Below are 288,358 nucleotides of genomic sequence, written 5' to 3' on the forward strand. Positions count from 1 at the left end.
ATTGGAGAAAGCAATGGCTCATCGTCGTCAGATGGTTTGGATTGCTGATTGTACTTGTTCTTCACGTCACGAGGAGTGGTGGATTCTCGCCTCTTATCTTGCAGCTTATTCACTGCACCGTGGGTTTTGTCTTGTTTATTATCTACTACCTCTTCATCTGTTGATTGCATATTCCTATGGACGGCCATCAAAGGTACTTCTCTCTAGTTGTCATTGCAGATGGGGCATACGAGGCTATCATGATTCTTGACATGGGAAACTATGCACGGGAAGTGGAAAGCATGAAAACACTCCGCCGTGCAGATTGTGGTTTTTTGCCCGAGTTCGGCTTCAGTCCATGCACCCTTAGTCAGGGCGTCGTTCGTGCATTTGGAGGATGCACCACGTGTCTCAAAAACGTGTGAATGGCTTAAGCATGCGAAGAATATTCTTCAACTTCGTTAGTATGCATCTCTGTTAGTTAAGTTAAGCAAAATGAGTGTTTTGCTCCTCTCCTCCTCTGCTTTTCTATCACATACGAGACATCTCTCCTCCCTCTCTCTCTCTACATCCGCCCGGCGGCGACTCCACAACTATCACCACCGACGACTTCACAAGCAAAAGATCATCCCCTGTAGATAAGACTTCAGTATATGCTGAATGAATATCACCTACATTAAGCGCATCCATAACATTGCTCCAAGAAGCCCAGATTGGCCCATGTTGCTGAGTGAAGTTTGTTGCATCTTTGAAATTAAGCGCATCCATAAATTATGGTTTCGTTATGGTACCATGCTGAGTGAGGCGGGTCCCATGCCGAGTGAAGTTTGCAGCATTAGTTGCAGGAGCTCTGAACAAAAATTATGGTTTCGTTATGGTCCACGTTGATGTTAGGGTTTAGGAAGAAATGGGGGAAGTTACTGTAGGTTGTGAAGATAGCATGGACAAGGTGTTGCAGGAGGAGGAAGGGGAGGGAGAGTCACGGGAGGATAGGAAAAATAACATCTCTGAAACTGCTATTAAATGGGAGAAAATTCTTCCTCGAATGTTTCTCAGAGTTCTGTTGGTTGAAACCAATGATTCCACCAGGCAGATCATCGCCACACTTATTTGAAAATGCAGCTACAAAGGTTAGTTTTTGTATGACATTTTTTCGTCTTTCCTTCCTGTTTTACTGCTTATTTTGTTATTTATTTTCTTCCTTTTTAAGTTGTGGTGGTTCAAAAATGGTTCAGAATTTTAGGCGAGTATTTATTTAATTCTTTTTGGGTTCTGTAATCTTTAGTCGAATTATCCTTTTTCTTTTCTTCCACTTTATTTCTAAAGCTTTGATCGATAGTCTTCTATTACATTCTTCCATGTTTTTTTTTTCAATTCTCCTAGTTCTGATGGAGGCGATGGTAGTTTTTCTTTGAGATCTATTGTTTGTTGTGGCAAAACTTTTTTCATCCTATGAAGGATTTAGCATTTTATGAATAGTCACATTTGACTAGCATGGATCTACTCGTTTTGTTGGGTTCCTATACGAGCTTCTTGTGTGAGCTACTTACCTTCATTACAATATTCGTATGTAGCAATGAGGTTCATTGTGCAATCCTGCAAACTTATTTTAGTGAATATTGAAAACCAGTTTAAAAAAGCATTTCTCAAACATAACTTACTCAACCAACCTGTAACATATTCATGAGATGAACTTGTTGCCTCTTTAGTTGTGTCAACTGTCTTTGGATAACTAACCAGTTTCCTTTGTTGTCGCCGACGGCAATGGTTGTGAAATCGCCACCGCCCGGATGGGAAGAGAGACGACGCCCTGATTAAGGGTACCTGGACTGAAGCCAAACTCTATTTGCCTCGACTTCATGTTGTACAAGCAGATTCCACAACCATTCTAAAAAGGTCAAAGGAAAAAAAATGAGCGATAAAGTCAAATTATTTCATCATCTCCCCAATCCAATTAACACGAGCAAATTCTAACTGCGCTTACATTGATGAAAAGGAAGGAAAGATACAGGAATGAAAATAGATAAAATAGGAAAAAATAATAACTGTTCTTGCCAAGGTTGGGCCAAGGGCAACAATATACTTTCACTTCCTTAGCCAAGGGTTGATACATCCGAGGGCTTGTAAGTCCAACCTATGGATGAGGAAGCACATCAAAGGCCCCAGGTGTTATCCCAGGGGTGGAAAATCTGACAGTCAAGTTAGTAAGTGCATAACAAGGGGTCAGACGAAGCCTGAGAGAAGTAGCTCAGACGAGATCACCAGGATGTTAGAGAGATTGAGAGTAAAAGAACCAAGATAGCTTACTTAGGGAGTGATGCCACTTATTTATACTTGAACCTGCGTGAAATTTGTTAGCATCCAATGGCCAGGATGCCATTTGGATGATGCCACATGTCACCATCTTGAGCCTACCATATGTGCCTACATCAATAACAAAAAGGTTGAATTCTTACTCAAGAGAATCATAAGTTGGATTTTAAGAGAGCAAATCTGGAAGGCGATGTGTCCGAAGCTTGGAAAAGAGTATGGGGATCTTTGTCGTCGCTGTAGTATTGCATTGGAGTCTGGGGGTGTCGTGTGGAGATGGTGCCAACACAATAGGGGCGGCCATTCAACCATGCAAGCTAACAAGTTGAGACTACAAGCGTGGGGTGGAAGGATTGGATTAAAAGTGTGGCATCGAAAGAATGGACTTGGACTGAAGTTGGGGTGTGGAAGGGTTGCTACTATTAGATAGGAAAAGGCCGAATTTGGTACAGCTTCTGGGGCTGGGGCCTCATTGCTGCTTCTCTATTGCGACTATGTTATATGGGTCTCAAGGGATCGACTGTGTGGAAGGGTTGCTACTATCATATAGGAAAAGGCCGAATTTGGTACAGCTTCTGGGGCTGGGGCCTCATTGTTGCTTCTCTATTGCGACTGTGTTATATGGGTCTCAAGGGATCGATGTATAGAAGGCTTTCCAACTGATGTCATCATCGGGAGATGTTCCTAATACATGGCGGGGATTTGTTGTGGGGCGGAGATGTGATCTCATGGTAACTGTAGGTACTAGATTGTCGCATTTCGGAAGTTTGGATACTAGATTGTCACATTTTAAAATTTGGAGGCCAAATTGTCACTCGAGCCAAAATATAGGGTACTGATATTGAATTTTCCCAAGAAATAATAATAACAACAACAACAACAACATTAGGTAATGTTGAAATGTGAAAGGATTCTATTGAAGCAAAAATTTTGCAGATCGATGAAAGCATGAGAATCTTGTCATACATTGGGAACATCTCCCCATAAATTAGACATAAATGTAGGGAAAAAAATTATGTTGCTTGCAGGAAAAATTACTAGGGTACTAAACACCATCTAAGATGTTGGTGTGGGACAAATAAACCCATCAACAAACTAGAATATATCTTAGTAATTAGCTCCAAACAACACAATTTTGAAAAAAAAATCCCAAGTACATAAATTCTATTTCTCTTGAAACACTGCAATCAACCCAAATTGGAATCAAATTTATTTGTAAGACAATAAAAAAACCAAATTTGTTTGCTTTTTATTTGGGACTAGGATGATGAAAGATTAGCTTAATTTAATAGTTGTTTTGCTAGTCACGGAACCAACTATTTTGCTCCACACCAGCCATATAGTGAATATAAGGGAAGCCACCAATTTCTCACTTGCATTTATGGCTGAGTGGTGGCAACATATTTGGTTCCACAGTCAACAAAACAACTATAAAAAATCATTAACATAGGTTTTGGTTGTTCCAAACTAGTCTATACTATATGTTAAAACAAAATGGGCAATGACAACATGCCTCTCCTTTCTCCTCTTCCTCAACTAGTCTATACTATATATCGGCATAGGTTTAGGGTCAGGTGCTTTAAAGTTTAAACTATAGTAAATACCGATTGATGGCAAGGTTATCGGAGTAGGATAGGTTCTCGGTCGTTAGCAACCTAAGTATAGATATTTTTAGTTCAAGTTGTGTAATGTATCATTGGACAACTTGCACATCTTTTACTCATTTTGGAAGATATGAGTGAAGAAGATAACAAATATGGCTTGATGTCATTACTGCTCATCGACATCCTTAATAGTGTACAATTGGTCATGAGTTACCGACTGTTAAATACATGTACAACCACCACAAAGCTTGTTATAAGTAGACCTGTTCATGGCTGGGCTCAGGCTTGGCTTTTGCCAAATTTTGAATGGGGCTTGGCCCAAAGCCTAAGCCCGACACAGTGTAAGTCAGGCTTGAAGCCTGGCCCATCAACAAGTCTAGTTATGATGGTTATAATGATGTAAAGGGAACCACCATAGGACTTGTGATGAAGGTTATATTCATCGTCAAAGTTAGTACAAATTGCATAGTCAGTAATCAAAATCACAAAACTGCATGACTCCCAAAGCGTACAAGACTTGCAATGATACATGTGATGAACTTGTTGATCTTCCTATCAGTAGGGATGTCATTCAGAATAAAATGACTATAAGGAAAGACATTGCAATGACAACAACAAACACCACAGCGCGACCAACAAATCATGCACTTTCATATTCACCATGTCACTTAACTTGACATTGCACGATGCCACTAGGGCAGCACTTAATACAACAATGATATCAGCCTATCTATAATGTTGCATGTAAACACTTAGAAACGGTCTACCTATTTTATGTCTAACGAATTATAATTGTCTTTCTAAGATAAGAAATTTTCCTTTTCTCATTTTTCTTTGTTGCCTTTTACAACTACACCTCTCCTTGTATAAATAGCAGAGGCCTAAAGCCTTCTAGCCTCTTGCTTCCTTTAGAATTTCCTATTACCCTTTTCTAGCCTCCCTTGTAATCTTACCTGTCCACCCACAATGACAATCACATTAATTGAACCTTTCTTCCATTGGTACAATATTTGTTTGGCATTTTTACCAAGGTAATTTCTTTTGTTACCAATACCCATTTTAAACATATGGGCAAAGAAGATGAAGATTTTGGGTCCATGTTGACCTATTTAACAGCCAACACAAGGATCAATTGACCCAACTATCCTTATCCATACATTATTCCATTATAGGGGTAAACTCTTATGCAGAATAAAGATTGGATGCCAATCAAATGGAAAACTCCAAAAGGGAGTTCTATCAAAATTAATTTTGACGTGTCCAAAAATGATAAAGGTGATTGTGCAATTGGTTGCATTGCAAGAAATCAATGGGGGATTATTCTTGAGACCAAAGCTTATTTTATCGGGAATTCCTCAATTAATGTAGCAGAGACTTGGGTTGCATGGGAGGCCCACAATATTGCTTTTAACTATAGGGGTCTCCCCATCTTCATTGAAGGAAACTCTCTTTTTGTGATTTCGTGTTTAAAGAATAAAGTGGACTGCCCGTGGAGATTGAAGACCATCATCGAGGAGTGTTTGAAGTTGGCTGGAGATTTGGATTGTGGTGTCACCTACAACCATGTCTATAGAGAGGTCAGCCAGGCTGCGGACTAGATGGCAACCCAAGCTCTTTCTTTTCTTCTTAGCACTCTCAGTTTTTGCCCTCCCTCTATCCCTAGAGTCTTAAGTTTTATTTGTTTTTGTGATGTTTGGGGCTGAACTACCCCTCGTCTTGTGTAGTTCCTCCTATTTCTACCATAAAAATAAAAAAATAAAGGCTAGGGTCAATCCATTCACTCGTACACAATTGATCCTTTTGACCATTAACTTAATTAATTGTTTATTGGTTGGGATAACTTTATTTGTGCTTTTTCTATACATATATTTTTAATTAATTACTTGCACTTAATTAAACTAATTTATTAGTTAAAGTATAAAATTAATTGTTAATAACTTTTCTTAGTTACATTAACTAAAGAGTAAAAACGATCGTATACAATAAATAAATCGAATAATAAAAACAACATAACTATATTAAGATGGTTATTTAAGGAAACATCTGGATCGGGTTGGACAAATATCTTATCCATTGACGATCCTAATTGAATTCGGATATTCTCCTCACACAGTGCGCCTCACAACAACCTCACAGGCACATCCCACCATGCATTGGAAACATCTCCCATAAATAATAACACATAAGTAGGTGAAATGTTCCTAATGCACGATGGGATGTGTATGTAAAATCACAGTGAGACGCCATGCGATGAGGAGCAGATCCCACCCCGTCCTAAATAGGAGCATCCAGTTTCGCCATTAGTTATTTTTAGTGGGATAGTGCTAGATTTGAGTGCATTTAAAATTGATGTAATCAGTTCAATTCAATGATTTTATAGCTGAGTCAAGGAGTGTTGCTTTGACTAAGAGTCCCTGACTCCCTTCATGTGATTCTGTAAATGGGTAAATTTCATCAGTTTTCCTATTTCTTTTCCTTCATTTAATTCAAAACAGGGAGACCTACCTACCTTTCACTATTTTTTTTTTTCTTTATTAGAGTTCTTTTGCCATTGTTGTATATTGATGTCGTAACATTAAACATTGTCAAAAATCATGGTTTCATGGCTTAGGTGTAATGTTCATCTACAGGCAAGTCACTCTTATTATCAATTTGAGGCGTGGGCGTATCGTATTGGTATACATAGGCAATGGTACACGATATGTTACAATTGGTATGATATATGTCCAATTGTGTGTATTACAATATATTTTATTGTTAACATGCGATCAAAACAAATACCATATGTTTATGTTCAATAACTCAAACTTAAAACTAAAAAGAATAATACTAAAAATTGCCATTTCATAAACATTAATGAAATAAATAATCTCTCAACTTTACTTTTATATAAAAAATTGATTTTTATTCTTAATAAATTTATACAAATAAAAATACTAATAATTGAATAATTATTCTAGTACTTAAAATTTATAAATTTGTACATGGTGTATCTTATAAACTTTACAAATTATTAATTAGTATTTTAGTTTACACTACATAGCAACTTATTTATTATTTACAATTTTTTTTAGAAAATACTCAAGAACATAATATTAAATTGAATCTATTGAATCCATTAATCTATGCTCATATAAAAAATGCTTTCTTATTTCATAAAATTTATAAAATAAAATGTTAATAGTGAAACAATTATTCTAATAATTAAAATTTATGAATTTGAATAAAATATGTATATTATATTTTTAATATATTTGATATATTTTGAGTTAAGATTATTTATTTTTTTACAAATTATTAAATATTGATTGATATTTTATAGTAACATATTTAATGTTTAAAAAATAAAAATATTATTTACTAAGAATTTGGATATTTAGTTGAATTTTTGTTAACTTTGATAAATAAAATTAGTAAAATAGAAAATAATTGATATATTAATTAAAATATAATATCTATGCATGCTAATGTATTAATTCTAATATGTTTATTCAAATATATCATTAAAATATATATTTCCTATATATTTATACCTTTTTATTTTATATTATTGATATATTTAATAAATTTATATATATATATATTCCTAACATATCCGAATATTTCCATTACTTTCATTTGTATTCATACATTTCCAAAGGATATGTAACGGTATTCATATGAATCATATTAAAGTCATGACATACGATTATCCAATGGTCCGTAATTTTTCATGATATATTTATAATATTATCACGTTATGAATTTTCTGATATCCAAATGTATCAGGCTATGTTTGGTTTGAAGGAAAAAGTAGGGAAAGGTATAGGTTTGTTTACTTTTCTCTTCCTTTCCTTACCTTTTCCTTCAAACCAAACTTGACCTTATTGATTGAAATAACCTGTAATGCATTAATGCTCCAAACAACGTTGTATTTTCCAGACAGCCAAGCTTTTCTCTGATTACAGAATTTGGAGCTTTGGTTTGCTGCATCCTGCAAGAAATTGTGAACCCAGCAGGTCCCAGAAACCATGAAAAGGGGGAATAAAATAAAGCGTCAGAGAATTTACTTCCACTCCGTTCAAATTCAGACGTAAATAGAACTTGTACCATTTTGTCTTCCGGTGGACTTCTGTGCGTTTTTGTTTTTTATGTTGAACCCTAGCCTTTCTCAGCCTATCTTCCTCTTGTTCGAATAGATTTCAATTTATACAACCGCTCCTGTATCTCTGTTACTCTGTTCATCAAGCCTTAGATTCAAGATTTCTCTTGGCTTCCACGGCGTTTAATTTGTCTGAAACATGAGATTCGTGAACCTGTTTTGGTTTGTTATCCGGATTGGTGGAGTTTCTGATGCTTTCCTATCGAAAAGCTGGATTCTTTTGATCTGCAGAGATTAGAAACCCTAGAGGATGGAAAGCAAAGGAGTTCTTGCAGTAATTCTATTAATCTTGATCTTTACGGAAGGATCCCATGCCTTTTTTCTCGGAAAGCTTAGAATAAGGGCGTCGAAGATTGCACCGAAGGAGAAACCCGCTGGAAAAGAGGTAACGTTCGCCCTTTCATTCCGTTTCGCTTATTATGATATTCATTTTGCTCGTTTCCTATATTTGAATTTTCAAAAATTATGTTGTTCTTAGATTCCTCCGTCCCCTAGCCCCACGTCAATGCCGAGTTTGGATTCTAGCCATCTCAGTCCCGACAATTCAACAAAAGCACGGCCGAAAGGCTCAGATGGTCAGGGTGCACAGATTCCGCAGACTAAAACGCCGAGTAACCAAAGCGGGAATAAATCTAACAGTCCCGTTGGTTCACCAGAAGGAAATTGTGCAGACACACCCAACAGATGCACAGATAAGAAGAAGATGATTGCCTGCCTTAAACATTCTGAAAATGGTAATGAAAATCCTTTCCCTTTACGTGTCTTGCCCACTTATATTCCACCACCTGTAATTGTTTATTTTACCTTTCTAAATCGAGTCTAGTTATGTAGTCGGCTACATGGATTTTGCATTTTTAGTTAGTCTCTAGTATGCCGATTTTGTTTAATTTGGCTAATATCCAATTGCATGATTACACCATAGCGATGCCTATAGGTGAAATCCATCCCTGAAATACCTTATAGTTGGTTCTTATATTATTGAAGAATCATGGGTTTGTCCTAGGCCTTCATGCTTGGGCATAAGATTTTCTTATTCAACTTGTTAGTTCTGATCTTAATTTGAACTTCTTCCAGTTTGTATATATTTTTTTTGAGAAAAGGTAAAGTATGATTGTATTAAAGTAAAAGCCCTTTGTACAATGAGAATCTGTACAAAAAGCTAACAAGTTGGACCTCAAAAAAAGGCCATCCTCAACAAAAAACTATCTGACATGTCATCTTCCAGTTTGTATTTTGACTCGGGGTGAATTGTGTTCTTTGACATGTATATTTGGTGTTCCCACTATTCCTTTGACTATCATCAATTTATAAGAGAATCCATAAGGGAAGGAACATCTTTGATTGTTGTTAGATTTTTATTTTTATTTTTATTTGTTTTAATTGATAATTGAGAAGACTGCACTGAAACCATACAATAGGGCATAGTTTTCAAGGTGCCAAGGCAAAGCTAGGCGATAGGGGAGCACCTTATTGCCTAGTCACCTGGGCAATGCCTAGGTTCCCACCTAGGCAATGGGTTTTTAGATTAAAAAAATATAAATCCTAGAGTAGCTCCTTAGGCCTCGTTCGTTTGCATCTTTGTAACTTACCTGGGTAAGTGCACATACCCATGTTCTTTTGATTTCTGAGATTCCCAGGTAAGTAACGGAATGACATTTTTACCCATAAAAAGCTAATATAAAAATGGGCAAAGTTGTCCCATTATGCTTTATAAAATTTCCCCCTAGGTGGGAACCCGCCTGGGAGATGGGTAAGTTTTACCCGGGGAAGTGGAGCTTAGTTTACCATGGGGCCCATTAGTAAATGCAAAAAGAACAATGTAAAGTTGGTCAATGGGAAAAAGATACTCATTGACCAACTTTCCCAAGCTTATTTACCGGTAAACGAATGAGACCTTAGATTTCATAGTAATAAGCAGGAATCTTTAACTAATAATTATCATAATCCTCATGAAATAAGTATAGACCCCAATCCAAAAGATAAAAAATCAACATAGCTACGAGAAGAAAAACAAGGAAGGAAAAAAAAGAAGCATACAAACATAAGAACTAGGCCCCTGTTTTGGTCCTAGGAAGAAGATCATGATGAAGAAAAAGTCCTATTGATTGTTCTCGTATGTCAATAAGATAAAATGTTCAAGTTATTTCTTAATTTTTTTTTGGATGAATTCAAGTTATTTCTTACTTGTGGATTTAGGTTTTAAAGTCTTAAAGGGTTCAAGACTATGTCACTGACTTGTGTGTCAATTGAACCCAAACAAATAAGAAAATAATAAAAAGAAACTAGTATAAGAATAATGATATCATTACTATAAACCCACAATATGAATAATTTAGTCAATTAATATCTATTGTACTACTATTAATAACATAAAATAAAAATATAAAATTATTATGTGATCTCTTGCATATAAATATGTAAGTGTTTGGATAAGGCGATTCTCAAAGAGCCCCTTATTGCCTAGGTGTCACCTTGAAAACTATGCAATAGGGGTCAATTAGCTGGTAAATGAATAAGAATAATAAGCTTTACCAAGAACTACAAAACCATGCAACAAAGCCTTATATCAAATATTTAAGGTTGGCTACAATTTTATGCATACACTCTACTTAGGTTGTATCTCTCTAGGTCATTTCATGGTACTCAACCCATGTCCTCATTTTCCTTCTCCTTGCTCTTCCTGAATTTTCTATTTACACCAAGTCACTTCTCCTCATCGGTGCAGTTACCGATCTTCTTTACATGTGGCCAAGCCACGGTGAACTTTTCCTCATCTTGTCACCTATTGGAGTTGTATATACGTTTTAAATAGATACATTCTTTTTTAATTTATCCTTTCTCCGCTTTCCACTCATCCATCCTAGCATCTTCATCTCAGCTATACTTATTTTTCTGGGCATGTTTGTCCTTAGTAGGAATCACTGATTGCAGATTTAGTTGAATTTCTTGTGAAGGGAAAGAGGAGGAAGATGAAGATTTCAGCAATAGAGAAGAAAAGAGGAGGAGAAAAAAGTAGGAAGTCAACCAAGATTCTTAGATAAACCCTAGCCGCCAACCCCTCATTATAATTTATACTTAACTTAAAGGATGAGATATTACAAGGATGCCCTTAGTAGGGCGGCTACTAATGTAGCTGAACAGTCACAGCTTAAAAACATAAACTAATGGGCCTAAAGCCCAACAACTTCCTAACTAAATAACTTAAAATAAGAATAAAAACAACTAGGCCCAACTCAACATCCTTTAATACCACTGGTCTTAAATCTGCCTTTAAGATTTTTTTCCTTTTGTTCTCATTGGTTTGTGCTGATCACACAGAATGGCAGATGCATTTTATTTAAACCAACTGCTCAAAATCTTCTAGATATGCATCTGTTCTTGAAGGTATTCCCCTTCCTTTCTTCCAAAGGGACCAAATAATAGGAACTACAGAAGATGCCATAAAATTCCCTTGCTGGTCAAGCTAATATGGGTTTGTCTTGGGGAGTAGCTAAATTCATCCAAATTCTCCTTAAAATCTGGTTGGGATCACTGACATCAGTCACTACAGCAAGTAGGGAGATTCTGACCCATAACTTTGCATATAGGGGAAGACATGCATCAGTGAGATCAAATGATCAGTCATTAAAAGTTTGCCCTAATACTTTCACATTTGCATCTATGAGGGCTCCAAATAAACTTGACTAGAATCACTCTTGAATCCTTTGTTCAGAGGAATACTTTCACATTAAAATCTGGTTGTGCAAGGTTTTGATTAAGAAAATAATTATGTCCACTTTCTAACCTCAAACCTCTCCCTTCAATCCTTTGTTCAGAGGAATGCACTGAATTAGGTGGCAATAATTCATACAGAAAACTGGCTTCTTAATCATTCACAGTTTTTTTGGAGTCAAGGTATATACATTATGGAATCAACTAGCCACCAATCACAACTTTTAACGATCACCTCCTTATAAATGGTTGATTGCATGATGAACAAGAAAACCTGATTTAAGTTTAATCCCACACCAAACATCATCCCAAAATCTGACAATTTATTGTCATAACCAATTCATTCATAACACTTTAGTTATGTTATAGTCTTCTAGATGACATTTTGTATTCTAAACTAGATGGTTCACCTTTGTAGTGGTCAAAATCATAAAAAAAAAAAAAACTTGAGATTGGATTCATCCGCCCTGCTCATTGGTTTGAGAATGCAGTGTGGCTGCCATTCCCGTAATCATTGTCTTTACATCACTTTGTTTTGGAGCATGTTCACTTCATTACTGTGTCAGATTTAAGGAGACAAATGAAGACCAACTTCTGAAGGAACAATTTCAGGAAAATTGAAGAGCAATGAAGAGGTTTTTTATTAGAAACAATTAAGACCTAAGAGGGTTTTTATTTGAGTGATGGATGAATTTTATTAGAGACAATTAAGAGCGGAGAGGGGTATTTTTTTATCAGTAGAAAAATATTTTATTAATATGACTTGAAGATTACAAAAGTTTACAAATTTGCCCAAAACAAATGTTATCTTAAAGCCCCTTGCTTTGCTAGAGTGTCTGTCATTCCATTTGCTGTTCTTCTACCCATATGAAAGAAACATTTAACTCCCTTATTAAACTCTGTCTCCCTGACTTTATTTTGGCAATGCGTGTGTGTGTGTGTATTAACTTCAGAAGTTGGTTTCTTACAAGCAAGACCTATGGATGGCTAACCCTTCCAAGGATATGTTGAAAGGAGGTCCTTGGGAAATATCAGTTGTCTCCTTTCCATGTATAGGAAACCACATCTGTTTTTTCCTGCTTTAGGTCATAACGACACAGTGTAAATAGCTGTTTGAACTTGGAGGGCTATTGATCAGATAGTTTGGATGTACCGTGTCAACCAGAACTCATCATCATTGTCCAAGCCTTATCCCAACATGTCAACCAGAATTCAAAAGATAAAATAAGGGAAAAGGAAATGTGATTGAAAATTTGCCGTTTCATTTTTTCAGTTGATTTCTTCACAGAAAGGAATCATGTTTTGACTTCTTTTTGCCCCTCTAACAGGATCCCTGGAGTTATTCCTTCTGGTACAGAATGATGGAGAGGACACTTTGAAAACAAACGTCATAGTCCCGGCATCTATAGACATTCCTGTCAAGCAACTGGAGATACCGAAACACCAAACCAGAAAGGTCTGGCTCAATAGCCTTTGTATTTCTTTTTACCATGTTTTTCACACCAAATATATATAAATACGACAGCATGCACAAATACACCTGACACATACATGCACATCTGCATTTTTTCTGTGTACCTTAGTAGTTTGCCTTTGTTTCTTTTGTTTCAGATCAAAATCTCAGTTAGTACGGAAGAAAGCCTCAAGATAGTATTAAATGCTGGAAATGGGCAATGCGTGCTTCACATGGGATCATCTGTATCTGATGGCTTTTTTCAGCGAATCCCTGCTTATGCCAACCTCGTGACACCCATCCATGGTGTTTACTTCTTGTTTCTAATTTCTTTGATAGTTGGGGGGACGTGGGCCTGCTGCAAATTGGGGGAAAGGCGGCACAGTGATGGAGTCCCATACCAGGAGCTTGAAATGGGGCTACCAGAGTCTGTTCCAGCTGTTGATGTGGAAACAGCAGATGGTTGGGATCAGGGTTGGGATGATGATTGGGATGAAGAGAAGGCAGTGAAGTCAGTGGGTGGAAACGGCTCTTTAAATGGCATTACTTCCAAGTCATCTGATAGAGATGGATGGGAAAACGGTTGGGATGATTAGAATTTTATGGAGAAAAAAAAAGAAGAGTGAAAAGTATTCTTATTGGGGAAAATGAAGAAAGCCATATTAATAGAGGGGTGAGAAAATTAGAAGTTGTAGTTTTCACTTGTGTAGCATTGTATAATGCCAAATGATAAATTTTGATATAGTGAACGAGAAACAGTTTTGGTGATTATTGAAGAGAGCAGGGTGGTTCTTTTGTTCCCTCTGTTGGGTCTCGTAGAGTTGTTTCATAAGCTATTGTTCTTTTGTTTTTTGGGACTGTATGATGCCAATGTCCATCAGAACCGATCTATCTCCTGTGAGTTTGTGACTGATTAAAGTTTACCACCACCCTGGGTTGGTGGAAACATGAATGATGAAGCTACTTGCATGTCCATAGCTTCAAGGCCAGTATTTATGTGCCGCTCCAACAAGCAATTTTTTATTACTTTATGAAGATTCTGAGATCTTTCAATTACTAATCCTTGTTTTTATTTACTTATGTTTTAATTTACGGTTCTGCTGTGTCTTGAGATCTGACATTTAGTCCTTTATCTATGGTGAATATAGGGTTGATCAACTGGAAGCAAAAACCAAGTTTGAACCCATCCTAAACCCTATTTGTGCTTTGGGTGTCTGACCCTGAGGCTATTACCCAAGGTTGGTCCTGGTTATTTGGGGTCTTGGAAGGGGTGGACTGAATACTGATATAACCTCTACCATTTTTTGTACAAAATGGCTGCTACCAGACTTGAACCTACGTTCTTGTTAGATCGGGATTTCATCATTGCACTGAATATAGGCCTTAAATGGCTGCTCCCAAACATGGCTTTGGGAGTCAACTTAATCCTTTTTTGTTTTTCTACTATTAATACTATATAATCAAAGTTAACTTTTATGGTCTGCACTAAAATGAAGGAAAATATCCCTTTTATATACTACTAGTGAAGATTTGTGCAATGCACGGGAAAATCTGAAAGATTGAATAATTGTATTTATTATTAATTAATTGATAAATTAATGATCAAAATTTGTTGTTAATTAACTATAAGTATTCAAAGTTATTGTTAATATTTGAAATTTTAATAATTGTATTTTTCATTTAATATTGATTTATAGAAAATAATTATTATTTTTTAATAAATTTAATTTTATTAATAATTTGTAGTAATTTTAATAACTATTATTATTTTCATTATTTTTAAATGAAAATTTGATTGACTTTAAAATAAATAAAAATAATTACCAAAGCTAATATTTTTATTAATTTCACTAATAATCAAGAATTATATAGGAATTGCAACGGGGTGAGGCACCCCATCCCTATCCCCTCCCCTTAGTCGCACTCTACCCTATCCTAGCCCCGTCCCCAATGTCAAGCGGGTTCAAGGGAAGACATCCATTCCCCGTTAGGGATGGGGAATCCTCGAATTTCCCTACTTCGTCCTTGGTGTCGGACGAGTTCATGGCAAGGCACCCCACTCTTTATAAAGTATGAGGAATCATCGAATTTTTCTCGCCCCATCCCTCTTGTCGGCATAGTAAGTATTAGCTACATGGTAAATTTCTAAAAGTACACTAAATTGTCTTTAAATTTCAAAAATGTAATTTTATGAAAATTTTGGAAAATTTATTACATTTGTGTAATTTTGAAAATGTATTCAAATTTATTTTTAAATTGTTATTAAATAATTTATTTTTTTAAATGGTTTACTTACAAGAATTATACTAACTTATCTTATATTTTCTAATATAAACTAATTAATAGTTTCTTTTTTCCAATATTATACTAATTTATCTTAATAATTTATGGAATTATTGGTTCAAATTACAATTTTTCCTTTCCTATACTCATTTATCTTTAATAATTTTCAATAATTTACAATGAAAATTTGATAAGTTTTCAATAGTTTTCCAAAATCTATCAAATGTAATAATTTTTTTTCTAAAATTTCCAAAATATTCTAATAATTATTTAATACATTTTAAATAAACTTTTAATAATTTTGTATATTTTAATTTCTAAAATGTTATTTTTCAAAAATGTAGTTTTACGAGAATATTTGAAAACTTTATTACATTTGTGTAATTATGAAGATTTATTGAAAAATATTTTAAATTATTATTAAATATTTATTTTTATTAGGTAACTACTAACAAAATTACACTAATTTATCTTTTATTTTTCAATATAAATTAATTAATAATTTCATTTTCCAATAATATAATATTTTATTCTCCCTTCTGCATTCTTTTATTAACTATAATAATAACGATAACTAAAATTTTTACTTTTTGGTAATTGTTAAATATAATTCTCAACTTTATAGAAATTAGTTAAAGAGTTTTCAATTTCTATAAAATGTTGTTATTTAACATCAATATAACAATATTTACCCAAAATACTTTAAAAAGTAATGATGAGTTAATTAATAACAGTATTTATTAATTTTTAGTAATTTACTAACCGTATTTATTAACTTTTGGTAATAGCACTATTTAATACTCATTGAATATGGGTTAGATTAAATCTTAACCATATTTAACTATTTATTAATTAATATGAATATTTTAAATGAGAGATAGTGGATAGATTGGGAGGGGGGGAGAGATTTTAGGAATTGATTGGGGAGTGGGGTAACATGATAAGTTCCTAATGACTTAGAGAAGATATCTTAGGAGAGATATTATAGGAATATTTTTAGGTAGTTGAGTTGGGAATGGTGACATGGCTTAATGGGAGTGGTGGGAAGTAGGGGTGATCATGGGCCGGGCCCGGACTGGACTTTGCACTTATGATAAGGGCTATAGCTTAGGTCTGGCCAGGGGTTCCTGGCCTGAAACATAAGCCCTATCCCAAGTCTATATGGGCTCAAGCCGGGTCAGACCTAATTTCGGGCCAATGTCACTCATATATAAAACATTACATATCTATACATTAAATGACATAATATGCATATAAACTTATTTTATACATTATACAATATAAAATATTACATATAGTATAAATTATACATGTCATGTTATAATATTTATATATAAAATATAAAATATAATGTAAAATAATGTGTATACATTATACACAAAATGTGTAAATTTAAATATATGCAGGTTGAGTTGTGTCCGGGCTGGGCTTGAAGTATTAAGCCCAAGCCTGGCCCTAAAATTTGCGGGCCTGAACACAAAACTTAGGCCCAAGCTCGAAATTTCCGGACCGGGCTTGTGCGGGTCGGGTCGGGCTAGGCTGAAATTATCACCCCTAATGGGAAGGGAAGAGGAGAGAGAGTCAATGAGAATGTAGGGCAGGGGTAATGAAGTAAGGAGAGGCATGTTGATGTAGACCATCTTATTATGTATTTACTAGTGGGGACCCATATAGTGCATGAGCTTTGTTAAGTGAAAGTTAAACAATAGAAATACAAGAGTATATAATTGTTTTATATTTTAACTTTTTAATAACCAATCCAATCGAACTCAACCTGAATTGGTCAGTTTTTTAGTATTTCTGATCAGTTTTGGTTTAACAATCTTCTAACCCGACTAAGGGGAGAGGAGATAGTTTAGGAGAGAATCTCTAGGCTTAATTAGAGATTATTTAAGAGATAAATAGGAGATAGAGATAATTTAGGAGATAAATAGGAATTAGAGAGAATTTAGGAGAAAGTGGGGAAATGTAATACCACTTGACTAAACATTAGAAAAGCAAATCCCTTTTTTCTTATTGGTTGTTAGAAATAGTTAAGCCTATATTATTTCCCTATTGATTTAATGGGTAATTATATGAAATAAAAAAAAACAAGAAATTAAGGGGTTTGGAGCAAGGAGAGGCATGATGACTTGGACTGCTGACGTAGCCCCAACTCAATACAAATTATGCTTGTTGAGGGAAATAGCCGGACTGAATCCGATATCTGATATTTCTTGTAATGAGTTAGATTTTTATGGCTACCTGGGTCTGGGAACAAGAAGAGTCATTTCCCCAGTGATCATCTTTTTGATCGGCTGGCCCCTGGGTTGGGTTGCTTTAACTTTTCCTTAGGTAACATGTGATATAAACAAAGGACCAAGATGGTACATCAATTGATGATTGTTAGCAACCTACCGTTGGATTGGAACCATTTGGTTGATATACTTGTCAACGAGGGACGGTGTTGTGGGATTTATTGGACTGGAATCCATTGACATTGCAGGTCTCAAAGGAAGCAAGCAAAGTGATGATCGACACTCCCCAAGTCCCAACTCATTAAAACTTGACACAGATTGTAAGTGTCGTCGCAGTTTGATCATTTTCATTACGTGGACCTTGTAGTTGTAACAAGGAAAAAGAAAAAAGCTGCATTATGTCTAATTTGCGTTGAGGAAGGAGGGAGGATTTGCATCGTTTCCTAATTCCTTGCTTGCCTTGTACCCCTCCCGTCTCCGTTCTACTGTTACTTTTTTTGTTAAACTAGACTCCATTCAAAATCATTCCAGACTCCAGAGGAATCTGGGTTAAGGAAAACCGAAAATATTACTAATCGATTGCCTTCTGACTGAAAGGTTAACTAAATGCAACGCAAAGTTCAATTCTCATAACATGGGTCCAGTCCAGCCGTCCAGGGTGTATGATGCAGAGAGAGTATGAGCATCCATCGGGACCCCTTTTCTTCCTGCTCATCCCCCTAGTGAACTGAAGGCCAAGGAATTCCGAATTCCGTATCAGTCAATGCAAAGACAACATTCCTTCCTCAGACCTCGGTCCTCACCCATATATTGGTTTGGTCCCCTTCTTTTCAATTCCACCTTTCATTTAAGTATGGACGGATGTTCCAAATTCCTACACTGTTGATTGTGTTGAATGGACCATAAGAAAATAAAGAAAACAGCGAATTTCTTTTTACCTAACACCAAAAGTCACATATGTCTACCAGGGCCCAGGCCCAGGCCCAGACAAATTGAAATTTTGAAATTTGAACCGTAGAAATGGAATGCTCAATGCTGTACCTGAACTACACAAAATTCTGGAATGTTCTAAGTTCTATCATGGGTCAGTCATATGACATTGTCTGTCTCAATGATGCACCAACTGGGCAGTGCCATTTTATGCCATTTGATTTGACTTTTCTCCCAGTCCCAATCCTCTACTATGGAACCGGAGGATACTGATTTACACGGTAATCTTGTATCTATCTCGCTCCATGGCCATTAGCCAAGATGCTCCATCAAAGGCGGTTACATGGCAATAGATTCAATGGGGTCCGCACTCCTCACGCTTTTATAGTTTTTGTTGTTCACGTGTCACGAAAGCAATCAGGGATGCGTTGCGCATCAAGCACCTGGCGTAATGTAGAAAATTTCAATTACCCTTTATTACTCTTATGTCTAATAATGCGTAATTTAGAAGCTCGGGAGTATATTATAATCGTACTTAGCTCACCTCACTGACCAAAGAACCAGCAATTTTCCGTTTCTACTCCGCCGCTACCCGCTTTGTGATTTTCGTCACTCAAACTCTCTTCTGCTCGTTCACGCTTTCTCATTCAGAGGATCGCCATGACGGTTTCATTGGAGAACTACCTCGTTTCGCACATAAACCCTAACCCCACTTCGCTTAGGAAGAGAGGTTCGAACTCCATGGCCTTATCTAAACCTCCCACCTTTTCCTCTTTTCGTTCCGAATCTCCTTCACTTCTCCGTCCTCGCAAGGTCACGGTTGTCGGCCACTGCATATCTCCCAAGTTCTTAGGACCTCGTTTTGTTTTACTCTATCGCCAAAGGTCGAATAATGGATCGGTTATCTCATTTGCTGCTTCACACGGAGACTCGGTAAGCAGTATTGTGGAGCCGTTTCCACTTCTCTGTAGTTGGCTTCTATATATAGATGCATGTTTAATCATTTTATTGTGTTGAGTTGTGAATTTTCAGCTTGGATTTTATCACTGTAGTATTAGGGGTACAACTCGAGCGTTTTCGTTTAGAATCTGACCATGATTGCCAGTGCCTTTGTATAACAACCGGGGTTTTGGGGTACTTAACCTCATGGTTTCATTAGCTCGTTTTTTTCCTTAACGTAGAAAATGAAATTTCCATTGGGATGAGAAGCAATGGATGGGGAGATGCTTTAATCCCGGCTCAGAAACAACTCCGTACATCCTTATGACAATTGGATGGAACAATCACAAAGAATTTGGTTATGCAGCAATGGAATAGGTAGTTTATAAATATCATTTGTTTGATAATGAATTAATAGTTTCCCTGCTTTGGGTAAGCCTGTGAGTATCTAGTAATCAAGTTGGTGGATACGACATTAGAATTCCAGGCATATTGTTTCAGCACCCTCAAGACCATATGGAGTATGCAAGCCACATTTTCAGTTTTTCACCACCAATTGGTGCCACATATAATATTCCTTCTATGGATGGTGTTCTGTAGATGTTATTAGAAAATTATCTCTTGATGGCATTGGAGGAGACAGGTACTTTGTAGGTTTTGTACCTTGTGGAGGGTATGCAAAGATAAAGCCCAAGAACCTCTAGATATCTTCGTTATTTGTAGGTTGCACTTTTGTGTTGCCCCTTCTGATGTTTGTGCCCCACAGGCTTGTATTACTTGTATACTCCTCTATCTTCTCCTAATAAAATTTTACCTTACCGTTTCAGAAAAAAAAAACCCTTAAGGCTGATGGTATGCACACGAATTTCCAAAACATGGAGTGAGATTTAATCTCTTAGTTGGATTAAATTATGGAAGACAAGGTTGTGTTATTGCTATTGTTATATTACCTTCCCATTTCAACCAGGAAAGTTAAATGTGCTTCTCTTACCTTAATGTTAGAGGGTTTCTTACTTCGAGAAATTAGGATGGTTCTTCTCTGGTTCTTACCTTTGAGAAGATACAATGGTTCTTCTTGGTTAAGGCACGATCAATACTCAGGCTTAGGTTGATATTTTCTTGGTTGGCATCTTCAATTTCATATTCTCCTTTCCTAATAAAAGTTCGAAGTTTATTTTTGCACTTTTTAATAATTTTTTTTTTGATTTACCAGAAGAATTCAGAGATTGAAGTTGAGAAAAGTGAGAGTGATGAGCCTGACATAGGAGCTGAGGAGTCACAGGAAGCATGGAAACAGATACTAGAATCTTTCAAAGAACAGGCTATAAAGATGCAGGGCATGTCTCAAGAAGCATATGAATTGTACTCTAAGAAGGCAATGGTGATTTTAAAGGAAGCATCAGAACAGCTAAAAATCCAGGCAGAGAAAGCAAAACATGATCTTAGTATAGTAGCAAGAGAAATCAATCAAGAAGGTAAAGTATATCTTTCTACAGCAGCAGAGAATTCTCCTGAGCCGGTGAAGGACATTGTGGAAACTTTTGCTTCCTCAACTGATGATTTGAAAGCAGTTTCTGAAGTTCGAGACTTTTACCTTGGGATTCCATATGGTATGTACTGTCTATTAGATATGGATACCCGACGGAAAATGTGCTTTTGTTCTTTTCCCTTTATGCATCTTAATGGTCATTTTCTTCTCATTCCTGATAATCTTTTGGTTCACAGAGATAAGCTGTAGTTGTAACTTGTAAATTGTTTTGGTTTGACTTACACATTTTTGTTGGAGTTCCTTGTTCTATGTAGGTCTCCTGCTTTCTGTTGGCGGCTTCCTTTCCTTCATGCTAACTGAAAACATTGCTGCCATTAGGTTTGGGGTTATTCTTGGGGGTTCTCTTTTAGCCTTAAGTATATCAAGTTTAAGGTCATGGAAAAGGGGAGAATCATTTACTCTGGCTTTGAAGGGGCAAGCAGGTTAGTGATTCCTGTTGTTTGAATTGACTTCTATAATTAGTATCATATTCTTAGTTTATTTTATTTTTTATCAATGGATTCCTTGAGTGACAATGTTGATCCTGCATGTTTCTGGTTTCTTGTGAGAATGTATTAGGCAGGTCTCTATTTTTTCTGTTCATTTGGTTATCTAAGATAGCATGCAGCTTTAATACATGGATGAAAGCAGGGACTAGGGAAGATAACATTTAAATGGATGGATGGAATGAGGGTAGAGAAACATTTGAGTGCTGGTTGACCTCTGTGCCCATCTAACTAGCCTATGACAATCCAAGTCTCCCTCAACCTCTACATGCTGTGGACTAGTTGCTGCCACAAACCTGAGGCTTTGGTGTAGTGCTTCATTCTCAGGTTAAGACAAGCCCTCTGACTTATGGAGCAACTGTTAAAATGAGTCTGTGAGAGTCCATCCCCTGACCATCTCATCAATGCAGAAATATATGAAGTCCTATTAGTATGTAGCTATTGGACTACTCTGGTGGTGATGGACTGTAATACCTGGATACTTGTACATGCTTAAGTTACTTGTGTTGGACATGATATGTACCTGATAGGACACCAGATGATTCAGGAAACTTGTTTACTTCATGGTGTTAACATTTTATAAATATTTAATGTGGTATGGTATATTTTGACAAATCATACTATAAAATATGTATATTTTAGAAGTTTAATTTAATTTCCCAAGATGGAGGTAGGGAGGGAGAAGGTTTGATGACCTTTTCTCCCTCCTAGATGAACTATATACAAATCTGTCCCTTCCCTTCCTAAGAGAAAAGAAGTTGTCTGCAAAGGGTGTAGGTTTAACAACTGCAAGGCTGTCATTGAGCATCAAATAGGGTTATGAACTGCTCCAAATCCCTACAACACAAGTCAGATGTAACAAAGAGATAATAGTTTGCTAACTAATGTTCTTTACAAAGAAAATGCATTTCTTTTTTTTTTTGGGGGGGGGGCAGGGGAGTAAATGCTAGGATTTCCTTTTGCACTGGTACATTTAGCAAGTGTTAATATTTTTGTTGGCTTGGTGCATATCTTCTTGGCAAAATATTCTAATTTTTGAAGGAATAGGTACTTATAAAAAAAAATAAAAAATGAAGGAATAGGACCTAGCCAAAGTGGTTTTACACAAATACTAATGGAGATAAGAAATTTTCACTTAAAACCTTTAAGAGAGAGGAGCAAGTAACTGATCTAGTTCAGTCCAAGTTCCAAATCTGACCATTCATCCTAGATGGGCCAAGAGAATCATCTGGTAAATAGTTAACAAGGGATGCAGTATCCAAAGTTGTAGTTGTTAGGACTTCTTCTGATTGCTAAGTTCTAATATAATCTTGCAGGAGAAAATCTGTACCATATGGATCTTCTTAGACCTTGCTATGGAGTTGCTTCTGATCCCATCTGGGTGCAAGTTGGGTGCTTGATTTGAAGAATTTACATTTTAAATTTCAACAAATTTTCAACTCAATCCCACCAAAGTTGTGTCCTTCCCATCGAAACCTTTCTATAATGCTTGCAAGTAAACTTTTCTTTTAGACCATGTCAGTTTGTTCTGTTGCATCATAATATAGTATGCATTCGTATAGGGTTATTCTTTTAGTTGTTCTATAAGGATATTTCTTGTCATCTACTCATCTAGCATTATGCACCGACTTTGATTTTCAAAAGAATAAAATATAGGTTGAAATTTGTCTCAAATGTCATGTTGATAAGGAGTACTCTCTCTCTAATGGTATTGCTTATATTTCTATTTCTGTTATTTATTCTAGTTTATTTGCTTTTTTTAATTGGTATCTTGGAAGAATGATCTCTGACTAGAGTTTCATGGATGCAGCTATTGCAGGCATACTATTTTTAAGGGAGTTACGCTTGCTTTCTCAGGTAAAAGGCTCTTCATTGTGTAGTTGAGAGTTCTCTTATATCATAGTTTGTCATGGAATGGATATGGCTATTTGCTACTACCCCTTCCCAGTAATCTGTTATAAGTTTCTGATATTTCCCTTCTTTTCTTTGCAGAGACCATCACTTACAAGTTCTTTTACGACTTTCATCAGGTTTCTTGATATTTTCTTGGTTTTTGCCATTGGCATCTGCATGTGTGTTTTCTAGTGATTGTATTTTGGTTCTTCATGAGTCTTGGGGGTTTTTTAACCCCAAAGTTTTCTCCATGTAGTGGGATGCTACCTAGAATTTTATTGGTTTAAAAGTTGCACCATGTGCAGAATGAACAGATTTTTGTTGAAATAAAAATATAAATTGAAACATTATGCTTATGTAAGGTTAGTATTTGACATCTTCTGATTTCATGAACACATTTTGCGTAAGCTTTAATGGTAGCTTCGGATTTTACTTTATAGGTACAATTCTGACTGTAGCCTTTTTTTTTTTGCAGCGGTGTCATGGTGGCCTTCTATTTGTATAGGATCATGTTAAATGGTGGTCAGAAGAAAGGGCCAAGCTTGGGATATGGGTCAGAAAATTAGTATGCTTATGCAAGGTTAGTATTTGATATTTGTCACTTCCCAACAGGAAATATTAATTCGGTCATGCCATTTAAGGTGTTAACAATTGTGACCTGCATCATACCTAACAAATCAAAACTTGCACCAAAAAAATGATGAAGGCTAACCAAATTATGTCTTAGGAATGGAAATTTGTCGATCACCATTAACATTTTCCCAGCTTTTTATTGTTTAGCTAGAAGTTTGCTTTTGCCTTTTATATGATGAACCTCAATGCTACAACTGGATGAATTTTGATATAGTGAACGAGAAAGCCATCTCTGCCCTGTTCATTTGTGCATCCAACTGGATGAACCTCAATATCTAAGGGGTTTAAGAAATAGGTAAGATTAGTCTGGAAAGTCAGCTCTGTAACCAATGAATCAACTTCTTGGATTCATTTGGATGTTGTGTCCCAATCTGATTGCAATTATGCCAAGGACAAGGCAGAGGCATGGTGGCTGGATCATGGATTCTTCCAGTCCTGTACCATGGTTGACGATGACTTCAATTTTTTATGGTGCATTTGTACTCTAAGATCCTCTTTTGTCTTCCTGTGTCCCAGGTAGAAGAAAGGAAGAAGGTTTATGTCGTGCCCCACCTGTACTGTATGGTTGTTGGACCAAGTGACAGCCTTGAGGAAAAGATGCATGAACAAAATGGGCCAGCACAATAATATGGAGAATATGCCCACCTTTCTGGGGAGGCCGATGCTACTTCCATCCTATTTACATTGTCTCGGGCTCTCGTTCTCAGGAGTTTGTGTTTCGGAGAGTGCTCTTTTTTTCTTAGTTTATTTTCGATATTGTATATCCACATCCAGACATCTTCAAGGGGTTTACTAATAATCAATTTATCCATTGTTTAGTGGGATCAGTCCATCTATGCCTATATAACCTCAGCTTATTCATCTTTTTGAAGCAAAAATACCCTTAGAGCCATTCAACAGTAAATGAGGATACAATTGCAACACATCTACTGCTAGCCTGCTACAATTTCTTTCAAACCATTATTTGAAGCAAAGCAGAAAATTCTCCAGAGGTTTCTAATACCGTGTTATTTACACGAGACATTACGGTTTCAGGACAACCTGGAGACTCGATAAAAAGGAAAGATCTATGATGCTGAAAAAGCAAGATTTTTGATACCTGAAAGGCTTTCTGATCAATCACCCCCATAAGTTTTTTCTGATATCATGTCTTTCCTCATTATGGTCAAAGTTGTCAAACCTCTAAATAAAATATCAACACACGCCAGTGTTTGAAAGATGAAAGGAAAAACAAAAAACAAAACATCAAGACAACTGGTGATTTGAGTTGGTTCTCAAAATACAAAAACAAAAAGGTTTCAATTCAGGCCATCAGCGATAGCGAGCGGCGTTGTGAAGTTGATCAAGCTTATGTGTCTATTTGAGAGAGCTGAAGCACAGCAGCTTAAGGCTTTCTGAGGTGGATCTTACATTAACAGCCTTTAAACTATGGTAAAAAATCTGGAGAACCCAGATTTATCCTCCTTGAGACAGCTTATTCGAAGTGCCTCAAAGAAGTTAAACCAGCTTAACTGAACGTTCAGCTCAGCCCTTCCAAACCGGCAATAAGATGGAAAAACAGAACATCTTGATAAATCCCACAAATATATCAATAAGACAATAAATCTTGCAAATTTCTATCACCGATGTAATTGGAGAAATATGGATGATCCAAACTATAGCCTACAAAAACTGTAAAAAAAGTTCTTAAGAATATTGAATAATAATTTAATGGTTAAATACTTTCAACAACAAACATGATTGCCACTATAGGTCCATTCATACTTGATAACATGAAAACCATTCCAACTGTGCCATGTGTCATTCATTTGTGAAAGCAATGCACCACACATCAGGCGTTATTTATGATATTTTGAAACTTGAATCAATTATGAATTAATGAAGAAAAGTGGCGTATAAGAAAGTTAAATGTGGGAATGAGAGAAATGAGCGTTATAAAAAAGAGAGACGTATAAAAAAGTGTTAGCCCGATACCATAACGAACGATAGAGTTAGAGACCATTGACCAATGACCATTCCACCGCTGCAACTTAGTGATGTTTTAAACCATGGCCAAACGAGCCTCAATTCTTCCAGTTGGGACTTGGGAAGGAATAGTTGTTGCGCTAGTAAATACAACAGAAGTGGTTCAAAAACATGATTGCTCATGGCTTGCTGAAAAGGAGAAAGTTGGCGTACTCACAGTCATCACACATACAAAGAAAGATGGTAAAATTAAGGATAAGCTACAGAGACCTATCATGTGCAGTTGTGCATTGGGGATAGTAACACTTGGGTTCAAAGGTTCAAAGTATACTCGTGCCAATGGCTTACCTATACACCCCTCCAGGGGTTGTATCGGGTCAGCCACCGGTTCAGAGACTAGTTGAGCCTTAAAACGACCCCTCTTGAACTGGTTTCAAAAAAAAAAAAAAAAAAGAAGTTAAAAAAATGTACCGACACAGTTATACTGTATTGTATTTTCACTTTTCAGATTCCAACGTTCCTATCATTCAGCATTCCTCAAAATTATCTTGCATTATTGATATGTCCGATATGCCAGTAGGGGCATATTGGACCATATCGGTACTTTGTTTTATACTTTTTTTTCAAAACCGGTTCAGGGGAGCCAGTTTAAAGCTCCTCCACTCCCTGAACCGGTCAGAACCCCGATACACCCCCTGTAGGAATGGATCAGGGAACTCCCAAAACGATACGTATCGGCTGATACGTGTTGATACTTTGAACCTTGGCATCTTCAAACCCCAAGTTTTCTCCCTTAAATAAATGAAAGAAAAAAAAATTCAAAACTTGGGTTTTGGAGATACAATAAAAGAGGGCAAAATGATCCCATGAAGTTCAGAACGGGGAGAGCAAAACCTTAAAACCTAAAATTACAAGGTCGCTCAATGTTGCAAATAAAAAGTTCAGGGACCCAAGTATTACTATCCCCAAAGTGCAGGGTAGTTCTTTGTATCTACTTCAGAACGTGGAGATGGACTGAATGATAAAATGCCAAGTACTTCAATTATAATATCTCCTGGACACGTCAGAAAATAAAAAAAAAGAAGGAATTGGAATCCCTTGTAAATTGTAATTCCAGAAGATAATTATCTGCCTACTTACCTACTGTGATCCGTGGGAGTAGGAATAAATAAAGATGGGTCCATTCTTCCCGTATGGACATAAATACCACTCTGCAGTCCGGGGCCCAGCCAGTACTAAATTGAAAGCATATATATACCTTACATACAATCAAAAAGATGAAACGGTGGGTCATAGATTTCTTGTGTTGCTCCAGACCTCCAGTTTCATATGTCTGCATGGGTCACTCGACTAAAGTTGTCTCCCTGACTATCCAATGGCATGTATTGCGCCATGATGGCCCGGATTTCTGAATCCATGTATCTCTGCACAAACGAAAATCAACATATAACAAACAAATATTGGGCGTAGCCAGGAGCCAGCCATTGTAATCACATGGATCGACAAATCAAGCAAATACATAAAAAAAAAATTCACGTTTGATAAATTCTATGTAGAGATGGCATACATTAATCTCTAGGACATGCAAATAAAAGGGCAGCAGCATTACCCGGATTCTATATTTGTACACTGCGTATCCCCCAACGCCAATGGCAGCTAAGGCAAGGACGATGACCCCCACAATATTCCAGCCCATTGTTGATGTTCCCTGCTTGCCTGCATCATTCCACGGGCAACATCAATGGTGCATATAAAGAAAGATGAGATGATAAAGAAGGGTGGCAGATTATGTGCAGTTTTCCAGTGGTAATTTTGTTTGGAATCGCATTTTCAGAAGAGATTTTAAATGACTGGGAGATTGAACCTTTGCACGATTGTTGCAAAAGCTTTACAACACTCACATTGATCCTAGCAGAGATGAGAGAAGACTATGGTTGGAAAGAAAGGATGGGCAGTTCTCTGCAAGTAAGTTTTATAACAAGTTGATTCGGGAGGAAGAACAGGAGTACCCATGAGCTTAATTTGGTGTAAATACATACCCTCTAAAGTAGCCTTTTTTGTCTGGTCTGCCTACTTCAATAAGATCTTGACTGAGGATAATCTCTTTAATAGAGGTGTGGGGATTGATTCTTTACAGTGTGTACTCTGAAACAGGGTGGATGAATCAGTGGATCACCTGTCATTACGCCGTAATTCTCTTATTATAGTATCTGGGAGAAAGTCTGCAGGCTCTTTGCTTTCAAGATATAAATGCCTAGCATCGGAGAAAAGCTTCTTAAAAGGATGGCATCTACAAGAAATGAATTAAAAAGGAAAAGCTATTTGGCAAATGATTCTTGGAGCAGTGTTGTGGACCCTATGGCAAGAGAGGAACTCTAGAATTTTTCAGAACAAAGGCAGTCCAGTTGAGGATGTTTGGCAAAAAATTTTGGGCAAATAGTTTTCTTGGTTTTCAGCTCAGTTGAACCTGAACAGATCAGATTTCAGTTTCCTTTTTGATTATGAAAATCCTTTGGTATTGCAAATGGCTAGAGGTATAGTTTTTGTACAGGGCATTTTTTTGTTTGAAATCATACTTTACCTCTTTTCAGAAAAAAAAAGAAGAAAGAAAACCCAAGTCAAGAAATTAAGGCTATATTTGGTTTGAAAGAAAATAAGAGAGAATATTGAGGGAAAGTTCTCAAGGAATTTCACAGAAATTGTTAAGAACTTTCCCTTATTCGGTTTCTCTCTTAATTTCTTTCAAACCAAACGTAGCCTAAGGATATCCATTATTCCCAAAATTTCCAGCACAAAGCGATAAAAGTGAGTGGCAGAATATGTCCCAAATGCTTGCGCATCACTATTAAACAAGCATTATGCTTCATGGGGAAATATTCGTTGACATTGGCCGGTTGCTTAAGAAGCCAGCAGAGCTAAACTTCAAGTTGATCAGATTGTTTCATATCTAACAACTAGATTCTTTGCTAGTAATGGACCTTAACATTTTCTCATTGAACATTAAAAGCAGATGACTTGACAGAGATACTCACTTATACATGTATCATGTTCTCGCATGTACAACAAATTTCCACTGCAGCTGCATTCATAGCTACCCCAAGTGTTCTTACATATGCACTCAGGACATTGGCAAGCAAGCTTTTCTTTACATTCATTTACATCTGAAATACAGGGAGAATAAGATTAAGATAGGTAATAGAGGAATAAGTAATATATTCAGTTCAATATCTGGTTAGACCCAAAGAGAAAATATCAAATCAAGTTCATTGTATTTTTTTACCAAAAAAAAGTCCATTGCATTTACCCCCATGTTATGTGGATTCACCCTTTATTGGTTTCTTTGACAATAAATAAACAAAAACAACTGATAATAGCATCTACGTAATACTACCGAAGCAAATATCTACTACGCCAGACCGAGGTAAGTGTCTTGACAACCTAATGGTACTTCTCAGAATTCAGTGGTTTTGTGTGTTGCCTATGGCAATATTTAAAGAAACCCAGGGCGATAAATGTAGAAGTACCTTCACATGTATTGACTCCATCACCCTTGAATCCTGGTGGACATTTGCATCCCTTAGATTGACCTTCCTGAAAAACCCAAAGAAAATTCACTTAAATCAGAATCCAGAACAACAGATATTAAGAATACAGAAACACACCAGCTAGAGAGGTTCTACCACACAAAAAGTTGATACACTTACAGTGCAAGCAGAAAAAGTCTTGCCATCTTGTGTTTTCTTCCAACAACCACCATTATTAATTACACAGCGTAAAGATCCTGAGGCTGTTAAATCAAAAACTAATTACTTGACTAGTGACTAGATAAAATTACATATACATGTGATTGAATATGGATGATAACCGGCTAATCAATCAGTATACACAGTGCATGGATTAAAAGGTAAGCTTATAAAGAAAGGGACCACTGATCAGGTTTGAGACCTAGTTTCTAAGGTTGGTTACCAGTACCAAATGTTAAAATTTAAAAGCCTACTACTTTTATGTACACAAAGAACTGCAGCTAGTAAGTAGTAACATGAGAAAGAAAAAGGAAAATTTTCTTTCTTTTTCAAGGACAGACATTACACACATAATAGAAGATTAAAATACAAGATCAAGCCATTACCTTCGCAATGTGTGTATCCATCACCAACAAACTTCACACCCTGCACAATAGGGCATTCGCACAATCTCCCACGAAAAGTATCCTATTGGTTTCATATACATAAGAAAATAAGAAAAAACCATCTCAGAACACACATCAAGATCCAGTTAGAAATCTATCAAATTCAGTGGAAGGATATTTTCTCCCTATAATGATTTGTTGGGTGGAAATGGTTTCTCACAATATACTCGAATATAAAGTTCAATATATATAATGTATGAGAAATTAACACATAAAAAGAAAGTTTACCAAGGTCAACTTAGGTAACTCTTAAGGTTTAATCGTCTTCAGAAATAAATAAACTGGAGGCACAAGATCCACCAAATATGTGCAGAGGTTGAGTTGACAAAGTACCTTGCAAGCAGTAATATTAGTAGCCTTGTCCTGCCAGCATCCCCCATTATTTTGCAAACACTCATTGGTTTCTATCCCTGCAGGAATCAATTCATAATTTTAGATCTGATGCAAATACCTGCCAAGTCATCCTAACCCAGTACCATAAAGCATGGCTGTTTGGCCTCTTAGAAAGGCTTCGATTTTGGATGATTTAACATTTAAGTTTAGTGAATGGCCAGGAAAGGTCTAGACATAGGTAAGAACTGAGAATCCAGTTGGTGTTATTTCAATACTATCCCAACCAGGGGGTGGTAAAATAAGAGAATGAGAAGGAAGTCTTAATGATGTATATTCTGTAAAAGAGGCTCTATAAAAACTCAAAATATGATGGAATTCTACCTAGAGGTAAGTGTCCAATGTCAAGATAAATGAATGCAGAAGATGTTATCTCACCTTCACTTAAACAAACAGCTGGCTCAGTAGTCTCTTGGAAACCTGCACATATTGCTTTCAGAACTGCTCCCTTATCCAACTTACCTGAAAGAGTTAGATGGAAACATTATTAAAATAAAATAGCTACATTTGATAAGCCCAAATTCTAAATAATCGTGAACTGGACTGCACGAAACCTCTATATTGTCTATCATTGATGACAAGAGTTGGCAATATCGTCACATCTCCTCGAGAACCTTTGCCGATCTAAAATCAGGATTGGAGGCAAAGTAAGAAAATTGAGATGAGGAAAGATTACAATGGAATCACAGGTAGAGTTGAAAATTTAACCTGTGCATCTTGTTCAGCTTTAAGCACTGGATTTTCAACATCAGCCTCAGTGTCTCCAATGCATTTGTCTATCTTCTTTACATCGATACCTGAAATATGCAACAAAATTAATTGTACTAATGTTGCACTTCAACACTATTAGGTAAACATGAGCAGAAAGCATGTATATAAGCTAATCAGTAAGTACATTTTTTAATATAAATTTTCTTTCAGAGCTAGACAGGACAATTGGCTTTTCAACTGGGTGAAAGGTTGGGAAAACACCTGAATCAAAACCTCTAATCCATGGTCAAAGATAGAAACCATATTTACACATTAAAATGTACATACAGCCCATATTATGCCAATAGCCCAGGGCCTATCCACATGAGATATAAACCAAGGCAACAAAGGCAGTGGTACCTAGATGAAGATACTCTAGTAATTCTGATTAGCCATCTTAATCATCAAAGCCTAGGGAGGAAAAAGGGTTTGGCAGCAGAAATATTTAAATAAGCAATTTATCCAATATGAATAAGAAATACTTTTCTGCTATCTTATCCAAAAGTTACTCGGATCACGTTGAGTATAGTTCAGTTCAGAACTGCATGAGAAGAAAGCAAGTTCCTGGATATATAGGAACATTAAGATTACCAGATAAACAACTGTCCAAATTGGCTGAGTTAAACATGCATTGAGCATCCTAGTCATTATCTCCCCCCTTCTCCCTGTTCTTGGGAGCATGAGAAGAAAGCAAGTTCCTGGATATATAGGAACATTAAGATTACCAGATAAACAACTGTCCAAATTGGCTGAGTTAAACATGCATTGAGCATCCTAGTCATTATCTCCTCCCTTCTCCCTGTTCTTGGGAGCATGCGCTCAAAGGAGAGGAAAAGCTCTCTCGTTTTGGAATATATTAGTTCTGTTTCCTCACTTTTCTCTCCTCCCACCCCCTCCCCCCTTCTTCACATATATAGGTCATTCACATGTGACATACTTGAAATATGAATAATAGAAGTTCTTAACCTACCAAGGGACTGGATGACTTGATCTGCACACTCCTTGGTGTATCTCTTCTCTTTCATTGGGCACCGAATGGAAAAGTCAGTAACATAGTCCCACCAAAGCCATGGCTTGCCACTTTCATTTGCAATTCTATACAAACAAGCCTGGCGTAGATTTTGAATTACAACATCCTTTCCATCATACCCTCTACTGAAGTCCTGTTCAGGATCCGGGGCACAGTACCTCCCATGGTTTATGCACTGAGACTTACACTGCTTGCTCAAGGTAAAGGCATCTGGACAGTACCAAGTAATGTAGTGAGGGGTAAACTGTGTGTAACCTTTCTTCTCAAGTATCTGGGCAGCTCCTTTGAAGCTCCTGACAAACTCAATCTGGCTATCACACTTAGGGCCACACTCATCATTGCTATTCGTCCACAACTCGTACTCAACTCGCTCATCTGGGTGGGGAAGTGCCTCCCTCCAATCCAGATTGATGTTAATCATGTCACCCATCGATAGAGATTTTTTTATTCTGTCCCCAAATGTCTTGCTGATAAGAGCTGATGGGATGCTGATATTCTGTACATAATCAGCCCGTGCATTCTCTTCTTCCGGGGTATCCATGGTGATCAAAGGTTCAACCTTGTCGTCAGAGACAAGTATAGCTGCTGCTCCAGCCTTTTGAGCATTCCATGCCTTCAAAGTGAAGAAACAATCTGCCCTTACAAAAAAAAAAAAAAAAATCGGTTAGAAACAAATTCTTGAGGTGACTCATTCTAGTGGGTGCATGTGTGGAAGGAGAGGGGGAGCAAGCTAATTTGTCTGTCGACAACGACGAAACAAGGTCCAACATATAACGCAACAGATACCAAGATGAGCTTCTGAAATTTCTAAAACCCAAATGCAGGGAGCCAGAGAATCAGGTGCCACATCCAGAAAAAAAGGTATCAGAGTTCAACTGGGCAACAGGTATAAAACATTAAAGAAGAGCTCGTCTTGGCAAAAAAGGTCTCTAACAGAGCTCTCAAGAAACATAATGCAGGCCATAGAGAATGTTTACACCCAAATCATATCGACAAGGCAATATTCAACCACTAATAATTATCTATAAAACTAACAAACAATACCAAAAAAGAAACATTAATCTCAAAACCGGAATTAGTGGATAAAACAAACTCACGTGTTAAAAGAATTGATCAATCACTACCAAGCACTAATTGATCAAAACATTAGAACTCCAGCGAACTTAATGACACTCAATTAGGAGAAACACATCAAATTAACGGAACTGACCTCCTCTATCGGCAAGAAGGAAGGTTGGAAGACCTCCTGGTTTGGATTTAAAAGACAGATCAACCTCGTCAAAGTCCTTGCATGCCTTCTGATTCGCTTTTGGATAAATTACAGTCCCAATCATGGTGCCGCCATACTGAGGAACACCAAAATTCCCGATTGCGCATTCATAAACACCTTTTAGGTCCTCAGGTGAAGTCACCTTTAAGCTATTCTTTTCCACCACAAATCTACCAAGACAAGAACCCCAGAAAAACAAAGCCCAGATGAAAATTGGCAGCAGTTTTTCCCTCATCTTCTCTCCTCCGGGGAGTATCCAAAACAAAGCCAATCACTACCCTATAATAACTGATCAATCCAGACGAAACACAGAACGAAAAATTCAATATTTCCCCAGAAAGACTTTATAACAGGGATAGCCAAGATCGGAGGGGTCAATAATGAAGAGAACCCGCATCATACAACTCAATGAGAAACAAAACCCACATCAGAAAATGTTCTGTTATCCCAATAACTAAGATAATTCAGATCGGAAATAGCAGTACGGCATTCAAAAGATCTGGTGTAAATTGATTATCTGGTTTTTATAGCTTTTTCAAACTCTATTACTTGTATGAAGACGTGAAGAAAGAGGAAAGCAGAACCTCAAACTTTCTCCCGGGTCTTCACTTCTTCTGAAAGAAGGAAACTTCGCCTTCGCTCCAGGATGAATGTCTCTCACAAACCGCCATGCATTGTTATTGTTTCCTTAACCGGTAATTAAACACTTTTCAATTTCAATTTATCGCGACATTATCAATCAATCTATTGAAATTCATTCGATATACCCCATCAACGGCCAAAATGGTTGTTTCTAGTCTTTCTAACAAAGTCCAGATCTTTTATGTATTTATTTATCACCCTTTACCAGAACAGAACACGTGGCATAATATCCGTCTGTGAGTCTGTCTGCATCCCTCTGCATTCCTTTCCTGTAATATCCCTCTGTGAGTAGTCCTCTTCTAATTTTAAGCCCCTTTCCATCCAAAACACGTGTCAGTTGGTTCTGATTCTAAGGGCTGAGGCTAATGCCATATCCCATATATATAAACTTCACAATATCATGGGAGTAAGCATATTTTCTTTTCTATATTATTAATTATTATTAATAATAGTATAAAAAAATTAGTAGAAGGAGATAATAGATGACATGGGATATGTTATAATATATGATGGTTGGATAGTGACGGAAGTGGATGGATCAAACTATTAATTAGGGCTTCGACCAAAAACAATTTAATTAGGGCAAATTAAGTTTGTTAATAAAATTTTGTGGTTAAGTAATACAATTTCTACCAAAAGTGGATAGTTCCTATTCCTATACATTATAAAGATAGAGTACACGTGTTAGAGAGAGAGAGAGAAAGGAAGTGGTAGAAACTAAAAGCAGGAGAGGTGGCCCATGACGTGTTTAATTGTTTCACGTGGTGCTATTTTCAATATCATATATCTTCATCGACCCTTCTCTTTAGTGGTGAGTGGTGACCTTAAAATCGGTTAATCATATTCACATTGGTGGGTAACAACAAACAAAGGACGTCAGTGAGACGTATTCGAGTCACAGAGCTACAATTTGATGATTTTAAGGGTTTGTTTGTCAAGTTTTTTGGGAAAGATCTTTTGGTAGCTATGACAGTCAAGATGTATTGAGATTTTGTACGAAGATTTAAGCAATCTGAAGTTAGTTTGACAATATTACATCTTTTCGTGTATCTTTTTATATCTTTTCGTGCAAGAATAAAACGCAAAAAACATAAAAAGTTTCATTTGGAGTTTTTCGAAATCAGCCTAAAATGGAATTCTCGTGCCTTTTCAATATTCCTGCTTTTGGTGATTAGATCTTTCACGAACTAAACAGGAATAGACCGGAAATCAACTTATAAACAACCAAAAAACCAACAGAAAGACACTTCAAACAGGCCCTTAATTTACTGACTATAAGACACATTTTTGGCCATATTTATCCAGCTGCACATTGCCACATTGGGATGTTATTTCATATAACCAATGTTTTGTGTGGGTGGATGAATGCGACCAACAATGTATTGTGATCAGAAGATTCAAACTCCAACTTAATATTTTCTTCATACCAATCATAGCTGGGGCAACTCTTAAGGAGTGACGAAGAATACAATTAATTTGGAAAGGCTATGGTTTTAGCCTTTTTGGGATGGGTATATGTCCGTCAGAGTTGAGATGTAATAACAGTAGTGTCACCCTTAATGAACTGAACTATTTCAGAGGTGCATGCCATTAAAGCGTGCCTCACATCAATTTCAAGCATGTCTTGGAAAACATCTTCTGTACTTGTATTTATTATTCATAGGAAATATTCCCCATACAAATGAGTTGTGGTTGTAAAATCCATCTGAAGCGCATTCTATGAAGAACAAATCCCAATTCCTTGTACAAATATATTACTGGTACAAATACTTATTAACCCACATTCATTCAGAAATAGGATTAACTGAACACAATAGTTATTTAGCTGTTAAACAAACTGTAGAACTAATAATAAAACTTTAGACTAGTCATAAAATTCATATGGCCCATAACCACTCAACTTTTTAGTATGGGCACATATATTTTGCCACTGGTATGGGGCATTATTATCATTGCTAGATCCACAGGTTCTTACACAGCTAAAGAGTTTGGCTAATCGGAATTCATTCATCATGATGTATGATGTCTAAGTAGGCTCCCCAATACGATGGCAGGTACTAATGAATGATACAATAGGGGTGAAAATAGTTGCTGCTACACGGGCTGCCAAGAACTTAATCAGAAAAGACTAAGGGGTGAAAATAGCTCACTATCTGAATTTTAAAAAATGTGCTATACAGTATTTGAATTCTGCAAAACTATCACTATCACTTTAGTCCAACACTCTTAAATAAAAGACATTGTAGTGGGTAGTAAAATTGTCAAATTGCCTTTGCTATCATAAACAATCAAATACATTTATAGAACTGATGGATTGGTCTCTTCCATATTTCACCATGAGAGCATGAAATACCCTTGTACTTGGCAGGTTGTCACAACTTGGGTTGTGTTTGGTACTACTGCCACTTTTATATGTAATGTTTTCTGTTGGTCAATACAAATTTTTGAGAAATTATCTTTTCACATCATATCGGATAACCAATTCCATTAAAAAAATTATAGGTATGGGATTGTGTGTTGCCATTTATAGTAGAAACACTAAATTTGGCGTTTCTTGAAAAAGCAACAATGATACTCAATGTTGTATTGATAACTCGAAGCATTTGTGGTAAAAAAAAATATATTCTCATAAAATTTGTATTGAACAACTTAAAATATTGCAAGTATAAGTGACAATGGTACGAAACACAACTTTAGTCTCTTCCATATGCTGCCTATATCAAAGGGACTTATTAGTTTCGATTCATTCATCCAAGATTTTTAAGTGTTGGATCAGGGAATTATTGACTATGACTTCAAGGAATGACTTCAAGAAGACATCGGGGCATCTTTAAGAGGATGTTGATTGGTGGGACTCTACTCACTGTTGTTTTGTTTTAGTTTTGAGGAAGAATACGATAAATAGTGCCTTTCTTCTAGGTGTGGATTCGAGCCGAATAGTACCAGGCTCGAGTTCAGCTTGAGACTATTCTACAAGGCTCGAGCTCGGCTCGAGTCAAGAGTTCATAAGCTCAAGCTCTGCTCAGCTTGGCTCGTTTTATATTTTATAAAAATATTTAGAAAAAAATATTTTATAAAAATAAAAATTATATATAATTTTTTATTTTATATTTAAAAAATTAAGAATTATAATATATATATATATAAATTCGAATCGGCTCGCGAGCCTCACAAGCCGAGCTCTAATAGGCTCGAGCTTAGCTCGTTTAATAATCGAACCATTGAATTGGACTCGAGCTCAAGCTCGACTGAAACTAAGCCGAACTGAACTTTTCACGAACCGAACTCGAATAGCTCATAAAAAACTCAGCTCATTGCCACCCCTACTTTCTTCCAAAGGATAATTTTAAATTTTTAAGAGTTTCAAATCGCATATGATATCATGTGCATTAGATAATTGGCAAAATGTTAACAATGGGTCTAAAGTTGCAGTTATCAAGAATTGATTAGACACTACAAGTTTAGTAAAGTGAGACTACCCCAAAGTATAAGATTTTAATCTGAAATTTACCATTTTTTTATTAAATCCACTTTGGCTCATAGACAATATGAACGTTTTCTCGTAGACCGTGGAGATAGGTTCCAGGTCAAAGGGTGGTCCTCATCAAATTAATAACTTTTTTCAAAACAATGAGAAAATTTGAATTATGAATAAGGTAGAAAGTTGTAAAATACATGTTTCTGTTCCATTGTATTATTATAAATCATTTTATTTAAGCAATAAGTAGTATGTGTTAACATGAAAATAAATAAATGAAGAGGTTTCAGTCTGTAATACTCTCTCTGACAGGTGGCTGTAAAGTTCAAAACCTTGTTCAGCATTCTTACCAGTTACCATCAACTAAGCTTTGTTTTCATTTGTTTTTAAAATCATCACATTAGCAATGAGGTTTTTCCGCTGTGTTTTTTATTTTGAGAAGCAAAATCAAGTTAGTTTTATCTCAATATCAGAACAAATGGTTTTAAATTAAAGGGTAAATTGTGGATAAGTATCCTATATTTAAAGGTGTCAATGGACCGGTTTTGAATTGGATCCATCCAGTCCAAAATCAATTTGGACGGATTGGACGAATTTGGACGGATTGGACGGACTAACAAGATATATTGTATTGGACCAATTCAGTCCAAAATATTTATTAGATTGGATTAGACCTGGTCTGTCCCATTTATTTGGATTGGGTTGGATTAAGCCAATATCTGATCCATTGATATAAGATAAGAATATAGGTGTCAATGGACCAGGTTTGGATTGAAGCCAATCTATATCAAAACAAATTTGAACAGATTGGATGGTCCAAACATTGAATTGGACTGGTCTAGAATGGTCCAAAATATTCATTGGACTGGATTGGACCAGGCCCATTTATAATGGACTCACATTGGACTGGATCGGATTGGACCAAATCCAGCCCAATTGATACTTAGGGATAGTTTTTAAATCAAAGGGTAAATTGTGGATAGGTACCCTATACTTAGGGGTAGTTTTACTTTAGGGCCTGAACTTTCAAATGTGTTATTTTAGTACTTGAACTTTCAAATGTGTTACTTTAGTATCTGAACTTCCAATAATATACATTTAAGTCTAACTCTGTTAAACTAACATTGTGATGAGGGGTAAAGTTAAAAGAATGCTTATATTTTGACTCTCTTTTTCTTTTCATTGTTCATCTTTCTTTAAACTTTGAACTTTGGACCCAAACCAACAGCCACAAAGTAAGCGTCCAAAAGTGAGATTACCCCCCAAAAAAGAGGGAAGGCTTTAGTATTCAGGAGAAATCTCAGCAGAGGTTTAAGTCTTTTACCCTAATTTTTAAATTATATTGGCAAGGAGAACCACAAACCCAATTTTCTAGTTAGTGTTGGGGTTAAAACCCTTGTAAATAGTTTAATGTGAGAAATCCTTCAATGTGAGGATAAAGATCATGGGACCTTGGTAAAAAAATTTCTGCTATTAACAAGAATAATGGGATTACAACTTCTCTAGATTCAATTGGAAGATAAACAAAAACTTCAAGGACCAAGAACTTCTCTTAGATATACTAAAATAGTTACCAAACAAAATATATTTCAATCAATAAAATTTGAGAAAATCCTCACCAAATAAAACAACCAAAGGCCTCTACAAAACAATGAGTAAAAAAAAAAACCCACCAAAAATTTGATGAAATAGATATAAAATAATAGCCAAAAATTGATTGAAGTGTTGCTCTTGTTCACATTGCAAGAAACATGAACTATTCTTTTTCTCTTATAAAAGAAGATTAGGTTTTTTTTTTTTCTTCCACTCACTCTCTTTTTCACATAAAAAAGGATACCAATGAATGAGATGAAAATGTTAAGAGACTCTCCATTGCAATACAAAAGAGACATGTAAAAAAAAGGCTAAAGGTTAGTAGAGAGTTGATCCTTGTCCATGGGCTGGTTTGGGTTCAAGTCAATCTCTTCCTCTTTATTAACAGAAAATGTCCAGGCCCAAGTCCAAGTTCAGACTTGAGCTCAAACCAACCATCAGGCTTAATCTTAAGTTGGAGCCTGATAATGATTTAATAAATTAATATATATTATATATTATTAATATATTTTATTTATATAATTATATGTAATGGCTTATTTGAGAAAACTTGAGCTTAGTTTGAAAAATAGTTGGGCCTGCCCATCGGATGATCTGGCCCCATGAATAAATTTGTATACGCTAACACAAAATAAGACAAATTTATCTCTTTCTCTGGAAAAATAAAGAGAATGCCAATTGTGAAATACAACCTCTCACATAAATAAACCCCACCTCTTGAGTAGGAAAAAGCCAACACATAGACAAGCAAGAGACTGGAGAGGCAATTTCCTCGAAGTTATCAAAAGGCTGGGGATTAGATGAGTTCATCAGATTGGCGCCCTATAGAACATGCCCCACACGCACTTCTCACCGTGCATTGGAAACTTCTCCCATACTTGTGGGAAGATGTTACCAATACACAATTGAGATGTGCTTGTGGGGAAATCCAATACATGGTTGGATGTGCAGTGGATAGCCCATTGAATTGACTAGACATATCTTCAATGAAACAGAGAAGCTTGAACAAGGTGTGGTGGCTGCTTTGTCAAGATCAAATCAGCCCCCAGAAGATTGCCCCCCACAACATCCCACAGTACATCCCCACTGTGTAAGATTGCATCTGATAAAAAAACACTTTGAGTTAGACGTTGGAGCAGCAGTAGAAACAGGTTAGAACTTAGGAGAACCCAACCCAATTGTTAATCACCTAACTAATAGTCTAATAAGATTTCTCCGAACTCGACTTCCCCAAAACAGAAAAAAAAAAGGAAAAGGACTACGAAACCAACATTGTTGTTGGGGGCAGGCCAACACGACAGGGACACCTACCTTCATAAGTAAGTAAGCAAAGGACTACGAAACCAAGTCATCGATCGATGCCAGTAAAATCCGAAGACGCTCTTATCATGTCCCTGTCTTGATTGCATAAATACAACACGCGCTCCTCAGTCCCGAGTACTGACCCATTCAAGGTTTTCAAGCAACCCATCAACACAAACGCCAAAATCCTCCGCACAAATAGAGGGAAACCCTCCAATAAAAAGGAAATTTAACAACAATTACGGTTTAGCTAATTGATTAATACTATTCTTACTACTTTTGATAATTGACTAATTCTACTTGTTAACGCCCATTAGTAAAAAAGCGAAAAAGATTATTTTACCCTTTATTTATTTTTTTTTAATTTTCAAAATAAAACAGATAATTGGGAAAAGAAACATTGAAGTCAGTGATTTCAGCACTTACAATTTTTTTAAAACCTAATATTGCCCTCGTACCCTGAGTCCCCACTCTCTCTCTTCTAATACCTCCGCCTCTTGCCTGGAGTCATCGGAGTGCCCAAGATTCTGCATCTTTTCATATTCGACGGAGCCTAGATCATCGAGAGCACCGCCAAGCCAAGAAATGAAATCGCCCAGGTTGAAAGCCTCGAATAGCTTCGAGAGTTACTGCAATATGGCGACGAACTTGGCAGGTAACCAGTCGTCCCCCAACACAAAGTTGGAGACAGTGAAATTGGCAGCATCTGTAGCGTTTATCACATGGTAACCCGGCCACGAAACCCTGTTCGTTGTCACTGATCCTGCGCCTGTATTGTTGTATTCCGCGTAGTAGAGTATGCTCAGTGCAAAGTCTCCAGACCATGCTATCCAGCCAGCTGGATCTATGAAGTTATCAATGAAAGGTTGCGAATAGACAGCATTAGAGTACTCTTTCCATGGTTGTCCTAGATAAGAGCTTGTAGTTCCATTACTAGAAACCAAGTCTGGAGTTGCCATGATATTACAGTTCTCAATGGAAATTCCGGTGTTCTAGTTTGGGTCTGTTCTGCCTTGGGCGGTCAGGGCATTGAACTGTCCTTGCATCGGCAGCCGGGCATAAATGTTGCAGTTTTGAAAAACAGCGGCGGCATTTCCGAATCTGAAGTCCACAGTTCCATATATATCACATTCCCTGTAAAACTGCCTGAGGGAATGGGCGTATAGGGTATCCTGGTAGCCTTCGAAGCTACAGCTGTAGAAGGTTGACAAGTCTGCTCCATTCTGAACCGCCACCGCCTGATGCTTGATTACTCCGGAGGGGAGGTATTAGAAGAGAGAGAATGGGGGCTCAGGGTACGAGGGTGATATTGGGTTTTAAAAAAATTGTATAGGTCACATAGGTCACATGTGCATAAATTGTGACAGAGCATCAACGGATATTAACGAATAGGGGTAGAGTTGGTCAATTTTCAGAAACTGGTATTACTGGTCAATTTTCAAACAATAAAGTATATTTAATCAATTAGCGAAACCATAAGGGTAGTTTTCTTGTGATGATTTGCATTTGTTTGAACCCGAAAAGAAAATTTGATACTTCAAAGGTTTTGAAGCTAATTCATTATACAGACAAAAGAAAATGGAAAAAAAAACAGAGGTAATGAGTAATAACAGTTTCAGCAATTTGAAGTATGTTCTTCAATAAAAGAACCAGATGACCATTAGAAATGCCTGTGGTGGTGATGGTAGTGTCTATACTCATCCCATCCGAAGCACTGCAAGATGGGGTAACAAGCAACGAACAAGCATCTTCCAAGACCTCTAAATATGGAGGAGACCAGAAGACATGGGCAGCAACAACAGGCCAAGAAAGGATCGTCGTATGGGCTATCGCTTCCATGGTGATGGTGATGATGGTGGTGGTGACCCATCTTATCTTCCTTCTTCAACTATATATAATTACCAAACAGCAGTTAAAACCCGCAAATCGAATACTGAACCAGAAGCCCCTTTCCACTCAAAAAAGTTCAACAAGCCTAAATCTCTGCAAATAAGTTATTTAGCAAATCAAACCCATAATACCCATCTCAAATTTTCTTTTCTTTCCTTAATAAAAAAAAATCTAAGCCAAAAAGGAAAGAGAGAAAACTTCCCAAAGTTCAGAAAGAAAAGGAAAGAAAATCGCATAACAATACCTGGGTTCGTGGATATCTCGAAGCTTGTTGAGTTATCAAAGATGAAGCATCTAAGTCCCCAAAGGCAAGGAGTTACAACATCAAGGGCCTCCAATTGAGATCGATGATTGATCGTGAGAAAATCGCTAAGATTCTCTCTGGAGCCTGAACTGAATTCTTCCAACAACTTCCTTAGTAGCCAGCATATAAAGAGGAGGGGAGAACGGGGAAGGCTTGCGAAAATTAAAAAACTAAAAACTTGAAGCAAGGGTGCTCGCTGGAACGCGTAAACAACGCGTGATAGTGCGTGGGTAGGCTTCATTTTTATATTGGGAGAAAAGAAGACTGTAGTACTTCTCGAGCTAGCGAATTAAATAGCACTCGCCACTCGGTTAGCTTAGCTTGTAACGGCATCGGGATCTAATGGTTTGAATTAAATTTCACTTCGTTTTATATTTCCATGCTGCATAAATGACTAGCAGATCAGAAGTGGCTTGCAAGATTGTAATAATCCAATAGGATTTCAGCAATCAGCATCTGTTTCAACTGAATCCCGATCTTTTCCTTTAAAAGAATAAAAAAACCGTTTCAACACGTTTTCTGTATCCGCAGATTCCGCACATCTCGACTCTCGAGGACCAACTCATAGGTTGCTCGGACTTTTGGACATATGGGAATTTAGGAACCTAAATTGTGTTTGGTCCCCTAGAAAAATAAACGGAAAAGAGAAAGTTGTGGGAAAATTCTTATAAAACTTCATATCTTTAGGCTCAGTTTGGAAGGAGTACAAATATGAATATGTAGAGTATAAATACATATAAAATATGCCCTCTACATATATGTATTTGTACTCTTTTTAAATGGAGACTTAGGCTGAGTTTGGAAGGAGTACAAATGCAAATATGTAGAGTGCAAAACCTTATATTTTGTATTATTTTGTATGTATTTACATCGTACATATTTGCATTTGTACTGCTTCCAAACTGAGCTTTAGGCTGCATTTGTTTGCAATAAAAACACCGAACTGGGGTATTTATGCACCCCGGTTCGCGTTTGCGAGCGTTTGTTTGAAACGTAAAAAGGTAATGATTATCAAAGTAAAATTGCATTTTCTGACACTTTTGTACTCTAAAAAGAAAGCATTATTGTACATATTTTTTGGATACAAATTTGTATTCATTTGATAATTAACTTTTTGACCAAAGTTGAGGCATTGGAGCATAAGATAGTTGGGGTAGTGAATGATGGGCCCACACCTTTGCATCTATTTTAAACAAACGGGATGAATGCAAAAACGGTTTAAAATGTGAACCGTATTTGCATTCATGAACCAAAAAATGGGTAAATATGTAATGTACATATTTGCGTTTGCTTTGCAAACAAATGCAGCCTTAAGAACTTTCTCAAGGAGGGATGGGGGGGGGGGATTAGGAGTGTCGTGAATTAAGGATGGTCACTTAGGTATTGAGACCGAATCTGCTCCTCACACAAGGTGCCTCACACCGACCTCACAGGCATACCTCACCAGTCACCATGCATTGAGAGCATCTTCCGTACTTATACGTTATTAACTTATTATTCACAGGAAATATTTTAAATACATGGTGAGATGTGCATATAAGGTTGGTGTGAGGCACCTTATGTGAGTAGCAGATCCCAATTCTTTGGTATTAGTCTTGAGTAAGCTTGAAAAGCATAAGGTACACACTTGTGTTGTTTGAAACATGTTTCATGTTTTTATTGTGACTTTACAGTTTCATAAATGTTAAAAAAGCTTTTAAAAATAAAAAAAAACATAAATAGCTATTTGGTTGTGAGTCTTGTGGCATATTGCAACATCATACATGGCATAAAAAATTTCACGTGTTAGCCTATATAATTTGTGCATTGTTCATCTTGCCACGTGGCAAATCTACATGTCTTCAAAGAATTTATCCCTTATATGCTGCCACATGGCATCAAATTAATCATGCCATATGGTTCACAAAATAGTTGTTAAAAATGACCATAGCTATTGTTGGGAAATGGGGTCACTGAAACTTGGAGGAGAAGCTTTGAGGTGTGTCTAAAGACACTATTTTTAGAACGTTATTTGCCACCACTCAGTTTCACTGAGTTTACTATTGGGTTACAAGCAAATCCGTTTCCAGGATACAACAGAGCCTTGGGCGAGAATCTGCAACCAGCAAAGTTGAAGAGTCTTCGAAGAAACCTTTTGTGAGACTATAGCAGATCAAACTGAGAGAGAGAGAGAGAGAGAGAGAGAGAGAGAGTGTGAATTTCAAAATTGTTGTGTGTGAGATGTCTTATTCATGCTCCTTAAATAGTTTCAGAAGAGTTATGAAGAAAAGGAATGTGTTGGTTCAGAGAAAGGCACCATGAACAGTCACAATGTTTTAAAAGGTAGTTAATAGTTAATGACTATTAACTTTGAATTGTGCCTCTTGATCACACCCGGTCAATCGTGGCTTTTGATCATATCAATGATTAGCATCGCACCAAAAGGCCAAAGCCGCCCTTCGCGAGTCACGCAGGTGCGAGTAAAGTGCACCTCTAAAGTGCCTCATTGCATCGCACACACACGTGCACGTGCGTTGCGCGGTAACAAGCCTCCATACTCTCCTCTTCTATTTCTAAGGAGTGTAAATCAGTTCCTATTAAAAAACTCAAAACAAAACTTGTAATTCTCCAATGTGGAACAAGTTCAAAACTGGTTTTAATAAGAGAAAAGCTATTTTCTAAAACAAGTGTGCAGGTGCAATTTCTCATGTAATTGACCAATCAAACTCATTGGATTTAATCTCTAATGAGATTAAAATCCGACAGCTATGACCTATGATATATTGCATACATTAATGCAACGTGACATTTTTGTGACATGGCTATTATGAAATTATTACTTTCATGTCTAACTAAAGATGTAGTAGCATAAAAGCCTTAAAAAAGGGAAATCGTCCAAAACCCACCATCACTTTTTATGAATTCTCTTAAACTCATTATAACTTTTTATAACGTTCAAAACTCATCATGTTAGTAAGATAATGGTAACTTGACTAATGGGCATCATTAATTTACTATTTTACCCTTCTTCCGCCGCTGAAATCTTTCTTTTCTATCTTCGTAGTTTAACGACAACATTATTTTCCTTTCTCTCTCACTCTAACTCCGCCCTCTCTCTCTCTCTTTCCATCTATAGTGTTACAACTTACAAGTTTTGAAACCATCGTCCCTCAATCGTTGTAGATTGGCAGATGGATACCGTTCTTCTCTATGTATTCGTGTATGCTCATTCCTATTCTAATAGCACCCAGATGAGCACAAGAAGAAAGTGCACTCACCAACGTGAGATGAGCACAAGAAGAAAGTGCACTCACCAACGTGATACAATTAGGCTTACTATCTGACAATCTCATTTGACTGAACAGATTGTGGGCCTCCCTGTATTCCCCTATATGGGCATAATCATTGGTCATGGAAGTCCAACATGCCACATCTTTACCTGAAAATTCAACACACAACTCTCTTGCAAATGCAAATATGTATTTATACTCTTTTAAAATATCCAAATGCAATCTAACCGATGGCGAGTTTTAGAAAATAAAATCTCATTGACATGGTGAATTTTGCATGTTTTGAAAAGTTATGGTGAGTTTAAGAGAATCCATAAAAAGTGATGGTGGGTTTTGGACAATTTCAAAAAAAAAAAAAAATGAGGCATAAAGTGCCACATAGCCCCTCTAGAAAAGCCACATATATATGGCACACGGGAAGGTTTCACATGTATGTGCTCTCCGCATCTTGTGAAAAAGCAAAAATACCCCAACATTTGTGCCTGTGTTGTCGAAACACATGTATTCTTGATTAATGCTTTTGTCAAAATGTTTTTCTTTAAAAAGGGAAAATCTATGATACCAGAAAGACATCCCAAGCAATATTCTTTTGTCCAATCAAAGCAAATCCATGAATTTAGATGAATACCACATCATTGGTGACCTCTTTTATGATACCGAATTACCGATTGATTGGATGTAAGTTTTTCCAGCATTATGTCTTTCTGGATGAATACCACATCATTGGAGACCTCTTTTATTATATCGAATTACCGATTGATTGGATGAATGTTTCTCCAGAATCATGTCTTTCTGGTATTATAGTCAAACCCAAGGGAAAATCTATGGCACCTGAAAGACATTTGAAGCAATATTTTGCTACCCAAAATATGAAAGTACTCTCAGAAAAATTACTCAAAACATGACAGATAGTCATCCTGAACTTTCAATTGCAACACTTGAGTACCTTGAACTCTTAAAAATAGACACTTGGGTCCATATGTTATCAAGGTTCTAAATATCGACACAGGTTTTTTTTTTTTTAAGTTTTATTTATTTTTTTCGAAACAGGTTTAGAGGGGTCAGTTTAAGGCTCGACTACCCTCTGAACCAGTGCCTGACCCGATGCAACCCTTGGAGGGGCATATCGGTAAGCCATCAGCACAATACGTATCAGCCGTTACGGGCCAGTATGTATCGATACTTTGGACCTTGTCTATTAGTATTCTATCAGTTAAACATTACATAATCTAAAAAATTCCCTTCTCGTGTATTTTTTAGATCATTCTACGAAGTAAAATCATCACAAGAGAATGCCGTTGTTGGAAAATTTGAATATGTTATTTGTTGTTCATGTGAGAATGTCATCATGGGGAGACATTCGGTTACTTGAGAATGATCTCAGAAATACATGAGAAGGATATTTCTAGCATTATGTAATAGTTAACTGACCGAATACTAATGGATGGACCCAAGTGTCTATTTTTGAAAGTTCAAGATATGTTGCAATTGGATAAGATGATAAAACAAAAAACACTCAAGAGAGAATGAATGCGGAGAAGGGATTCAGAGTGGTTGGAAGATGGTGTTCTGAGGTGACAATGGAAGCCAAGTCGTTCAAGTTGGAAGATGGATGGACCAAAGATAGTTGTGCTTTGAAAATCAGAGAGAACAATAAGGCGACAATATTGGTGCCGGAGAAGGTTGTTGTATGGGTGAAAGGATTCGTGGATGGAGCTATCAGCTTGATTAAGGAGGAAGGGTGGAAAATTACTATGACAGTTCCAAGAAAAACCTTTGTAATCGAAGTAAGGAGAAATATTAAGGGGTTGTTCATTTCTGTGACTAAGTTTTTTGGATTAAGGGGAAAACAAATGATTTGCTTATTGGAAGGGAAAAGGCAGAAAGGTTGGTTGGTCTTTGTGGAGGAGTTGCAAGCTTTCCTTGTGGCTATGGAACGGAAGAAGAAGAAAGATGAGAAGGTAGTTGTCTAGAACTCAAAATCTAGTGATCGAAAGGTTCAAATGAGGGAGGTTGTGGCTAGAACTAGTGGGAGTGTAGAGGTGCATGGACCTTCTGCTCCTAGTGTAGAGGTTGCCTTCTCCTTTGTACATTAGAGAATTTTGGTGGGTGATGGCACAAATTCTTGGAGGAAATGGCTGGTGCTTGTGGATGATAGGAGGGTGAAGGATTGGCAGAAGGTTCTGGATACTGTAGCTAAGGAGGTGGATTTGGAAAATGAAGTCAGTTTGTATCCATTTGCAAAGACGAGGGCGATTCTGGATGTAGGCGTCCAGGAACTTTGTTTAAACACAATAGTTGTAGATGGCAGCCTCCTTCAACTTCAGATTTGGAGCCCTCTTTGCAACAAAGTGGAAGTGGAAGAAGGTTGTTTACGGCTGAAGTTGTTAGGTTTTCCATTCAACCTTTGGAGGGACTCTATACTTGAACAGATTGCTTCGTTGCTTGGGTGGGGTGCTGTTGGGAATCAACAAAAGAAGTCTAGGGGAAGTCAAGCTTCAGGTCCCCAGAATCAAGCTTGAAAATGTCCCAAGATCCCTCGATATCAATTCTAATGGAGCTTGGGTCAATGTGTGGGTGGCGTCGGAACTCGAACAGGTGTGGTGGGGAAGAAGTCCAAAGGTTGAAGATGAAGTTATATTGGTTGGGTGGTGGACACATAGAGGAAGGATAGTGGAAAAAGAAGCAAGCTCGCATAGGATTGCCAAAATAGCAATTAAGCAGTTGGTGGGGGAAGTCCAGGTGACAAGTCAGCCACTTAAAGAAATTAATTCACTTTTTTTTTGAAAAATGCAAAAGTGGGGCAGGTTTTTTTAACTTTTGCTGACATGGCAAGGCTTTCAAGTGAACCAAGTTGTGTTCTTCGAAGGGCCCGACCTGAGCCGGGGGGTTATGGTCGGTTCGGTTACTAAACCGAACACTATCTTTAGTGACCCACGTGACCACTTAAATCGTCACGTGGGTCGGGGTAAGGAGGTGGGGGTTGGGCTGACTATGGACCGCCAACTTGGTTTATCATCATCTTTGTTGGGTAGTTCTACTGGGGACAAGAAGCAACGTCGGAAAAAGGGTTCGAAGGGTGAGTTGATGTGGTTGCGCCAGTGAGTTCGTGAAGATCCAAGCTCTATGAGATGTTCTGCCAAGAAACCAAACCCTAGATTTGAAAGAGAAAGGTGTGAAGAAGATGCTAGGGCGGAAGAAGGATGGGTTCGTTGCTGGGATATCAGTGAGGACTCGGATGTCAACTCGGTTAGTGGTTCTAGTCTTAGTAGTGTGAAGGACGAGGTAGGTTTTGATGAAGGTGTTTTGGCATGCACTTGGCGGGTTTATTTCAGGGGACATAGAAGAGGTGAGGAGATGCAGTCCAAGCGGCTCTAAAGGCTCAATCGATGTAGTGGGGGATCTTGGAACATTGGGAGTAAGTGAAACTGTTGAACCTTATTGGAATAGCCCTTCTTCGAGGCTTCAGATTGTGCAAGGCACAACTAGTGTGGCAAATCAGGAGAACTTGAAGCAGAGAATGAATACATCTACATGGGGTAAACTTTGGGGAGAGAGGACAGATTGCCAGATTAGCCAGAGGACAGATTTAACTCCCAACCAACTTAAGGGGACAACCAATTACCAACTTCTTGAACCAGTTTGAGAGGCCATGAATCTATGCCCGGAGGCAACCCCACCACTTCAGTTAATCCCAGGTAACCAAGTCAATTCAATTTTTGTTACTGATCAGTCTTCTGTGTCCTTTGTTCCAAATTTCGCTCCTATTCCAAGCTTTGCTGCCCCGATATGTGAAGCCAGTGTTGAAGGTAGAGGCCTTAGTGTTGCGGAGAGGATGATGAAGGATCAAGAGGGGGAGCCATTAGGATGGTATAGAAATAAGAAGGTGTGAGAAATTATTGTAGGAGTTTTTAATGAGATGGAACAAAATGTCTTGAGGGGGGAAGGTATGACTGAGATCAGAGGGGAGGGGTCAAGAGGGAGTAAATTAGGAAATGAGAGGAGAAATGAAGGTGAAATGGCAGGGGGTGTGTTGGTAGAAGGAAACAGGAAAGGGGATTCAATAGTAGAATTTGCGGGGAAACTGGGTTGTAGATTGGAGAATTTGAACATCTTGAAAGGCGGCTTACAGAAGAGAAAGGAGGAGATCAAAGTGAAGAAAAGGAAACTGAGTGAAGTTGAGAGGTTGAAAAGGGATGCGAAAGGTGATAAAAAGTTTAGGGTGAAAGGAGATAGAAGAAAAGGGGTGAAGTAGTGGGCGGGTGAAGAAAGGATGGAAGAGAGAATTGTTAATGAAGATTCTTAACTGGAATGTGAGGGGTATAGGAAGTATAAGGAAAAGAGCTACGATCAAAGAGGTGTTAAAGTGGTTTGATCTTGACATTGTTTTAATACAGGAGTCCAAAAGAATGGATTTTGATGGCAAATGGGGTAGGAGTTTTTGGAGAGCTAGGGGGATCAGTTGGGTGGCTGCCCCCTCATGGGGAGCCTCAGGGGGGATAGTTACTTTGTGGAAGAAGGATGTGGTTGAAGGTGTAGAGGAGCTTATTGGGAAATATTCAGTTTCATTGAAGTTCAAGCAGCAAGCGGATGGTTACGAATGGGTTTTGACAAATGTTTATGGTCCAAATGATGACAGAGAGAAGAAGGATTTTTGGGAGGAACTAGCTGATGTCAGAGGACTTTGGGATGGGCCTTGGTGTGTGGGTGGGGATTTCAATGTGATTAGGTTCACAGAGGAAACCAATATTAGCAATTAGAGGGTGACAACTAGTATGAGGAAGTTTAATCGGTCTATGGGTGCTTTTGAACTCAAAGAGATACCCTTAGCCCAAAAGTCATTCACTTGGTCCAATCTTCAATCAAGTCCTATTTGCTCTAAGCTGGATAGGTTTCTTTTCTGTTTGGACTAGGAAGACCATTGGGGAAACCTTGCATCTAGGGCTCTTCCTAGACTGACCTCGGATCATTGGCCAATTGTGATATGCAAAGAGGAGAGAAAGAATGGAGGCCCTGCCCCTTTTAGGTTTGAGAATATGTGGTTGCTCCATCCTAGTTTTACTACAAGAATTAAGGATTGGTGGAGTGATTGTAACCAAGGTTCAAAGTATCGATACAATACGAGTTTCGGTCATATCGTATCGGTACTTAGAAACAGCCGGAACTTTATTTTTTTTTAGTTTTTTTTTTTTCACATTTTGGTTTTTTGGGAAGCTTTTAGCATACTTTTTATTATTAAAAAAATTGGGGGTCCGAAACACTTGGAAACCGACATTTTAGATTGTATCTTTTTCAAAAGATACGATACGATATGCCCCGTATTGGGCGTATCGTATCGATACTTTGAACCATGATTGTAACCCAGATGTGGATTGGGAAGGCATGAAATTTTATAAGAAGCTCCAGTTTCTGAAAGCTAAGTTCAAGGTGTGAAATCAATTGGAATTCAGGAGATTAAAAGAAAGGAATAGTACATTGATGGATCAAATTGAGTTCCTTGACTTGAAAGAAGAAATGGGTGAGCTTGGAGAAGTAGATAAGGAACAAAGAAGGGGCTTAAGAAGTCAATTAGAGGAGTGCCTACTTAAGGAGGAAATAAATTGGAGGCAAAAATCTCACTGCAAATGGCTGCAAGAGGGAGATAGAGATACTAGATTCTTTCATTTTGTGGCAAATGGTAGGGAAAGGAAAAGCATGACCTCAAGACTGGAAGTTGATGGTGTTGCTCTAACACAACAAAATGAAATAGCAAAGGCATTTGTCGAACACTTTAAGTCCATTCTAAGAAGGCCATTCAGGGGGGGGGGGGGTAATGGCTTGAAGGTTTGGATTGGCTAAATGTAGGGGAGGATAATAGGCGGAGGTTGGAAAGAAAGTTTGAGCTAGATGAGATTAAGGAGGCTGTGTTTTGTATGGACAGAACAAAACCTCTAGGCCCAGATGGTTTTACAATGGCCTTCTATCAAGATTGTTGGGAGATCGTGAAAGGTGACCTTCTTCTAGTGTTTGAGGATATTTATAGAAGTGTGATCAATCCGGGGTTGAATTCCACTTTTCTAGCATTTGTCCCTAAGAAGAAAGATGCTTTCCATCCTAAGGACTGTAGGCCAATTAATTTGATAAATAGCTTGTATAAGATCATTGCAAAGGTTGTCTCTGAGGTTAAAGGAAGTATTGCTAACAATAATCTCTCTAAATCAAGGAGCTTTTGTGAGTGGTAGGCAGATTACTAATTAGATCCTGATTGCCAATGAGAGCATGGAGAACTTTCGGAAGAACAGGAAGAAGGGAGTAGTTTGTAAGCTGGATTTGGAAAAGGCTTATGACTTGGTGGAATGGTCATTCTTATTGAAAGTTGTCCAATTTTGGGTTCGAGACTAGATGGTGTAAATGGATCTTGGGGTGTGTTTAGAACGTTCATTATTCTATGTTAGTGAATGCGATAATGGTGGGTTTTTTTCTGGTTGTTAGGGGAATAAGACAGGGTGACCCCCTTTCTCCTTTCCTGTTCACTATGGTTGTTGATGTTCTAGGGAGGTTGATTCATAGAACAGATTCTAGGGGACTTGTTAGAGGTTGGAGAATAGGGAGGGAGGATATTCCTCTTACCCACTTACAGTTTGTAGATGATACAATCCTGTTTTGTGAAAGTGGGAATTTAAATTATATCATGAATTTGAAGTTGGCAATACAACTATTTAAACAAATGTCCAACTTAAAGGTGAATTTTGAAAAAAGTTCTATTGTGAGTGTAAACTTGGAAGAGGGTGAGATCAGGGAAAATGCAGAAATTCTGGGTTGTGAAGTCTCAAGTTGGCCATTGAATTATCTAGGGATGCTTTTGGGTGATGACCCAAAGGAGAGTTTTTGGACTCCGTTGTTGGAAGGATTTGAAAAAAGACTTGCCTCTTGGAAGAAGAATTATCTCTCCCTTGGTGGGAGGATTACACTGATTAAGGCTACTTTAGCTAATTTGCCCATTTACTTCCTCTTAGTGTTCAAAATTCCTACAAGGGTTTCTAGCAGGTTGGAGAAGATGATGAAAGATTTCTTTGGGAGCCGGGAGAAGATAAAAGAGACTATAGGGTGAGTTGGGAGGTGGTGACCGGAAGTAAAATCCTTAGTGGATTGGGGCTTGGGAACATTAGGAAAATGAATATGGCTCTTTTGGGGAAATAGTTATAGAGGCTCCCAATAGAAAAGGAGGGCTAGAATTGTGGTGAGCATACATGGGATGGAGAAAAATGGATGGGATGTAGGGATCCGAGCAAGGACCACAAGTACGTCACCATGGAAAGCCATTCACAACTTGCTTCCTTCTTTTTCCCATCTCATCAAGTATGATCTGAACTTTGGTACTTCCATAAAATTCTAGGAACAAACTTAGGTGGGGAATGCCCCTCTTAAGGATTTATTTCCTTCTATGTATGCCCTCTCTGATTTAAAAAATGAGCCAGTTTCTTCCTTTATCACCCCTTCGCCTTCCTCTTTTGGGTTTTGTTTTGGAATTTGGGTTTGAGAAGAGTTGTGAGAGATACTGACTTGGGCTGTATCTTGAGCCTCCTAGGTATCCTTAATAATGTTTTCATGGACCATTTTAAGTTGGATTCTAGAATTTGGACCCCCACTCCCATTGGTTCATTTTCTTGTGCCTCTTTTTTCAAAGTCCTAAGTCAACCTCCTAGTCCTGTTGGCCCTCCCTTCCCGGTTAAAGAGGTTTGGTGCAGACCTATTCCCCCTAGAGTTAGTAGTTTTTGTTGAGAAGCCTATTTGGAAAGAATCAACACTGGTGATCTGTTCCAAAAGAAAAGACCCAAGACTTGTTTATCCCCTTACTGGTGTATTCTTTGTAAGCGGAGGGGGAGACTGGTTTTCACCTATTGGTGACTTGCCAGTTTGCTAAGTCCATTTGGGGGTGGGCTCTTTCCCTTTTTGGGTGTAGCTGGAATCCTCCTTCAAATTTGCAAAGCCTCTTCTCCCCTTCTTTCTTCAGGTGCCGTTGGAAAAGGGAAGGACCATGTGGAGATGTTTGAGGGTTGTAGTTTATTGGGCCCTATGGGAGGAAAGGAATTCCAAAATCTTTTTTGAGGTACAAAAAAGTATTGAAGAACTGAGATTTGATTCACTTAAGGGTTGCTCAGTGGCTGAAATCGTCTGAGCTGTTTACAGATTTCACAGTGGTTGATTTATTGAGGAAGTGGAGTGATATTGCCAACTGCACCCAATCCAAAGCAATCTTGTGTGCGTCCTGGACTCCCCCACCGGCTGGCTTCTTAAAACTGAACTTCGATGGAAGCAATAGGGGGAATCCTAGACAATCGGGGATTGAAGGTGTGTTTAGGGATGAGAATGGGCTTGTCATTGCCATGTTCTTTGGCCCAATTGGGGTGGGTGACTCTCTCAGGACTGAAATACTTGCAGTTTTGGAAGAAATTCAAAGAGCCAAGGAAATGAATATAAGAAAACTCTTCATTGAAGGGAATTCAGAGGTAGTGGTAGGGTGACTGAATAAAGAAAATAGCAGTCTATAGATGTACAATAATGAGAGGAGAAAGTCTAGGTGGCTGATTCAGGAGATGGAAGTTAAGGCCAGTTGGGTGAATAGGTCAACTAACTCCTTTGCAGATGGATTAGCTAAACAAGAAGTCATAAAGGAAACAATGTTTTGGGCACAAGTGTAATTTTTCGTTTTTGTTCTTGGGAGTGTTTTGCTCCCTTTGGAAGATAAGAAAGTTTATCTTCCTCTCTGTAATTCTTTTATGATTAAGTAATGAAATATTGTTATTGAAAAAAAAAATAGAATATGTTGCAATTGGAAGTACAGGGTGCCTATTTGTCACTACCCCAAAGTATTGGGTAGTGGTACCTATCTTTAAGTTACCCCAAAATGTAATATCTAAGGGTAATTTCAGGATTAAAACCTTGAATGTTTACTTCCAAAGGTAGAGCAAGATGGATCAATTGCTAGAAACGAACCTTTTTAACTCGCATTTATTCCATCTTTTAGTCTCCTTTCCATAACAATTCAGTTTCTTTACTTTGCAATTAAAAACAACTCAAGTCATTAGCCATAGCAGCTCCGTAGCTAGGACAATGGGTTGTTTAGTAGAGCCTGAACGGACCTAGCAAAGATTCCATGTAGCAAATTGGTTTGGGGATAAACAGATGTCCCCAAGCTCCTCTCATCCTAACATATTTTGGTTCTAAGCTAATTTCGCTTTCATATGCAAATTTTAAATTAAAAAAAGAGGGCTATAATTAATTGATCGAACAAAGCTCCAATCCCAGGTTGAAATAGGCTGATATAAACTGCCAAATTCAATAAATGGCCAAATCATTTCTCCTTCTAACTTGATTGACCAAAAAGATTTTTACACCTGGACAACAAATCATTTCTCAAGTCATTAGCCATAGCAGCTCCGTAGCTAGGACAATGGGTTGTTTAGTAGAGCCTGAACGGACCTAGCAAAGATTCCATGTAGCAAATTGGTTTGGGGATAAACAGATGTCCCCAAGCTCCTCTCATCCTAACATATTTTGGTTCTAAGCTAATTTCGCTTTCATATGCAAATTTTAAATTAAAAAAAGAGGGCTATAATTAATTGATCGAACAAAGCTCCAATCCCAGGTTGAAATAGGCTGATATAAACTGCCAAATTCAATAAATGGCCAAATCATTTCTCCTTCTAACTTGATTTTTACACCAATTAACGAATGGTCTGGATTGACCAAAAAGATTTTTACACCTGGACAACAAATCATTTCTCCTTCTAACTTGCACGTCTCCCTCAACACTAGTCATCTCCACTCATCTCTACTTCACCCAACCACAATTTCACCCTTTACTTCTATGTTTCATATTCCTATTTTGATGTTTCTCTTGGTCGGTTATTGGTAAAAGAACAGAATACCTTCATGAAAACCATTTACACTGTCAGATAAGATCCAAAACAACTCTCTTCTTCCATAAGGGGGAATCATGATTTTCCCCCTGCTTTTGGGCGGTGGGTGAGATCACAGAAGGGAACGTTTCCCTGCTCTATTTACTCATCCAACTATTGTACTTTTATGATACATTATTGTTTGCTTTTCTCTAGTCCTTTGTACATATCACACAAGTGGTAAAATGTAGAATACCAGAACATACCAGCGTTTCCTTGGAAGAGAATTCCTGGATAACTGGACAAGCAATCAAGAATTGAACATAGGATAACTCATTCTCGCTTGTCCTCCTCTGGATCTTCTCCAAGCCCAAACACATGATGATCTACCGCAGTGGATGCCTTCCTTTCCTTTCTCTCTACTTTGGTTGCCATATCTCCAGCCACCTTTACCCCGCTGCTCACTAGCGATAAGCTCTCTTCATCCAGGTCATCACCAGTCTCCTCAGAGTAGGCATATCTACTAGGAACAAAAAGACAGAGACCATTAGAGTATCATCTAGATCTACAATTGAATTTATGCAGAATGAAATCTGGACTTTCCAATAAATGATCAAATTGACAACTTTTTATTCATCACAAAATAAACAACAGAAATTGGATTACAATGCAAATAAAAAGGGCATTATCCAATGTTGGCAGTATTTTTTTTTATCATTCCAATGTTGTATCTAATAATACAGGGAAATGAAAACATACCTACCATAGCTGGAAAACTAAAATCAACTCAGCCAAATCATTGAGTAATAATTTGGGCTGTCCTGGCCCCTACTAGGTTAGGTTTTAGGAGATGCTAAGACTTGACCAAGTCACTCTGGGTCTTTGTCAAGCTTGATGAATCGGGCCTTTTGGTGGGGAGGGGGGTTGGGGTTTGAAAAGTGAATCAGGCAAATTAGCAAAATAAGCCTTTGTAAAGAAAAAAACTGGTATTATCTCTGGAAATCATCATTCATTATCTTATCCACCCTCAAGCTATACATTATAGTTAAGGATGCATGGGTGATGAAAAGCCAGAAGAGGACATGAAACAGCTATTGTGTCTAATAATGGGTTTTAGGGTTCCATCAAAAAACTGCAACTGCTGTGTTATAGACAGAAATAGTGAAGGTCAGATGATGGATCTTAAGCCAAAACAATTAGATCAATAGATCCACCACGATTTTAATAGCAGAAACCTGGGCTGCTAGAGAACACCATGTCTCAGATCAGGATCTGGGCCACAAATTGATCTGGATCAAAGAGGACTCAAAGTTCATCATTTATTACCTCAACCAAGGGGGCACACCTCTGGAGAATTCAAGTCAAATTTGCTCACACCCTTAGGGAAGTGAATCAGACTACAGGCTGGATGATGGACTGTGGACATAGGGGTTTAAGTTTAGATATTTCAAGAACAGACAATAGGAGGGGGAACCAGCTTATATCGTTGAGATGGATATTTAAGGACAGGCTACCTTCTGCTTGAAGAGGTGTGCCTTGGCCATGATTTCCTCTTGGATGCTAGCTAATAAAACTTTTACAGGTGTCAGCCATGGAGACCTGGACAGAAATCTGTTGGCAATCCTTTGTTCTTTCCCTTTGGCCCCCCATCCTAGTTACCTCTCCCCTAGGCCTGAAAGCAGCTTTATTCTTCAGTTTGATGGCAGCATTAGAGGTTTGGTTGATCCCTCCCTGAAGGCTGGGGTTGGGGGAGTAACAGGAGTTATCCTGAACTATGATGGGAGCCTGCAGTAGGCTTTCAGTGGCCCTATTTCAGCTTCAGATGCCTCTGATTCTGAGGTCCAAGCCCACTTTACAGGCATGCCCATTGCTGTGTCCTTCCATGATACCTCTCTTTTGGTGGAAGGTGACTCAAGGAATGTGATTCAATGGTCCAAAAACAAAGGGACTGGGTCCTTGGAGGCTTGCCCACTTCCTTTGTGAATTTTATGAATTAAACAAAAATTGCAGATTCCTAAGCAAAATTGAGTCAGGCAGGGATTGGTTGCATGGTGCAAATATCCTAACCTATTTCTTGATAAGACTGCTGCTTTTTGTTTTTTGCCCTATCCTCTTGTGCATAAACTCATGTACATCCCTTCCTCTTTCTGAATGGAAGTTACCTACACACACACACAAAAAGAAAAAGGAAAAAAAAATAATAATAAAACTACTGAAGAAGTATGAAACCAGACTGTTGTTTACTTGTTTCATCATCATCATCTAAGCCTTATTATGGGGTCAGCTACAATGCTACATGTGTCCTGTTTCACCATTCCATTCTGTTAAAATGCCATATCCATTGTCAAAGTTAAACTATGAGCAATTAAACAATTTCTTACTACTTTGATCCATGCCCCTTTTGGTCTGCCCCTAGACCTTCTAGCCCCTTCAACTTGTAAGTTGTAACTGATCACATTTTCTTACTGGTGCTGTAGGTGGTCTTCCATGCACATGACCAAACCATCTAAGTCTACTTTTTCTCATTTTATCACCTATTGGAGCTACTCTTAGGTTCCTTCAAATGACTTCATTTCTGACCTTATCCTTCCTAGTTTTCCCACCCATTCATTTCAGCATACACATTTCTGCCACACTCATTTTTTTGATGGATATTCTGCCACACTCATTTTGTGTACATGTTGTTTCTTGACTGCCCAACACTCTACTCTATACCATCTGTTGTTTCCCTAAGGCAATTCAGCCCATCCAAGCATCAAAGAAATCTGTAATCTTCACAATGCACTATCACATCTGCATTCTACAGTCTCCTCTAAGATTTGAAGGAAGCCAAAATCACAAACTCTAAGATGATTGACATTCTTTTCTTTGATGTAATGGAGGAGCTTATCAACATTTTTGAGCATGCAAAACAATGATAGAGCATATCAGCCAAGATGTAAGCATAGAGAATATGCAGCATCAGGGGACCTAGGACCAGAATGCCCCCTCCCTTTTACTTATGGTCATAAAATAAGAAACACTAAAACAAATTGTTTTGCACTGAAAGAAATGAGAGATTTTTCTCAGACAAATATAGAGATACTGATGTCCTGATCAGGTTTGCTGTGGAGAAAGTGGTTTCTTGGGTTTCTGGGACCTGTAGCTTTGTCCTGTGCAGGGGCTGTCTCTTGACTCTCTTCTGGCCCTGAGCCTCAGTTATACTACTATTTCTGGCCCTGAGCCTACATGGTATTGACTACATGAATCTTGTTTTGCAATTCTGTTCTGCTTAGTGTCCAATCAATTGTTAAACTCTGAGCACTTAAATCGTTTCTTACTACCCCATGCCCTTTTTAGTCTGCCCCCTTCCAGTCCCTTCACCTTGCAGTGAAGAAAAAAAATTCCAGGATCCATGACCTTAGGCAAAGTTTTAATGTCAGCTGCCAACCTGACACAACCCTCCTCGTTTATCCAGGCTTGGGGGACCAGCAGTGTAAGACAAGCTCACACTGGTTGAGTTCTTTTTGACTTTAATAATGGTAATAAAAAAACCTTATCCCAACTATATGCTAATTGTATTGGCTCTTATGTAACATACCATCATCATCTAAACCTTATCCCAACTATATGGGTTCAGCCATTCAGCTACCCGAATCCTGTTTCACCATATACTGGAAAATAAATTATCTTGACCTTATGCTAATGGTACTAGCTTTTATGTAACATATCATCATCATCATCATCTAAGACTTATCCCAACTGTATGAGGTCAGCTACATGAATCCTGTTTCGCCATATGCACGAAAATAAATTATCTTGACCTGTTTTTGACTTGCAAAATGATTCATGAACTAATTCGTTTTGAGTTTAGTTGTGCTAAATCTGACAAGGTTTATGTAGCATGCAGTGTGAACATGTACATAAACCAGATTTGGAAAGAAGAATACACACATGAACACGAGCGGTTTTCTAGTTTGATCTAGTAAAGGGCAACCATGAAGGCACGAAGTAATAGTTTCATAAGATCATAGAATTTGGCTCTTCTTTGAGTGTGTAAGACTCATGGATGGATCACAATTAATAGTATGTTTAAGATGTATTCCAAACTAGGTCTGGAATAACATGCATACATATGAATGTAGGTGACTTTTTGGTTGACCTTGTTTGGTCGAGTCTGCTCAAATCATAAAAGGATCTAGCATTTAAGATTAAAAAGTGGCTTAGCTGAATGGGGGATTCGGATCATTACCGGATCTATTAATGACTTTATATATTACTGGGTGTTTTGTTATTTATCATCCATGTTACAGGTTTTTGTGATAGTGGCATACTTTTGAGACAACTGCTGGCTGACCCATGGATGCTAGACATTATGACACCCTTGGCAAAAACATATAAGGCAGCTAGACTTTGATCTTTATTTATCACACCTACGTAAACATGGCCATAAAACCCATTGCTGAAAACATTAGTTCTATGACCATGATAAAAATACCTTTTTTTATTGGAAACAACATCTTTCGTTAATGAAACATTTAAAGGAGTAGACTGTCACCACCCAAACAAGGGTATTGACCCCAAGAGATTTATTTTAAGATTATAAAACAGCTCAAAACAAGTTGTCCCTGAAGGTTCCTTGCTTTGCCAAAGTATCGGCTATTCCATTTGCTGATCTCCTTGATAATCATGGCCCATGGTTATCAATATTCCCATGTATTGAACTGCAATATCATGGCCCATGGTCATAAGCCTTTTGTGTATGTAAGTCAGTATCATCATGCTTTCCAGGTAGGCAACTATAAGAGTTGCTCATTGAACATTATCTATGTTTTAGGCACATTTAAGATTTTAAGTACATTAATATGACACCCTTGTTTGACCAGCCAAATCCCTCACAGCAATAGAAGAGGCACAATTATCAAAAACAGCATATACAGCAAATAGTAGAGAAGTTATAAGAAAGAGAAAACGGAAGAAAATTTCAGAAAGTACCTGGTTGGATTGTGTGAAGGAGCCCAAAGGACACATATCACTGCCAGAAGAAAGTAAGCAAGAAGAGTCCAGAAAGCTGGGATGATCCAAGCTCTTTGCCAAAGCTCACTTAATGGGTCAGTTGCATTGAAGTACAGCTGCTCCAACAACAATTCCAAGAAGCTCCAGTAAAAAGTATCAAATGACAATGGATTTCTACTAGATACTAGATGATGCCTTACAAATAGCATATACAATAAGGTACAACTGTCTTTCCAAAGATTTGAAAATGATAGGTGCACAAAATGGCTAATCACAACCAAGTACAATACAAATCACTTAAGTTCCCAAATTGTCTGAGAAGCTAGATATCGTTAGCCTTATTCTTTGGATGGAGGATATTTCTGAGAACAGATTTTTTTTTTTTTTTTTTTCTTTTGGCATCATATAGATTTCATCTTGGTTAAAAGAATCAATGCATGCACTTGAAAAATATCTGATAAGCAGAGCAATAAAAAGAATCTACCTCATAGCCGATCCAAACAATAGAGAGCAGCACAGAGACTGCAAGGGAATTGGTAAATTTTCGGTAAAGCTCAAGTTTAGCCAAGCTTCTCCGCACCTGTCAATGAATCAGAAGAAGTGTCACTTTAGATGAAGGAATTTGAAATTCCTAAATGAGTGAATCTATGAAAGCAAGCATTATAGATCACCCCATTGGAAAGGGAATAGAACATCTTTCATGGTTTCACCATGAACTTTCTATTAACTACTACTATACTTTCTAGACTTTGCACTTGCACTGCACTCTTAGGGCATGTTCGTTTGCTCTGAAGTCTGACATCTGAAAATGCAATAATTACATTAAGAGGTATATTGGTATTGGTGAACTTTTCTTTTCTCTGAACTCTGAATGCAGAGAATGTTGTTCTGAATTCTGAATTCTGAAAATTATCAAATATCCATTTTGACCCCATATATGAGAGTTTTTGTTTGCCTTTTTGGAGCTATCATTGGAAAACAAAATGTTGTATGATTGCACTTTAAGAGATAAGAGATAAGAGGAAATGAACAACCATTTTTCTCTTAAAGTTAAACGATTCCTCTTAAGAGATAAGAGTTAAGAGGAAACGAACAGGCCCTTACTGTACCGACTTTGATGATACATAATGTACTGTTTGAAAACATGCAAAACATGCAAAAAAACATATTTCAAAAGAAAATGTCATGAAGGGTTTATCAGATAAAACTTAACCAGTATATAGTTACTGAATATTAAAAAAACAAAGAGAGAGAGAACACTTAAATCAAACATATGTATGATATTCTTTTCATGCATCAGTCGGGGTAGACCAAAAAGGACATGGGTAGTAGTAAGAAATGATTTAAGCATTAATAATTTAACAGTGTATATGGCTTTAAATAAAATAGATTGGCAAAACAGGATTCATCATGCAAACCCCATATAGTTGGGATAAGACATGGATGATGATGATGATGAATGTAAGCATGTATTTATATGGGATAGCATGGGCAGGATTGACAGGGCATGACATCTTTCATTTGCATATATCACACAATTTATTACCTGAAGCTTTTCTAGAGTTTTAGACAATGATGAGAAGGTCCAGAGAATAAAGCAGGCATCCAAGAGAGCAACAGGAAGAACCAGAAACAGCTTTGCCTTTCCAGAAAAATCATTGATGTTTCCCAAGTGTTCCACAAGCTCAAGTGCCTCAGAAGCAACAAAATATATCAAGCCAAGGAGGAGTACTTTTGAGGTTATTCCACCTAGGGTTGGACGCACCACACCATAGCCCATTGAGACTACCAAAAGCAGGAGGCGAGATACAGTTTTCTTGACAGCAGTAAAGGTTACTGCCCATAGGGTGATGCCCATAGGTCTGCTCCCAGTAGAATTGAAATTTGCATACTCAAAATACCAGAAAGCCATTTCACACATCCCTAGAGCAATCACTGCTGTGATGTGGTAGTGCAACTGTAATATATCTTTCCAAAACCGGACAAACTGGAGAAACCAGATGAGACCAAGTACTAGATATGCTAAAGACATGAAGCCGAAGAATGTCATTAATGGTGCCATCTTTCCTGGTAGATAACCTTCTGGGTTTCTCCAGACTGTTCTTCCTTTAATTAGTGTTCCCTTCAGTTGTGGATCACAAAACATAAAATACAGATAATACATACCAGTACTGTTTATTTCAACAGTTTCAATATCCATTTTAGCTTCTTCTTCTTTTCCATTAAAGAAGGTCTGAATGCGTCTTGGCCAACCGGGGTTTTCTGGATTTTTGTGGATAATTACTTCCCCCACTGTGCAAGACCCATCCTTAGCAAGCTCTGGGCTGCAACAAATTGAATCAGAATTTAGATAAGATCCTCCGATCCTCTCCCTGTCTTTGATTTCAACTATTATAGCTTCCACCAATCCTGTCTTTTGCTGCATATCATTCTGTTTAGCAGTTGACTCCTTTGTCCTCCGGAAGACGACAGACTCGAACCTGAATTTAAATTTATGAACTGATATTCAATATGAAAGTAGATAACTAACAAAACCTTGTAAAATGCACCAATTCTATTTGGAGGCTAGAGTTTAGTTGGAGAATTATCAGTGGTAACAGCATACAATCAGAGAATAGTAAACCAATTGCTCAGATAAAATTTCATGCAATGACAATAACCATCTGATTTACCTTCTAAAATCCATCTCCGTACAAATTCAGCACTTGCTTTTATGTTCTTTGTATAGATGGTATTTTCTGACCATAATCCTAAAGAAAAAGAACTAATTTTCGGTTGAGTTATGCAATGACCATGTGTTATTTTTCGAAGATATAGTGGTAATAAAATAGACTGCAAGACTGAAATGTCCAACGAATATATGTTTCTTAGAAGAAGACTAATGCAAGATTTGGGAAGAGGATTATTTGAATACAGAGTGTATTTCCATTAACACTATCTCTTAGAAAAAAAATGTCCAGATTATTAGAAGTGCTGAAAGTATGAAAAAGAAAAAAAATACGAAAAGGAAATCCCTTCTGGACAAAATAGTGAAACTAAGTTGTAATGGTGAGTTGAGAATAGACATCACAACCCCAAACACGACCAAATTCCAGGAAAACTAAGGCTGCATTTAGCATTCCTTATTTTAAGGACTTATCTCCTTTTTGCAGTTAAAAAGCCCCTATGAATATTGAGTTTTTAACTGCAAAAGGAGATAAGTTCTTAAAATAAGGAATGCCAAATGCAGCATAAATGGGACTTCAAAATGTAACTTCTTCTCCATTGCCCTCAACAATTCAAAAGCCTGATTACTGTAGAATAATCGGTCCTGATGGCAATGTTGGACTCGTAAAGTCGACTTTTTTATTCCAGATAATGCTATATGGAAGAAGATGACATACATAATTTTATTTTAACTTTTTATGCCATCTAGTAATAATTTGTTGAAGAATAAGGTCTGCAATCATATCTTTCCAGATTTATTGTTCATGCTCAAATCAATATTTTGGGAAGTATTTGCTGATCGACCTCATCAGGTGCCGGGATTCCATAATTAATGAAAATGCTATATGGAAGAAGATGACATACATAATTTTATTTTAACTTTTTATGCCATCTAGTAATAATTTGTTGAAGAATAAGGTCTGCAATCATATCTTTCCAGATTTATTGTTCATGCTCAAATCAATATTTTGGGAAGTATTTGCTGATCGACCTCATCAGGTGCCGGGATTCCATAATTAATGAAAATTTTTTGGTCAGCACATAATTACTGAAAAATCAAAAATCTTAACAAAGGAAGTAGATCAGAGCATCGAGTGCAGGGACAGTGCGAGGCAAACTACAACGTTACGTTTAAAAGGTCAAGTTGCTTAATTCAAGTTACTAGGATGGGCAGAAGAAATCAAAAAAGGGGAAAAAACTTTAATAAGACGGATCAATCCAATTTTGCTTCCTGATTATATCGACCAAAAAATGAAAAAATGCAGACAGAAGTGAAAACATGAAGAGAAAGAAAGGAATAGATTAAAGCAATCCGATCAGGTCAATGCGGGGGGGATGGAAAACTAACCGAATGAAGGACTTGCCGTTGTAGGGTTTATCTTCAGAAGTGGCTTTGTCGTGAACCTTGGAAGCGTAAAGACCCTCACTACCTCCATGGAAGAAGAAGGAATTGGACTGAGAAGCAAAAGCCTCGTTCCTGTACTCATGGATCGAAGCTCCGACATGGAGTAGAGAGTGGAAGAGAAACAAAAGGCCTAGAAAAAACCCTAGCGGAACCATATTTTCATCAGCTAAAGAGATTCTTGGCCTTGGGCAATGCATCCAATCTTCTTCTCCGTGTGTGAAAGTGAAACCTCAAGAGTCAAGGCTCGAACCTTCTTCCTTCCTGAATCCACTGAAATTTATTAACTAGGAGTAGTGCCGTGGGCCGTGGCTTGCCATGTAAGATTATTATTAGGTCCGTCCGTTCGCTGCCATTCTGCCAAGAGGCGGATGGTGCTAGATTCACGGTCCTGGCCGTCACGGGTCTTTTATTACAAAAGGACAAAAGCTTAACTTGTTGATTTTGCACGAAAACCCACATTTATGTTTTGTCCTCTTGTGATGAACTATTTCACGTATCCGTGGGCCGTAATGAAAAACGGAAAAAAGTCGTCGACTTTGCAGTTTGCATTCCACAGTTTCCACTTGCAGGGATTGGTCAAACAGGAGACTTTCTAGTTACCAGAATACCCTACTTTTTACTTTTTTACTTTTTTACTTCCTACTCGCTCGCTTTGTGATTGTGAGACTCATTTGTAAAAAATGATACACGTGTCAACATCAGGGAGTTTTTCTATTCTAGTGGGCTAGTGGGGGCCGTGGGGGTTGGGGAGGGCACAAATCTTATGGCAAAAAAACCCACTGGGCCAGTGGGGATGGAGTGTGAGCCCAAGGATTCAGATTATGATAAAACGTAGATAGAAGGCCAAATGGTTGACTTGAAAGAAATCCATTGACCGTTCAAACCTTGGCGTTGAAGTTGCCCAAGCCTAGCTTATGGACTAAGAAGGTTTTCCCTTTTCAAATACTAAAACTCATCTTGAAGTTTTTGAACACAGATGCCTAGGTCATGTTGGGAGACATTTAACATTTTAGAGCACTTCCTTACTTCATTTAATACAATATATAAAACTTTCACCTTCCCACTAGATCCATCATTTAGTTCTTTAGAGTTTAGTATAAGCCCATTTGGCAAGTTATTTTGAGAAGATCTTTTTGTAGTTTTGACAATTAAAAGACGCATTGAGCTTTTGACATAAGATCTGGGTAGTCTAAAAATCATTTGGCAGATGCATGTCTTTCCGTGTGTCTTTTCGTGCGAAAATAAAACCCTGAAGACGTGAAAAGCTTCATTTGAAACTTTTCGAAATCAGTCCAAAATCGGCTTTTCACGTCTTTTCGACATTCGGGCTTTTGGCGGCTAGATCTTCTATGCATAGACCGATTTTCAGTCTTTGCAGCTTGTAAACAGTCAAAAGACATGCCAAACGGAGCCTATATTAGATGGGGATTTGACCAGTTATATATATATCCAAACTAATGATAAGCACATTAGTTTGGAAAAATTCATCTCCCCATTCTGTATTCGTAGAAATCACCTTGTTGAGTCTGTAAAAGAAGACAATTTTTACAGGAAGTCTTATATTGTTTCTATGGCTAATATTATAGTTGTGATTTGTGAAAACTAAAGATATAACTTACAAGGTATATGGGCTATGGGATTGAACACATAGTCAATCTAGTTTGTCCCCTAGTTGATGGGCAGTTTGGATCAGCCGCGAATTCCCTCATGTGGCAGAAATAGGTGGGTTTACTTGTGGAACTTCTTACATCTCTCTAGATTTTATTATAGGCTGTGTTTGGTTGCAATGCAAATAAATTTGCACTGCTGCAAAACTATTACAGTGCAAATGATTTGAGTGTAAATTCTGACATATTTTTGTTTTAAATTTTAACTTATTTTATTGGATTGCAGTGCAAATGAAGTATATTAATACATGAAATAGAACAAAGTTAAACCTAAAACAAAATTAAATGAGAATTTGCATTTTTTCCATTTACATTCCCATGCATTTGTACTAGTGCAAATAAATTTGCACTGCAACTAAACACAGCCATAACAAAACTTAAATTAAGGTGGTGTTCTATAATAATCATAATCACATCTAGACCTTATCCCAATTATATGGGCTGATTACATAAATCTTGTTTTGTCATTCTGCTATATTCAGTGTTATATCCATCATTAAATTATGGCCACCTAAATAATTTCATATTACTTTCAATCAAGTCCTTTTCGGTTTATCCCTAATTCTTCTAGCCCCTTCAACTTGTAACGAATTATTTTTTTGAATAGATATTAAAGAAGATAGTCTTCTATGAATATGACCAATATACCTGTTAATGTGACCAAAACCATAATTTAATCGGGACTGGAAAGGCCATCAGTTCCTGGTTTTCATGGCCGACCGTCTGGTCTCGGCTGAGTAAACATTGATTTGTAGTGATCAAATTAGATAGCTCTTACTTGGATTAGAGAGCAAAAACTAAAAGCAATCTCAATATGGATTTCCATTGGCTAGTCCCAATTTATCATTGTATATTGTATTCGACATGGTTTTGAAAACCGGATCGGAAATGGAACTACTTTGACCATGGGTTCCTGGATCAAATGGTCTGACTATTTGGTTTGATCCGGTTTTCAAAACCATGGTATTCGGTTTTTCTCTCCCTAAACAAGGCTAATATCATTTAATCCTCCCTTTACCTTTTAAATTTCTTTTTATTATCTAATTCAGTTAGTAGGTGTTTAACATCAATGCCGTTTCTTTGAAAAAATGACGCCACATCAGCACCACATCTGAAATCTATGTTTCTAGAAAAACGCCTAATGTTTGATTATTGGCTTTTTCGAAAAGTGTTTTCTTAGACCATATCTTAAAAATCAGAAAAGGTGTGGTCAAAACACCATTTTGGGTGTTTTCTTTTTTCTTTTTTTTTTTTATTATTGCTAGTAATACTATACTGACAATCATAACATTGAAAAACACCTATGTGACCACAATAGCAATGATACCGAATAGAAAACCTGAAAAACATTTTCTAAGAAAATAGCATGTAGATGCAATGCCGTTTTCTGAGAAAACATCTCTCAGGAAACGACATTGGTTCCAAGCATGTTAAAAGCATGCTTTTGTTAGTAGCAAATCCCGACACCCTGATTTTTTTTCCCATTCTCCTTTTACTATTTATTTGCTAAATTTAAGAGGTCAATCTGTTATTAGCATAAATTTAATGCTCCTGTTACACAATTGAATTGATAGTGAAGTCATGGGGACTAATTTTTCCAAAAAGATGATTAATTGACTTTGAAGAAAAATCAATAGAAAATTTCTACTTGACCTCTTTTGTGATTTACAAAAACAGAGATAAGAAAAAAGAATAAAAGAAAGCGGTGAAGAGTGAGAGGAAGCAAAACTGGTCCACTAATGGAAAAATGATACCTGAAAGGTTTTGACGAATCAAACCCCTGTAAAATTTTGATGAAAATCCACATGATTGGTTGGTCATTAGTTTTTCTCGCATCACCCCCAACTCTTTTATAAAAGAAAAACTTTGTTTTGTATTATTTTCTTTTCTGTAAATTTTTTTTCCTAATCAAATGCAGTGCAGATGGAGGTGTAAATCCGGCTGCATGCAGCCCGTGTAAAGTGCAAGTCATGCCGTGCCAGTCAGTGGACCGTGCTTCTCTCCTTTGGGATATTTTGGGGGATCGGCCCAGCATAGCCCACATACCAAGTGAATGTGGAATCAAGTTCTTTCTTGTAGAGGCATTCAATGGCCACATCTCTGAAGTAGCTATTAGGTTGGAACCTATGGCAAATGGTGTAGGGATATTTGGCCGACCCACGGATCTTGACATGTGGCGCCGGTCGGATGCATCTTGGCCATCCATCATCAATCACTGCCAACCACTGCCAACCACCGCCACCTGCTCCCAACTACCCCTCTTCTAAGACAATTCCGACTATAAAAGGGGCTCCCACATTGAGGTAAACACACATAGACTTAAGCTCTAAGTTTCCTCTCATGCTTGGTCCGACCCCTCACAGCTTTCGGCTAACTTGATCGTCAGAGTCTTCGCCCCTAGGGTAACTCCCAAGGCCTCTAACGTCTTCTTTCTCTTAGCAGGGTTAGACCCGTCAGCCTCAGACACCAGAAATTACGTTGTTGCCCTCGACTCCGTATTTGGCAACAACAATTGGTGTCATCTATTGGAAACATCTTCAAAACTTTCCCCTAAGAAAAACAAATCTAAACTAACCAACTAGTGTCTTCGAAATGGCTGACAAGAATGACACCATTCCCATTGTTCAGAACTTAGTTACAATTAACCAGTTCAAACTAGTCCTAAACAGGCTAGACAACCTGGCCCAACGGTTGGACAATATAGGGCATTCGGTAGGAGGCCACCTACAAGGTGGTTTCTCCGTCGGAAGCCACGAACAACACGACAGCACCGCACCTCTCCCCCACTAGTTTTTGACCTCCACAACCTTTTCAACGATCGTCGTGCTCACGAGAATCAGGATGTGTTGGCACCCAAGCACTCCGGGAATAGGGCCAACCTGTCTTGCGTGAGAGAGAATCAGGACCAGACCGAAGTGACGATACCTTACATCGACCAGCACCTTGGAGATATTTAGGCGCAAATTGGTGCCATTCAAGATCAACTTCGACAAGTAAAGGAAGGTCGAGGTGATGCCTTCGCTAGTTGCCATGCCTCATTCACCCAGATGAAGGCCTTCATGGATTCCATCATCTCCGAGCCCTTCATGCCGAATTTTAAGGCCCCTATGCTGGAGACCTATGATGGGAGTACAAACCCCGAGGACCACCTAGAAACTTCTAGGCCTTCATGCTCCTATACGGATACTTCGACGCCCTCATGTGCCGAGCCTTCTAGACCACATTCAAGGAAGCATCACACCAATGGTTCTCAACTTTGCCTCCACACTCCATTGGCTCTTGGGAACAATTCATAGACCTCTTCCTAGGTCACTTTGTGAGTAGTTGACGGTGTTAGAAAACCGTCATCTCCCTGATGTCCGTCAAGTAGAAGTGTAGGGAGAGCTTTCGGGCGTATATGAAGAGATTCAACGAAAAAGAACTCGAGGTCAAGGACCTTGACCCCTTAGTCTCCATGCACGTGGCCATCAGTGACCTCTGACCTAGACCCCTCACCTGGTCCATTTCCAAGACTAAAGCCAAGTTCTTGGAGAAAGATCAAAAGTACATCACCGTTGAGGAGGCCGAAACCAACAAACACCTCCAAGATTCGGAAGTAATGCCTAGTGACAAGAAGAGGAAGGAAAATGATGGCTATGGTGACAACCCCACCATCAAGGGCAATGAAAAGAAATCGTTGGCCCCTTCCTTTAACAAGTACATGCCACTAAGCTCCTGCCAAATGTACATACTAATGCAAGTAGGGAATGATGAATTCATGAAGTAGCCAGCCAAGTTGAAGAGGAACTCAAGAAGGGGGAACCCCAAGAAGTACTGCAAGTACCACCGCAACATCGACCACCACATCGAGGACTGTTATGAGCTCAAGAACAAGATCGAGTCTCTCATCTGTCGCGGGCACTTGAAAGACTACATTGAAGGTGATGTCCTAGTGTCATCTTCGCAACAGCCACATGCCGGGCTCCATACCCATCACCCCTTGGCCAGAGTCATTGAAGTCATAGTTGAGGGCTCGACCTCGGAGGGAAGTATCCACCTTGTCTCAAAAAGCATATGCCCGACAGTATAACATTCAGGGCCAAGCATCGAAGAAGCCGAGGCTAGAGGACCTCATCTCCTTCTCAAATGACAACCTACAAGGGGTTTCTGTGCCCCACGATGACGCGTTGGTGGTGTCAATGATCATCATCAACTACATGGTGAAAAGGATTCTCATAGACAATGACTCCTCGACCGAGATGCTGTTCTATGAGACATTTGAGAAGATGCAACTGACACCAAATTGACTGCAGCCCATTGACGTTCCACTCGTCAAGTTTTCTGGAGCAAATGTCGAACCTGAAGGGAAGATAACTCTACTGGTCACTGTAGGGACTGAACCTTGGCATGTCTCTCGGATGACTAAGTTCTTGGTCGTGAAGACATGCTCACCTTACAACATCATCATAGAGAGGCCAATCCTTCACACACTCAAGGTGGTCATCTTATTTTACCACATAGCCATGAAGTTCCCCATGGAGCGTGGTGTAGGAATAGTCAGGGAAAACCAATAAGCTATCAGATAGTGCTACGTTGCGGCACTAAAAGGCAAGAACAAGGAAGCCTTACAAGTAGAAGGGCTTGACCTTAGGGATGAACGTCAAGCTGAGGACCTCATCTCAATTCCCCTAGATAAGGCTGAGCTCGAGAAAATGGTACGAATCGAGTCTCGCCTCCCTTAGAACACATTTTTCGAATTGGATGAGCATGGACCCGAGCTATAGGCCGGTTCAGCAAAAGAAGAGGAACTTTGCACTAGAGTGCTGGAAAACCATCGGAGAGAAGGTGCGCAAGCTACTTGGCACCGGCTTCATAAGAGAGATCTCAACAAGGTCTGTCCCAAAGATAGCTTTCCTTTGTCGAGGATTGATCACCTCATCGATGCAACCACGATGTATGAGCTACTAAGCTTCATGGATGCCTTCTCCGGCTACAACTAGATAAAGATGCATTCAGCCAACGAGGGGAATACCTCATTCATTACATAGCACAACACCTACTGCTACAAGGTGATGCCTTTTGGACTGAAGAATGCCGAGACCAATTACCAAAGATTGGTGAGCAAGATTTTCAAAGGGCTGATGGGGAGGAACGTTGAGGCTTGTGTCAATGACATGGTTGTGAAGAGTCTTAGGGCTATCCAACACACTTCAGACCTTGATGAGACATTTGGGGTACTAAGGAAGTACAACATGAAGTTGAACCCCAACAAATGCGCCTTTGAGGTCACCTCGGAAAAATTCATAGGTTTTGTAATCACCCAATGAGGCATGGATTTCAACCTTGAGAAGATACAAGCCATATTGGACATGGATCTCCCTTGATCAATTAAAGAAACCTAGAGACTCACTGGCTAGGTCGCAACCCTCAACTGATTCATGTCCAAGTCGGTTGACCGTTGTATACCCTTCTTCCGGGCCATCAAAAAGTTGAAAGATTTTCAAGAGTTAAAGTCCTACATCATGTCTCCACCATTGCTCACGTGGCTCATCCCGAGAGAAACCTTATTCTTGTATCTCTCGGCTGGGGACAAGGTGGTTAGCTTGGTGCTGGTTAGAGAATTCAGAGGCCGATATATTATGCCAACAAGGTCCTCTATGAGGCTAAGACTAGATACCCAGAAGTAGAGAAAATAACTTTTAGGCTAGTGGTCTTGGCCAGGAAGCTGAGGCCTTACTTTCAAGCCCACAACATCTCAGTGTTATCCAACCAGCCCCTCAAGTTGGTGCTCTCGAAGCTTGAGACCTTGGGTCGGCTAACCAAGTGGGCTATTGTTCTGTCGAAATTTGACTTACACTATCAACCAAGGCTTGCAATAAAGGCACAAGCATTGATAAACTTCTTGATCGAATGCACGTTCAACTACGGCCATAGCTAAGCCCCCAAGAGTGAGGAGGAGCCTTGGCCGACCTGGACCTTGTTCGTAGATGGATCCTCCAATGCCAAACGATGCGGAGCCGGTCTCATACTTCTCATTCTAGATTATAATGAGCTAGAGTATGCACTGCGGTTCAGTTTCCCTACCTCCAACAATGAAGCCGAGTACGAGGCCTTGCTTGTCAGCTTCCAACTTTCAAAAGACCTCAAAGCTAAGCACATTGAAATCTTTAGCGACTTGCAATTAGTTGTGAATTAGGTGAATGGGGAATATGAGGCCAGGGAGCCAAATATGGCCAAATACTTAGCTAAGGTCCGAGAGTTTACTGGTCACTTTCAACACTTTGCTCTGCACTAGGTCTCACGGGCCGAGAACGTACGAGCTAATGCCCCATCAAAACTTGCAAGCTATTTGGGATCGGCCCTTGGCCGCACTATGCACATTGAGAAGTTAACACATTCTAGCATCAAAGAGAGTTAAGTGTATCCCGTCTAAGCTGAACCTTGCTGGATGGATCCCATTCTAGCATACTTGCAACATGGGCAGTTTCCATCTAACAAGAATGAGGAAAGGAGATTCTAATGGTAGTCAGCACGGTACGCCATACTTGAAGGAAAGTTGTACAAAATATCCTTCACCCTACCCTATCTCAGATGCCTCCGCCGAGAGGAGGGCGAGTATGTGCTAAACGAAATTTACAAAGGCATCTATGATAATTATCTGGGGGGCAGGGCCCTAGCACAGAAAGCACTCAGACAAGGACATTTCTGGCCATCCATCCAGAAAGACGCTATTGAGTTGGTATAGAAATGCAATCGATGCATAGGGCACTTCATTATCCTCCATCAACCTACGACAACCCTCTCGGCCCTCAACAAACCCCTGGCCCTTTGCAAAATGGGGAATGGACCTCCTTGGACTTTTCCCCTAACCATGGGGAATATGAGACACCTCGTTGTGGCAATAGACTATTTCACTAAGTGGGTCGAAGCCGAGGCCTTGGCAACCATTACGACTAAGACAATTCAGAGCCTCTTTTGGAAGAATATCATTTGTTGATTTGGCATCCCATACATTCTCATCACCGATAACGACCAATAGTTCAACGACTTCAGGTTCAGAGAATGATGTGGAAGCTTAGGAATAAGGCAACAGTACACCTCAATCGGCTACCCTCGAACTAACAAACTAGTTGAGGTCACCAATAGAACGATCCTAGACAGATTGAAGGCAAGGCTAGACAGAGCCAAACTACTTTGGGTAGACGAGCTATACAACATTGTATGGGCGTACTGAATGATACCTTGGACTGCCACGAGTGAAACTCCCTTCAACTTGACATATGAGACACATGTCGTCATCCCAACAAAGGTTGGCCAACCAACACTTCGGACCGAGGCATACCAAGAAGCTAAGAACAGTGAAGAGTTAAGGAACAACCTTGAACTGTTGGAAGGTATTCGAGAGCATGCCCAAATCTGGGTCATGACCTACCAACAGAGAGTTGCAAGATATTATAACCTTTAAGTTAAAGAGCGTCACTTCAAGGAAGGTGACCTCGTCCTCAGTCATGGTTCCCGAGCTTGATGTTAGAAAGCTTGGTCCAAACTGGGAATGACCCTATAGAATCAAGCAAGTAGTAGGACCTGGCACCTTTTGGTTGGAATACATGGGCGAAAGACCAGTGCCTCATACCTAGAACTTTGAACATCTCCGAATGTACTATCAATAGAAGTGTAAATACCTTAGTGGAAAATTGTAAATGAAAAGTGCAAGTTCCTCTCACTTCGGATCTTTCTTTGTGTAAATGTTCTCGTTCCCTCCAGCTGCTAGGATCCCTCAATTGACCAACTGCAGTATACAACCTTTCTTAAGGTTATATGCTCGGATCTGACATTGGCCCCCTTGGTCAACCGACCACAACATATGACCTTCCTTAAGGTTATACGCTTGGACCAGATGTCAGCACAAGGCATACGACACTTTGCTAGTCATACGCCTAATTGCCTTTTGACCTTCTTTGACTAAGGCAAGAGCTTCCAGGACCTCGACATCTGTTGATAAGTGGCCCACAACCTCGGCCTTGGCCTTAAAGACCCTTAAAGAAGCAAGTCTTTGTGAAGGTCAAAGAGCCAACACTGACCAATTACCTAATAAAAAACATGATGAATGACATAGTAAGTAAACAAGCACTTCTCCACTAAGGCAACCGCTCGTGGCCTCGGCTGTAGAACCCCCGTGGAATGGTGCACTAAGGAAAGGGAATTTTTTCACTAAGGCAAAATGTTTCGAGACCTCAGCAATAGTTATCGAGCGACTTGTAATATTAGCCGCAACCTAAAAGACTCTAATATAGAACATCTTCACGAAAGACTAAGTAAAGAATACTATCACAAAAAAGAGATACTTTATTAAAGAATGGCAAGTTTCTTTACAAAAGTGTCTCTTTGGGGGGAAGCATCGGCCCCTTGCACAAGAGAATAAGAGAAGAAGAGCATATTTTAACAAGAAACTCAAGTTCCATTAACTTAAGTGTTTTTACAAAAAAAGGCCTCTTATGGGGGAGGTGTTAGCCCCTTACAAAAAAAAAGGAGAAAAAAATATAAGGAAGACGTCGAACCTTGGAACAGGTCCAGCTGAATGATGTCGAAGCTTGGAAGAATCTTTGACACTTGGGCCTTACAACCATCGAAGCCCTCTAGGTAAGACTGGGAGGCAAAGGAGGTCAGGTCCGTCTTGTGCTCCTTCGAGGCCTTACACTTTTTGACTGGCTACGTGACCACCTCCTCCAACTGTTGCTCCACTGACACCAACAAAGACTTCCGCTCCTTCATAAGCTCCCTCTTGGCAATCACCTCGACCTCGACCTTCTTGTGATTTTCGTGCTCATCATGGGCCCGCCCCTCGGCCTCTGCTGACTGCTGCTTTAGGTGCTCAATCTCCTCTTGCGCTTGTTGAAGCTGCTGGATCTGCACCTCCACCTTGTCACAGAGACCGACTGAGTAGGAGACCATCTGCACAGAAAAAAAGGACAAACCGTCAATAACATTCCACTAAGAAGACCTCGGCCACATAATGGACTCAGGGAAGAACTCGCATACCTTAGTGGCCTTGTCTAAAAGCGTGTCCCAGACCAAATCCAAAGTATGTTGTGTCTAGGACTGGCGGTCACCAGGAAGGACCATGCCCACCACTAGTTGCTGACCAATGCCAACCACCGACAGGGAGTCCCCCTCTTGCACACTCCACTACAGTCGGTAGATCTGACGATTGTTGAGTAGCTCGTTCTCCCTGGGTTGGACGATCGAGGCCCCCCTTGGTTTGATCTACCTGAGGTCCCCTTGGCTCAATGCTGCTCACGTAGCTGAAGTTTCTTTGCCCGATGGACTTGGGCCGCTTCTGTAGGGTGCTTTTGCACCATCACCTTACGGGTCGCCTCGGCCTCGACCCATTGTTTAGCGGTCACCTCCTCCTACAAACACCAAGGCATGCTCCCAGTAGCTCCCTTTGCGGTGGCTCTCATGGACACTGCAGCCTCTAGAAACTTCACCTTCCTATTGCCATCCATTTCTGTTGACAAGAGAAACAAACAAGTTAGAAAAGCGGTAACGGAATTCAAGTAATGTCGCAACTAGTAGACAACGGGAGTGTCCATACCAAGGGGGGCAGGACTAAAGCCGACCATCACCAAGGCCTCCTTCTTCACTAAGGGTCCACATGAATCGTCCCGCCTAGTCGAAGCCGATTCATCACGACCTTCTCCTCATCGCTATTGTGTGGTACAATCCTCTCGGCCAGTGTATTTAGGTTTCCTTAACCGGATCAAAAGGACCAGCCTTGGGGGCAACTAACAAAGAGAAATTTCTTCTTTCAATTGTGAACAGACGACGGGTTGTCCATCACCTTTCCCTGTCGGCCTTGGAAATACCACAAGTCTTCCTCGTTGTGATACTTCCTCAATGCGAACAAACTCCAAAATATGTTCAGAATCACAAACACATCTTGGAGATGGGTCATCACCTACACAACCACTATCATCTTAACAACATTGAGAGCGAGTTGGCTAAGGGTGAGATTGTAATGGTTCAGAATCTCAGGGATTAGAGGGTGTAGTGGAAAACACAACCCAAAGTGAAGCTAATGCTCGTGGAAGCACTCCAATCAGGAAGTTTGTAAGCTTCAGGACCAGAATTTGAGGCTAGCATGTCGATGGTAGAGGTTCTTTACCTAAGAATTGTTTGCGAAAAGAAGTCTAAGGAATTGGTTGTAGAAAGCTGAGGTGTCCCTAGTAGCTCCATGACTAAGGGTTTCGAGCAAATGGTGAAGTCTTGCTCAACCAGCCTCCCTATTTAAAGGAAAATGTACGACCCAGATTCAATTGATTCAATGGCCATGGATCGATTGACCTAACAGCTCGAACCGATGGGCTCCACGTGGCACCAACCTCGGGAAATGAAACGATGCCAAGAGATGAGGTCGGTTCGCCTTTCAACTCTAGCTCAAGGATGCGCCGAACTAGACCCCCCGTGTTGTCTCGCACACGGATTCAATCAGTTGACCCCGACACCCGTCCTGTGTACAGACCTACGACGAATGACGTCAGTGCCCGTATAGGGCACGGGCAATGCACGTGGGTAGCCTATGCTCGTACAGGCCACAACCACACACCCTCGGCTTGGAATGATCCTTTACTGACATGAAGGGTGGATGAAAGAGCAGTCGCCACACAATTGCCGAGAAGAACTCCATAGCCGCCTCCACGTGAATCTACCATACTCTCTTTGGCTGAAGCCGAGGCCTCAACGTAACCCACCAACCGACCTTGGCCGCTACAACCTTGAGAGTGGGGCGCAAGTGATGTAGGGATATCTGGCCAACCTATGGATCTTGACACATGGCGTCAGCTGGATGCATCCTAGCCAACCATCATTAACCACTGCCAACCGCCATCACTTGCTCCCAATTGCCCCTCTTCTAAGGCAACTCCGACTATAAAAGGGGCTCCCACATTGAGGTAAGAACACATAGGCTTAAGATCTAAGTTTCCTCTCTTGCTTGGTCCAACCTCTCACAGCTCTTGTCTAACTTGAGCGTCGGAGTCCCCTTGGGGTGACTCCCAGGACCTCTGACGTGTTCTTTCTCTTAGCAGGTTGGAGCCATAGACCTTAAACACCAAAAATTGCGTTGTTGCCCTTGACTCCATATTTGGCAGCAACAACAAATATTATTTTATCTAAGTTGACTATGGATTTGTTGTGAAATGCAAGAGGGAGAGGTGAAACCTATAGACTTGGAAGTACGAGGGGTAAAAAATTCATGTGTTTTGAATCTTCCCTCAAAAGCAGTATAAATAAACGAGATTTGTTGTAATGAGACCCTTCTTTGAACTGTTGAATTAAGCCCAACCTCATATCTTCATGTATCCTCTCCTCCACCAAATCAAGGGGATACCCTTCTCTTATCAGGCTTGTTTATTCTGAATGGGCGACCATAAGCATTTCATTTTTCACGTTTCTCTACATTTCATCTATCCTGGTAATTGTCTCTGATAGATTACCTTGGTCATGATCATCGAACCGACCTTCAGCACAATGAAGGCATGGATGAATTCTCATTTATCATCTGTTAAAATGCCAAATCAAGAAACCGGTTGGCCGGCTTCTATAAATCATGAAGGGGGAAAAAGAGGGAATAGATGTATTCTCACCACACATCAACGCCAGGCTGCAATAAGCAAAGCAATAGCACCAGAGGTGAGACAGCCATGATGAACAAACTACAAAGAATGAAAGAAACAAGAAAAACAATTTTTTTTTGGGAGATGAGAGTAGGTGCAAATCTGATTTTGTTAGGTAAAACCACTTACTACAATCATCTATTTTTTAAAACAAATAGCAGAAAGAATTAACACATAGGAATTGCATATGGCATCCAACATGTTTCAGTGATGTCAAGAAAACTAAGATACCATTTTTCCTTCCCTGTAAAGTAATTTGACTGAATCAGAAAACTCTTTTTTGTTATCTTTTAATGTTTTATGGCACCACCCACTCTGGACTTTATCCAATCTGATCAACTGGCGTGACCAACACCCCTAACCTGGAGAACCCAACATGCATTTGAGTTCAGAATTAAACAAGCAATTTAATAGGGGGATGTTCTTGGGTCCTCTAGCTGTCCAGTCCGAGCTTTCAGGCTAATTGACTTTGACATAAGTTCTTGATGTCAACAGAAACCGGTTAAGCACCCTTAAGTGCATTGGGCAAGAACCGATCTGAAACTTCCATGAAACCATAACCTTACATGTAGAGTTGTGGAAATTATGCTCAATGACAATAAGGATGATGCAAATCTCGGAACTAGCTAGTGGATATGCCACTTAAGCTTAATTTATCCTAATTTCCATTAGAAAATTCTACAATAAACCATGCACCATCTATTAAATAATACAGGCTGCTTGTATTTTGTGACTATTGACTTAGAACTCCACTACCATGACTTGTTATTAAAGAGGCAGGAGAGATGGAAGAAACTGCTCATACAAAGTAGTCATTCTTCTAAAACAAAACCATCCCACTTCTAATAAACTCGTTCATTTAAGGATGGGGATGGTCATATACTCAGATGCCATATTAGTGCCCTTGAGTCTCTTCCTTACAATGGGCTACCATGCTTACCTATTGCAGTACTACTTCAGGAACAATCCCACCCTTGCTACCACTGGAGTTGATGCAATAAGGAGAAGGATGTGGGTTCTAAGCATTAAAGAGGTAAACAGTGGAAACATAATTTTCCTTTCTCTTATGTTGAAGAATGAGACTTAGACCTCAAAGGTGCAATAGCGCAAGCAAATTTAGTAGCTGTTTCTAGTAATGTAAATAGAAGGATTAGTTATTACATGATCAAATGAGGCCCTAAACTGCTCTCCCCCCACCAGCCCACCCCTTACATTTTCTGTGGTTTACTAAGATGGTTAATATCTTGCAGGATAATCAGAAAAAAAGCATGCTTGCAGTCCAAAGCTCAAGAAACTCTCTAATGGCTACCATACTTGGTGCTGCCATAGCTGTTGCTCTGAATTCATCATTGGCAGCTCTTACCAACAATACGTATAATGCTGCCCACCTCTTCAACAGTACCCTCTTGGGCTTACACTCTGGTCAAGCCCTAGTTCTGAAGTATGGCTTAGCATCAATCCTCCTATTGAGTAGTTTCTTATGCAGCTCCATGGCACTCGGATGCTTGACAGATGCAAATTTTCTTGTAAGCGTGCCCAATGGGTTATCACCTGAACACTTGCAAGCCATGTTTGACCGAGGATTCATCTTAGCTTTTATAGGCAATCGGGCACTCTATGCCACTTTTCCTTTGTTGTTATGGCTGTTTGGACCCATCGCAGTTGCACTGTCGTCGATGGCATTAATATGGGTGCTATATGAGCTTGATTTTGGTGGGAATGGTGTCAAGGTCAATTTGCCTAGAACAAGTCCTGCATGTAATGTCAAATTGTTAAGTGAAGTGTGCTAAATGAATTATATGTAACGATTCATTCTGTTTTTAATGTGATGAAGCTGAAAAGTTTTAACTCTAAGTTGGAAGATAGATGCCAAAACCAACATACTGATTAAATGGTCCAAAACCAATGACTTTTCTGGTTTAGGTTGTTCAGAAGAAACTCCCCCATATGCTTGATATAGTGCCTTACAGGGTCTTGGGAGGGGGTAGACTGGATATGGACCTAACCTTCGGCTTGTTTTCTTGAATTTCTCTCATACACTATCTTCAATGGTGCATCCGTGCTAATTGTAACCCAAGCTTCCTTTACTTGGAGATACATTGACTTGAGCTTCTCTAAGCCAATTGCCAATCATCTATATGAAATAATTCAAGATTTTCATTTATAAAATGAAAGACATAAATGTGAGAAGTAAGAAAGCCAGATCGGGCTACTGATGTCTCTCCTACTAGTGCCATTCCTTGTACAAATTATTATTTTAGTATGTATTTGGCATTGGTTTTGGGAACATTGCAACGTTTTATCATGAAAACGGTACTTTTTTTTTGTTTGGAACTGGTGCTATCATATAGGCGTTTTCTGAGAAAACATCACTGTTTTTGTTTGATACCAGTGCTGACAGAAACGTTTTCAACATTGATCTATGTTATCCAATGTCCAAGATGATGCCACATCATTGCACCATTGGTAGTAATGCACTGCTTTCTCAGAAAACATTGAATTTGGCGTTGCTCTAGATCATACTTTCCCGATCTCCAAGACATGGTCTAAAGCAACATTTTTTTCTGAAAAAACAGTATCAAACAAGAGGGCATTGTTTGAAGCACTGCTTTCACTGATGTGGCACCCACACAAAACCATTCCTGGGGATAGCATTTCAACTTCGAAAACCAATCAATTTTTAATAGAATTATTTGGTAATCGAGATTTCTCCATAAAAAAACTATAACATAATTTGTTTAGATTCAAGTCTACCCTAATTAAGGGGAAAGGTAAGGAAATAGATTTTTCTTCTATTGAAAGTTTGAAGTCAAATTTAATGGCAGGTTAGAAGGATTTCCAAAACCCATTTGTAAAGAAACATGAGACGATGAAACAAAACAATTTACTAGGAGGAAAGGAAACGAAAGAGAAAAACTCACCCACCCATTTTTATCAACAGTAAGTACATGGAAATTCATCTTTACAGAAATAAGTCATCAACACAATTAAGGAAAATTAGGTGGTGTTTGGTATGAGTCGTATGACTTCCATTTATTTGATAAACAGCATTATGTCATCGCCAAATCAGCATTTGTCCCATCATATCATTTAGTACATATATTTATTGATAAATTTTTATCTTGATTTATGTGTAAACCAACCGTTGGAGGAAGCTTCATTTTAACGCTTCACCCAACACAAAAGTGTTTATTTACTGTTCCACTGATGTGGCACATAACGACACCTAATTATTAACAAATCCTAAAAAAGCGTTTATCAATCACTTTTTCTCAGTTTTGATGACAAATCAAATACAAACATTTATTTAATAAACGAAAGTTATACCAAACACATCGTCAATCGTAGTAAAAACTAGAAAAGAGAAAGTGGTTTATATATTTACAGACATAGAAAGAACCATGAGATGGGGAAGCCCAACTTACAGTCTGCTTTTGGGATTGTAGCATATCCCGCCGGCCACCCCACTGATGTTTCCGGAAATGATTGTGGTCTGGGCCTGACCTACACTAACCACCTTTTTCTGTGAATTCAAAGTATTCTAGTTTCTTTAAGGCTATGTTTGGTTGAAGGAAAAGGTAGGGAAAGGAAATGAAAGAAAAATCAATAGAAGGTTTATAAAGGTTTGCCTATCTTTCCCTATATTATCCTTCAAATCAAACATAACCTAATTGGTTGCATTTTCCCCAGGGCTATGAGAGCTGAATCTTTTCTAACCCCAAATAAAGGCAAGAAGAAGAAACAGATTAAGAAAAAAGAAAATGGGGAAGCAAAAATCAGAGGTTGCTCTAAGAATAAAACCGTAGATAAGGATCTTATCTTTTGGTAAAAAGCGGAAAATAAGGTTGATATGAATAATGTTTTTATTCAAGAATTTTAGTTGGGAATTGAATGGCATGTTATTAGCCTCTAGGTCCTGCGTCCCCAGGGTCCTGGTGCAAGGCACTCCCTCCCGTAGACCTGTAAAATTTCGTCTGAGAAGTGCAACCTTTACTTTTCAATCCGCAGCAAGTAGCAATCCCAAAAATAATATATATATATATATATATAAAGAAAAAATAAAAAATAAAGAAATACACTACATTTCCAAAAAGAATGTTATTTTTCGCCGTAAATAGAACCTGGAAATACACATCCTGTAACTGATTTCAAATTGGGTTCTCTACAATACATTGACTGAAAATATTATAAACTAAATATAAGGAAAGAATATTACAATTTAAGTCTCTATTGCCACAGACCAGCGCTTGGCCACCCAAAAAAAAAAAACTGAAAAAAAAATCAAACCATTTCTCCTTCATACTGCCTCATCCTTGTTACCTACTAATTTGAAATTTAGAGTCCAGTAGAGGATGTCCGGTTTATCCTTTGGGCACCCAGTTTTGGAACAGCGGCTTTGGTTCCTCGACCTCTGCCAGCAGACAAAGGTTTTGCCTTTGTAGTAGGTGGGGGTGCAGCAATGGCAGCCCAAGGATCATCATCATCATGCATTGCTGCCTGCTTCAAATTCAGAGGTTTTGATGATGTTTGTGGAGCAGGTGCAGCAATAGAACCCCATAGATCATCGTCTTCCACCTTGGTTGCCTTAACCACATTTTTGGTCCGCACACCTGTAACTGGAAATTATGTTTTAACCATTATTTATCTTTGATAGGAGTCCGACTATGACATCGAAAAGGTATATCATACCTAAAAAACACTAATAACCAACCAGCTGGTATCATCAAATTGGTAACCAAACAACTGCTATTGATTCAAATTCACATAAGGTTTCTAATCGGATAAGATTTTCAGGTATTATGCCTTTCCAGTATCATAGGAATTGCCTAGAACATTCATAATACAAAACTATAATAGATTAGACTTCCTGTGGCCTCATAGAACAAAAACTAAATGGAGGTAAGTCAGCAGATAACAAATGTGGGTACTGCACTAAGTATGTCAAAATGCATGATTTCAAAATATAACAGAGGCACCATACTAGAGCAGCAGTACCACAGATATCTGGGATATTTAATTATTAATAACTAGGTAATCCATGAAAAACTTCCAAAATATTAAAAAAGCTCCTGTTATGTTCACCATATCTTATGTGTTCATAGAATGGAGTCAGAATTTAGCAGGCTAGCTCTGGATCAGGCAGTGAATAACCAATGGGTCCAGCCTTATGGACTACAAAATGAGTATTAGGATGATAATCTGTTAATTCCAGAATCTCACATAGAGATACAATGAAATCTGGATAACATTAACATAATTCCTGGATATGTATTCAGACCAAGATTTCCATGACAGTAGATTAGAGGATTTTTTTCTCAGTATTTAGAGGATAATTATACCTTGAGGTTTTGGTTGAGAAACTGGCCGTTTCTGAGCAGCTTGAATTGTTGCAAGGGCTGGAGGCGGTTTCTGCTCCTCAAGTGGCTCAACATCATCCCACCCATCTTTGTCACTATCATGATCTTCATTGATTCCATTATCAAGCTCTCCCCAACCATCCGTTGATGTTGGAGATGAGGGTGCAGCCTGATCAGTCAAATCACTACCCAAATTTGCATGGAGTACCACCGTATCTGGAGTATCCACCACTGTCATCATCAGACAACCAAAATCAGAGATATTATATGAACTTGACGATATAGAAATAGACAAAGCAATAATCCAGTAAGAAAAAGATAACCACAATCTCCAATCTATCTAGTGCTCACAAAATGGGAGTGTGGCCATATGATCATCATAAGTAATTGCTATTTTATGGAAAGTGATTGGTCCAATATGTAAGTGGAATGACATAACATGATTAGTTTAAGTGACACCAAATGATGATGATTGCTCCTACTACTCCCACATACATCATTATCGGTCCAGTCTGAGATTAATACTATAAAAGGAAATAAATCCACTTTTTTATTTATATGAATACAGTTTGTTTTTTGGAGGCAATGAAAATCAATATATAAATACAACAAGAACTATATTGCATCTCCTTGAACTAGAATATGATGGATGAAATGGAACAATATACCTAAATGCCAACAAACCTGTACCAAATGTAGAATATTATGGAAAATAGCCAACAACAACCACCATCTAATGGATGAAGCCCATTTTAGAGATGCAGGTTTTGAATAATGTGTCAACTCAAATTCATTAAAAAAATGACACATGAAAGACTGCTGTAAGGGTGATTTTCTTGCAATGGCAACCACAACTTGTAGTATTCAATGAATGTTATACTAGATCTTGGGTATTTTAACTTTAGAGGGTATTTTATTACTCCCTCTGTAAGATTATATCTTACACCAACACTTGTGCTGTTGAAATGATTTTTGAAATGCATAAACCCACATGGGTGGCTTAACAAGGAAAAATTAGTAAGGGGTCAATTGTCAAACATCTTTTACGATGCATAGAAATGAAGCACAGTATGAAGAAGCAAGTGAGCCAGGTATGCACCTAAGCTAGTGCTGGAAGTAGCAGAAGCAAGAGGGGTGCTTGTATTTGCTGAGGCAAGAGGAGCTTGTTCAGAAGCTTTACCCTTGAGTGTCAAAGAGCTCATGGCCCATCTGCATTGTAATTGCCAGAGTAAGAATTACACCATAAGAAACCTTATCATATTTAATATCATGAATCAATTAGTAAAATCAACAAACAGATAACCACTCAAAGGCAAGCAAAACTTTGCCAAATAGACTAAAGAACACTGCATAACATTAGCATAAAATCCACTGATGTTCTACATAAATTCAGGACATCCCGTTGGTGACAAAGCTAATGTGAGAAACAACAATGCTTCTAAAAATATAAACAGCCATATTGCACAACTTAAGCAAACACTTTCAAGGGAAAGAGACAGGTCTGTATATAGAAACAGAGAAGTGGAACTAAATAAAAGGGAACAAAATTTAATCTCAGGCTGCAGATTCAGAAATGTCCTTATTCACCAGAAATGGCAGAAAGTACAATAAGCATATTAAAAAATCACAAAGAAATACAAGAAAGATTAATTATTCTAAACTAGAGGGGTAAATTGGGCCGTGCCGCCCGTGGCCCGGCATGGCCCATATATGTTTATATATATTATATATAATATATAATATGCATGTTGTTTGCTGGAACACAGTTGCCGAAGAAGAAGAAAAGAAGAGGAGAAAGTTTGAGAATGGCGGCTCAAAACCTTTCAGCCGACCCTACTATCTTATATATATGTTTATCACATAGTGTTACATGAATGGACTAGAATGCCCTCGATTAGTGATGGGACACCTAGACAAATAAAACATTAAACAAGTTTAGGCCCAATAACTAATGACTTAAGACCCAGCAATGACTAACATATACATTAGATCAGCCGAACCAACACTCCCCCTCAAGCTAAGCATGGATGTCAAGTAAGTCCAAGAATTTCATTGAAGCTAGCCCTTTTGTTAGCACATCTGCAATCTGCATTTCAGAAGGAGTATAAGGAATGCAGAGTTCCCCTGAGACTATTCTTTCTCTAACGAAGTGTTGGTCAATCTCAATATGTTTCGTCCTATCATGTTGCACTGGGTTATTTGCAATGTTGATGGCAGCCTTGTTGTCACAGTACAACCTGAGAGGACACTCGATCTTTATCCCGAGTTCACTAAGAAGGGTCCTAAGCCACAGAAGTTCAGCAACACCATGAGCCATAGCTCGATATTCAGCCTCTGCACTTGATCTAGCAACCACATTTTGCTTTTTACTCCGCCATGTAACCAGATTCCCTCCAATAAACGTGCAATACCCAAAAATTGACTTCCTGTCCCCAATAGAACCGACCCAATCTGCATTAGTATATGCTTCAATTTCAATTTTATTGTGTTTTCTGAACAAAATTCCTTTTCCTGGGCAAGTCTTCAAGTACCTAAGAATCCTTTCCACTGCTCTCATATGAGGGATCTTTGGAGAGTGCATGAACTGGCTGACAACATGTACAACATAAGCAATATTTGGTCGAGTGAGAGACAAATATATCAACTTCCCTACAAGCTTTTGGTATCTCTCTTTATCAAGGTAGTCCTCTCCTACTGATTCCTATAGACCATGGTTCTCTTCTATTGGAGTATCTGCTGGCCTATACCCCATCATGCCTGTCTCTTCTAGGAGGTCAAGGACATACTTCCGCTGACATATATAGACGCCCTCTTTTGACCTAGCAACTTCAATCCCAAGGAAGTATCTCAGATGGCCCAAGTCTTTGATCTCAAACTCAGAAGCCAAGAACTCCTTTAATCTTTTTCTCTTCCAGATCATCTCCAGTAATCACCATATCATCCACATAGACAATGAGTGCTGTAAGTTTGCTATTTTGTTTCCTTATGAACAAGATATGATCTACCCCACTTTGAGTGTACCCCACTTTCTTCATGGCCCCACAAAGCTTCTCAAACCAAGCCCGAGGAGACTGCTTAAGACCATATAATGCTTTCTTCAGTTTACACACTTTCCTACCAAAAACATAGCCTGGTGGAGGATCCATGAATACCTCTTCATGTAGATCACCATTTAGGAAAGCATTCTTCACATCCAGCTGATGTAGCTCCCATGAAAAGTTTGCAGCTAATGACAATAAAACCCGGATTGTGTTGAGCTTCGCTACTGGAGCAAAGGTTTCTTTGTAGTCAATCCCTTCCTTTTGAGTAAACCCCTTTGCCACAAGTCTGGCCTTGTACCTTTCAATGGACCCATCCTCCCTATGCTTTACAATGAACACCCACTTGCATCCGACAGTGCTCTTCCCTTCTAGTAGATCCACTAATTCCCAAGTCCTTGCTTTCATTAAGGCTTTCATTTCTTCATTCATAGCCTCTTTCCATCTTGGGTCAGACACTGCCTCTGAGTACCTAGTAGGGACATGCATAGAGGAGAGAGCAGACACAAAGGAATAATAACGAGGAGATAAACGTGAGTAAGAAACAAAATCAGCAATGGGGTGTCGAATAGTACAAGAACGGGTAGACTTACGAAGAGCAATAGGAAGATCCAAATCAGAAGTATGTGTGATAAAATTACCTGGAGTTGCTGAGACAAGTTGATCTGAGTCTGATTGGTTGCTGCCATGAGTTAGAGGGCCCTTTTTCCTTCTGTTGTAGGTGATTCTTATATCTTTTTGTTGCCTACTGGAGTCCTCAGGAACATCTGCAGCATCAAGAGTGGTAACAGGCACAATGGGAGCCTCACTAGGTTCACCCGGAATGCTACAACTAGGAGGATCAGGAGGAGAAGATGGAAGGCCCGAGGTAGAAATAGGCACAAAAAAGGAGGGGAAGAAGAATCCTCTTCCATCCCACTAGTCTCCCCCTAAAGAGGATTCTGGGAAGAATGAAAATAGGATTGAGACTCAAAAAATACCACATCTTTTGTGACATATTTCTTCTTGGTGACAGGATCATAACACTTGTAACCCTTCTGTGTAGGAGAGTACCCTAAAAAGATTCCTTTCGTAGCCCTAGGATCCAGCTTGGTCTTCTTTGGATCCTTTACATGTACAAAACATACACAACCAAAGACTCTAGGTGGAAGAGGAAAGTCTGGAAGATTAGGACAAAGGACAGAGAAAGGAGTTTTCATACCCAACACCTTGGATGGCATCCGATTTATCAGATATGATGCGGTAAGGACTGCTTGAGACCAGTAGTGCTTGGGAACCTTGTGCTGAAATAGTAAGGCTCGAGCAGTCTCCAATAGGTGTCCATTATTGCGCTCAACAACCCCATTCTTTTGAGGGGTACTAACACAAGATGACTGATGTAGCATGCCAGCATCCTCCATGAACAGGTTCAAGGATCTTTCAAAATATTCAGCAGCACTGTCTGATCGGAATTTCTTAATCTTCTTGTCAAATTGTGTTTCAATCATTTTACAAAATGCCATGGTTATCCGTGGCACTTCATCACGTCCTTTTAACAAGTAGATCCATGTACATCGTGAGTAGTGATCAATAAAACTGATAAGTAACGAAAGCCATCAACAGAAACAAGAGGTGAAGGGCCCCAAACATCAGAATGAACCAAATCAAAAGGAGCTTGAATTTCATTACTAGAAACTAGATTAACAGTTCTACATTGTTTTGACAACTGACACACTTCACAAACTAAACTTTGACTTGAAATACCCTTGAACAATTCAGGAAACAACCCTTCCAATGATGAAAAAGGTAAATGACCTAGCCTAGCATGCCACAAATGTAACCTAGCTATTGACTCCACATTATTCTGACTACTAGCAACAGATGTTTGTAAGGCCGAACTGATGTCTGCATCAAAATAGTAGAGACCTCCATACTCATGACTGCTCCCAATCGTTCTCTTCGTCAATCTGTCCTGAAAGACACAATGAGTAGGAAAAAAGGTTATGCTACAGTTCAAATTCTTGGTAAGCTTTGAAACAGATAAGAGATTGGAAGTAAGATTGGGAACATGCAGAACAGATTTAAGTGAGAGGTCCTTGCTTAGGTCAACCGTCAACAACTCTCATCTTATCTTGACCAGACAATAAGTGATAGGAAGAAAATAAAGAGGACATATGTGTCATGTGGTCAGTTGCACCGGAATCAATAATCCAAGAAGCAGAGTCAATAGAACTAGTTGCACTAAAAGCAGAGACAATACCTGATCTGGCAAGGGAGGTGGAAGCAAGAGAGTTAGTCCTTAGACGGGTTAAAGCCTGGCTAAGGACCTCTATCTCATCAGCAGTGAAACCCAAGGACCCGGATACGGAGGAATTAGCAGTCTGTCCCATGGGAGAAGAAGCAACTGTTGATGTGTTCTGTGTGCTATCACCACTGTGACTAGTAACAAGGTTCCCACTTGCTGCTTGACCCTTCTGGTGCTTCTTGTCTTTCCTCAAGGCAGCTGGTTTCAGATGAGGATAAAGAACCCAACACTTCTCTTTTACATGCCTTTCACCTCCACAATGAGTGCACTTAAGATGCCTCTTGTCTGAATACTTGTTCCCCTTTTGATTTGAAGAAATCAGGGCTGAATGTTCAACAGGTTGTTCAGCTGGCTGCATTTGAGTGTCAACTTGCATCTCTTTCCTCCTAACCTCTTCATTCCTTACTAGATAATAAACATGATGTAAATCTGGCATTTCATCCTTTCCCAAAATTTGAGACCTTATGCTCTCATACATTGGGTCTAAACCAGCCAAGAACTTAAAGGCTCTACCCTCTTCAATTTGTTTATCATGCCTCTCCTTGTCTCTGGCATTCTCCCAATCAAGAATAAGGTGGTGATCAAGCTCTTCCCACAATCCTTCTAGGGTTGCAAAATACGTTGCAACTGTCATATCTCCTTGTCTCAAGGCATCAATGTCTTGGTTTAGCCTATAAATTCTGGCATTGTTCCTTCTCTGTCCATATGTTTTAGACACTTTTTCCCAAATCTTAGCAGTAGTGGAAAAGTGTTAAACAGTCCTGGCTACTCTTGGAGTCATTGAAGCAAGCAGTCAGGACATAACAATAGCATTCTCCTTACGCTAAACTGCGTACTCCACGCTACCCACTTCAGGTTCCTTCTTCTGCCCATCTAAATAACCCGTGAGTTCCCTGGAAGTAATGAAGAGCATGGCAGAAACAAACCATTCCCTGAAATTGTATTCATCCAACAACACACTAGTGATCTGCAAGCTGTGCAGATTTGGATTCTCCAGATTAGGAGACCTCCCACCAGATCTATTATCCCTAGAAGACACTTCCCCAGATATTGAAGACATCTCCTCCCTCTTACAATGATCATGATTGCAAACTTAGTACAAAGAATACTGTTTCAGACTTACCGAGGTTGTTACAGTCCTGAGAACTCGTAACAGATATGAAACTGTAGTTTCTTGGGATGATTGAGAGAGAGAGAGAGGTACGGATGATAGAAAGTGTTATAATTCAGGTCTGCCTTAGAGTTCGGCCTGACTGAGTTCAGTTATGTAGAAAAAGAAAAGGTGATGAAGAAAGAGAGAGAGAGAGAGAGAGAGAGAAGAGAGAATTCTGGTTCGAACTGAAAGAGTCAACCTAACTTCTCCCAGTCGGCCAGTAAGTATTTATATTATTATTAAAACAAGATTGAAAAGACCTATGTGCCCTTACTTAAGTTAGGAGCACATGTTCCAACACAACATTACAGATCAGCAACATCAATCAAGGTATAAAGACAGAAATACCCCTACGCTAACACTCCCCCTCAAGCTGGTGAGCATATATCATATACTCCCAGCTTGTTACATATGTAGTCCACTCTTCCCCGACTCAAGCCTTTTGTAAATAAGTCAGCCCACTGATTTCCTGTATTAACATGTGTAGTGTCTAGCTCTCCATTCAGCACCTTCTCCCTCACAAAGTGACAGTCAACCTCAATGTGCTTGGTTCTTTCATGAAACACTGGATTAGAGGAGATATGAACTGCAGCCTGATTATCACAATAGAGCTTCATTGGAGTGTTAATGTTGTACCCTACTTCCTGTAGGAGGTTCCTTAGCCACACTAATTCACAAGTGGTGTGCGCCATAGCCCTATATTCTGCTTCTGCACTGCTTCTTGCCACGACAGTCTGCTTCTTACTTTTCCATGTCACTAGGTTACCTCCCAGAAACGTGCAATAGCCTGTAGTAGACCGCCTATCAGACATAGAACTAGCCCAATCAGCATCAGAATACCCTTCTATTTCATGTTTTCCCCCACTCTTGTATATCAGACCACGACCCGGAGCCCCTTTTAGATACTTCACAATTCTCAAAACCGCATTCCAATGAGGAATCAGAGGTTTTTGCATGAACTGGCTTACCACACTAACTGCAAATGAGATGTCTGGTCTGGTAATGGTTAGGTAGTTCAGTTTGCCCACAAGTCGTCGGTATCTGCCAGGGTCTTCAAACACTTCACCCATATCACTGCTTAGCTTGGTATTTGTGTCCATGGGTGTTTCAGCTGGTTTGGCACCTAACAAGCCTATTTCTTCCAGCAAATCAAGCACATACTTCCTCTGGCACAGGTTAATCCCATACTTGGATCTCGCTACCTCTATCCCCAAGAAGTATTTCAGTTTACCCAGATCCTTTGTCTGAAAGTGATCTTGCAGATAAGTCTTCAGCCTGTCAATACCAATGTTATCATTCCCAGTAATAACAATATCATCTACATACACCATTAACAGTATTTTTCCTCCCGGAGAGTCATGACTAAATACAGAATGGTCAACTTTGCACTGTTTCATACCAAACTTCTTTACCACCTCATTGAACCTACCAAACCATGCTCGAGGAGACTGTTTAAGGCCATATATAGCCTTCCTTAGTCTGCACACCTTACCATCCTCCCCCTGAGCAACAAACCCTGGAGGTTGCTCCATGTAGACCTCCTCGAGTAAGTCACCATGCAAAAAGGCATTCTTGATATCAAGCTGATATAGTGGCCACTCATACATGGCTGCAAGAGAGATCACAACACGAACTAACCCTATCTTAGCAACTGGTGAGAAGGTCTCTGTGTAGTCAATGCCATAGGTTTGGGAGTACCCTTTTGCAACTAATCGCGCTTCCAGGCGTTCAACACTACCATCAGGCAGATACTTAACCGTATAAACCCATTTACAACCAACAACTTGCTTCCCAGGAGGAAGAGCAGTGAGGTCCCAAGTATGATTATGATGAAGGGCTGAGAGTTCTTCTTCCATGGCACGGCACCACCCTGGAGAGGCAAGGGCTTCCTGGACATCTTTAGGAACAATAACTGATGATAACAAGGTAACAAACTGGCGATGGGAAGCAGAAAGGTGAGTAAGAGAAACATAATTGGAAATGGGATGAAGGGTGCAAGTACGTTTACCTTTCTGCAAAGCAATGGGTAGATCAAGCTCAGGTGCTAAGTGCGGGTCTGGTGCCGGATCTGTCGACGGAGATGTAGCCGGAGGAGTAGTAGCTGGTGCACGTGGGCGATGTGTATACACATGACGGATAGGTGGGCGTTCAACAAGTGGTGGCACCGGAGGAAAGGATTTGGTCACGACTGGAACAAAAGGAGGAGGATCGACAACGGGAAGAAGAGGAGGAGGTGATGAGGAGGAAGAAACATCACCAGACCCCAAAAAGAACGGAGTAGACTCAAAAAAACTGACATCAGCACACACAAAGGACCGTCGAGAACCAGGATGGTAACACCTATACCCTTTTTGGGTCCGAGAATAGGCAAGGAAGATGCACTTGAGAGAACGGGCATCAAACTTGTCGTTCCCGGGACCCAGATTATGGACAAAACAGACACACCCAAGAACTCTCGGCGTAAGAGGGAATAGAGACAAAGTGGGAAACAAGACCTGAAACGGAGAATGACCATCAAGGATGAACGTAGGCATCCGATTAATCAGAAAACAAGAGGTAAGCACTGCATCACTCCAAAAAGGTTTGGGAACATGCATGTGATGCATTAGAGATCTTGCTGTTTCAAGGAGATGGCGATTCTTTCTCTCAGCCACCCTGTTTTGTTGTGGGGTGTAGGTACACGAGGTCTGATGTATAATGCCGTGTTGGTGCAGGTATTCCTGAAATGATGAGGATAAATATTCGCGGCCATTATCAGAACGAAAGACTTTGATGTGGGTACCAAATTGGTTACGAATCTCAACATAAAATTTTTGAAAAATGGTAAACAATTTACTTCTTTCCTTCATTAAATAGAGCCACGTCATCCTTGAAAAATCATCCACAAAAATGACAAAATATCTGTATCCATTATATGACATCACTTTATAAGGACCCCAAACATCTGAATGAACTAAAGAAAAAGGACTCGACACACGGTTATCAACCCTAGAACTAAAGGGAACACGATGGTGTTTCCCAAACTGACACGACTCACAATCCAAAACAGAAAGCTGACTCAAGGACGGAACCAAGGACTTCAAGACTTTTAGCGACGGATGACCAAATCGGCAGTGCCACTGGAGAGGAGAAGGAGATGACTGGAGAGCTGTTGAAGTTCTACCACCCCACCGTCAAGATAATACAGTCCACCTGCTTCATGCCCTCCACCAATCTTCATCCCCGTCTTGAGATCTTGAAAGACACACATAGAAGGATAAAAGGTAATGGAGCAGTTAAGTGATTTGGTCAGCTTACTAACAGACATAAGGTTAAAAGGCAATTTAGGAACATACAAAACTGATGAGAGGGATACAGGGTCTAGGTCAACATTACCAACACCACAAATTGAGGATGTGGAACCATTAGCAAGGGTGACAGATTGTGATGTTGAGCAATGAGATAAGGAGGAAAACGCACCTGGAGTTCCAGTCATGTGATCAGAGGCTCTAGAGTCGATGATCCAGGGATTGGGTGTAGATGCCAGACAAGCCATACCTAAGCGAGCAAAAGTCGTCGTGTTCTGTTGTGATTGAATAAACCTCTCATATTCATCACATGGAACACTCACCATCTCCTTCATGGGACCATCTGTGGATGTAGGGGGCAACTAGTCAGAAGAATGATTCTCCTGTCTAAAGCTGGAACTTGAGTCACTGGTCGCGGCATGATTGGCCCAGGTTGAGGGAGGACCATGTAGATCATAACAATAGTTGATGGTATGTCCATCCATACCAGAATGAGTGCACTTCCTCGGGCCTGAGCTACGTCCTCTACCACGGGCTCCCCCTGAATCTCTGCTCCTAGTACGACCACCACCACGATTATGAGGAGACCCACCATTGCCACTTCGGCCATATGCAGAACCACTACCACCACCACGGCCAGACTGAGCTCCCCGAGCTCCACCTCTACCACCACGGCCTCTCGATGCAGCAAAGGCAGATCTATCTGAGATATTAGAGTTCTCAGTAGATCCGATAGAAATCCTCCAAAGTCGAGCAAATACCTCTTCTAGGGACGGAAGAGCTGATCCCCCTAATATCTGAGAGCCCGTACTGGTTCATATTCAGACTTTAGTTCCACCAAAAATCTAGTCACATCAAGCTGCTCTCTCTATTGTTGCTGAATCTTGACATCAGAAGTGAGAGGATGATATACATTCAACTCATTACGTATGTTCCTCATGTTGGCATAGTACTCCTCAAGACTCTGATTGCCCTGTTGCAGATTAAAATACTCTTGATAAAGCTGATAAACTCTGGTTGTATTGTCCTGCCCCGAATACAATTTCTTCGCATGGTCCCACACATCTTTGGCAGTATCAAGGAACATGAAGTTCACACTAATCCTAGGTTCCATACTGTTCCACAACCATGTGATGATCTGAGCATCCTCTTGTTCCCAGTCTTCATACTCGTGAGAGTTAGAGGAGGGTTTCTCCTCTCTGATGTGTTTTACTTTCTTCTTTGCCTTCAGAAAGACTTCAACGGATTTAGCCCAAGACACATAATTCTCTCCATTTAACTTAATGGAGGTCATCTGAACATTCAGGTAGTCTGTAGGCAACATCACACTAGGTTTATAATCACTATTGTCTCCCATTATGTTATCACCAATTCTGCACACTTGCTGAATTCTATTATCACTGAGATCTGCACACTACACACCACTAGGTCACACTTGTCACACTGATTGCAGCACTGATTGTTGCTGGAATGTGTGCTCTTTACACCACAAACCCTAGATCACACCTGTCACACTGATTTCAGCACTTGTTGTTGCTGAAAAGTGTGCTCACACCACAAACCCTACTCCTACAACTACCTGAAATCTCACCACTATATGATCATATCTCTTCCTTCAAAATGCACAAAGAAGCCAGCATAAACCCTAGCACTTACTGGCCGAAACCCTAGCATATGGTCTGAAACACACCTCCTATTTAATCCATAACAAATATAATGCACTGAAATCTCTTACCTTATCGCTGAAGTAACAACCATACGAGCAGGAGAGCAGTCCACACACAACAGCCGCTTCACACATAACAGCCACACAGTTCGGCCCTCTATTCTTCCTCTACTAGGAGAGGGCATCTCAGAAATCACAGCAACCAACCACATACGACCTGACTGGAGGCATAGAGACCCCTAAGGGAAGAGGGCGATCACTCCTTTTCAGTCCTTTCCCTTATCTCCAATCGAACACAGAAAAAAAAGGAGGAAAACCCTAGATAGGGTGCGCAGAGAATGAACCTTAGGCAAGCAGAAATCTGGGCAGATTTAACTTGGCTCTGATACAATGTTATAATTCAGGTCTGCCTTAGAGTTCAGCCTGACTGAGTTCAGTTATGTAGAAGAAGAAAAGGTGATGAAGAAAGAGAGAGAGAGAGAGAGAGAGAGAGAGAGAGAGAGAGAGAGAGAGAAGAGAGAATTCTGGTTCGAACTGAAAGAGTCAACCTAACTTCTCTCAGTCGGCCAGTAAGTATTTATATTATTATTAAAACAAGACTGAAAAGACCTATGTGCCCTTACTTAAGTTAGGAGCACATGTTCCAACACAACATTACAGATCAGCAACATCAATCAAAGTATAAAGACAGAAATACCCTTACGCTAACAGAAAGGAAAGGCAAAAAACTCAGTACTGGCAGCCACCAGTTTTCTATTTATATTAATCTTTATAAAAAGGCAAAATTACAAGTATGCCCCTGGCGGCATATCCTAGAATAAGAACAATAGAAAGGACTAGTAAAGAAAGGACTAATAACTAAAACTGTCCCACTAACATCAATTACAATGAACACTCAAGCCTTACAACACTCCCCCTCAAGTTGGGCTGAAGATGTCTATCATGCCCAGCTTGTCACATAGCTCATTGTGCCTCGAACACGAAAGTCCTTTTGTGAGGACATCAGCAAGTTGTTCCTTGGTGTTGACATAAGGGATACAAATTTCCCTTTTTTCCAGTTTCTCTCTTATGAAGTGCTTATCCACCTCAATATGCTTAGTCCTCTCATGTAGGACCAGGTTGCTGGCGATGTTTATTGCAGCCTTGTTGTCACAATAAAGAGACATAGGATTATGAACAGCAACTCCAAGCTCACCTAGGAGGTTCTTTAGCCAAAGGACTTCAGCCACCCCATGTGCCATAGCTCTATACTCAGCTTCTGCACTTGATCTTGCTACCACACTTTGCTTCTTGCTCTTCCAGGTCACCAGATTTCCTCCCACAAATGTGCAATACCCACTAGTGGACTTTCTATCATCCACTGCTCCTACCCAATCAGCATCTGTAAAGACTTCCACCTTTAGGTGATTGTGTTTACTGAATAGTAGGCCTGTTCCTGGATGTTTCTTCAGGTATCTAAGGACTCTCTCTGCTGCCTCCATGTGTGGCTTCTTAGGAGAGTGCATAAACTGGCTCAGAACTCCAACTGAATAGGCAATATTTGGACGGGTCATGGACAGATAAATCAACTTTCCCACTAACCTTTGGACCTGCTTTACATCTTTCAGAGGTTCACCAATACAGTCACCTAGCTTGTGGTCCGCATCCATAGGAGTGTCTGCCGGCCTTGCACCTAACTTACCTGTATCCCGTAATAGATCAAGGGTGTATTTCCTTTGAGAGACAAAGATACCCCTTTTTGAACGGGCAACTTCGATCCCAAGGAAATACTTTACAAGTCCTAGATCTTTCACTTCAAATTTGGATGCAAGGAATTGTTTCAATTTCTGTATCTCTGAACTCCAGCTCCCTGTAATGATGATATCGTTTACATACACTATCAATACGGCAACCTGCTCCTGACATCTCTTCACAAAAAGTGTATGATCAGACTGGCACTGTTGGAACCCCATCTCTTGAACTGCCATGTGAAACTTACTGAACCAGGCTCTGGGAGACTGTTTTAAGCCGTAGAGAGACTTCCGCAGCTTGCACACCTTGTTTTCACTTCCCTTGGCAGAGAATCCAGGAGGTTGAACCATATATACCTCTTCTTCCAAGTTACCATTCAGGAAGGCATTCTTTATGTCCAATTGATGCAATTCCTAGTCAAAATTAGCAACTAAGGATAGGAGAACCCTAATCGAGTTCATCTTAGCCACCGGGGCAAAAGTCTCATCATAGTTAACTCCATATACCTGTGTGTACCCTTTGGCTACTAGTCTTGCTTTGTACCTTTCAACTGTTCCATCTGCCTTGTGCTTAACTGTGAACACCCATCTGCACCCCACGGGTTCTTTCCCCTCTAAGGATCCACCAATTCCCAAGTCTGATTTTTGTGGAGGGCATTAATCTCCTCTTTCATGGCACCTATCCACTCAGGGAATTTTAAGGCTTCTGCAACATTCTTGGGAACAGGGACACAGTCAACTGCCGATAGGAAGGCTCGGTACAAGGGAGAGATGTGGTCATAGGAAACAAAGTGGGTAATGGGGTGTTTGGTAGTGCACGACATGACTCCCTTTCGTTGAGCAATAGGGATGTCTAGGTCGTCCACAGTGGGAGGAGGGTTAGGGGTTGGACTTACCTCCTGGGATTCTGATGATGTCAGTTGCTTAGTGGTTGGCTGCTCCACATTTCTATCACATTGCTGATCTCTCCAACGAGTACGCTGGAAGACACGGAAGGGAGTGAGGTCCGGAATAGAAGGAAGGGGCACCTGAACCTGCTTCTCCTCTTCCACACTACGACTCTCCCCCTGAGGAGGAGGGAAGAATGGCTCGGACTCAAAGAAGGACACGTCCATAGACACAAAATATTTACGACTGACTGGATCAAAACACCGATACCCCTTTTGAGAGGATGGGTACCCCAGGAAGACAAGGAATGGACCGAGGGTCTAACTTACCTCTAGATGGAGACAAATCGTGGACAAAGGCCCGACAACCAAAGACTCTCATGGGGATGGAAAATAAAGGTGACTGAGGGTACAGTAACTGATGCATGAGTCCACTAGGGTTTCAGCAGAAGTACAGCCGCAGGACTGACTAGGGTTTATGCAAGCACAGTCGCCAGAGAGAATTAAAAAACACAAGCCGCCGCTAGGTTTTTTTCTCCTTTTCCTTATGAAACAAAAGTAGTCACGTCCAATCCCCTTCGGAAAGACTGATGCTAGGATCGTAGGTCTTCTCCAGCCCAGAAATTCTACTCTGATACCATGTAGTTTCTTGGGATGATTGAGAGAGAGAGAGAGAGAGAGAGAGGTACGAATGATAGAAAGGAAAGGCAAAAAACTCAATACTGGCAGCTGCCAGTTTCTATTTATATTAATCTTTATAAAAAGGCAAAATTACAAGTATGCCCCTGGCGGCATATCCTAGAATAAGAACAATAGGAAAAGAAAAAAAAGAAAGGACTATTAACTGAAACTGTCCCACTAACATCAATTACAATGAACACTCAAGCCTTACAACAGAAACCAAGAGCAACCCACCGCTGCACTGTACTGACTTCTGCTGTTGTAGACTGTAGTCACCCCTACAACCAGTACTAGGACTGTCGAAATCCGTCCTCCACCTAGATCTGTACCACACAGATCTCTCTTAGCAGCCGAATGGCTACTACCTGTTGTAAGGAGTCTAGTAGGGCATAAACTTCTGGGACAAACTCCCCTTGGGCCATAAACCAAGGGAAACCCTAGGTACAGACCTTGCTGTGTTCTACGGTCAACCCTAGGGTTTCTTCACAGCGACCAAGATAGGGAAGAGTGAAAAAAAAGAATAGATAAGAGTAGAAAAGGTGGCGATGGCTGTAACCAGGAGATGGATTAATGCTCTGATACCATGTTTGCTGGAACATAGTTGCCGAAGAAGAAGAAGAGAAGAAGGAGAGGAGAAAGTTTGAGAATGGCGGATCAAAACCTTTCAGCCGACCCTACTATCTTATATATATGTTTATCACATAGTGTTACATGAATGGACTAGAATGCCCCCGATTAGTGATGGGACACCTAGACAAATAAAACATTAAACAAGTTTAGGCCCAATAACTAATGACTTAAGACCCAGCAATGACTACCATATACATTAGATCAGCCGAACCAACACATATATATTATATATAATAATTATATAATATATTAATATATATAATTTTATTTTTAATTATTATATTATTTCATTTTATTATTGCATATATAAACAATTGTGTACATCAAAATTCATATAAAATAAAATTTTAAGATCTGTGTTTAATTTTTTGTTTATATTTTCTAATTTATGTTAAAATTTTCATTATTTTTTCAAAAACATGGCTTAGCCCGGCCTGGCCCAAGGCTCAGCCCGTTGACCAGCCCGGCCCGCAGCATGGAACAGGCCCGCACAGGCTTGGACCATGCCGGGCTGCCCCCCTAAAATATCCCAGGGGAGGGAAGCATGGCCCGTGGACCGGCATGACACGGCCCGCACTTTGCACGGGCCACATGTGGGTCGTGTTGTGCCAGCCCAGCACGGCCCAATTTACACCTCTATTCTAAACTACCAAATATCTAGAAACTTGAACCCAATCAAAACAATTTACCACACCCAATATAAGCATATCAATGATTATGCTGTATTACTTGTGTATGTTCATATATCTCATGCTATAGTTTCCATGCCCATTTTTTCCTTTGGCTATCCCTACTGCTAACCCAAATGCCTGAGATCTCTCAGCTGAAGATCACTCACACATTCAACTTCAAAAGGGCAATCAACTTTTTGTGGAGACTTCAAGGTAATCTCATGATATTGTTTCTAATTCCCAGCATGTGGAAAGTTGGTCCATGATTCTGAATCACCTTTTGGATATGCTCAAACCAAAGATTCCACTTCAGAAACAATGGTCTTTCTTTTTATTTAGTTAAGGTTAAACAAAGAGCAGCATGGGATACCACACCAAAGAATCCCCTTTAGAACTAGATACTTTGAGACCTAATAGATTACCACCACTTACCGCTACCCCCTCCAATAGTGAAAGAAGTAACATTTACAGAAGTGTAAACAACAAACTCAGTAGGATGCATCAACTCTTATGAGATAAAAAGATGAACTTTGGCTTGAAGATCCATTCTTGAATTCAAATGGTACTAGGATACCTCAACCAGCCAGTTCCCCATGTAAATGGGTATTTTGGAATCTAAAAGATATCAACAACCTTGTTTTGTTAATCCTAGTACCTCAAATGTTCATGTTTAAAATCAAACCCATTTGCCTATGAACCAGCTCTAGGGTTCTCTAGTTTTGTGGCATGCTCAGGACAACACCCACTCCAGACACTAAACTCTTCCTGCATAAATTATTAACACTAAGGATGCCCTAATCTAGCAATACCTAGGTTTGTAAAATTGGAAAACATGGAAACCAGAATGTTGGAAAGGAGAGAGAGCAGAAGAGACAAGAATGTTGGAAGAGAAATCCAGTGGGACTGGCGGCATTCACTCTATTATTATATTAGAGTGAAATGAAAGAGTAAAATGCCAACTGCCCACTCATGTCTATACATATAAATATTACAACACTCCCCCTCAAGTTAGGTCATAGATGTCAATCATACCCAACTTGTTACATAATTTTCAATATGACAAAGAGCATTTACACCCTTTGATCTTTGGAACTAACATATGGAGTGCATACTTCCCCTTTTCAATCTTTTCTCTTATAAAGTGCTAATCAAGCTCTATCTATTTAGTTCGATAATGCAAGGCAAGGAATAGCTGCCTTATTGTCAAGTAAAGAGACATGGGACCATCCACAGTAAATCCTAACTCTCCTAGAAATTTCTTAATCCACAACACCTCAGCCACACCTTGGGCCATAGCATAGTACTTAGCTTCAGCATTCAGGGCTATATTTGGCTACCAAAGATTGCTTTTACTCCAGTACACCAACTTACTTCTAACAAATGTACAGTATCCCGTAGTGAACCCCCTCCGGTCATCTATGATCCAACCCAATCAGCACCAGTGCACTTCAACCCTCATATGACCATGCTTAGTAAATAGGATACCTCTTCAAGTACCTAGGTACCCTTTCTGCAGCCAAGAGGTGAGTCTTCTTAGGAGAGTGCATGTGTTGGCTAAGAACACCCATAGCATAATCAGCCCTGCAAAGGGTTAAGAAAAGTAGGAAAGGAAGGAGAGGAGTAAAGAGAAGAGAATGTTGGGAGAGAAACTCGGTTGGAATGGTGGTGTCCACTCTATTATTATATTAGAGTGACAAGAAAGAGTAAAGTGACAACAATGTTACCCTTATAGGGGTACTGCAGGTACTTGACTCCTTTCCATCTCCCAACTTAGGCTCCCTATTCTGTGGCAGCAAATCTTAATTGATTGTTGGAAACCTGCTACCGTTTTGTTATTGATGTTTTTGATTTGTTCTAGATCAACAATTAGCAGTAACTAAACCAAGTAACCAACCACTTCGATATTATTGACTAACAATAGAAGTTGAAATCAACCTTGGAAGAACAGTGCCATCATCAAGCAAGGGTCTTAGAGGGGCAATCGTGCATTAAATTCTAAGAATCTCTACTGTGACTGAAGAGGGGACTGTGAAAAGGAGGGAAAAAAGAGATGCTTATTTGGCAGTGGGAAGTTAAGGAGAAATGCTCTGGGCAAGTCATTTTGGAGTGAGTATTCAGTGGATTTTTACTTTCTAGTGGTCCATGCTCTTCTAAGAATATGTCTGAAATTGAAGTTAATGCTTTATTGCTTGGCCTAAAGATTGCAAAATCATTATAGATTGCCTCTCTTCTTATTGAAGGTGATTCAAGGAATGCAATTGACTAGGTTGAGAAGTTTGGTCCAGGCCCATGGAGGACTGCTCACCTTCTCCATGAAATTTTTGATAACACAGCCTCAATCAACTGCAGCTTTAGATGGATTTGAAGAGAATTAAACCAAAAGGCATACTCCTTAGCTAAATCTGGATCAGGAAGAGGTATTTTGTATAGTGCAAATTCTTTACCTGCTTCTTCAGTGGGCTAATCGTCTTTTTGTTATTAAGCCCTTGCTCGTACATCTTCTCATATACATCCTCCCTTTTTTTGAGTGAAAGTAATCTTTTTTCAGAAAAAAAGGAAGGAGCAAAACTCTAGATAAACTTTATATACACAAAATGATAAATAACATTATGTCAAGCTGGATTTTGCATATAGGAAACCAATGTAATCAGTAGCTAGAGTTGGCTTACCCAAGTAAACTTGCATTTCCAGGTATTGATGGGATTCCAATGCTTGAAGTTCCACTGGCATCCCCTGTATTTATCTGCAATAGATCCAAGAAAACAATAATTAGAGAAACAAAGGTACTATCATGCAAAAGCAAAGACATCAATAACACCAACAAAAGGTTTACTTGAGGAGCAGATGGATAACTTTATCAACAGCATCCTCTCTGCAACTATAACTTCCATGCATAACATTACTTAAATGCATTTTCTTCTTTTTTTTTTTCCTTCTAACAACTTGCCTAGGTTTTTCCAGTTCCTTAGTAAATTCACCATATTCTAAAAATGTGGAAAACGTCAAGGATCTAGAAGAAACCTTGTTTTCTCATTTAATGTTTATTTTTCATGTTTGAGCTGGATTATTTACTTACTGATACAAAACTGAGAAAGACAAGGAGAAAGGAGAAAAATATAACAAAAGCAGAGAAGAGAATCCCTCAATTGACTAATAGACACAAAGTATTTTCTGAAATTAAGTGGTTTCTGACAACTAGGTTGACAAATTGGAACTTGGAAGAGTCAATTAAATAGCAATACCAAGTGTTTTCTAACAAGACAACAATTTTCTTTTTCTGTAAGACAAAAGTTAAAGAAGACTGATGGATTGAAAAACTATAACAGGCTAACAGAACCTGAGAGAAATTAAAATTATGTATTCCTGTCCCATAGTGAACTAAACAAAAATGAAGTTACCCCAAAGCCCAAACTACCATCCATTATTTGTGCTACTTGCAATCCCCATTACCATTTCTGATGAAATAATCCTTTTAAATCCTGCCTGATTATTATGATATTGCTGAATAATAAAACTCAAAAATCAAAAGCAAAAAGAATTTAATCACACACCTTCTCATGATCTTGCTTCACTATCTGTAAAAATTGATCAATTGCTTGAAAGGCCTTTGATCTAACTTCACTGAAATACCCCAAAAGAACAATAAAAGTAAGTAATTATAACTTGAAGAAAGCATATTTGGAGGCACAATTATGGCACAGGAAACCATTTTGCATAATGCAAATCTAGAAATCCTAGAAAAAAATTATGAAGATTTTTACTAGTTCTAATGAGGACAATTTTCAGACAAGGTTACTTTAAGGTGACATTTGTATTTACCATTAGCAGGATGCAGTGGGTGATGACTAATCATTTTGGCCTCCCAAGGTGATACAATTAATTGTTAGTGCCATGGGCTAAATATTCGACCGCAAAAACAGATATGACTGAATTTAATATATAATGGCACAATCTTAAGGTACTTCTCCCTTCCATTATCAGCCAAGCCCAAGGGGCTTTTATTCAAGGGCAACAAATAATTGACCAAATCTTGATTGCCAATGAATATGTGGAAGAGATGAGGTTTGGGAAAAGAGGTTTTATTTGTAAATTGGATCATGAAAAGGTCTATGATTTGGGGGATTGGCAGTTTCTTTTAGAGGTGTTGAGGAAGTGTGGGTTTGGAGAGAGGTGGTGTATCCGGATGTTTGGTTGTATTAGTACCTATCATTACTCAATCTTGGTTAATGGAGCAGGGATGGACTTCTTTCCAGCCTGTAGGGGTGTTAGGCAAGGGGACCCCTTTCACCTTTCCTTTCTACCTCAATAGCTGATGTTTTTAGTAGAATCATCAGTAAGGCCGATAAGGAAAATTATATAAGGGGTTGGAGGATAGGTATAAGTCAACTAGTCATCCATCTTCAATTTGCAGATGACTTGATGATTTTCTATGGGGGGGGGGAGGCTAGTGAGAAGGTAGCAAATTTAAAGAGTTGATTAGAGGCTTTGAAAGAATTTACAATCTGAAAATAAATCCGGAAAAGAGTTGTATAGCAAGTATCAATTTGGAGGATAGGGAGGACGAGGCTGTTGTAAATTGTCTTTAGTGTTCCATCTCTTTTTGGTCATTGTCCTATTTAGGGCTTCCATTAAGGGCAAACTCGAAGGACAGTAGGTTTTGGACTCCTGTGATTGAGAAGTTTGAAAAGAGATTAGCATCATGGAAGAAGATCTACATTTCCTTAGGTGGTAGGATCACCTTGATAAGAGCTACTGTGGCGAACTTACCTACTTATTTCCTTTTTGTCTTTAGGACACCACTTAGGGAAGCTAAGAAGCTAGAGAAACTAATGTGAGATTTCCTTTGGGAACCGGGACAAGGAAAAAGGGACCACCTGGTAAAGTGAGAAATTGTGTAGAAACAAAGAGGAGGGTGGTTTGGGTCTAGGAAAGGTGATTCAGAAAAACCTAATGTTGTTGGGGAAGTGGTTATAACAGTGACCTTTGGAGAGAGAGAGAGAGAGGATATGACATGAAGTGGTGGGAAGCATTCATGGCAGTTTAGAGAATGGGTGGGGTGCTGGTGTATCAAGGAATGACGTTTGTTTTGGAAACACTGTTCTGGTTATAGGAGGATATTTGGGTTGGAAATACCCCTTTAAAGGACCTTTCCCTTCACTTTTATCCATCTCTTTGTATACAAATGAGGTCATTACAAACTTTATCACACTTGAGGGAACCCCTTTGGCTCAGAATTGGGATTTTGGCTTTCACAAGGGGTTAAAGGATAGGAAATTAACTTTCTCTCTCTAATTTGATATGTCTCTTGAATCAAGTTTGCTTAGATCCTTTTAAAAGCTAGACAACAGGATTTGGGTTCACAGGTCCAAAGGGAACTTCCCCTATGCTTCTTTTTTTCCTTTGTCAGTTTTCCTCTCAACAGGTCTTCCCTTCAAAGGAAATTTGGTGTAGGCCGATTCCCCTAAGGTAATGGCTTTTTGTTGGGAAGTGTATCATGGGAAAGTAAACACTTTAGATAACCTACAAAAGAGAAGACCTTTCCTTTGTATTTCACCCAACTAGTGTACTCTTTGTGGAGCTCATGGGGAGGACTATTACCACCTACTGATGTCTTCCCTTTTTCTACAAAATTATGGGATTGGCTTTTTTTTGTTCTTTGGGTGCAAGTAGAACATGTCATTAGAAGTGTGCATGATCTTTAACCCTACTACCTTCAATTGGCCCAAAAAACGAGGGAAAAATATGTGGAAATGTGCTAGAGCAGCCTTGCTATGGACAATCTGGGAAAAAAGGAATGCCAAAATTTTCCAAGAGAATGAGAGGAGTAAACAAGATGTAAAGGATTGTGTGTTGAATAGGGCAATTCATTGGTTAAAGACCTTAGGATTATTCCATCATTTCTCCTATTTAGATTTATGGAGAAATTGGTCAACAGTAGTAAGGTGCTCATCTAGGAATACCAAGGCAGTTACAAGATGGATTCCATGAAGCTGAACTTTGAGGGAGTAGTCAAGGCAATCCAGAGCACTTCGGAATGGGGGGGGGGGTCTACAAGGAGTGCAATTTGCAAATCCCTTGAGATTTGGGGATTCAATCAGAGCAGAACTACTAGCAGCTCTACAAGGAGTGCAATTTGCAAATCAAATGGGTAAATGGGTGTAGGGCAGCCTATTATGGAAAGGGATTCCAAGGTGGTGGTGGGGTGGTTGAAGAACCCCGAGAATACTATGTGGTGCTACAGGAATGAAGTCAAAAAATTTTAAGTACCTGACAAGGAATATGTCTGTTATTACACAATGGGTGGGGAGATCAACAAATGCTTTGGCTGATGGTTTAGCTAAGCAAGGGGCGAATAGGGAAGTCTTGTTTTGGTCTCAGCTGTAATGTTTGCCTTTTCTCTTTCATTTCCTTGTAAGCAGTTGAGGGAGGCTGCAGCTCGCACCTCTCCACGGGCTGTTGTATGAGTTCAAAGTTCTCCATTATCTTTTGAAGTAATAAGTTTTCATTATTCATTAAAAACATTTAGTATATTGTCCTTGTTTCACAAATATGAAAGTTGGATGGAGTAAAGTAGGGAGCAATAATAGAGAGAGAGAGAGAGAGAGGCCTTCTTTCTATTGTATATACCTTCACCCAACCATGTGTGATCACAGATGCTTAAAGCAGTTGGCATGCATGACAATATAAAGACATATACAACACTACCTTAAAAGTTAGAGATAAACAAAAAAATATAAACTAAGTGGATTAATCTCTATGCAGCCCATGCTGTCAGAATATTCCTCAGCTAAGTAATTGGTTGATCAATCAATGTTTTGACCATTTAGATATCTCAACTATGCCTTCTTTTACATATGTAAATACACTGTCATATTAAAAAGAATAATGAAAAGCGAGATTCACCCTGTGGACAAGTCTGTCACTGTGCAGAAGGAAACAAAAACAAGATTATGCTATACATATGACAAAATAATTGCAATGCACACAATCTAGTAGGGCCACAATCCCAGTCTAAGGCCCAATCCACGGAAGTTCTTTCCAGGACAACTAATCGGGCACATCAAACAATCATTATGATGGAATGTAAAGCACCAATACTAGTTTAGTGGCACTACTACACCAATAGACAACACCAATATAAAAGGCAAGCTTGGTTTGACTGATATTAACAAGGTCTAGTATGGTGTTTGATCAGTCTGAATCTCAAAACATGACAAGAAAATATCTTGTAAAATTTGAAAGTGCCTAATAAAATAGTTTCACCATTGAAAGAAATGGTTACCCATTATCTGATTCTAGAAATCATACTTCCAAGTCCTTGCAACATCAATATTTTTCCATTTCCAAGATCAAAAAGGGAAATTATGTAAGAGCCTAAAACACAACTTAGAATGACAAAGGAAAAGAAGACTACATCATGAATGTCAAGACAGGAATTTAAAAAAAAAAATGAGCTAGGAAAAATCATCTGGGAAAAGGGAATATTTACCCATCAGGATCAATAGTAAGAACAACAACATTTGGCAAAATTCGAGTTGCAATCTCCGTTGTGTCATAATATGAACTTGTAGCACATAAAGCCATAATTCCTGCACAAACACAAATTTATGTGTATTAATTTAAACTTTGGGCCTAGGGGCCGTAATTGGGTGGGTTTGGGCAGTTGGGTTTGCATTGAGCTTCAACCCAACCCATCTAACCCGCCAACCCGTTAATGACCCATTTAAATAAAAATAAGTGGTTGGGTACTGGATTCAACCAAAACCTTCCTTGACCCAATCCATTAACCTTCTAACAACTTCAGTTTTATGGAAATGGCTTAGAAGCTAGCTTTTAACAACTTGGTTAGACATTACTTAATGGTAAGAACGTTTGTCTTTTACACAAGTGTTCTAGGTCCAAATTAAATCGCGTGCACAACTGCACATAGTTTTTACATGGAAAGTTTAGGTGGAGTTAATATTTGGATTAGTAATTAATGAAAGCTAATGAGCAAGGTGCCAATCAGCTGGTTGGTAAGGTCTCCTGCTGGTCGTAGCAGAGACTTAGGATAGAATCCCGCCTGCACCTGGGTTGGGGGATGGGCTACCCCCATTGTGTAGCCCTTCAAGAGATATAAAAAAAAAATTAATGAAAGCTAATGGTTACAGTTAATGCATTTAAATTTAAATGGAATTACAATGGGAATTCAACCCATGGTTGAACTGGCCAACCAGATGTGTTAGCAGTCTGAAAAACAGACTGGACCATGGTTGAACAGCCAATCAGGATTGTTAGAAGTATAAAAAGCAATCAGACCAGACCAGTTTATTATATCAATGCTTATAAATTGGTTGTTTGAACCAGTCAAAACCAGATTGGACTGCTAAACCATTTGACTGGGTTCAAGTTCAGGGTAATTCAGGTTAGATATAGGTTGATGCGTATTTGTGCCAAACTCCATTTGGAATTTATTACAGCAATTGATTACAAGTTGAGTTGATTCTAGGTATTAATACTTTCAGTAAATAATTATTTCCGGTAGTAATCATAAAATAATGCATTAATTATGAATTTAGAATTAATTAATTACAGTAATTATGAGTTATTTGAATTTAAATGGACAATGGGAATTAATGAGAAAATGGCTAGGCAATTTACACATGTATCATTAGTAGTTAACCTGATGAATACCCACAACCTGACCTGACCTAACCCATTTGAGTTGACCCAAAGGGTGGTTCAACCCATTTTCAACCCACTAAGTAAATGGGCAGGTTATAAATGCGTGGTTTGGGTGGATTCAGTGTAGGGATGGCAATTTTCCCCATTTCCACAATCCCCTCTTGACCTGCCCTGAATGGGGCGGGGATGGGGATGATCTTCCCCCCACGGGGACGTGGGAAGGGAAAATATTCATCCTCGTTGACAGGGACGAGGAGAGCACTCCCCTCCCCATGGGGACCCCAATACCCACCCCGTGGGGATGCCCATTAATATTTATGGTTCAATATGTTTGAATATATTTGAATCTTTTTTAATAAGATTGTAAATTTTAACTATTTTATTTCAAAATTTTTAAATAAAATAAAAAACAAAAACAAAATGGTTGACATTACAAAAAATCACGGGGGAGTGGGGATCCCAATGGGGATGGAGATCCCCGTGGGGACAGGGATGGGTATAACCTTGTCCTTGCTGGAGGAGACAAGGACAGGGATGGGAGTGGCTCCCCATCCCCGCCCCACCCTGTTGCCATTCCTAGTTCAGTGGCTTGGGTATGAAATTTCCACCCCCATCTGGGCTACCACTTACGAAGTACTTTTATGTAATGAAATGGGGAAAATATCAACATAAAAGTTTATTTACCTGCTCCACGAGCTGGAGAGAAAGTATCACGCAACGCACGAACAGTGAATGCATTAATCAACACTCTTTTCCTTGTCTGCATTACAATTCACACGTAACCTCTTATAGAAAGATACATGGCTAAAATATTCTACAAGCTAAAATCCCAAAATATGGCATCTCAAAAAATAGTTTTGTCAAAAAATTCTGAGTGATAGGTCAGTAATACTCACCCCGTCATTAAGATATCCAGCAATGTTCCCCAGTAGGATGGTGGTATTTGTTCTAATTGCTGGTTCTTCATCTACCTATATAAGAAAGAAATTATTAAAACCACAAAATAACATAGAAAGAGAAATTAAAAAACTCCCCTAATTATAGTGAATTGGAAATCATATCCCAAAAAAGTAATCAAGAACCTCCCAAAACACCAGATAGCTGAGACCAGCATTGTGTAATGGCCATCTTTTAAAAGATATGAAAAATCCAAAATGCGAGATAAAACAGAGAATCATAACTTGGAAATACCTGTAACTTCGAAAGATACTTGAGCAAAGATCCCGAAATAGTACGTTGAGAGAGCTGTCCAGAACAAAGAGACAGTAACTATTTGGACAATACAGGAATCCATGGAAAAGCATATGTTTCCATAAAAAGGAAAAAAATGATGCAAGACCTAAACAGGTCCCAATAAAGAAGCTAGGAAATTAGCAAGCATCCACTCCTAGGCAGATTCTGCAGACCAAATAATAAGAAGTATTGATATTGGACATCTAATAATGCAAACATTCAACAGTAATGCTTAAAAAAAATAATGAAAAGGCAAAAATCTTAAGCCATAACTTTCTCCCTTATTCCCAAGATTGCTCTACCATACATGAAATTTAAACATTCAGAATTCAGAAAAACTAAAAGGGAGGCCAAACCACTCATTTATCAAAAAAAAGGAGATCGAACCCCCTGCATCAGGGATGCTTCAGTTGGAAAATGCAAGAAAGAACATTAGCTTAAGGCTTTTTTATTAAATAGCACCATACAATCTTGTAAAGAAATAGCCCACTTTTCCCCATAGAGTTAATAAACTTGATTGAGATGAGTGACAAACTTCTTTTTTCATATTCAGAATGATCTTGAAAGATGATAGCAGGTCCATTGGTGAGGATTTAAGGTGGCTGAGAACAGGTTAAATTGTAAGATTTACAAAAAAAAAAAAAAAAAAATCAAAACTCTAATAGCTGTGTTGCAAGGACGTAAAAATGGAAATTTGAACCCAACACGTGTCCAAGAGTCTGACTCAGAAAGATAAGAAAACATGAATTCATGGAAATGCCCATGGAAAACTATATACTATTAAAACAATTCTGTTTTTTTTTTTTAATTCTAATACTATATATTCCTGCAACAAGGGGTATAAAATGTTGCATTTATTACTAATTTTCCATGTAACATTTGATACAAAAGATGGCATTCATCTTGTACATTATTAAATTTATGTCAAGCTGGAAAATAAAAGAGGAAATTGTACGTAGAACTGCCCTCAAAAATCCATGGAGTGCCGGACTCATGTCCAACATGAAAGCGCATATTCCACTTAGGAGAGTCAATGCAGCAAGGGGCTGTTATTTTATTAAAATCCAAATAGGGAAAACTAAAGGAGGCAAAACGTGGAATTAGTAGCAGAATGCATGGGTGTTGGAACTTAAGGGATGAAGATGGAAATAAAGTAATTAAAATTGAGTTACAACTTGGGGACAGATTTTAGGAACCATGAAATTCCGGGAAATCCATCACTTATGGAATGGTGAAAAAGGATTCATTTAGCTGAGCTTATATGGTTGGGGTCAAGGCTTAGAGGATGACGATGAAAAAGCTTAGGTGTTATTGATAAGAAAAATGTATGGTTGGTACACTGAGCATTATAAGGGCAGTAACAATGTTTTAAAACACCTAGGCGTGACGCAAGGCGTTCCACTACCTAGAGGCGTGAGGCGTAGCTCAAAACGTAAGAGGCATAGCTTACTTAAGAGAAGGGGGGATGAGGAGGAAAAAGGAAGAGGGAGAAGAGGGAGGAGGATCTCATTTTTCTTTATTTTTAAAAAAAATGTTTTGTTTTTCTTTATAAATCTTTTAAAGTGGGCCTCCCAAACACAAATAGGCCCATTTTCTTTCCCCTTATCTTTTCTTTCCTTCCCTTTCCTTTTCTTTTCTTTCTTTTTCTTTCCCTTCCCTTTCTTTCCTTTCCTTTCCTTTTTTTTTTCTTTTTTCTTTGTTTTTCTATCTTTGTACATGAGGTGTGCACGAGACGCATGAGGCATACACCTCTAGCACGCCTCATGAAAAAAGCGTATGAGATGTATGCTTCAGAGGTGTCAGTGCCTCTGGCATACGCCTCAGGGTGTTTTGGGGGCACCTTGCCTGGAGGCGTACGCCTCCCATGCCTTTTAAAACACTAGGCAGTAGTAATTTAAAAGAAGTCAACATAAATAAGAGGATATAAGTGGATAACGCTTATTGGAGTTAGCACCAGCAAGCAAATCTTGGCATCAGCACTAAGAGCATGAAAAAATAGAACCTTCAATACGTTAGAATAAACAGCAGCACCATTAAAAAAAAAAAAACATAAAACAAAACAAAACAATAACATTTTATGCGATAGACATGTTAATGGGCAAAGAGGGGAATGTAAGCTAGCCCTTTCCCCTTGCTTTCCTACTTGAAAACTGACTAAAACCAATACTAACAAGCTAACTAGGAATAGGGATAAATACTGGTTGACTTTGGACCCTTAATAAGAGAAATCCTACTAGTTGAAGATTAATTAGTTTTATGATGTTTTTCTGAGTAGATGTTTTATGTTAGTTGTTAGATAGGAGGTGGAGACCACAATAGTTATGTGAGTCCAAATTTTATTATGTTTTTAAGTGTTATATATGCTGTTTTATGTTTTGCCGCCCTATAAGGGCATAGTTGTCTTTACACTGTTCTATTGTTTTATGTTTTGCTGCCCTATAAGGACATAGTCAAAATGCGCATTTGGACAGACACAAGTACACTATTTAGGGCACGTGGTCAAAAACGGCATTGTAGCAGCAGACCCGAAAAAGATCTCAAGCATGATAAATTGGCCCCGACCTCAAAATGTTAAGGAGTTACGAGGCTTCTTGGGTTTAACAGGGTACTACCGGCGATTCATTAGAGGGTATGGACTGATTGCTGCCCCCTTGACAAGTCTACTTAAGAAGAATGGGTTCTGCTGGACTAGGGAGGCCCAACAGGCCTTCGAGACACTCAAAACAACTGTCTCATCCCCACCAACGCTCGCACTTCCAGACTTCTCAAAGGACTTCATCATTGAATGTGATGCGTCAAGCCAAGGAGTTGGTGCAGTCCTCATGCAAGAAGAAAGGTCACTAGCGTTTTTCAGCAAAGCAATGACAGCACAAAAATGGGCCAAATCAGTATACAAACGTGAACTGATAGCAATTGTTCTCGCAGTTCAGAGGTGGCGGCCCTACCTTCTAGGAAGGAGGTTCATCATACGAACTGACCACCAGAGCTTGAAATTTCTGTTGGAGCAGTCCGTACTATCCCCGGAACAGCAGCGATGGATAGCCAAATTACTTGGCTACGATTATGTCATTAAATACAAGGCAGGGCACACTAACAAGGTGGCGGATGCACCGTCACGCCAGCCACAACTATTTCCATTACTTCTCACTTGCCCAACATGTTCCTTCATGGGTCAGCTAAGGGAAGAAGTTGAAAGGCACACACAACTGAGCAAGCTGCGTTCACAGGTCCAAGAGGACCCTACTAGCCACCCAGGGTACACAGTGGAGAATAACTTGCTGCTGTATAAACGCCGAATGGTGATACCACAGGATTCAGCCCATATTGAGCAGCTTCTGGAAGTGTTCCACTCATCCCCAGCAGGAGGACACTCAGGGATCCTGCGCACTTACAAGAGACTAGCCACCCAATTCAACTGGAAAGGCATGCGAAATTCGGTCCAAAAATTCATAGCCGAATGCGTCATTTGCCAGAAAAATAAGGCGGATACCCAGTCTCCAGCAGGACTGCTACAACCACTCCCAATTCCTACACAAGTGTGGGCAGATATATCCATGGACTCTATAACGGGGCTTCTCCTTTCCTATGGAAAGTCCGTCATTCTCGTAGTGGTTGATAGATTCACCAAATACTGCCATTTTCTCCCTCTGTCCCACCCCTTTACAGCCTCCATGGTGGCTGAGATTTTTACTAAGGAAGTGGCACGACTACATGGTACCCCTAACTCTATTGTCTCAGACCACAACCCTATTTTTATGAGTCATTTCTGGGCAGAACTTTTTCGACTACAGGGAGTGAAACTCTTCAAATCTACCAGCTACCACCCTCAAACAGATGGGCAGACTGAGGTGGTCAACCGGAGTTTGGAAACCTATCTAAGGTGCTATGCAGGGGATAGGACACGTCAGTGGCTCAAGTGGCTTCATTGGGCAGAATGGTGGTACAATACCACATATCATAGTGCAGCAGGAATGACCCCCTTCCGGGCTCTATATGGATGGGACCCACCTCCCCTACTCCCATATGAGAAAGGGTCTACAGCAGTAGCAGCAGTAGAAGACCAACTCCTCCAGTGAGATAGGGTGTTACAAGATCTCAAATCCCACCTCCATTGAGCCCAACAATGGATGGCAGACTCCTACAACAGAAGGCATAGGCCTGTCCAACACCAGATCGGGGAGCAAGTCTTCCTTAAATTACAACCATACAAACAAGTTTCAATAGCAGGCCACCGGTGGAACAAACTGAGCCCTAGGTACTTTGGCCCATTTTGGATTGTGGAACGCATTGGGTCGGTGGCATACAGGCTTAACCTCCCAGCAACATCAAAATTACACCCTGTATTCCATGTATCCCTATTGAAGAAATGGCCAAAAACAAGAGCAATAACAACATCCACCCTCCCATCATTCTCGGAAGATGGCCAAGTTCAAACAGAGCCCACTCAGATAACAGAATTCAGGTGGATACGCAAAGGGAATCACATCGAACCAGAGGCATTGGTGGTATGGTCAGGTCTCCCAATTGAGGATGCAACTTGGGAACCTTACTTGGATTTACAGAATAGATTCCCACATCTTGACCTTGAGGGCAAGGTCGCTTTCAAGGGAGGAGGGACTGTTGAGACACAAATAAAGGGAATACAAGTGTACAAGAAAAGGCCACGCCAGCCTTTAAAGAATGTAACTAACAACCAACCACTAGAACAAACTAAATAACAAACTAGACAAGTGGACTGGACAAGTGGAGAGGCTGGTATAACAGAATTGTAACAGTAGTATATAAATAAGGAAAGGAAGTTAGGAGGGGATGATCGATTTGGGAATACAATCTCTCTCTCTCTCTTTCTCTCTCTCTCTCTCTCTCATTCAGGAGGCAGGCTCCCTCGAAAGAGTCTTGGAGTTAGGCAATTCCTAACATTATTGCTCTCTTTTCTTTTCAACTTCGCTTCTTCTCTTCTTCTCCTTCTCTCTTCAAGAAACTACTTTTCTTTTATATTTTTTAATTCAGCAGATTTCTACTTGGTATCAGAGCATCAACTAGGGTTTTTTGAAGCATTCTCATGCAGCCCTAGATCAGCCGACTGCATGAAGTAGTAAAGGGCTGATCGATCTGCTATAGATTGCCCAGTTCTTGGAGTTTTTGGTGGGATCTAGACATCAGGAAGGTGATCTACTGTTCGGCATCAAAATCAAGAAGAATTGGAGTACGGGGAAGAGTCCCAGAAAAGTTGGACTCTTTGTTTTTTATCTGATCTTGGGCGCCCAGGTATTGTTAGTTTTCTTTTGATTTTCTAAAGAGGGCAGTTTGGTTTCTGGAATTTTTTGGGCCTCCCGGAGTGATCGATTCACTTTTCTCTCTGTTGGGAGGCGTGGGGAGGAGAGAGATTTCCCTCCAGCTAGGGTTTTTTTCTTCCGAAAGGGTTGGTTTTTGTGTGTGTGATATTAAATTATTTTTTGAAGGTCTCCAATCTATTTTTTTCTTATTGTTGAACTGTTTGAAGTAAGATGGAGAGTTGGAATACCGAGATGAATTCTACCGGTACTGTGGGACTGGGTGTTGGAGGTAGTAGTGATATTTTTGGGTCTGGGATCATTACTACAGTAAAATTTGATGGTACAAATTATTTGGAGTGGGCACAATCAGCTAAGATGGCTATTGGTGCCTTTGGAAAATTAGGGTATCTCACTGGGGAGGAGAAGAAACCTGATACAGACTCTTCCCGATGGGTGCAGAAGAATTACATGGTAATGTCCTGGCTGAACTCGATTTACCTCATATTGCAAAAAATTTCCTATGGGCTAATACTGCTAAGGAGATTTGGGATAAAGTGATTGAAACCTACTCTTAGAAGCAAAATGAAGCCAGAGCCTATCAGTTAAGAAATCAGGTGATAAGTATGAAACAGGGAGAAAAACCTCTTACTGTGTATTTCTCCATGCTGAAAACCCTATGGCAGGAAATAGATCACTTAGAAACTGTAGTATGGGAAAGTGTAAATAATGCAACAACTTATCACAGACTGGTAGAGAGGAATAGGGTTTTTGAGTTCTTGGCAGGGCTGAACCCTGAATTTGACATTGCTAGGCAGCATAATCTTTCTAGGGAGGGTGTGACACTCTCTCAGGCCTATGCTTTTGTCTCTGGAGAGGAGAGTAGGAGGAATGTAATGCTGAGACAGCCTGAGATTGACCAGTCGGATATGGTTGGTACAACAAAACCTAAGCCGAATGGAGACAGGGGGAGTAGTGAGACTAGAAGGGAAGATAAGGACTTGGTGTGTGATTATTGCAAGAAGCCTAAGCATACTAGGGACACTTGTTGGAAGCTTCATCCAAATCTTATGCCTGCTTGGATAAGAAACAATAAGGGAAATGCAAATGTAGCCACTACAAAAGACTCTATAGCCCCTCTCCCAAACTGATTGGGAATCCATTGCAGTAGCAACAGTGAGAACAGAATTGGAGAGGTTTGGACAGCTTATGAGTAAGAAAGATTCACCTCCAGATGGACAGCAGAATGCAGGAGCCAACTACACCACTTCCTTTGCACATACAGGTAGTTCATATGCAACTGCAAATCTTGCATCCACTTCAGGTAAGGAGGGACCTCCCTGGATTATAGACTTAAGAGAATCTGAGCATATGACTAATGCCCCTATCATTTTCAGTTCCTATCAGTTGTGCTCTGGTAGAGACAGAGTCTCTACAGCAGATGGTTCACATATGCCCATTGTTGGGAAGGGGACAGTTATAGTGACCAATGATATAACTCTGTCTTCTGTTTTACATGTCCCTAGACTTCATACCAACCTATTGTCTGTTAGTTCTTTGACAAAAAATTTGAATTGTTCTGTGACCTTTCTTCCTGGTAATTGTGTTTTGCAGGATCTGGAGTCAAAGAAGATGATTGGGAGTGGTCGTGAGGTGAATGGATTCTACCTTCTGGATGAGATTTCGAGACATCAGAGCCATCATGTTAGCAACAACAGTAGTAGTGGGTCAAAGTCAGTGAACCAGATTATGCTTCGGCACAATCGCTTGGGACATCTTTCTTTTAGTTCTTTGAAATGTCTTTTCCCAAAGTTGTTTAAGTCTATTCAATTATCTATTTTGGAGTGCGAAAGTTGTTAGTTAGGAAAACATTGTAGACAGTCTTTTAAACCAAGTAATAAAAGTACTTCTGCTTTTAATATTGTTCACACTAATGTATGGGGGCCATATCAAATCCCTTCCATGGGAGGATTCCATTACTTTCTCTTGTTTGTGGATGATTATACACGATATTCTTGGATATATTTGATGAGATCACGTGATGAGGTTCCTAACTTAGTACGACAGTTCCACCAGATGGTTCTCACACAATTTGGAGTGAGAACTAAGGCTTTTAGATCAAATAATGCCAGAGAGTACTTTGAGAAGGACCTGACTACGTATCTCTTAGAACATGGTGTAGTTCATCAGAGCAATTGTGCATACAGCCGTGCATTTGATTCCTATGCAGTTCTGGGGAGACACATTGTGGAGGTGGCAAGGAGTCTTACGGTGTGTGCTTCAATTCCTATGCAGTTCTGGGGAGATGCAGTTCTTACAGCCGTGCATTTGATTAATCGTGTTCCTTCACGGACTTTGGGGTTTAAGGTTCCATTTAGCCTTCTTTTTCTAGATGGAGAGACATTTCATATACCTTTGAGGGTTTTTGGTTGTGTTTCTTTTGTTCACATTCTTTGCCCTCTTCGCATGAAATTGGATCCTAAGGCCAAGAAATGTGTTTTTCTTGGGAATGCTCAGAACCAAAAGGGGTATTGCTGTTATGACCCAGTGTCGAAGAGCAGATTTGTCACTATGGATGTTACCTTTTTTGAATCCACATTCTTCTTCTCGAGTGGTTCTCCTTGGGGGGAGAGTTTTGGGGAGGAAAACTCACAATCTATTCCTCTTCCTGTTTCTATGGTGCCTCCATCAGTTCAACCAGCACCTGCACCTCCAGTTTCATTACTTGAGCCACTACGGGCAGCCTCACAGAAATATCAGTGCCGACAAATGATGGTTGAATCCACACATCCTCAACCCACACCACTCTTTGTCAATCCTTTTGAAACTCTAGATTTGGCAGATACAGTTCCAGGTATTCCTCTTGAGCTTGAGCCTGTTATGTTTTCTAATGATAATGCTTTTGTTCCTAACACCATTGTTGCAGTTGATTCCACTGACCTTGATCTTCCCATTGCATTTCGTAAGGGAAAGAGAAAGTGTACAGCCCACTGCATTTCACACCATCTTTCCTACAATGCCTTATCACCTCTGTCAGTCCTTCTGAAACTCCAGATTTGGTAGATACAGTTCCAGGTATTCCTCTTGAGCTTGAGCCTGTTATGTTTTCTAATGATAATGCTTTTGTTCCTTACACCATTGTTGCAGCTGATTCCACTGACCTTGATCTTCCCACTGCATTTCGTAAGGGGAAGAGAAAGTGTACAGCCCACTGCATTTCACACCATCTTTCTTACAGTGCCTTATCACCCCCCTCCTACCATGCTTTTCTTTCTTCCTTGGGTTCTGTGTCTATACCTAGGAATGTTACTGAGGCTCTCTCCAAACCTGAGTGGAAAACAACCATGCAAGAAGAGATAGATGCTTTGGTCAAAAACCGAACTTGGGAAATAGTTGATCTCCCCCCAAACAAGGAGACAGTCGGATGTAGATGTGTATTCACAGTGAAGTATAAGGTCGATGGCAAGATAGAGAGGTACAAGGCAAGGTTGGTAGCAAAAGGGTATACTCAAACCTATGGTGTTGATTATCTGGAAACCTTTGCACCAGTAGTTAAGATGAGTTCAGTTCGTATCCTTTTATCTCTAGCAGCCACCTATTCATGGCCCTTGTTCCAGCTTGATGTCAAAAATGCTTTCCTCAATGGTGATTTACAGGAGGAGGTATATATGGACATTCCAACAAGCTTTTATGAAAGTAAAGGAAAGGTGTGTAGACTCAGAAAATCTCTATATGGACTGAAACAGTCACCTAGGGCTTGGTTTGATAGGTTCAAAGGGGCACTCATCCGTTTTGGATACACACAAACACAGTCTGATCACACCCTCTTTGTGAAGAGAGATGCTCTAGTGTCAATTCTGATTGTATATGTGGATGATATAGTGGTGACAAGAAATGATCTGGAGGAGATTGATGATATCAAAAAATCATTGCAGCAAGAATTTGAGATCAAAGATCTTGGTGAGCTCAAATACTTCTTAGGGATTGAAGTTGCAAGATCCAAGCATGGGATCTACATTTCATAGAGAAAGTATGTATTTGACCTACTGCAAGAGATTGGGAAGCTGGGGACCAAACCAGCAGACACTCCTATTGATCCAAATCACAGAATTAATGGTGAAGATGGTGAGTTAGTAAAGGATGTGGGGAGATATCAAAGAATGGTGGGCCGACTGCTGTATTTGTGTATGACACGACTAGATATTTCTTATGTTGTCGGTGTTGTGAGTCAGTACATGCATGCACCTCGGGTTCAACACTAGGAAGCTATTAAGAGAATACTTGCATATCTGAAGAAACACCCTAGCAGAGGCATTCTTTTCTCAAATCATGAGAATCTGAAGCTAGAATCCTATACAGATGCAGATTGGGCAGGATGCTTAGGTGACAAGAGGTTTACATCAAGAGTGTGTACCTTTGTAGGTGGAAACTTGATCTCCAGGAAGAGTAAGAAGCAAGCGGTTGTGGCAAGGTCAAGTGCAGAGGCTGAGTATAGATCCATGGCTCATGGTGTCTCAGAACTTCTTTGGGTTAGATCTCTTTTGAGTGAAATTGGGGTGAAAGCAGAGGAACCTATGATGTTATACTGTGACAATCAGGTTGCAATCAATATTGCCCACAATCCAATTCAGCATGATAGGACAAAACACATTGAAGTTGATAGACACTTTATAAGAGAAAGGGTAACAACCGGAGAAGTTTGTTTGCCTTATGTCTCTTCAGAGTTGCAGCTAGCTGATGTTCTCACTAAAGGGGTGGCAAAGAACAAGCTTGAACATGATCTATGCAAGTTGGGAATGTGTGACATTTACTCCCAACTTGAGGGGGAGTGTTGAAGATTAATTAGTTTTATGATATTTTTCTGAGTAGACATTTTATGTTACTTGTTGGATAGGAGGGTGGGACCACAGTAGTTATGTGAGTCCAAATTTTATTATGTTTTTGAGTGTTATATATGCTGTTTTATGTTTTGCCACCCTATAAGGGCATAGTTGTCTTTGTACTGTTCTATTATACTAAAGGGACGGCCAGATTATTGCTCTCTTTTCTTTACAACTTCTCTTCTTCTCCTTCTCTCTTCCTTCTTTCTTTAAGAAACTACTTTTCTTTTATACTTTTTAATTCAGCAGATTTCTACTCTACTTAATAACTTTGATTTGGTAATATAACTCCTAAACCAACTAGGAAAATAAACACTTAGTTTAATTAGGAAAGAGAGGGGCAGGGATATATTTAAAGGAAATACTCAGTCCTGCACTAGTGACAGGAATTTGCATGATGATGCTGGATTTATTAGCGATACATCCTTACTTTAAGGATGTTAATATTGAACTTCATTCAGAATTACAATCAACTTCAGTTTTCATTACTGATCCAAAAAAACAATGCTGATTTTAAAATGCTTAGTGAGGATTTGTGATTTTGTTTTTTTTTTTTCAGTTGATAATTGCTTTGTTGGTGATACCTTTCACCTTCTGTGATACAGTACTAATCATTTTTCTCATCATCATTATCATCCATGCCTTATCCCAACTATATTGGGTTGGCTACATGAATCTGTTTCGTTCTATTTGAAGCCATATCCACTTTAAATTTTCAGAGATTAAATCATTTCTTACTACTACCCATGTCCTTTTTGGTCTACCCCGAGCTCTTCTAGCCCCTTCAATGTGTAACAAATCACTTCTTCTAACTGGCACAGTTGGAGGTCTTCCATGCACGTTAGGGGTGAGCAAAAAAACCGAAAAAACCGAACCGACCAAAAAAAATGACCGAAACTGAAATGAATAATCGGTTAACCGAACCGGTCAGTTCGGTTTCGGTTCGGTGTTTTTAAAAATCCGAAGGTACCAGTTCAGTTTCGGTTAACCAATATAAAAAACCGGCGTTTAACCGAACCGACCGGTATACATATATTTCTATGTATTTTATATATATTTATGTATATTATATTATATTATATATATTTTTATAATATATATTGTAAAAACAAAAAAAAATGAACCGCCGGTTAACCGACTGGTTTTGGTTCGGTTTCAGTTACCAGTTTTCCAAAAACCAGTACTAGAAAATGCCCTAACCGAACCGTGAGCACCCCTAATGCACGTGCCCAAACCATATTAGTCTACGCCCTCTCATTTTATTACCTATTGGAGCTACTCCAAGGTCCATATGGATAACTTAATTCCTATCCTACCCTTTGTAGTTTTTCTACTCATCCATCTTAACTCCATTCCTAATTTTGTTTTATTGCATTTTACAATAAGAATACTAATTTCAGTGGAATTGTGGAAATAAAGCAAGAAGGATCAATTCAGATTCCTCTCCAATTTCCTTCAGCATGCAATTTATAGGGTGTATTCACTATTAAAAGTTCCTTTAACCCAACAAAATTCCAAATTCATTAATTGAAATTTAGACTAGTTGTCTTTTAAATTGACTTACAAATATCACTCATATTAACCAGAAAGTCCCAATGCACAACCACAGAAACCCAGTTCAACTTTTTTTTTTAGTAGTTCAGCTTTGTTCATCATCAGAGCATCTACCATGGCATTGAAATGTCTTCCAAAAGAGTTTATAGCTTAAAAAACTAGTAAGTAAAAGATATACATACCTTGGGAGCAAGAAGGAGCATAGACTTCAATGTTAATTCCCGGAGAAAAGCAGAAGTATCAGAAAACCCAGTGGCAACATGAGGATATACCTAATCGCAAGCATTACCCAGACAATTTAGGATTTCCAATCTGATGGTAAACAAAGTAGAATATCTATCAGGAGACTCTACATCTGAATCTGATGAAATTCTAGTTAGATTGAAGCTATGAAAAAAAAAATATATATATATATATATATATATATCAGAAAAGACCCCATACTTGCTCATCTACAACTTGAGTTGACAATGATTCACCAAATTGCTCTATGTGCTGCAGAAGGCCTACTCTAATAGCTCGATCATTGGAGGCAAAGAGTTTCACAATTGTTGGAAGTACCTATAAATAACAAGGATTAGCCAATTTTGTCTGCCTTAAGGACATAAACATCAAAATGGAATTAATGATAAGCATTAATTAAAAATAACCTTAACATTGAATTCTTCAGTTGAAAGCCATGAGCCCATTTTCAACAATGCAGTTAAGGCAGGAGCTGCAGCTGAACCAAATTCTAGAGCAGATGCTAACAAAGGAAGTAACTGTGGAATTTAAATGATCAAATCATAAGTTGGAATCTCTCAATAAAAAGAAGACTGGAAAATGCAACTCTTTTGAAACACATATACTTCAAGCATTTGACCTTCTTCAGAACAATTTGGCGAGGAAGCTGCTCAGCCAAGTTTGGAAGTTTACGGAAAAAGGTGTCCTTCTCAACACTATCTTTCAAATTCAGAATTTCCATGAACTGTATAGTTTCTACCAACTTATTCTGAAAATATTCTGCGAAGAATATCAACCTCTCTATATAAGTACAGACAAGTAACAAGAAAATTATGCATGTTCAGTGGAAAACAACAAAATAGGTGACATAAAAAATGCAATAGTTAAAGATATAGTGGGAAAAGTAGAAACAGAAAGAAGGAATCAAGAGCACATGTGGGACTTCTATTTTTTGTAGAGACTTGGGGATTTTGAGGTTTTAGAGGTAACACTGGCTTTAGAATTTCTAGAGGGTGTTTTTTCTTTTTCTTTTTCATCTGCGACTGTTAAAATTTGATTAAAAAGATGCAAATGAATAATCAATAATATGTGCAATGATCGTCTTGCAACTCTAGATTGCCCTAGTCCACTAGCCACCTCATGTTTTTATATTTCCTTTGGAGGATCAAACACTAATACATGGAATTTCCACACCCCTCGTTTTGCTAACCATCTGCCTTATATATAGTTGACAGACCTTGGTATCCAATTATAGACTGAATTCAGCTCCTCACTTGAGTATCTAATCTCCCTTTTTGTGTCTTAAATCCAAAAGCCTGTTTTGTTCTGCCTCACCCAGCCCACCAACAACTAGGAGTCCCCTTTCACAATTAGCCCACTAATATTTAAGGACTTTGCAAATGTCAGCCCATGTAACTTTGCCAACAATTCTTCCCGAGTTGAGGTCCCAAAATCAATGGGTCCCAACTACAGTGCTAAGAGGTTGAATTCACATCTTCTAAAGACCGCTCCTATGCCAGGACCAAGGTTTCCCAAGCTGGACCATCAAAGTTTAATTGAATGTACTTTGGGGGAGGAGAAATTCAACACCTAATACATAAAGTTCATATGCTTTCCAACAATATGTGGGTCGGGGAGGGTCGGGTTTAGCCTAATACTGTACCCTACCCGTACCCCTACAGATTGTAAAATTCCAAAACATGTTCCTGCCCATCAAGCAAAAAAAAAAACACCCCGTCGAGGCAAGTACACCAGGTAGGGTAGAAATTGCCATCACTACAAATCACCTCTATCCCTTGTAGCAATTGAACACCTTTCCTCTTCTCATAAATGTAACACCACCAACCATTTTCCTCTTTTCGGAGCCAGCTAATTACAAGCTTCAAATCACCTTCAATTAACAACTTTCTGATATTCAGTTCTGTTAAAAGACTGTTATTTATCTAAGTATAGTACCACAGGGGTACTATTGTACTTTCCTCCTCTTATTTTTTATGTTCTGTCGCCCTAGTATATATATCAAAAGCTGGCGCCGCCAGCAGTACTTTTGGCTCTCAGTTCTCTCTTCTTCTCTCTTTCTCTCTTTATTCTCTCTTTCTCTCTTTCTTCTCTCTTCCTCCCTTCTCTCCTGCATAACATGGTATCAGAGCGGGACTATCAGATCTGAAAGGAGAAGTCAAGTGAACAGTTTTCTTCACACCAGATTTCCAGATCTGCCGCCCTCATCCACTGTTCGGCTGATTGAAGATCAAGGTTTTCTCACGCACTTAAGTACCTTCTCTCCTCCTTTTTTTCTGGTCGTGTGCCAGGGCAGAACCTGTACTAGGTCTGCTAGTTGGATGTGACGTGATCAGCACCTCTTTCTTTCCTTTTTTGTGGGGTCGACTGATCCCTGTATAAACTGTAGGTCGTGAAGACTTTTGTGTGCTGCAATAGCAGTTTTTTATGGTGGACTGAAGGTCAAAGAGTGACCTGTACGTGCTGTAACAGCCTTCCTGTTGATGCGTAGGTCAAGAGATGACCTGTATGCACTGTGACAGCACCTGTATTGATTCTGTAGGTCAAGGGATGACCTGTTGGTGCTGTAACAGCACCTGTGTTTTACAGAAAAGAGTTGTGTTTCCGAAGAAAAAAGGGGTTACCTTTCTCCCTTGGTGTTAGACCTTTTTTTAAGATTTTGTACCCACTTTAAGAGTGTTTTCGAATCTGTAATCATGAGTGGTGAAGATTCTGCTACATCCAGTGTTCCTCAATGCAGAATGGAATGAGTGGGAGTGTGGACCTATCCTTTCCCATGGCTGTTATTCCTCTCGATGGCCTAAATTATTTAGTGTGGACCTATCCTTTCCCATATCCTAGGTAGCAAGGATCTTCCATCCGCCCAGGAAGTTTATGCTCTTGTTCAATCAGAAGAAAGCAAAAGAAATTTGATGAACAATTTTGGAGGGGATGCAGTCGTGTTGGCAAAAAAAGGGAGTGTTACTACCGGTGGGGGAAATACCTTTAAGAAGGGAGATTTTCAAAAAAATGTGGATGACAAGGACAAATTGTGGTGTACTCATTGCCAGAAACCCCAACACACCCGAGACACATGTTGGGATCTTCATGGGAAGCCGAAATGGGCTCAAGAAATGAGTAAGAAGCAAGGTTCAGATATGAATAAAAAGTCAGGACAGCAAGGTACAAGAAAACACACTATGACAAATATGGCTACTCAGGAGAATCAGCCCCCCATTTTTTTTTGATGAATAATAGTAAGTTTATTGATTCAGAAGAAAATTAGAGTGAGTTCATACATCATCCCAGTGAGAGGCGCGAGCTGCAGCCCCTCCTTGAAACTTACAAGTAAACTAGGAAAGAAAAACAAGAATCACAACTTAGCCCAAAATAATTCTTCCCTATTTACCCCTTGCTTAGCTAACACATCTGACAAGGTATTTGCTTATCTCCCCACCCACTGTACAGTGACCAACATATTCCTTGTCAACCAACTAAATTTCTTCATTTCATTCTTGTATGGCCACATAGCCTCTTCAGAATTTTTCAACCAACCCACCACCACTTTGGAATCCCCCTCGATTATTAGTTGTTGTACCCCCAGCTGGTTTGCAAATTGGACCCCTTGTACAGTAGCTAAAAGTTCTGCCCTGATGGAATTCCCAATTCCCAAAGGACCTGAGTAGAGCAACAAAATCTCTCCCTTCATTTCTCAAAGCACCCTCCATTCCGGATAATCCTGGATTACCCATGCTGCTTCCATCAAAGTTCAACTTAATTGAGCCTTCGGGTGGAAGAGACCAGCTTGTAATTGATTTGGCTTTTAAAGATGAGTAGCATGGGTAACACAGTCTTTAAAGGAGAATTGACGAAAGATTTCCAAGGTCTTCAGCCAATGTATTGCCCTGTTTAACACATAGTCTTTCAAATCTTGGCTGTTCCTTTCCTTATCTTGAAAAATTTTGAGATTCCTTTCTTCCCAAAGAGTCCAAGTCAAGGCAGCACGAGCACATCTCCACATAATTCTCCCTATTTTTGTAGGCCAATAAAAGGTAGAATGGTTGAAGAGCATGTGAACTTCTGCTGGTAGACTCCAACTACCCCCAAACAACGAAAGTAGCCACGCCTAAAGGTCTGCAGAAAAGGGACAAGATACTAATAGATGGTAACAATCCTCACCGTGAGTTCTACAGAGGATACACCAATTAGGAGAAATACAGAGAAAAGGTCTTCTCTTTTGTAGGTTGTCTAAAGTGTTTACTTTCCCATGGAAAACTTCCCAACAAAAAGCCATAATTTTTGGGGGGACTGGCCTACACCAAATTTCTTTTGACGGAAAGGGTTGGTGAGTAGAAAGTTGAGAGATAGACTTGAAAAAAGAAGCATAAGTGAAGGTTCCATTGGGTCTAGGAGTCCAAACCCTCTTATCTGGCTTGGAGGGATCCAAACAAACCTGATTAAGACACCCAAGCAAAAAAGAAAGAGACTCAATTTCAGCATCCCTAAGTCCTCTACGAAAACCAAAATCCCAAGTAGGATCTAAGGGTGTTCCCAAGGGTGAGACAAATTTTGAGACCATCTCTTTTTTGTACAAAGAAATAGAAAAAAGCGAGGGGAACAAATCCATTAACGGTGAGTCTCCTACCCAAATATCCTCCCAAAAAAGGATAGAGTTGCCAGAACAAATCATCTGGATCTGACCCAAGGGAGGATATTATTAATTCCTTCCGTGACCATTTAGAGCTCTATGGTAAAGCAACTCGTCAAATGGATGCTCCTCCCTCAACTTCATTTGCGTCTACATCAGGTAACTCTGCCACAGCTTTCCATGTAGAATCTCATTCCCCTAACTCTCCTTGGATCATTGATTCTGGAGCGTCTAGACACATGACTGGTAAGTCCTCTTACTTTCAAACCGATCACCTCCTATCTGGAAGAGACAAGGTGAGACTAGCTGATGGATCATACTCTACCATAGCTGGTCAAGGAACCATCTCTCTTCCCTTTGGCCTTACCCTGTCTAATGTTTTACATGTCCCAAATTTTCCCATTAATTTGTTCTCTGTTAATAGTATTACTAATTCCTTAAACTGCTCAGTGACTTTTTTCCCTGTGTGATCCAAGATCTAGCATCGGGGAAGATGATTGGTAGAGGATGTATGGTGGATGGGCTTTACATGGTGGAGAATAAGGCCGGTCTTCAAGTCATAGAGTTTAAGAGTCAGCCTTGTAATTGTCAAGTTTACTTATGGCATAGTCGTCTTGGTCATTTATCTTTTGAGTTTTTAAAAATTGTGTTTCCAAGGTTGTTTAAGTCAGTATCAGTGTCAGAATTTACTTGTCAAACTTGTCAATTGAGTAAATAGTGTAAAACTCATTTCTCTTCAAAGAATAATAAATCTGAATTTCCTTTCCACATTGTTCATTCTGATGTTTGGGGCCCTGTTACTTTACCATCTGAGAGTGGCTACAAGTATTTTCTTACCCTTATCGATGATTACTCCAGATATACATGGGTATATCCCATGCGAACCAAGGATGAAGTACCTAAAATTATCCAAGATTTTCAGCAGATGATCTTCACCCAATTTCAAACTGAAATCCAAATTTTTCAATCGGACAATGCCAAAGAATATTTTCATAGTGATCTTACGGAATTTTTTGCTTCTCGTGGCTCACTTCACCGTAGCTCTTGTGCCCGGACACCACAACAAAATGGTGTTGCTAAAAGAAAGAACCGACACCTTCTTGAAGTGGCCCGGGAGTTACTATTTCATATGAATGTCTCGAAACGTTTTTGGCTTGAGGCTGTCCTTTGTGCTACATATCTCATCAACCACATGCCCTCTCATTGGTTAGAGTGCAAAGCCCCACATTAACTTCTTTTTCCTAAGGCCCCCCTTCTTTCTATTCCTCCTCGTGTGTTTGGTTGTCGTTGTTTTGTTCAAAATCTGCCACCCACTCATGGAAAATTAGATCCTCGTGCCATTCCTTGCATCTTCTTGGGGTACTCCTTCACTCAGAAGGGACACCGACGCTTTGATCCTGTTTCTCGGAAATTTTATGTCTCTATGGATGTCTCCTTTTTTGAGAGTGAGCCTTTCTTCCCTGTTTCTCCTCAGGGGGAGTGTAGGAATGAGGAGAAACTAGTTCAGCTCCCTCCTCTTCCTGATCCTCCTCCCTTTCGTGTCTTCTTTTGTCATCACAAAGGCCAACCGTGTTCAAGAGCTATGGGGCACCTAGAAACTGTACCACCAATGCCATTAAACTCTCTGGGGGCAGATCATACCCATTCAAATACATTGGTTCCTGTTGATGTTCCTAACCCTATTGCCATTGATACTTCTGTTGCTAATGACCTTGACCTTCCTATTGCTCACTGGAAAGGTGTTAGATCTTGCACCACTAAACACCCTATTTCCCACATTGTTTCTTATGAAAACATTTCACCCTCTTTTCGGGCCTTTCTCTCTTCCATTGACAGTGTCCCTATCCCTAAGAATGTGGTAGAAGCTCTTTCGGTACCTAAATGGACAGATACTATGAAGGAAGAAATTAATGTGTTACATAAAAATGGCACATGAGAACTAGTAGATCTTCCTGAGGGGAAGGATCCAGTTGGATGTAAATGGGTTTTCATGGTTAAACACAAAGATGATGGCACTGTGGAACGGTATAAAGCTCGTTTAGTGGCAAACGGGTTTACACAAGTATATAGAATAGATTATGCAGAAACATTTGCACCTTTTGCTAAGATGAACTCCATTTAGAGTCCTTTTCTCCCTTGCTGCTAATCTTGGCTGGGATCTTCATCAGCTTGACATCATGAATGCCTTTCTGAATGGTGACCTTGAAGAGGAAGTATACATGGTACAACCCCTGGTTTTCAGGCTCAAGGTAATGAACAAAAAGTGTGCAGGTTAAAGAAATCATTATATGGGCTGAAACAATCACCAAGAGCCTTGTTCAGTAGGTTCCATGTAGCAGTACAACAAAGAGGATACAAGCAGTGTCAATCTGATCACACATTGTTTGTGAAAAGAGGGGAAGGGAAAATTGCAGCACTGATAGTATATGTTGATGATATAGTTATCATTGGTTATTAAAAGGATGAAATTCAGAAGTTGAAGAATTTTCTTGCTATCCAGTTTGAAATGAAGGATCTAGGTCCTCTAAGGTACTTCCTTGGGATTGAAGTGGCCCGCTCACAAAGGGGTATCTTCATTTACCAAAGAAAGTATGTCCTAGATCTACTCCAGGATACGGGAAAATTGGGAGCGAAGCCAGTTGATTCCCCTATTGATCCTAACCACACACTAGGTGACTGTCAAGGTGAACCCATCAAGGATGTGAAACTATTCCAGAGACTTGTACGAAGACTGTTATATCTTTCTATGACTCGACCAGACATAGCTTATGCAATGGAAGTTCTTAGCCAGTTCATGCATGCCCCTAAGACTACCCATCTTGAAGTAGTAGAAAGAGTTCTCAGATATCTTAAGAAGTTCCCAGGTGCAGGCTTGTTGTTTCAAAAATATGGACATTTGAAAGTTGAAGTGTATATTGATGCAGATTGGGCAAGATCTCAGAATGACAAAAAGTCAACCAGTGGCTATTGTACCTTTATAGGAGGTAATCTAGTTACCTAGAGAAGCAAAAAGCAGAATGTGGTAGCTAGATCTAGTGCTGAAGCTGAATATCGGGCAATGTCTCATGGAGTGGCTGAAATTATGTGGTAAAAAAATTGTTGAGTGAGTAAGGTTTTCCAGTTGACAAACCACCTATGACCCTATTCTATGATAACAAAGCAGCCATAAACATTGCTGCTAATCCGGTGTTGCATGATAGAACTAAACACGTCGAAGTCAACAAACACTTTATCAGAGAAAAGGTCGTCATAGGGGAAGTGTGTACTCCTTATGTTAGCTCTGAAGATCAACTTGCAGACATCTTTACAAAAGGGTTACACCACTCACGGCATCATGATTTATGTGACAAGTTGGGCATGATTGACATCTATGTCCCAACTTGAGGGGGAGTGTTAAAAGACTGTTATTTATCTAAGTATAGTACCGCAGGGGTACTATTGTACTTTCCTCCTTTTATTTTTTATGTTCTGTCGCCCTAGTATATATATATATATATATATCAAAAGCTGGCACCGCTAGCAGTACTTTTGGCTCTCAGTTCTCTCTTCTCTCTTCTTCTCTCTCTCTTCTCTCTTCCTCCCTTCTTCTCTCCTGCATAACAAGCTCTTTAGCCTTTTTAACCCTTCCATAACAGCCATGATTTCAGCCCTTTAACAAGTCCCCAACTCCAACTGGACCTGAATATAGTGCAATAATATTCCCCCTCGCCCCCCATTCCTAAAAACTCCACCTATGCCAGATGGACCTGGATTGCCTTCATTACTACCACCAAAGTTGAGCTTAATAAAACCTCTAATGGGTGGCGACCAAAAAGGCATGACCACCTCCTTACCTGGAGCAGAATCAGATGACTCTTTCCACTTTCTCATCACCTCAATGATGGGAATATCCTTAAAAAGATCTAGTGACTTAGCCCAATGAACCACCTTAATGATAATAGCTCTGGTGACAGCTCCTCTGCTTCTTTCTTTTTCAAGAAATATTCTCTGGTTCCTCTCCTCCCAAATTGTCCAACACACCGCTGCCCTTGTGCATCTCCATAGGATAAAATAACAAGAATCATTCCATTGAAATAGAAAAACAAGTTTCTTTAAATTCTTGTTTCATTTTACTAACATGAATGTCTCTCTTCATCTTAAAATATAAAAATTATGCACTCCTTTCTCCAATAAATTAAGAAAAACCAAATGAAACCTTAAATTTATATCTATCAGAAAGAAACCTCTACCATTTCATTTGAATATTGAATCCAGCCAGATTAGAGAAACTGAGAGGACTTCAATATTATATTTAGAAAACCAAATGAAACATAAATCATTCACATAAATAAGAAAAGTGTAGTTTGGGGATTTAAAATTTTTTTAACAGATCAATGAGAATCTTTTTTGAAGTTAACTAATGGAATTCTAACAGAGGGGGTATTTGTCACAAAATGAACAAGTTCAGGGGGGTAAATGTCACTGATCCCATGGTACAGGGGGATAGAAATGGGTAAAAAACCTTCAACAATCTACATAAATTGCAGACTAATTAGTTAGAACAGACTACAGAGTAAAACAAACGATCCTCAAAAGTTGCTCCCATCCATGAGCTGCATGCAAAAACTCCTTAGAAAACAGACTATTCTCTGGAAATCAACTGAACAAGGTTAGAGAAGAAAAGAACTCACCACTGTTATCTATAAGCTTTGAAGCATTCAATCTGCGAGCAGGAGTAGAACTCAATAGTCTCTGATAATCTGGAAGTAGAGACTGTGAGAGAAGAAAAATGGATAAATGCAGATGGAACTGAATGCTTCCAAGAGTAGAAAAGATAATAAACTTCTTAAAACACACATCATGTTACATGTATAAAAACAAACACTAACTTCCATACATGAAGTCCTCTTAATTCAGTGTATTCAGATAAAGAGCTTTCTGAGCAATGACAAGTTTTCAGCCAAATGGATGTCTCATTTTAAAATATTACCATGTTAACTATGAAACATAAATTCTCTGGTATGGACCCCAAAATGTGTTAATAGCTTATTCATGAAGTTCAGCAGTTTACTTCTTTCTTTTGGGGCTAAAACAGCTAACTCAGTTGCCTGACATTCCATACAGCAACACAAAGGGTCACAAGGCTAGTCCCACACTTAACAACCAGGAAAACCTCAATGAGGCTGCAAAATGTTCACCTTTGAAATGGAAGCAGTGTTACGTAGATCCTCCGTTTTTGCCAATCTCATACCAGAGAAAAGTTCATAAATAAGACAACCTGAAAAAACAATTTAAAATGTATCAACAATTCACATTGAAAAATCGGTTCAACATAGGTATTCCTGAACTATCAGATATTGCTGGAGTTATTAGAAACAATCAAGGGTCATCAACATTAGCTATCTCTTCAAGCCCTATGAGCATTGGAGATTCTACAAGAGTTTGTGTCTGCAGTAGTGTGGGGTTTGAGATTGAGTAAAACACTTAACATCAGGAAAGGGGTGGTTGACAAATTCTAGTAAAAGGCCATGGAATTGTAGAAATGTTGTGTGAGAAATAAAGCAGCTGGAAAGAGGTTGATAATCACCTAATTATGGATTCGAAGAACATCAAATTTACTGGCTGGCACAATGGTTAGACAAGGGGTGAATAGGGATCAAACATATTGGGGATACTTGCAATTTGACCAGTTGCATTTATAAAAAGGAATGTAATAGGTAGCAAATGCTAGTCTATATCTTGAGGTGTATGGCATTTACTGCACATATTCATTCTTTTTATCATAATTAATAAAAGCCTGCCCTTTACCAATAAAAAACAACACCTCATTGCAAAAGAGAATACTTGAATTAGGAAAAGAAAATTTATAACCAAACAAATTCCAGTGTCACTGCATACACGATTCATTGTAACGTCACAATGGACAATCTTGAGAATGTCAAACATTCTTTTCCTCCTACCAGTAACATTTTCCTTTTGGGCATGGACCAGTAATATGAGCAAAAAAAAAAAAAAAGGAATAAGGACAAGGCGTACCATCATCCAAGGGGACCTTACAAGAAATGATGACTAAAACTAAAAAGGGTAATCAATGAACCAAAACTTAGGTTACAAACACTTCTCATAAGGATTCAAGGCAGAGTATTCTCCAGTTAAATGAGAATAAGAAGTGCTAACTGCCACCCAGGATCATCACATTGCAACATTTAGACATCACTCATTCATCATTGAATAAGTTATTATTCAAAGAAATAGCAAGCCGTTAGTCATATAATATTCTGATGTACTTGCAGTGCAAAGAGGACTAACCTAATCCCCATGAATCAATGGCCCATGGTGGAGATTTTCTGATTAGAGCCCAGTCAGACTTTGACAGCTCCATTGGCTTGTATTGTGATCCAATTAACCATTCATATTGCTGCATGGAAGTATTTTTCTGTGAGAAATCCACTAATTTAATCTGACCATCTTCAGAAATTCTAATTGGACTAAGAGACAAAACAGAAATACATCGGACCAGAAGGACAAAGAGAATTTTAAGCAATCATTACAATATCACAACATTCTTGTTTGAAGAGTAAAGAAAATTTTTATTAATAAGAAAAAAGAGGTATAAATTAAGAGGTGACGAGATGGCACCTCACCAATACAAAACAACTAATGATCAAGCAATACAAACTGATCACTATTACAATTCTGGATTTCAAGAACATTCCAAAAGTTCTCCCCCAAATCTGATCTGCTATTCTGCTAATTTGATCAACTTCAGGGAGCACCAGAACCCAATCTGACAAAAATTGCCCAACAAAAGCCACCAGAAACTTGATGCTTTTGAACCAGCCTTCGAATAGTCTCCAGCACAGAGCAAAAAGGATACAACTCCAGACTATTCTTGCTTTTCTGCTTCCATTGATCTTTGGCCATGAAGCGAACAACTCAGCTGATGTCCTTAGCTGGAAAATACTTACTCCAAATAGGACAGAGTAGAATTTCCACAAAAGAATTGCAACCTTGCATGAACAGAACAAATGGCAAGCAGACTCTTCTTCTGAACAGCAAATATAACAGTAACTTGCCAAGTTGAAGCCCCTTATTTTTAAGTGGTCCAAAGTTAGAATGCTGTCCAAGGCTACCAACCATGCAAAAGCTTCCACTTCAGGCTGAACCGGGTTCCCGCAAACTATTTTCACCTGACTTGAAACCATCTGATCTTTTAACTAAAGCCAGATAGAAAGACTTCACTGTAAACTTTCCATCCCTACACTCTCTCCACCATAGACCATCTCTTGAAGAAGCTGAAACCTCTGTTTGTTGTAACTTTTCCAGTAACAGAATACATTCTTCAATTTCCTGATCCAGCAGGGGTCTTCTAAATTTAGGACTCCACACAAACTGGTCATCCCTCATCTCAAAACATTGATTGACCAAAACATGATGATCGGTGAACCTGTATAAACTTGGGCAGAGCTCACACAATTTCCCTACCCCACACCACTCATCCTCCAAGAATTTTACCCTTGACCCATCCCCCACCTTGAAACTCACCAAATCTCTGAAATTCTGACTAAACTGCATAAATCCCTTTCCAGACACTTACCTCATAAGAATTTGAAATCTCCCTCAGCTTCCACCCAAACCTCAACACCCCATACTTCCCAACTACCACCCTCCTCCAAAGAGAATCCCTTTCCCTCTCTAACCCAAACCTCCACAACCATTTGCCCAAGAGAACCTTATTCAAAATACATATTCTCCTAAAACCCAGTCCACATCAATCTTTTTGCCTGCACACCTTACCCCATCCTTTCCATAAAAAATCCCTTTGAATTTTCCCAATTCTCTCAGCCACCCTAGCTGGAATTTTCAAAAATGAAAAGTAGTAGGTTGGTAAACTTGAAAGAACACTCCTAATGAGGGTAACTCTACCCCCAAGAAAGAAATATTTTGCCTTCCATCTCTCCAACCCTTTCCACAAATTGACCCCCAGCTTTCAACTTCAGAAACCTTATTCCCCACCAGTAAACCCAAGTAAAGAAAAGGTAGATTCCCAGTCTTGCAATCAAAAACAGCAGCCAAATACTCCAACTCCTCCCTCCCTAGTTCCCCTACGTCAATTAACTGACTTCTATTCATATTAATTTTCAGACCTGTCAACATTTCAAAGTTGGCTAGCAAGGCCCTTAAATTCAGCACCTGGTCCACTGAGGCATCCAAGAATACAAGGGTGTCATACACATATTGGAGATGTGTGATGCAATGACCTTCAGCACCTGCTTTAAAACCTTCAATCCAATCCAACTGTGCATCTTTCTCCATAAGTAGATTCACCACTTCCATGACTAAAACAAATAACAAAGGGGAAATTGGATCCCCTTGCCGCAATCCCCTAGAGGCTTGGAAAAACTCCGCAGAGACCCCCTGACCCCGTTGAGGATTAAAGAGAAAGATATGGATGAGACACATGAAAACATCCAGCTTCTCCATTTCTCCTCAAAACCCGTAAACCTTTGCACCTCCAGAAAATCCCACTCCACATGATCATAAGCTTTCTCAATATTGAGCTTACATACCAACCCTGGTCTCCCACTCCTTAAACTCAAGTCAATACACTAACCACCAGCACCCTATCCAAAATTTGCCTCCCCTCCACAAAAGCCATTTGGGTTTCTCCCACCACCTCATGAATCACTCTCTTTAATCTCCTGGACAGCATCTTTTGCCCTCACAATTAGATAGGGACTAAATTCAAAAAAAAATGCATTTTATTCAAAAGAAAGTTCCACAAGCTCATTCATGCTTTTAATAGTAATGTAGATTTAGGTGTGTTCAATTTTTCTACAATTTTTTTATAACACTTATTTTTTGTTTAATATGATCAACATAATATAAGACATGTGCCCAAATTTTTCTGCAAACTTATGCATCTTTTCTTTTTTAGTGTTTTTATTTTTAAATAATTTTTATTGCTTAATTATGACACAAAGGTTAACACATTTGACCAAAAAGTTGAACTAATGACTTGCCACCAAATAGGAAAACAATTTCATTTTTGGTCGGTTTTAAATTCCGTATTTCATTTTCATCGTTTAGAAAAACAATTCTAGTTTATTTCTATTTTAAAAGTTTTATTATTTAATCATGATATCATGGGTTGGTTGATTTGATTTAGATGGTTGAATTTCTTAGTCACCACTTGGACAGAGGAATGGTTTTGTTTTTGAGTTGGTTTTGAAAACCATTGGTTTTATATTCTTAAAAGTATTGAACATAGATCTAATTAGTATAATTTATTAGTAAAAAAATAACTTAACAAATAGGATTTAATGAGAGAGAATGGGAGTTAATACCTTACATCTAAGATGAAGGATTAAATGAGATGAAAAAATAATAGTTGAAATTACATTTTCAGCCCTCACAATTAGATATGGACTAAATTCACAAATATGGGTATTAGTCAAGAAAAGTTCCACACCCCCATTTGTTCTTTTAATAGTAGTATAGATTTGGTATATCCTTGAAAGGGACTGTCAGAGTTTTATATTCATGTTAGCAGGGCCTCAGTCATCATTATTCATTTTGTGTAATCAGGGGTGTTTTGATAATTGTATGTGCTCATATAACTTAATAAGATGGGCCAGCAGTTTGAGAGATTAAGCTCTTACAATCTCTCTTCTGCTAAACCCTATTCTCTTCTCTAGTCTACTTTTTTCTCTCTTTCTGTAATCAATCTGAACTTATTTCGTATTGTTTTCTCCTTTATTTACATTTAATTTAAGAACATTCCGAGTTAATGACATAGACAAATGGAGAATTTAGATAAAATAGCAGCTCCACCCTTGTTCTTTTTCTCTTTTACTTGCTCTCTATCTTAGATTTTTATCACATAAATTTATATCTTTCTCTAGTTGCTAAATTGATATGAAATTGCTTTATTGAATACATTTTTTATGAGTAAGTTTTATTAAATACTTATTATGTTAGTATTATTTTTGAAAATATTGAACTAATACATTTAAAATATTAGGGTCTTGCATATAATGATTTGTCTTGTTTTGAGATGGAGTTTAGTGTTGTTAATTAAAAAAAATTGCTACTTTTCCAATTAATTTGCATGTTGAAAGGTATATAAGACTAGGAAACTATCCAATTTTAGTTTCTTTTTATAAAATTCTTGTCACCTAGGCAACTAGGTGCCTCATCATCACCCAGAATTGCAAAGATGCCTTGATAAGTGTTGAAGTTTGACCTGCCATAGTTTGACCTGCCATAGAATTCTGTCTTGTTCGTTGACTGTAGAGTAAAGTAGACAGCAAGAAGTAGGAGAGGAAAGAAGAAAAGAGAGAAGAGAGAAAAGAGAGAAAGGCTGGTTCGAATTAGGGAAAAAAGTTAATCCCTTGATTCGGCCAGACCTATTATTATATTATTGACTTATTGAAAAAGACTTGAGTGCCCTTCTTTAAGTAAGAGGCACTCGAACTAACATAGCAGTACACATCAGCACACTCAACAAGTACAAAGACTGAAATACCCCTTTACTAACACCACTAACACTCCCCCTCAAGCTGGTGAGTATATATCATATAATCCCAGCTTGTTACATATGTAGTCCACTCTCCCCCGACTCAAGCCTTTTGTAAACAAGTCTGCCCACTGGTTTCCCGTACTAACATATGCAGTTTCTATCACCCCATTCAGCACCTTCTCTCTCACAAAATGACAGTCAACTTCGATGTGCTTGGTTCTTTCATGAAACACTGGATTGGAAGAGATATGAACCGCTGCCTGATTGTCACAGTAGAGCTTCATTGGAGTACTGATGTCATATCCTATCTCCTGTAGAAGGTTCCTCAGCCACACTAGTTCACAAGCAGTATGTGCCATGGCCCTATATTCCGCTTCTGCACTGCTTCTTGCCACAACTGTTTGCTTCTTACTTTTCCATGTTACCAGGTTACCCCCCAGAAAGGTGCAATAGCCTGTGGTAGATCGTCTATCAGACATAGAACCTGCCCAATCAGCATCGGTGTATCCTTCTACTACCAGTTTTCCACCACTTCTGTACAGCAAACCACGACCAGGAGCTCCTTTCAGATACCTCACAATCCTTAGCACTGCATTCCAATGTGGGACCAAAGGTTTCTGCATGAACTGACTCACCACACTAACCGCAAATGAAATATCTGGCCGAGTAATGGTTAGATAGTTTAGTTTGCCTACAAGTCGTCGGTATCTGCCAGGCTCTTCAAACACTTCACCTATATCACTGCTCAGCCTCGTATTTGTTTCCATAGGTGTCTCAGCCGGTTTAGTACCCAACAATCCTGTTTCTTCCAGTAAATCAAGCACATATTTCCTCTGGCACAAATTAATGCCATGCTTAGATCTTGCTACCTCTATGCCCAAAAAGTATTTCAACTTGCCAAGGTCCTTTGTCTGAAAGTGTTCCTGTAGGAATGCCTTCAATCTGTCAATGCCCATTTTATCATTCCCAGTCACAACGATATCATCCACATACACCACCAATATTATTTTACCTGCCGAAGAGTCAAGACTGAAGACAGAGTGATCAACTTGGCACTGTTTCAGACCAAACTTCTTGACCACCTCACTGAACCTACCAAACCATGCTCGAGGGGACTGTTTAAGTCCATAAATAGCCTTCTTAAGTCTACATACCTTACCATCCTCCCCCTGAGCAACAAACCCAGGTGGTTGCTCCATGTAGACCTCCTCGAGCAAATCCCCATGCAAAAAGGCATTTTTGATATCGAGCTGATGGAGAGGCCAACCAGACATAGCTGCAAGAGAGATGACGACACGAACTGACCCTATCTTAGCAACCGGGGAGAACGTCTCCGTGTAGTCAATGCCATAGGTTTGGGAGTACCCTTTGGCAACCAGCCGCGCCTTCAGGCGCTCAACACGACCATCTGGCAAGTACTTAACACTATACACCCACTTACAACCGACAGCCTGCTTCCCAGGAGGAAGAGCGGTGAGATCCCAAGTGTGATTATGATGCAAAGCAGAGAGCTCTTCTTCCATAGCACGGCACCACTCTGGAGAGGTAAGGGCTTCCTGGACATCCTTAGGAACAACCACGGAGGATAACAAAGATATGAACTGGCGATGGGAAGCGGAGAGGTGGGTAAGTGAAACAAAATTGGAAATAGGGTGAAGGGTGCAAGTACGCTTACCTTTCCGTAAGGCAATAGGAAGATCTAGGTCGGAGGCTGGTGTCGAAGCTGGAGCTGGATCTGTCGACGGTGATGAAGCTGGAGGAGCTGCAGCCGGTACACGTGGGCGATGTGTATACACGTGACGGATGGGTGGACGGTCAACCAATGGTGGCACCGGAGGCAAGGACGTAGGCATGACTGGAACCAAAGGAGGTGGATCAGCCACAGGAAGAGGAAGAGGAGGTGGTGATGTGGGGGAAGCAGCAGCACCGGACCCCACGAAGAACGGAGTAGACTCAAAGAATGTAACATCAGCACATACCAAGGAACGACGAGAACTAGGATGATAACACTTGTACCCTTTCTGAGTTCGGGAATAACCAAGGAAGATACACTTCATGGAACGTGCATCTAACTTGTCAGTCCCGGGACTCAGATTATGAACGAAGCAGACACACCCAAATACCCGAGGAGAAAGCGGAAACGGAGACATGTTGGGTTATAAGACACTAAAAGGAGAACGACCATCAAGGATAGACGTGGGCATCCGATTAATTAAGAAACAAGAGGTGAGCATTGCATCGCTCCAAAAAGTTTTGGGAACATTCATGTGGTGCATGAGGGAGCGTGCCGTTTCTACAAGATGGCGGTTCTTTCTCTCAGCAACCCCATTTTGTTGCGGAGTATAGGTACATGAAGTTTGGTGTATAATGCCATGTTGGTCCAAGTATTCTCGAAAAGATGAAGACAAGTATTCACGACCATTATCAGAACGGAAAATTTTGATGTGAACACCAAATTGATTGCGGATCTCAGCATAAAATTTCTGGAAGATGGAAAATAATTCACTTCTTTCTTTCATTAAATAGAGCCACGTCATTCTTGAACAGTCATCAACAAAAATAACAAAATATCGGTATCCATTATATGACATCACTTTATAAGGACCCCAAACATCTGAATGAATTAAAGAAAAAAGACTCGACACACGGTTATCGACCCTAGAACGAAAGGGAACACGATGGTGTTTCCCAAATTGACAAGACACAATCTAAAACAGAAAGTTGACTCAATGAAGGGACTAAGGACTGCAACACTTTCAGCGAAGGATGACCAAATCTACAGTGCCACTGGAGAGGAGAAATGGATGACTGAAGAGCCGTTGACGTTCGTCCACCACCATCAAGATAATACAGTCCACCGGCTTCATGCCCTCCACCAATCTTCATCCCCGTCTTGAGATCCTGAAAAACACACATAGAAGGGTAAAAAGTGATGGAGCACTTAAGTGACTTGGTCAGCTTACTAACAGACATAAGATTAAATGGAAGCTTAGGTACATATAAAACAGAGGATAGGGATACAGGGTCTAGGTCAACATTACCAACACCACAGATAGATGACGTGGAGCCATTAGCAAGGGTAACAGATTGTGATGTTGAGCAATGAGTGAGAGATGAAAACACACCTGGAGTTCCCGTCATGTGATCGGAGGCTCCAGAGTCAATAATCCAGGGGTTGGGTGTGGATGCCAAACAAGCCATACCTGAGTGTGCAAAGGAAGCTGTGTTCTGCTGCGACTTGGATTGAACAAACCTCTCATACTCATCACGAGGAACACTCACCATCTCCTTGCCTGGACCATCTGAGGGAGTAGAAGGCATCGGGTCAGCTGACCGTTTCTCCTGTGTAGGGCTGAAACTGGTGTCACTAGTCATGGCATGGTTGGCCCACGTCGAGGGAGGACCATGTAAGTCATAGCAGTAGTTAATGGTATGTCCATCCAAACCACAGTGAGTACACTTCCGTGGACCCGAGCCACGTCCTCTACCACGAGCTCCCCCTGAATCTCTGCCTCCAGTACGACCACCACCACGGATATGTGTAGATCCACCACTACCACTCCTGCCAGGCTGGGTTCCTCGAGTCCCACTTCTGCCACCTCGGCCTCTTGACACTGCAAATGCTGATTTATCGGAGACATTAGAGTCCATAGATCCAATGGAAGCCCTCCGAAGACGAGCAAACACCTCCTCTAAAGATGGAAGAGCAGATCCCCCTAGTATCTGGGCTCGTACTGGTTCATACTCAGACTTCAGCCCCACCAGAAACCGTGTTACATCAAGCTGCTCTCGCTGTTGTTGTTGAACTTTGACATCTGAAGTGAGAGGATGATAGACATTTAACTCATTACGGATATTCCTCACATTGGCATAGTACTCCTCAAGGCTCTGATTTCCCTGTTGCAGATTGAAGTATTCCTGATACAGTTGATATACCCTAGTGGTATTATCCTGACCTGAATACAGTTTCTTGGCATGATCCCACACCTCTTTCGCTGTGTCAAGAAACATGAAGTTCACACTGATTTTGGGTTCCATACTGTTCCACAACCATGTAATGATCTGTGCATCTTCCTGTTCCCAGTCTTCATACTCCTGAGAATTAGCGGGGGGTTTCTCCTCTCTTATATGCTTCACTTTCTTCTTCGCCTTCAGAAAAACCTCTACAGACTTGGCCCAAGGGACATAATTCTCTCCATTCAGTTTAATGGAGGTCATTTGGACATTCAGGTAGTCAGTAGATATCATGACACTAGGTTTACTATCACTGTTATCTGCCATTGCCGAACTCCCTTAATTCTGAGCACTGAATTAGGAGCACTACACACTGCACACTACACACAGACACTTCATCGAAATCTGCACACTGATTTCAACAGCTGAGAACTGCAACACCACAAACCCTACTCACCGAAGTCTGTACACTGATTTCAGCAGTATTAAATGTTGAAAACTACAACACCACAACCCCTACTCACCGAGGTCTACACACTGATTTCAGCGATATCAAAAGCTGAAAACCACACTTGTAACACCACCAACATTAATCCACAACTATAGGAAGCTTCACCATTAAGTAGACACTATTGCCATTCGAATCACACACAAACCAGAATAAACCCTAGCATAAACCCTAGCATACTGCAATCTGAGAACCCATCATGCGAACTGTACTACACCTCTCATGTATTCCATAACAAAAAAAATATATAAAAAAAACTTTACCTCATCGCCTGAAGGCCAACCATACGAAGGGCTGAGACACCACTGCACCACACGTACCAGCCCTAACTAGGGCTTAGAAACCACAGCAACCAATCACCAACGACACAATCGGAGGCATAGAGACCTCCTAGGGAAGAGGGCGATCACTCCTTTTCAGCCCTTTTCCCAGTCTCCAACTCACAACTGAGAACCCCAAGTGAAACCCTAATTCGAATGCGCAGAAGGCAGAATTCTAGCAAGTCTGATTTGGTGAACCTAGCTCTGATACCATGTTGAAGTTTGACCTGCCATAGAATTCTGTCTTGTTCGTTGACTGTAGAGTAAAGTAGACAGCAAGAAGTAGGAGAGGAAAGAAGAAAAGAGAGAAGAGAGAAAAGAGAGAAAGGCTGGTTCGAATTAGGGAAAAAAGTTAATCCCTTGATTCGGCCAGACCTATTATTATATTATTGACTTATTGAAAAAGACTTGAGTGCCCTTCTTTAAGTAAGAGGCACTCGAACTAACATAGCAGTACACATCAGCACACTCAACAAGTACAAAGACTGAAATACCCCTTTACTAACACCACTAACAATAAGTATGAAAAATATCCAGAAGATTGAAGGAAAACAGAAGTAGTTGGTCACATCTTAACAAAAATATTACCAGCATTGGCCCAGTAGAAGCTTCACTGTTCCCATCAAATTCAGATAACACATCAAAAGCATGCAACTTCCAATCCAAAGTTTGTGTCACAACAACACTGAACAAGCAGACATTGCCATGAACCTGGAACCACGCAAGATAATCAGAAAATGAAGCCCAATGCAGAATTTATAAAATTATACATAATTACCCATAAACTAGGCAGTGCCATATAAAAACTAGAATTTCCATAAGTTAATAGTAGCAAAAAGAAAGAGTATTCAGAGATGAGGAGGGGAAGGTGTTAGCAATGTATTTGTGCTCCATTGGGGTTGGGGACTCTATTAGAGCTGAGATCTACGCTGTTCTAGAGAGTATTAGAAAGAATAAGGAACTTAACTTACAGAAGTTAATTATTGAAGGGGACTCAAAGTAGGTGGTTAGCTGGTTACAGAGGGGAAGCGGTCTTTGAAGTTTGCTAATGAAAGAAAGGAAATCAAATGGCTAACTAGGGGGATGGACATCCAATTTAAGTGGGTGAAAAGAACAGAAAATGCGTTTGTAGATGCTTTGGCAAAGCAGGGGGTGGGTAGGGATCAATTGTACTGGGCTGTATTGTGAGATGTGACTTTGCTCTCTTGTAGAGAGTTAAGTCTTTTTAACTCTCTCTGGATTGCTGTACCTTTTTCTTATTAATCTAATGAAATGCTGCCATTGATCCAAAAAAAATAGAAAGTTCAGTTTGTGGAAGTACTTAAATGAGAAAAAGAAAGTTAAACAGTTTTCTCAAAACATGGAAATCACGTTTCAGTGGTGAGTGGAGTAAGAGGAGTGCCAATTCTTTGGAAGACTCACTGACCAAACCAGGGGTGGGAAGAGTTGACCTTTTTGGGGCGATGTTGTAATTTGAAGTTTACTTTTAGGGAGGGTTAAGAGATTTTACCCCTCCTTCCTCTTGTATCTTATTCTCTTACTCTTTCTTAATAGAAGTTTCTGTTAATTATCAAAAGAAAAAAAAAAAGAATCAAGTAAATAAGTTGCTGCAATGAGAAAGGGCAGAAGAAGAGGGACCAATTGAAAAGAGGACAGGTAAGGGTTTTCTTTAGAAAGTGGTTATGAAGATTCTCAGTTGGAATGTTAGGGAGTTACGGGGAGCTAGGAAATGGCAGTAAAAGAAGTAATAAGAAGAGAGGATCCAGACTTAATGCTGATTCAGGAGTCTAAGCTGATGGAGTTTGATAGGAGATGGGCCAAATCGGTGTGGAAAGTAAGGAGCAACAACTGGGCTTTTTGTCTTTCGTGGGGAAGGTCAGGAGGTTTAGTGACAATGTGGAATGAAGAGGTTTTTGAGGGAGTGGAGGAGCTGATTGGGATGTTTACTGTTTCTATCAAGTTTAGACACAGGGTAGATGGATTTGAGTAGGTATTAACCAATGTGTATGGTCCAACTGGTTATAGAGAAACAAGTGAACTTTGGGAGGAATTGGGAGACATTAGAGGACTTTGGGAAGGCCCTTGTTGTTTAGGAGGAGATTTCAATGTTATTAGATTCATAGAGAAGACTAATAGGGTGAGGAGAGGCGGTAGCACTAGCATGAGAAGGTCTAACAGCTTCATAAATAGTTTTGAGTTGAAAGAGGTTCCTCTGCTACATGGTTTATTTACTTGGTCCAATCTCCATGAGAACCCTATATGCTCTAAGTTGGATACATTTTTAATCACAGCAGATTGGGAGGAGCACTAGGGGACTATTATTTCTAGAGCATTGCCTAGGGTAACATCGGATCAATGGCCTATTACCTTAATGAGAGAGGATCTTGGTACTAGAGGGGCCACTCCTTTAAAATTTGAGAACATGTGGATGTCTCACTCTGGGTTTATTGAGTTGGTGGAAAATTGGTGGAATGACACTAACCCAAGTGCTATTTGGGAGGGGATGAAATTTCATTAGAAATTGAAGAAGTTAAAAAGGAAGATTAAGGATTGGAATATTCTACAGTTTGGAAGGATTGAAGAGAGAAAACAAGAAGTGATCAATCAGGTTGAGGAGTTGGATGCCAAAGAAAGGGGAGGCAATTTTAAAGTGAGAGACAAACAAGAAAGATGGAAGCTCAGGAAGCAACTAGAAGACATCCTATTCAAAGAGGAAGTCAGCTGGAGGCAAAAGTCTAGACATAAGTGGGTGAAAGAAGGTGATTGAAACACCAAATTTTTTCATGCAATGGCCAATGGTAGAAGAAGGAAAAATATGAGTTCTAAATTGGAGATAGATGGGGTGTCAATATCTCAACAGGATGAGATTGCTAGGGCCTTTGTGGAGCACTTTAAGTCTTTATTTATAAGGCCGTTAAACCAGAGAATCTGGGTAGAAGGGTTAGATTGGCCAAAATTATCTGAGGAGAAGAAGATGTGGCTTGAAAGAAATTTTGAGTTGGAGGAAATAAGGGAAGCAGTTTTTTTCAATGGATCGATCTAAAGCACCAGGACTAGATGGCTTTACCATGGCTTTTTACCAAGACTGTTGGGAGATATTAAAGTAGGATATCCTTAAAGTGTTTATTGAATTTTCCCATAGGGGAGTGATAAATCCGGGGCTGAACTCAACTTTTATTGCTTTGGTCCCAAAGAAAGTGGGAGCAAGTCATCCAAGAGACTTTAAACCCATCAGTTTGGTTAATAGCTTGTAAAAAATCATTGCGAAGGTTCTGCCTAGAAGAATTAGAGTGGTGCTTCCAGAGCTAATTTCACAGAATCAAGGGGCTTTTGTTGGAAATAAGCAGATTGTGGATCAAATTCTAATTGCCAATGAGTGTGTGGAGGATATGCGGAGAACAAGGAAGAAAGGGATTGTGTGCAAGTTGGATTTAGAGAAGGCTTACGATATGGTTGATTGGTATTTTTTGAAGCAAGTGTCGAATTGCTTTGGTTTTGGGGAGAAATGGTGTAAATGGATACTGGGTTGTATAGAGACTTGTCATTACCCCATCCTGGTAAATGGAAAGGTAGTGGATCACTTCCCGACTATTAGGGGAATTAGACAAGGGGACCCCCTCTCTCCATTTCTTTTCACCTTGATCGCTGAAGTGTTGGGGAGGCTAATTGAGAAACCAGATTCGAGAAGTCTTGTGAGGGGATGGAGAGTTGGAAAAGACAACATTCCTATCACCCATTTACAGTTTGTTGATGATACAATTTTGTCCTGTGAGGGGGAGGATGTGAGATGGGCTAAAAACTTGAAGTTGGTGATTCAAGTGTTTGAACAAATGTCAAATATGAAGGTGAACCTTGATAAGAGCTATGTGGTGGGCATCAATATGGAAGAGAGAGCTATATTGGAGAGGGTTGAAGCTTTGGGTTGTACGGTGTCTCAGTGGCCGCTGAACTATTTGGGGATGCCCTTAGGGGATAACCCGAGGAAAGAGAGCTTTTAGAGTCCCGTGATTGATAGTTTTGCTAAGAAGTTGGCCTCTTGGAAAAAGAATATTTATCTCTAGGTGGTAGAATTACTTTGATTAAGTCTACACTAGCTAGTTTGTCTGTGTATTACTTATCAGTTTTTAGGATCCCAGTGAAGATAAGTAGGAGTTTGGAGAAGTTGATGAGAAACTTCTTGTGGGAACCAGGGGAGGAGAGGAAGGATCACAAGGTGAATTGGGAACTAGTCTCTAGGAGTAAGGCTGACGGAGGGTTAGGTTTAGGTACCATTCGGAGGAAAAATGAAGCCTTGTTGGGCAAATGACTGTGGAGGTTGGGAGGTGAGAGGGATAAACTGTGGACAAGGGTACTTTTAAGTATTCATGGTCAAGAAAATGATGGTTGGGACACTAGGACTTTGGCAAGGTCTGTTGGTGCCTCTCCTTGGAAATCTATACATGTCATTCTTCCTTCCTTTTTGCAGCACATCAAGTATGACCTCTACTCTGGGAATTAGGTAAAGTTTTAGGAGCATATTTGAGTGGGTGAGATAGCTTTGAAAAACCAATTCCCTTCCTTGTTTTCACTCTCCCGGTTTAAGGGCAAGGTTGTGTCTAGTTTTCTAGTTCCTTCTTAGTCTAATTTTGGGTTTGATTGGGATCTGGGGCTTAGAAGAGGCTTAAGGGATGTAGAGGTTGAAAGTGTCATAAATCTGTTGAGATCTTAGATGTTGGATCCTTTTGAGAGGGATAAGAAAATGTGGACCCAAACTGCCTCTGGAGCCTTCTCTTGTGCCTCTTTCTTCAAGTCTCTACTGCCTCCACCCAGTCCATTTGCACAAAACTTTCCAGTTAAGGATGTTTGGGGTGAGCTGATTCCTCCAAGGATTGGAGCCTTTTGTTGGGAAGCATTCCTCGGAAGATGTAATACTTGTGACGTACTCCAAAGAAAAAGGCCTTTTTGGTACTTGTCTCTGAATTGGTGCATTCTTTGCAAGGCTAATGGTTAAAGCTCCTACCACTCATTAGTTTCTTGCCCCTTTGCTACTGATCTTTGGGAGTGGTTTCTTTCCTCTTTTGGTTGCAAGTGGGCCCCACTGCCAAACATTCAAAGTTTGTTTAGCCCCTTGTTCTTTGGTTGTCTAAACAAAAGGGGAAGGATAATGTGGAGATGTGTGAGGGCTGTTGTTTGCTGGACTCTTTGGGAGGAAAGGAACACCAGAATTTTCTCTGAAGTTGAAAGAAGTAATGAATGCCTTATTGAAGTAGTAACAGTGAAGCTGGTACATTGGCTGAAATCCTTGGACCTGTTTGTTGATATTTCTACGAATATGTTGCTAAATAGCTGGCTGGAGGTGGTAAATTCTACTCCTGCCCGCTCTTTAGTTTGTCATGTGTGGTCACCACCAGGAAGTGGACTTATAAAGCTAAATTTGATGGAACTAGTGAGGGAAATCCAAGTCCATCAGGTGTAGGAGGGGTTTTCAGAGATGAGGATGGGAAGGTGCTTGCTTTGTATTCAGGTCCCATTGGGGTTGGAGACTCTCAAAGGTGAGGTCTATGCAGTACTGGAGGGTATAAGGAAGTCTAAGAAACTAAATATACAAAAGTTAGTCATTGAAGGGAACTCAAAGCTGGTCTTAAGTTGGTTACAAGAAGGTAGTGGACTTTGGAAATATGCTAATGAGAGGAGGGAGATTAATTGGCTAACTAGAGGACTGGAAATCAAGTTTCAGTGGGTCAAGATGCATTTGTTGAAGCTTTGGCAAAGCAGGGGGTGGGAAGGGATCAAATGTTTTGGGCTGTTCTGTAACTTTTTCTTTTTTGTTGTCTTCCTGGAGAGAGTTAAGCCTGTTTATCTCTCTTTGGAGCGCTGTAACTAAATTCTTTTAATCTAATGAATTCCAGTTATTGATTTAAAAAAAAAAAAGTTGCTGCAATAAAGTGGAAGAAAATAACTACCTCTACCCGATGAATAACAGCTCTGAATTTTATTAATATATTAATATGGTAATGAAAAGTGTTAGAAGATGATGGCATGCATCAGATGACTTTTTTTGATAAGTAAGCAAAGTATTTATTGAATTTTGTAGAGAAGATGGGCCGAATGGCCCATAGGCTGTTTATCTTTTTTATCTTTTATGTTCTTTGCTGTAATGGGCCTTAATCTGGGCTTTTATTCTTTCTTATGTTATGTTTTTTAATTTTCTGCCCAACTAGGGGCCTCTCTATAAATTACTAAAGTTTAACTTAATGAAATGGAATTAGGGGTGTAAGAGAGGAGGTTATGTTCAAAAATCTCACTCTTTGAACCCTAGTTGTCGCCACCTTCTTCTTCCTCTTCTCTCTTCTTGAAACCTGATTTCTGCTACTTTCTTTTGATTTTCTGCTACATTTTAAACAGTCCTTTTCAAAAGGCTGTTTTTCTTCTTGATATCAAAGCAGACTCGACTTTTTCCTTTTTTCACCTCTTTTTTCCCATACACAGTGTGTATGGAGAATTGAATCGTACGGATAGTTAAAGAAACCTATTTCAGCCTAGTTGTTAGTGGTTTTTGGAGAGAAGGAGATTGGTTTTGTCATCCTCCTGACATATTCAAGTGTGTTGCCCGAAACCCTAATTTTCTGGAGAAACCTGATTGTGGGCCCCACAGGGAGTTTGACCTGGGCGCTCAATGACTGAAAGTTTTCTCATCCTCCTCTTGAAGATTGATTTAAGTGGATTGGTGTTCTGTGAAGTCTACAAGGAGCGGCTGAGATTTCTCTGTTTCTCCTGGGTTCCGGGTGTGACGCAGGTAGCAAGTACGGCTACATAGAGGTTGACTCACAACACAGTTTTTCTTCTGTCTTCATTTGTTGTTATTCAAAGTTGTTAGAAGTTATTTTCGAAGTTTTTAAGAAGATGTACCCTTCAGAAGTTGAAAATAAGCATGTTGTTGAATCTGGACAGGTTCCGGGAGCCTCTGTAAACTCTCTATTGGCTGTGACCACAGTCAAGCTAGATGGAATTAATTATCTGGCTTGGTCACAATCAGTAAAAATTCATATATGCAATAGAAGCAAATGGGGTTTTATCTCCGGAAGCAAAAAGGCTCCCTCAGAAGATGATCCATCATATGAAAAATGGATGCAAGAAAATTATATTGTTATTGGATGGCTTGTGAACTCAATGCAACCGCAGATTAGTCAACACTATTTGTGGATGAATTCAGCGAAGGAAATTTGGGATAGTGTTGCTGAAACCTATTCCCAGAAATTAAATGTGGCCAGGGCTTACAAGCTGAGGAGTGATGTGAAGAATTTGAGACAGGGGGAGAAACCTTTAGTTGTTTATTTCTCAATATTGAACTCTATGGCAAGAAATCGATTTGGTAGAAGCTGTAGCATGGGACACCACTAATGATGTTGAGACCTACAGGAAACTTGTTGAGAGAAATAGGGTGTTTGAGTTTTTGACAGAGCTGAATCCAGAGTATGACATCACAAAGCAAAATATCTTATCCAAGGATAGTGTGTCACTGTCTCAAGCCTATGCCTTGGTAAGTAGTGAAGAAAGCAGGAGATTTGTCCAAGTTCAAGGGGCTGGTCTAAATGATCACTTTGCTAATATGGGAGTGAAACCCAAGAGAGTTACAGGGACTCCAAGTAGCTCAGGGAAGAAAGAAATTATTTGTGAGTACTGTAAGAAGCCAAAACACACTAAAGACAAGTGTTGGAAATTGCATCCTAAGCTTCTCCCTCTTCGGTTTCAAAAGAAGTCTAATAATATGAAGGCAGAGAGTGTCGATATTGCTGCTAGTCCAGATAGTGACAGATGCCTAACTGAAGAAATGATTGCTAGTGAGCAGTTAGCAACTATGAAGGCAGAGTATGAGAAGTTTGGAAGGATGATCAGTCACCTAGAGGGTGTGGCCTGTTCTTCCAACCCTCCAGGAAATTCAACCTCTTTTGCATTTGCTCATTCAGGTATACGGACTTCTGCCAATCATGCAGAAGCCCGTATCTTGTTAGCTTTGGCTATGTACAAACTCAGTTTGATCATACCCTCTTTGTGAAAAGGAGAGGATCCTTGGCAATTTACCTGATTTTGTACGTTGATGATATTGTTGTGACTGGTAATGATGTATCAGGGATTAATGATCTCAAATCTTTCCTTCATACAAAGTTTGAGATCAAAGATCTGAGGGAATTGAGATACTTTCTTGGCATAGAAGTTGCTAGATCCAAAGATGGGATCCTTATCTTTCAGAGAAAGTATGTACTTGACTTGCTCTCTGAAACAGAGAAGATGGGTGCTAGACCAGTTGCTACTCCTATTGATATGAGTCATAAACTCTTTGCTTCAGATGGAATATTGTTGAAAGATAAGGGAGTCTTCCAGAGGCAACTTGGAAAACTTCTCTATCTATGCATGACTCGGCCAGACATTGCATATGCTATCAGTTGCATTAGTTAGTTCATGCATGCTCCCAGGGATACTCACATGGCAGCAGCAGAGCGGATTCTGTGTTATTTGAAGGGTTCCCCTGGAAAGGGAATTCTATTTGCTAAGCATGACCATATGAAACTTGAAGCCTACACAAATGCTGATTGGGCCGGAAACATTGATGACAGAAGATCTACATCTAGTTACTGTAGCTTGGTGGTAGGTAATATTGTCTCTTGGAGAAGCAAGAAACAATCCGTTGTTGCCCGATCTTCTACTGAAGTCGAATACAGAGCCATGGCTCATGGAGTTTCTGAACTACTATGGCTTAGATCCTTGGTGGAGGAACTGGGTATTGAGCATGATAAGCCAATGATGTCATACTGTGACAATCAATCTTCCATCAACATTGCTCACAATCCAGTGCAACATGACAGAACTAAACATATTGAAGTTGACAGACACTTCATTTGAGAAAGAGTGGCTTCTTGAGAGGTGTGTCTACCTTTCATCACTTCTGAAGGACAGTTATCTGATTTTCTCACCAAGGGCATTCCCAAGGCTAAACTTCACCATGATACTAGCAAGCTTGGCATGATTGACATCTATGCTCAGCTTGAGGGGGAGTGTAGAGAAGATGGGCTGCATGGCCCATAGGCTGTTTATCTTTTTTATCTTTTATGTTTTTTGTTGTAATAGGCCTTAATCTGGGCTTTTATTCTTTCTTATGTTATGTTTTTTAATTTTCTGCCCAACTAGGGGCCTCTCTGTAAATTACTAAAGTTTAACTTAATGAAATGGAATTATGGGTGTAAGAGAGGAGGTTATGTTCGAAAATCTCTCTCTGAACCCTAGTTGCCACCACCTTCTTCTTCCTCTTCTCTCTTCTTGAAACCTGATTTATGCTACTTTCTTTTGATTTTTTGCAACATTTTAAACAGTCCTTTCTTTTCAAAAGGCTATTTTTCTTCTAATTTCAATGAAAATAGGCATTACAAGCATCCCACAGAGAGGCACGAGGTGTTACCTTCACACAAAAACTTTAAAAGGATTGAAACAAAAATCAATTACAATTGAGCCCAATACAAGTTGTACCTGTTTACCCCATGTTTAGCTAGCTCGTCTACCATAGCATTAGCAATTCTCCTAACCCAAGAGATTTTCAAGTTCATATTCCTGGTTAGCCAACTAAACTTTTTCATCTCATCCCTAAAACACCAGATTATAGACTCTGGATCCTTCAGCCATCCTATTACCAATTTTGAGTCCTGTTTAATCTCTACATTTATTAGACTTATCTCGCTTGCTATCTGTACCCCCTTCATGGCCGCAAGTAATTCCACCCTGATGGAATCTCCCACTCCTACAGGACCAGAAAATAGTGCAATGATACTCCCTTCTTTGTTTTCCAGCACCCCTCCTATGCTTGAAGGGCCCGGATTTCCTTGACTACTCACATCAAAATTTAGTTTCACATAATCTTCAGTTGTGGGTTCCCAAAGAATCTTCTCTTTTTCTTTTTTGGAGGAGCTTTTGGCCACCACCTCCCAAGTTCCCCCTATATCATCAAAGGTCCAAGATAAAAAAGAATCTAGGGTCCTAAGCCAATGTATTACTCTCACCAAAACATAATCTTTTACCACTTCTTTGGATCTCTCTCTTCTGAGAAGAATCTCTTATTTCTGTCTTCCCATAGAGTCCATCTTATTGCTGCTCTAGCACTTCTCCGCATAATCCTTCCCCTCCTTTTAGGCCAAACAAAGGTGGAAGGGTCAAAAAGCTTATCTACCTCCGTTGGCAAGGACCACCTGCAACCAAACAAAAAGAAAAGACAATCCCAAATATCTGCAGCAAAAGGACAGGATATCAGTAAGTGGTAACAATTTTTTTCATCGGATTTACACAGAGTGCACCAGTTTGGGGATAAGCATAAAGGGTCTTCTTTTTTGTATCATGTCCACGGTCTTGATCTTCCCATGGTACACCTACTAATCCCTGAGAGTTGGTTAGCCTCAGTTAACCATCTCTTGAACGGTAAATGGTAAGCCTATTACAACTCTCCCCTTGGGGTATCAATCCCCAAAACATCTGATTTCGTAAAGCCATCAGTTTCACTAAAGCATCTGTGAATCCATTGACAGACCTTGGAACCCAAGCAATTGTAACTTTTCTATCCTTCATGATGTCTTTTACCTCCCATATCCTATGCCTGTATCTCCAAGGATCCCTTTTGTTCTTTTCCAGTCAACCTGTCACTACTCAAGAATCCCCTTCTATGATGGCATGCATGTAGTTCATAGCCTTATCCCTTCTTACTCTTTCCAACACAGCCCACAATTCTGCTCTGACTGAATCTCCATTGCTGTTGGCCCAGAGTAAAACGCTAAAATATGTCCTGCCTTGTCCTGAATACACCCTCTAGACCAGATTGGCATGGGTTACCAAGGCTGCACCCATAAAAATTCATCTTAATGATTCCTGTACGTGGTTTATCCCATTGTGCTGCTGTAATTACTCTCATGTCCTCTCTTACCAATGCATGAACAGTATAGGGATTTATTTTGATTGGTGAAAATATTTTTTGGATAAAACTTGTAATGTTTTTTCACATATTTTAATTTAATACAATATAAGTTTCATCGAACTAAAAAAATATTTTCAAGATAAAATAAGAGGAATAGACATGGGAGGGAAGACAAAACCAAAACAAACAAATCAACCCCCCCCCCTTCTGAACCCCGAGAGACCTAGAAGCCTCAGATATATATGATGCTGGAAATGTATGATACAGGAATCACCCCCTCCCCGAGGCTGGTGATACACAGATAAAAACTATATTTAGTAAGAAGTAATATATGGTTTGTAATTACATTTGTAATTTATCAAAAAAAATACATTTTGTATATTTTGATTTCATATATTACATAAAAGCCAGTTCTGTGAATAATTATCAAAAAAAATACATTAGAGGATTTCTGTACATCTTTTTGCTGTATTTTTGCAGGGTGGATCCCTTTTTGTCATCTCCCTAATTGAAATTCTTTTTCTTTTCTTGATGGGACCTTGGAATCTGTATAGTCCTGGTAATAGCTTCAGAATTTTGATGATTTTTATTACTATCAACCTCCAGTATACACTAATTCCATACTCTAAACAGCCTAAATCCCAAGTTGCTATATGAATCTTCATCTCTTAGAGTAACTTCTTTACCGACACTCATCCATTATGGTGCAGGAACCCCTGCTCACTTGTCACTGTAACTCGGTACTTGTTGGCTCATTGCAGAATGATGTCAAAAAGTAAGCCTTTACCTTCAAAGGTCCAGCAAGTATAGTCCCTTTAAATCATTTAAGACGCCACTGGATGAAAGAGATCCAAAAGAACTCATATCAAGCAGATATGCAAATTGATGTCATGCAACACCTTAAACAGGGAAAGAAGAGCATGAGGCAAATCTTCCCTAGGGCTGTTCATAAGAAGACCCAGTCCGACCCAACCCGAGTCAGCCAGGTTTTCTTCAGCACCGGTCGGTTTCGGGTTATAAAAAATCATAAACCGATGATTCGGTTCGGTTGAAAACCGAAACCGACCCGACCCGACTTAGTAGTTAGTTCCTAGTTAGTAGTTACAACCTACTTAGTTCCTACTTAACTAAGTTGTCTCTATCCTAGTTACAACCTAACTTAATTTCTAGTCTTCTAGTTAGGAATGACATTAATGGCAAGTATTGTAAGACAAGGAATCCCTAATCTACTCCCTACACCTTTCCTCCTTTAGATGATTGCTTCTTGCATTTTTTGGAAAAAATTAGAGAAAAGAATCAAAGGATCCTAGTTTCTAAGGTCTTTTACACCAAATAGGCAACCAATTACAATTAGAATTAGGTGTCCTTTTTTACTTAGATTAGAAGGCTTCTTGAAATATACAAATTTCAGTCTTCTTTCTCTAATAGAATTTGACTTTCTCTTTTCTTGATAACTTCTAACTTGGTCCGCCCCCCTAGCCCCTCAATTCAAGCACAACCTCTAATACAATTTGACTCTCAAGAATCAAAAATTTGAAATTTCAAGTTCTCAACTTCAAGACATCACTCGAACTTGGCTCTCCCAACTCCCATCTTCTCATTCTCTCAACTCAAGCTCAAATCTCAACTCTCAACTTCTTAAGACTCAAGCAACAAGCATCACATTCAGTCATTCAAAGGTTAGTATTTTTTTATTTAATTTTTTTTAATTTAATGCATGTTACAAGTTGATATATTTTATTTGTGTTTTGTTTAAGTTTAAGCTTTGAAAAAAATCCAGTTATTTATGATATATTTGCACAAAAACCTCAGTTTTGTATGAAAAAACTAATCTATTTAAATATATATTTCGGTTTTAATTTAAATATATTTTATATTTAGAACTGTTAAATAAAGATATTTCAGTTTTGCATAAAAACCGAAATATCTGAAAAAATCTATATCTAAAAAATATATATTCCAATATATTTGTATGTATATTTTTGTTTATATATATATATATATATATATATGTGTGTGTATATTTCTAAAATATATATTTCAGTTTTAAATATATTTCCAGAAAATATCTTAAAAACTTCAGTTTTGTATGAAAAACCTAATCTATTTAAATATATATTTCGGTTTTAATTTAAATATATTTTATATTTAAAACTGTTAAATAAAGATATTTTGGTTTTGCATAAAAACCGAAATATCTGAAAAAATCTATATCTAAAAAATATATATTCTGAAATATATCAGATATATATTTCCAGAAAATATATTTTTAAATATTATATATAATATGTGTATTTCCGAAATATATATATATATATATTCCAGTTTATATAATATGTATATTTCCGAAATATATATATAATTATATATATATTATATATATATAAAGCTGAAATATAGTAACATATCTGAAATATATATTAAAAGTGAAATATAGTAATATATATCTGAAATATATAATAAAGCTGAGATATATATTTCCATAAATATATATCTGATATATTTCGGAATATATATTTTTCATATATATATTTGAAATATAGTAATAGATATTTATAGTAATTTCATAATTTGCACAAAAACTATGTATTTTTATATTATTATATATTCCAGTTTTAAATATATTCTGAAATTTTATATATAATATGTATATTTCCGAAATAAATAAATAAATATGATATATATAAAGCCGAAATATAGTAATATATCTGAAATATAGATATATATATTAAAACTGAAATATAGTAATATATATCTGAAATATATAATAAATAAATATATATATATTTCCATAAATATATATCTGATATATTTCTAAATATATATTTTTCATATATATATTTGAAATATAGTAATAGATATTTATAGTAATTTCATAATTTGCACAAAAACTATGTGTTTTTATATTATTATATATTTCAGTTTAAAATATATTCCAGAAAATATAGTCTGAAGATTTATATATAATATGTATATTTCCGGAATAAATAAATAAATATTATATATATATATAAATCTGAAATATAGTAAGATATCTGAAATATATATATTAAAACTGAAATATAGTAATCTATATCTGAAATATAAATATATATATATATATATATTTCAATAAATATATATCTGATATATTTTGGAATATATGTTTTTCATATATATATTTGAAATATATTACTAGATATTTATAGTAATTTCATAATTTTCAAAAAAACTATATATTTTTACTGAAATATATCAGATATATATAATATAATATAATATCAGATATATATATATATTTCAAAATCTGAAATATATCAAATATATATAATATCAGAATATATACTTCCAAAAATATATATTCTGAAACATGTTTTTATTATTTTAAATATTTCAGCTTAATTAATGTTAGATAAAAAAATAACATATATAGTTTGTTTACTATAACCAATTAGTTGCTTTTTTTCTTAATTTGTTACATTAGGGATGTTCATCTTGAGAAACTCAATAATCATTATAAATTTATAATGGTATTTTGTTTTCAGATGGATCCTAAAAGAAATGAAAATGTGCATGGGGTTGATGAAGTTGAAGATCCAGTAGCAATGGGCTCAAAGCAACAAGATTCTGAGGCTGCAAATCCCGTAAAAAATCCCCCTGCTCCTCGTAAAATTACTAGGACACAGCCCACTAAGCAAAACAAAAGGCAAGGTTCTAGATTAAAATCAGAAATTTGGGACCATTTCACTAAAATGGAGAATAAGGATGAACCTAGGGCTGCATGTAACTATTGTGGCAAAGACTACACATGTGACACAAAAAATCATGGAACTAGTAACATGTGGAGTCATTTGCAACAACAGTGCATGAAATATCCCTATAGGGTTGATAAAAGGCAAAAGGCATTACCTTTTGAGCATAAAAATGAAGGAGGAGAAAATGGTCTCACTACTGGTAAGCTAAAAGCAGTGACTTTTAGTGTTGAGGAAGCTAAAAGCACTACTGGTTATAATTGATGAATTGCCTTTTAGGATTGTGGAGGGGGAAGGATTTAAGAACTACTCTCGAGCTTTGCAACCAAAGTTTACAGTCCCATCCCGTATCACAGTTTCTAGAGATTGCATGAAAATTTTTCTTGAGGATAAGATGAAACTGCAAAAAGTGATGAAAAATCAACATATATGTCTTACACTAATACTTGGTCATCAATCCAAAATTTAAATTATATGTGCTTGACAGCACATTGGATTGATAGTGAATAGAATTTGAACAAAAAAAAATTAAACTTTTGTCAAGTTCCTAATCACAAGGGAGAAACAATCGGTAAGACTATTGAGGATTTCTTGCTAGAATTGGGCATTGATGGAATTTTTACAATTACTGTTGATAATGCAAGTTCTAATGATGGTGCAATTAGATATTTAAAAAGAAGAACTAGGGATTGGAAAGGCACCATCTTAGAACATGAATTCATGCATTTAAGATGTTCTGCTCATATTGTGAATTTGATATTGAAAGAAGGATTGGAAGACTTACACGAGTCTATTCTCAAAATCCGAAATGCAATAAGATATGTGAGATCATCTCCATCTAGGTTTCAAACTTTCAAAAGGTGTGTTGAGAAGGAGAAAATAGAAAATAAGAATCTTGTATGCCTTGATGTTGAGACTAGGTGGAATTCTACCTATTTGATGTTGGAAGTTGCTGAAAATTTTGAAAGAGCTTTTGACTGGCTAGGTAAGAATGACCCAAGATATCTCTTATACTTTGAAGGCGGTGATGAGGATGAAAATGAGGAGAGTGGAGGTGGGAATAGGAGAGGAAAAGGGAGAGGGAATAAGCATGTTGGGCCTCCTAATTATGATGATTGGGACAACGCCAGATGTTTTGTGAAGTTCCTAAAGTTTTTCTATAATGTAACGTTGTGGTTTTCGGGATCGCTTTATGTCACATCGAATGCATTTTTTCATGAACTTGTGGCATTGCAAACTAGGTTGATTCGTTTGTCTAGAAGTGGAGATAGTCTCTTGAGTTCTATAGCAGAGCACATGCAACGGAAGTTTGATAAATATTGGGAGAACCTTGAAAATCTGAATTTCTTGTTATATGTTGCCATTGCTTTGGATCCTTGTTACAAATTAAAATATGTGAAATTTTGTTTTCGTCAAATATATGATAGTTTGAAGGCCAGAGAGATGACCCGAGAGAGTAGAGGAAACTCTTAATCGTTTATATTACCATTATCATGATCATAAATACAATTCAAATTTCAATGCTGGACATGAAGCATCAAGTTCAAGTAAAGCTTTTAATGAGATGGATTTTGATGATAATGAAGATGATACATGGAGATTCTTAGCATCTCAATTTGCAAAACACTTATAAAGTGAAGAAAGTAAATCTGAGGTTGCAAGGTATTTGTTAGAGAGTTGTGAAAAGCCAAGTGATTCATTTGACATTTTGATTTGGTGGAAAATGAATTTTCAAAAGTATCCTATACTTTCTCAAATAGCAAGAGATGTCTTGGCCATGTCAATTTCTACAGTTGCTTCTGAATCGGCATTCAGCACAAGTGGGCGTTTACTTGATCCATTTAGGAGTTCACTATCTCCAAAAATGGTGGAGGCTCTTATATGTGGCCAAGATTGGTTACGATCCAAACCAATCCCAATTGATGTTCGAGAAGCTATGGATGAAGTGGAAAAATATGAAGAAATTGCATTAGGTAATATTTGTTATCTTGTGAATAAACTTTATTTCATGATATTATTTATAACTTATGTAATTTTTTGGGTTACAAACTAATATTTGTTTCTTTGTTTTAGAATTCTCAGGAACAACGGAACAAGTGTAATTAAGTGATGATGATTGGTTTTTTGGTAAGACTTAATAATCTTTACAAGTGTAATTATTTTTTCTACAATTTAAAATTTCATTTTCCAAGTAATGTGACAAATCTAAAACAAACTTTTCTTGTTTGTTTCTTGACAGTTGAGTCATTAGCATGGCAGCATTTCTTCTTCAAACATGAAGTTCCAAAGTCCATTAGGCCACCTAGTTTTTGAATGGTTGCAAGCAACTTTGGATTAGTGATTAATGAACAACTTTTGTGATTAATTTTCCATTTAAATTTTATCATAGGAGATGGCTGAAATGATGTTCAATTTATGATTGCTTTTAAACCTTACTTACACTTGTTTTTACATGAAGAATTTATTCCTTTACCTGAATTGAACTCAGATTTGTTTTGGACTCTTGGGTAATGGGTTTGGATAGAAATGAAAGCTGGATTACAATTCCATTGATTGAGGATTCGGTAGTTCTTGTTTTTTGACAAACTTAACCGTTGATTGTGGATGATTAATGATCATCTATAGCCTATCCCATATATCTCTCATCTCTATAGTGTAAGTGGACACCAGTTGGCAAAGTGAGTAGTGCAATGTTCTAGAGTCTAGAATCTGATGCTCAAATTTGGCTACTTACCAGTTACCCTCCACAAAATTCTGTGGAAATTGGAATTGAAACAAGGCACTACACTACACTACTCGTACAATGGATTTTGATTGAGTTCCATTGTACCGAGTTCATCAGTAGGTATGAAGCCCTTCACTACCGAGTTTTATATGGATCCCTTCACTACCGAGTTTTATATGGATCCCTTCACTACCAAGTTCATCAGGAGATATGTTGTAAACATTAAAGATGACCCAAGACCCATCACTCCATCAAGAGGTATGCTTTTAACTTTATAGGGTTGTGATGCTTCCGTGCTACTAGAAGGATATCAGACAAAAAGGAGTGATCCAGCCAATGCATCGCTTGGAGGATTCTCAATAGTCGATTCTGCCAAAGACTTGCTTGAACTCTTCTGTCCTGGAACTGTTTCTTGTTCAGATATCCTTGCTTTAGCAGCTAGAGATGTTGTTGAATTTGAATAAAAAAAGAGTACATGAATAAATGCTTGCCTTAAATTTCAGTATTTCACCACTACTTATCTACAGTAGCAGAGAGCATCTTCTTAGCTTTTGTTGGATCCGGCCGTCTTTGATAGTTTGATCCATCCATTATATAGTTTCCTGCAGATTGAAATCTTACTCCAGCAAATAGTACTCTCAAACTCTGCTCCCTCCACAAAATCTGGATCCATGGATGGGCCACAAAACATTAAGGAAATGCCGGTTTCCTTTGGGAATGTAGAGCCAGAAATGAACAGCAACTGAGTCACCACTAAGTAGAGCCGAAACCGACCCAAACCGACTCAAACCGATCAGGTCGGTTTTGCTTAACATAGGGTCGGTTTCGGTTTCAATTTCAGGTAACCCGACCAGGTCGAGTCAGTTGGAAAAACATCAGTTAACTGACCCAACCCGACCCGTAAACAGCCCTAATCTTCCCCTTGCCTGCCTAACAAGCACACATTGTGAAAATCCAAATTGTATACCAAGAATTATATCCAGATAAACTGCCACACAAGGAATGTAACCTTAGACTGGAGTTATGCATTTGTGCATGTTTGGAGGTGTGCTCTGAATTAATCTGACAAAAGGGCCCTTATCCTCTCCAATGGGGGGAAGGGAAAGGATTTAACAGAAAACCACCACAGTGGTCAATGTTCAAAACCGTCCAGTCTTATCTAGATCCCTAAGGTTTGACATTACTAAGAGCAAAGATCAAATTGAAGGGACTCAACCTCTTTCTGCAAGCATATTTATTAGTAAATGATTTTCAGTTTAGATTTGAAAGGTAAACAAGCTCTTGAGACTTTAAGTAAAGAAAAAAAATGAAAAATATGAAGATAATCTTTTTAAATTCCATAAAGAAAAGAAAAAACCTTAAAAATAAAAAGATAATCTTTTTTTCTAATTCAATATTTCCATCATTTTAAAGCATCCCCTAGGAATCTAATGATGGAAGAGAACTTCAAAATAGCAATTAGTTGCCTTACAAAAACCAAAAAAAAAAAAGAAGACAGGTTCCTTGGCAATAGAAGAACACCATGAGAAAGCTTAGAAGTACAACTATGGAAAGGGGGCAAAGTAATTAGTTAAAAGTGGATTTACAGATCAGTTATGAATTGGCTGATGCTTTGGCAAAACAGGGTGTGGATAGAAAGGATCTATTCTGATTTCTGAGCCCATCTGGGAAAAAGCAATGTAATTGATAATATAAAGTGTTCAATACAGTTGATAGGAGGATGTGTGGCTTAGAATAGACATCCTAGGGTACGTTTAACATCTTTTTTTTAAGTAAAAAAGAAAATTTTATTGAAAAAAAAAAAAAGAAAAACTGATTACAAGCATCACAGAGGTGTTAAAATAACACCCAACCAAGCTACAAAAGACAACTAAAAATTGATTGTTTTGGACAACTATATAAAATTGTAAATACCTCTCTTTTTAAGTGTAATAAATTTCTGATGTCAATAAATTAAAAAAAAATAACTTCATGCAGCACATTTTAAAGCTTATTTGTGTGAAAGGCAGATTAAAAGGTTGAATTTTAGATTCCAAGCGTTGTTGATTCATATATTTTATATTGCTATGAAAAAGAATGCAAACAACAAAAGCCTGCCACCTAAATGTTAAATTTTACTAGATGACTAAAAGGAGGTGTAAGCCCGGTGGTGAGGCCTAAAGAAGTCCAACTCTAAAGATCCGGAGGAAGATGGCAGTGATTTACAAAGGTTGGTGGAAGAGAGCGAGAGAGGAAGAAGGGAGGGGGAAGAGAGAGAGAGAGAGAGAGTCTAGGTCCTCTCTCCTCCATAATGGGATTTACGAATAGGTTATTAATGGGTCCCCATATGGGTATGGGACCCTATTTATACCTATTTATAGTGATTTGAAGCTCCATTTTATAGAATCTTCCTATTCACATTTGCCAATTTTACCCTTATGCCTAATTAATGACATGCCCTTATTCTAGAAAATTCTATTTAAACTAGCACAAATAGCTTTACTTGAGTGGGTAATTGACTTGAACCAGTCCGGTCTAGCTCAGGTCTATGCCGGGTCAGCTGGGCCCATGTACTTGTATAAAATCCGCTGTCTTACAGGGGGTGCTTTGAATTTTTTTGGCATTTTTTGCACTATTGCATCTTGCTTCAAAAAGGTGCATGCCTCACCTTGCACCTGAGGTGCAAATTGCCCCTTGCACTTTTTTTGTCTTGCGCTTTTAAAACACTGGGGGTTGGAAGAACTAGGGGCAGACCAAGAAGGACTTGGGTGGAAGTAGTAAGAAATGATTTAAGTGCCCATAATTTGACAAGGGATATGGCACTGAACAGAACAAAATGGCAAAACAGGATTGATGTAGCAAACCCCATATAGTTGGGACAAGCCTATGATGGGGTAAAGGGTTGAATGGTTTGTTTATTCCCATTGTACACGCCCTTGGTGTACAAGTATGCTGATGTATCTATTTCCTTTTGCTTGAGTACAATAATTTACTTTTTTCAGAAAAAAAAATACACATGATCTTTTTGTGCATGTTTTGCATAGAAACAAATTAACAATAAGTCACTGAATTCTATCTTTAATTTCAATTAGCAAACAGCAACAAATACAAAATCTGCAGGTTCAGTAATATTTAAGAACATAAATATTTATAACATAGAATTATCACAAATTCACAATCAGATGCGAGTTCTTACCAGTTTACAATCATTATTCAGAAAGCTAACAGCTTTAGCTATCTGGTGCAATCCCCACGCATAATACTCATCCCTGATATCATAAGGGAAAAAATGATAAACATGAGCCAAGAAAACCAAAGTTTTATTTCTTTGAAGAGGGAAAGAAAAATTTACTTTTTTGAGGAAGGCAAAAAAAGAGGTATCAACACAGATTTTCAGGACATGAATTGGGAAGTTGTCTGGAACCATGTCAAGTGAGATTTAACATTGTTTTATAATCCATGTCAGGATCCAAGCAGAATCAAACACCAATAAGACAATGCCATTTTTTTTAATTTTTTTGATCAGCAACAAAAAGAAATTTTGTATACTGAAATTGAGCACAAACATTAGAATATTAGATAGATGGATAACCTCAGCTAGCCACTTCAAGCTTTAAAGATACAAGAAACTCTCAATTAACCAAACCGCAGAACAGATTTTCGCTTGTTGCCCCTTGTTTTGTCAGTCCATCAGCATACAATTTGCAGCCCACGGTACCCAATTGATGCTAGCAATCATCTGCCTCAATATGCTTCTTATCTCCCTGACAATATGCCTATAAAACTAAGTCCCCTCCTGATTATTCTTCAGCCAGTTTGTGACTACCGTGAAATCCCCTCTAATGATAACATTTGTGCAGTTCAATGATTTTGTCTTTCTCAAGCCAAATTAGGACTGCCATGAGTTGTGCTCTTGTGGAGCTTCCCGCAACTTGGGAATTGATTTTTGCATTAAGATCCCCTCAAAGGTTTCAAATCTTTTGGAAAAATTAATAAGGAACTTTCTCTGGGAGCCTGGAGAGGAGAAGAGAGATCATAGGGTGAGTTGGGAGGTGGTCTCTAGGTGTAAAAAACTAAGAGGTCTGGGGATTGGTAATTTCAAGAAAAGGAACATGGCTCTACTGGGGAAGTGGTTGTGGAGGTTCTCTTTGGAAAGGGATAAATTGTGGACTAAGATTGTGGCTACCATTCATGGGCTGGAAGACAATGGCTGGGATCCTGGAATCTTCGCATTGGAAATCCATCCACAATCTGCTTCCAGTTTTCTCCCCTTGGATCAGGTATGGTCTAAACTCTGGTAACCGAATAAATTTCTGGGAACAACTTTGGGTCAGGGATTCTCCTCTGAAAGACCAATTTCCTTCCTTGTATGCTCTTTCAGACTTGAAAAATGAACACATTTCTTCTTTCTTGGTCCCTTCAGCCTCCACTTCGGGCTTTGGTTGGAACCTTGGCCTGCGTAGGGCAATTAGGGATACAGACTTGGATAGCTTGGTAGCTCTGCTAGCCTCCCTTGAGGGTGTCTTCCTAAACCCTGCTAAGGAAGACATCAGATTTTGGACCCTTTCTAGCTCTGGTACCTTTTCTTGTGCTTCTTTCTTTGAAACCTTAACTCAGCCTCCTACCCCCCTGGGGTTGTCCTTTCCAGTTAAGGAAATTTGGAGCAGACCTATTCCTCCTCGAGTGGGTTTTTTTTGTTGGGAAGTTTTCCTAGAAAGAATCAACACTTTAGACTTACTTCAAAGAAAGAGACCCAACTATTGTCTACTTCTTAATAGATGTGCTCTTTGTAAAGCTAATGGGGAATCTGGCTACCACCTCATGGTCTCTTGTAAGGTTGCTAAAACTGTTTGGGAGTGGGTTTTCTCCCGTTTTGGGTGTTCTTGGTATCCTCCGGAGACTGTCCAAGGTTTGTTTTCTACTTCTTTTTTCAGTTGGCCTAAGAAGCAAGGGAAGACTATGTGGAGGTGTATTAGGGCAGCGGTATGCTGGTCTTTGTGGGAAGAAAGAAACTCGCGCATTTTTTCTAACAAGGAAAAAACTTTGGAAGATTTGTTAGATCGAATCCTTTTAAGAGCTGTCCATTGGCTAAAATCTTTGAAGTTGTTTTCAGATTGTCCTATGGATGACTTGCTAAGAAACTGGAAAGAGATTGCTTCCACTGCTAGATGCAAGAGGACTCTTTGTCCGTTCTGGTCCCCTCCCCCCTCGGGCTTTATAAAGCTGAATTTTGATGGCAGCAGTGTAAGGAATCCAAGGCCCTCTGGGATTGGAGGAGTCTTCAGGAATGAGGAAGGGATTGAAGGAATCCAAGGCCCTCGGGCTTTACTGCTTTATTCTCTGGCCCTATTGGAGAAGGTGACTCTCTTAGGGCTGAGATCCTTGCAGCGCTTGAAGGAATTCGAAGAGCAAAAGAATTAAATATTAGCCGCTTGATTCTGGAAGGTGATTCGAAGGTGGTGGTTAATTGGTTGAAGACAGAGAACAGTGGTTTGTGGAACTTTAACAATGAGAAAAAACAGTTCTTATGGCTGGGTAGGGACATTGAGATTCAGTACAGCTGGGTGAAGAGGAGTGCCAACTCATTAGCGGATGGGTTGGCCAAGCAAGGAGTGAATAGGGAGGCTGTTTTCTGGGCTAGTTTTTAATTTTTCTTTGCATTCCCTGTGTTTTCTGTTTTTGGGGAGCTAAGTTATTTTATCTCCCTTTGTATTCTTTTCCCTCTCTTCTCTTAATTTAATGAAGCTGTTGTTATTGATCAAAAAAAAAATCCAAGCATGACAAAAAATGAGATATTGAGAGTCAATATATACATCCTATCCATGTAGCTTATAGTTGGGAAGCAACTGGAACTTGGAGATGGGATGCATATATTTTTGTTTCAATGCTCATGATGTACATCATCTTACACTTTCTTAGTACATTTTTTTGTGCTTATCAATTAAAAAAAAAAAAAGAATATTTTTGCCTTCTCAATCAAAATTGGAGCAAGGAATGGAAAAACAGGATTCATGTAGCTGGCTCCATATAGTTGGGACAAGGATTACATGATGAAGATGGTGATGAATCAAAAATGGAGCAAATTTATAAATTGAGTTGAACCTTGGGTTACATCCATTCTATTCCATGCCATAAACCTTTTGAGTGAAACTTTGCTTTTGGCTATTACTTATTTTGACAATTCTTGAGACTTCCCAAATTAGAACTTTGTTTTGAATAAGCCAAAAATGATCTCCTGATCATCTGGATTTCAGCACTTTGCCCCTTATTCTGTTAATGAGGTTAATGGTGAAGGTAAAATTACTGAGTTGTCCATTCAAGATTTGATCGGATGAGCACAAAAGCTATCAATATGGAAAAATAGGTATGCTAAAACACAGAATCTCTTTTGAACCTGGCTACTGTGCTTTCAAGCCCTTGCCAAAGAAAAAACAGGGCTCAACATTCTGAAGATGAACTCGGTTGAGAGAAAGATGAGAGAAATATGGGAGGAAGAGATTCTGTGGTTTGGACTATATGGGAGGAAAGAAACCAAAGACTCTTTTCTGAAAAAAGTAAATCAAAGGAGGAAGTCATTGAAACCATAAAAATCAGAACTGCACATTGGGTGATGACCATGGAACTATTCAAAAACTTCTCCACGAATGAGATTCTAAGAAGCTGGACTTAAGTAGCACAGACAGATGTACCCAAAGAAGTTGTGAGAGCAGAGTGGAAGCCACCTGCACTGAACAAACTAAAACTAAACTTTGATGGGAGTTCCTTTGGCAACCCGGGAAGGGCAGGTATAGGGGGTGTTATTAGAAATCATCTAGGTGAAGTTGTGGCACTCTTCTCAGGACCAATAGGTATTGGTGACTCAATACAGGCTGAATCTTTGGCTCTACTTCAAGGTTTAAAGATGGCTGAGCAGATTGGTACAACAGATTTAGAAATAGAAGGAGACTCACTGCTGGTCATTTCTTGGGCTAAAAACATTACATCTGCACCTTGGAAGCTCAAATTTATATACAGAGAAATTGACATAATTACAAGGAGGTTCAACACTCAATTTGGTTGGGTCAAAGGACTGCAAATGGGTTGGCAGACACCCTAGCAAAACAGGGGGCAATTAGATCTGCCTTGTACTGGGCAGAACTGTAAATGCTTTGTAGTGTTTGCAGATTGGGTTAATGCTTTCTGCAACCTATAACTATTGTATTTCAATATTTCTCTGTTATTGATAAAATCTTTTTGCTGATAAAAAAAAAAGATGAGAGAAATATGTGAGAGATAGGATTTTAGGAAAAAACAAAATTAAAAGAGTAAAATAGTCTTATAAAATAACACAAGTATTTAGAGGTTTTAGAAATGTTTAACATGCACATGACAGTCATATGGGGATCTTCATGAATTTAATTGATGGAATACCCACCCTCTAAGTACAGGGTGGCCTGGTGGGTGTCTTTAATTTACCCTTAATTCTTTTGTTTTAGTCCCGTCTGTCCCTCCCCAGACCTCACATTGGCAAGGGCCTCATATTTTTTTTCTTTTGACAATTGAAGAAGAATTTTATCAAGAAAATATGAGAACTGTTACAAGCATCCCACTGAGAGGCACGAGGTGTGACCTCCCTTAAAGAGTGAAAATCACATAGCACTATAGATCAAGATTACAAGGTATCCCAGTACAAATGTTCCCTCAAAACCCCTTGTTTAGCAAGATAATCTGCCATAGCATTTGCATACCTGCCAACCCACTGTATGCTAACACTCATGTTTCTTAACAACCAGGTGGCCTTCTTTGATATGTTCTTGTAGCACCAAATGACTGAGCTCGGATCTGCTGAACAACCTACAATAATCTCAAAGTCTCCTTCAATTTGAAGGTTCTCAACACCAAGTTGATTAGCAATCTGAATACCTTGTAAAGCTGCCAACAATTCACCCTATTTGAGTCTCCTATTCCCACTAGGCCCGAGTACAAGGCTAGATATTACCGTCCTTATCTCTCAAAACCCCTCCTATACCTGAGGGGCCAGGACTGCCTTGATTGCTTCCATCAAAATTCAATTTTACACAACCTTCCGGCAGTGGAGTCCATATTATAGAAATCCTTTCCTTCTTGAGAGAGCTATTAGCCACCTCTAGCCAGTTCCTTCTAAAGTCATCAAAGGAGAACAAATGGAGAAATTCTGAAGTTCTCAACCAATGAATTGCCCTTGTTAAGATACACTCTTTGATATCCAGGAGACTTTGTTCCTTTTCTTGAAAAATTCTTGAATTTCTTCCCTCCCAAATTGTCCAAAGTGCAGCTACTCTGATACATTTCCACATAATACTCCCTCTTTTTTCTGGGCCATACAAAGACCAACGGGTCGAAAAGCAGACTTACATCAGTGGGTAAATTCTACCTGCAACCAAATAAGGCAAAAATCCAATCCCAAATAGCAACACCAAAGGAGCAAGAAACTAGTAAGTGGAAGCAGTCCTCACCATTTGCTTTGCAAAGAATACACCAGCTAGGGGGCAAGCACATAAAAGGCTTCTTTTCTTGTAGGCAGTCTAGAGTATTAATTTTCCCATAAAACACTTCCCAACAAAACAAGATAATTTTGGGAGGAACAGGCTTAGCCCAAAGCAATTTTACGGGAAAAACCGACTAAGGGGAGGAAGAACAAGAACAAAGGGCTTTCAAAAAGGAGGCACAAGAAAAAGAGTCTTTTGGGTGGGGGGGACCAAATCCTCTTGTCTGATTGTAAAGGATCCAAACAAACATTATCAATAATCAAAAGAAGTTGAGAAACATCACAAGTTCATCATCACTCAAGCCCTAATGGAAACCAAAATCCCAATTTAAAGGCAAAGGCAAAAAGGGGGAGGGAAGGAAATTAGAGACAGTCTTATTCTTAAACAAGGAAATAGAGTATAGAGAAGGGAAAAGGTCTTTTAAGGATCTGGTTAGGAATTTTGAGAGGGTGTCAAATCTGAGTGTCAACTTTGGGAAGAGTTGTGTAGTCGGGGTTAACTTGGAGGAGAGTCAGGTGGAGGCTATAGCAAGAAGCTTAGGGTGTTCTATCTCGTCCTGGCCTATGACCTACTTGGGGCTTCCGTTAGGGGCAAACCCTAAGGAAAGTAGCTTTTGGTGTCCAGTGGTGGAGAGGTTTCAAAAGAAGTTGACTTCTTGGAGGAAAAACTATATTTCTTTGGAGGGAAGAATCACGTTGATAAGAGCCACATTAGCTAACCTACCAACTTATTTCCTATCTGTGTTTAGGAAACCACCTAGGGAAGCTAAGAAGCTAGAGAAGGTGATGAGAGATTTCCTCTGGGAGCCGGGAGAAAGTAAGAAGGATCACTTGATAAAATGGGAAGTGGTATGCCAGAATAAAGAGGAGGGGGGATTGGGGTTAGTGGATTTTATTAAAAAAAATAAAGCACTACTGGGGAAGTGGCTGTGGAGGTGGCCAGTGGAGAGAGAGAGGCTCTGGCATGAGGTGGTGGGTAGTATTCATGGTCGCTCATATAATGGGTGGGATGCTAGAGTATCACGGTGGGCAACTTTGGCAACACCTTGGAAAAGCTATTCATGGCATCATTCCTCAGTTTCTCAGTTTTGTCAGGTATGATGTTTGTAATGGTAACTCTATCCTTTTTTGGGAGGATACTTGGGTTGGAGAGGCTCCATTGAAGGACCTCTTCCCTTCTTTGTTCTCTATTTCAAGGTACAAAAAGGAGTTTGTGTCAAAGTTTTTCTCCTTTACGAATAATCCATTAACACCAAATTGGGATTTGGGGTTTCATAGAGGTCTAAGGGAAGAGGAAATTGTCCCTAACAAATCTGCTAAGCCTACTTGATACAGTGTGTTTGGACCCTTCTGAACCCAATAAACGGATCTGGACACCCAAGCCAAATGGATCCTTCTCTTGCGCTTCATTCTTTAAATACATTACTCAATCTAACCCCATTCAGCCTTTCTCTTTTAAGGAAATCTGGAGTAGGCTTGTTCCCCCTAAGGTTATGGCTTTTTGCTGGGAAGTGCATTATGGGAAAATAAACACCTTGGACATTCTACAAAAGAGAAGACCTTATCTTTATCTCTCACCTTCTTGGTGTATCCTTTGCAAGTCACATGGTGAGGACTGTAACCATCTACTAATTTCCTGTTCATTTACTACAGAGTTATGGGAGTGGCTCTTCTCATTGTTTGGGTGCAGGTTGGTTAGGCCAGCGGATGCAAGCTTGATCTTTATCCTGCTTTCTTCCCTTGGCAGCACAGAAGAGGAAGAATTATGTGGAGGTGTGCAAGAGCAGCACTGATCTGGTCCTTGTGGGAAGAAAGGAATACCAGAACCTTCCAAGAGAAGTAGAGAAACTTAGAAGAATGAAGACTGCATTCTAAATAAGGTGATCTTATGGCTAAAATCACTGGACCTATTCCATCAATTCTCATTTAATGATATTTGGAGGAATTGGCTAGCAGTGGCTAATTGTTCATCTAGAAAGACTAAAGTGAGTTTGACTTGGGAACCCCCTCCTGAAAGCTTTTTGAAGCTGAACTTCGATGGAAGTAGTCTTGGTAATCCAGGTCCGTCAGGGGTGGGAGGGGTACTGAGGAATGAGGCTGGAAATGTGGTTCTTATTTACTCGGGGCCCATAGGAGTTGGAAACTCTACTAAGGCGGAACTTGCAGCTGCTATCCAAGGAGTACAGATAGCTGTGCAGATAGGTGTGGAACATCTGATAATAGAAGGGGACTCCAAGGTGGTAGTGGGATGGCTACAAAACCCGGACTCTAGTGTGGTGTTTTAAGAATGAAATTAAAAAATTGAACTGCCTGACAAGGAGCTTATATTGGGCTCAATTGTAGATTGAATATGTTTCCTGTTTTCTATTTTCTGTTTTCTGTTTTCTTTTTGACTTTCTTCCTGCTGTTAGGAGAGGACGCAGCTCGTGCCTCTCCATGGGAAGCTTGTTATTGCATTAATTCTTTATTAATGAAACTTATCTCATTACTTATAAAAAAAAAAAAAATCCCACCCAGACACTGTTATGGTCCCGCGCGTAGGATCCCGTCACGGGTCGGTCCACGGTGCGAAAGCCCTGCTTTTCCTTGCGCCTTCCCTTGCAGGCAGACCCTATTGCGGCAATCGTGTGGGTGATTTGTCCAAGAGATCACCCGAACTCTCCTTACTCTCTTTCTTGACTGCGAAAACTGAATGCTTTATTTCAATTCGTAGCTCCTTAAATAGGAGATTACAGAAGAGAATTCCTTGTTGGATTCGGCTAGGCTAGGGTAATCCAACTCCAGCTAAAACTCCTAATTTCCTACTCAAACTAAAACTCATAACTCTTACTTAAGAAGATAAAATAAGATAAGGATAAGATAAGATAAGGGATAAGGGATAAGATAAGCTGGCGGCGAGTTGGCTTGACGTGTCCAGATAAGGGTGGGCCCACCCCTATGAGCTGTCGTGTGGGCCCCGATCTGCTGCTGCTGCCGGGTGCATGCGTGCGGCTCATGGTGCCGCTGCCGCGCAGTGCATGCGCGCGGCTCATGGTGTCGCTGCCGTGCGGTGCCGGGCGTGTGCGCGGTCCATGCTGTCGTGCAGTGCGTGCGGTGCTCGCTGCTGCCTGGCAGTGCGTGCTGCGCGCCATGGTGCCGCTACCGTGCGGTGTCGGGCGTGTGCGCGGTGCGTGCTGTCGTGCGTGCGTGCGGTGCGCGCTGCTGCCTGGTGGTGCATGCTGCGCGCTATCGGCGGTGTGTGCTGCTGTGCGGTGCTGCCAGGCGGTGCCTACGGCTGTGTGGCCTACTGTGCGTGCTGCTGCCTATGACTGCGCCGCAGTGCGCTGCCGTATGGTGTGACCATAACATTACACCCCTCCCGGACTACGAGCTTGTCCTCAAGCTCGTATTCCGGATACATGGCTTGGGACTCTGCGAATGGATCAAACGGCTGCACACTATTTCTCAGTCCACCAACAGTATGAACAACAGGGACTGCCCCGTATCTCAGTGCATAAAGCTGGATTATTTGATGCAGACCCCAACCACCCTCTTTAGTTTCCAGCTCCCAGGCGTAACCATGGCTTACAGTGACTACACGATCTGCTGCACTCAGTCCGGCCGCAAGGACATTGAAGTGTTCCCCACCTCCTGGGTCATATAGTTTGAAGTAGTTTTGTGGAAGATCCACATAACAAAAATCGTGTACTGGACCACGGCCCCGATGTGCTTTGTTGTGGATCACAGGAACGCACCGGGTATACTTACAGAAGAGAACCTCAAGAGCAGCCTTATAGAAGCGAACCATGCGTTTTAAAATATCCCCTCGGCCTCCCCCATATGTATTTTTCTCAATATTGCGGAACATAGGGTTGTTTATGAACACAAAATCCATGCCATCAATATAAGCTTGAGAGGAAGTTACCTCTATATCCTGCCCCTCCACCTTACATCTCTTGCGCACTCCTGTTTCTTGGATTTCTGCATAGTTACCATATTGTGGTGCCGCAACCATAACTCTATGTCCACGCCGAGCCAAGGCCTTCGGTAAAGCCCCAAAAACATCGCCAAGCCCACCTATCTTCGTCAAAGGAGCGCATTCTACAAGTTCTACTATAATGTTCGTGACACTGTCCCCGGCCAAAGGAGGAGACTTTACAGTTTCATCCTCCGTGCGCTGATCCTTGGAAATAACTGCGGCTGTAGGGGCAGCGATCTGTTGTTCGCTGGATGCCTCTGCCCAGCCCGGACGTCTTCCCTGACTTCACGAACCTCCATGCTGGTTTCTGCTAGCCTATGTTCTAGTTCGTTGACCTTGACTGATAGCTGCTCCATATCGCCCATGACGTTTGGCTCTGATACCAAATTGTTATGGTCCCGCACGTAGGATCCCGTCACGGGTCGGTCCACGGTGCGAAAGCCCTGCTTTTCCTTGCGCCTTCCCTTGCAGGCAAGCCCTATTGCGGCAATCGCATGGGTGATTTGTCCAAGAGATCACTCGAACTCTCCTAATGGGTGATTTGTCCAAGAGATCACCCGAACTCTCCTTACTCTCTTTCTTGACTGCGAAAACTGAATGCTTTATTTCAATTCGTAGCTCCTTAAATAGGAGATTACAGAAGAGAATTCCTTGTTGGATTCGGCTAGGCTAGGGTAATCCAACTCCAGCTAAAACTCCTAATTTCCTACTCAAACTAAAACTCATAACTCTTACTTAAGAAGATAAAATAAGATAAGGATAAGACAAGGGATAAGGGATAAGATAAGCTAGCGGCGAGTTGGCTTGATGTGTCCAGATAAGGGTGGGCCCACCCATATGAGCTGTCGTGTGGGCCCCGCTCTGCTGCTGCTGCTGGGTGCGTGCGCGCGGCTCATGGTGCCGCTGCCGTGCGGTGCCGGGCGTGCAACCGTGCGTGCGTGCGGTGCGCGCTGCTGCCTGGCGGTGCGTGCTGCGCGCTATCGGCGGTGCGTGCTGCTGTGCGGCGCTGCCAAGCGGTGCCTGCGGCTGTGCGGCCTGCTGTGCGTGCTGCTGCCTATGACTGCGCCACAGTGCACTGCCATATGGTGTGACCATAACAGACACCTTCCTGTTAGAGTCGGTTGTACAGGGTAGTACAGTCCTTTTATGTTTAGTTATATATGTACTGCTCAGCTGATGTGGCTCTCACTTAAGTGAGGGCACGATGGTAATCCTTGTATATCTTAGAAGAGTATAAATAAAAGAAGGGCCGACTAGAGGTTTTCAGATTTCTCTCTAATTCGGCTGTGACTTTTCTCCTTCTTTTTCTTCTCTTTCTCCTTCTCCTTCTCTCTCTCTTTTCCTTCTCTTTCTTCTGATCTGAACATATACGAACATCTAATCTGAGTTTTATCATGGTATCAGAGCCACGATAATCAGTTCAGATCAGTTGTCTCCTTTTCTCTCTGTTCTGCGCATTCCTCTCTAGGGTTTTGCAGAATTCTCATTGATATTTAGAGAGTTTTCCATAAAGGAAGAAAAGGACTGGTCGTTTTCTCCTTTTGGGGGTTTCCATGCCTCCAATGAGTGCAATCGCTGTGGTTTTGTGTGGTTGGTAGAAAACCCTCTACTCGCAATTCGAAGAGGGCTGGTTTTGTGATGGTGGCAGTGCAGACTTGGTACCCTCTACTCGACAGGTACGTATCTTCGAACTAAGTTGTGGTATGTAGCAAGTTTCTTTTATATGTTGCAGAACTGAAAATATTATTTGTGAGGTGTGTTGTGAGGGTTTCTAGTGCTGAAAGTAAACGGCAACAGTAGTGCTGTTGCTAAAAGTGATGAACAGTTGTGAATATTATTGCTGAAACAGTGGTGAATAGTTGTGAGTGTTGCTGCTAAAACCTGGTACTAGGAACCCTTGTGGTGTTCAGTCATTCGTGTGGAGTGTGGTGATTTATTAGGGCAGTAGAGTAACAGTTTAGTGGTACAACCTCCCACTGTTTTTTTGTGCAGTCATGGGAGACAGCAGTGAATACAAATCAAGTGCGATGGTGCCTTCTGATTATCTGAATGTGCAGATGACCTCTATAAAACTGAATGGTGAGAATTATGCCCCTTGGGCTAAGTCTGTTGAAGTTTTCCTGAAAGCCAAAAAGAAAGTGAAACATGTGAGGGAAGATAAACCCTTAATTGATTCTCCGGGATAATGATGAATGGGAGCAGAAGGATGCTCAAATTATGACTTGGCTATGGAACACACAGAGACTTCCACTATGTCAGATAGGTCTACATTTGCAGTTACGAGAGGGGGAGGTCGTGGTGGTAGAGGTCAGCATGGTCGTGGTAGTGGTGGTGGACCCATGTATGGTCGTGGTGGTGGTCGTGTTGGAGGACGAGACTCAGGGGGAGCCCGTGGTAGGGGATGTGGTAATACTCAGAGAAGGTGTACTCATTGTGGTATGGAGGGACATACTATCAACTTTTGCTACAATCTCCATGGCCCACCTTCAACTTGGGCGAATCATGTAGCTGTAAATGGTGGTAGCTCAAAACAAGAATCTCAAGTCACTGATCAGATCCCCACTACATCTACAGATACTTCCAGAAAGGAGATGGTGAGTGTTTCACGGGATGAGTATGAGCGGTCCATTCAGGGTACATCTCAACAGAACACAACTACCCTTGCACACACAAGTACAGCTTGTCTGGCATCCACATCTTCCCGTTGGATTATAGATTATGGAGCTTCCGATCATATGACTGGAACTCCATGTGTGTTTTCATCCATTTCTCCGTCCTCCACTTCCCAATCTGTTACTCTTGCCAATGTCTCTACATCAACCATATGTGGTGTTGGTAATGTTGACACTGACTCATTATCCCTCTCCTCAGTTTTATATGTTCCCAAGTTTCCCTTTAACCTGTTGTCTGTTGGTAGAGGGCATGAAACTGGAGGACTGTATTATCTTGATGGAGGTGGTTCGGCAATAGCTCTTCAGTCATCTCTCTCCCCTCATCAATGGCACTGCAGACTTGGTCATCCGTCTCTTAGAGTTCTTCAGTTACTTGTTCCGCCGTTGTGTCGTCTTTCTAATTTAAATTGTGAGTCGTATCAGTTTGGGAAACATCATCGTGTCTCCTTTAGTCCTAGAGTTGATAGTCGTACATCGAGTCCTTTTTCTTTAGTCCATTCGGACATCTGGGGTCCAAACAGAGTAGTGTCTTATAATGGTTACAAGTACTTTGTAATTTTTGTTGATGACTATTCAAGGATGACATGGCTTTACCTTATGAAAGAAAAGAGTGAATTGTTTTCTATCTTCCAGAAATTTTATGCTGAAATTCGCAATCAATTTGGTGTACATATTAAAATTCTTCGTTCTGATAATGGCCGCGAGTATTTTTCCACACACTTTCAAGAATATTTGGAACAACATGGCATTATCCATCAAACCTCATATACCTACACCCCTTAACAAAATGGGGTGGCTGAAAGAAAAAACCGTCACCTTTTGGAAACTACTCGGTCCCTCTTACATCAGATGAATGTCCCCAAACCCTTTTGGAGTGATGTTGTACTCGCATCTTGCTTTCTTATTAACCGCATGCCCATGTCTATCCTTGAAGTTCAATCCCCTTTCTCTGTTCTGTTTCCCACGTCTCCTTTTCCCCTTACTCCCAGAGTTTTTGGATGCGTGTGTTTCGTTCATAATCTTGGGCCTGGAATGGACAAGTTAGACGCTAGATCCACTAAGTGTGTCTTTCTTGGCTATTCCAAGACTCAAAAAAGGTATAAGTGTTATAACCCTCGTTCTCAGCGTTTTTTTGTGTGTTCCGATGTTACATTTTTTGAGTTTGTTCCTTTCTTCTCCAGGTCGGATACTTCTTCTCCTCTGTTGCCATCACCCCCTCTTCCAGTTCTTGTTGAGGATCCCGTTCCTCTTGTTCCGGTCATGACCCAATCTTCGCCTCCAGTGCGGCTACCTGAGAGAGGACCACCTATCCAGCAAGTGTATACACATCGTCAGGCACCGGCTCCTCCCTTAGCTTCGTCATCGTCGACAGATCCGGCAGTTGATCCCACCCCAGCCCCAACTCCAAGTTCTGACCTTGATCTTCCTATTGCTTTGCGGAAAGGTAAACGCAATTGCACTCTCCATCCCATTTCCAATTATGTTTTTGTATCTCACCTTTCGACTTCCCATCTACAGTTTGTTTCTATGTTATCCTCTGTCTCTATTCCCAATGATGTCCAGGAAGCCCTCAATTCTCCAGGGTGGCGCCAAGCAATGGAAGAAGAACTCTCAGCCCTAACTCGTACTCATACGTGGGACCTCACTACTCTTCCTCCTGGTAAGCATGTGGTCGGTTGTAAGTGGGTGTACACGGTTAAATACCTACCTAATGGAAGTGTTGAACGGTTGAAACTCGATTAGTTGCCAAAGGTTATTCACAGTAGTATGGTATTGATTACACGGACACCTTCTCTCCGGTTGCCAAAATTGGGTCATTTCGTGTTCTGATTTCTCTTGCTGCTATGTTTGATTGGCCCTTGTTTCAGCTTGACATCAAGAATGCCTTTTTACATGGTGATCTTCTTGAAGAGGTGTACATGGAGCAACCACAAGGGTTTATTGCTTAGGGGGAGGGTGAGAAGGTCTGTAGACTTAAGAAGGCTATTTATGGACTTAAACAATCTCACCGTGCATGGTTGGGAGATTTAGTGAAGTGGTGAAGAAGTTTAGAATGAAACAGTGTTAGGTTGACCATTCCATATTCAGCTACGAATCAAATGCTAGGAAGATTCTCTTGGTGATATATGTAGATGACATTGTTATCACAAGCAGTGACAGACTAGGAATTGACATGTTGAAGACTTACTTGCATGATCACTTCCAAACAAAGGATCTTGGCAAATTAAAATACTTCCTAGGGATAGAGGTTGCAAGTCCAAGAATGGTATTAATATGTGCCAGAGGAAATATGTTCTTGATTTGCTAGAGGAAACAGGGTTGTTGGGTGCCGGACCAGCTGAAACACCTATGGAACTGAATGCTAGATTGGTTAGTGATACAGGTGAGGAGTTTGAGGATCCGGGAAGGTACAGAAGGCTGGTGGGTAAGCTTAATTACCTAACCATCACTCGACCTGATATCTCATTTGCGGTCAGTGTAGTGAGTCAATTTATGCAGAATCCGAGAATCCCACACTAGGAGGCAGTACTAAGGATTGTGAGGTATTTGAAGGGTGCTCCAGGTCGTGGTTTGTTGTATAAGAGTGGAGGAAGTCTTGAGATAGAGGGATACACGGATGCTGATTGGGCTGGGTCATATCTGATAGAAGGTCCACTACAGGGTATTGCACTTTTCTTGGTGGGAACTTAGTGACGTGGAAGAGTAAGAAGCAGACAGTGGTAGCAAGAAGCAGTGCAGAGGCTGAATATAAGGCTATGGCTCACACAACATGCAAACTGGTGTGGTTGAAGCATCTACTAGAGAAGATGGGATACTCGATTGACACTCCTATGAAGCTATAATGTGATAACCAAGCTGCAGTTCATATCTCCTCTAATCCATTGTTTCACGAAAGGACGAAACACATAGAAGTGGATTGCCACTTTGTACGTGAGAAGGTGCTTAATGAGTGATAAGTACAGCATATGTGAACACAGGAAATCAATGGGCAGATCGGTTTACCAAAGGGTTGAATCGGGGAAGAGTGGACTACATATGTAACAAGCTGGGACTATATGACATATACTACCAGCTTGAGGGGGAGTGTTAGAGTCAGCTGTACAAGGGTAGTACAATCCTTTTATGTTTAGTTATATATGTACTGCTCAACTGATGTGGCTCTCACTTAAGTGAGGGCACAATGGTAATCCTTGTATATCTTAGAAGAGTATAAATAAAAGAAGGGCCGACTAGAGGTTTTCAGATTTTCTCTCTAGCTCGGCTATGACTTTTCTCCTTTTTCTTCTCTTTCTCCTTCTCCTTCTCTCTCTCTTTTCCTTCTCTTTCTTCTGATCTGAACATATACAAACATATAATCTAAGTTTTATCACTTCCCAAAAGAGAACAAAAATCCCTAAACAAACACCATTCCTGACAAAATTAAGAAATTGGGGAAGGATGCTATGAATCACTTTTCAAGGAGTTGTCAAAGTAGTTTGTCGAGAAACACTAGCATCCCAGCCATTATTTGAGGAACCTTGAAACACTTATCTAACAAAGTTGTATTCTTCATGACCAAATTTCCTAACAAAGTTGTATTCTTCATGACCAAATTTCCTATCCCCAATCCACCTTCTTCCTTACTTCTACACACTATGTCCCACCTTATTAAGTGATTCTTCTTCTCTTCCCCTGGCTCGCATAGGAAACTCTTCATTAGCTTCTCCAATTTCTTTGCCTCCCTAAAGGGGATTCTAAACACAGAGAGATAATAAACCGGCAAGTTAGCTAGAGTGGCTCTTAAGAACATTATTCTACCTCCTAGAGAGATATAGTTCTTTTTCCAAGTAGCTAATCTTTTTTCAAACCTCTCTAGGATTGGAGTCCAAAAACTGTTTTCCTTCAGGTTAGCACCTAAAGGGAGCCCAAGATAAGACAAAGGCCAAGAAGCCACTTGACAATTTAAGCACTCAGCAACGGACTCAATGACCCCCTCATCCAAATTTATTCCCACTACACAGCTCTTATCCAGGTCTATTTTTAGGTTAGAGACACTTTCGAAGTAACTTATCAAGCTCTTTAGATTCCTCACTCTCCGTAGGTCATCCCCTTCATTGAAAATGATGATGTCATCCGCATTGGCATGGGCCTCGTATTGAAGCATTGGTTATTGAGGGATAGAAACAAGGAAGCAATTCCAGCATGGTCAAGTTCAATTGGCACATATGTTCTCTAATTATTAGACTATTAGTTTCTATGAACTACCAAAGGATACATATCAAGGAAGATATGATGGATGGTGGATAGAACAAGGGTTTCTTGGATAATGGAAACTACATTACAATATTAGAGAAGGTAAAAACATGTTGTTCTTAGTGAGTTCTTAGTGAGTCCCTTGGTCCATTTTGTTCCTAGATATGGCTAATCACTGAACCAGACTGGGTACTCTGCTTAGCATATGCTCAAGTAAAACCCAAGTTCAGCCGAGGTCAACAAAGTACAATGAGCCTCAGGCTGGACTCAAGCTGAGGCCTACCCAAACATCAAAAAATTATGCATATATACATATGTACATAGATTATGATGTATGAATTGTCATCATCATCATTATCTAAGCCTAATTCCAACTATATGGAGTCGGCAACATGAATCCTGTTTACATATATTATGAATATTACATGCATGATTAACATATAATATAGGCATGATATATATAGGTAATGATATTTAAATCTTATGTATAAGTATATTTATGCATATAACATAAGAGAGGAGTCAATTGATGTCTACAATGATCGTCTCAAATATATAATAGTGGTATGTGTTGTTAGAAGTGTAGCTGAAGGGTGGGTTTTAGTTTTGGATTGGAGGAACGTTTAGGGTGTTATAGGTCTTTAAAGGGTAATTTGTGCTTCATGTCTGAGAACCAATATTTTATTTTGGTAAAATTTCAGTGGAGGTAGGGGAAGAGGAGATAGGAGTTCTGCCTAGTACTTTGTATAGTTTTTTCGGATCTTATTGAATGGAGGTGTATTGATAGGTTTGTGAGGTGGAGTGCTGTTAAATTGCTTTTGTCTTGGTGATGCCTTATCACCTGAGGTTTTATCTTGCTTCTATTTTTTTCTTTTCTGAAGGTTTTATTTACTATAAAAGAAGGCTGTATATAGGCAGAACTGGGCCATCAGGCTGGGCAAAAGTCAGCTAGATTCAACCTAAACTCAACTTTGGTGCCAAATTTAGGCCAAGACCCATCTCTAGTTTCTATTGAGTTGGCCAGTTAGGTTCAAATTCAAAAACTAAGGCCAACAATGTATCAAGAATGAATTCAACAGTTTACTTGAGAAAAATGCTATCAAGCTTCTTAAATTATAACAATACAACAAAAAAGATCAATCCAGCAAAGAAGATGTACCTTTGTGTACCTTCTAAACCCAATTCTTTTATCTTCTCAGAAAGTGGCATGACAGGCTCAGTTACAATGTAGATAGTAACCTTTGTAATAGAACCGTCAAAAGTCTCGGTCTCAGTGCTATGAAGAAATGATAAGATGTTTGGATGCCTAACCTGTGACATATCACAAAGAGCTTCTTAAGTAGAATAAGACAGAAGAAGACCAATTTAAGAAAACAATAAACATGAAGAGGTGATTGTAAAGCATACATTGAGAGAATCTGCTAAAAATTGCTACTACTAAAGACGATGTAAAGTCTAGGAAGTACCATCGCCTAGGTAACCAAACTAGGAACCAGCATGCTGGTTTAGCATTCACATGGAGCTGATTTTTGTAGATGCAACAATTCTGTAGAAGGTGCATAGGCTCATATTGATCATCTTGCAAAGAACATAGGGAAATTTCTCTTTCCGTTTTTTTTTCCTTTCTTATTGGGAGGGTTCAAATGTATCATGCATGCTAAAGAGCTTAAAACATCTGCTATTGAAATAAGAGAGTGATTACAAGGCAATGTTTATTCAACAGTGGACAGGCCATTCACTCATGAATATCATGATTCCTTTGTATACTAAATAAAAATTGTATTAAAAATGCAAAAAAAATGCTGCCCTTTTGTTTTTAATGAATTACTTTGCCTTACAATTTTCAAAAATATGCAAAAAAAACATCTATATAGGACACATTGGGGTGATCATTTCAGCCCGTCCCGGCCTGGCCCGGCCCGGAAATTCCGGGCTTAGGCCTGGGTTTTGTGTTCAGGCCCGCAAATTTTAGGGCCGGGCTTGGGCTTAATACTTCAAGCCCGGCCCGGCCCGGCCCGCATATATTTAAGCTTACACATTTTGTATATAATGTATACATATGTATACATGTTATTTTACATTATATTATATATTTTATATATAAATATTATAACATGACATGTATAATTTATATTATATGCAATATTTTATATTATATAGTATATAAAATAAAAATTTATATGCATGTTATGTCATTTAATATAAAATATTATAGATATATAATGTTTTATATATGAAAGACATTGGCCTGGAATCAGGCCCGGAACCCCGGGCCAGGCCGAGCCCGGGCCTAAGCTTTAGCCCTTATCATAAGTGCAAAGCCCGGCCTGGCCCATGATCACCCCTGTGGCAACACAAGCACAAAAGAACCCAGCAGGGAGACAACAAAAAATAAGCAATTCAATATCAGTCCACCTGCTTTTGACATACAGTAAGCATAACTAAACCCCCAAGCAGCTGAGAATCCCTCTAAGAAAACCATCTAAGCTCTAAAATAACAATTGGGATAATATACTCCTCAAACTAACATGCAAAGTTCATCATTCGAACTCAAACCACCTTCCCTCCCCTACCACTTACGCCCCTATCCCTACTACTCAAAGATCCTTTTACACCTCTACCAACCTTAGAATTAGACTTCAAGTTTCCTTCTCACTCTTTTTACACCCCATACCCATTATATCCCTGGGTTGTGCCAAGTCATAACTCACAACTATGAGTATCATACATATCCTCATTAATCTCATCCACCACTACTCTAACAAGCTGTCATCACTCATCAGTCAGCATGTTCTAGGATAAGGCCAAACAATGGGCCTCTCTCTCTCTTTCTTCCAATAGTATAAAACTAGCCTCAAAAATTAGTCTCCTCCCAGATGCCCAATTTTTCCAACTTGGAATTCATGGTGAGCAATCACAACAATAGGGACAGAACCAATGTTGTAAGACTAGGACTGGACTAAAAACTAGAATGCTCACTGGGTCACGGCATTCAACCCATGAAAACCATCATTTAACCAGGACGCAGAAAGATCACCAGGTCACCAGGCCAGCTGTTCAACCATCTATTGGTCCAAGTCTTACAACACTGGACAGAAGTCACAGAACAGTTCACTCAATGAACATCATCCATCAAAACTCCTGCCTCCCTCCTTCCCCATTCCCTGAGCTCTTCCAGCCTTTTACCTCCTACCACATCTTCCACCTCTAGCTAGCTTCTTCGCCAAACTAGGAAAAGTCCAGTACTTACAACTCAATGCACCCAAAGCATCATCTCTAATCCCCACCTCCAGTCTGGCTATAAGTGCATTCTCAACAACAATCAATGGAAGTAGCTGGTCTTCTAATGTTGTGTTAGCCTCAACCAACATGGTAACTGCACCTCCCTACTCCACAACAATAATACCAGTAGTGACCATTTTTTGATCAACCATAATACCAGTAGTGACCAGTAGTGACCATAATACCTGTAGTGACCATCTCTATCCATAAAACCAAAGAGGACAAAAAAAACCCAGAAAAGATGCTGACGCTATGAGCAGTCAACAACAGTATCTAGCTGATGCAGCAGTGCAAAAATTTACCCTCATCAACTTACCTCTCCACTTATAGAATCTCAGCACATCCACCTTCAAGATGCCCTTCCAAGAATTCCAAGAGCCCTTATTGTCTTCAAACACCTTTTTTCTAATGCCTTTGATGGCTTCCAAACAATCCCAAACAAAAAATACCATGATGCAGTTTCTAACAGCTCCTAGAATGTGTGAGAGTAGGCCATTAGTTCATCATGAAACCAACCAATCAAGGTTGAAGCCAGGGTTGCAACATGGGCCAGGTTAGATTGAACACAACCCAAAAAGTTCTGGTTGATGTTCAGGCTAGGGTTGAAATGTATGAACCCGACTTAACTTCAACTTGGGTTAGAGTTCAGGCCTTCGCCAACCCAAACCCACCTTAACTTCATATTTGTATGTATAAATATTATATTAACATTTATTTATGTATATACACATGTATGCATGTGGCATATATGTATATGTGAAACTACGCATCATCAATAATTTTAAGTATAAAGGAAAATTTTCCCACAAGCATGATAACTATGTCCCTTACATATGATAATGCAAAAACCAATGTTCATAGAACCGGACCGGGCATAAAACGGAGAAGGGAGAGGTTCACGGGTCAGAGGTTCAATCGGGGTCGAACCATGATGACATGGAATATATGTATATATATTATGGGTTATATAAATGCTATATATAATATATTTTACAAGTTTTAATATATTTAAATATGGTGGATGGATGGCAAATTTCTTAATTTTCAAAGCAAATGACCATTGTTCAAGTCTCATAATTTACATTTTCCTTAAAAAATGTGTAATAAAGTAATGCATACAATAAAGAGCCATTAAATAGCACAAGTAAAGATCTGGACTAGTGCTAATTAAGTAACATATGAAAATAATAGGTTATGGGTTCAAGTCTTCTCAAACTCATTTTAACATTTCAAGTATTTAATGGCCCAGGCAGTTTCATGAAGTTGGCACTAGTTCACCAGTTTTCTGGTCAAACCGATCGGTCAACGGTTTTCACCGGATTTTTAGTAAATACAGTTATTGCAGTGTGACCAAACCGGTCAAAGTACCAATCACGATTCAACCAGTCTGACCGGCCTGTCCGGTTTTCTAAACACTGGATAAAACTGAATGTACCTTAATCCTTGAGTCCATAAGATAAGAACATTTGGCAAAAGGAAGTAGAGAACTTGGGCCAAACTGAAATCTTCAGGTTGGGTTAGGGACTTAGGGTTAGGGTTAAGGGTTCCACAGCTCGGGTTGGGTTAGGGTTGACCTCAACACAACCTAACCCAGCCCAACTTGTACCCCCGGTTGAAGTAAAACGAGTCCCTAAGCTCCAGAAGTAAGAAGTAAATAAGAAATGAGAAAGGGATAGAATCAACTTCTATGATGTAAAAATGCTACAGGTAGTATGTCCTTATGGTATAGACTACACGATTGTATTATATATTGACAAGTTGGAAACAATTCTGAAATAGTATCAGAATGTGGTAGGCTAGGGTGTTAGGTAAGGGGACCCACGTTCACCTTTCCTTTCTACCTTATTATCTGATGTTTTCAGTAGAAACATCAGTAAGGCTGATAGGGAAGATTTTATAAGGGGTTGGAGGATAGGTAGAAGTCGGATCCTAGTCACCCTTCTTCAGTTTGCAAATGACTTGATGATCTTCTGTGATGGGGGGGAGGCTAGTGAGAAGGTAGCAAATTCAAAAGAGTTGATTAGAGGCAAATAGGGAGTCTTGTTTTGGGCTCAGCTGTAATGCTTGTTCTTTCTCTCTAGTTCCCTTGTAATCAGCTGAGAGAGGCTGCAACTTGCACCTCTTCAAGGGCTGTTATATGAGTTCAAAATTCTCTCTCTTTTTTTTTTTTTTTTTTGATGAATCGTGAAGAATTTTATTAGGATGAAAATAAAGTAAACTGACAAGTTGATACAATCCAGAGTTCTCCCAGAAAGCGTGAGTTGCTGCCTTCCAAAACAAAGAAAATCAAAATAAAATTACAATTGAGCCCAGAACAAGTGATCCCTGTTCACCCCTTGCTTAGCTAGTACGTCTGCCAGTCCATTTGCTGACATCCTCTCCCACTGAACTCTCACTGTGAGATTAGAAGTAAGCCACTTAAATCTCCTTATCTCTCCCCTAAAAGACCAAGCTACTGTCTCTGGTTATTTTAGCCACCTAGTTACCACATTAGAGTCACCTTCAATGATCAATCTCCCAAAGTTAACTCTTTAGCAATTTAGGCACCCTGTATAGCAGCTTGCATCTCTGCACTAACAGCATCCCCCACCCCATTTGGGCCGGAGTATAAGGCAACAATCTGTCCCTCTTCATTCCTAAACACACCCCCAATACCAGAAGGTCCAGGATTGCCAAGGCTGCTGCTGTTAAAGTTGAGCTTTATGAAGCTTTCTTCTGGGGGTTTCCAGCCTACTACAGGTTTGTCCTTAGCTAAATACTACAAGTTCAAAGTTCTCTATTATCTATTGAAGTAATAAAATTTTCTTTATTCATAAAAAAATAGTATCAGAATGTGGTAAAAATTAGTATGCACAACAACCTCAAAAAGTTAATCAAACATACAGAGAATTAATGCATGTGATATCTGGAAAATGGCAAGAATGACTACAGAAGATGCAATGAAAATTAACCCTTACAACAATTCAAATACTGCATAAAATATCTACTACTCAGTAAACAAGAACAGCGTAATATCTAAACAAACATTCAACATCAAACCAAGGTAACTGATATTCTATTTATAGGTCAAATTTTCAGTATCTATTATTTAGCAAAAAAGTCAGTATCAACTATATGTTGACTTCAAATATTATACCGTGCGGAGGCGTTTGACACCATTGCGACCAGCAGCTAAGTGCCCATCTTGGGCATTACTTCCTGAGAGAGAGAATATAGAAACCAAAGACCCATCATCCTGAAAAAACATAGCAATAAGCAGAAAATAAACAACTGGTAAATTAAAAAAAAAAAAAAAAGAAAATTAACATAGGTTGTCCAGCTCAGGCTTTTTATTAACTGCACCCTAGCATACCACATATACTATGGAACCCATATTCCTAGCTACTTCAGCATATAGATACAATAATTCTAAAAGCAACAAAGAACAGAGTTAGATAAAAAAAAAAAAAAAATCTAAAATGTGAAATAAAGTAGTTAGGGTGGCGAGGCAAACCTAGCAACTTGACAACTATATATCACCGTATGGAACCTAGGAATCACTCTATGACACCTGGGCCCCAAAAGGTACATGTAACAGTACTTAATTTTGCTTTCAATATCAACCAAGCAAATACAGTACAATTAATGTTAAAGTTAGTTTTGGGAAAGGACTTCCCTGGTTTAGATGCAATGGCCAGGATCGCAAGCCTTTTAAGACCCACTCCAGAAGGAAGAGGGGCAATTAATGAACTTTGAAATGACATGATAATTGGTTCTTTTTTTTATATCTGTAACATGATCAAAAAGACTTGTTATTAAAGAAATCTTGAACCCATGCACCCAAATGTGATTGTGATTCAAATGCAGAGGCCAAAGGAAAAGCTTAAAGCTGACAGGATATGATCAGGCAATTGTAGCAACAAAAACAAAAACAGGAGCATCAACCTCATGACTGAATCCTGGGCTCAGGAATCCTCCCAAGTATCTGGTCTTTCAACGCCATCCCTATCTAGTAGATCAGCAGTGTCATTGGCTGATCTAGGAATCCACCTAAACAAGCAGTTCATCCGAGATTACAATGCCTTAACCTCTCTAAGAACTTGCCTGAGCATCAGACATGTTTTTTTGGTTAATATTCCAGACCAGTTTTCCACTTTTACTCAGTCCTTCTACCCTCCAGCCCCTTACAAAATCCTCTACTGACACTGGGCAACACTATGCACTTTGGTGAATGGAACTTTGATGAACTTCTTCCCAACCTTAGGTGGGATTAGACAAGGAGATCCCCTATCTCCTATTCTTTTCACTCTGATTGTTGAAGTCCTCGGAATGCTTATTGCTAGGGCAGACTCACATAAGTTGTTGAGGGGCTAGAAGGTTGGTTGTGGCAGTGTTCCAATTACACATTTGCAATTTGCAGATGATACTTTTTTTTTGTGGAGGAAATAGAAACTGGGTTAGGAATCTCAATTCTCAAGTTGACAGTACAACTTTTTGAGCTGATTTCCAATCTCAAGGTGAACTTTGACAAAAGCTGTATTGTGGGTATTAATATGGAAGAGGGGAAATGCTGGAGTATGCAAATATTTTGGGATGTGAGGTGTCACAATGGCCGCTGAAGTATTTAGGACTTCCTTTGGGGGACAATTCAAAAAAGAGCAGCATACTTTGAACCAGCCTACTAAACAGTATTTCTTCTCCTCTTTCCAACCTCTCCATATAAAATCCCTCATTTTCTTTTCAATGAGAACTGTCATTCCCGTAAGTATTAGGTACATTGAGAGAAGATGTATGGGAAGGGAAGACAACACACTTTTCACCAAAGTATTCTTGCCTCCATAGGAGAGATACTTGGCTTTCTAAGAAGCCAGCCTTTTATCAATTCTTTCTACAATTGGCTCCCAATTTGTTTTGGAATTACACCTTTGCACCCGAAGGCATTCCCAGGTATTTCAAGGGTAGCATTCCCACTCTACACCTCCACACTTCTGTCCATTGGACAAGCTCCTGCACCTTCCCCACAGCCACCAGCTCATTTTTATGCATATTCACTTGCAACCCTGATACAACTTCAAACCATCTAAGCACAGCCACTAGATATTACAGTTGCTCCTGAGATGCATCACGGAATAAGATATATCATCAGCACATTGCAATAAAGCTACATCCATCCTCCCATTTCCCACTGCAAATACTTCTATGAAATCTTCTGTATTAGCCATTTTCACCATTCTGCTTGAAGCTTCCATTACACATATGAATATGAAAGGGAATAGTGGATCCCCTTGTCTTATTCCTCTCAAAATCTTGAAGCTCCCACAGGCTGTTCCATTCACCAGTATTGAGAAAGAGGGGGTAGTAACACACACCTTCATCTAATTCCTCCATCTAGAACCAAAGATCATCTTTCTAAAGCACATAGCCCAAGAAGCTCCAGTTCATGTGATCATACACCTTTTCCAAATCCACCTTACATGGTAAACCAGCCCTTCCATTTCTCAGTATTAAGTCAATTAGTTCTATACCCAGAACCAGCCCAATTAATTTTAGGATTCAGGACCTGTAATGCAGAACCAGACCCTATTTAATAGGGTCAGTTTGGTCAGTTCTGCCTCCACCCAACCCATTAATAGCCCTACCATTCCCATCTCCAGCCCATTCTTATCGACCGCCAATCTTCCCAAGCTGTTTGCACAACTAGGTATCCCAGCTGAACAAGCAGTTCGGGTTGGTAGATAATGCCAAAACTTCTCAAATTTGATCACAAAGGTCATTCCACCTTTGATAGCATCCAACTAATTACCACTTGACAATCTCCTTCAACAACCAAGCCACTTCACTCCTTTTCCTTTGCAAATCTAAGTCCATAAAGAACAGCTTAGAGTTCAGCACTTAAATAATTCCCAACCCCTTGCCAGACTTGAATAGTTAAACAATATACCATTGCAGTGCTCTCTAAAAGCTCTCCCCAAGGGCCCCAACCCAGATTGGCCTGGATTCCCTAGAGAATTGCCATCAAAATTTAATTAAATCTGCCCTTGGTCAGGTGTTATCCATGCCATGGAGCTGGCCACACTCTGAGCATAAAAGGTGGCCAACATATGCCATCCTCTTAGGAGTTGACCGTGGTTCCTTTAAACTCTTTTTTTTTTGCCTTTATCAAATGTGCCACCCTTTTGTTATGGATAACTTGAAAGTTTATTGAAAGTGAATAAAAGATAGGGTATTAAGGAAGTACCTTGCACCCCAATTACTGAAATGACCCATGCCCCCCTACAATCCAATTTTTTTTTTTAAAAAAAAAAGGGTAACGATTTTGTTCTGCATTTACCATCCCCCAATTAATGATATGTGCCACCCTTGTTAGACAAAGGTCTATTATATTTTCTGCACTTTGTCTTCTGTTTTCAAGAATTCTTGAATGTCTTTCACCCTAAACACTCCATAGCATCACCGCTCTTATATAATGTCATAAAGCCTTCCCCCTTTTTGTGTGTGTGAGATTATAGTGACTTGTAGACAACTCTAGCTTCTCCAAAAGGGTTGGCCATGCAACACCCAACAGATTGCAAAGTAGCTCTGCCTTGATGGTAAAAGGACACTAGAGAAAGAAGTGGTTTGCACTCTCTCCAATCCTTAGACAAAGGAGGCACACATGAGGTGATATGCACCAATTTATCCTTTTTCTTTGATGCACATTTCCCATGTTGATAATTTTCGAAGGTGGCTATAATAGCTGGGAAAGGGGGTATAGATAGGGGGATCATTAGGGACATGAAGAAAGAAAAACAAGAATTAACCCAGAATAATGGGGATCCAAACTCTTCAGTCATCACCTTGGGGATTAAGAAAAATAGGGCTAAGTACATTTAAAAGAGTAAGGACCACCATACCTTCACGATCTCTGGGTCCTCTCCTAAAGCCCATATCCCATGAGATGCCTAAATCATAAAGGAATGTTAATAAGGACGCAAGTATATTTTAACACACGGTTATGGACTGTGGAGTACAAGTCTAGGGAAATGAGTGGATAAGGGGTTCATTACCCACCCAAGACTCCTTCCATATCTGGTCTTGTTTCCTAGAGAAACTGAAGACAATATTTCCAAGGGCCAGGGTTTTCAATGGAACATCGATCGATTTGGCATTGTAAGTTCTAAATAATCCCTTTATCTAATCAAAAGATTTAAAACTTTCACCACAGACATATAATGCCAGAAGATAAATGAAATGAGCTCAGGACGCATTGGGTATATCAGATACCGTAGAGAGGATAAAAGTTGTCAAGGCAAGCAGCCATCTAGGAAATTGATCTTACCTTTATTTAGTTAGCTGCTTAAAATCCTCCTATGTTCACCTCAGTTCATCTCAAGCGTAATTGAATAGTAAATACGATCCAAATATACAAATCCAGACACCTTGGCAAACTCTAGATTTTAAACTAGAACTCCAAGCCATGGCTAATGAATCATAATTATTTAAACTCTGAATATCAATAGCTTCACATCTGACCACCTCTCACATGCTAAAGTTCTTTTGTTTTATTTTATTTATTTATTTGGGGGGAGGGGGGCGCAGTAACTCATATGTTTTGTGATCTCTTTGTCTGCGCAAATTTCTTGCCCAAGAATTTTCTCCCTGCTCCCTTAAACCCCAGAAACTCGACGACATCGAATCAAGTTAAACATGTTAGTCATAAAGTGATCTCAGGTAAGTGTTCCTACCATTAATTAACTTATCAGGCAAAGGAAGAAGATTGAAGAGATAGACATTGAGATCGAAGATCCAGTTCAACTCTTTAATCAAGAGATGAAAAACAATTCGAGAAGGTCCGCAGCTTACCTTAGAAGTACCACGATAGTGAGTCCATGAACCCCAAGCAGAAGAATATGGCTCTCCGATGTTGTACGGTAGATCCTTTATCCCCGCCCCAGATCCAGCAACCACGCCCTTCAAGAATTTGAACATTTTCACGAACAAGCAGACGATCTCTCAGAGAGAGAGGGAGGGAGGGGGAGAGAGAGATGCTTGTTCGATCTGTTACCGAGTGGTGCAAGCCTGGAAGGCAGGGCCAATATGGGGAGAAAAATAAATGATTGGGCTCAATTTGGGTATTTTGCGAGGTAAACGATTAAAGTGACTCTCGAGGATTAGGGATGCAAACGGATCAATCGGACCGGATTCGAATCTCTCGAGGTTATTCGAATCCTATCGGATCTTATTTGATCCAACTTGTTTTTTTTTTTAAATAAATTATTAAAAGAAAAATAAAATATACCAATTTAAATAAAAAACAAAAATACAAGTATTTTTTAATTATTTTAATCATATATATACATACTTTTTATAAAAAATAAATAATATATCAAATTTACAAAAATACAATATAAATAATGTATATATATATATATATATAAAACACATCGGATCGGATAGGGGTGATCTGAATCCAATATGATCCAACCATGGGTGAATTCGACCGAATAGGATCGAATCAGATCTAGAGGTGTAAAATGGGTCATGTTGGGTCATCTTGGGCCATGTCGCCCTCCCTATGGATAATTTGGGGGGTCGGCCTGGCATAGCCCATGGCCCAAGCCTGTGTAGGCCCGTGTCGTGCCATGGCCTGGGTTGGGCCTTGGGTGTGGGCTGAAGTGGGCTAGACTACTTTTTTACATTTTTGGTTTTTTTTATTTATTTGCCAAGTAAAACTAAAATATTTTACTTTCCTTTGAGAACTATTTGAAAAAATAAGAAATCTAACAAAAAACGAAAAAAAAAATATTTAACCAAATAAAAAGTCAAAGAGACAAAGACTCCAAGTGAATATCAAATTGGAAGAAAAATAGGAATTATATTTCATTTAAATTTGAATGATACAAAGCATACAATGGTTGGATGAATGAAACATGAAAATTGGGAAATGAAATAAATTAATAAAATATAAAAAACAATATAGTTACAAATTGAAAATAAAAAAATTATGTTATTAAAAATATCAAATAAATTAAATAAAACTAAAACAAAATTTACGATAATTTAAAAAATAAAATGCTATACAACTATTGAGTATACAAAAAATATTGACTTCATCATTTTCACATATTGCTCTTGACTTTAATCATTTGCTTTAGGTGAAGCATCAGACACTGTTTTCAAAACCGGACCGGACCGGACGGTTGGCCCGAAAAAATTGGGAATCGGTCTCTGTTTTCATCCAAAACCACTTTTTCCCCTAAAACCGTTGATTTTGGTCAGCAAACCGTTGAATCGGTCGGTTAACCGTTCGAACGGTTTTGACCATTTTCCTTTTTTTTTGTCAGAACGGGCCAACCGTTCGGGTCAAATGGTCAGACCGCTCAAACCGGTAACTAGACCCCTGACCAGTTCGGTCACCGATTCATTTTTAAAAACCATGGCATCAGGTGTAGTGTTATGCCCTCCTTTGTCTTGTAATCTATTTTCAACATCTAGCCAATCTTTAAAGAAGATGCACATCTCTAGACTTTCATCATTCATATAACTATTCTTGTCATCCAACACCTTAATACCTGCACTAAAATAAGACTCCGATGGAACTGTAGACATTGGAGGGTGATGGAGGATGACTTGACCCGACCCCTCGAGACAATGACACTTGGACCTAACTCAACACGAGCGACAGCTCAGCACCGCAGCCCGACTACAACTAAGTAACGAGCCTACAGGACAACTCGCTATGTCATACCTCGCTATAGGGGGAGCTCACTACAACGCGAGCTCGAGGTTCCCCCGAGCTACTGAAAGGGAATACTCCAAGACAAGTCTATCCCAGCTCGCGAGCTAGGATAACCAGCTCACTCCCACTTAGGCAGAAAAACTGCCCCAAAGACAACCTAGAGAAGGGTCACCTCGAAGTACCCACGGGAGCTCGCTACGAAGTCGCTCGCGACAAGATAGCTCGCTACGCGACAGGATAGCTCGCGACTAAGCGACGCGATGCTTTCAGGAAGCTTCTATCTGACAAGACCGTACCCATCAGACTGCGCCACGTCTCCTGACTGACGGCGCAGTCCCTGCCCATTCGACAGACTGTACCCATGTCTCTCGACAGATGGTGGCGTGCCTGTCCTCCCAGGACGTGTCACCCATCCCATTGGGTAGTACCCTGCAACGGTCACCTGCGCAGCCCTGGCAGGCAACGGCTGCGATAGAAGCCCAGTGGCGGTTACGCCCGATTTGACAAGAACGCCTATATAAGAGCTCCCTAGTTAAAGGGAAAGCTCTCCCTCGAACATCAGAAATCTCATCTAAAAACTTACTTGCTCTCGAGCTAATCTCGAGAACTTAGTGATCCAGCGCGACCTACACTCTTAGCCTCTTTACACTCTTTGCTTTCTCCCCCAGCGTTCTAACTTAAGCTTCGGAGTATTCCCGCCAAGCAAATCCCCCGGGAACCCTTCATCTTCTTCCTCTCAGGTGTCGTCCGTTGCCAGCTAGGAGCTAGTCAGCAGCTAGCTAGGAGTGTCCGGATCGTGCCGCATCATTTGGCGTCGTCTGTGGGAAACGCTTCTAAAAGCCTTCCTCTAAGCTTTTACAATTTCTTTTTCCAAAAACTCAGCATTCATGGCTTCTTTCAGTAACGTCAGACGTGGTGCCAGCCAGAACGCTTTTGGGGAGCAGCCCCAGCTTCCTACTGTCTGTATTGGACAGTTCACCGTCCCCCTCTCAGTGGACGGAGTCCCCAGTTTGAACGTGCCTCTTACGGTGGCACTCGCGGTCGCTCCACTCCCTTCCACAGTTGAAGCAACCTTTGTTGAACCCTCGATTGTATCCCCAACGGCCAACCCGAACCAGTTGGAGGACTTAATGCAATGCATACGAGCCATGCAGGCTCAAATGCAACAATTTCAACAATTCCAACTCTACCAACAACAAGTGTTGCACTAGGTTTCCCAATACCAGTATTAGCAGCAGCTTCCTTCTTTGCCTCAGGCCCAGCCGTCGCTTCCCCCTCGGCATCCTGCCACGAAGCAGACCAAGCCCTCCCACCGGAGTGAACGACCTCGCTGGGGAGAGGCCTCCCAGGCCTAGGATCCCGCCAAGATCCAAGCCTCTTACCATAACCAGAAGGATAGGCCAGCCACGCCAGACTCACAGCCTACGGGCAGGTCAGGGGCCTCCCAGCCAACCAAGCCCGTATCACCCTGGCCTTCGCGATTTGAGTTCCTGCTCTCAGAGAATCCGTTTGAGGTTCTGGCCGAAGATTGTAGGCAGGGCCCTTCGGTCCAGAGCCGCCACCAGCAGTCTGAGCCCATCGAGCTTGGTGACACTGAAGCATCAAGCACCAACGCTGAGCCAGCAAAGCAGCAGCGAAGACGTCGGCGAGCTCGCTGAACTGCTACCCGAGTCTCTCCCGAGCTCAAAGGAAAAGAGGTGGTATGCTCAGGTGAAGTGAAAGCTACCCTCTCCTCTCAGTTTCTTCCCCATTATCTCCAGAACTCCTTGTTGTCCCCATGCCAAGGGACTTCAAGCTCCCTCCACTGGACAAGTATGACGGATCCTTCGATCCAAATGATCACGTGGACGCCTTCCAATCCCAGATGCACCTGGCAAGAGCCAGTGAATCTTGCATGTAAGTGGCCTTTTCCACCACCTTTAAAGGGGTAGCCCGCACATGGTACCGTAACCTCGCGCCTGATTCGATAAGAAGCTGGGCGCAGTTCGTGCAAGTTTTCACCTCCCACTTCGTCACCAGCAAAAGGTGCCCGAGAACTTAGGAAAACCGGCATAGTTCAAAAGGAAGGGGAGTCCATTCAGAGTTACATCAAGTGGTTCAACGACGCTTGTTTACAGATACCCGACCTGGATCCCGCAGTTCGTCTCACCGTAGCCAAGTGAGGTATCACCCACAAAGAGTTCAAGTGGCACGTAGTTGTCAATCAACCCAAGACCGTGACCGAGTTCCTCAAGCTCGCAAACCGGTTCATAGGGACAAAGGAGGAAATCAACCAGAAGGGCAAGCAGGCCCCAGAAAAAAGAAAGAGGGAGCCAAAGCCCTCGTCTCAAGGTGACAGCAGGAAGAAGAATGACAGCTCGGGGGACAAGGCCAGTCCATCCCTTCCAAGCTCCAGCAGCAGAAAGGGACTACACGCCCCTCAACACAAAGTGGGCCGAGATCCTCATGGCGATCAAGGATGCTCCGTACGTGAAGTGGCCACCTCGGCTGAAGGCCGACCCTAACGCGAGGAATAAAAATTTGTATTGTAGCTTTCATAAAGATCACGGTAGCCCGCACATGGTACCGTAACCTCGCGCCTGGTTCGATAAGAAGTTGGGCGCAGTTTGTGCAAGTTTTCACCTCCCACTTATAATATATAAATAATATATAATATACATATATTATTTATAATATAATATTTGATATTTATTTTAAACTTTTTATTATATATTTATTTATAATATATATCATAAAAATCAAAAATCAAAAAGTTGATGAACCAATCCAGTAGTTAACCAAATTGATCAATTGATTAACCGATCAACTTTGATCCAATTTTAGTTACCCAATTTTCAAAAACCGATACTACCGATTCGATTTGGGAAATAGGCCCATAATCTGTCTAATTGAACCATGAGCGCTCCTATTGCATTAACTTAAGACGACTCCAATGGTGATCGATAAAGTAGTGAACCCACGAGATAATGGGTTTCAAAACACACCACACCACTTCTACATGTTCTGTTATGCTGTGATGTGGTTTAAAACCCACCTTCTCATGGTGTGGACTACATAGCCTAGAATATTAAGCACACTATTATCTTGTGGTCACAACTGGTGTCCCTCTCCCTATCTAGTACTTTACATGTATGTTAATTCATACAATATTTTTAATTGTTTTTCTTATATATAATTAATAATATTTATATTACCATTACAATTATTATAAATTGGTATTAAAAGTAGTGATTTTATTTTATTTATGTTTTTACTAGTTTTAATAATTCTAGATTATTTTTTTACTAATTATTTATCATGAATAGTAGTTCTCTTATGCAAGGTTTTAAAAACTGGCCTAGAACTATAACCATTCTTACCACCAGTTTTCTATTGATGGTTTGACTGTTCAGTTTGAATGGATGACCCGTTATGACTTCAAAAAATAAATAAATAAACAATTAAAATACAAATGGCAAAAAGAAATGTTGAATGGGTCAAACATGTCGATGGTTCAACCATCCATGTCAGTGGATCATTAACAAAATCAACGGTTTTTGGCCAAGGACTAGGCTTAAGATAAAGCATAACTAGTTTCCTGGATGGTTCCTATGTTGAACGATCCAACCGTTTGGGTCAATAGCGGTTAGAAAACACTACTCTTATGTGTGTGTTTTATATTTTTGTATTACTTCTAATTTATATTCATTATTATTTTTTTATTTCGTATGTTAATTTTTATTAATGTGTATTAGCTATGGTTAAATTAATCACATGTTAACTTAATTTGCATTTTTCTTAAAAAGCAAAAGAAAAATTATTGCTCTTGATTGGCGTCGTAGATTATCTCACATTGTGTATTCGAGATACATAGAATTAAAACATAGGGTGTGGCTTGAACCACACCACACCCTGCAGAACACTTATATTGGTGTGGTGTGGTTCAGACCACCTATTTTTATCCACAATATAGAACACCTATTATGCTGTGACATGGTGTGATTGAGAATACACCACCCAATTTCTCATCCACATGCACTATAAAACACCCTCTCTAGCGATCGAACCGTGAACTTTGATTAGGGGTGTAAATGGATTGAATTAGAGTCAAATAAGGAAATATCCGAATTTGAATCCGATTAGAAAATTCGATATCCGAATTCGATTCAATATCCGATGAATATTGAAAATTGATATTCAAATTTGATTAAATATTCGAATATTTGATTCAATTTGAATTCGACTGATTAATTATTTTAGGCAATTAATAAATATATAAAACAAATGTTTTATTTATATAAAGTATATAAATATATAAGTTATTTATATAATTTAATTATTAAGCATATAAATTATATAAAGCATTTAAATATTTTATATAATATATATAAGAATTAAATAATCGATTGAATTCAGATATTTATCAAATCGAATCAAGTCATATCTGATTTCAAATCTAATTAGCTATTCGATATAAATAGGATATCTGAATTCAACTGATTAGATATTTGAATTATTTGAATTTGATTCGATTATATCAAATCCCGAATTCAAAATCGAATTTTTGAATACCATTGGTACCCCTAACTTTGATGGATAAGACGTGTGGGATCGACCCACTTCTGCCTACCGGTAGCGGTTTAGCAATCAAGTTGAACAAAGATCCCTAAACAGCTATGCACAAGGCCAACCACAAATACTAATCAAATTTCAAACAAACAATGCATAAAACACCTTGTTACATTATTATTCAACAGCAAAGCAGGTTACCTAAGAAAAGCAAGAAAAAGAAAAGAAAATAGCATACTTTCATCAAATTCATCCAATCATCTAGCAGCTTTAGTTGCAGACAATATAATAAATAGAAAAGTACGTACAAATCCAATGCAGATTTCTGATTTCCATTGTAGAGCTATAAACATCCAAAATGTCAAAAACCCACACTCTATACACCAAGGCTTGCCCGTGAATTGGCATCAATTCCGAGTTGGCACCCACCCATCTATACTTTGGGCCTAAAAATTCGGACCCTAGGCTGAACCGTCACTCTCCCAATTTTATTTTTATTTTTTGACACCTGTCCCTTAAAATACCCTTAACCTTGGAAAAGATTAAAACCCACTTTTGACAATTGTCAAAATATTTATCAAGTGAACAACTCTATTTCCATAACAAGAAATATAGGAAAAGGAGCAAGCCATAAAATGCGTGTTAAATGCTTTATTTCCAAATGCCAAACGATTTTTCACCTCCTAGGCTCTTACCTCCTATTTTTTATGTTTTAGATGTATGATCGAGTGGTGTATAGAGTGTGGGATTTTGACATTTTGAATGTTTATAGCTCTACAGTGGAAATCAGAATTCTGCATTGGGCATGTTCATACTTTTTCTAAATAAAATTTCACATTGTGCCTATCTGATCCTGAGCTCAAAAAGGGCTCAGCGATCAAGGCGTCTTTATTGGCAACTATCCGGCTTGGTTAATTGATTTAATTAAAGTAGATCATTCCCAACTTTAGTTTGTTTAGATTATGAGGGTTGGTGTGAGAGCTAAATTGTTCTTTTTAGTTGTTTTCTGTTTTCTTTCAGTGTTTTTGTTTTGTTAATCTGTTGTTGGGGGTGAGCATTATTCGGTTAACCCCCTAGGGGTGGATTCAAGCCAAGCTGAGTCGAATAGTTAGCTATTCGAGCTCAGCTCACCAAGGGAGTATGAGGCTCGAGCTCAAGCTTGAGTTCGGTTCGAGCTAGAATCTTGAGCTCGAGCTTGGCTTGAGTCAAAAGCTCGTAAGCTCGAGCTCGGCTCAGCTCGAGTTCAACTTGAGAAAAATGTTTTATAAAAATAAAAATTATATATAAAAATGTTTTTTATTTGATATTTATAAAATTAAGAATTATAATAATTAGTTATTATTATATATAAAAATAAAAATTATTATATATATAATATTTTTATTATATATTATTTTCTATAATATTTTTATTATTATTATTGTTATTATGTAGCTATTCGAGCTCGACTTGCAAGCCTCACGGGCCGAGCTTTATTAGGCTTGAGCTCGACTCGATTAATAAACAAACATGTAAATTGGGCCCAAGCTTGACTCGAAGCTCGAGTAGCTCGTGGACACCCCTAGTTAACCCCTCCCCCTCCCCCCCCCCCCCCCCACACACACACAAAAAAAAAAGAAAACAAATTCCCAAATTGCTCGACTCTTTTTTCCTTTCCAAAGTTATGGCCTCTTTTTTATTTACTCTTAAAAAACATACATTTCTGTATAGCATTTATAAAAATGAGGATGGTAACAATTTTTAGTCAAACAACTTTTTCAGTAATCTATTTAACTATCATGATTCTTGAGGCAATATGTTAATTTTTAGTCAAAAAGCCTGATTTTACTTTCCCTTTTGCCCTCTATAATTTTTGTTTTTCCAGTAATTTATTTAACTATCATGATTCATGAGTCATATGCTATCCATCAAACTTTTTCAAACGATAAAAAATGATAATGCAAACTGTTAACATGGTTGTATCTATATTTTATTTTCCATCTTTACCCTCAACAATTTTTGTTTTCCAATGTTCTTTTTTGATCATTCAAGTATTTGATCTTATCATAAATGGTCACGTACACTCTCCGATGCCAACCTTCTTGCTAACTACTATTCTCATTTTTCATTTAACTCATTACAACCGTCCATAAATTCTCATCAATTACACACATGAAAAATAAGGACTGCTAAATGGTGATTGGAGATCCCATAACCAATAATTTATCGTTATTTATGTTTTTGCTGAAATTATATATCAATCAATTATTCTATAAATTCACCCTAATATTTAGAATAAAAATTAAAAATTCATGAACCTCACTTAGGATTAACATAGTGCATGTGAAATCATATAAACACCAACTTTACAACTGGTTTGGTCAAAACACCTTGATTTTACTTTTCAACTTTCTATTTTTTCCCATTTTATATATTACCATTGTAAAATAATTATGACAAACATAAAATGAAGAAAATAATATAAATTACAAAAAACAAAGAAATAAATAGAAAATTTACTACAAAAATATAGAAATTTCTATACCATACTAAAAAAATGAGAATGTTACGATTGGTTTGGTCAAAACACCCTGATTTTACTTTCCAACTTTACCCTCAACTTTCTATTTTTTCCATTGTATATATGCCATTGCAAAATAATTATGGAAAATCACATAAAATGAAGAAATAATATAAATTACTAAAAACAAAGAAATACATAGAAAATTTACAAAAAATCATAAAAATTGAAGAAAAATAACATAAATTACAAATCTATACCATAATGAAAAATGAGAATGTTGCAATTGGTTTGGTAAAAGAATCCTGATTTTACTTTCCAACTCTACCCTCAACTTTCTATTTTTCCCATTATATATATTGTCATTGCAAAATAATTATGAAAAAACACAAAAAAAATGAAGAAAATAATATAAATTACAGAAAAACAAAGAAACATAGAGAAAATTTACAAAGAATATAAAAATCATAAAAATTGAAGAAAAAACATAAATTACAAAAACAAAGAAAAACATTAATTACAGAAAAATAAACAAAAATGATAGAATAAAATAAAAAAACTATATCTACTTATAGAAAAAAGGATTAAAATCCCAATTACGAGAAGCCAAAAGAAAATGTTGTTTGTTTTTGGATTTTGCATTTGAGGGAATTGTTTTAATAATTATGTTGAGAAAGTATATTACTATATCCATATATTTTAATTGAAACGATAACATTTTTCCCCGCGACAACAAATCAACAATTGATATATTGTTTGGTGCGGCTTAGTTTTGGAAGAGTGCATATATAAATACACATCATGGTTTTCAAAACCGGACCGGAAAAACCAGGAACCGGTTAGGTGATCGGTTTCGGTTTTTCCCAAAATCGAAAATTTACCTAAAATCGTTGATTTTGATCAGCAAACCGTTAACCTGAGCGATTAACCATTCAAACCGTTCGACCCAATAACTGGACCCTTAACTGGTTCGGTCTCTATGTCATTTTTAAAAACCATGGTACACGTACATAGTTTTTTTTTACGCTATGCATATTTGTATTCACATTCTTCTCAAACTAAGCCTCATATATTCTTCATACCCACTTTAGTTATTGGTTCGTGGGGGTATTTGTTTTTCTATATGGTCGAATAACATGATATCAATGTCTGAATTTTCTGGTAAAGCTTTACGGCAATTGGTAATCGGTTATTTTCAATGTTGGTTGATCTCAATGAATTCTTGTAATTCCTTCCGTTCCTTTCTACGAGTTATTGTATATCATAGGAGTCAATATAGCTTCCTAAGGCTGGGTTAGGGAAAGGAAGGGAAAGATAAGGAAACTTTTATAAACATTGTATATGTTTTCCTACTTTTCCTTTCCTTTCCTTACTTTTTCCTTCAAACCAAACATACCCTAAATGATCTGTACTCACACATCTCAAATATGATTAGGGGTTTCAATTGAACTGGATTTGGTCCAATCCGATCCAGTCCAATGTGAGTCCATTATAAATGGACCAGGTCCAATCCAATCTAATGAATGTTTTGGACCAATTTGGATTGGTCTAATTGAATGTTTGGACCATCCAATCCGTTCAAATTCATTTTGATTTAGATTGGTTTCAACCCAAACCCGATCCATTGACACATATATTCTTATCTTATATCAATGGACTAGATATTGGCTTAATCCAACCCAATCCAACATAAATTTGTTACGAACGGACCAGGTTCAATCCAATCTAATAAATATTTTGGACTGAATTGATTCAATCCAAAACCGATCCATTGACACCCTTAAACACGATTAATGTCTCAAAAGTACAAGCCAAACCTAGCAACAATTTCTGAGGAGCTAGGAACCAGACAAGCTGGGGTGGCTGGGCGAGCCAAACCAAACTATTTCTGAAGACACCTGTAAGAGATAGGGAGCCCAAGGTGTCGCTCAGATTTGGGAACAATATCATCTCCAACATTCATTAACAACATATAAGCATAAGAGAAATTTCCGCTCAGTTTGGAAAGAGTACAAATGCAAATTTGTAGAGTGCAAAACCTTGTTTTTTGCATTATTTAGTATGTATTTACACTGTACATATTTGTATTTGTATTCCTTCCAAACTGTTAAAGTTTATTATTTTGTTGTTATTCAGCAGAATAAATTTGTAATCCTATTCTTTAGGAAGTTAGGTAGTGGTTACCAATTCTTTAGGAAAAAATTCATGAGCTTAAGAGTTATTAGTCATGGGTTAGTTGCTGCCTATTTTTCTGCTACGTGCATCTCTGATTTAGTTGTATTTAATGGTTTAAATTCATCAATAAAATTATGCTCTCCAGTCAACAGGCGACGATGGCATCAGACAACATATGTGCAACCAGCAATTCCTCGCTTTGATGGTCATTATGATCAATGGAGTATGTTGATGGAGAATTTTCTGCGATCCAAGGAGTATTGGACTATTGTGGAAATAGGTGTGGCTGAACCAGCTCCTAGAGTTGTATTGTCAGAAGCAGAGCAAAAGAAACTAGAAGAATGGAAGTTAAAGGATCTCAAGGCAAAGAGTTGTTTGTTTCAAGCAATTGATCATTCCATTTTGGAGACTATTCTGCAAAAGGATACTTATAAACAGATCTGGGATTCCATGAAGAAAAAGTATCAGGGCACAACAAGGGTGAAAAGGCAGCAACTTCAAGCTCTTCGCAAAGAGTTTGAGATTCTTCACATGAAGCAAGGAGAGTCTATTGATAAGTATTTCTCAAGAACCTTGGCAATAGTAAACAAGATGCGTATCCATGGTGAAAAAAGTGAAGATGTGGCTGTGGTGGAAAAGATTATTCGATCAATGGCTCCTAAATTCTCTTATGTGGTTTGTTCTATTGAGGAGTCAAAAGATCTTGATGAACTGCAAAGTTCTTTGCTTGTGCATGAGTAGAGAATGACAACATCAATATGTTCAACTGAAGAACAAGCTTTAAAGGCTTCAACTCATGGTGAAATCTCTACAGGGAGAGGATCAAATAGAGGTCGTGGTCGAGGCCGTGGAAGAGGAAGAGGTTCTTATACACCAGATTCTCGGGGCAGAGGTAGAGGACATGATCACCACCAGCAATCTCTCAATAATGACTCAAAGTTTGATAAATCCAACATCGAGTGCTACCGCTGCCACAAGTTTGGTCATTACAAGTCTGAATGCACTACAAGCTCTAACAATGACAAAGGAGAGCATTCCAACTTTGTAGAGAAAAAGGAACAAGAAACACTCTTGATGGCATCTCACCTCAAAGAGGAGCTTGAACCAGACATATGGTATATAGATACGGGATGCAGCAATCATATGTGTGGTAGCAAGTCTTTCTTTTCTCATTTAAATGAAAATTTTCATTCTACTGTGACCTTTGGTGATCATTCTAAAGTAAATGTTATGGAAAAGGGTGATGTTCAAATTAAGACTAAAAAGGGAAATGTTGAGACTATATCAAATGTTTTTTATATTCCTGGTTTGAAAGCAATTTATTAAGTGTTGAATAGTTGCAAGAGAAGGGATATGAGATGACAATCAAAGGAAGTGCTTGTGAAATCTATGATCCAAGAAGAGGAGTAATAGCTCTTGCCAAGATTACTTCAAACAGGTTGTTTCCACTTAAAATAGAAAGCATTGAAACATGTTTCAAGGCTGATGTAAATGAGTCTACATGGCTTTGGCATTTGCGATATGCCCATTTGAATTTCAAAGGTCTACAGATTCTTTCTCAGAAGCAAATAGTGACCGACCTTCCTCAAATTACTCCTCCCTCCAAAATATGTGAAGAATGTGTTGTTGGAAAACAACATCGTGAACAATTTTCAAAAGGCAAGGCATGGAGAGCGCATAGACCATTGGAGCTAATCCATTCTGATATATGTGGTCCAATAAACCCAATATCAAATGGTAAAAAGAAATATTTTATTTGTTTTATTGACGATTATTGTCGAAAAACATGGACTTATTTCTTGCAGGAAAAATCTGAAGCATTCTCAACTTTTAAAAGCTTTAAAGCCTTAGTGGAGAATGAAGTTGGGAGAACAATTAAGACTCTCCAAACTAATCATGGGGGAGAATATATGTCACAAGAATTTGCAAATTTTTGTGATGAGCATGGAACTCGACGTCAATTGACAACAGCCTACACGCCTCAGCAAAATGGCGTAGCAGAAAGGAAGAATCGGACTATCCTCAACATGGTTTGAAGCATGACAACAAATGGAAGGATTCCAAAAAGATTTTGGCCGGAAGCAGTAAATTAGAGTGTTCATGTTTTGAATCGAAGTCCCACCTTTTCAGTTAGAAGCATGACTCCACAAGAAGCTTGGGATGGGCGGAAACCATCGGTTGATCATTTTAAAGTCTTTGAGTGCATTGCATATGCACACATTCCTGATGAGAAGAGGAAGAAGTTGGATGACAAAGGCAAAAAATGTGTCTTTCTTGGAATTAGTGAGCAGTCAAAGGCTTACAAGTTATTCAATCCATTCACAGGAAAGATTGTCATCAGTCGCAATGTTGTTTTTGATGAAGAAAATTCATGGAATTGGACAGAGAACACTGCAGGGCAGCAGCCAATACCTGTGGACTTTGAAGAAAAAATAGCAGAAATGCAAACTATTTCTAATACACCTCTATCATTACAACCTGACCATCAGTTGTTGCAGCCACTTGATGTCACTGAAGCTCAAACAGAAGGTGCAAGTTCAAGATCTCAACGAATCAGAAGAAGACCGGCATGGATGGAGGATTACGAGGTTAGTGGTGACCATTCTGATGATACTCTTGCTCATTATGCTTTATTATTAGATTGTGATCCAATAACCTTCCAAGAAGCTGTCAAAGATCCAAAATGGCAAAAAGCCATGGATGAAGAGATCAGGTCAATAGAGAAAAACAACACATTGGTGTTAAATGGGTTTATAAAATTAAGTTGAACAAATATAGCAAAGTAGGCAAGTATAAAGCTCGACTCGTTGCAAAGGGATACAAGCAGCAATTTGGCGTTGATTACAAGGAAGTTTTTGCTCCGGTTGCAAAGCATGATACTATTTGAATGGTGGTGGCTTTGGCAGCACAAAATTATTGGCCAATCTTTCAAATGGACGTAAAATCATCTTTTCTACATGGCAATCTGGATGAGCAGGTTTTTATAGATCAACCCTCTGGCTATGTGCAACAAGGAAGTGAAGAAAAAGTGTACAGGTTGAAGAAGGCTTTATACGGGCTGAAACAAGCACCTAGAGCTTGGTACAGCCGCATTGAGACTTATTTTGCCAAGGCTGGGTTTAAAAAATGTCCATATGAGCATACTCTCTTTATTAAATCAGAATCTGCAGAGAAAATTCTGATTGTTTGTTTGTATGTTGATGATTTAATCTACACAAGAAATGATCAAGCAATGTTTGCAGAGTTTAAAAAGTCCATGATGGCAGAATTCGAGATGACCGATCTAGGAATGATGCAATCAGCAGCTGGGATTTTCATCACACAAGAAATATGCTTTGGAGATCTTGGACAGGTTTCAGATGATGGACTATAACTCAGTGGAAACTCCAATTGAACCAAGTTTGAAGCTCACGAAGGACTATGAAGGAAAGAATATTAATAGTACTTTATACAAGCAAATTGTTGGAAGTTTGATGTACTTAACAACAACTCAACCTGATATTATGTATGCTGTAAGTTTAATTAGCAGGTTTATGGAATTCCCAATTGAGTTTCATCTCCTTGCTGCAAAGAGAATCTTAGGCTACTTGAAATGTACACTTGATTTTGGTATCTTTTATCAAAAAGGAAGAGGATCAGATCTTATTGGCTTCAGTGATAGTGATTATGCAGGAGATTTAGAGGATAGAAAAAGTACTTCTGGTCATGTCTTTATGATGAGTTTAGGGACTGTTTCATGGGCATCAAAGAAACAAGTTGTTACATTGTCTACAACAGAAGTAGAGTTTATAACAGCAACTTCTTGTGTGTGTCAAGATATTTGGTTGAAAAGAATACTTGAATTGTTGCATTGTTTCAAGCAAGAGAGTATACAGATATATTGTGATAATAGTTCAGCCATTAAACTGTCCAAAAATCCAGTTTTACATGGTAGGAGCAAATACATAGATGTGAGATACCATTTTCTTCGAGATCTCACAAAAGGAGTCATTGAATTGGTTTATTGTCGCAGTGAAGACTGGGTTGCAGATATACTAACCAAGCCTCTCAAATTGGGTGCATTTGTGAAGCTGTGTGATTTGCTTGGAGTTGTTTCATTTTCTTGTTTAAACTGAATGCTGATTGTATAACGTTCAGTTTAAGGGAGGGTGTTAAAGTTTATTATTTTGTTGTTCTTCAGCAGAATAAATTTGTAATCCTTTTCTTTAGGAAGTTAGGTAGTGGTTACCAATTCTTTGGGAAAAAATTCATGAGCTTAGGAGTTGTTAGTCATGGGTTAGTTGCTGCCTATTTTTTTGCTACGTGCATCTCTGATTTAGTTGTATTTAATGGTTTAAATTCATCAATAAAATTATGCTCTCCAATCAATAGATTAACTTTGCCTTTTACGTGAGTTCTAAACAGTTTTAAGCACTAACACAAACTGAGCCTTGGGGACACACCTCAGGGTCTCTATCTCTAGTCACCCTGGCTAATCCGATTCCCAACTCCTCTGTATCATTTTATTTGTTGCCTAATTTTTAATTGCAATAGTAACGGAACCAACTAATTTCATAGTCTGTTTCATAGGCGGGACACCACTTATTGTAAGTGCTAGCAAGACTCATTGGCTTCTTTTTAGCACAACTTGGCCCTAGCTAGTCATACTGCCACGAGGCAAAGCCTTGAATAAAATCGTGAATCCCGACTCTTCATTAGACCTGTTTATGGGCTGGGCTTCGGGCCAAACTTTACACTATTTTGGACTCGGGCTTCGGGTTAGGCCCATTAGAATTTTGATAAAAGTTAAGCCCAATCTCGACTCATGAAAAGGTCTACTCTTGATGTATTACTTACTATGACCCCACCTTAAATTGGATGAAATGACACCAAAACGGTTATACGTTACATTATTGACCATGATGTCATGATTTTAGCACGAGGCTACATCATCAAGCATAGTGGTTTTCACCTTAAAGATAAAAGAGGAATGCTTCTCAAAGAATTTGGCTTCCACTTCATTAATCATTCAAAAATTTTGACAAAAACAAAGAAGTGGGATCTGCTCCTCACAAAGGGGCGCCTCACAGGTACATCCACCGTGCATTAGTAACATCTCCTGTGAATAATAACTAATAAGTACGGGAGATATTCCCAATGCATGGTAAGATATGCGTGTGAGGTGCCAAGTGTGAGGAGCAAATCCAGTCTCAAAAAACAAGGAGCTGTGGATTCATCAGCTACCATTAAAAGCAATTGCACCATCAACTTAAAAAGACCAAAAATTTTTGAGAGAATGATGGTTCAACCCAGGGTCAAAATTTTTAGGCCCAAAGTATAGTTCGGGTGTAGTGCCAGCTCGGAATTGATGCCAATTCACGGGTGGGCGTTAGCGTATAGAGTGTGGGTTTTTGACATTTTATATTTTTATAGCTTTGTAGTGGAAATCAGAAATCTACTGCAGCTAGATAGTAGGGAAAGGTTAGACAGTCTACAAGTGGATTTTGGCAAATTTTTACTTAGGCTATGTTTGTTTTGAATGAAAATGGTTAGGACAAGTAGGGAAAGTCTCTAATTCAAAGGTAGTCGAGTTCGAGCTGATCCGAGCTTGAACTTCTGAGCTCAAGCTAAAGTCTCTAATTCAAATCGAGCTTGAGTTAGATGACACCTCGACCACTAAGGGAGACCTCGTCTCAGCACCTCAGCCTCCGAGGGAGATCTCGGCTCAGCACCTCAACAACTGAGGGAGACCTCAGCCTGGCACCTTGTCAAATAAGGGAGACCTTAGCTTGACACGTCACCTGCTAGGGAAACCTCAACTCAACATTTCAGCAGCTGATGATGACCTCGGTTTGGCACCTCGACAATTGAGGGAGAGCTTGGTTGCTTGAGAGACCTACAATCAAAAGTAGCTGAGCTCGAACTTCTGAGCTTTTGACTCGAGCCATGCTTGAGCTGGAGCTCAAATCTCTAATTTGAATCGAGCTCAAGCCTGATTATGAGCGAGCCCTTGCAACGCAGGGCCCCCTTCGCTAATATATTATATTATTATGGAATGGGTGCTTTCCCATTCAGAAAACGAAATCTATTCGTACGAGTAGATTAAGGGTCTCACGTGCAAATATTTCATGCGTGTATCTATTGCATGATACACATGTGTCCCGATTTCTTTCTCATTTCTACTTTTTGAGATGCTTTTTCCAAGTTCCATGCGAGTCCCTCTCGAGCTCCTTGGCCAGTTGGCCTTTCGATTTTCCCTACTGTTGCGAAGGGAAAACGAAGGAGGCCTTCTCGAAGGCTTCACAAACTGCTTCTCCCTCTTGAGCTCTTGAGTTCTGGAAGCAACAGGGACAAGCAGCGACGGTGCGGCAGTTTGGCCTTCTCCACTCAATTTTAGGGAGTCGAACACTGTTCATCTTCTCCACTTGAACCAATGACGATGCCCTTCCTTCACTGATCTCTCTCTTCCTATCCGATTCTTCTTCTTCTTCTTCGTCTTCTTCTTTCCCCCTCCCCTATTTTTGTTTCTTCTCAACTACCGCCATTGCAACTCTCAACAGTGGCGGTTTGGCCTCCCCATCTTCCACTTCTCTGATTCCCTCTCTCCGTCTTCTTCTACCAACTATCATTTTATTCCTCTCCCTTCTCGATGAAACCTGCTCAAACCAGACCTGTTCATCGTCGTCTACCTCTTGACATGAACAAAGCAATAGCATCCTTATCTATGTCTCTCCGTTACCCCATCCATATTGCCCAGCCGACCACCGCTTTCTCTCTCAATTGTTCCTTCCAATGTTGTTCGAAGGAACAACTTGTTGTTCGAGTTTGTACCTCCCCTACCCTCCCCTCTAAAGTTTCTTTGTTGCGTCCCTTTTCCTCTTCTCATCTCCATGTTGAAAACCTCACCGAAAAAACCCTTTCTCTCTATCTCTCCTCGTCTCTTGACTCTCTTCCTATTCGCTTTCCCTCTTTTCATCTCCTTGCTAGAAATCTCATCAGAAAACCCCTTTTTGTCTGTCTCTCTCCTCATCTCTTCCTAATCCCTTTCCTTCTTTTCATGGTTGTATTTTCTAGAGTTTTCTCTCTTTTGCTTTTTTTTCTTTCAAATTACAAGAATGCCACTCTCTCCTACCAACTCTCTCTCTCTTGCTTTTTTTCTTTCAAATTACAAGAATGCCACTCTCTCTCCTACCAACTCCCTCCCTCTCTTCTTCTTATAAATTACATGCCATCTCTCTATCTCTCTCCTTATAAATTACAAGAATGCTGCTTCTCTCTAATTGAGGGAGACCTCAACTTGGCATCTTGACTGCTAGGGGACCAGCAATCAAAGGTAGTCGAGTTCGAGCTGAGCCAATCTCAAACTTCTGAGCTCAAGCTCAAGTTTCTAATTCAAATCGAGCTCGAGTTTGACAACACCTCAACCACTAAGGGAGACCTCGGCTTGACACCTCAGCCATTGAGGGAGATCTCGGCTTAGCACCTCAACAACTGAGGGAGACCTCAGCTCGACACCTTGCCTACTAGGGAAACCTCAGCTCAACACTTCAGCAGTTGAGAGAGACCTCGGTTTGGCACCACGACAATTGAGGGAGACCTCGGTTGCTTGAGAGGCGTACAATCAAAAGTAGCTGAGATTGAACTTCTGAGCTTTTGACTCGAGCCAAGCTCGAGATCGAGCTCAAGTCTCTAATTCGAATCGAGCTCGAGCCTGATAGTTTATGAGCAAGTCCTTGCAATGCAGGGCCCCATCCACTAGTTATATTTGAAATAAAAAAAGTGTGGTGATTTGGCACAGAACACTCACATAAGTGTTTAACACTATTAGTGAATATATAGGACAATAGAAGAGGGACACCTTAAAAAAATAGTAAAACAATAAAAATGGTCCTCCAACACCTCTACCATATAATCCAATGTAAAAATGAATCAAATCAAATACATTATTTAATGAAGTGAAGTCAAAATGCATATGCAACACTTAAATCAAATGAAGCAAAAAAAGGTAAATGCAATAACTAGGTTCCAAATGCCACTTTAATCCTGGTGAACATGGTGGGGCTGACCTAAGGTTTACTTAGGTTTCTATTTTCATAGAGACACTAGCCTTTACTTAGTTTTCAGTTCTAAAGTTTAGATATGTTCCAGTTTATTAAAACTCACAAGCTTCCCACTCACAAGCTTTAGTATGTGAATTGAATATTCATCATATCTATTCTGTGTTCATTTCGTTTCCAAACAATTTTGCTATTCCTAGTATCCAAAATTGCTATATAGGTTGTGATGAGGGGTGATTTGGCACGACCTAACAGGAAGGGGACATGTAGGCGCGATCTGATTAAAGGATGACAACTTAGGCAAGCAAGCCCAGTTCGCAATATTCGTAGTCGGGTACCCAGCCACCTCGGCGTAGAGGCACCTCGGGTATCCAGTCCAGTTCGGGACTGAAGAATCAAAGTTCCAGCTCGGAGCTAATGGGTCAAAGCGTCGTTTGACCAACTCCGATGGCCTTCCCAACAGATCCCGAATCTCTTGGGATCACGATGAGCCAACAGATTCCGAATCTCCCGAGGTCACGATAAGAACTCATCCCGATTCCGCCTGAATCGGAGCTGGACGATAAGCCTCATCCATGTACCGCCCTCCTCCAAAAGCGGAACCAACCTTATCTCTGCAGCCCGGAGAACCCGAAGCTCTTTCGTGAAACCCACGGCTACTCCGGTATATAAAGACTCAAAATCTGAAGGCAAAGGTACGCATGATTACTCTACTCTCTAGCACTCAAGCTCTCAAGGATTCAGCTCGCATTTATAGCATACTTACCGACTTAAGCATCAGAGCGACCTCGCCGAGTTAGCTACCCCGGCTTCTCTGATAGACTGTTTTGCTGATCGATCCAGCTCGCCGTCCATATGGAGTCCGGATCACCCTCCAACTAGGAGTAGTTAGATCGCGCACCATCAGGTTGCATTCTTAGCCTGCCCAACTCAAATTGGAAATAATTAGAGGTGCAAGTTTGGTGGGCAGTGGGCAGGGTCAGGTTTAAGCTCAATCTAGGCTTAACCCTAAAAATTGGGCCTAAGGCCCAAGCTTGAGTTTAAGCTCAACCTTTTAACCAGACCCAACTTACATTAAAATTTGAATATTTGAGTTTGATTCAAGTCTAAACTAGGCTTTGATTGTTCAATCAAAACACATTAAAATTTAGCACAAATGTATGCATGTATGCATGAATACAAATATGTGTTTATATAGTTGTGCCAGGCTTGAACTACCTAAAAGCTAGACATGAACTTGGTCCAAAAGATATAAAAAAGGCCAACCTTTTGGCCAATGACCAACATTCAAATCATAACTCTTTTGTTGGGAAATGGAGTCACTGAAACTTCGAGGAGATCGAAGCTCTGAAGCGTGTCTGAAGACACTGTCTTTAAAACATTATTTGCCCCCACTCAATTCCATTGGGTTTGCTATTGGGTTATAGGCAAATCCGTTCCCAGGCTACAACAAAACCTTAGGTAAGAATCTGCAACCAACGAAGTTGTAGAGTCTTCGAAGAAACCTTTTTGTGAGATAGTAGCAGACCAGATTGAGAGAGAGACAAAGTGAATTTCGAAAATTGTTTGTGCAAAAGCTTGATTCACGCTCCTTAAATAAATTATGAAGAGTCATGGAATAGAGGAAGGTGCTGGTTTAGAAAAGGCTCCTTAAATAATCACAATTTTTGTTAAAAGGTAGTTAACAGTTAATGATCGTTAACTTTGAATGATGCCTCTTGATCAAACTTGATTGAATCGTGGCCGTTGATTACATCAACGATCAACCTTGTACCAAAAGTCAAAGCCACCATTCACAAATCACACAGGTACAAACAAAATACACCTCTAAATCGCCTCATTGCACTACATGGCTAAGTAGGTTTCAACCATCGTTATCATGGCATATTCTTATCTTTAACCCAAGCTCTACAAATTGGTCTATAGGACTAGGCCCTTACACTACAATATAATTCAGTTAAGGTCCAAGCTAATGTCAAACTCAACTAAGCCATTTTATAGCAATATGAGATGGGCTACAAGAATGCCGTTCCATTATTTTACCTTTTTTGAGCAAGAGATCACTTTTTGTACAGTAGTCCTTTAATATTACTCGGTATTCTCTTAGTTTATTTATAAATGTCATTTATCTAGTTGCTTGCATGCTTTGATGGTAGTCTAGTTTTCATCTTTTGTTGTGGCTACCCAAAAAAAACAAAATGCATTGAGAATTGAGAGAGCCGAAGTTTTAAAATATAGACAGACAACTTCTGCCATTTCAGAGATAAGAATTGAGTACCGTGTTCAGAATTTTTCTAAATTATAGAGATCTGGTGGAGCTTTTTTAATAAAACAATGCAGTCATTAAGGTCATTAATTCTTCATCTAAGCTGAATTGTTTATAGAGAATCCAGTTTAGAGGGTGTGTACTTAACTACTTATATCAGACCATTGGTTTTATTGATCTAAAACTTGTGCACCCTAAAGAAATTAAGAAACAAGTAAAGAGCTGATACTTATTGTGGATCGGCATACAGCAAGATTACAGTCGTCCTTGCATATATTCATACATCTAAATTGTTCATGCATGCCCCGAGTAAAGCATATCAACATTTCCTTGTCTCACCCACCAAATTCCAATTTCATCCCATATTCCACCATTACGGTAGGCCTGTAGCTACCAAGTACACAATATTTGATTAAAGAAAAAGGGGGAAAAAGAGAACAAAACCCAGAGAGAATTAAAATTTAAACTCAAAATACTCTTGGCTTTGCGACAATGGTAGAGTGCTTCAGTATGTGCAAGCTGAACTGCCCGCCCTTCTCCGTGGTATCTAGCTTCGACTGACCTGGAGGTGGCAGGAGCTCGAAATTCTGAACCAGACGGCCCAATGTGATGCCGAGGATGGGCAGCGCCAGTATAATTCCCGGGCAGCTCCTCCGGCCAACACCGAACGGGAGGTACCGGAAGTCATTGCCGTTGGCCTCCACCTTGGATTCCTCCTCCAGGAACCTCTCGGGACGGAACTCCTCTGGGTTCTTCCATTGCGCTGGGTTGTTGGCAAGCCACCAAGCGTTAACGAGGATCTTGCTCTCGGCAGGAATGTCGTAGCCACCGAGCTTGGCATCGTGGAGGTTCATGTGTGGGACCAATAGTGGAATCGCCATACGTAGCCGCAGAGTCTCCTTGATCACTGCCTGCAGGTATGGGAGCTTATAGGTGTCGGGCTCCGTGATTTGCACACCGGGTCCTAGCACCGTGTCGAGCTCGTCCCGGAGCTTCTTCTGGATCTCAGGGTGGTTCACGAGCTCCGCTATGCCCCACTCGATCGACCACAATGTCGTCTCGATCGCTGCTTGCAACAGGCACAAAATTCCGGCCGCGAATTAGTTAGTTTTCAATTCTAACGGTAAGGGCATTTTCGTCACTCTAAAAGTAGAAAGGAAATTTTTGTCATTTTACTGGGAGGCAGGTATTATTATTATTATTTTTATTATTTCGCTTCTAATTAAGGTAAATGGTGACAAAGAACATCAAGCTTCTGGAGGTGGGTGGTAGGTGGTACTCACCGGCGACGTTGATGTTTTCGACGATGTAAAGAACGTTGTCTTCGTTTATCTCTCCCTTCTGTTGGGCGTCGAGGATGTGATCTATGGCGCATTTTAGCCCAGTGTTGTCGGTGGGTTTCGTGCTTGCGAGCTTCCTGTAGTAACAACAAGGTGAAAACACAAATTGGAAGGGGTTATTAGTGTCAATTCTCATTGACCATCTAAACGAAGATTGATTGAGAAAAACTGACAAAATCCTCCCGCCGTCTTCGTTGAAGGAGATACCGGCGTTCACGGATCAACAATGATCCTAATAAACACAAGAAATATTTGCCTAGGACTTTAGGCTGTGTTTGGTTATTTAAAACGAAAAGAAAAAGCTGTTTGTAATATCTACAAGGGAAAATCCAGGCTGCCGGAAAAACATGATACTGGAAGGAGTGAAGGACTTTGACCAATCAAAACCTTGGTATCATTGTCAAAACCCAATTTACAAATTACAAATGACTTCCCCTCAACTTTCTTTTTCTCTCTCATTTTCTATCTAACCAAACATACCTAGAAAAGAGAAAATCAAACCCCGGCCCGGTTCCCTCAAAAAATGGAAGCACCAGCTAAAGGAATTTACAGTTTCACCGATTTAAAAGAACAGAGGGAAAAACAACTATTTATTTTTTTTCTTTCTTTTATTTTTCCGATGGAAAAGAAAATTTAATAAAAGAAGAAGAAGAAGAAGGAGCGCACTTACTTTCTCTCCTCTAGGAAATAGTCCTTGAAGAGCTGCAACCTCCTCTCTTTAACCTCCTTGCAAATCTTCAAGTATCCTCTCAAGAAGGGTCTCAAGATAGGAATAAAATCTCCGTAGTTGTATTCGAAGCTCTGAGCCAACCTACTCCTCTCACCATTCAACGCTCTGAGCTTAACAAACAACGGGTCATTCTCACTTTCAAACCTTCTGTCGAACATGATCCGGTACATGTTGTTGTACATCATGAGCTGCAACCGCTTCCTCAAGACGATCCCTTTAGTTGCGGCCTCGGGATTGTTCTTCACATCCTCCACCACCCGAGCGGCCTCATCCTCCCAACCGTACCGGTACTGCTGAACCACCTTGTTGGTGAAGAAAGGGACGGTCATGATCCGTCTCATCTTTCGCCAGTGCTCGCCGTAGACGGTGAACACCATGTCTTGGCCCTTCCCCGTGAAGATATCGAAGACCACATTCCGGGTCCGTGAACCGAACTCAACCCCTTGAGTGTGTAGGACTTCTTTGGCGAGGTCCGGTGAGGAGACAACGACGAGGTTGCGTTGGCCCATGCGAAGCAATAAGATGTCACCGAACTTCTTGGCTAAGTCGGTCAGATTGCGGTGGTTCAGGTCATCCCCGACTTGGAGCCAGTTGCCGAAGACCGGGACGGGCAGGGGACCTGGAGGGAGCTTGAAGCGCTTTCCGCGCAGTTTAGAGATGGTGATAGCTAGGACGATGGCGAAGAAGAGAGCTACGAGGGCTTTCTCCAAGAGGAGAAGATCCATCGTTGCAGAGGCGTCTGGTGTTCAGGAAGAGGTGGCCCTGAGGTGGGGAAGTTGGGGTGGGTCGAGTTTTATAGGTGAGAGGGCCGGAATTGAATGGCTATAATGGTGACGGAAAACGTTAAGTGCGTTTCTCGAGCGTGTGGGGAAGGTGGATATGGTTGACGGAGTTAGAAATAACGGTGGTTCTTGGAGTGGTAGGAGAAAATGGAGAGTGACGCTGGAGTGGCATGGTGGTAGGTAGGGGAATTGGTTGGTGAAATGAAACGTTCAAATGAAATGGGGGAGGGACTAGGTGTAGGTGGAGAGAGAGAGAGCATTCGCTGCGGAAATGATATAAGCAATGCGTGGCATTTTCAATAATAAATGGCTACTGAAAAAAGAATCGGGATCTGTTTCTTAAAATGCGCGTCTCACACCGATCTCACAACATATTCTGACCGCACATCCATAACATCTCTCGTTCTTTGAATTTATTATTCATGAGAAGATGTTCCAATACAAGATGGAATGTGGCTGTATAACATCTCCCGTTTCTTTGAATTTATTATTCATGAGAAGATGTTCCCAATACAAGATAGAATGTGGCTGTAAGGTAGGTGTGCTGCGTGAGGAACAGATCTCAATTCATGAAATAATAGAGATAAAATAAATTAAATAAAAAACATAGGAAGTATATGATGTTCCGCACCCAAAGACGATCTGTATGGGTAAGGACCAAACGGAAGAAATTGTAAGGATTGAAGTATTTTTTTTTTTTGTGCTCATGGGACTACACAAATAGGGGTAATCCATCCCCTTTCCCTTAACCCTCTCAATTCCTGGTGGCAGCAGGATTTGATCCTAAATCTCTACTCCAACGAATCAAAAAACCTACCAACTGAACCACCATCAGTTGGTTAAGGATTGGAGTTGGATCCCCCACTTCTACCCTCAAATAATGTTGGATCAGATCGGATGCTGGATTGCTGTAAGTGCGCGTGGAACCTTGGAACTAAGGCTGGGTATTGTCAACTATTTGATCCGAGGCCCGAGGAAACCGATCCAATTTGTTTGTGTGGCAGCTATACAATCCAGGCTGGGCTCCTCTGTCATCGTGGGCCTCATGGTAAAGGACGCTTTAGGTCATTTATTAAACTCTTCATGGGTGTAGTCAAAGGTGTGCCATCTACCGCTCTAATTCAGAAAATAAGATGGTTGATGGATCTAGGCTTGATTCGGGAATCTTCTTACTTCATGGATGATCAGTTTGTTTTAAGTGCCCTCAGTATTCCTATCAAACAAGTTAAGAGGATTAAAGTTTGGTGGATGCATTGACACCCTATAGATACATTTAAGTTGAATATTGATGGGAATTGTTATGGTAACCCGGTTTTTTAAGTGGAGATGGAGTTGTGAGAGATGGCATTGGTGCCTGATGCAGCGTGATCTGGGCATTTCTAACTGGCAGACGTCTGGCTTCTAACTAGCGACAGACGATACTTGAGAAGAGGAAGGTGAAGGATTTCCGGGGGGCTTGTCCGGTGGGAATATTTCGATGCTTAAATTAGAACTCTGAGAGAGCTGTAAGAAATGCAAAGAGAGCTAAGAGTGCAGATAGCACTAGATCAGTTCAATTTTTTCCTCGCCCTTTGGAAACCGGGGCCTTTAAATACAGATGTTCTTGTCAAATCGGGCATAACCGCCACTGGCTCTCTGTCGCAGCCGTTATTTGCCAGGGCTGTGCAGGTAATCGCTGTAGAGTACTGCCCAATCAGATGAGAGACACGACTCGAAAAAGACAGACACGCCGCCACCTATCGAGAGACTTGGGTGTAGTCCGCTGGGCTGGCAGGGACTGCACCGTCAGTCAAGAGAAGTGGTGCAATCTGACGGGTACAGTCTTGTCAGATAAGAAGCTTCCCGAAAACGCCGCGTCGCTCAATAGCGAGCTGCCTTGTAGCGAGCTCCTAGAGGTACCCCGAGGTGATTTCGTCTGAGGTTGCCTTTGAGGCGGTCCTCTTGCCTAAGTATTGTAGCGAGTTGATTGTTCGAGCTCGCGAGGTGGGATAGACTTAGCTTGGAGTGTTCCCTTTCAGCATACTGGGGTCCTTGAGCTTGTGTTGTAGCGAGTTCGTTCTGTGGCGAGCTATAATGTAGCGAGCTGACCTGCGAGGACTTTAACGAGCTCGTTACTCAGTTGTAGCCAGGCTGTCACACTGAGGTGTTACTTATGTTGAGTCACGTCTACGTGTCGCCTTCTTAAGAGGTCGGGTCAAATCACCCTCCATCAATGCCTTTTGTTTTGGTTTTCTCAGCTTCTATGGTAAGGATTTTTGCTGCTTGTTGAGGTATTGGCTCTAAGAGATAGTTTGCAGATTTGTTTCAATCAAAGCATTTATGGAAGTTGAGAACTGGATAATGGTAATAAGATATTGATTGATATCCTCAAGAAGGTAGCTATACCATGAAAGATCATACAATTTTGATGACATGGCAATTGTTTTTGTTTTTAAAAGCAAAATCGATCATGTTGTGGAACATTAATTCTGCTAAAAAGAATGGAATTTGGATTGGTTGAACGCTTTAAATGTATAGCATGCTGTGCAACGAATAATAGCACTCCACACGGGTTTCAATGAATTGATTTTGGACTGAACCCCATCCAGTCCAGAATCAATTTAGACGGATTGGACGGACCAACAAGACATATTGGATTGGATCAGTGCAATCCAAAATATTTATTAGATTGGATTGGACCTGGTCTGTACATAATAAATTTATATTGGATTGGGTTGGATTAAACCAATATCTGATCCATTGATATAAGATAAGAATATAGGTGTCAATGAACCGGGATTGGGTTGAAACCAATCTAAATTAAAACAAATTTGAACAGATTGACGATCTAGACATTGAATTGGATTGGTCCAAAATATTCATTGAATTGGATTGGACCTGGTCCATTTGTAATAGACTCACATTGGACTGCATCGGATTGGATCAAATGTAATCCAATTGACACCCCCATCACTCCACACCAGTGATAAAATACATGGGCCCATATCAAAAGGTTGAATGATTGTAAACTCCATGTATTTTATGACTGGTGTGGAACACTATTATTGGATTCACAGCCTACTGAACAACTAAAGTGTTTAGCTAATCCTCATGAAAAAGAATGGGTTCTGGTATGTTTTCAAAATTCTATCACACTTGAAGAAAACCATGTTGTGAATTGCTTGGTTAATAGAGGTATTGATCATAAAAAAATGCTCACTTATACCTCAATGCATCAAATTCATAGTGGTTGCATTGCAGAAGTTTGTTAGATAAGACTACCAACAACTTCTCATTATACTTAATAACCCTAGGTCCGTTTGGCTCGTAGTTGGAATTGGAATCGGAATTGAAATGGTCCATTCCCATCGTCTGTTTGGTTCAGATAGGAATGAGAATGGGAATTAAAATTAGTAGGAATGGGATTTCATTCTCAAGAGAGGGGTAAGAAATGGTCATTCCCTCTCAACTGGGGGAATGCCATTCCAACAGAAATGGGAATAGGATTCTAATTCCATCCAACCAAACAGTTGGATTCTGATTCCAAACCCCTATTCCTGCAAACCAAACGGATCCCTATATATTATCTTGTTTTTATTATATTTGGATTTGGTTGAGGTGAGGTGAGGTTGTGTGCTTTGTATTGAGTTTTAGGGTAGAGTGGGCTAGGGTATAGTTGAGTTAAGTCGAGTGGAGAACCAAGTTTCTCAATCTCGAGCTCGACTCGAAACCACATAGCTCAAAACTCAAATCGAACTCAACAGTCAACACTCGTGAGCTATTTGAGCTCAGTTCAACTTGAGCCGATTATACATAAATTAGTATTAAAAAATTAATGTTTATTTATACGATTCAAACTCTATAAATTCGAGCGGAACCCAAATAGCTCGCGAATAGGCTTGTGAGCCTTTCAAGTCGGGTATTAGGAAGCTCGAATTCGATTCCACCAATTACAATTACTCGATTCAAGTTGAACTCGACTCGAACTCGATTACTTTTAGCCGAACCCAAATAACTCAAGAATAGCTTGATTCGTTTACACCCCTAAAGCAGGTTATGTCTTTTCATGCGGTAATGGTTAACTAATAACGTTAGGGTGGGGTGCCCCTCTATTGGAAATAAAGTTAAAGTTAGGGGTCTTTAAATAATAAAAATAAAAACAAAAACATATTTTGACGGGTAGGATGAGAAAGCATTCCAACCGGCATATTCGCACCGTTTTGATAATCAGATCATAGAAAATTTGAAAAATGCAAAAATAAAGGCAACGAATGCACGTGATGAGTGAAGGTACAACCAACAAAGTGATAACTGATAAGGTCTAAGGGGGGAGTTCCAATCCTCTACGGTCTACAGTTCCTGTAGAGGAGTCGAACTGAACTAACGGTCCATTGAAAGAGTAGAGAGGTCTTGTTTTCACTATTAAATCCTGTCTCTATCATATATTAATATTTCATAGGCACACCCTGGTGACAGAGAACTAGTGAACTACTACTCCTACCAAGTCCGGGAATCCGGCTCCAAGCACCAGGCTCCAGGCTCCAGGCTCCAGCAGTAATCTTCGCAACTCGGGTTGTTGGCTTGTCGCTTTGTGAGTTTGGACGTCCAGGATTAGTTCTTTGATTTCATTCTACCCTTTGACGTTTTCAACTAGCATAGACTTTGTTGCAATAATCAATAATAAATTCCCTTAGTTGATGTGTTCAAATTACCCAAAAAATTAGGAGGTAAAAGATTAAACTATGACCTCATTCCAACTTGTTTTTTAATCTAATGTATCATCCTGACTCACCTTCAAGCATATATGGAGGGTAATTAAATATTGTATTTTATTATATATCATAAAATCCGAGATCCCCCTTCTCCGTTTTTGTGAAAGAAAAGAAATTAATTTATTAATGGCCGTAGAAGGTGGTAACTGGTAGGTATCCATCTATATAAATTTCATCAGGTACGTCTTGTGTAGACTTTTATGCTATTGGATGAAGATCAATCCACCACTCTCTGTGATTCCTTCTTCCTAATTACAAACTAGTCTAAGTTTGAGTGAGATCATGGCTGGTTAATTATTATTAATTTAGTACTACATGTGTGCCAAGTCACATGAGTTACAGCCAGGGTTCAAAATATTTGTATTGTATATTATCCACATTAGAATATACTTTAGAGATGCATAAATTAAGAGATGTGTGTATGAATACGCTTAGGAAAACTATATAAATCTTTAAAATACATTAAATCATTATCATTATCATTATCATGGTCAACATCAACTAAGCTTTATCCCAACCATGTCATGATGGTTATTGGTTACATGATCCTCTTTTCCCATTTTAACGGTACAAATCTTGTGAGGCTAAGGTTAGGTGGGGTTGAAGACAATCCTAGCTCAATCAGAGTTGTTGATCCTCCAACCCCACGACAGCAGGTTAAGTTGAATTGGCCCATTTTCATCATTCTTTTAAATGTTCTCATTTCTTAGATTTAGGACAACTTGACTAAGGTTACCTAGTTTTAGCCTTAATGTATATACAGTAACAAAATTATGGTGCCCCAGGAATGTTATAGTAACTTGAATACACTGAAAATTATGATTTTCAAAACTGGACCGGACCAAACTATCGGACAGGAAAAACTAGAAATCGGTCAGGTGACTGGTTCTGTTTTACCCTAGAATCATTATTTCCCCAAAAAGTTGTTGATTTGTTCAACAAATCGTTGATTCAAATGGTCGAATTGTTCAATGGTTTAGCTTGTTTTTATTTTTTTGTCAGAACAGACTATCCGTTTAACTCGAAAACTGAATCCCTAACCAGTTTATTGTCCGATTCTATTTTAAAAAACTTACATTTTTAACTAAAGAACCTCCGATCTTAACCGACCCGACCCAATGATTTTTGTTGGGTTTTGTTTCAGGTTAGTTCAAGTTGCACCTTCTCATAAAAATATGGCTAGTGATCGTATGACTTGAGAAGATTCCAAAATAAAGAGAGTATAGGGTATTGATGTAATAGATGGTTTTGATTGTCAAGGTATTATTATTTTGAATTCCAAATTTCCAATACAAGTGGCATTGGTTGTTTGGTCAACTTCATGTTTTGGTTCCAACAACCCTATATTTTGACATATTGAAAACTTTCATAGAATTATTGAAGCAACCCATTTGGCATCATTTTGAGTGGGGAGAAAAAATAAACTGCAATACTTACAACTCACTCCAGTTTTGGTTGTCGTTCAGTGGCTGAGAGTTCTCCTTTTACTTTCTCCATAAATTCCTTAGGTTGTTTGGTTTGAAACAAAAAGTCAGGGGGGAAAGAAAAGAAAAGTCAGGGAAACTTATAAGGTTTGTATAAATTTTTCTACCTTTTTCCCTTCAAAGCAAATGCAGCCTTATGGTTTTCTTTTTCAAAGAAGGGGTGTTTATCTTGAAACTGAACTTTCAAAATGAATCTTTTAATAGTTTCAAAGACCCAAAAATCTGCTGAAGTTTTCTTATCAAATGTGAAACGTCACCATTTTATTTTCGATCTTCCAAGAGACCAAAAGTTCTTCGATCATATATTTACCAAATGCACCCTAACACTAAATATTTTTTATTTTTGGTTTCATGGAACGAAGAAAAAGGTTTGTTGAACATTTAGAATACATGCTTTGATATATATATTTCAGTGAGACACTTCAACTCATGGAAGGTTCTTTATTGTATATTTTTGGTTTTGGTTTTGGGGTTTTATAATGCTGTGTTAAAGTTTTACCCTATGGAAGGGGAATTTGTTAAAAAACTTATTATCCAACGGAAATACATTGCTTTAGGCATGAATTTAGGGCTGTCAATGTCAATGGGTTAGGTCTATCCAACAGAACTGAATCGATAGAATTAATTGGGGTTTTTACCGTTCAGTCCATCCCTAGGTGGTGCTACTACTAGATTAGGAGTGGACTGAATCCTATCCGTGGATTGATGCCAAATTTCCGAGAAGGATGTAGTTTATAGGGGGCTATTAGTAGATTAGGAGGGGCTGCGAATTCAATTTCTGAGGGGGATTACAGTCCAAAAATCCCTTAATTTTATATCGATTCTGGTTTTGAGGTTTTGTCTTGATTAATAATTGGGTCAGGAGTGGTTTTTATTGTTTCCATTTAGGCCCAAACTGGTTATATAGTTATGATACATAAAGACTTTCTGGTTTTCTTTTATTTTTTGTTATGTTTTATGTCCAACAGGGTAAATTTTATAGATTGTATACAAGATAATTTTCGTTAAAACTCTTGTTTTGTCTTATTAAGGTCATATTATAAAAAATATAGTTTTAAATAATTATTATATAGTTAATTATAAATCTCAGTATAATTGGGTCATACCCAATTGTAGAGGTGTTAATTGGATGGATTTGGTCTAACCCGACCCAGTCCAATGTGAGTCCACTTATAAATGGATTGGACTCAATCCGGTCCAAATCCAATACAAACCAACTCCTATCCAATCCATTAAAACGTAAATGGATTGGATTGGATTCAATCCAAACCGAATGAAATATAAAAAATTATATAAAAGCACTTTTAGCATTGAAAAAACACTTTTGTAAAAGTACTTTGATAAAAATATTTTCATAAAAGTGCTTTTACAAAAGCATTTTATTGAAAGTATTTCAGAAAAGTGCTTGTAGAAGTACTTTTATAAAAGTACTTTGGAAAAGTGCTTTTGTAAAAGTACTTTTATAAAAGCACTTTTCGAAAAGTACTTCCATAGACTTTTATAAAAGTACTTTTGTAAAAGTTTTCGTAAAAGTTCTTTTGTAAAAAGTGATTTCATAAAAGTGCTTTCGTGTAAAAGTATTTTTATAAAAGTGCTTTCGTAAAAATACTTTTTATAAAAGTACTTTTATAAAAATGTTTTTATAAAAATGTTTTCGTAAAAGTACTTTCATAAAAGTGATTTTATGTTATTTTCAGTTTTGATTGATTTCAAATTGGACAAGGGTTTGGCCTCATGATCGGATTATTGAAAATTTGGTTTAGGTCTAATTCAAAACAATAAGAGTATAGACCAATTTATTTTGGATTGGCATCCAATAATTATAATGGACCGTCCAAATCCGATTTGATAAGGTTTGGATCGGATTGGATCCAAACCAAAACCGGTCGATTGACACCCCTACCCAATTGTCGAGACGGTTTTATGGTTGTCAAGTAGAAACGATTAATATTTGGTCCAGGACTGGTTCCAGAGCTGATCCATTGACATATCTAGAAGAGTCGTTGTTTTTAGGGAAAAATTTCCTTTGAATAGAGGACATGGGATATCTATTAACTTTTGGAATGACAGAGAGGTGGGGGATGACATTCTTAAAGATGTTAGAATAGAGGACACTCTTGTTAATGAAGATCTCAAAGTCAGTGACTGTATTGATGAAGTCATTTGGAGACTTGACCCTAAGGGGAAGTTCACTATAAGATCAGGGTACAAAGAAGCTTGTGTTAGGGATAATATGCAAATGTAGCACAGAGACTTCCTAAACACTATTTGGAGCCTCGATGTCCCCCCCAATATAAGAATCTTTATGTTTATGCTCCTTAAGTATAAACTACATTCCAAAGACCTCTTTAGAAAGAGGGGTATGACCATAAGTGAAGCATGTAACTTTTGTGGAGATGATGAGAACAATGATCACATTTTCAAAAATTGCATGATTGCAAATCAGGTTTGGAGACTAGTGGGCCCGGACATAGTGATCAATAGTTGGTGGTCTAACATAATCATGAATAACAACCTTGTTTCTCAGTTAAGCATAGAACAAGCTAGCATTATTCTATGGTTCTTGTGGAATAATAGAAAGTGCTTTTATAAAAATACTTTCATAAAAGTACTTTTTGTAAAAGTACTTTTTGTAAAAGTACTTTTTGTAAAAGTACTTTTATTGCTTTTGTTAAAGAACTTTTATAAAAGTGCTTTCGTAAAAGTACTATCCTAAAAATGCTTTTATGAAAGTACTTTTCTTAAAGTAGTTTCATAAAAATGCTTTTGTAAAAGTGCTTTTCATAAAATTACTTTTATAAAAATGCCTTTGTAAAATGATATAATTGGTATTTTAAAAATTTACCGAGAATAATTTTGAGAGAAAAAATTGAATAAGTGCTTATTGTATAAGCACTTAAAAAAGATGGAAATTTGGACTTAAATAATAATCCCTTATTTTTAAAAATAAGCACTTATTTTGGGATTATTTCCCAAATAACAATAAGTGCTTAATGATATGGTCCCCGCCCAAACAAACATTTATTTTAAATAAGTACTCCCAAACACGGCCTCGGCCTTAGTCACTTAAGACTAACTTACTCAAACCAAACCCAAAATCTCTGCCCACAATGAATTTCATTCTCAGCTTTCTCTGCTAATTATTCCATTACCGTGTGAGCCTATCCTTACTAAGATGGTGTTTGGCAATTATCGTTTATCTGAAAATTGATGTTTGATTAGTGCCAAATAGGTGTTTCTAGCAATGGAGACTCAATTTTGTTTGGTTGAGCCTCTTTATCAAGAGGTTATTTGAAATCATTTTCTTGATAGATGGCAATGACTAGGAATGTCACAGGATGCAGAGCCACTCCCCATCTCTATCCCTGCAAAAATCCCTATTTCCGTTTCCATTCCCATCTCCACTAGTGGGGATGAAGTTATCTTCCACCTTGCGGGGATCCCCACTCCCTATGATCTTTTTATAATGTTAATTATTTTTTATTTTCTTTTCATTTAAAAAATCAAAATAAAATAATTAAAATTTATAATCTTATTAAAAATTCAAATATATTTAATCATATTTTTAATACACACTATATATAAGCAGGGACCTCACGAGGTGGGGATTAGGGGCCCTATGGGATAGGGAATGTTCTTCTAATCCTGCCTCGACCCTGTCAATAGGGATAAAAATTTTTCAATCCTAGTCTTTACAAGAAAAAAATCATCCCCATCCCGCCCTATGTGGGTGGATTCCCATAAGAATTGGACATCTTTAAAATTAGAAAAACTTTTTATCACTTTTTGGCTTATGTGGTGTCTAATGACCGAGTTATGGACACAGCGTCAGCCACTTTTCATTTTTAAGAATAATTTTATACAAAACGTTTCCTCATAAAATTGTAATGAAACCAAACAGGCTCAACTTTGCTTACACAATGCATAGACATGCAGTTTACCAAAAAAACAAAGAAAAAAAAAACAGAGACGTGTGCATGAATACGTATAGCAGTGCAACGGGATTTTACGCTACATTTGGGCTTGAGCCTTACCTGGTCCATTCCAAATATACCGAAAGGTCAATTCAAATGGGCCCTACACTCTCTGGGATTTCAATTCATCTCGTGGTAGGAATTCATCGTAGGCAGCAAACCTCGATGAAAATAACAGGAAACAACCACGTTGACAAATATGATAATCATCAAAGTCAAATTGTGGAATCATACCCCAACGCTAGGTTTTTCGACTGGATATTTGAACCAACGTTTTAAAAAATAATCCGGAAATGGAACCATTCTGGGTACCAGTTTTTGGGTCAACGGCCTGATCGTCCAGTTCGAATGGATGATCTGTTCTAACAGCAAAATTAAAAAAATTAAAAAAATAAAAAATAGTCAAAAACCGTTAAATAGGTTGAAACAGAATTAGTTGCCTGAAAGGTTTCCGGGCCAAACGGTCTAACTGTCCGGATCAACGACAATTCAAAAACGTTTATTTGAACCATTCTGCTTTTTTATAGCTATGGCAGAGCATTTCGTTTTTTCCCACCTTTTAGGCTACCCATTTTCTTGGTAAAGCCATGACTTATAAGTATTAATTTTCACATGAAGTTAGTATATGTGAACAACTTCTTCGGGTTTTGGTGGTATGCTATCTTGTTACTTGCTAGCCAAGTCAAAAACACTTTTGCTTTAAAAAAAGTCAAAAACACTTTTAGTACCAAGAATAAATGTTCAACGGATTCAGCTGAGAACCAAGAATCGATTGAAGATATTAAGATGTGTTGTAGATAATAAAAAAATTGCTTATTTAAATAAGTATTTATTTGTATTTTACACTCAACTTTTTCAGCACTTATTTAATATTGGGCGTTTGATATTCATTTTCTCCAATAAACACTTAAATAAATATTTGTGACTATTTTGTTCTTTATTTCCTTTTAAATTTTTAATATATACTTTTATGAATGTATTTTTATTAAATTACTTTTATAAAACACTTTTATGAAAGTATTTTTATAAAAATACTTTTATAAAAGCACTTTTATAAAAACACATTTATGAAAGCACTCTTACTAAAGCACCTTTAAAAAGCTACTTTTACAGTAAAAGTGCTTATTGTATAAGCACTTGAAAAAACCGACAATTTGGGCTTAAAATATAAAGCTCTTATTTTTAAAATAAGCATTTATTTCGGACTTATTTCCCAAACACCAATAAGTGCTTAATGGTGTGATTCCAACCCAAATAAACACTTATTTTTAAGCACTTCCAAACATGGCCTAAAACTGACTCCTCCGCACCTAAACCCAATTCTGGTAACACTCAATATAGAGATTATCAATGGACCAGATATTGATCCAACCTGACCAAGTCCAATATGAGTCGATCATAGATAAACCAAGTGCAATCCAATCGGATGAATATTTTGGATTGGTCCAATTTATTGTCAGGACCATCCCTATTTGTTCAAATGGGTTCTAACTTAGTAAAGGGTTAAATGGTCTGATAATCTAGTCCAATAATTTAACTAGTTCAAATTTAAAAAATCTAAAATATAACAGATTGATCAAATTACACATAAGACCTGTCACCCATCTATCTTTTGTTTATTTTGTTGGGTAAAGCCGTAAAGGAACTCTCGCCAATCCATCGAAGATTCAACTGGGAGGCCAAAATTACAGTCGTCGTCATGGTGGTGTAATGTAATAATGTTACCACTGTATCAATCAACTAAAGCAGTACATTCGCGCACACACCCATATAAGAGTGGAGTTAGGTGACCGCCTATCGAGGGGGGAAAACAAGACAAGTAGGTGACCCATTCTTTTTCTTCCTTTCTTTGCTTACCTACTTCTGTTGATGGAGACATCAGACAAATGGGCATACCTAACCCACATGTCACAACAAGCAACCAAAGAAAATCTTCACAGTGTATAAACTACCACCACCATTGCTCCGTTACTACATTTTTGCCATGTCAACCTTGCGATAAACATTCCCATTTATGACGTTCCACTGCTTTCTTTTCCGTCCCTTCTTTTATCCTGCCTTTTCTGATAAAAATGGAAAATCGAAACAGAAAAAAAAAAAAAACTACATAAGGAAAGGGACCTGGGGTGGGCGAACCCATGCATAAAAAGTAGGGGTGGTATGGGCTGGATTTAGCACCAACCGTAAGGGATTTAAGTTAGGCCAAGCTTGACTCATGGGCTCGGACTGGGCTTATGGGCTTTTCGAGCTTAATGAGTAATGATTTGGGCCCATGACATAGAATAATAAAAATTAAATAATATGTGATACATGCAAAAAATTATGACACAAAAAATAAGGCATCTGCCTCATTTATATGCTTGATTTGACTTAGCTAACATATCTTTATAGGTGAAGGTAAGGCCAAAACTCCTATTCTTGAACCATATGAGATTTGAAAGAGCATTAAATAATTAGGGTCCCTTTGATTCACAACCAGAATTAGAATTGGAATTGGAATGGTCTATTCCCATAATCTGTTTGGTTCAGATAACAATAGGAATGAGAATTGGAATAAGCAAGAATAGAATTTCATTCTCAAGGGAGGCCCTCATATTGGGGAATGGGATTCCGATTCCGCTCAATCAAACAGTTGAAATTAAAATTGGTTATTCCGATTCCAATTCTGATTCCAAACCCCCATTTACACAAATTAAACGGGACCTTAATGCAACCATTGGATGTTTTACCAAGCCCAACATTGTTTAGAGAATGAGAGTAAAGTTTTTGTCTTCATCTATATAAGTCCTCACTAAAGAGGACAATTTTCACAGTTGAATTGACTCAAGGTTAACGCATTTGTTGACATGTATCAATTTATAAATATTTCTTTATATGTTAAAATAAAATTTAAAACTTTATATTTTATATAAAATAATAAACATTTAATATAAAATAAAATATAGTTGTGTATATAACATATATAACACATACACACATAATCATATTACGACCCAGGTTGGGCTTGAGCCGGGCTTGAAATGTTAGGCTTAAGACTGGGTTTGAAAATTTAATTGCAGGTTGGGTCAGACCAGAAGAAGAATGATCACCCTTTCAAAAAGACAAAGCCTTAAGAAGTTAACAAGGACCCACACTAGAGACCAGAAGAATGTCCACTGTTGGCGAGTCGATCCGCAACTGAGTTTGTTTCCCTATAAATATGAGAGCATGATTTTCAAAACTGGACCAGACCGGATGGTCAGATTGAAAAAATCGGGAACCAGTCAGGTGACCAGTTTCATTTTATTATTTTGCCAAAAAACGTTGATTTGGTCAACAAACCGCTGATCCAGGCGGCCGAATCATTCAAACTGTTCAGCGGTTTTGGCTGTTTTTTATTATTTATTATTTTTTAAATTTTTAATATTTTTGTCAGAATGGGGCGTCCATTCAGTTTGAACGGTCAAATCATTGAGCCTAGGAACCGGACCCCTGCCTGACCACTTCATTGTCTGGTTCGATTTTAAAAACCTTGTATGAGAGTATGAGATCGTAAGCATGCAGTCTCAAGCCACCTAGTATTTTTTCTCAGGTTGAACAAATACTCCATGGAGGCACTTCAAATCCTTTGAGAGCATTGATGACAATACTAGAGTCTCCTATAGTGATAGGGTGACTTTTGAACCTTGTAGCGAGTATCCTTCTTAATTTTGTCATGCTTTCACATCATGAATTTGTGCAAAATTAATCCTTTGAGTGCCCAGCATTGCTAGGTTGAAACAATATATTCTTCCACGACTAAAAAAAGGAAATGAATCAAAGAAATGACCTATTCTTCTTCAAGATTTTGGGATTGAAGAGGAATGGTGTAAGTACATGGAAATAGGACTGTTCACAAACAATGTCAAACTGATCAAATCGGCCCAACTCAACCCAATTTGGTCAGTTTTTCTTCACTATTGGCCGGTTTTAGATTGTGAAGAGGGATAAATTGATATTTTGGTTCAGTTATAAAAACCGAAACCGAACCAAATTAGTTTCTGATTTTCCAGTCTTTCCCTAATTAGGTAATCCCTATCCTAGTTTCTTCTTTCTAGTTAGTTACTTATTTTTAACATTAAAGAATAATAAAATATTACTTAAACGGGAATTACTTTTCTCTTTAGGATTGTCTCTTTTTTGAATAAAAAATTTTACACCAAAATAGGACTGTTTACAAACAATGCCAAACTCACTAAATTGACCCTTCATGTTTGGGTCGATTTTACTTAATCGTAGGTTGATTTTGATTTGCTCTTTTTAAGTAACCTGATCAAGTCGAATCGATTAAAAAAATCTATTAAACTAACTCAATCCAACGTATGAACAGCCGTTGACATCGCATCACAAGTTATAAATAATAGCAGTGTGATAAAAGCATTAAATCGGTGACATCGAGTTGCACAGCGCATCCATTTCCCATGGGCACGTTCATTGCCCATCCTTTGTCCTGGCATAGAAGGATTTCATGACAATACACCATGGGTTCAAAGTATAGATACGCTTTTGCGTATCAGCATAAACGTAACGGTACTTAAAAACATATGGAAATACACTTTCTTTTTGGTTTATTTTTTTTTTCAAATTTTAGCTTTTGGGAGCTAAAAATGGATTTTTTTTATTAAAAAGGGTGGGATCCCGAACAGGTGTTTCGGGTGGATTTTTTGAACCTTGCAATACACCATGATGTTGTGGCCCTCCAACACATTCCCCAAAGATGGTTCACATAGCGGTCATGCGATGAGCTGTAATGTTCGCATCTCAGGCTATTCTCTTCTTAAGATGCGATTCATTCTCCTTTTGTTGCAAGTTGCAACCCTATGATCCCACCTTATCATCATGATGCGATTCATTCTCCTTTTGTTGCAACCCTATGACCCGACGTTATCATGTGCATCGATCTCATATTATAACTTTTTTATGGGTTCGATTATGATATAGAAAAGATATGATATCTGAAAAATAATTGATCAATAAATTAGTATCATAAATATGGTAATGAATCTGGTATGATTTATTAAAATTTATGGGTGGGTTTTAATAGATTAAAAATCTTTTTTATATCATAAATTTCCCTTATCATAGATTTTCCCTTTTTTTATTGGTGGAAAACATTTTTTTTTAACATCTCTAGCAGTGTCGCATAGTCAAACTTCTAGGACAATAAGTATAATTGTATTCACATGCAAGCTAAGAAGAGAGATCTTCGGTACCAATATAGTTAAGGGTGTCAACGGTATTCGAAAATCCGATTATGAATTTAAAATTCGACATAATTGAATCAAATTTGAATAATTTGAATATCTAATCGGTTAAATTTGGATATCCTATTTATATTGAATAGTTAATTGGATTCGAATATGGATATGACATGATTCAATTCAATTAATATTTGAATTCGATCAATTATTTAATTTTTATATATAACATATAAAATACTTAAATATTTTATATAATTTATATATAATAATTAAATTATATAAATAGTTTATATATTTTATATAAATAAAATATTTATTTTATACATTTATTAATTACCTAAAATAACTAATAGTCAAATTTGAATCGAATTTGAATTTAAATATTAATTTTCAACATCTATAAGATATTGAATCGAATTCAGATATCAAATTCTCTAAGCTTTACATTCAATATCTATAAGATATAAAATATTAATTTTCTCAAAGCTTTACATTCTTGTTCTCAGCCCCAAAGAGAATACCACCAATGCCATCTACCATGTTTTAGTTAGACACCACCAGTGCCCTATAACCTCGACCTACAAAATGAAATATAAAGAAAAAACAAAAAGAAAAATTCAAAATGTTCTCAGCCCCAAAAAGAAAAAAAAAATCAAAATGAAATATAAAGAACGGTAGAACACAAAAATTCCGTTAAAGAACATTTGGAAATAATAGCTGAATAACTTAAACTGAAAAAGTTCACATACCATGAAGTTAAAAGGAAATAGAGCCACGAGGAAGAAACTATCTCCAATTTGCACTACCTTTGTTAGATAAATTAAACCTGTTTCAACGCTCAAATGTATAGAGCTGTGTTTTCGAACAGCCATTGATCAGAATGGTTGGCCTGTTTGGCTCGTGAACCATCCAAGCAATTGATTCTATTTCACCTTTAACTTGGTCTTTGGCCAAAAACGATTGATCTGGGCAGTCGAACTGTCAATTTATTTGATCCGTTCAATGGTTTTTGGCTGTTTTTTATTTTAATTATTTTATATTTTTTAAGTTAGAATGGATCGTTCATTTGAATTGAACAATCAAACCGTCGACCTAGAAACTGGTGGCCAAAACAGTTCTGGTTTTGGGTCAGTTTTTAAAACCTTGATATAGACTTATAGGGTATCAATTTGGAATTAAGGCCTTGTTCTTTGCTTTTCGGTAAGTCATTTATCCGGGCAAATGCAATTACCTGGGTAAGTTTTTCCTGGGAAACACTTACCCAGGTAAGTGTATTTAGTATTTACCCATGTTCTTTTATTTTCCAAGTAAAAAAAAAAGAAAATGATTATTTTAACCATAAAAATCCATTATTAAAAGAGGAATTTTTGTTCCATTCAAGTGTTAGAAACTTTCCCCCGGGTGGGAAGGTTATTTACCCACCTAGGAGATGGTCAGGTAAGTGATACCCAGAAAAATAAACTTTCCTTGGTCCCCACATTAATATAAAAAAAGATGTTATGATCCGATGTAACATGAGTTTCGTCTATTTCGAGAGACCTCCAATAAAAACCAAACGGTTCTAAAGAAAATTCTTCAATTGATATTCTCTCAAACAACAATGGAAGTATATATATAGACTCCAACTCTCAGACTATCCATAACCCATTATCTTACGTGACTTATCAATGACACTCTCTCACTACTAACTGACCCATAAAATAAGGAGCAAACTACATGGCTCTCCACTACATGCATGGCCCAACATTTAACAGAAAACACCCACTAACTTATTCTTCTAATTTAAACCACATTCAATAAGTGGGCTCACTCCATTAGTGGGTACATGACAAAAGAACATGGGATTCTTAGTCAATGGGAACCAAAATCCCATTGACCAACTTTCCCCCCTCTTAAAATCCAAAAAAAGAATGCCCCTAAATAAAATAGGAAATGTGCATGATTTATTATTTTGCAATAACATAATTTCTTTTATTTTGGGTAAATAAGTGAAATCTCCCCTAAAGTTTCTAGTTGTTGCTGAAATCTCCACTGAAGTTTGGTGATTGCAATCACCTCATTTGAACTTTCCGACATAGTTGCAAGTAAACCCCCTTTGTTATAATACTCTGAAAAGAGAATTGGGATATGCTCCTCAGAGAGCATGCCTTACACTGCTCCTCACGGGAGATGTTCCCGATGAGCGGCCAAGATATGCTGAGGTTGGTGTGCGTATTCCTAAAAAGAAACATGAAAATGTCCAAAATATCCATACAATTACTTTTGACTAAAATATTTATTTTCTAAATTTGTCCTTCATATCGGTCACTCAAAAGTAAAACTGCAACTTCAAATTCTGTTTTTTTGGTTGTTTGTAAAAGTTTATATTTTTTTTTTTGGGTAAAAGATTTAGACCTCCCTTCATTTATATCATAAATACTAAGACCTCCCTTCTTAGCTGTATCAGCCGTTATATCTAACGGATGAGTGAAAAAGAGAATATTGTCCTACCAAACTAAATGTTGATTTGTTAGATTTCTAATTGAATCATAAAGAGAAAAAAACACATCCTCAACGTTAGAAACACATCAACCTCCATCTGCGGCAATTAATTTGACCAATGGAGCTTTGGTCATCTTTTCTATGGAACACTAATATCAATTTTTCTGTAATTACCTCTAAGCCATTAGAAGAAAATAAAGAAAAAAAATATTAGGTTCAATTTACATTTGATTTCTTCTTTTTTAAATATTTTATTGGGTTTAAAAAAATCTGTTGTTCGAAATTTGAAGAGGGTGGAGAGACCAATCAAAGCTTTCACCAAATGGATTCCAAATTGCAAAACCCATATAATTGGTTGTGAAGAACTTCATGTTGCCAAAGATATATTTCTACGAATAACTTCATTTGATAATCAACTTAAGATCTAGAGGCTTAAAAATACAAGCGGAAACGAAGGTTGGTGATTGCCTTCAGGCCAATCTCAAAGTATATATTTGTCCATGTTAGTAAAGAGGGGAACAAAGAAAGTAGCAAGAGAGAGGACTAAATAGTAGAAACAAAGATTCCAAAAAGAAAAGTTCTAAGGAAGTCGGTGCCACCCTTTGCCACTAATTCTTGATCTACCACCACACACTAGTCCAGCCATTTTTGTTCATGGCATTCTCTGCAAGAGAGGATGCATTTGGGATGAAATTTCAATGGAAATCAGGGTTTGTTAGATTATTTGGATGGAAACCCAAGATTTGGTTTTGGGTTGGTAGTGAAACTCAAACATCAAGGATGTTTAGGGGGTAGTATCAGGACATAGGCGTCAAATTGTATTCCACTAACAATGTCAGTAGGGGTCACAATTAAGGTTGGTCAGGGGTTTGGTTTCCAGGTCAAATAATCTAACTGTTCGAACTGAATGGATGGCTTTTCTGACAAAAAAAAAATAATAAAAAAATTTAAAAAATAAAAAACGGTCAAAACCGTAGACGGTTTGAACAGTTTAACCACCTAAGTCAACGGTTTACTGACCAAATCAACGATTTTTGGCGAAATAACGGTTCTGGGGTAAAACAGAACAGATCACCTGACCGGTTCCCGGTTTTTCTAGTCTGACTGTCCGGTCCAATCTGGTTTTTGAAAACCATGGCCACAATTGTAGTCTCTGTCAAAATGTTGGTTGGTCATTGATCAGTCCAAGCATTTACAATTATTCTAATTTATAGAAACTGCTATAGTTAAGGTTGGATTGAAATGTTTTGTTTCCAATTTCCATATAGGGAAAAATATGGATAGGCCCATTGCAGAAACCTGAACCCCAAGCCAGCCCATACAGAATTTATAATAACAATCAAATTCAACTTTTGAAATTGTAGGACAAATTCCCACGCCAACTAAGCATCATACTTTTTCCTATGCTTTTCCTGTGAGGTGGCAATCCAGCTTGGATTCCATGTCATGATAACATTTATTTGAATTTTTATTTTGAAATTTAACCTTGAGTTGTATACTAACAGGTATTTGACAAATTCTTTGTACATAGTTCATTTTGTTTTAATTTATGAAAAAGTCTATTCAAATACATTTGTTTGTTGATTCTCCTTGCATGCCTATTGTACTAAATGTACGGTTGTTTCTAATTCACTTTCTAACATTAGTTAATTGGCGTAGAGTTCCCAAATCTGAAATGGGCCAAATTCCCAAATCTAACATTTTCGTTAAATTAGGTATGAGTGAGGATGCATGACAATAATATGAGCTAACCTGTATTGGTACCCATTTACCAGTTTAGGGAAGTAGAAGATATTTACTCTGTTTCTAATTCATTTTCTAACATTGGTCTTTTAAGGTTTGAATGCCCAAATTTGCAACCAAGTAAATATTTACAAAGTTGGATATGAGATATTGGCAGGTCAATTTTACTCTCATTTTAATTTCTTTTTGTAACATGAAGATCTATTTTTTATCACAAGGATGAATTTACCTGAAAACCCCAAATTTAGTTAAAATTTACCTAAATGGTTTTGAGGAGCTATTTTCACATTGCTTACCTTTACATATGATTCTTCATACCCTAAATGCCATCTTCGTGAGCATTTACCTAGTTGTTAAATCGATGAAACTTATTAATTTATATCTTTGTAAACATTTAGCCCAGACAAGATCACGACAAATGTATTATTTGCACTTTCACCACCTTTCCACATTAGCCTTTAATGATCTAGTTGCTAAATTGGTAAAATTTTAATAAGATGGGATTAAGGGATTGATTTAAAATACCATCTAATATGTGATTGGAAAAATTGCACAACACCCCCAAATATCTCCCTTGAAATATAATAAAGAGACTTCGGTCATGATTATGCCATTTCATAGACTTAGAAATAAGTATGACAAGGAAAAGAGAGAACTAATGAATTACTTATTAGTTATTTGTGGTCATAATTGCAATCATGGCATTACTTGCCATGATTGCCAACCTTATAAAAATGTACAAAGATAGATTTAAGCTGTTGGTTGCATCCATTGGGAATAAATTACGCTTTTATTTGGCTTTCGTATTGCATGGTGATGGTCCCTTGAACAACAAATTAGTGGTGTCAATTAATTTCAAGAAAGAGGGCACATGGAATTCAGGTTTTTGAATTTCAACCCATTTGATATAGATTTGAGAAAGACATCTAAGATATTTTTTTTTTTGAAAAATTGGGATAGATTCCCACCCCAACTAAACATTTTTGCTATGTTTATGAGGTGTCAATTTAATGTGGATTCCATGTCATATTCCCACACCAGCTAAATTAATTATGGAAACTTGGGGCAGATTCCCTGCATCTCTCTCTCTCTCTCTTTCTCTTTGCTTTAGAAAAGAAAGAGCCTAATGTATCCTGACCTACACCTTTTTTTTTTCTCTTATCTTGAGGTACACACATGTATTGAATCAAGTGTTCTCTCATGTTCACTTCATTTCTCATCCATTTCTCTCTCATTCTTGAACCAAGTGGGTGCAATATCTCTTTCAACAAAGAAAAATGAGCGCATTGAAGACTTGAAGAAGGTAAGGTAATGTTCTTTGAGATAACATTAAAATCTTTAAATAATCAAATACAAGTAGGCATTTAAACCAAATTATATATTAAAGAAATGAAGGGAAGGATGATATGGTTTTTTCTTTTCCAATTTATAAATTGTCTACCTTAGTAATCATATTTGAAGAGAATGCAAATGCTGAAATGCGGAGTAGTGTGATATTTTTTTATGCGAACATTTTTTTTATTAAATTATAGTTCAAGCATATATATTGTGATGATTAATGATTCACATATCTACAACCATCATCACGTTGTCCAATAGATGTTTGAGCATCATAATTAACACATTTTATAGTGTACTATGAAATATTTATAAAGGAAAAGGATGGGATAAAAGATCAATATGGATTGAATAATTCATAGTGATAAAATTAGATCCATGATTTGTAATATTTATAAGATCGCATAGCATCTTTATTTAAATTTATATATTCATGTCTTTATTCTAATTTATGACAATGTTTTCATATTGTTTATTGTGTAGAAATGACAACAACTTCACACAAGGTCTTATTATATTATTGCATTTTTGAGGATACTATAATTGAGGTTCGTGTTGATAGCCAAATAGATTTTAATGAATTTGTTGATGAAATGTGGTAGTTTGAAGGTTGATGCTAATAGCGTGAACTTATATTATACAATACATCTCAACAAAACATGATTCTTGCCACTAAATGAGCTATATAACCTTTCAAATCTGTTGGAGTTTAATAATAACATTATGAGAGTGCAAAGGTGCATGTGCTTTGGAAGGGCATAGAGCAAATTAATGTTGAAACTCAGCCAAGCCCTCATGCACATATTGTACATGATTTAGCAATATCTTCTAGACAATTAACAATTGAACTTAACATCAACAATCATGTCAATTTGTTACCAATTTGGGAGCATGAGATAGTTGGAGTGGGGCAAACATTTGACAGTGGAGATGATTTTCGAAATGCATTAAGTAAAATTTTCATTGATGGAAGATTTGCATATAAGTTTCTAAAGAATGATAGAAAATACATACAATGTAGATGTGCTATCAACATTTGTGGATGAGAAATCCGAATAAGTGCAGTTAGTGGCGGACCGACATAAATGGTGTATAAATATAATCCCGTACATACACATTCATTTGGTGATAAATCAAATTGTCAGCTTTATGTATCAAACAAATTCATAAGTGTTGTTTTGTTGGAAAAGCTTCCTGATTTTTTTAAGTATCTTCTATCAGATATAATAAATGATTTTAGTTGTGATCAATGCCATTTCACTGACTTATAAACAAGTATGGCGGAGGAAAGAGAGAGCTAAAGAGTTGCTTAATGGGTTTGCAAATGATTCGTATAAGCTTATTCCTTGGTTGCGCAAAAAGTTGGTTGAAAAGAATCTAAGAACAATTGCTACTTTTACCACTAATGATTTAAGTAGGTTTAATCAATTATTTGTTGCTTTCCACTCATCTTTATATGGCTTTCGAGTTGGTTGTCATCCAATGCTATTCATTGATGTGATCCATTTAAAGGGTAACTATCAATGACAATTATTAGTTGCCAATGCATATGATGCAAATAATCAAATGTTTCCAATTGCGTTTGTAGTTGTTTCATCCAAGTCAATTCCAGATTGGACTTGGTTTTTAGAGAATTTGAAAATTACATTGAATGATGATCGAAAGCTAGTAATTGTTTCTGACCGTAATACTAGCATTTGTCATGTAGTAGAAACTATGTTTGACTCTGAATCTCATGCTTTTTGTTCAAGACATTTGATGGAGAACCTTAAGGGAAACATGCATCGTCTACACATATTAAAGGCTAAAAAATAAGTAATTGAGGATTATGTGAATCAATTAATTTATACAAGGGATATCATGAAGTTTGATCTCTATATTAGTAAAATGCATAATCAGAATTTAGATATCTATGATTGAATAATGGATAATGATCCATCACATTGGGCAAATTCTTTATTCAAGGGTCGATGGTATGATAAGTTTACATCTAATCTTGCAGAACCATTTAATGCATGGGTGTTAGAGGCACAAGAACAACCTATCATGTCCTTAGTCAACATAATTCGCTTGAAAATGACGGAATTGATATTTATGAGGCAATGTGAAACTAAGGGATATAAACAGCCAGTGGGCCCTAATATCACTACAAGAAAAATGACTATTGGCAACAGTAAAAAATTGTTTCCAATATAGAAAAAACTGTTGCCAAATGTTTTACTTATAACTGAATGAACTGTTGCTAGTGAAGCCATCGTTAAAAGTATTTTGCAACAATCAAGTATTGTGAAATATATTTTTTCACAACAATCGGTCCAATTACTAGCAAAAGTAGCGTTTTGCAACTGTCACCAAACAAATTATTTTAACAATAATGAATAAAAAACTGTGAAGGGCAAACCCTTATATTTTGTATTATTTTATATAATGTTTTTGAACCATTGTTGACCTAGTTGGACCATTCGACTTGGAAACCGTCCAAGCAATTAGTTCCGTTTCACCCCTAACCTGTTCCTAGGTAAAAAACCGTTGACTTCGTCAGAAGGCCGCTGATCCGAGCAATTAAACCATCGACTCGTTTGACCTGGAGAGTAGTTTGTACTATGAAGTTGCAGGAGAAAAACACACGAACTTAGATTTGAGCTAGTGTCTCAGATCTAAGTAAGAAGAAGAAGAAGAAGTTCACAGATGTTGGATGTTGCAGAGAATCTTAGATCTGAGATCCAAGAACTCAGATCTTAGATCTCAGATCCGAGAACTCAGATTTGTGTCTATTGCCGCTGCTTCATCGACGTTGTCGTTATTATCGTCACCGGTGAGCATCGAACCATCATCCTCCTCTTCCTTCTTCTTCCCTCCTTCCCTCCTTCCTTTTCTTTCTCTTCTTTTTTTTTTCATTTTTGCTTTCTTTCTTTCTTTCTTTTTGTCTTTCTCAGCTCACACTATCTCTTCTCGAGTTCTCCTTTCTCAAATCTCATATAAAATATTTGCCCTAATATGCAAACCGTCTGAACCGTTTGACTCGGACAGTCGAACTGCTGACCTGGAATCCGATAGCTAGAACGGTTCTGTTTCCAAGTCGGTTTTTAAAACTTTGAATTTATATGTATTTGTATTGTACATATTTGTATTTGTCACTGTTTTCAAAACCGGATCGGATCGGATCGGACAGTCGGATTGGAAAAACTAGGAATCGGTCACCTGACCGGTTCCGTTTTCCTCCAAAACCACTTTTTCCCCCAAAACCATTGATTTTGGTAAGCAAACCGCTGAGCCGACTAATTAACCGTTCGAACTGGTAACCGGACCCCGAACCGGTTTGATCACCGGTTTATTTTCAAAAACCATGGTATTTGTAGTTTTAGGGGTCTTTTTGCAACTGTTTCATAAAATTTAGAAGAAGTTTAAGCAAGGTAAAAAACTTCAGGGTTTAGCAATTTACCCTTTATTTATTTATTTTTTTTTTGAGTTTTTACAATCCATTCCACCTCAGAATTTTTAACTTCATTTTACAGTTTGGGTCAGTGTGAAGGGGAAAGATGCCAAATTTACGGGTGGGGAAAATAATTTCGCTAGTGGACTGAACCGTAAAAATCCTTTTTTTTTTTTTTTCCGGTAACGAATAACAGCTTTATTACTCGGGATTCAGTTTTGCAACCACTTGTCCAACGAGTTCAGTTTGGGCTGTTTGGAAAAACAGTCTGGACTTTTGGAGCCTTTACACAGGACATCTTAGTTAATTTAGGTCTTCATTTGTCTTTTCAATTATAAAAGATAATAACCACACTCATTATAAGATGCCATTGATTGGAGGCTTCTAAAACAGCAAACAGTCAAAGTTTTTCCCTCGTTCAATAATTGGGGATCTAAGTATAAGGTACTTTTGAAAGTTTAGAAACCAAATTATCACTTAAGCCTAAATACAGGATACTGTTCGAAAATTTTTCCTTTTTTTTTTTAAATTTTGGCAAAAGACTAAAATATCGTATTAACAATTATTATTAAAGAAGAAAATATTCCAATCTAATGGTAACCTATTTCCACGTTAACGCATTTTATTCATTGCCAATCTCTAAGAACTGCTAAGAATATGAATTTTTTACTCACTCCTTAGAATTTATAAATGCATCTCATACCACACATCCGGAATGTTATGTGCCGGATCCGGTTGGCTACATCTGAACTTTTGTTTGAGAATCATGGGAACAAGCCCATCAGCCAAACGCTTACACAACGGGGGTAGCCCATCCCCCAAACCCATAAGGCATAAACCCACTTATCATGAATCGCTGGGCTTGCTCGCTCTGAGTGAAAGGGATCTACCATCCCAGATTTTCTACTCACTTTTTATACCCACACTCTATCTACCCATCTCATCAGAATTCAAGATGGTGACGTGTGGCTGCAATTCAAGGTGGGTAGAGAATAGTGGGCAGGAAATCCGGTCTAGAGATCTTCTGGGTTGTGCTGAAACTGGGACTGGGAGTAGGAAAGCTGTAGCTTTTTACCCACACTTTGGCTGCATTTGTTTGCTGTGTAAATATCGGACCGTTGTTATATTTTTCTCCTGTCGATTGGAAATCAGGTCTAATATGAGTCCATTACAGATGGATCAGGTCCAATCCGATCCAATGAATATTTTGGATTAGTCCAATTCAATGTCTGGCCCATCTAATCTTTTCAAATTGGTTCCAACTCAAAGCTGATTCATTGACACCTCTATTCGTATCTTCTATCAATGCACCGGATATTGGTTGAATCCGACCCAATCCAATATAAATCCATTATAGATGGACCAAGTTTGATCCAATCCAATAAATACTTTGGACCATTAAGTCTGGACCGGTCGAATTCAACGTCTTATTGATCCATCCAGTTCGTCCAAATTAATTTTGATTTGGATGGACAATCCAAAACCGGTCCATTGACACCCTTACTAGTGAGGGCTCTGCATTGCCGACTATTCAAATATACAGCATACAACATAGCCTTATGCCAATCGGTTGTTTTTTGTTTTGTAAATAGACATACAAAACACTTTCACGGGCGATGAATATGGAATTGATACAATTGTAAAAAACTAAGAAGGAAAAAACAAAGATAGTTATAGCGAGAGCACTATAACTTAATTAATGGCATAAGTGCAAAGGTTTTATAGCCATTTAATTGTGGATAATGCATCATGCTTGAACTACAAAAGCGAATTGCGGTTTTAGTTGTTTGAATTGTTAATAAAAATAAACAAATTATTCAATTCAGAGAGTAGTGAGTTGTAAATGAGTGCAAATAAGTTTTCTTCTTGGTGCTAAGGTTTGATGCGTTTGCAGCCAGAACTACTTTCGCCAGCATAAAACTTCCTACGTGAACCTGCAATAATAACAATCAATATTAGTCTTAAAATAGCTTATGTATGCATTAGATATATTATTACCATAAATATTGTAACCTTCTAAAAGTGTGAGTTGTTAACTGTAAATGTTGTGTTATTTACCTGAATCAGCCAACATCTTTTCAATTTCAGATAATAATCTTCGATTTTTACCTTCCCAATCGACATTTGATATAGAAATGATGACAGGAGAAAATTATTGTTAAGGAGACTCAGCAATAATAGTGTATGATTTCCACGTACATGATTGAACCAAGTTGCTTACTTCTTCATTGCCATTCTCGTAAAATTATTTATTATGAAATAAATAAATATATAATTTGTTTTGAATTTTTGTGTACATATTTAAAAAATGAAATTATGAAAATTACCTGAGAAATTAAATCTTTCAATTTTGAAACAGGTTTTCTGATAATATATTCAGTTTGTTTGTCAAATGCCGTGAATGTCTTTGTAGCAGTTAAATCTTGTATGTAGAAGCCAAACATTGCATTTGGTTAGATGGAATAGGACCCTGGAATCGGAATCGGTATCCTACGGTTTGGTTGAGTGGAATGGGATTCCCCCATATGGGGAATGGCCATTTCCGACCCCACCCCAAGGAATGTGATTCCCATTCCGGTCCATTTATTTAATTAATTATTTTTTGACAGTTTCAACCCTTACTCCATTAAAGTTTGAAGGCTGTGTAAACAACTTCTTCAACCTTAGGTGCTGCCGCCGACTCCATCTCCGATGAAGTAAGACAACTGTCAACCAACCCCATCTCTGGTGAGTTAAGACCGTCGTCGACCATCCTTCTTCTTCTTCCAAATCAGCCACCACCGTTGCCGCTGCCAATCCCATCTCTTCAATTTCTGGATTTCTGTAAATATCAGAAACCAGAAAGTAGAAGCATGATGTACGAACGCTATGTGAGAATGGAGTAAAAGAAATTGACGGAGCAAAGAAATTCATCAAGGAAGAGAAGTTTCAGGTCATCGATCTCAGTGACATGTCTATGGAATCTATCCCCACTCCGTCTCTGAATCTCGCCACTATCAGCAACCTAGATATTTCTGTTATCTATAACTTTTCATTAGCCTCTTGGTTTCTATTTCGCTTAGCTCTTGGAGTTCTTTTTATCTCCACATATCAAATCTAAATGCAGTAAATGAGTCTCAGATTGTATGGCTTTTGGTTCTTCTACTTCTTCTGAAATTATTCTTTTTTCTTGGCTTCATACACTTTACAGGTCATCCAATAATATTATTTTATTTCTTTGTTGTATTTTAATGTAAATCCAAGCATGTCTATAAATAGAAAATCTTTTAAGCATGACTCTTGTTCAGTTATCTTGTTTTATTCATAAATTTAAATTATCTATTTTTTTCTGCAATGTTAACAGAGCATTCCAGTCATTAAACAGCAAGACTATTGAACATTGTGGTGTCAAATATTCACTCAAACCAACTTAAAATCTCTCCCAAACTCGATTGGGTGTTTATCCAAGATCTTGAATATCTCTGACAACCTTATCGAATCCCTCCTTAAAACTATTGAGAATTGTAGGTGGGCCCTTTCTTCTTCTTCTTCTTCTTCTTCTTCTTCTTCAGGATTCCTCTGTTTCTTCACCGATACCATTGAAGTTCTTTTAACAGGGCCAAAGTTGAAAATTTAAGCTGATTCCCGTTCTAGCTTCCGGTTGAACAAAACAGCAATGGTCGGAATCTGATTACAGTTCTTGATTAAACCAAACAGGCACCAGGAATTGGTGATTCCGATTCCAATTCCTGGATATACTAATTCCGATTCCGATTCTGATCCTGGCCACGAACCAAACGGACCCTAAATGCTTTTAAGGCCTTGAAGAATATGGTCAATAGAAAGTCATATAAATTACCTTGGAGTTGTGGAAACAGCTGGAAGGTTGCAATTGTTGCAAGCATAATTCTCATCAACTTGAACAACTTTTTTCTTACAAGTGGAACATGCCTCATACCAAAATCTTTGGTCCATCTCAACATTTGTAACATATCCAGTAAGCCGATATGGCTACATTTATTTGCATAAATATAAGTATATATACAAACTTATATCTTTAATTATTTTTTATTATATATATAACTGACATACCTGTTGAGTATAGAAGAGATATCTGTTCCACTTGGAGCTATTAGACTATTGAATTCAGCAATAGTAGCTGGCTTTGCTGATCCCACTAGATGAGAAGACAACCTAATGTTCTTGTAGTGCTGTATTGTGCTTTGCAAGGTATCGTTTTGTTTAGCCCTATACCCATGAAGTTATTGGTCAAATGATATCAAATATATAACATAGTTGCCATATTATACAAAAGAAAAGAGTTGAAGTGGATACTACCATGAATAGAGTTCTTCTGCTTCAAGAATGTTCGGGTTCCAAATGATCTTACTGTATTTAATGGTTGAAAGAGACAAACCTAAATGAGAATAGAATTATAATGAAGATAAATTCATTTCTGAACAATTAAAGGGATTATTGTGTAGAGAGTATTTTCTTTACCGAGATATGAAGTAACCTTAACTGCTGAGCTAATCAAAACAACATAGTCATTTTCTATTTGTTGTAATGTATCTTCATTAATGTCTCCATTATTATCCCAATTGAACCGTTAAGTTATACATGGAATTGAACACCATTAAGACATCTCCAAATGAATATGAGGATCCAAGGAGGCACTAATTAACCAATCTCCAAATTCTATCAGGCTCTTTACAAGAAGTGGAAGCTTTCTCCAAACTTGACTGCTTATAAATGGATTTAATAGAAAAATTATCATTTGGGCCCTGTTCATTTTTTGGGAAGCTATTTATCCAGGTATGTGCATTTATCCGTATTATTTTGTTTCCTAGATAAATATGACAACAGTTGTTTTAGCCATACAAAATCCATTATTAAGAGGTTAATTTTGTCCCATCCAAGTGTTGTCAATTCCCCGGTGGGGGAAAGTTAATACCTAGATAAGTGATACCCAAGAAAAAATGAAAAATGAATCCATAGATTCCATATAAATCTGAAAAAAGAACATGGGTATTCTGGTAAAATTCTATTGACCAACTTCCCCCTCTCAAAGTCAGAAAAAAGAATGGGCCTTAGGTGTCAAAAGTTAAACAAACTTATCCTCTAAAACATGCTGTGAATTTTGACAATCAAATACTCAAGACTTCACTTGCTGCCACCGGGTCCATGAAAACAAACTGGATTTCCTGCCCACTACTCTCTACCCACTCTATCCGTCGTGAATTGCAGCCACACATCGCCATCAGTTCATGGCAAGTAAAGTATGGGTGGAGAGTAGTGGGCAGGAAATCTGGATCAAACTCCTCACGACTTCTTCAGTACAAAGTCCTATTCTTGTTTATCACACAGGCCACCTTCAATCTAACAACATGATTTTCCATTACAACAGGTTTGGACTTATGTAGAGCATGGATACAAGGGTCTTTTGTTACCCTGATCAAATCAACCAACATGACCCTAAACTTAGAGCTTGTCTACCTTTTAGGCCTCATTTGCTTTTTAAGAAATTATTTACCCATGTTCTTTCATTTTCATGTAAATAAAATAATGACAGTTTTAGCCATTAAAAGTCATTATTAAAAGGGAGAATTTTGTCCATGACAACTTTCACTTCAAGTGGGAAAGTTATTTATCCACTTGGAAGATAGGTAAGTGACACCTAGGGAAAATAAATTTTCTGTGAACCCCACATAAATCTGAAAAAAAAAAATAATGAGTATCTTAGTCAATGGGAACCAAAATTTCATTGATCAACTTTCTCTCTTTCTCAAAATCCAAAAAAGGGCTATTAATAAAATCTTCCGCACATAAAAGATGAATTAGTTACCTTTTAACCTTCCCATCTAGAACTTAAAGGATCCAAGCAAAAAAGTCAAAATAAGCTACTTAGATCACCTGATTGGTACAGTATTTTCAAATGTTGTTTTTAAATCATTTTAGGGGTTTTTATAGTTTAATCCACCTCAGAAATCTTAGCCCCACCATATAGGTGGGATGAATCCCGACCGTGGATTGATGCCAAATCCACAGGCAAGATGCAGTTTAGGGGGGGGGCTACTAATAGGCTAGGAGGGGGCTGTAATTTCAGATTTCTGAGATGGATTGCAGTCTATTTATCCCATTTAAGGGTGATGTACAAAAACCTCCCCTATAGTTTCATTATAATAAATATCTCCCCTGAACTTTTGAGAAACTCAACAAAAACCTCCCTTCCTTCATTGACCTAGATGGAAAACATATACATTTACAAAATTACCCTTATGGTGTCATTTAAAAAAATCACAAAATACCATATTTTCCCTGTACAACATCTCCCAATTTCCCTCATTTCCGCTAACGAATAAGCATGAGCTAGCTACAACCATGGCCATTAAACCACTCTCATTCTAATGAAAGAGGGATCCTCAGCTGAACTCGTTCATTTTCATTTGAATGAATTCTTTCTCCCACTTGGCCAAACATTTGCCGTCCAAAAGGCATTTCGGAATGCCTTTATCATTGATGTCATTCATCTGCACTTTCAGAATTTTAGAATCTTCAATCCATTTGGCATCATCTCCATTTAATCTATTAGCCTGTGCTTTCTTCAGGGCTAACTGCTGCTCAACAATTTTGCTTCATATTTTTTTTGGAACTACAAAAGGCGATTAGGGCTTTGATGATAATTGATAAAGTCAACGGGAACTGATCAGTTAGTCATTGTAATCAATACTAAACCCAATAGCTAATTTGACTAGTTTGCTTTGCAAAGGAGATTTTATGAGGAAAGAACCCAAAAAATAGACAAGATATGGTGTATATCCTCAGTAAAATGGTGACTTGACAAACTAGAAGATGGCTTGCTGTCTCTTGTTAGAGATCACATGGCAAAGTTATAACAAAAGCATTATCTTTACTTTGGACTTCAAATCTAAAACTTGTATCAGGAACATAGAGGCCAATACTTACCAAACAATGAATCTGATGTAGTTGTATACTGTTTGGACCCTAGGAAATTGCTTACCTAGGTGTTGTATAAACATTCAAAATTCTCTTTAGTGTTCAAAGGATTTTAGATAGTGGCTAGGAAAGAATGATATGGTTTGGACTTCTAAGCCATAGTTTCAGTTTTAGAGTCTTCCTTACTTTACTATCTTTCAAAGTTGGAAAAACAATAATAATACAGGGCCATTACTTTTAAGTCAATAAAAACACAAATTGATTCATATGAACTCTCAAATTGTTCTTGTGCTTTACAACTTTAGTCTATTTAGTTTGTAGAAGAGAAGAAACTATTTATGGCGGGCATGACCTCAGGCAGATGCGTACAGAGGAACTTGTGGAGTCCGTGTTCCACATATTTCTCTCCTTCCTTAGCGTTCTTGTAATAAAGTTGATGTAGCGCGATTTGACTACTCCCTGCTAGAGGATGATCTGGCTTCCATTCGGGCGGCGAGCTAGGTGAATCTACAATAAAGGATCAGAGAACTTGTGGTGGCTAACCTGGCAAGGTTGCTCCGATACTTACGTCAGTAAACTGATGCAAGCTGAAAAGCTTTGAGAGCTTAGAGAGCTAGAGAGTAGAAAATTCACGCGCGTACCTTGCACCATTGGGGTTGGTGCCTTTATATATTGTAGTAGTCGTGGAGCTCACGAAAGAGCTCCGGGATATCCGGGGTGTGGAGATAGAGTTTGTTCCACTTCCGAAGGAGCAGTATACAGGTAAGGCTTATCGTTCAACTTCGAACTCCGACGGAGTCAGGATGAGTCCTCATCGTAATCTTGGAAAAGTCGTGATCTGTTAGTTCATTGTGATCTCGAGAGATTCGAGATCCGTTGTCGAGACCTCTGGAGTTGGTTACACGGGAGTCTGTTACGTGGCGATTCGTGTTGTTGGTCCCGAGTTGGTACTTCGGTCTTTTAGTTCCGAATTGGATTGAATACCGATGCCTCGATGCCGAGGTGAGCCTTATGCCGAGGTGACTGAATACCCGAGCTCAATTGTTGCGAACTAAACTTGCCAGGCTGAGTTGTCATCTCTTAGTCAAATCGTGTCCACGTGTCCCCTTTTCGCTAGGTCGGGCCAAATCACCCTTCATCAAAAGTGTGGGTGAGTACGAATTCAACTAGTTAGCCATTGGGTAAGACATCAGTTCCTGTGTTTACTCAACCCAGGAGAATAAAACAAATCAAAGAGAAATAGGTAGTGTGGACGTGGCAGAGGAAACGAAGATGTGTTCCCTCGACAACAGAGTTCAAGAGGAAGCTTGCGGTCATTGACAACGTTTATAATGGTGGAGAGACGATTGGAGAGCTTTTTCTTTTTGGGCTTAGACAAGCCGACGAGGAAGTGGTTAGGTTTTCCGGCTGGTCCGACGAGGAAGAAACATATATAGGTCTGAGTCTGACCTGACCAAAGAGAAGGAATAACACAAAGACCTACCTTGATCTCGGAAAAAGCAATGGCGCCAATGCCATTGCCACATGGGTGGTTAGTGACGTTTTTCCATTTGGGTCAATAATAAAAGGGTAAAATCGGTATTTGAAAAAAAAATTATGCATCAGTTAACGTTTTGTGTCTAAGTCAATGACAGAAGGGAGGTTTTTATTGAATTTTTCAAAAGTTCAGGGGAATTATTTATTACAATGAAACAATAGGGGAGGCTTTTATGATTGTCAGAAATTTCAGGAGAGGCTTTTGTATTTTATCCTTATTTTAATGTCAACAAAAATATTTTTAACTTGTCTAAATGCACTATTTGTTACCGAAAATAACATCTTAATCTTATCTTAAGTCAAATTTAACTTTTTAATGTAAGAAACTTGGTTTCTAATTCTAACTCAGGTTGAGATTATAGTGACGTTCTTTGCAGGGAAACCATTGCCGAACCAGGTTTAAATCTTTGTCTTTTCCATCAATTCCATCAATTTTGTCTTCTCATGATTTTATTTGCACTTTGTGTAACATTTATGCTATATTCAGTTTGAAGGAAAAAGTAGGGAAAAAAGAAAGGAAAGAGAGGAAAATCCTTACAAACCTTATATAAATTTTTCTATCTTTCCTTTCCTTTCTTTTTCCTACTTTTTCTTTCAAACCAAACATGGCTTTAATGAACCCCACTCCCCAGTCCCCACCAATGGTAAATAGATCAACATGTCATCTCCACGTAAAATTCTTAATCAACTCCAACGATTGAAAAGAAAAATGTTGGGTCAGTGATGGCATATCTTTAATTTCTGATCATACTTTGACAGTTCAAAACAGAAAAAAAAAATTCCCTAGTTATTTATAAATACAATACTCGAAGATCGAGGCCCCATTTGGTTCGGAATCCAACTGTTTGGTTGGGCAGAATTGGAATCTCATTTTCATTCTTGCAGGAATGGCATTCCCTCATTTGAGTGAATGGCCATTCCCAGCCCCTCTCTTGTGAATGAAATTACATTCCTGATGATTCCAGTTCTTATTCACATTCCTGTTTGAGTGAATGGCCATTCCCAGCCCCTCTCTTGGGAATGAAATTACATTCCTGCTGATTCCAGTTCTTATTCACATTCCTGTTTGAACCAAACAGACTATGAGAATAAATCATTCTGATTTCGATTCTGATTCCGATTTCAGCTGTGAACCAAATAGGCCCTCATTCTTTGGCCATCCATATTTTAATAAATGTTAATATATATTATGAAAACTATTGTTTGGTTCTCAATTGGAATTGGAATGGCCTATTCCCATAGTCCATTTGGTTCAGACATGAATGAGAATGGGAATTGGAATCAGCAGGAATGGGATTTCATTCCCAAGGAAGGAACAAGGAATGACCATTCTGCCCAGCCAAATGGGATTCCGATTCTGCTCAACCAAACAATTGGATTCGGGTAACCCATTTCGATTCCGATTCTAGACCCCTATTCCTACGAACCAAACAGGGCCTCAGTATAAGTAATAATTTATTGACAATCATAAACCAAATTCATGAAATGAGCAGGAAAAAAGAATGTAATGTGTCCAAGGTTTTAAAACTAACCCAGAACCAGAACCGTTTTGGGCACTAGTTTTTGGGTTGACAGTTCAACTGTCCGGGTTAAATGGATGGCTTGTTATGACGAAAAAAATAAAAAAATAATTAAAATAAAAATGAACGAAACCGTAGAATGAGTCAAATGGGTTGATAGTTTGACCGCCTAGGTCAATAGGTCATTGATCAATTCAACTGTTTTTGGCCAAGGACTGGTTTTGGGGTAAAACGAAACTAGTTGCCTAAACCAATCTTTTCAACCTACCATTGACTCGGCCGGTCGAACTGGTCGTACCATCACCCAGTCAGGATTTTGGGTTCGGTTCAGTCAAGACCTGTTAGACGGTAAAAAACTATTGACTTGGTCAAGAGTTGTTTGACTTGGCCGGTTCGACCATTGACCGAGTTGCCGGTTGCATACTCAATGCATGCAAACTTTCAGAGGCCATAGCAGTGCACTCCGATGTCCGATTGAGGTGATTTTTTTTTTTGGGTAATGTTTTGAGATCTATGCATCCCAAGGTGACGTAGGTGCTTTGCACGACTATTTTTACAAAAAAAAAAAACTCTTTTTTGGCATTAAATTGCAATTTTTAATATTTTTTATAAATAAAATTTTAAAACTGAATTAAAAAACATAAATTAAATATAAAATAATACATATAACATATCTAAAACATATTTATACATTATTTATTATTAAAATATATATTTGTACACACATATATACATATATACACATATATGCATATAAATATATAATACATATATACGCTAACATGGCACGGTCTGAATCGTTCAACACAGTCGTCCAACTGGTGACCTGCAACCCAAAGGCAAAAACAATTTGGCCTCCAAGTTAGTTTTTAAGACATTGGCCTGATCGATTCCCAGAACGAACGGTCTGACTCTCTAGGTAAATAGCGGTTCGAAAACATTTGTCTATACTACATTTCAATCCTCAATTTCTTTCATGCACACAAGAATTGTAGCTTTCCATGTCACAGTCCCTTTTTTTGACCTTTTTCTTCTCAAGCATTCTAATCACCCAGAACTGATTCAGTTATATAATATTACTCCTCCATGGATTATATTATGGTAAATCTTTTAAAAATCAGTTTGTGCATCGCAAGGCTCTGTTGAAGCTAGTACATTTTAAATAATCTTTTTACACCAAATGATGACCAATCATAACAGTCAACAAGGTAGCGCACCGGAATTCAACAAAATCCCCAACGATCAAAAAAGTCTGAGAAGAAAAGGTCGTGTGGCTATAGAAGCTTCATATTTCCTAAGACTGTTGGGGAATATTCAATTCTCTGAACCAGCAATTAACTGCAATTCTGCATTAGCGTAATTGTGGGCTCTATCGCTCCCAATATTAACGATTATTGCCGCGAGGAAGACTTCCTCGAGTTTAGAGTTCAGATTGGCCACGCCCTCTCAGCATGCATTAGACCATTTTTATTGAGTTCACGTCTCCGCCCCACAACGCCTTACAATACATTCTTGCCGTGTATTGGAAATATCTCTCGATAATCATATCATTAGTTCTGATATTATCATCAGGCAATATACGGCGGGGATGTGCAATGGAGCATTATGGGGTGGAGATATGAACTCATTTTTATTAGGATGAATATTAATTTACAAGTTGTAAGGTGACAACCGATTGGTTGGTAAGGTCTCTTGCTGGATGTAAATTTGGGATTGAATCATTGAATTTCGCCTATACCTGGGTTGGGAGGGTTATGCCATTATGGGTTGGGGGATGGGCTACCCCGTTATATTGCCCTTGAAGAAAAAAAAAAGAATATTTTCAAATTTCACTACTTGCATAACAATTCCAAATAACTTTCTTGTATTGTCGGAAGCGGATTGATACAACAAAAATATATTATTTTGCATGGATTTTTCATATCTATAAGGCTGCATTCGGTAGCGGAAATGCAAATCTGTATGGTTTATGAAAATGTGAAGTTGGTTTGGTTTCCCATTGATAACTTTTGTATTCTTATTGATACAAATATGAATTCCAAGACTTTAATATGTTTTTTTAGGGAAAATTCCCGATTAGTATCCTATATTTTGGGCCTAGTGCCACTCATGGTTCCCGAACTTTAAAATGCGACATTTCGGTAACTGGACTTTTAAAACATGACAATCCAGTACTTGTTATTAACTAACTGTTAACCAGTGGTTAAATGACATTTGAAAAAGACACAAATGCCCTTCAAGTGTTATTTAATTTTTTTTTATCAACCATCTAAACGTTGACAAAGAATTAATAGTCTCAAATCCTTGCCTCTTCTATTCAAGAAAGTTAGGGTCACCAAAATATCCACTCAAACATGACCTCAACTTTCTTGAATAGAAGAGGCAGGGATTTGAGATTGTTAATTTTTTTGTCAACGTTTAGATGGTTGATAAAGAAAATTAAATAACACTTGAAGGGCATTTATATTTTTTTCAAATGCCACTTAACGGCTGGTTAACAACTACTTAACGGTAGGTACTGGATTGTCATGTTTTAAAAGTTTGGGTACTGAATTGTTGTATTTTAAAGATCGGGGACCAAAGTGGCACTAAGCCCAGCATACAAGGTACTAATCAGAAATTTTCCCTTTTTTTTTACATTGACCAACTTGGAGTGCAAAGTTTGTATCCATTTTTTCAAAGCAAACTTTGCTCTCATTTGAATGCAAATATGTCAGAAAAAACAAATATATTGTCATTTTTAGTATAAAAACATGTTCTTATGAAATACCTTCAAAATTGAATTCCGAAGCTCAAATTCACTTTGGTTCAATAAGTAAAATACCTTCACCTTCACCCAGTCCTCCAGTTCTTCCACCGCAACCTGATCCAAGTCAACTTAATAACAAGCAATTTTCATACCCATCCGGGTCACCCTGACCTTATAGTGTTTAACCTTATACAAATTCAACTGTAATCTTTCAAATGTATATTTTAAATATTCAAAAATCACTAATTTTTAGACAACATGCACTTGCTCCCTAATAAAAACATTAGGGGGCGTTCTCTTTTTGGATTTTGAGAGGGGAGAAGTTGGTCAATGGGATTTTGGTTTTTATTGACCAAGAATTCCATGTTCTTTCTTCAGATTTATGTGGGGATCAGGGAAAGTTTATTTTCCTGGATCTCCTAGGTGTGTAAATAATTTTCCCACCTAGGGGGAAGTTGCCAACACTTGAATGAGACAAAAATACCCCTTTTAATAATGAAATTTTATGGATAAAATGGTCATTGCCTTATTTACATGAGAAATAAAAGAACATGGGTAAATGCACTTGCCCGGATAGGTGTGTCCCAAGAAAAACTTACCCAGTTAACTGCACTTACCCGAGTAAGTAACTTACCAAAAAGTGAACGTGGCCTAAAAACCAAACTTTAAAGTTATGGGGTTGAAAGTCATACAATCATGACCCGAGGGGCTAGACAACGAAACCCAAGCCCAATTTGTGTTGAAGAAACCTCCCCTAAAGTTTGGTAATTGCAATCACTTCTCCTAAACTTTATGACACAGTTGCAAGTAGTCCCCCTCTAATAGAATCTTCTAAAAAAATGAAAATGTTCAAAATACTCATACTGTTATTATTGAGATTGGTTCTACAGAAAATAATATAAACTTCAAAAAATAAATCAATTTTACAACAAAAAAAAAACTGGAAGGATTTGGGATAGTGATTTATGTAGAAAAAAATTGAAAAAATAAACATTTTGATCAAAAGTAATTGCATGGATATTTTGGACATTTTATTGCCTTTTTTTTAGAAGATTTTAACATAAGGGGCCTATTGCATTTATGTCAAAAATTTCAGGAGAGGTGACTGCAATTACCAAACTTCAGGGGAGGTTTAAGCAATGGTCCAAAATTTTAGGGGAGGTTTCAGCAATTTACCCTTTAACCCCAACTGAACCCAAACCCAATTCGGATTGAAGAATTAAACCCTAACCCACACTATTAAGTATACCATTTAGAGAGAGAGAGAGAGATGGGGGAGGTGGATTTCGTATCCAAAGCCACATAGGATCCGTAGCCATCCTGCGGGGATACTCATACCACATTCCAAACTACTATAGTTTGTCGGTTTTGATATTGAAGTTTGAAGTTTGAACTGTGAATGAGTCAGGGCTAGGAATGGCAACGGCACGGGTTCAGGGCAGGGATTACATTCTCCATCCTTGATCCCGACCCCCAAATCACCCCATTCCCGTTCCCAATCCCTAAAGGGGAAAGGAATCCACCTCCATCCCTGACCCTGACGGGAATGCGGAGACACGAATCCCCAATGGGCTAAGAGTGATTACCCAATTCTAGAGAGATTGAGAGAAAGAATGAGAGTGAGGTCGGCGACAAAGAGAGAAATAGAGAGAGATTGAGAGAAAGACTGAGAGTTTGAGATAGAGATAGATAGATAGATAGAGATAGAGATAGAGAGCGAGAGATCGTTGCGAGAGTTGAGGTTGGTGATGAGAGAGAGTCCGACGGGTGACGACGACGATAGACAAAGGTTGAAGGAAGATTAAAGAACCGGAACTCTTCTTTGAGTATCTCTTCTCTGTCACTTGAGTATCTCTTTCCTTTGTCTGATGTCTGACAGGCGAGTGGCAACAGCAACGGTGGTCGATGAATTGGCAACGAAGACGAAGACGGAGGAAGACGAATGCACGAAGCCAGGGTTCAGAGACAGAGTTCTCTCTTCTCTCTGTCAAAGACTCGAAGTCGAAGTGTTTTGTGGTTTAATGTCGAGGGTTTTAGTGTTTTATTGTTTTTTAAGTTTTAATATATATATATATCGGGGCCGGGTCGGGGCAGGGATGGCATTCCCCATCCCCGTCCCTGAACCCGATCGGGGATTCAGGGATCGCCCCATCCCCGACCCGGACCCCACCAAAGTATCCCCATACCCGACCCCATTGGGTCGGGGAGCGCAGGTACCCGTCGGGGACGGGGAAAATTGCCACCCCTTGCCGGGGCCTCACAGAACAGACTACAGAGGTAGCATCCGCCCTACGAATCTCAGTGCTAGTAATGGTCGTGAACCGTGAAGCAGGGGTCAGGGGTGACCCCAATTTACATCCCACAGCCGGTACCATGTCTTTCCGCTATCGATCGATCGATCGATCGAGAGAATGCGTGGTCTTCTTCAAAGTCCAAAATGAAAGGCAATTTCAATGGGAACAAGTCTTCCCGTGGACTCTTGTTAAGAAAACAAAATCTGTATCTGCTGACCATGACCAAGTCATTTCTTCCCTTCCTACATTTTTCTGTTTTTTTCTGCTTCGTAACGTGTTCGGGAGTCTCAAATACTTTGAGTATTTTATTTTTTGTTCAATATTTCTTCGGCAAAGAGACGAGAGAGGCACGAGCGTAGAAAACCCACCACCCAAAAACCAATAGATATTGCCATTTAAGAACTACCCCAACATCGATCCTTCAGTCATCGATACACTAAAACAGCCCGAGGAAAGGTTACGAAAAACTAGTATTTCTGCTGCTGCTGCTGCAACGATGGACGACAAGACCTTGTCTTTAATCATCCATGGATGCAATTTAGCCAAGGACCTTGAGTCAAATCTTCCAACCTTATCAAACCAACCCAGTCTCCTCATTAACTCTTGTGAGGAAATCATGAACGTCTTCAAAAGCGCAACCGGTCGACTGCGCAGTCACAATAACCCATCTTCCAATTCCCAGACAACCTTCAACCGGGAGCCTCAGCCTTCTGCAATTGATGCAGCTGTGCAGGAATTGATCGGGACTGGTTACACACAAGCCATGGATCTCCTCCAGGCTCAATTGTTGGCTGATCATGACAGAAAACCGTTTGACGCGCTTGTGTTTCCCGGTAGTAGGACCACCACCACGACGGAGATGTCCGGATTGGGCCTGGAGATTCCGGTGGCTACCTCTGGCGTAAACGTCATTGGATTAGGTGCAACACATACAGACGGAGCAGAGGGTTCCTCACTGTCGAAAAGCGGCGGAGAGTTTCAGCTGGTGCCGGAGGGGTCGAACTCTGGAAAGAGTCGAGCGGTGCAAAGATCACGAAAGAGGTAATGGACTCCCAAATTTCATTTACAAAGGCGTGCGCCTGATTGTTAAACTGATTTATATAGTTTTAGATGGGACCCATTAAGGGGACACGTGGTAAGTTATGGGTCCCATACCCGTGTAAGAGTCCTGTGGAAAGGCAACAAACTAGCATGAGAGAAAGGAGACATGTATATTCAATAATTCAGACTCCGGGGAATTTAACGGTTGTTTATTTGATTGATCGATTTCAGGAAGGATGGATCGGAGACAAAATACGAAGCTGCACCTCTTATGGGAAATACGGAGATTCCACCTGATGACGGTTACACATGGAGAAAGTATGGACAGAAAGAAATACTCGGTTCAAAGTTTCCGAGGTGAATTTACTGCAACTCATATAGATTAAACTATGGATAGGATACACTGGGTTTATCATATTCATGCATGTACATGATACGCTATAATTCTATGTGTATCCTTATTGGCATGATATATTACTGTGTATCATACTCTATCAGTGGATATGACCAAATATTCATCGATATGGAGACATGTATCGGCATGATACATTACTTTGTATCATACTGTATCGGTGGATATGGCCAAATATTCATCAGTACGGAGGGATATTGGACCCTAATTTGATGATATATTCAAACATTGATTTAAGATTTAATTTTTTCTAAAAAATTAATAAGAACTGAAAATTATAAAACTAATTTATTTTATTTATCTTAAATAATTTCTATATTTTATTTACATATAAATTATATATTAAAAAAAAACATAATTATTATTTGAAAATATAGATTTATTATCTATATAAAATACTAAATAAATAAAATTCCCAAAAAAATAATAAAAATTGTAAATTATAATTATAAAAATTGAACTAAATAAATTAGGAGTGAATTTTCCCTAGAATTTTACTAAAAAAATTTCCCTAGAATTTTACTAAATAAAATTTTTCCAAACATTAATAAAAACTGAAATTTATAATTAAAAAAACTGAAATATAGTGATAATTATTGTATGATATGTACATCTTCTAGAATCCAAGTATTGTTGATTGTAATGTTTCTCTTCATATAACCTATTATAGTGTGCATTTTGTCATGTATTTATACCTCATTCATAGTTAATTCACCTATTAACATATTTATATGATTTGTATGCATTTCCCTAATGTATCCAAGCATTTTCATATTTTTCGTTCATACCTATGTGTTTCCAAAGCGTATTTGCATCTGAATTTGTATCAAAGCTGTTGAATACAATATTTAATACCGATAATCCTTACATATATACTACTCTTGAAAATGGGATTTGGAAATGAGGTTTAGGTTTTGGTATCTCTTTGTTACGAGGGAAATATATACAATTTGAATTACTACATTTAAGTTTATTTTATTGAATTCAAATCTCCTAATAAAAATCTCTTTGAACATATTCCAACATGATCTATGCTAGTACATTTCAAACACATCCCATCAATATTTGAGATGTGCAGGCATAGCTCATATTAATTGGAATATGTTGGCAGGATTTTTTATTGGGAGGAGATCCAGACTTTATTCTATTCCCTCTCATTAGGTCTTAAAATTAAGTTACTATTAACTCACATTCCCTCCCATTAAATTTTATAGTGGATGCATATTAAATAAATGTTTTTCGTGTTTTGCTAAAACACCTTTACTTTTTTCTTATTTGAAATTGGGACATTTTTAAATGTGAGGGAAGAAAATATAATTTGAATTACTTTTCACTTTATTTGATTCACTCTCATTAAGTTCTATATTTAATTGTGAATTCTTATTCTCTTCCATTGGATCTTTTATTCTCAATTTCATTTAAATTTTATTAATTATATCTATATCTAATAATTTTAACAATGCAAAACCAATGTGTTTAAAATTTGCATGAAAAGAGACACAATTCTTATGTTTGGGCAGTGGTTAATTATTTCAACCAGCCATGTCATTGATCGACCTATAGTGTTATGGTTAAATAATAAAATTTAAAAAATAAACAAAAATAAGTATGATAAATAAGTAAGTACTAACACATAAACCGAACTGTTTTCCTATTCAAGTGGTGGATCAATGTTTCAATCCTTTTAGTTTTAGGTCAAATGGATCAGCCTGTGATATCATTTTGACTGCATCTTGAATATTATATATTTATCATATTAAACAAAAATAAGTATAGTAAATAAGAGTTCTTTTTATTAACAATAAAAAATGAAATAAAAACAATTAAACTAGATTAATTGAAAATAAAACTGTTTTTTCCGTTTAAGTAATGGTCAACGATTCAACCATTTTTCCATTAAGGCCAATTAAATTGCTCCATTGATGTCAATTTCCCTCCCAAGCACAAAAAATGAAAGGAATAAACAAATGGATGCGATGAACGTTGACCGAGTTTCCTTGTCATAAGGCATCACGACGAGAAAACTTTGACTGTCCACGCTGGATTGTCTCAAGTTAGAAGTCTCAACCCCGTTTGTTCAGTCTTCAGGCGAGGTGACGTGGACGTCCACTCGGCCCACTCGAGTCATAAACTCATAATTAAGGTGATGGCCATATCTGCCCGGCCAGAGCCCAGCATCGGTCAAGGGTCTGACCTCTTACCACCGTCATTAATTGGACGTGGTCTGAGTATCGAGTTAAGAGCCTGTTTGGCATATTTTTTCATGTGGTCTTTTGGTTATTTATAAGCCGAGCAGATCAGTTTTTGGTTTATTTCCGTTTGGTTTGTGAAAGATTTAGTCATCAGGAGCTAGAGATCGAAAAAACACAAAAAGCTCATTTTAGGCTGATTTTGAGAAGCTCTAAATGAAGCTTTTTGAATGGAAAGACATGAAAAGATGCATAAAAAAACGTGCATCTACCAAATTAACTTCGGGCTGCTCAGATCTTCATGCAAAAGCTCAATACGTTTTTTAACTGTCGGAACTACTGAAAGATCTTTCAAAAAAGACTTGCCAAACTAACTGTTTAGAAGCCCGGTAGTTTGTGTTTTCATTTTTTAACCATTGAAAGATTGTATTTCAAAAAGATGTAAGAAATTAGATTCAAACTTATTTTGGAAAATTGTAAATAGAATTTCTCGCTTTTTTTGTTTTATCTTTGTACAAAAAAAAGTCCAGAAATATGCACCTCCCACCAAACCATCTATGAACTGACAAGATCTTTTTATAAAAGCCTATTACATCTTTTGATTATTGTAGCCCATGCATGTGTAGCACGTATCAGAACTTAAGCCAGAAATTTTGAGTTGTGTAGAGATGAAAGGATGGATGAGATCAGAGTCAGAGCTCTTACGTAGTTTTCTACTTGTTCCTTATTGTAGGAGCTACTACAGGTGCACCCACAAGAACTTCTACGGGTGCGATGCAAAGAAGCAAGTTCAACGATTGGACGACGACCCGAAAACCTTCGAGATCATCTACTATGGCGTCCATACATGTCACATGTCATCCACCGCTCCATCTGCGCGGCCTTCGGCTGACATCGACCGAGAGGTGCTTGAATCAACTAAACCATCACCTTCTTCTTCACTTTCAATTCCTCTAAGTAGATGGCTTTCTATGGATCTCGAGGAAACGACCAGCGGAAAAGGCACTAACATCCCTATGGATTTGCAGGTGACAACAATGTATAGGGACTTTGACATGGGTAGTTCCGGTGCAGTTGTGCCGGACGGCCAACATGCGGCGCCGGAGTGTCCAGTGGTGGATCTTGCCGATGCCATGTTCAATTCTCGGACCTTTAGCAATATCTTGGATTTCATCTTCCCTTCCATCGACGAGAATTAATTGATAAGAGCAGCAGATCGGTATGGAGACAACGAACACTTCTTCCTTCTGCTTAATTTTCGATAGGAGACTTAATTGATTATTGTTAGAATGTTGAGGATGGAGAACCAATTTTGACAGGCCAAACCGACTCCCAAAATGAACTGATGAGCACGATTTTGAGAGTTGCATGAATCATTCATTTTTTTTTTTTCTACATGTAGTTGGAAACCCAGTATTCATTTGGCCATTGCTTATATGCCTTCAGTAGAATTTGATAGATTAAGACTCTAGAATAACTACTATAACTCATTCTTTTATCGGGTCCATTTCCTGATGAAATAGTCTCAAAGGGCAAAAAATGTAGCGATTTGCATTGATTCATCATTAGCATTCAGAGTTCATCAAATCTAGATTGATCTGGGATTTGTGTCTATTTTGGACAACATTAAATACCATTAATAAATTAAACTAAAAAAATGATCAAATTAAATATTATAAATCAATTGAACTAAAAATGAGAATTTGATATTATATGTCACAAACAAATGAATTGAAAATAAATTCTACGGGACCTGAACCTATGGGTACATAGAATTAAATTATTTCTTGTAGATATATGAGTATTTGTGGGATAGGGGCAATATCTATATTTCATCCAGCTAAAAATAGATTGTATTCTGGTCACCCTGGATTAAATTCGAATTCAAATTCTAAGTATTAACAGACGAGTTTTATCCCAATAAGTACTTACAACTGTTTGGTGAAAAAGTACTTATTTCAAATGGGATAGTATAGGTATTTTGAAAATTACACGGTGAGTTAAGATGGGCCAGAAATACAATAAGCACTTTTCAAAAAGCACTTGCAAAAAAAGCCAAAATTTTGAGCCTATTCAAAGGGGGGCTTATTTTCTTGAAATATGCTTATTCAGCTTATTTACCAAGCACATATAAGTGCTTATTGATGTGGCCTGGCCTCAAATAAGCACTCCTTCCAGTAAATGCTTAAAATTAAGCACTCCCAAACGGGGGCTCAATATCGTTTTTAAACACTAGAGGCAATTTTAGGCAATTGCAGAAGATTATCGAAATAAAAATATGGCTTAATTTCATGTGTATTTAATTATTTCGATTGTGATTTCAGAATATATAACAATCCACTCATTTTGACAAAAAATCAGGCTTATTATTTAAATTAATAAAATATAAATGGGAGAATGACCAATAACCCTAGGGTCAGAATTTGTAAGCTTAAAGCACATCTGGGGTAGGTACCAACTTGGAATTGATGCTAATTCACAGACAGGTATAAGTGCATAGAGTGTGGTTTTTAGACTTTCTAAATATTTTTAATTTTACAGTGGGAATCAGAAATCTGCATTATAAATACAAATTTATAAAGAGTGCAAAATAAAATCGTAAAAAAGATAATAATTTTGTCAGCAATTAAAACGATTAGGACTGACTGTGAACAAGCCAGGTTTCTTAGATATATTCAGGCTGTGACAACTGACAAGACTGCCGAAAACAAGCTTGTCTATTATTAGTTATTACTTAAAGATTCAAGCCCAATCATAGAAATCTTAAGGCCCACTAGTTAAAGCCCAAGCATGAAAATAACTAAAATCAGCGCCCACATATATTCATTATTCACCACAGAAGGTAGACCAGTGAAGAAAAAAAAAAGGAAAACTTAGCAGATTCAACTACTAACTGACAACGTTAATAGAGAACAAAAGTTGCAGTTACCTACAAAATTAGATTGACTAACCAGGAATTGGATTTGGTATTCGGGCTTGCAACTTGAGAGGATTGGGTTTGGCCCATGGTCCACGTAATCCAATCCTAAGTTGAGAGTTAAACCACCAACCCAGTCCGGTATCGTACATGGTCAAATCTAAGGTTGAAAGTATCGATACATATGTTTGATATTATATTTTTTTATTTCAATACATCTATTTACAGGTGTTTTGGGTCCCATTTATATTAATAAAAAACCCCTTACAAAACATCTCCAAAAATCAAATTTTGAAAAAAGAAACTAAAAAAAATAATTAAGCGAAATTCTTTTAATACTGATATATGTATCAATACTTTGAACCTTGGTCAAATCTGACCTACGCCTCATTTAGGTATCTGGTATCTATGAGAAGCAGCTCGCATTCATTCTGAACAATTTAACTGCTAGACTCAATAGCCCAACCTAACTCAGATCAGACTAATCTCTATCAACTTGAGACTAAACCGAGTGAAAGGTTGCTCTTCCAAGCCCAATCCATGAAATGATGGAATTGGGTCGACCAAAATCTTGGGTTGCGTGGCCCAACTTGCACAGTTGCACCAATACTATTATTTGACATGGGCTTATTATCAAGTCATTTTATAATTCAAGAAAAAGACCCATATCCAGTAACATCCTGATGGTGAATCCAATTGTACTTATTACTATTACTAATTTTACTTTTCATGTTCTAAGCAAAGTTACAAAGTCATCATCATTATCTCATCTCTGTACCAACTATATAAGTTTGGTTATATGAATGCTGTTTCACCATTTTATTCAATTTAGTACCGTATCCATTGTTAAATTATAAATGCATAAATTATTTCTTATTACTTCAACCGATGCCATTTTTCTGGTTTGTCCTTTGGCCCTAGTACCCTTCAACTTGTAACAGATTGTTTCTTTTCACCGCTGTCTCTATCATTCTATGCATATGATGAAAACATTTTCGTCTAATTTCATTTTATCATCTATTGTAACTATTTTTAGGATGATGTTTTGATTATCTAGATTCAAGTAATAATTCTAGGGCAAGAAAAAATAATACAATTTTCACTATTATTGATATTACACTTGATGAGGGAAAATTTGGTTCGTCAAATGATGTGACGACACGTGGAGTGGCAAAACGATGTGGTGATACCTCATCGAACTCGGTGACCTCAGCGGTCCCAGTTACCTCGCGCACCTTGGGTCACCTAGTTAGACCAAGGCTCAAGTAGCTCAACTATATGCATCGATATGCCAAGGTGCCACGTAACCTCTATTATAGAAGCAAACCAACTGTCTTAGGTCTCCTCGGGTCATGACACCATGTCAACGGAGTTCATCTTCTCCACACCCGATTCAGACGAACCTGGATAAGCTTTATCAGTTTATGCGGAGTCCATCTTCGGATGTAAAACCAACTCTAGACAAGACGAGCCAAGGATCTTGGACATGCATCGTGAGGTCCACGTCAATTCACCTATATAAAGGCCTTGCTTCTAGCCTTACAAGGTATGCGTGACTCAACTCTCTGAATTCTCTTACAATCTAGCTTTCAGCTCTCTCAAAATCTCCAAATCACTAACTTAAGCATTAGAGTGCCCATACTGGGTAAAGCACCCTGGACACTCTGACATACTTGTCTTGCAGCTTGACTAGGCGGCCTCACTAGCCTGACGTCCGAGTTGTCCTCTAGTAGGGGGTACCAGATCGTGCACCATCAACTTTATAACCTATAATTGGCCATAAATGTGTAGTATTACATGGCAAAAACATAGGGATGCAAATGGATTGTATCAGATTCGGATCAGGGTATATTCAAATCTAATTTGACACTGTTTATGTCGGATCCGATGAGATCTGATAGGACTCGATTTGAATTCGAATCCTATTGGTAAGTGAGATCTTCATATCTGATCCAATCCGATTTGTATTCTTTAAAAATTAATAAATTATTAAAAGAAAAATAAAATATACTAATTTAAATAAAGTAAAAACAAAAAATACAAGTATTTTTTTTAATTATTTTCATCATATATATACATATTTTTTTATAAAAAATAAATAATAACAAATTTTTAAAAATATATTTATAAATAAATAAATAACATATATAATATATATCGGATCGGATTTTCTCAGATCAGATAGGGGGATCCAAATCTGGTCTAATTTCTGATTGGATCCTATTATCCAATCCGATCCAAAGATCCAATCAAGATGATCAAATTCGACCAAATGAGATCTAATCTCTAATCGTATGATCCGATCCATTTCCACCCCTACAAACAAATCGGATCATCATCCGATCCATTAGCACCCCTACACACACACGGGATGTCTTCAGAATTCCTAATATATTTAGACCCTAGTTGTAATTATAGAAATTCTTTTCCTAAAGCTCAATTTGTTTATTTGTAACAGGGTTGAACTTTCTTTTTTCAATCGGTAAAATCTAAAATACATGTTTATCCTTTACAGCCAAAAAATTTGTTTCTTTGCCATTTATCTAAAGAAAAACAGTGCCTAGCAAAATTTCATCTACAACAGAAGCAAATAAGGAATTATGAGTAAAGGGCCCAGCCATCTTGAAAAATAAATAAAGACAAACATAAGAAATTATTAAATTAAGACAGACTAGCAAGCAGAAGGAGATTGGTTTGAAAACTGGAACCCAGCTTTGACGTACCAGCACACAGACTGTCTAAGATATGAAACGAAAGAGAAATCTTGTAAGAGGGTCATTTAGCTAGTAACCCTTTTATGGTTTTACATATTTACTATAAAAATTACCTTTACTTCATATTATCGAAAATACCCGCAATAGTTTGCAAACTCTATCAGTTTCTAAAAAAATGGAGAATGAGATGCATTTCAAACAAGTCCCCATCTCTGAGAAACCTTTCTGCTCATTCAAAGTTTATTCAATAAACCAGCCGTATAGAACCTCAGTTTACTTCCAGCCTCCAAGAAACTGGATGAATGGTAGCTATTACCGATTCCATTCTTTCCTTCAAATATTCTTCAATATTGCTTATTTCTTTTCTTCTGAATTCTTTGCTCATTTTTTTTCTGGCTTTTTGACATGTTAATGAATGGAAAACGACCATCTTCGTTCTTGGATGCACAGATTCTCACGGCTATCTTGGTTCTTGCACAGTAAACATCCCCATCTTGGTTTAAGGAATCTACGACTGTGAAACTGCAATCCTCCGATTTCTTCATACTTCATTGTCAGAGATCCGTTGTCAATCCGGTTAGTATATTTAAATTTCGTATGCATCTCTGGTCTGTATGAATCTCTGTTTTTGTAAAACTGTTGTTAGTTAAACTTCATCTGAAATTTCGTATGCATCTCTGTTTTCGTAAAACTATTGTTATTTAAAGTTCATATGTTGTTGAAATGGGTGGTAAAGCACCCATTTATTTCCGCCGCAGCCTTCTGTTTTCGTCGCTCTATCAGCGACTGAAACATTTTCACATCTGTTACTAAATGAACAATAATAATATTATTACTATTACTATTACTAAATCATTAGGATCGACACAGTCATTTCTGTCATCTAATGGAAGATTGATTAAATCTATTGCAAATTATAAGTGGTGTTTTAAAAAAATACAAACGATAGGGTAGATTTTAGGAAATCCGAAACAATAGAGAGTGTTTTAGTAAATTACCCTTTCTACTATTTAGCTTTCACTTAAGAAATCCCATGCATTGCACAGGTCTCCCCCCGCTAATGACCTTTTAAAACAAGTGGAAAATTTGAAAGTGGATGGGTATTGGGTTCTTTATTTTCAAAAAATAGCCTTTAATAGTTCTTGATGCGGCACAATCCGGGCACTCCTACTTGGCTGCTGACTGGCTCCTAGCTGGCAACGGACAACACCTGAGAAGAAGAAGGTGAAGGATTCCCGGTGGTTTTGCCCGGCGGGAATACTCCGAATCTTAAGTTAGAACGCTGGGGGAGAAAGCAAAGAGTGTAAAGAGGCTAAGAGTGTAGGTCGTGCTGGATCACTGAGTTCTCAAGATTAGCTCGAGGGCAAGTAAGTTTTAGATAAGATCTTAGATGTTTGAGAGAGAGCTTCCCTTCAACTAGGGAGCTCTTATATAGGTGTTCTTGTCAAATCGGGCGTAACCGCCACTGGGCTTCTGTCGCAGCCGTTACCTGCCAGGGCTGCGTAGGTAACTGTTGCAGGGTACTTCCCAATCGGGTGAGTGACACGTCCCGGGAGAATAGGCACGCCACCATCTGTCGAGAGACATGGGTGCAGTCTGTTGAATTGGCAGTGACTGCGTCGTCGATCAGGAGACGTGGCACAGTCTGATGGGTACGGTCTTGTCAAATAGAAGCTTCCTGAAAGCATCGCGTTGCTTAGCCACGAACTACCTTGTAGTGAGCTATCCTATCGCGAGCTACTTTGTAGCGAGCTCCTAGGAGTACTTCGTGGTGACTCTTCTCAAGGTTGTCTTTGGGGCAGTTTCTCTACCTAAGTGTTGGAGCGAGCTGGTTATCCTAGTTCGCGAGCTGGGATAGACTTGTCTTGGAGTATTCCCTTTCAGTAGCTCGGGGGACCTCGAGCTCGCGTTGTGGCGAGCTCCCCTTATAGCGAGCTATGATGTAGTGAGCTGTCCTGCAGGCTCGTTACTTAGTCGCAGTCAAGCTGTGGTGTTGAACTGTTGCTCATGCTGAGTCAGGTCCACGTGTCATTGTCTCAAGGGGTCGGGTCAAATCATCCTCCATCAATTGCCCCCCACTCCTCGGGCTAAGAGTGCTACCTTAGCGTGAGGAGTTCATGAAGTGTGACGGGTGCATTTGACCGAAATTCAAACTTGATTGACTGCTTGCATTAAATGTGTGCGCAGAAATCAGGGGATTTCTGACGTTTCGAATGTCAAGAAACGCACCGAAGCGGCTCTTAACAATGGATGTCGTGCAGCCGTCATTACCTCAATCATGGGGGACGTGCAGCCAGTCACATTTTGGTTTGAGAAGACGTGCGGTCAGCTTGACTACGAAATATCAGATCTGTTTCAATCTGGGCCATTGATCTAGGGGCACAGTGGTTATAAATAGGAGTGCCCCAGGCCTCATTTTATTTCACGCTAACTTGTTGTCTTCAGATTCTGAGGTCGCGCATCCATCTAGTCTGTCCGAGCTCTTCTGTTCACACCGTTTCATCTTTCTGGTGAGTCTTATTCACTCTATCAATCATGTCTGGGTATCCGTACAATGTTTATCCCCGGGACGGTAACCTGGACGACGATGCCCCCTCGAGCTCAGGGAGAGCTCGGGTGGCCTCCAGCGATGTGGCTTCTACTTCTCAGGGCAGAGATCCCGACACCTTCGGTCCCTCCTCTATGACGATGGAGAGACTCAGATCTCTTGTCTGCTACTTTCACCTTCCAGGGGACCTTATCTACGATCTCCCCTCTGGTAACTTTCCCTGGGAGCATGGTCCCAATTACATAGTAATTTTCAAGGAACAGCTCGAGGCTGGCCTGCATCTTCCCTTGCACCCCCTAATAGTGGAGGTGTTGAATCATTTTAACGTCACCATTGACCAGCTCCATCCCAACACTATCCGGAATGTAGTTGGGACCATTTCCCTGTGCTATGAGTATTGCCTCCCCCTTGATCTCGATATCTTTTCTTCCATTCTCTGCTTAAGAATGCCACTCCCGTAGCACCTTCGGAAAGGTGTTCTTATTACTTTTCTCCCCGCTGCGGCTTTAAGCTCCTGCACGACCAGCCGAACAGGGTTCCCGCCTGGAAGCAGGACTATTTTGTGGTACGTAATCCCGAGGGGTGGCCCTTCCCAACCTCTTGGAGGGGCGCCATCCAGGACCCTAGGGTTGAGTTGGACCCTAAAACTCGGAAAATGCTGCTGTCCTAGGCAGCTATAGGCCTTCTTTGTTCAGATTACTTGACCAAGGAGAAGCTCGCGCAGGCTGGCCTGAGTCCGGGTAGGTTGCCTTTTAGGTCGCGTAGTGCCTTGTAAAAGTATATCATATGTGTGTATATATATATATTTTTTTTCTTTTTTACTGGACTAATACCTTGTGGTTCTTTGGCAGCCATCATGTCTGGTGTTGACGCGCGCCGCCTTCTTTCCAACAACCAGAAGCGTAAGGCTAAGAGGTCGCGTCCTGACCGAACTCCCACTTTCGGGGACACTGAGTTCGAGTCTGCTGAGCCATACTTTGTTTCTCCACTGCCTGAAGTTCCACCGGCCCCATTTGAAGGAGGCATCGGAGAAGGTGGCCTCGAGGAGGGCGAGCTCCTGAGGCAAGGGGTGATTCCTCCTGGTCCTTCCCGCCCACTCCCCTACCCGTAGTTCCCGGTAGGGAACTGAGAGGGTGTCAATGACTACATCGTGGCTGGGTGGAAGAGCCAAAGGGCAATCTGCCACGAGGAGGTCGGTAGGTGGGGGGAGATGAAGCCCAAGGCGCTCGTCGTGTTTGCCACCTCTCACTGTATGGTGGTAAGTGGTCTTTTCTTTTTCTTTTCGTTCTTTCCTTTCTTTTCCTGTTTTCTGACCTTAGTCTCTTGTTGGCAAGTGAACACCGCCATCTACGTCATGGCCCTCCAGACCAACATCCACTCCGGCGATGCTCGCAATCAGAGGGCCAACATCCAGAAGCTCTAGGGCGAGCTCGACCAGGCCCGAGGCGAGCTCTTTCAGGCTCGCAAGGGGAGCGAGGCTCAGGAGCTGCTTGCCCATGACCAAGAGGCACAGATTGTCAGGCTTTCTGAGGAGAGCGCGCGCTATAGGGAGGAGTCGTCGAGGGTGGCAGCGGAGAGGGAGCTCCTTCGCCAACAGGTTCGAGATCTGGAGTCTACACTTCCAGACCGAACTTGGAACTTCAACACCATGGTGGAGGCCAAGCAAGCTAAGGCGGTCTGGGACTTCAAGGACTCCCAGGAGTATCACGAGTAGAGTATGGCTCGAGATTGTACCACTCTGGATTCAAGCTCTACCGCTGGTTGGTCCGAAAGAAGTTCTCTAGGCTCAACCTCGACAGCATCACAATGAAGGGCCTGGTTCCCGAGACGGCGGACTAGGCGGAGGAGGAGGAGCCCGACTCCCCGGAGGACGAGGACGAGGTGGACCCTTGAGGCTAGCAGCTCTGTTTTTCCATTTTCTGACTGACTTCTGGTGGTTCCCGGGTGCCAGAACCCGGTTTTGAAGAAATCTTCTTCTTGGGCAGTTGTGTCCTTTTTACTTTTTGTTGAACTTTCTCGAGCCGTTTAGCTCGGTTTTTATTTATTAGTAATGAAAATTTTCTTTTTCCACTAAGTATGGTGTGCTCTTTTTATTTTTTGCCAAAGTGATCTCATCACTCGAACTATTAGAGCTACATACCCAAAGTAGGATTTTTCGGTAATCGTTATCCTGAGCTATCCCTTAGTGTTTTAGGCATCTTTATAATATAACGTGAAGTAATTACCATGTATGCCTAAACTGTATGTTTGTAGGTTGTACCTCATGTGGTCCAACCGGTGTATTGAGACGAGTTATGCTTCGTAGGGTTCAGACCCGAGTTGCTTACGCCTCTGATGCTTCATACTTTGCCTTCGCTGGCAAAGAGGCTAAGTCTTTCATTGTGTCGAGGTCTTGGTTAGCTCGGTGTTCTGGCCCTTAGGTTGAGGGGGTGACTTATATTCTGCCATTGGTGTTTGCCCATGCCATGGAGGCGACTGGGTCTCATTGCGCCAAGGTCGTGTTAGCTCGGCATTTTGGCCCTTTGGCTCTGAGAGTGACGCCTGGTCTACTCAGTAGTTTGCCCATGCCATAGAGGCAACTGGGTCTTATTGCATCGAGGACATGTTAGTTTGCCATTTTAGCCCTTAGGCTCTAGGAGTGACTCGTGGTCTACTCAATAGTTACAGGTAATACTACCTTAAGTTGACAATATTCCATGCCCGAGGTACTTGTTTCCCTTCAAGGGTTTCGAGCTCGTATGTTCCTTCCCCGAGCACCCATTTCACTCGGTAAGGTCCTTCCCAATTCGGTCCGAAATTGCCAACGCTGGGCTCAGGTACCATAACTTTACGAAGGACCAGCTCGCCGACGCAAAGGTTCCACTTCTTGACCCTGGCGTTATAGTACCAAGCTACTCTTTGCTGGTAAGCTACGGTCCTGATATATGCGAGGTCCCTTACCTCGTCGAGTAGGTCGAGGTTGGTACGTAGCTCGTCTTCATTTGCCTTATCGTCATATGCTTCCAGTCATAGCGAGGGAACCTCGATCTCAGTTGGGATGACTGTCTCGGTGCCGTAGGTGAGGTTGAAGGGAGTCTCTCCTGTGGCGGTCTTTTCGGTGGTTCGGTAAGCCCACAAAACACTGGGCAGCTTGTCTGCCCATAGTCCTTTAGCTCGATCTAATTGTGCTTTCAGTCTGTGGAGGATAGCTCTATTTGTGACATCTGCTTGACTGTTTGCTTGAGGGTGTGCGACGGAAGTGAAGTTCTGTCGGATCCCCATGTCTTGGCACCAGTGGAGGGAGCTTGAAATCCCTTGGCATGGGGACAATAAGGAGTTCTGGAGATAATGGGGAAGAAACTGAGAGGAGAGGGGTATCTTTATCTCCTATTTTCCTTCGAGCTCGGGAGAGACTCGGGTAGCAGTTCGGCGAGATCATCGGCGTCTTCGTTGCTGCTTTGCTGGCTCGGCGTTGGTGCTTTATGCTTCAGTGTCGCCGAGCTCGACAGGCTGAGACTGCTGGTGGTGGCTCTGAACCGAAGGGCCCTGCCTATAGTCTGTGGCCAGGACCTCGAATGGATTCTCTGCGAGTGGGAGCTCGAACCGTGAAGGCCGGGGCGATACGAGCTTGGTTGGCTCGGAGGCCCCCGACCTTCCCATAGGCTATAAGGCGGGGGTGGCTAGCCTCTCCATCTGGCTATGGGAAGAGGCTTGGCTCTTGGCGGGATCTTGGGCCTGGGAGGCCTCTCCCCAGCGAGGTCGTTCGCTCTGGTGGGAGGGCTTGGTCTACTTCATGGCCGGATGCCGGGGGAGAAGTGACGGCTAGGCCTGAGGCAAAGAGGGAAACTATTGCTAATGCTGGTATTGGGAAACCTGGTGTAGCACTTGTTGTTGATAGAGTTGGAATTGTTGAAATTGTTGCATTTGAGCTTGCATGGCTCTCATGCACTGCATTAAGTCCTCCAACTGGTTCAAGTTGGCCGCTGGGGGCACAACCGAGGGTTCAACAAAGGTTGCTCCAACTGTGGAAGGGAGTGGAGCGACTGCGGGTGCCATTGTGAGAGGCACAAGCGTTCTAGCTAGCACCACGTCCGGCGTTGCTAGAGGAAGCCATGAATGCTAAGTTTTCAGAAAAGGAAACTATAAAAGCTTAGAGGAAGGCTTTTTGAAGCGTTTCCCATAGACGGCGCCAAATGATGCGGTGCGATCCGGACACTCCAAGCTAGCTGCTAACTTGCTCCTAGCTGGTAATGGATGGCACCTGAGAAGAAGAAGGTGAAGGATTCCCGGGGGATTTGCCCGATGAGAATACTTCGAAGCTTAAGTTAGAACATTGGGGGAGAAAGCAAAGAGTGTAAAGAGGCTAAGAGTGTAGGTCGCGCTGGATCACTGAGTTCTCAAGATTAGCTTGAGAGCAAGTAAGTTTCAAATAAGATCTCAGATGTTCGAGAGAGAGCTTCCCTTCAACTAGGGAGCTCTTATATAGGCGTTCTTGTCAAATCGGGCATAACCGCCACTGGGCTTCTGTTGCATCCGTTACCTGCCAGGGCTGCACAGGTAACTGTTGCAGGGTACTTCCCAATCAGGTGAGTGACACATCCCGGGAGGACAGGCACGCCACCATCTGTCGAGAGGCGTGGGTGCAGTCTGTTGAATTGGCAGGGGCTGCGTCGTCGATCAGGAAACGTGACACAGTTTGACGGGTACGGTCTTGTCAGATAGAAGCTTCTTGAAAGCATTGCGTCGCTTAGCCGCGAGCTACCTTGTAGTGAGCTATCCTGTCACGAGCTACTTTGTAGCGAGCTCCTAGGAGTAATTCGAGGTGACTCTTCTCAAAGTTGTCTTTGGGGCAGTTTCTTCGCCTAAGTGTTGAAGCGAGCTGGTTATCCTAACTCGCGAGCTGGGATAGACTTGTCTTGGAGTATTCCCTTTCAGTAGCTCGGGGGACCTTGAGGTCGCGTTGTGATGAACTCCCCTTATAGTGAGCTATGACGTAGCGAGTTGTCTTGCAGGCTTGCTATTTAGTCGCAATCAGGCTGTGGTATTGAACTATTGCTCATGCTGAGTCAGGTCCACATGTCATTGTCTCAAGGGGTTGGGTCAAATCATCCTCCATAAGTTCTCATATCAGCCTTATGAGTGTGACTTAGGTTAGGTTTTGATTAAAATTTGAATAGGCCTGATCCCAAACAGTGTAAAATACTAAGTTGAGCCAATCCGATTATCTGTCCTAACCCCGCCCACCCCATGTTATGACTGTTTTGAGAAGGTGAGGAGTCCATCAGAATTCTGATATGAGAAATGACAGGGGCATTTTTAAAATAAAAAAAAAACATGGACCAATACACCCAAATAAAAATATAAATAGTTCTTAATAGAAAATCAATTAACTAAATAAAACAATTGCAAATCTTAGTAGATGTTTTAATAATATGCAAACTAGAAGATAGGTTTTAGTAAATAAGTGAGATTATTAAGAGGTGGTTAAGTAAGTGAAAGTGATCCAAAATTTTACAACCAACCCACGAAAGATTGCAAAATGTTTTAGCATCTCAAAATCAGTCTCAATCTCAAGCAGTGGCCTGGAAAGATTGCATGGCGATTTACATTTATCATCTCACTTGTCCCTTCCATTTTTTGTTCGGAATAGTATGGATTTGTCTAATGCAGATTTCTGATTTACACTGCAGGGTTATAAACATTTAAATGGACCGATAACCACATTCTATGCATTCACGCCCGTCCGTAAATTGGCATCAATTCCAAACTGGCATCTACCCTGACCGTACATTGAACCTACAAGTTCTGACACTGGATATATCGGTCATTCTCCCTTTTTTATTTCCTTCTTTTTTTGGTGAAATCATCTCTTCAATTTGGATCACACATAGACTAGTAAGATAATTTATGGCTTTTCTAACTACAAACTCAGAGTCCTTTTTAAGATAATTTGGAATCGAAACCATTCTGACCATTGGTTTGTGCGTCGACAGTTAATTATCCAGTTTGAATGAATGGCCTGTTTCAACTTAAAAAAAGAATTAAAATAAAAAAAATAAAAAACTGTTGAACGGGTCAAATGATGAATTGATGGATCAACTGCCCCTGGATTGCTTGAACGATTTTTGGCCAAAAACTAAGTTAAGGGTGAAACATGATTGATTGCTTGGACGATTCCCGACCCGTCCAGGTCAACTGCGATTCAAAAACTCTCGTATAAATATACAATTATGCATCAGAATGGACAAATCCGGTGACACTTCAAACATCTACCCGGTTCAAATATAAAGTAATCCCTTCAACATCATTCCATTGGAATCTCCTTTTTCATTCATATCTTTTTCTTTCTTGTGCTGACGTAAAACTCGGTCCAAATTAGTGATTGTGATCCAAATTCTTTGGCTTGTGCTTTTGCTCACAGTGATAAATTTGTAAATAATCGTGGTAGTGGATAAGGTTTTGTGGATTTCTTATTGAATTATCTCTTGATAACTTGAGAATAGATCATAAATGATAATTTAGAACTTCTCCAACCATCAGAATTTATGAGCCCAAGAACCTTGGTTGTATCCCTATCTGATCTGGAATAACAAAAAAGAGGTAACGAAAGGTAAGAAAGCTATAGACTTTCCCTTTCGAACCAAACACAACCGTACACCTGTATGATTAGGGATGTCAAAGGGTCAGGTTTGGCATGGGTTTGCCTCAACCCTAATCCGAGGGTGCCCCAACCCAAATCCGAACCGACTCTATAGGGTCTAACTTGATACCAATTCGACCAGATTTGTAACATTCTAATTGCATGTTGTAAATATGTTTTGAAGACATAAAATCCATTAATTTAAGTTAAGAAGTTGTTTTATAGATTTTAGTCACTTTTCTCATTTAAAAAAGAAAAAAAGAAGAAAACCAAAATCAATATGTAACTAAATCTTACACTTTAAAGCTATAGAGTTAGAAGTAAAAAACTTAGAATAATACTTTGTATATATGCAAGGTATCATGATCCATCAAGATGGGTCAGCCAATGCCCGAACCCAATTCGAGTTAAAGAATCAAAACCCTAAACCAAATATATTTGCCCCTAACTTGACCTTATACAGTCGGGTCAAACCGGGTTTACCATTTAACCCGACCCATTAACATCCCTACGTTTAATTTGATGAGATTCTTATACAATCAAATAAACAAGTGTCTAAAAAATCTGATAGTGGTAACACAAGATGGCAGCTTAGTGAGCAGTTCGACTGTGTAGAAGCTTCATCGTCATCTATGCCTTATCCCAATTATATGGGATCAATTATATGAATCTTGTTTCATTGTTTTTGTTCTATTTACTGTGATATCCATTGTTAAATTATGAGCACAGTTGATGTGAGGTGAAAAGAGCTCCGGCTCTGGGTTATTAAATTTCTTTCATTCTTTTTTCTCTAATTGAGTCTCTGAAGACGTAAAATTGGGAATATATGCAATAGAAAATAGATGAACTAAAGGCAAAGGCAAGAATTGACAGAGTCGTAAAAAAGATGTCCTTAAAGACGTTAATGGGATAGGTGGCTAAAGATTATTAGGGATCCAAATCACCATCCAGCAGATAGCTAATCAATAGATTGGGACTGAATCAAAAGAACAAATTTGGAGCGGTCAATTATTCTCGGAATTGGGATTCAGTAACACGAGGGTTTGAAAGCCTTCCTTTCACACTTGGAGAGCATATCGACCACCGGAAATCAGTCCTCACGAGACCTGTTCACACTGTATTCAACTATTCATAGCCAATAACTCCGTATTTAGACGTTTTTATTCGTAAGAGGATATTCTCAATGCACAATTGCAAATGGCCGTGAGTATCAAATGAACACGATCTTGTGAGAATTGAATCCAAATTTCTGGACCATCTCGCTGTCACCAAAGGATGGCGATAAACTTCGCTGTCTGTTACTCCTTTTTTCCTCTTTTGTCTTTAGTGGAGGCAAATGTACATTTTATCTTGTTTGGTTTTGAAACAGGGTACAAAGTTCCGAGAAATGATTGGAAATCTTCGTTGATAGTCATTGTTAGAGTTGAATATTCTTCGTCTCTTCCACAAACAAATAATTTCATTGCATCCCATTTCATCTCTACAACTTGCTTAGAACTTGTCCTGTTTTTTCTATGAAACTTCTTTTCGCTTCCCCATCTCCACCCTCTCCCTATAGAGCCATAAAAACTATGTGAAATTTGTTGACAACTTCTCATCGTTTCTCTCTCCTCATCCCATCCGTCAAACCAAACATAGCGTAAATGCAAATTCATATTGTTCTGCAGCCTTTTTGTCTATATGGGTTCAGAGGATTTCTCTTTCTTTGTTGTTTTGTTATATTTATAAATTTGTTTGTGCCCAACAGGGATGAAGTTCAGAATGAAAAGTTAGGATAGGTTAAATGTAGATTTCTGATTTCCACTAATGTCAATAACCTATATTTTATGCATCAACGGACTTATGAATTGACATTAATTTTAAGCTGGCACCTACCCAATAATATTTTGGACCTACAAATTCTGATCATGGGCTGAACTATTATTCTCCCTAAAATATAAATATTGACACATGCCTCTTCCGTCAGATTTAAAACATTAATACAGGTGCATGTATTTTTAAATTACCTTACTCTTATTCTTATTCTTTTGTGATACCCCTTCTTCCTAAGTGGGCCCAATCCCAAAAATAATTAAGCACATTAAAGGGGTGGGGACAGAATAGGATACACATTAAAGGGGTGGGGACAGAATAATTAAGCACATTAATAAGGACGTCAAGTGATTAACTCAGCTACTGCATCATCAACAACTGTCTTGAATTGCACCTTTGTTGCATGTCAGTTTAGCTAGGGTGGGATATTCATCCTAACGAATAATTTTTGTATTAGTCTACATGGTCCGGATCTTCTGGTAACTGGGTACGGTTCCACTCTTCTAGAAGACAATCAAATCGCCAACTAATAAGGCAAGATGTCAATATTGTTTGTTTGTATGTTTTTGACATTGTATGTTACAGGTGTAGGCTTGAAGATAATGCTTAATCTTGACCTTCCATTTTCTAGAGGTCAGGAAGCAATGTTTAAACGATTCGATGATTCGATTAGGTGTGGTCAAGAGGCACTATTCAAAGTTAACGGTTATTAATTGTTAATTATTTTTTGTTCAATGAGCTTTTTTTGAACCAACACCTTCTATGTTCCATGACTCTTCAAAAACTATTTAAGGAATGTGAATCAAGCAATTGAACACAAGTTCTCGTAAACACTCTTATCCAACGTTTTAAAAAATGACCCATAAGTGGAACCATTCTAGCCACTGGTTTCCGGGTCGACGGTCCGATCATCCAGTTTGAACGGACGACCCGTTTTTACAAAAATAATTAAAAAAATGGCCAAAAACTGTTGAACGGGTCAACGGGTCGACAATTCGACCATCGGATCAACAGGTTGTTGACTTTTTCAATGATTTTTTTGCCAAAGACCAAGTTTGAAGTAAAATGAAACTAGTTGCCTAGACGATTTTCAGGCCAAATGGTCTAACCATCCGGGTCAACGATGGTTTGAAAACCATACTCTTGTCAGTTCTCGTCGAAGTTTCCGTAACCCTGTCTTTTCCAACAAGAAAGCAGAGCAGTATCCAACAAAATGCATAGAAAACGACCGTAAAGGAAGCAATTACAATGGTATGGTGGGGACTTGATGCTCCTTGTACGTTCACCAAAAAAAATAGAAAAAACCTCCTTGTAGAGTCAACATTTCCGGCCACGGCGACAATGGGTCTCAAATAATTTCTGATTTCATGTTTCTAACTTTATTACGCTTGGCCTTATTTGCCCGTCTTTCATTACTCATGATCACATTATTAATATCAGAATTGAAAACTGTCCACTGCTCAGTAAATTGGGTTGGTCGTTCCAGTAATGTGGCCGCTCATATGTTAATCAAATATGTCTTAATTATTAATCATATGCATCTTAATTTGTGTCAATCTTTTTTTATACTCTGCTATCATTCAAGATTGTAATATGAGCAGTTGAATTAATGAATTTGGTTGAGGCACTCCGCCTTATAGCCTTTTGACCAAAAAAATTTGAGAACTGCCCACAAACTATTTTAAGATGAAACCACACAAACGTCCAAAACCTACATTTTTCATTCTCTAGTCTCTACTACTGTGTATTGTCCAACCTCGGCCTCTCCCCCCCTTCAACCAAAAATAGATTTAACTTTGTCAATTTCCCATTATTACTACATTTCCATGTACAATTATTAAATACTCTATCATATTTGTACACATATCCAAAGGGGTGCTGAACAAAGAACAATAGTTGTGGTCCATTTAGCTCGTCTCGGTTTTAAAACAATTACCTAACCCTACAGCCAACCATTTGTGTCAATTTAAGTACATGGGGTCGGCTATATGACTCTAGTTTTGTTCTATTCTGTCATATCATTGTTCTATTCTGTCAGAATAATGCCATATATTCATACTCAAAATTATCAACAATTCTTATTTAAAAAACTAATACAGCCTTAATCTGCATTTGTTTGCTGTGTAAATGCCAATCGATTTAATATTCTATTGTTGGTCCATTTTCAATGTACCCAATAAGTTGAGTTTTACATCGATTATCACACTTTAAAGAAATTCCAACCATTCACTGATTTTAAATCCATTGGCGTTGAACTCTATTTTACAATAAAAACAAATTCAGGTGTAAGAAATGTTCTATAGGGTAACGATGCAAATAAATGTAAATGCAAAGTTGAGTTAGTTTTGCATTTATAAATTTATCTTCTTATCAAATAGACTTTTAATTGTAATGGATGCAAACATAAATTTCAATAAAATATATGCTTTTTTTTATCGAAAACCCTTTTGAATGAAAATTTATTTCTTTTTTATTAATATATTTTTTCATCTTATTATCAATGTAAATATACATTGGTCTGTCATTTGTCAATACATAAAGTTAATATTACCAAATACAGATAAAAATAAACCAAAGTACAAATTTATCCTGAAATTGGTTTTGTTTTTTAAAACAAAAACAAACACTCACATTAGTAAAATTATTTGAAAAAAGAAAAACAAAGCAAAGCGAAAGAGGCATCAAACCAAGAATTAACCCACCTCCACAACGATGAAGCTCATTCATAAAACCCAGTGCCGAGTGTGGCTCGTTCCGGGGTTTTATTTAAATTACAGAGAATACAAGTATTTACAGCTACAACCAAAAGCCATTCATCTACACCGCTCAAATCAAACCTTAATTAAGCTGCTCGTAAATGGGTTTACATAATATTATATAAACTGATTAGACTAAAAAAGGACAAAATCCCTTCCTTCAAGCTTCACTTCACTTCCCTTTACATTGAAACCTGAAAGATGTCCTCTTCAAAGTGGAATACGTCATCAAAGTCACTCATCCCCACAAAATAATTGTCCAGACTGCGAGAGCTGGTGCTACCTGAGTACACGCCCGAGATCACATCCCCGTGATCCGACCCGGGTGTCGACGGCAATACTGTTGTGGGGCAGGACGATCCGAATGTGATTTCATCGTGGGAAAGATGGTATTCCGATGAACATTGCTTGTGGGTCGGGTCACTCGGGATCTCCACCTCTTTGCATTCCTGTTTTATTGAGGGAGAAAAGCAGGAGAAAAAGGGGTGGGGTTGGTCTTGCTTCCTCGGAGCTTCGGGTTCAAAGCTGAGCACAAAAGCGTTGTTGTGGATAGAATCCAGGAGGAATCGGGGAGCCTTTGACATGTCTATGCATGTGTGATCGCCTATGTATGTGGTCCGATACATGGGCGGGTTGTCTTCGGTTTGTTGGACCTGTTTGGTTGCTTGGCAGCCTTGATCGTTCTTGTGGGTACACCTGTAGTAGTTCCTGTACATGTCACAGATCGAATTTGTTTCATCATCAGCATCCAAACACCTCTAAATTACTGTTATTGTTGAAGAAGAAAGGAGGAGGAGGAGGAGGAGGAGGAAAGTCAATACACCTTGGGTATTTGGAGTTGAGGATCACTTTCTGGCCGTATTTCCGCCACGCACGGCCGTCATCGATCGGAGTAGCGCTGAGCTTTGTCCATGTCTGCAACAACTTTCTGCAACCAAGAAACAATTTTTTTTTGTTGGTATACAATGTTTGATTTCCCAAACAAGTTTTTGTCTCTCGAAGAATTAGGCCCCTTGTTGAGAATAATAACCAAGTTTTGGCAACAGTGGGCCTAGTGGCTTAGTGTAGCCGCAAATTCGAATAGGAACCAAGGACATATTTGTCATTCGACTCCCAAGATATTAGTAGTCTCTTGTTGACTTGGAAGCCAACCAATGGGATATTCAGAAATCGAATAACGAAATGACCACTATGCCCCTATTCTAGCTAAGATGACTAAATTGCTCTCTCTCTCTCTCTCTCTCCGTTGATAAAAGATATCAGTGATGGATAAACGGCTGTTCACCTTCGCTTATAACTTCCTCTGCGATCCTTGAGAACCGTAGACTTTTTGCTCTCACCGGAATCCTCGGTCGCCCGGTCACCGCAACTGGGCGAACTTACATGGGTACTCGCCGGATTCTGGGAAACCTCCCCGGATTCGACAGTGGTGTTGAGTGCCGCAATAGCCTCAGTGAACGATGTTAAGATTTTTGGGAGGAGGTCTTCCGCCGACACGGATCCATGACCTCCGAGGGGATTCCGGAGGATAATTTGAAGCTGGGTCGTAAATTCACGGCCACGGACAAGCTCGTTGATCGCCTTTCTTCGGTTGATTGGCGAATTTTCCGGCCACGGAGATTCCACTGTCCCCATCTCTTTATCCTTCTATGTGTTCGAGTAACTGACTCTAGTTCTCTTCTTTCTTTCTTTCCTTTTTTTTTCGCCTTCTCGTCTTACTTATCCTTTGCTAGAGACTAGGTTGATGATGAGAAGAGAGAGCCTTTTATAGGCGTTGGAGGAAAGGATGATAGCAAGAAAATGAAAATGCTGAGAAATCAGAACGAAGGTAGACAGGAAAAATCCTCGTCGTGATCCCCTCGACGTCACCGACGATCGTCACTTGGCTGGCATCAGCTTGTTTGTTCCACAGCGGAGCGTGTCCTCTTTTGGACAACCGTTTGATTGACAATCGATGGCTGAGATTATTAGGATTATTAATTACGTGGATTGAGATTCTTATTGAAAGGTTTTTATACAGTGACATATTATCCATAGTATAAGTCGCAATGTATTTTATCAATCCTCCCATATTTATTATCCACTCATATAAAGTAAGTGTAAATCACAGTTCACAGATGGTGACCCTGTAACTCTTCGTAAGAATCTAAGGACTAAGCAGTGGGTGACACTTACGACTTAACCCCCGAATTTTGTTTTGCGACGAAGAAACAACCATTCAAGACTTTATGGACAATACATAAAAATGACAAAACAAACGTTCTAAGCCCCCATTTGGGGGTATTAGTTATCGGATAAATAAAGGCTTATGAGTTTTTTATTTTAAAAAAAAGTGCTTATGAGTGTTAATAAATGCTTATTTCAAACAAGTAGTATAGATATTTTTAAATTTACATGTGGGGCCAAGATGGACCAGAAACCTGATAAGCACTTATTGAAAAAAGCACTTGAAAGTAAACAAAAAATTTTGGTTTCTTTAAATCAGGCTTATTTTTTCGAATAAGTACTTATTTGGCTTTTTTGCCCAAATGCACATAAATGTTTATTTGTGTGATCTCAACCTAAAACAAGTGCTTAAAAATAAACACTCCCAAATGAGGGCTAGAACACAAATTGTCCTCAAGGTGTTAATGAACTGTTCATTTCTAGGTTTTTCCAAGATAAACTTGGATGAAATAATGCTAAAAACATGTGAGTATAAGGATTTAAGACAAAAAAAAAAAAGTCGAAATGGTTAGAAATATTTTCAGAAACATTCTATAAAGTTAATTGAACAAATGATGAAGGGAAATAGTAACTGGGCTTGTATTTGACTTTTCCAAAATTTGAATGAACCTGGCCCAAAACTAGAGCCCAAAACTGTGTTAAGTTTGGGCTGAAGCTGTTGAGATTAAATCCAATAGGTTTGATTGGTCAATTACATGAGAAATTGCATCTGCACACTTGTTTGGAAAATTAGTTTTTTCTCTTACAAAACCCAATTTTGAGCATCTTCCACATTGGAAAATTATAAGCTTTGTTTTCAGTATTTTAATAGGAGTTTATTTACACTTCTTAGAAATAGTAGAGGAGAGTATGGATGTTTGATACCGCACAACACGCGCGCGTGTGTGCGGTGCAATGAGGCACTTTAGAGGCGCACTTTGCTCGCACTTCACGCGGCTTTGGTTTTGGTGCGATGCTAACCGTTGATCGCCATTGATGAGATCAACTGTCATGGTTTGATTGGGTGTGATCAAGAGTCACAATTCAATGTTAACAATCATTAACTATTAACTACTTTTTAAGCAGTCACAATGTTTGAAATTGTGATTGTTCAAGGTGCCTTCTCTGAACCAGCACCGACCTTTTCTTCATACCTCTTCATAAACTATTTAAGGAGCATGAATAAGACTTCAAAAGCACACATTTTCGAAATGCACTTTCTCTCTCTCTCTCTCTCTCTCTCTCTCTCTCTCTCTTAGTCCAGTCTACTACAGTCTCACAGAAGGTTTCTTCAAAGATTCTTCAACTTTGCTGGTTGCAGACTCTCGCCCAAGGCTCTGTTGTATCTTGGGAACGGATTTGCCTGTAACCCAACAGCAAACTCAATAAAAATGAGTGGGGGAAAATAACATTCTAAAGACAGTATCTTCAGACGCGCCTCAAAGCTTCTCTTCCAAAGTTACAGTGACCCATTTCCCAGTAATTTTAGAACGTTATTCTGCAATGGAGGCAAAAGCAAGTATGACTTCAATCAAGATGATGAATCAAGATCTTGTTCGACTGGACCAGTTCGATGGAGCAAACTTCAGCCGATGGCAAGACAAGATGATCTTCTTTCTGACCACACGAAAACTATACTATCTGTTGGACCTGAATCTGCAATCACTTCCTGAACCCACTGACAAAGACTCGGAAAAACTAAAGAAGGAGAGAGCAAAACGAGAAGATGACTCACTTTTGTGCCAATGACACATATTGAATGCCTTACCAGACCGGCTCAACAACTTCTACAAGGAACATAATCTCCAAAACAAATCTGGAAGGCCCTGGAATTCAAATACAAGGTGCAAGAAGTAGGTATGAATAAGTATATTATTGCAGAATACTTTGACTTCACCATGAACGACCATAAACCCATACTGGAGTAAGTTCATGAACTACAGGTGATAGTCAACAAAATTTGATCCCTTGACATCATCCTTCCTGAATCTTTCCAAGTGGGAGCAATCATTGCCAAACTTCCACCCTCTTGGAAGGATTTCAGAAAGAAGCTTCTGCATAAGGCTGAAGAACTTACCTTGGAGCAAATTCAGCAACACCTTCATATTGAAAAAGAGTCTTAGATTAGAGACAATAGGGATAAGACCTTGGCTGGTATGTTGAACTCTAAGGTCAATTTTTTTGGAAAACGGATCGAAGAAGACTAACCCTGCATTACAAGTAAAGAAAAGGGATGGGAACTTCAAAAAGAGCAACAATAAGAAGGGATCATGCTATGTTTGTGGAAAGAAGGGGCATTATGCCCGAGTTTTCCGACATCGGAAAGGCAGAACCAAGTCTGTAAACATGGTAGAAGACAATCTAGTGGCCATGATTACTAAAGTCAATATGGCAGAATCATCTTCTGGATGGTGGTTTGATTCAGGTGTCACAGTTCATGTTTGCAAGGACAAGTCCTTATTCAAGATATATGAAGAAGTGATTGATGGTAAGGAGGTACAGATGGGACACCAAACATGTGCCAAAGTTGTTGGAAGAGGTAGTGTAGACTTGAACATCACCTCTGGAAAGACATTGACTCTCCTGAATGTTCTCCATGTTCTTGACATTAGAAAGAACTTGGTCTCAGTAAATCTTATCTGTAATAGGGGATTCAAAGTTGTTTTTGAATCCGACAAACTAATCCTATCCAATAATGGAATGTTTGTTGGAAAGGGAAATTGTTGTAATGGTATGTTCAAATTAGGTATCAATGAAGGAAAAGTTTCTACTTATATTGTTGATTCTTTCTCTTTATGGCATGATAGATTAGCACACTTGAATTTTAAATCCATAAAGAATATAAGCAAACTTGGTATATATGCTTACAATAATGAATCAACTGAAAAATGTGAGATATGTGTAAAATCTAAAATGACTAAGAAACATTTCCCTAGTGTTGAAAGAAATTCTCAACTTCTACAACTAATTCATTCTGACATCTGTGAACTCATTGGTGTATTAACTAGAGGAGGTAAGAGATATTTCATAACATTTATAGATGACTTTTCTAGGTACACCTATGTCTACCTTATGAGAACTAAGGATGAAGCCTTTGACATGTTTAAACTATACAAGACTGAAGTTGAAAATCAACTAGAAAAGAAAATTAAAATCCTTAGAAGTGATAGGGGTGCTGAATACTTTAAAAATGAGTTTAATTATTTCTATGAAGAATTTGGAATAATACATCAGTGTTCTGCTCCCTCTACCCCTCAACAGAATAGCCTAGCCAAAAGGAAAAATAGAGCACATACAGAAATGATAAACTGCTTGTTAAAAGTTAATGCACCCTTAAACCTGTGGGGGAAAGCACTTCTAACAGCTTGCCATTTACATAACAGAATTGATTTTAGAGTTAATAACAAATGCCCATATGAGTTATGGATAGGAAGAAAACCTAATTTAGTATATCTAAAAGTGTGGGGGTGCTTAGCATATTATAGAGTTTCAGATCCTAAAAGAACCAAGTTAGGACTCAGAGCTAAGAGAAGTATGTTTGTTGAATATGCAGAACATAGCAAGGCCTATAGGCTTCTAGACTTAGAGTCCAACATAATAATTGAAACTAGAGATGTTGAATTCTTTGAGAATAAACTGTGTTCTGAATCTATAGGAAATGAATCCATAGAAAATGACAGAGAACTTGAAAGAGAAGCTCAGATCTCAAGACCTGTTGATAATAATGAGACTGAAAGAAGAATTGACACAATTGTAACACCTACTGATGTGGCGCGATCCGGGCACTCCTAGCTGGCGGCTGACTCGCTCCTTGTTGGCAACGAGCGGCACCTAGGAAGATGAAAGGAAGGATTTCCGAGGATTTGCCCAGTGGGAATACTCCGATGCTTAAGTTAGTACTGTGTATGGGGAGTAAAGAGAGAAACGAAAGCTAAGAGTGGAGGTCGCGCTTTGTCACTTTATTCGAGAGGTTGGAGGTCTCAAGAAGAAGTTTCTCCTCTGCCCCGAGGGCTTTTATAAGAGCGCTCTTGCGAGATCCGGCATAACCGCCACTGGGTCCCTGCCACAGCCGTTACCTGCCAGGGCTGCGTAGGTGGTCGTTGGGACATACTCCTTACCCGGGCTAGTGACACGTCCCCAAAGTGACAGGCACGCCTCCGCCTACTGAGAGACGTGGGCACAGACTGTCGAAAGGACAGGGACTGCGCCGTCAGTTAGGGACGTGGCCAAGTCTGACTGGTACGGCTTATTAAATAGAAGCTTCCTGAGGAATGCTCGTGCAACCCATTCGCGAGCTACTTTGCAACGAGCTTCGAATACTTCATAAGTACCCTTAGTAGAATTGGTCCTCGGATGACTTGCCTTGTTCGGGAGCTCGGGCGAGCTGGCTTTCTTAGCTCGCAAGTTAAAGTTTGCCTCGGAATATCCCTTGAGGTTGCTCGGGGGACCCGGAGCCCGCATTGTGGCGAGTCCCTCCTTTACCCCGCTACCATGTAGCGAGTTGCTTTATGGGTCTATCACTTAGCCGTATTGGACCACAATGCTGAGCTATCGCTTACGCTGAGTCAGCGTCCACATGTCGCCGTTTCATAGGTCGGGTCAAATCATCCTTCATCAATTGCTCCCCACTCCTCGGGCTAAGAGTGCCGCCTTAGCGCGGGGAGTTTATGAAGCGCGATTGACTGATTTGACCGAAATTCAAACTTGATTGATTGTCTTCAATAAATGCATTTGCGGGAATCAAGAGATCTTCTGACTTCTCTGACTTTTCGGATTCCGAAAACGTGCTGAGGTGGCATTTAATTCCGAATGTCGTGCGGCTGCGACTACCTTAATCGTGGAAGATGTACTGCCAATCACCTTCGATTTTCAGAAGACATGCGGTCAGGGCGCCCACGGACCGTTGGATCTGCTTTGATCCGGGCCGTCGGTTTGAGAGGGTGAGGACTATAAATGGGGAGCCCCCCTCGGCCCTATCTCCGTCCACGCCATCTTGCTTTGGACTCTGAGGTCGCATACTTCGCCTAGTCTACTCGAGTTCCTCAGTCCGCTCCGTTCTGTCTACTCTAGTGAGTCCCAATCGTCGTCAGCCATGTCTGGGTACCCACGCCATACCTACCACAAGGGCGATAGCCAAGATGATGATGCTCCCTCGAGCTCGGGGGGAGCCTGGGAGCATATCCCGGAGGCTCGGGAGGCCTCTGGCGACATGGCGTCCACTTCTAGGGGGAGGGAGCCTGATACCTTTGGCCCTTCCTTAATGACAGTGGAGAGACTCAGGTCTCTGATCTACTACTTTCGCCTTCCTGGGGACCTGGTTTACAGCCTCTCTACTGGCAACTTCCCTTGGGAGCATGGTCCCAATGACATAGTGGTCTTTCAGGAACAGCTCGAGGCTGGCCTGCGTCTTCCCCTGCACCCCTTGATTGTGGAGGTGCTGAACCACTTCAACATCGCTATTGACCAGCTTCACCCCAATGTTGTTCGAAACATGGTTGGGACCATATCCCTATGTCACGAGTACTGCCTCCCTTTGGACCTTGACATTTTCGCCTCTAGCCTTTGTATAAAGAATACTGCTCCTGGGGTTCCTCCGGAGAGGCGCTTTTACTACCTCTCTCCCCGTCGCGGTTACAAGCTCTTGTACGAGCTGCCGAATAAGATCCCTGCCTGGAAGCGGGACTACTTTGTGGTCCGTAACCCTGAGGGGTGGCCTTTTCCCACCGCTTGAAGGGGTGCCATCCAGGACCCCGGGGCCGAGCTGAACCCTGAGATTCGGAAAATGATGCTGTCCTGGGCGTCGGTAGGCTTCCTTTGCTCAGACTACTGGGCCGAGGAGAAGCATGTGCAGGCAGGCTTGAGCCCGGGTAGGCCGGCCTTTTAGGTCGCATAGTGTCTTGTGACTATTGTGTACACATGCATTTTGCTTCCTGTTGGACTAATATCTTGTGGTCTTTTGGCAGCTATCATGTCTAGTGCCGATTCGCGCCTTCTTCTCTCGGGCAGCCAGAGACGCCAGGTGAAGAGGACGCGCCCCGACCGGACCCCTCCTTCGGGAAGCACTGAGTTCAGGTCTGCCGAGCCGGTCCTACCCTCTCCTCCGCCCGAGGTTTCGATGCCCCCTCCTGAGGGGACTAGTGGGGTCAACCCTGGGGTAGCAAGCCCTCTCTGCCGGGGGAGGCCCCCTTTAACCCCCTTCAGCACCGTCCTTACCCCCGGTTTCCAGTGGGAAACAGGGAAGGGGTAAACGATTATCTGGTAGCTCGCCGGAGGAGTCAAAAGGCAATCAATAATGATGAGATAGCTTAGTGGGGAAACATGGAGCCCAGGGATCTCTCTGCGTTCGCCTCTACCCACAGCATGGTAGTAAGTGGCCTTTTTCCCTTTTTCCCTCTCGTTTTGCCCTTTTTCGCTGTCTTTTGATCTTTTTTTACGTCGATGGGTAAATTCCGCCATCCATGCCATGGCTCTCCAGACGTGCATCCATCGCGTCGACACCCTCGACCAACGTGCTGCCAATCAGAAGCTCTAGGTCGAGCTCAACCGGATCTGGGGCGAGCTCCATCACATTTGCAAGGGGAGCGAGTCTCAGGAGCTGCTCGTTCATGACCAGGAGGCTCAAATCGCTCGGCTTACTGAAGAGAGCGCACGCTATAGGGAGGAATCGTCGAGGATGGCGGGGGATAGGGAGCTCCACAGGCAATAGGTGCGGGACCTGGAGTCCACTCTTCTGAATCAGACCCGAAACTTTGACCAGATGGTGGAGGCTGAGCGAGAGAAAGCAGTCTGGGATTTTAAAGACTCCCAGGAATTTCATGACCACCAGGCGGAGTATGGCTCGGGTTCGTACCGCTTAGGGTTTAAGCTCTGCCGGTGGTTGGTTCGGAAGAAGTTCTTCGGGCTTAACCTTGACGGCATTACTATGAAGGGTCTGTCCCCCGAGACAGCAGATCAAGTGGATGAAGAGGAGCCTAACTCTCCGGAGGATGAGGAGGCAGATCCTTGAGGTGGCGTTTCTCTGGGCTTCTGTGGCTTCCGGGTGCCGTAAACCCGTTCTTTCACCAGTTTTTCGGTTGGGCGGTTGTGCCCCTTGATGATCAAACCTTTCCCGAGCTGTTTAGCTCGGTTGCTGCACTTGTTATTTTCCTTTACTGCATTTGTTTGTTGTTTGTTTTTTTTTTTTTGACAATGAAAGTCTCTCCTCTCTTTTGAGTATGGTGAACTCCTTTTATTTTGCTAAAGCGATCTCATCATATGGGTTATTGAAGTTACCTACCCAAAGTAGGGCTCTTCAGTAGGTGTTCTCCCTATTTGTCACGTTTAGGGCCTCCGTGGCATACCGCGAAGTGATTACTACGTACGTCCGAACTAAGCATTGGTTGGTTATCCCTTAGTTCGACCGACGTATCGAGATGAGCTATGTTTCGTAGGGTTTGAACCCGTGCTGCTTACGCCTTTAATATTTCATACCTTGCCTTTGCCATTGAGGTAGCTATCTTTCTTCACGCCGAGGTCTTTGTTAGCTCGGTGCTTTGGACCTTAGGCTTAGGGAGGGACCCGTAGTCCGCTCTTGGATTCTCCTAAGCCAAAGTGGCGATTGGGGTCTTCTTGTGCCAAGGTCACGTTAGCTCGGTATTCTGGCCCTTAGGCTTTGGGAGTAGCTCGTGGCCTACTCGCTTCTTACAGATAATATTGCCTCAAATTGACAATATTCCATGCTCGAGGTACTTGTTTCCCTTCGAGGGTCTCGAGCTCGTATGTTCCTTCCTCGAGCACTCATTTCACTTGGTAAGGACCCTCCTAGTTGGAACCGAGTTTGCCAGTGCCGGGTTCAGGTACCATAACTTTATGAAGGGCCAGGTCGCCAACGCGGAGGTTCCGCTTCTTGACCCTGGCGTTGTAGTACCGAGCTACTCTCTGCTAGTAGGTTGCGGTCCTAATGTACGCGAGATCCCTTACTTCGTCGAGTAGGTCGAGGTTGGTGCGTAGCTCATCTTCGTTTGTTTGATCACTGTATGCTTCTAGGCGCAACGTAGGTACTTCGATCTCTGCGAGGATCACTGCTTCGGTGCCGTAGGTGAGATTGAAGGGTGTTTCTCCCATGGCGGTTTTCTCCGTGGTCTGGTAGGCCCATAGGACACTGGGTAGTTCATCTTCCACAATCCTTTAGCTCGATCCAGCCGTGCCTTTAGTCCGTGGAGGATGGCTTTGTTCGTGACTTCTGCCTGGCCATTTGCCTGAGGGTGCGCGACTGAAGTAAAGTTCTGTTGGATCCCCATGTCTTGGCACCAGTCTTGAAATTTGGGACATTTCGGGCTGTTATTGTTACGAGGGGTTCGACTTCTACCCACTTGATAAAATAGTCCACTGCTACCACTAAGAACTTCCTTCCACCCGTTGCTGGCGGGAATGGCCTGAGTAGATCAATGCCCCACTGTGTAAAAGGCCACGGACTGGTGAGGTATTTGAGGTCGGTGGCGGGTTGGTGGTGAACATTCGTATGTCTCTGGCATTTATCACATTTTCTAACGAGTTCAATGGCATCTGCCTTCATCGTTGGCCAATAGTACCCTTGTCGAAGTGCTTTCTGGGCGAGGGCCCTGCCCCCCAAGTGTCCGCCACACAGACCCTCAAGAGTGTCACGGAGTATGAGTTCGGCTTCGGTAGGTCGCAAGCAACGCAGGTAGGTGAGTGTGTAGGATCTTCTGTATAGCCGCTTGTCTATCATGACATATTTAGCTGCTTGATGTTGCACCCTTCTGGCTGCATTGCGCTCTGCAGGGAGGATCCCTTGTAACAAGAAGCTCATGAGTGGGTCAATCCAGCTCGGCTCTGCTTGAACGACGGGAGCGACCTCCTCTGCCCCCCTCGAGAATGCTAGGCCGAGACAGGTCCTCTATGTACACGGTTCTCATGGTGATGTCGCTAGTGCTGGCTAACTTGGACAGGGCATCGGCCTCGACGTTCTCCGACCTAGGGATCTGTCTGATGAAGTGTGACTGGAAGTTGAGCAGGGCCTCTCTGACTTTAGCTAAATAGGCGACAATGGTCGGCTCGCGAGCTTCATACTCGCCCATGACCTGGTTGACCACAAGCTGGGAGTCGCTGCAGATAACGATGTGCTTGGATTTTACTTCTCTGGCTAAGGCTAGTCCGGCTATCAACGCCTCGTATTCTGCTTCATTATTAGACACCTCGAACTCAAAGCGTAGCGCGTATTCCAGTTTCATGCCGCTTTGGCCGTGCAAAACTATTCCGGCACCGCTGCCCTGTTGGTTCGAGGAGCCATCTACGTGAAGGATCCAGGGCTCCTCATCCCAGCTCCCGGTTGGCCGAGCTAGGAGAGGTGCCACACTGGCTACTACTTCACGGGGTTCAGACTCGACCGACCCGGGAGCTTTGGGCTCACCCGAGGTGGGAGTCTCGCGCTCAACCGGTCTGGGAACTTCAGAGTTGAATGTGCATTCGGCTATGAAATCTGCTAAGGCTAGGGCCCTAATGGCAGTTCGTGGCTTGTAGTAGAGGTCGTACTCGCTGAGCTCAATGGCCCACTTCGTCAACCGACCGGAGACCTCGGTCTTAAGCAATACTTGCCTCAGAGGTTTGTCGGTAAGGACGATAACAGTATGAGCTTGGAAGTACGGGTGGAGCTTCCGAGCTGCAATTATCAATGCGTATGCTAGCTTTTCCATTTCCGGGTATCTTGCTTCTGCTCCCTGCAATACTTTACTAACATAATAAATGGGTCGTTGGACCCGATCTACTTCCTTTATTAGTACCGAACTGACCACCTCGTCGCTTGCCGAGAGGTAGAGTTCTAAAACATCGCCCTCATCCAGCCGGGTTAGGGTCGGCACGCTAGTAAGTTATTCCTTGAGCTCGTCGAACGCGAGCTGGCAATCTTGGGTCCATTCGAACCCTTTGCTCTTTAT

At 39.2% G+C, this 288,358-nt stretch overlaps 9 protein-coding genes and 1 pseudogene across 12 annotated transcripts; 4 read left to right on the top strand and 6 right to left on the bottom strand.

Moving 5' to 3' along the window:
• Window positions 1-7,785: 7,785 nt before the first annotated feature.
• LOC104593763 (uncharacterized) lies at window positions 7,786-14,187 on the top strand. The gene is made up of 4 exons (XM_010253752.3): window positions 7,786-8,419; window positions 8,513-8,768; window positions 13,074-13,201; window positions 13,357-14,187. The coding sequence occupies exons 1-4, from the start codon at window positions 8,285-8,287 to the stop codon at window positions 13,792-13,794; spliced, it is 957 nt and encodes a 318-aa protein (XP_010252054.1). The 5' UTR covers window positions 7,786-8,284; the 3' UTR covers window positions 13,795-14,187.
• A 4,967-nt stretch (window positions 14,188-19,154) lies between these two features.
• LOC104593762 (protein FATTY ACID EXPORT 3, chloroplastic) lies at window positions 19,155-24,974 on the top strand. Its single transcript, XM_010253751.3, has 7 exons — window positions 19,155-19,581; window positions 20,801-21,197; window positions 21,391-21,558; window positions 23,432-23,478; window positions 23,614-23,651; window positions 23,990-24,094; window positions 24,664-24,974. The coding sequence occupies exons 1-6, from the start codon at window positions 19,309-19,311 to the stop codon at window positions 24,078-24,080; spliced, it is 1,014 nt and encodes a 337-aa protein (XP_010252053.1). The 5' UTR covers window positions 19,155-19,308; the 3' UTR covers window positions 24,081-24,094; window positions 24,664-24,974.
• Window positions 24,975-27,127: 2,153 nt separating this feature from the next.
• Window positions 27,128-34,734, bottom strand: LOC104593761 (vacuolar-sorting receptor 1-like). 2 transcript variants are annotated; one of them, XM_010253749.3, is made up of 12 exons: window positions 33,682-34,734; window positions 32,412-33,104; window positions 31,400-31,488; window positions 31,246-31,315; window positions 31,070-31,153; window positions 30,635-30,711; window positions 30,242-30,323; window positions 29,817-29,899; window positions 29,637-29,703; window positions 29,145-29,273; window positions 27,722-27,828; window positions 27,128-27,536 (listed from the first exon to the last, which is right to left on the bottom strand). In XM_010253749.3, the coding sequence occupies exons 1-12, from the start codon at window positions 33,974-33,976 to the stop codon at window positions 27,438-27,440; spliced, it is 1,875 nt and encodes a 624-aa protein (XP_010252051.1). In that variant the 5' UTR covers window positions 33,977-34,734; the 3' UTR covers window positions 27,128-27,437. The 2 variants fall into 2 exon arrangements, with proteins under 2 accessions (XP_010252051.1, XP_088745113.1); XM_088888987.1 differs by lacking the exons at window positions 27,128-27,536; window positions 27,722-27,828 and adding an exon at window positions 28,225-28,366.
• Window positions 34,735-41,382: 6,648 nt separating this feature from the next.
• LOC148791945 (putative pectinesterase/pectinesterase inhibitor 20 pseudogene) lies at window positions 41,383-41,715 on the bottom strand (annotated as a pseudogene).
• Window positions 41,716-56,107: 14,392 nt separating this feature from the next.
• On the bottom strand, window positions 56,108-65,518 carry LOC104593759 (Lung seven transmembrane receptor family protein). Of its 2 annotated transcripts, none has more exons than XM_010253748.3 (5): window positions 65,150-65,518; window positions 62,642-63,575; window positions 61,580-61,675; window positions 61,075-61,211; window positions 56,108-56,620 (listed from the first exon to the last, which is right to left on the bottom strand). In XM_010253748.3, the coding sequence occupies exons 1-5, from the start codon at window positions 65,401-65,403 to the stop codon at window positions 56,434-56,436; spliced, it is 1,608 nt and encodes a 535-aa protein (XP_010252050.1). In that variant the 5' UTR covers window positions 65,404-65,518; the 3' UTR covers window positions 56,108-56,433. The 2 variants fall into 2 exon arrangements, with proteins under 2 accessions (XP_010252050.1, XP_088743544.1); XM_088887418.1 differs by lacking the exon at window positions 56,108-56,620 and adding an exon at window positions 58,243-58,262.
• Window positions 65,519-79,392: 13,874 nt separating this feature from the next.
• LOC104593758 (transmembrane protein, putative (Protein of unknown function, DUF599)) lies at window positions 79,393-80,317 on the top strand. Its single transcript, XM_010253747.3, has 2 exons — window positions 79,393-79,560; window positions 79,778-80,317. The coding sequence occupies exons 1-2, from the start codon at window positions 79,393-79,395 to the stop codon at window positions 80,315-80,317; spliced, it is 708 nt and encodes a 235-aa protein (XP_010252049.1).
• Window positions 80,318-82,610: 2,293 nt separating this feature from the next.
• Window positions 82,611-189,868, bottom strand: LOC104593757 (uncharacterized). 2 transcript variants are annotated; one of them, XM_010253745.3, is made up of 21 exons: window positions 189,503-189,868; window positions 184,818-184,916; window positions 179,559-179,710; window positions 162,227-162,299; window positions 142,254-142,376; window positions 132,671-132,779; window positions 131,560-131,639; window positions 131,053-131,134; window positions 122,378-122,517; window positions 122,166-122,276; window positions 121,960-122,076; window positions 121,698-121,787; window positions 109,767-109,820; window positions 109,472-109,546; window positions 109,260-109,335; window positions 107,401-107,500; window positions 103,463-103,532; window positions 102,581-102,654; window positions 84,984-85,093; window positions 83,867-84,115; window positions 82,611-83,137 (listed from the first exon to the last, which is right to left on the bottom strand). In XM_010253745.3, the coding sequence occupies exons 1-21, from the start codon at window positions 189,626-189,628 to the stop codon at window positions 82,863-82,865; spliced, it is 2,385 nt and encodes a 794-aa protein (XP_010252047.1). In that variant the 5' UTR covers window positions 189,629-189,868; the 3' UTR covers window positions 82,611-82,862. The 2 variants fall into 2 exon arrangements, with proteins under 2 accessions (XP_010252047.1, XP_010252046.1); XM_010253744.3 differs by having other exon boundaries at window positions 82,611-83,143.
• Window positions 189,869-211,106: 21,238 nt separating this feature from the next.
• Window positions 211,107-213,998, bottom strand: LOC104593756 (trans-cinnamate 4-monooxygenase). The gene is made up of 3 exons (XM_010253743.3): window positions 212,914-213,998; window positions 212,187-212,320; window positions 211,107-211,969 (listed from the first exon to the last, which is right to left on the bottom strand). Exons 1-3 carry the CDS (start codon window positions 213,696-213,698, stop codon window positions 211,371-211,373), a joined length of 1,518 nt encoding a protein of 505 aa, XP_010252045.1. The 5' UTR covers window positions 213,699-213,998; the 3' UTR covers window positions 211,107-211,370.
• Window positions 213,999-253,571: 39,573 nt separating this feature from the next.
• LOC104593988 (WRKY transcription factor 55) lies at window positions 253,572-262,311 on the top strand. Its single transcript, XM_088887370.1, has 4 exons — window positions 253,572-254,254; window positions 254,486-254,611; window positions 257,589-257,760; window positions 257,884-262,311. The coding sequence occupies exons 1-4, from the start codon at window positions 253,710-253,712 to the stop codon at window positions 258,052-258,054; spliced, it is 1,014 nt and encodes a 337-aa protein (XP_088743496.1). The 5' UTR covers window positions 253,572-253,709; the 3' UTR covers window positions 258,055-262,311.
• A 13,876-nt stretch (window positions 262,312-276,187) lies between these two features.
• On the bottom strand, window positions 276,188-277,972 carry LOC104593755 (WRKY DNA-binding transcription factor 70). Its single transcript, XM_010253742.3, has 3 exons — window positions 277,507-277,972; window positions 277,045-277,149; window positions 276,188-276,929 (listed from the first exon to the last, which is right to left on the bottom strand). The coding sequence occupies exons 1-3, from the start codon at window positions 277,854-277,856 to the stop codon at window positions 276,404-276,406; spliced, it is 981 nt and encodes a 326-aa protein (XP_010252044.1). The 5' UTR covers window positions 277,857-277,972; the 3' UTR covers window positions 276,188-276,403.
• Window positions 277,973-288,358: the final 10,386 nt, after the last annotated feature.

Source organism: Nelumbo nucifera, chromosome 5, assembly GCF_055504915.1.
Source record: "Nelumbo nucifera cultivar China Antique chromosome 5, China Antique-T2T, whole genome shotgun sequence".
In the NCBI taxonomy this organism is placed as follows: domain Eukaryota; kingdom Viridiplantae; phylum Streptophyta; class Magnoliopsida; order Proteales; family Nelumbonaceae; genus Nelumbo; species Nelumbo nucifera.

Bases quoted from the DNA above. Each gene is read 5' to 3' on its own strand.
- LOC104593758 (XM_010253747.3), top strand. From the start codon at position 79,393: ATGGGGATGGTCATATACTCAGATGCCATATTAGTGCCCTTGAGTCTC. The intron at 79,561-79,777 runs GTAAACAGTGGA...AATATCTTGCAG, and splicing joins GGGTTCTAAGCATTAAAGAG to GATAATCAGAAAAAAAGCAT.
- LOC104593755 (XM_010253742.3), bottom strand. From the start codon at position 277,856: ATGGGGACAGTGGAATCTCCGTGGCCGGAAAATTCGCCAATCAACCGA. The intron at 277,150-277,506 runs GTGAACAGCCGT...TCTTGGTTGCAG, and splicing joins AGAGGAAGTTATAAGCGAAG to AAAGTTGTTGCAGACATGGA. The intron at 276,930-277,044 runs GTGTATTGACTT...TGACATGTACAG, and splicing joins CTCAACTCCAAATACCCAAG to GAACTACTACAGGTGTACCC.
- LOC104593756 (XM_010253743.3), bottom strand. From the start codon at position 213,698: ATGGATCTTCTCCTCTTGGAGAAAGCCCTCGTAGCTCTCTTCTTCGCC. The intron at 212,321-212,913 runs GTAAGTGCGCTC...TTGTTACTACAG, and splicing joins TATTTCCTAGAGGAGAGAAA to GAAGCTCGCAAGCACGAAAC. The intron at 211,970-212,186 runs GTGAGTACCACC...TGTTGCAAGCAG, and splicing joins CGAAAACATCAACGTCGCCG to CGATCGAGACGACATTGTGG.
- LOC104593762 (XM_010253751.3), top strand. From the start codon at position 19,309: ATGACGGTTTCATTGGAGAACTACCTCGTTTCGCACATAAACCCTAAC. The intron at 21,198-21,390 runs GTATGTACTGTC...TGTTCTATGTAG, and splicing joins TTACCTTGGGATTCCATATG to GTCTCCTGCTTTCTGTTGGC. The intron at 21,559-23,431 runs GTTAGTGATTCC...TCATGGATGCAG, and splicing joins GGCTTTGAAGGGGCAAGCAG to CTATTGCAGGCATACTATTT.
- LOC104593757 (XM_010253744.3), bottom strand. From the start codon at position 189,628: ATGTTCAAATTCTTGAAGGGCGTGGTTGCTGGATCTGGGGCGGGGATA. The intron at 103,533-107,400 runs GTAAATATTCCC...GGGGTATTTCAG, and splicing joins CTTACTATTGATCCTGATGG to TGAAGTTAGATCAAAGGCCT. The intron at 84,116-84,983 runs GTGCATACCTGG...TGATGATGACAG, and splicing joins TACTTCCAGCACTAGCTTAG to TGGTGGATACTCCAGATACG.
- LOC104593988 (XM_088887370.1), top strand. From the start codon at position 253,710: ATGGACGACAAGACCTTGTCTTTAATCATCCATGGATGCAATTTAGCC. The intron at 254,255-254,485 runs GTAATGGACTCC...GATCGATTTCAG, and splicing joins GTGCAAAGATCACGAAAGAG to GAAGGATGGATCGGAGACAA. The intron at 254,612-257,588 runs GTGAATTTACTG...TCCTTATTGTAG, and splicing joins CTCGGTTCAAAGTTTCCGAG to GAGCTACTACAGGTGCACCC.
- LOC104593761 (XM_010253749.3), bottom strand. From the start codon at position 33,976: ATGAGGGAAAAACTGCTGCCAATTTTCATCTGGGCTTTGTTTTTCTGG. The intron at 33,105-33,681 runs GTCAGTTCCGTT...TTGTAAGGGCAG, and splicing joins CCTTCTTGCCGATAGAGGAG to ATTGTTTCTTCACTTTGAAG. The intron at 29,274-29,636 runs GTACTTCTACAT...CCTGTATTTCAG, and splicing joins TGGAGTCAATACATGTGAAG to ATGTAAATGAATGTAAAGAA.
- LOC104593759 (XM_010253748.3), bottom strand. From the start codon at position 65,403: ATGCATTGCCCAAGGCCAAGAATCTCTTTAGCTGATGAAAATATGGTT. The intron at 63,576-65,149 runs GTTAGTTTTCCA...ATTTAAATTCAG, and splicing joins AACGGCAAGTCCTTCATTCG to GTTCGAGTCTGTCGTCTTCC. The intron at 61,212-61,579 runs GTAGATTCTTTT...TTGTTGGAGCAG, and splicing joins TTGTTTGGATCGGCTATGAG to CTGTACTTCAATGCAACTGA.
- LOC104593763 (XM_010253752.3), top strand. From the start codon at position 8,285: ATGGAAAGCAAAGGAGTTCTTGCAGTAATTCTATTAATCTTGATCTTT. The intron at 8,769-13,073 runs GTAATGAAAATC...CCCCTCTAACAG, and splicing joins CCTTAAACATTCTGAAAATG to GATCCCTGGAGTTATTCCTT. The intron at 13,202-13,356 runs GTCTGGCTCAAT...CTTTTGTTTCAG, and splicing joins CGAAACACCAAACCAGAAAG to ATCAAAATCTCAGTTAGTAC.